At 43.3% G+C, this 279,340-nt stretch overlaps 1 protein-coding gene and 1 long non-coding RNA gene across 2 annotated transcripts; one reads left to right on the forward strand and one right to left on the reverse strand.

The window, feature by feature from the left end:
* Positions 1–34,042: 34,042 nt before the first annotated feature.
* LOC144783900 (extracellular calcium-sensing receptor-like) lies at positions 34,043–208,766 on the reverse strand. The gene is made up of 8 exons (XM_078662641.1): positions 208,628–208,766; positions 207,805–207,887; positions 194,081–194,385; positions 165,561–165,852; positions 81,061–81,897; positions 80,665–80,892; positions 54,010–54,133; positions 34,043–35,471 (listed from the first exon to the last, which is right to left on the reverse strand). Exons 1-8 carry the CDS (start codon positions 208,764–208,766, stop codon positions 34,576–34,578), a joined length of 2,904 nt encoding a protein of 967 aa, XP_078518767.1. The 3' UTR covers positions 34,043–34,575.
* Positions 84,315–108,276, forward strand: LOC144785040 (uncharacterized). The gene is made up of 3 exons (XR_013601743.1): positions 84,315–84,434; positions 107,989–108,060; positions 108,191–108,276. It is a non-coding gene; the product is annotated as an uncharacterized LOC144785040 (long non-coding RNA).
* Positions 208,767–279,340: the final 70,574 nt, after the last annotated feature.

Below are 279,340 nucleotides of genomic sequence, written 5' to 3' on the forward strand. Positions count from 1 at the left end.
GCCTGCAAGATCTACTAAATATGTAATATTGTTCTTTTACAGACTACGAGTCCCTGCGTGCAACAAGAAAGGGAAATACATCGCACTGAGCGAGAGGCCCACTGAGGGCGGGACAATCAATTAATCTTGCAGCACTTAAGGCTTCCCTAATTCATACATAATAACTGATATACTTCCACATACAAAAACATCTAAATGATTAAATAATGTCATCAGTTAGAGTTGTCAAGCACTCACTTTAATATAAAGTTGTTATCAGACACTTATTATATATAGATCCTAAACAGCACATTGTATATTGACATGTTAATAACCATCCTCCTCATGGTTGTCTCTACATTGATAGAAATGACCAATTGGAATACATAAGTAGTTCTCACCTAAGTACTTCTGTCAAGTTCATGCGTCCCCATTCATTTGGTTTCCCAGATGTCATGTAAAAAGCCCTTTGTCACCTTGTTAAGTTAAGATCAGTACAAGCGCTGTGTTCCAGTGTGCATCTCATTTAAGTGTCTGTCCTTATTCATGCTTTTCCCATGATATGGGATACTGAAAAGAATAATAATTACATTCTAAATGACTGCCTCTGTAGCTTAAACTGCCATAGCTTATTTATTTAACTTTATTGTATTGGTTGTATTAAGAAACCCCCCAAGTGGTGTTACCATTCATGTTTTTATTTGTTCATACACATACTTTGAGTTTTCAGTTACTGAAGCAATTTATAAGGATAGTAAATAGGAATCTCTATAGGCGACAACAAGAAGTATGCCATTACAATGAAAGAAGGGGTGCTGTCTGCGACATAGTTGCTATTTTAGTTATATAATTGCACTAGTAACTTCAAAAGCAGCATAAAGCAGTGCATATAACAAATTGAGGCAATCTGCACCCACAGTTTATAGAATTTAACATTAGGGCTTAATCAAATAAGGGTGATAATTATCCCTAAAGGTGATTGCCACATTCACACTTAATGAGATTTATTTGCAGGGTCCACTCTTTTTTTCAGATTCTTTGGAGACCAGAATAGTCACATTAGTTAACAAACACAAAATACTCAAATTCTGTTTCGCTTCTTGCTCTTCAACAGAAGTGCACTACAGGTCTCTGGGCAGAGTTGGACTGATTTGTTACTCAAAGTCATGAGGAGGATGGAAGGATTCAGGGTGGGACTACCTCAACAGCCAGAAGAATGAGGTATTGAGTCTCTCGACTTCAATGGGTAGCCAATATGATGATTACTCCGAGGCCTACTCAGCTCTGTGGGCTGCAGAGAGGTGTGTTGCTTTGAGTAAGGCTGCTGAGTGTGTGTGATGGCTCAAGAGTGAAACTCCTCTTATGTGGTTTTGGTAAGGGGGCTTTTAGCTTGTAACAATGATACATCAATATCATCATCACATGATGCACATGATCGGCTAAATGTTATGATGACAATAGCGAGATTGATCAGCAGCTGCTTGTCTGAGATTGATTGTAAATTGCTCTCACTTCTCAGTTAATCGATCTGCCATGAATGATTGCAACAGCCTATGAACTTGCTCTGCCTCTTAGTCTTGGTAGTTGGTCCTCATGAATCTTAACTTTTGTCTTTCTCCTTGATTCTACAATATCAATTGTTTTACAATCCAAAGGCCTGCATGAAATGTGAAAGCTCCACAACACACCTGCTTACCTTACTGGACAGGTTCAGCCAGGAAAAAGACAGACATTCCTAGAAGAATGCAGATGCACTGACCAATTTCGCAAAATAGTATAATTTTTCTTTTAACAATTAATTGTTAGACATGCGTGGTTTAATTAATTACAGAGGAAGCCAGGTTGCACAAAACTTGGTATGGGTTGTACAGTAGACTTTAGAAGGGACTTTTTGAACCCCTTCCCACTGTGGTACGAGGACCCTAATACCTCTGTGCCCCTGACTCTTTTGATGACGTCTCAATACCCCCATCTCATTGCCCCTCAAATGTTCCCCCCTGGTACCCCATTTTTTGTAGTGCACCAACCCATTTTCAAGCCTTTGAGTGACCACAAACAAACACCCTTATTATTTGCCCTCCATTTGTGTCCTCTTAGTAACCCAGGCACTTCTGTCAATGGTCAGTCTTAAATGGCTGGTTGGATGCATATTACTCAGGTATCCCTGCACTTACCAGCCCCCCTGAGTACACCCAGACTACACTTCTTTTCACTACTCCATAATTTGTATTTTTCAACTTCGATGACAAAACATTTAGATATACAATAACTCTAAAGCTGAAGGGCTGTTAGCAATGGATATAACTGAACTGTGTGATACAAATTTTTCCATTTCCTTCCACGAGATTGATGTTGATGTGCTGTTCATCATTTCCATGATGGATGCTGTTGTCATGTAGTGTTTGTATTTGTCATACCTTTCCCCAAATCCCCTTTTCCATCCATTCATAAAAACAACAAACCCTCTCCCCCAGTCCATGTGATTTATGAAGATGACTTAATTTACATCTCAAATGGATCACACACTTAGTGGGGAGGATGTGGTTAAAGCAACACAAGCTCACTCCAGAATCTTATATTACCCGAGGATTAGCCAACACGAGCCCCACTTACCACCCCTACATAAAAGGGATTTATATATAAAACATCATTCATTAACATCATCATACAAGCACTGCGTTATGTAAATGCTAAATCTTGGCAACCCCTCTCCTGAGTCCACTTCTGACTCAAGGATTTTGTAGCTTTAGTTTTAGTTAAATAGCTCCACATTGCCCAGAAGAAGTTACTATTGATTGTTTTTGTTATAATATTAGGTATTCTTTTCTTTGCTGTGTCATGGTGGTAGTAGTCTGGTCTCATTTTTTGTAAAGACATTATATAAATATATAACCCACTAACTCTGTGTTTATCTTTCAATGTAGGTGCCTGTGAAGGATAATTATTTTGATTAATTTTACAATTGGAGTATTCCTAGGTGGGGGCGGGGCCTCACTTGTGATGCCTTCCCTGTTAGCATACTAGCCTGCTACTATTACCACTACCATTAAGAAGTTACCTTGGGAAACTCTACTGTAAGTTTTGGAAGCTAGAGAGAGGTAGCAGCCATTTCTTCATCTAGTCAGGTAAGAGAACTATGGAGTGAAGTGAACTAGTTTACTCAACAAGTAACTAATCTATTGCCGATTTGACTTTCCTTCCTTGTTTATCTAGGTTGTTGTAGGCAATACATGCAATGGCAGCATACACTACCCCCCTAATGATCAATGATATAGGTATAGAGGGTGGTATGACATGACTATAGCTAACTATAACTAATTGGTCGCCATAGAATTTGATAAGCAAACAGATTAAAAAACAGGCAGCATGAAAATACAGCAGTGCAGAGTAAAAGTGAAACACAAAAATAAAATACCATGAAGTCGATAATTTTCCCTCTACCTGTTTTAACAATAAATAAACACCCTCTCCACCCACAACAGGCTTAAGAAATTACCCCAACCTCAACCAATGTCCAACTCAAAAATGTCCAAAGTCTAAAGAAACTCTCAACTCCCTTACCAATTTCCACCCTTTCCACCCTCAACAAAAGTCCCTCCCACCAAAAGAAAAAAAGAAAAAAGGGCTAGAAGAGGGCATTCTCTATGTGGGTCCAGGGCTCCTCAAGGTTTTTCCTCCATGTCTTCTTGCAGTCTAGGTGGGCTCCTCAAGGTTTCCCTCCATGTCTTCTTGCAGTCTAGGTGCGCCAGATGCTGCAGGACACAGCACTGAAAATGGCAGTCTAAGCAGGAGATGGAGTCAGCAGTGGTGGTTGAACTGGTGGCTGTCAGCTGCTGGGGGCAATGTTGTTGCCCTGAGGCTGTAGGCCCTGGCAGCTGGCTGAAGGAACTAGGGCCTGGGGCAGCGGCAATGGCAGATGGCTCCTCCTCCTCTGAGCTGCTATTTCCAGCAGGAGTAGCTATATCAATAAAGAGAAGAAAAGGAAAAAAGACAAATTGTAAACAATGCTCTGTGCAAACACTTGTTTAAAATTATAGAGGCACAGTAGCAGTACAGTGCTGATTCCCTAGGGACATTGGAATTTGATGTGCATATGAGTCACAGACCATTTTTTACTCACACATGCCTCACATAAAAGCACTGTTTGCCTGAATGGAATTAAGACAGAATAAAAACACACCAGTTTAAAAAACAAATGGTATTAACAAAAAAAAGACTTCCTAGTAAAAAACTAAACAGTCACTCTGTGTATGGAAAACTAAAAATTAATTACCTCTCATTAATGAGTAAGACATTATGCACTATGGAGTGTAAGAATTTCTGTGCTAAATTAATGGAGGCATGCTAGCTAGTGCACCTGGTACTTTTCTACTCTGCAGTATGCAGCTGGGGAAGCTGTAATGGACAATTATCTTTCTTTAATTCCAATGGCCCTGCCCTTCTCCAAATGCTTTTTAATTTTAACCCCTTCCATGCCTCCGTCGGCCAACGGCCGTCACAAGCACTACCTCCGTAGTGCTGCACACGTCCGATGGCCGTCGCGACCCTGGCCACTCAATAAAACGGCCGCACCGTGGCGGTTTTAATGAGACAGTGGGAAAATTATGCACTTCAATACAGGGAAAGGAACGGGATGCATGGATTGTATTTGCAACATTAGCTACAGAGTATACCATCTGCAAAACTCAAAATCAGGCTCTTAGCCCTACTTTACTCCCTGACCTCACCTTCCACCACAACAAATATTTCCAACAAGTACATTCGCTTGGAATTGAGGAAAGGAACCTTAACTTACTCTACTGCTGGGTAAAAAAAGGGATTAGGCCGGGTAGGTAGAGGCTTCTTCTATAGATGGTGGGGTGTCACTGATCAGCATCATGTGCTTGAGATTTAGCTTAACCAAAGAAAAGTCCACCCCTATCGATGTTCATAAGCAAGGAGCAGCTGTCCTAGTTTCCCCTTTAGCATATAGAAAACTACCTCATAGAGTGTGTGATTTATGTTATACTTTTTGAAATATTTTGTTTGTTTTTCTAAAAGGCAGCACAACACTAACAATTGGATAACAAGGATTAGTCGTGCATGAGTGAAAAATATATCACTTTTGTTCCAGAAGTTCGTGATATGTTTTTTCATATAACTTTATTGACACGTTAACAATGTCAGAATGTCCTATCTTTCCAGATCTTACTCAAGAATATACCTATTAGGTATTGCATTTGCACAAAAATATTTCTACTTGACCCTAATATTTATTAAGAAGCCCAATAGGGTATTTTCTAGTAGTGGTACAAGGGATCATTTAGTCTGGTTCTGATGAAAAGCCTTAGGGGATAGGCTTGAAACTTGTAGCCCTGGAGGTACACACCCATCACAGTGTGTTTCTCCCCCTCCCCCCTTTTTAATATTTCCAACTACAGGATTTAATAAGCTTAGGTTTCACATAGCCAGGTATTTTTTAATTCACAAGTTTGACCCTTCTACTCTTGTATCACCTTAGAGCCGACACCTTACAAAGTGCTAACTTGTCTCCATTGTGCGTATCATGCTCCGTCCTGCAGCGGGAAAAACCTGATGATGAAGCATGCCACCAATGGACTTTTTGGTGCGTGAGCGTTATTTTAAGAAAACTTATTGTTTTCCTTAAATACTACCAAGATTACTGGAAGGATAGGTATTTTGATATATGAGTAGACTTTTTTTGGTTATTCATGTAAGATAGGAGGCTGCGTCCAAAGCAAACCTCTTTCTCCCCCATTTTGTTTAATTCATAAGATTTGGCTTAGTCAGTTAGTCACTGTAGCTGACAACTGCTGAAAGGGAGAAATTTGAACAGCCATAAATCCATTATCGAATTCATGAAATATGTAAATCACTTTGCCACAAAAATTTGGCACATGCGAAGAATGGGTTTTTCAATTTTTGTGTTAGGCTGGGACAGAACCTAGGAAAGAATAAAGGAGTGAAGTCCTAGAAGGTGACTTAGTGGGTACTAGGAGGGAAGAGAAACACACCTTGTTTAAGATTTGCAATGCATTGAAAACTTTGTAATCGCTGCATTATGTGAAGCAGATGCATATTGCACAGCCAACACTGTAGTGCCAAATTGAATCATGGGTGGCAAATGCATGGGCAGGTAGGAGATGAATGATGATGGTTGGGAAGATACATATCTGCTTTGCTTAGCAAATACTGTGAGTTAAGAGAGAAGACTGAAAATTAAAATACCCCCCCCCACTTTGTACCAAAGCTTTTATAAAACCAAGCAAGCGAAGTAGGTGAACATGCCCCTCTCCAGACGAGCTCCCTTGTTTCTTTACTCAAGCAATTATTTATTCATCCTTTCATAGTTCTAGTCACCCTTTGATACCCAACATTTAAGCTTTTCATTCACTCATTCAGGCTCAACCCTTTCCAATCATTCCATCCATCCATCCATCCATCTGTCCATCCATCCATCCGTACTATCCTTTCACCCATCCATCCATTTACCCACCTACTCATCCTTTCACTCATTCCCCCTTTCATCCATCCTTTAACCCACCCGAGCATTCTTTCACCCATCCAGCCTTTCAGCCACCCAGGCATCCGTTCACCCATATACCCTTTCATGCATCTTTATCTACCCATGCATCCTATCACTCACCTACACATCCCTCCAGCAATCCACACAACATTTCACTCATATATAATTTCACCCATCCTTTCTTTTCTTCTTCCATCCTTCTTTCCCTTTTCCACCAACACATAGCGTTCATTAGGAGCTTTTATCTGGTGAACTGCAGATAGAAGAGGCCATTGAGAACTCAAACCCTGCTGTAGCTTCTAAAGTGGGGGTTCATAGTGTCCTTGCAGTGAGCATAATAGTAATTATCAATAAGCAAGCAATGCAGCTTACCACTGCCTTTCCCTCCTGCCGTTGGGAATCCCCCTTCAACCGCAGCCATGTCTGCTGAAATGGAACTGCCACTGGTCCCAGCATTGGAGGTCTGTACAGCTAGAAAAATCATTACACATTTTAGATGCCAGGTAAGTCACCCCATGTTTTTTAACACTAAATACAACTGCAATACATCACTAAAGTTCTATCTTCTATCAAAAATATCACTTTCTGGCATTGAATGTGACTGGGACGGATGCATAAGTGAGGAGGCTTGGTTTGTTTTAAAATTGTGGCTTTATTTTTCTTTTAGGTCTACATGAAAACATGTATCTTTGGTTGTGTTCAGTCCTCTAGATTTGATAAAGGGTTGGTAATTTCTCTTTAGTGTTTTCCTTCCTAGGTCATCAGAAGTGGAGGGTCCACAGCAATCTCGTATATGTGGAAAAGGCAGCAGTAAGAACTTCATGCAGGAAATACCCAATGATGGTCCTGTCACCATTCACCTTGAAGCTCAAATTAACTTAAGGAAATGAGTGAAAAAAGATAGCCACGTGAATTAAAGGAAGACTAAAGGGGTTTATTCAAATAAATGAGGAGGAGGTGAATAGATATACTCTCTGTTCTCCTTTCAGTTCTTAAACTGCCCCTTTTCTTTTCCTTAAACATTCTTATGTATACTCTATTTCCTTCAGAGAATTGAAGTTCAGGAACTTAGTGGCACATTAGGATGGCAGGATGACTTTGTCCTCCTGCCATCCTATCGCAAAATGAGACTGCCCATCGTAAGGGTGGGGGTCCTGTGGGGGGGATTGGGATGCGCCCGCCACACAGGCAGCCGCATCCTGCATTCCTGACATTGTGGCGGGTGGTGCACTCAGCACCGCCCGCCACAATGCCAGGAAAGCATGTCGTGCACTTCCATGCACAACATGGAAGGCACCGCGCGGTGCCTGCCATATTGTGCATGGAACTGCAGGAAGGTACCATCGTTACCCCCATGTGCACCCCCTACACCGCAAAGTGCCTGGGGGCCCGCAGCGGGCCCCCACAAGCAATTCCCTCCAGCCTTTGGCATGTTCCCGCCATAATGCTAATATGGACGGCAGTGTCTCCCAGACACGCCACCATGTTAGCAGCTTTTTTTTTCGCCTGGTCGACTCTTCGACCAGGACGGTCTTTCCGTTCGCCGGGCTCCCCCCCCGCCATGGTAATGTGGCGGGGGCCTTTCAGTTTTTTTGCGGGCAGATCGCCACCGCCATACAGGCGGTGGTGATCCGCCAGCAATCATAATGGGCCCCTTAGTGTTTTCACATTTGACCCCAGCAAAATAACCCATAACATTGGTCCATTTTCTTTTACACCCACCCCAATGCCTTGTGGGAGATGAAGCATTAACATACAGGCCTTAGATGCTTTTTCTCATATCACATACCACAATAATAATGAAGATCACCTTCCTTGTAAAATGAAATACTCCTAAGTGCACCCGCTCCCTCCCAAATTCTCCTCCCTCTCAGTGGAATTTCCCAGCGTTTTGGGCTCCCAGGTACTCACACGCCCTGCTGCTACTTTCCAGATGTTCGGCTGCAACACAGCATCCTCCTCTGCCTGTCTACCACTCCTCGGTCCAAGCTTCGTCTTCCTAGGCCCCGAGGGTGCTTCCGATGTTTTCCTTTCTTGCCGCCTGGGTGCTCGGTGTTCTCTGCGCCTCCATAGCATCTTCCAGCGTGTCCTCTGCTTCCTAGGTTCCTCCAATTTCCTTGAACTCTCCGTTCCTCCAAGCAGCCTGTCCTTCCTCTCCATTCACTTCCCTGTTTTCCAGCCCTTTCTTCCAGGATCAATATACGATGTTACAATTCAAAAAATTACAAAGAATGCTTTCACAACGCTGTTTTTACATCATAACTACGATTACATTGCATGATTTTACAACGCATGCCGTTAAAATGCATTTTTAGAAACTACCTTTACAACACATTCTATTACAATGCATACCATTACAAAGCATAATTCTTTTAGGGTAACAGTGGGGTAAGTGTTGGATAGTGTAGGGGTAAAAATTACTATTCATACTCCAGTGAGTGTAACAGTAGGGTAAGTGTTGGATAGTGTAGGGGTAAAAATGACTATTCCCAGTCCAGTGAGTGCAACAGTAGGGTAAGTGTTGGATAGTGTAGGGCTAAAGATTACTGTTCCCATGTACCCCCAAACCCATACCCAAACTAAAACTAAACGAAACCCCCATTACTTACCTTATAATGCATTGTATTGGCAGCAGCCGCGGGCCGTGGAGGGAGTTACGGTGGGGCAGGGAGGCGGGGAGGGGGAGGGGCAGGGTGGAGGGACCTAAACACTGGCATATGGATTATTGCAGGTAAGTACACAATTTAATTATTAAAACAAATTTCGTAGCGCGCACTGCATCGCACAATGCGATGCTGTGCGCGCTACGAATTTCGTTTTATTAATTAGATTGTGTACTTACCTGCAATTATCCATATGCCAGTGTTTAGGTCCCTCCACCCTGCCCCTCCCCCTCCCCGCCTCCCTGCCCCACCGTAATTCCCTCCACGGCCCGCGGCTGCATGTCACTACAAGGCATGCCATTACAATGCATTCCATTACAACGCCTGTCAGTGGCGGTGCGTCCATTAAGGGCGCTGGGGCGTTGCCCCACCAGCCGTCCTTACCGTGCCCTCAGCTCCCTCCCTCGGCTTTTGTGAACTTAAGTAAACTGAACTCTCAGTCAGTTTACTTAAGTTCGGTCGGAGATGCCCTGCCTATGTAGAAGAACTGAAAATGCCTGTCAGTTAGCATGACGTTGGGCCGCCCACCCCCTTCAGATGGGGCGGGCGGCCCGACGTCATGCTAACTGACAGGCATTCACATTGTCAGACATGGGGCACAAGTGCACATGAGTAGGGACGGAGGGCGAATTTTTCTCCGTGCCCACGCATGCGCACTAGTGCCTGCTGTGGCTGGTGCATGTTGAGCAAAGGCTCAAGCCTCCGTCTTCTAATGGGCTGGGCGGGCAGAGAGTAACTGTGCCCTGAAGGCGTCAGGATTGGCTGTGAGGGATCGTCGGTCGGCGGAAGTTCCTGTAGGCGGCTAGGCGCCAACAGCAATGGGACCTGGACCCCAGAGCACAGAGGGCGCGGTCACGGACTGGTAAGTTTTACAACTTAAAATGTTTTATTTGTTAACCCCGGCCCTGCGCGACATGACCCGTTTTGTTTGTAAAGGGAGAAGGCTGCGGCGTGCATTTAAACTGCTCAGGTTATTGTGCGATTTTATAATCTGATAAAAGTAATTGGGTGGCAGTGGGTAGGGGGTGGTGCCTGACTGAGGTGGTCCACGCGGGGCTCCGCCTGATCTTTGAAAAGCAGAGCTTTCTATTTGGATGGCATCCACTACCCCTGGCGAGCCTCTAGCGCTCTAAATCTGGTATTAATTTATCCACATGGGAAGGGAAGGCCTAGTCGGCCTCACTGGAATCACGAACCTGGCACCTATGCACACGTGTCAGCTGCAGACGCAGTAACCTTCCAGCTGTATCATACCTTGGCAGCTGATCTCTCTCGCGTGCAGTCTTCGTGCCCCTACCTGGTGCTCTGGGCAGCCTTTGGTGATTAGGGGAGTCAGTGTGAGCGCGCAGCTGGGCCTGCACCCTGCCAGCTGGCTCTGAAAGGGGGTGTCTGGGTGAAGTGCCAGCCAAAACAGCCCACATGTTAGTCCCTGCTGCTTCCCCAACTACAGGTCAGCAATGTATTTCCCAAATCTGGGGTTTCCGCAGAGAAGTGTAGGTATTTTGTTTCAGAGCATGTGCACACCCCACTAGATAAAAATGTATTAAAGTGCGTTGAGCATTTGAAAGAACCGTGCGGATGCATTATTGGGGGGAGGTTGTTGCCTTACGCCCAGAACTGCCGACTTTGGAGCTGGGGAACCGGGTTCGACCCTCGGCGTCGGCTCAGTTTCCTGTGATTCTGGGCAAATCATCGAATCTCTCCGTGCCTACCAAGAAATGATTGTGTCCTTCTTTAACGTACCTAGTTCTCATGTAAAGCGCTCCAATACCTTCCGGTCGAGTTTGCGCTACATAAATCTACAACAACAAAAATAGATGCTCCAAGGTTTCCTTTTTTATGTGGCAAAGTCTGCACAGGCCGACCCTGGCTAGTGACTTCTATCTTCTATTGGCTTCTTCAATTGGGAGTACCATGAGTCTTGCTAAGGATCTTCTTGAGTACTGTCTTTCCTACGGCTCTATGCAGGTATGGCTGGATGAGAGTTTTCTTGTAGGATTTCGTTTTCAACTTAATGTTACAGTTAGCTTCTATTGTTTTGATGTCTTTCTAGCTGCCCGGGCAACATAGGCTCGTGTAAAGTTTGCATAGAGCATGTTACTAACTTCCGCTCCTCCTCCATGTGGGTTACGTGCAATTTTGACTTTCCATTAGCTGTGAAGGGTGCTCTGTGTCGCGACGCATAGGATTCAGCGCATGTGCGTCAGATGTAAATTGAATGCGCACACTCGAGCCTGCAGCAGTTCATGCTGAGGTGAGTCACAGCCAGGTGCCCCGCGGGTGCCCAAGGCGCTGTAACAAAGCCCGGAACGCAGCACAGAATTACTTCAAAAGTTTAGAATCTGGATTTGTGGCAGGTGAGATGAGGCAGACAAAGGGTACTTTGAATGAAGATTCTGAAAGTGTCAGTTTGTCACACTGAGTACTATTGTGCCTCAAAACAGCTCAGATACGTGAGACACGTCAGTTTAGATGTTATGCCCATTCATTTTTTGGCCCCTCTGCGAAGATTGCCCATAATAACGTCGTTTTGTTGGTAACCTACTGGTAAAAAAAAATAGCCGTATCCCTTTTAATAAAATATAAAATGTTGCCATGACCCCCACGGCACGACCGCGAGTATTGCAAGAGGCTGAGCATTGTGCCTGTGTGAGTCCAGGGTGAGTGATGTCTGTGAGTGCAGGGTGAGCAGTGTGCCTGTGTGAGTGCAGGGTGAGTAATGTGTGTGTGAGTGCAGTGTGCCTGTGTGAGTCCAGGGTGAGTGATGTCTGTGTGAGTGCATGGTGAGCAGTGTGCCTGTGTGAGTCCAGGGTGAGTGATGTCTGTGTGAGTGCAGGTTGAGCAGTGTACCTGTGTGAGTCCAGAGTGAGTGATGTGGATGGGTGAATGCTGGCTTAGTGATGTGTCAGGGAAGGGCGTGTAATGGGTCTATGAGTGCAGGGTGACTGTGCCTATGCGAATGCAGGGAGAGAGATGTATCTGTGCAAGTGCAAAGAGACTTGTCTGGATACTCCCAGAGATGTATTCGCCAAGCCACCTCTTTCTCAAATGTGCTTCAGAATGCACAATTTGCCCACTCTTTTTTCAAAATGTTCTCGTGGGAGAACCCCCCGATCCCCCCAAACCTCCCATAGGTGGTTCGGCCTCGCTTGCTGCACTCGCTCGCCACAGTTCAGTATTTACGCCTCACTACTTTCAAATGTCACCAGCCGCCACTGTCCCAGCCTTCGCCAAGACTCAAGAGAAGTAACCAGAGCCTTGCGTTTTGCCAAACGCGGCTCTGTATGTCCGTTTCCTTGCCCAGGTATGTGCTCAGGCTGAGCTCCTTCGTGGGACTATCATTTTAGGACCCCTATGCCTCTTGTTTCGGCTACTTCTGAGCTCTCGTTCCAGCGGGGACAGCTACTTGGTGGTGAAGCCAATACGGATCATGTCTGAACGGCCTTCTTGCTTAGCCATGCCCCCTGCACTGAATTATTAACATAGACAGTTCCTCCCTTTTTCTCTGCACAAAAGGCACAAAATGCCTCCTTTACTCCTTTACCCACAAGACATAATTTGTAGAGATATATTTCGGTATAGTAAACAGCGCTGGACTGCCAGGGTCACCCAAGGTACCTTAAACATAATGGATCCAGGGAATTCGTATGCAGTGATACAGCCCCTGACAATATCGTTCTATTAGTTTCTAACTCCTTTTTTAGCCACACGGACAACTACAAGATTACAGGGTGAACATGTATATAATCAGAGATAAACCCTATGTTCAATTCATCATGCACAATCTCAGCAGGCGCAGATTGTGGAGAGGGCGACACGCCGTATAGCCTCAAATTTCCTAACCAAAAGTCACAGTCAGGACACATTTGGTGTTATAGAGATACACAATTGAGTTAATGTAGGAGTGGCCAAGCCGCCTCGAGAAGGCCTCAATACTATTTGCACCCCTATTAAAGGACGGCACATGATCGCTCTAGAAAGGTTCTCATTTTAACTTGTTGTCAATCCTAATACCTAAATAAGTGACATACATGTGTTGCTGTTAGGCTGGCCCAGGATTAAAAGGGGTTTGGTCTTAACATTTTTGGTCCCCAACACCATTATATAGTATCTAGACAAGTTCCTTTTTAGGCCCAAGATGCCCATAAAATTGACAAAACAATCAATCAAACATTGTAAACCATTAGCTGTATAAATTATGAGAATACTATCCAATAAAGCTGGGACCAACCTTTTAAAAAAAACCTAAGGACATCCTCACACTGGGCCACCAAAAAATAATCTAACTGAATAATATACAGAATAAAAAGCATAGGTGGTAAAATACTGTCCTGATAAACACCGCTCCCCAGCTGCATTCACCTCTAGGGTCAAATCTTACAGAGGCTTCCAACTCTGCGTGCAAGTGAAACAAAAATTAAATAAGGGCTCCATCCATCCCCATGGCCACAAGCACAGCCCATAATTCCATTCTGTCCACTGAGACGCAGGATATACTGAGGTTCTTTAAAGCAAGAAGTATCGGCTCTTTTTTCACCAGGGTGAACTTAAAGATCAGGAGGTAACGTTTAAGGTTCTGTTCTATCATCCCTCTACCCATCAACTGGATGTTAGTAATAACCTTCCCTTTCTCTGCCCAGTCCATCAAATACTTCAGCAATGCCGTACCTATGATCTTCACTTCGACAACTATTAAAGAAATAAGCTGAAAACAGGCTGGATCTGGTTGTCCCCTCTTTTTTAAAAACTGCACAATTATCGTCTTTTTCCATGAAGCAGGGATATACCCTTGTGAGGCGTTATTGAGATGTTGCATAATTAAGTGGGTCCAAAGATCTATACATGATCTACGGACACCATCAGGAAAAGGGACTTTTTATTAGAAGGAAGGGCTGCTATAGCTTATACAACTTCAGCCACTTAAAATTATAGTTCACTCTATCTAGAAGCTAGAAGGTGCAATGTAATCAGAGCAAGAGGGACTTACCATCAAGTAAATGGATTTAAAATTGGCTACGGAGTCCTGTGCTGGGATCATTGAACTAAGTCTGGTGCTGCTGATTTGTTAAAAGAGGCTGTTTTCCAAATTACAAGAAAGCACAATTGTCTCCAGCCTCACAGGTGAACACTAGCTGCTCCCAAGCCTCTAGCTTTAGAGCTTTCTTTCGACTACTGCAGGACGCCTTGTAACATCTTCTGGACTCCAGTGCAACTCCCTTGTCTCTTGGTTTATGTTGCAAGGTCTTCATCGATTCTTTGTGGGCTAAGGACCAATTTCTGTCAAACCATTAAGGGTCAGTGCTACCAGCCCTATTCTCTGTTCTCATAAGGGCAGTCTACACTTCATTACAATCTTTCCTGTGTAGGGCCGGGAAGGAAAACCACCTTCACTTAGGGCCACATTATCAAGAACGGCGATAACATTATCGCCGCTTTAGCGGCAGGAAACTGCTGCTAAAGGGGCTATGAGGGGCATGATAATATGCTCTTATGAATTCCCATAGAAGCCCAGGTTCTGGTGTGAACCTGGGCTTCTATGAGAATTAACAAGGGCATATTATCAAGCAGGGCCGGCTTTAGCTCTGGTGGCGCCTGGTGCGAGAATCATTTTTGGTGCCCCCACACCCATGACTGCCTCCTCGGATTCTCTCACTACCACCAGGCATATGTGCCTTTCATAAGGTATTGCTAAACACAGCGCCTCCCCATGAGGTCAGCGCCCCCTCCATAGGTCAGCGCCAGTGTGGCCGCACGTGTTGCACTGCCCTAAAGCCGGCCCTGTTATCAAGCCCCTTATCGCACCTTTAGTGGCAGCTTCCTGGAGCTAAAGCGACGATAATGTTACCGCCGTTCTTGATAAAATGGCCCTTAGTCTGCTCCTGTAAAATGGTACAGGGTGAAAGGAAACAGTTACTGAAAATACATTTTAATCAAAGAGGAATTCATCCGTGAAGGCAAGCAGTGCTGGCCTGTTTCAATCCAGAGAACACACAGCTGAACTTTTTTCATTTTTTTTACCTTCATGCTGAAGGTGGAGAAAAGGCCGCTTAGAAGCACAAACCTGAGGCCTGCCATAGCAATCACACGCCATCAAAAGGGAATCACTCCACCTCAAACCCTGAACTTATGTGGATACTACTGGCCGCACTCTCACTTTATTATACATTATATAACCAGGACTAACTGATGGCTTATATCAACCGTGTCCGTGGGTACAGCAAGATTGATTGGGACTACTAATCCAAAAGTTTTAAATTTGCAATGTGTTGTTTTAAACATGTTTTCTTGTATCAATTTTTGTTTAATTTGAAAGAAAAAATGTACCATGTATTAAAAAAAATGTTTTTACTTTACTGCAATGGTTTTAACCAATCAGTTTATGGGCAGATTGCGATGTCAGACCTCAAAAAATGATCACTCATAAATGTGCACAATATCTGCTCCACCACCAGGAGTACCGAAAATTAATAATAATACAGTCTACAGTTCCTAATTTTGGCTATTCCCAATTATGCCAACCCTGTGTGCCATAATCACCTTGTTAAACACTAAACCACTAGAAACACCCAAATGATTCTCCAGCCAATGCACTACTTTATTTTTAATCTTGCAAAATCATTCTACATGACCCATTTTAAGAGGGGGAACATTAACCTGCACACAAACATAAGGAGTTGCCCCAGGGGCCAGCTGTATGATCGTTTTGGATAGAGTAGCATATTATGGGGGCAACATGCTGGGGAGACAATACTGATTGAGAGCAACAATCTTGTGTTAGTTGGCCTGACACAAGAAGGATGTACCAGTCCCGCTCCACTGGTCTGCTCCTGTACATCGGGGGTCGGTGGGGATAGGCAGGTGCAATAGCGCTATGATTGGGAGAAAATTCTAAACCACATGCCACCTTAGAAGATGATAATGGGGAGGGTATAGCATAGCTGGCCCTATCCAAAGAGATGGAACTAAGGGCTGCCAAAGAGTAATGGTTTATGAGAGTTTGAGGCCCAGGCACTAAAGAGATGGGAGCCTGTGAAGAAATAGGATTAGGTTAGAGGCAGCATGCCATAACTTATTTTAGCATCAATCAATTCCCAACATTTTCCTATGTCCGTCAGCCCCCTGCCACCTTTAGGGGTTTGTCTCCCAACATTTTGACTGCATCGCCCAGACTACTATCCAGTTTAACCAGTCTGTCCTCCAGTCTAGTAAGGCAACTAGAAAAACTAGAAAAAGGAGACACAGCATCTGACACATCAGAAATAATTTGGGCAAAGTCTGGATGGGGGCAAAAAAGGCCCTCTGCCCTCACGGAGGCTTTCTGAGGTCCTCTCTTTTTCATATTTTTACCTAAGGATTTAGCCCCTTTAGATTGTGAGGAGGAGGGAAAAGCACCTATCCTTGATTTCACTGATTCTGGAAGCTCAAGAGGTGGAGTATCGGCGGAGGGAGGGTCATGGAATCATGACCCACCAAACGTTGTTACATTTGGTACATGGAGGCACTCATGGCCGGCATGACTCGCAGGTGGAGGGGCGGGGGTCAAGCGGGGAGGCTGTTGGGCAGGGAAGGGTTAATTTGACATTTAAAAAAAAAAACGTACCTTCGGTGGTCTTGTCCCATGTAGCATCGTCCTTGCAGGAAGCAGCCGCAGGCAGCCTCCTTCCCCTCCCCTAAGCCAATCACAATGCTGCAATGGCAATGCTTCTCTGCCCACATGGAGGAGTCACCCCTGCATGGAGGCAGTACCAGGCAAATGTAAAGGCTTGGCAGATGAGAGCTCGTTAGAAGCTTCAGCACATGCACCGTCATCCATGGAGAGAAATGTGGCCAGCTGATCATCAACATGAATTATTTCCTCCAACAGCACCACCACCTCATTGTCAAGGAAATTTAAAATAGTGTTCATCGTTGTGGGTCTTTTATCCACTTTGGAGGTCACTTCCCCTTAATAATATAAGCAAAGTGTACTCAGAGTCAACAAGGATTATGGGGGGAGTGGCCCAGCCTCGACTGGCTCTTGGCTGCGTTTTCGCCCGTGCGCATCCTGCGCTGTGGGAATTCAATGGAGGCTGTAGGCAGGTGCCTCTGTGCACGAAAATGCTGTGGGTGTTCTCCTTCCACAGCAGGTAATTTTGGGGCCTGGTGTCCATGCCCCCTGCCTGCTCCATTTACCTTTCCACCAATATCAGGTGATTTGCATTTGTCAATGGCTATATCAATGTAGATTCTTTGGCAGTAGCCTAGAGTATCTCACAGTGCTATCACTTCATGTAATGCATTCTGTGCCACTCTATTTCTGACCATATTTTAAATGGACAAGGAGACCCAATTTGTAATTGGTCAGGGAGCTTTGGGTAATTGAACTTTTTTCTAAAGACAGTGGTCCCCAGACAAAAAAATTGTTGAAAGACAATACATATAGACGCAATCAGTACTACATTGGAGAAATCTGTCCAACCGGAGAGATATTTAATGTGCAATCAATTCAATATTTACAAAGAGTAAACAAGAAGCAGTTTTAAGTGGGACACATGCCTCTATCCAACTTTAGCAAGAAAGGCATACAACATAAAGTGAAGGCCTCAGGCAAGTGAAAATGTTTCTTTTCTGCACATTTCTCATAGAACAAACATAATATACAGTAGACACCATTACACTAAAATTAGGACATTTTAAACAAGCGTATATGGTGTACAAGGTTTCAAAGGAGTTTTGATCCCTTAAGGAAATACTGGGATCATCTTCAGGACATTTTAATTAGCATGCCTGTTTACATATGACTTAATTGCCTGGCTCAATGGCCAAGCTGCTTTTGGAGGCAAGATAGAAAATGACCTGCGTGGGACCATTTATATAAAGGTCTGGGTGCAGGTACGAGGGATGACGTACCAGAAGGCTGAGACCGGATAGCAGGGTTCCAAGATGACAATAGTTCAAGTTGGAGAAAGCCGCTTGTTCGGATTTGAGTTAAATTCTTGTGCCAGTGTGGTTAGGGAAGATCCAGAATGTATATTTAGCAATATAAACCAAGCCACGGATGCAGTCTCAAGTAGGGTTCCGTAACTATGCGTTTACAGACTTCAGTCTGTCACGACATGAGTGTTGCCGGTCACAGCCGGAATGCGCACAATTAGATTGCTCCAACTTGAACTTGAGTTACCCAGTCTCAGCCTTCCGGTACGTCATCCCTCTTACCTTTTTGCATCATGGTGCTGCCAAAAAAGTGGTGAACACATGACGCAAAATGTTAGTGAATCTGGTCCTTTTTATTTGGCAGCTTATGCAAAATAAACCCCTGTTTTATGCCCCCTAAATTCTCCAGGTAAAGCTCAGGCTCAGAATTAGCTTACCATTTTGTCAAGACAGGAACCTGGGGGACTGTAAGCCAAAAACTACCAGGGTATTGCATGAGGATAGTACGTTCTGCGCCCAAATCAAATTTGTGGAACAGGATTATTTGTTTGTTAGTGAGCCCCCAAAATTCCACACTATCAAAGGACACACACTAAAACACACACTATATATTTTAAAGACTTTATTAAAAATCTAGACCTAAACAACTGCAAATTATATATATACAGATGTAGCAATTAAACCAAACAAAATAGTGGCAATGAAAGCAAAAATAGTAAAAATAACAACAACATTCTAAATCTGTTTCTGCAATTCATTGCACTGGATGATGGAACAAGTCGTTCTAGTCCAACCGCATCCTGCTAGAAACTGGCTGTGCTATTTTAGAAGCAAAAGTGCCAGTCTGAGTTTCTTGAGGTGGCCGCTAACCGATATACCTTAGCTTAACCACAAGCCTGTTGTTCTGTTCTTTGTGAAGGTCTCTGTCTGTCTTGGTGTACCCTGAACTAATATCGATCAGTTGGCTTAGCTTGAGATGTTTGTAGCTTGACTCACATAAACCAATTTCCCAGGACACACAGCTGAAGATTTCCTCTCGTCCAAATATATGTCTGCACTAGGCATAACTGCGTTTCTGATTATTTTCAAAAAGCCACTCCTTGACTTAAATAATGTCAAGTGCAAGAATTGGCATCTTAATTTTGTTGGCCATTCACTAAATGCTGTCATATATTATAAATCATATTAATGCAGATATATGAATAATTGATGCACTATCAAAACTGCATAAAGTAAATATTATATGCAGTAAACCTGCACACAGTAATAAATGCACTGCATATTTATAAAGGAAAAATGTGCAATCCAATATATGTATATATGAAATGCAATGGGGGTGTTACATAAGCAGAAAAGGCAAAGATCACATCAATATACCATTCTTTAGGCTAAATTAAGCAGTACGCTAAATTAAGCAATACACCTATGAATTTTGGAAAGCAAATAAAGTAATTTCTTCATGTGTTATGATTCTTTTCTCCCTTGCCAGGCAAAGTAACTCATCTCAGTCATGTAAGTATAGATATACAAAGTGCTCCAAGTCGACAACCAAGTGCCTTTGTACGATGTGCTCTTTCAACAGAAACCTTGGTGAAAAGTGCATTATCCAAAATAGTACCACCAACAAACCCTCTATATAAGTTTCTGTATTAGCAATCCTTGATGACTTCCACAAAATGGGCACATTGTTGATTGAGATGTCGGTACCAAAACTTCATTCTTGCTTTCGTTTACCTCACTAGCTTCCGTATTCTGTATAGGTATATCAAAGTGAATTTCTGAAATTATGCGGCTTATTTACAAGCCCCTTGCACCAACGTTGCTAAATTTTTCCTATGTTAAAAATTACGCAAAAGTGGCACAAGGGGCTTGTAAATATGCCCATTGGTGTTTTGTTGTGTTGCAATTACCTTACAATTCTTTGCATTTTTTATATAGTCCATTCTGATGGGCAAGGTACCAATTTTGACATCCATTATACATAGACCTTTCTGCACTTCAAGTAGCACACATTTTTATATTGATTTCATCACTGCCCGGTAACTTGTTTATGTAATGGAATGCCAATACTCAATCATATTTATCCATAGAGAATCAGAATTCAGGTGCACCAACAATGCTAACACACTTAAATTGGATAGTACTTCTATTCAATTCAATAGGCTTTATTCGATTTTCACAATGTTAAAAATAATAGAAACAAAATACATCTATACAAATCAGCACCAATAAATAACATCTGAATTAAAAAAGTATTAAATCCATAAAGTGAATCTATCGAATAGTTAACAGTTCATAGTAAATTCCGTGTTTTTAAAACATTTTTAAAAAACATTGTCATAAACATTATGCATGCAGGGTTCCCCAGTTGCTGCAAATTCAGATACGCTGGCCTGCACTGCCGCCATGCACCACCTCTCACGTATTGCTTAATCCATCTACAGCGTTCTTTTTTATATAGTTTAGAGAACATGACCAGATGGAAAGTGGATTGGGATGACATGTTGTCACATGGGCATACGGCCAGAGTTCTATGCCAGTCGTTTTTAGCTGGGAACGTCACTAGACGATGGAATAAATTAAATCTGAATCTGGTCAGAATAAAGCGTTCAAACCCCAAAGTCATGAGATTTAGATAAGGTTGTATTCTATGGGTGTTCAACAGCAATTGATGTTCGGGCACAGTTTTCTTAGTGACCTCCCCTCCAAGTCTTATTATATTGAAGTGCTCCATACATAGATGTTTCGAAACTTTCTTTGGGATTTCCCCTATTAATTTAGGGTTACTGTACCATTCTGGCCTTTGTATATCGTTTAGCACCCTCCTGACATACTCAAGCCATTTAATGTGCTTTACATTATCGAGGGCCATAACATCTCTAATTATTTCCTGGTTTAGACCAAGTTCTTGTGTCGCCCAGACTCTGCGCTACAGCAAAATTCGTTGGATTCTAATCAAGTCAGTTAAATGGTCCATACCTAATTCTGCGTGGCAATTATAAACAGATGTGCCCTTTGGAAGGGCCAACAGATATCTAAAAAAATTGTTTTCAGCAATTTGAAGCGATGTTACATCCTGGTACCCCCAAATCCCTGCACCATAGAGAGCAATGCTTCTGCATTTTGCCACATAAATACTGAGCATAATTCCAGGCTGTTTCTTACCCAATTTACTTGCGAAATTTATAACAGCTGCGATCGATCGCTAAAAAAGCTAGGGTCCTGTTTTTCACTTCCGGGCCCCAAGCACCCGATCTTTCAATTATAACCCCCAAGTATGGAAATGTTTTAGTGTGTTCTACTTGAAGGCCTGCCACTTTGAGTTGTTTACACCTGCCCCCGCCTTTACCACAGCACATCACAAAGGACTTCTTGGCATTAACTCTAAGGCCTCTAACCTCCATGAATTCGACATACTTGGTTAGGGCCTTTTGTGCACCCACCTTAGTCCTGGCCATCAACACTGCGTCATCCGCATACAGGAGGGAAAGTATCTGCCTATTTCCATACCTCGGTGAGTCGATGTTACTGGCCACCAATTCCTTTTCTAGACTGTTCGTATATAATGAGAAAAGTAGTGGGGCCAGCACACAACCCTGTCTCACCCCCTTCTGTATGCGGAAGGACCCCGTGCATTCCCCCCCAATCCGTACCTTACTTTGGCCTTTGCACTTGAGTATAATTGTCTCAGAAAAAGGACTATAGCTGGGTCCATATTCATCTCCTCTAATATTTCCCAAAGTTTTGCGTGTACTACGCAATCAAAGGCAGAGGAGAGGTCAACAAATATTGCATACAAGCAACCATCTTTAGCCCTGGTGTACTTCCCTTGTAGCAATACAAAATTTAGGACCTGCTCAACCGTGCCCATCCCTGACCGGAACCCATATTGTACAGTGGTTAAAATATCGTGTTCCTCGGCCCACGTCTGTATTTTAGTCAGGACCACTCTCCCTGCGATTTTCATTAATGAGTCCAGGAGAGATATGGGTCTATAGTTTGATGGGCTTTCCCTGTCATCCTTTTTGTAGATGGGAATTATCACTGATCCTGCCCATGTTTTAATAAAACCTTTGGCACAACATGCACCCAAGACCCGCGAGCAAAGTGGGGCCCATAGATCAATATTCATCTTGTAAAGATCACTAGGGATCCCATCTGGTCCCAGGGCTTTATTATTCTGAGTTGAGCTTATGGCCATTTGTACCTCTTCAAGGGTAAACTCAAGTTGGATGGGGAGAAAATTACTCACTGTTTGCGAGTCCCCCTGGCTGCTACTATAGACGTTGGAGAAAAATTCTATCCAGGATTTTTCATCAATGGCTATTTCCATCCTAGCCATCACTTTGTTGTTGAGGAAAGGTGCGTTGACTACCTGCCAAAATAATTTTGCGTCTTTACTCTCAGCGGCCTTCAATAAATCCTGCCATGCTTTATCTTTAATTGTTTTCTTACGTTGGCGCCTAGCTAGGTTATATGCCTTCCTATGTGCCCTTATTTCCTCATGATCCCTCGGTTTGTTACTCAATGCTAACTTCAGGGCCGTATGTGCCTTTGTGCATTGAGAATCAAACCAGCCCTTAGTTTTATTGCTTTTTTTGGTACAGGACCTAGTTAGGACACTCTGAATAGAGGTAGTGATATTACTAAATGCCTCCAGTGTTTCCTCATTTGAGGCCTTCTCCTCTAAACATACCAAAATGGGGACCAAGGCAATTTCCTCTATTTTCTTAAAAGTTTTTATTTGGTCTACCGAGCTCCATTTCATAGCGAGGCCATTTTGCCGTTCAACTACTAGGTCTTGCGACCATGCCGGAGTCTCAATAGTGGAGGTACTTTTATTTTCTGGGACACTAACAAACATTTTCAAAGGCAAATGGTCGCTCAGTCCGTACTTGATTTCACAGTTGTGCAGGGGGACCGTACTCTCCCATCCAGAGCAGGCCTTGGTGCAGTCCCTCTGTTGTTACATAGGGTGATGGTGTCACCAAGTGGTGTCCAACAATTACTTTTGGTCAATGGTTGCAGATGGGGCAACAGTATTCATTTTTGCGGATCAGTACTTATTTTCCCTCATCAGAATTCCACACAAAGCAAAGAGAAAAGCACAAAAACGTGAAAGGGGGAACGAAAGAGAAAGAGAATGCCAGATAAAACATTGACAAAGAAAGAAAGCATTAGTGAAAATTAACCCAAAAGAATAAGATAAAGAGGCAGGGAGAGTGTAGTGGATGAAAGAGGAATGGGATGGACTCAAGACTATGCAGCCTTGGTATTCTGCTCCTTGATATTTATATCTCAGGGTAGTGGCTTTGGGTCCTGCACTTTTTGTTTTACAAATTAAGCACCACTGGAAAAAAATTTACAACACAACTCAGAGAATAAAAGTTTCAGCCCACTATTGGCGGAACACTCTCTCAGCCACCCAGATCTTCACTGCCCTGTCTCGCCTCTTCAGCACTCACCCCCCCCACCTACAGCATGAAGAGCATAAGAGTCCCTTTGTTTGAGGCTACACCATAAGTCCACTAGGTGGGCCACACATTGAGGGCCAAGTTGAGGGAATGAGGCACCACTCTTATCCCTGTGATTAAGGTGTAGCAGACCCACTATGCAGCCAACAGGGGTTGTCTCCAGTTGCTTGTCATCTAGGCACATGGATTAGCCTTTGTGAGTTGCAGGCAGGTGTGTTTGTGTGTGGATCACACTAATAGATTATCTGATGAGCTTCTGGAGCCCTTCACCCTAAGTGGGCATTTTGGTAGCTGGTTCTTGGCTCTCCAAAACAATATAGCTTCACTTGACCCTGGAGCAATTATCTTTGCTAGAGACGTCACATATACTAAATGGTATGGCTTTCCAATCCAGTAAGTGGGAAGAGTAAATGTAAGCCCTACGTTTTCCCTACTGTTCCACAGACTGGAGTGGGAATAATACATTTTACCCCTCTGTAAATCCAATGCTATCCCCACTGTTGAACTGCCTGGAGTGGGAATAGTATGTCTATTTTTTACAGACTTTACTATTTGCTCATTTGTTTAATTTGATATTATCTTTTTAGGTATGTGAACATAATTAAAAAAATATTTTGTAATTTTAGTAAATGTCTATTTTTTATGTTTTTTTGTTTTATGTGTGTAAAAAAAAGAAAAATATATATATATACATATACACACACACACACACACACATACATATATATACATATATATATATATATATATATATATATATATATATATATATATATATATATATATATATATATATATATATATATATAAAACATCAAACAAATAAAGTTAAATAACTCAATACTCCCTTAAAAACCTATTGTCCAGATTTAACTTTAGGTTTATATGCAATCAACGAGAGCCCCTCAATCAGGTCACAGGATTTTTGATACCGGTGAAGGGACTATTTGAGAGGACGTAGTTCCTGTACAAATGACCCATTAGCTACTGCACAAACAATTGTTTTGCTTGTCTATGTTCGCGGCATCCTGAGAGCAGTAGAGGACTGTCTCACACTATAGGGCCGATTCTGATCTGGGTCGGAACGGCACCAAACGCGGTCCGGCTGGAAAAAGTTTGAGCCGTACGCGTTTTTTCTGACAGACTCGTACACCTGTACGTGAGAGCAAGTATGATGCGAGTAATGCGAAATTCGTTGACCGAATCGTATCCGGGTCCTACCTGCTCCGTACGACTTGTCCGTAAGCTGACCGTGCCGTGCAATGGAAGCGAATTACGATGAGCCAGTACGATGCACGTGTCAGACAGACGGTGCGAGCCTAAGTTTCCAGCTCGTAAAATGTCCGGAACGTTGCCTTTGGGGGTCCGCGTCGGACCCCCTGTCACCTGTAGCCTTACGACTCAGACACAGGGTGAGACCCAAGGGTCTCCCAAACACAGGCATGTATGATGCGGATGGCACCAACATGTACCCACTGTAGGGGGGGCCCTTGTGCGAGTTGTACCCATTCAGTCAATGGGACCCATGTGCGCGTCGTACGACCGACTCCCATTGACTGAACCAAGTCCCGCAGCATACGGCCGCATCGTAGTTGCTCGGTTGGACCTCAGGACACCGGCTCGGTCAGAAAACAGTCCAGATCCGGCTCGGTCAGAGAGCTTTCCGACCCAGATCAGAATCGACCCCCAAGTTGTTTGCAAATTGGTATAAACCACTTCTTCCTTGGATGAGCAAAGCCCGGTCAGAAGCTGTAGTAGTGTAGAAGGCTCTTGTCTGCTCTTAAAGAAACTGGCTTGCAGAGCTTTTGCACGTCTGGCCCTACCCTTCCATCTCTGGTTGAACCCCCTCACAGGCAGTGTGCCAAAAAATAAACTGGATGTATAGTTTTCTGGGTAGTGGTTCTGAGAGAAACTCCAAAATATGTTTACTGTACTAAGATTTACTATTTTTAACTTTGTATTTATTAAAGAAAATATTTTTGTCTTATTTTTTTCGATATTAGTGTGAAACAATATTTCTGTTGACGTTTTTGTACTTTCCTTTATAACTATAGGGAAATTAGATTGTTGACACAATATTTGCATGTCACAATATTTTTGGAATCGATTATGTACGTAAGATCTGTGCTTCTTTAAAACACTGGAATGAAGCATCTTTTTGTGAGTAAAATTCCTGTTTAAATCTTGAGTCGAAAGTGTTTCAACAAAACCGGGCGATGCTGCTAGAGGCGCCATATTTAGTTGGTAAAGAGAGGTGAAAATCACAATGTCAGAAAGAGAGACTAATCTTCTATATCTGAAGAGTTAATTTCTTATGATGATGAATATATTACTTTTGGTGGTGACTGCAATTTAGTCTTTGATCCCTTTTTAGACAGACATTCTAAGGTAAAAATGTTCCCCTCTAAAATGCACTCACAGTTTACCTCCACTATTTGTCACAAAGCTTTGGTAGACATTTGGAGACTGTGTCACCCTGACCTTTGAGAATATAGTTTTTATTCACCCACCCATCACTCAGAGTCCCATATTGGTTTTTTTTGTCAGTAAACCCCTTGCCCACCATGCCATTCATTCTGAAATTGGTTATATTTTGATCTCAGATCATGCCCCTGTATTGGTAGATATTGACCTCACCCCTTTTTCTCCTCGCCCCGACAGATGGCGCTTTAATAATTCCCTACTTCTTGACGCCATTTATGGTGTGGGATTCCTTCAAAGCTGCTGCTAGGGGTTGTATCAGTTATTTTGTCTCGCAGAGGAAAAAATCCATGGAAGCTAAATACTCTCAATTGCTAGTTAAAATTAAACAATTGGAATATACGTATTATCACTCCAACTCTGAATCCTCTTTGAAAGATCTCATTAATGCTAAGATTCCTTTTAATAAATCATCCACTGATGCTGCCTCTAATTATCTATTGAAAAGCAGTGCTCGTTACTATGGTGGCCAAAATAAAATGGGAAATTGTTAGCTAATTATTTGAAAGCCAGGAAAGAACCTACTAAAATAGACTTTACAAAGCTCTACTGGACTTACTCTTTTTAAGGATAAAGATATTTTAAACAAATTTGTTTCTTTATATAAAACTCTTTATACTTCCGAAACCGTCCCTGTATCATCTGATCTTCTTGCTTATTTTCAATCTCTTCCTGCTCCCTCTTCCACTCACATTGATTTCAGTTCCCTGGAATTTGATATTTCCTTAACAGGCATTTCTCACGCTGTTTCAATTCTGCGTCGAGGGAAAGCCCCCGGCCCTGATAGGTGTACTATTGAATTTTATCACCACTTCGCCTCACTTCTTCTACCATATCTCTTACTTTTATTTCAATCTTTTTTTTAGAAAATGGCTCTTCACATGGTACTTTCCAAGAAGCTTTAATTTGCCTAATTCCTAAAGAAGATAAAGATCCTTTATTATGCAGGAACTACTGACCAATTTTCTGACTATAAAATGTTTGCAAAGATTCTGGCTCTTCGAATGGACCCACTCTTACCTGATCTTATTGGCCAGGAACAATCCGGTTTTGTTAAAGGACGACTTAACTCAGATAATTCACAAGCCTTATTTAACGTCTTAAGTAAAGCTTCTTCTTTAGATTATCCCCTAGCTGCCATTTCTTTAGATGCTGAGAAAGCATTTGATAGAATTAGTTGGGATTTTATGTTTCATGCCTTGAAATGGGCTGGCGTTCCTCTCAAATGTACTACTTTAATATCTCTATTATACTCTTGCTCCCAAGCGTCCATTCTTGTTAACGGTATCACTTCTTTTTCATTACACGGGGGAGTATCGACTGGACAAAATATCGAGTATTTTATATAGAATTGACTGAATATGCTAAAATATAGTGGTGCAGAATATCGCAATTAAGGTAAGAAATATAAATGTTCACAATATTGAAGTTAGTAATATCGACAGTCATAATATAGTTGTTAAAATAACACATTTTTATGGTGTTTTAAGTGTTAGTACATGTGTTAAAAGTATGTAATATTTTTGTAATGTATGCTTGCATGTTTTAAAAGTAATGAATTTCATGGTATTACATTTTTGCGTAATTTAATTTTGTAGCAGGTTGTGGGTTTATAGGGGAATAGGGTGGAACGTAATTTAATTATAGTAAAGTAAATAATATTTTTTATGAATTAATAATAATTTTTCATTTAATTTTGCTTTTTAGTACTGTAGCGGGTTGTGGGTTTATAGGGGAATAGCGTGGGAAGTAATTTAATTGCAATTAAGTAATTTTTTATTTTTATTTTTTGTTATTGATAATTAATGTATTGTTAAATAATTATTAATTGCTCATTAATTTTTATTAATTGGTTGGTAATTTATATTAATTGATTAATTGATCTTCATATTAATTGTATTAATTTATTATTTGGAGCGGGTTGTGGGTTTATAGGGGAATAGAGTGGGCATAATTTAATTGTAATTTATTAATTTTTGAAAATATGTTTGTATTGATAAATAATTTACTGTTACTTAATTATTAATTGGTAATTGTGTTATTACTTTTGAATTTTTGGTATTGAAAATTAATTTGTTGTTAATTAATTATTAATAGGTAATACATTTTTAATAAATAATATATATTGGTATTTTTATTAATTCATTATTAAATATTTTGTGATTGGTAATTCATTTAAAAACATTTTTTTATTGGTATTGATAATTAATTTATTTTTATTTACATATTAAATCATTACTTTCCCTACTGTTGCACTCGCTGGAGTGGGAATAGTAATCTTTACCCCCATGCTATCCAACACTTTCCCTACTGTTGCACTCTCTGGAGTGCGAATAGTCATGTTTACGCCTACGCTATCCAACACTATCCCGACTGTTGCACTGTTGCACTCACTGGAGTGGGAATAGTAATTTTCACCCTCCCGCTATCCAACGCTTTCCCTACTGTTGCACTCACTGGAGTGGGAATAGTAATTTTTACCCCTACGCTATCCAACGCTTTCCCTACTGTTTCACTCACTGGAGTGGGAATAGTAAATGTTACACTCCTGCTATCCTACGCTAAAAATATTGAATATTTTTTAAATATTATTAAGTTTATATATATATGTATTAAAAAATAAAAATGCATGTTTCTTAATTAAATTATTTATTTATTAATTGCAAGGTTATTTAAGTATTTTATTATTATTATTTTTTTTAAAACCTTTATTTGACATTTCGACCAAGTACAAACACGGGCCTATAACCCCTAGGGCCGGCCGCTAAGCAGTTGCAACACAATAAAACAATCAAAACCCAGACTCAGCATCCCGGGGAGCAGATTCGCCACGTCCAATATACGGACTGGTTGTAAATATATCAAGTTGGTAACAGGATAAAAAGGTTCCATTTTATAATATAAGATAGAAGGATCAGGTGCCATACAATATCTCAAGTTGCGAAAAAATGGGGAGGGGGCGAAATAGCATATGTCCACAGTTAAATCATCTTCGTGTAAGTCAGCGGCGTTAAAACATATTATTAATGGTAAGCGAGCGTACAAATACAGTTCACGCCAGCTGAGTGCCCGCCCAGTAGCACTGAAACATCGCGAGAATTGAGGCACATATGAAACAGCAGAGATGGCCATAAAATTGAACCCATTACACTGACCCGGAAAGGAAGAAAAGAAAAGGTCAAAGAAAGATAAGAAGAAAAAAGGCCATAGAAATAAAACGAAAACAAAACACCCATCCCCCAACCCCCCACCCTGCACCCCTGCAGATGACTACGGCCTACCCCCCAGCAGCGTGCCTGTCGCCCAAGAACTGAGACCCGAAAAATAGAAAGACGCAGAGAAAGACAGAAAGAGATTAAACCCCACCCAAAGAGGGGAAAATGGAGGAGGGCTATCTTCTACGTGCTCCCGGTCTCTCTCCCCTGCCCTAACAAAGGGGTCTCCCCGAAACTGTCACATCCAAATAGTCCAAACTGAGAAAACATCCCGGGGGGAACCACCAGCCCTGCCCCGGACTCCGTTAAGCTAATGAAGCAGTCCCGTTACCGATAAGACCACAGTGAACAACCCAAACAACAGTCTCAGCCTTGGCCCCGTCGATCGAATTCGCCGAGTCCCTCAGACGAATAAAGCCCCATCATCAAAATGTCAAAAGATACATAAAAGTGGTCGGAGCATAGTTCAGTAGATGGAAGAAGAAGAGTAGATCCCAAAGTAAGGAGCTGGTACCGACGGTGTCCCTCCCCGTCTCCGAAGCCAGGCCTTATCACATCCGCCATCTTGATATACCGACTGGGGAGGGAGTTCGACACAATCCAAAACAGTGCACAGTACCAATTAAAAGGTTCCAGGATAGGGACAGCAGTTGGATGTTCCGACAGCTGCAAAACCGGGGATTCCAAAAAAGTAGTTAAGTCACCGATCACAGCCCATTCAAGGAGATCCACTTCTGTAGGGGCAGGCACAGCTTCCAGCACTGGGTCTAATTGCGCCACTGGGGCGTCGATCAAGAGGCAAGCTGGCTGCCGAGTCTCGGGCATCGAGACAGGATCCGGTCTCAGTCCTTTAAGTCCATCTGCCGCCGACAACAGGCCGCAGGTCTGAGCTGCCACAGTCGCCTGAAGTGCCTTTAGGGCCGCCAGCACCTCCCGCAATGACGGGCCCCTTTGGGCCTGCTCCGCCTGGTTCCACATTTCCTCAGGCATAATGGTCCCCACGGAGAGGCGCCTTCTCCGGGGTGAGATCAGCAGGAGCAGGACTGTGCGGTGAGGGACCAACCGTCAGTATACATTAGTACGCGACGAGACTCCAACCCAGGTGCGCCGGCGATGCAAGTGCCGGGCCTCCTGGTCAGGGACCCCGCGACACCGCACCGTGCGTCACTCGTCGCCTCACCTCCAACACAACACCAGGCTGCAGATGATAGCAAAGCAATCCAAAAATTTCCGAAAGGTCCAGAGACCGGACCCTGCCGCCCTCAACAGTCCGCTGTTGTTCAACTCAGACCCGGCTAAGCCAGCACTCGAGACCCAGGCTTGCAGACTGGGTTAGGCCACAAATCGGTCCACGACGTTACTCAGCTCCACAATGTCAGAAAAACCCCGGGACCACACCATCGGAGTGCGGATTAGTTCACACACACAGATCCGGGGCAGGAAATCAGGATAAGTGACAGGATCTTGGAGCGCAAGATGGAGGTCAGCGGAGCCGGGAGACTATGCGGCCATCTTGCTTGCTGTTGTAGCTCCTCCTATTTAAGTATTTTTAAGTACGTTTTACTTAATCATATTTATTATTTCATTAATTTTACATTATGATATTTAAAAAATTCGATATTTTTACCAACTATATTATTTACAACAATATTTTGGATTCAATATTTTTGTATTTACCTGTTTGTAAATAGGAAGGCGATATTCTGGCATTCTATATTTTTTCCTCAATATTTTGGCAGGTCGATATTTTGCTCCTTGATATTCTGTCAGTGATCCCTTTAACACGTTTCCTCCTTTTCTGAAATTTCTGGGTATCATCTTAATGCTGATAAGTGTGAAATTCTACCTTTAAACGCTCTATATCAAAAACACATTTCTGCCCATTCTGGTTTCTCTTGGCAACCTCTCAAGATTAAATACTTGGGCATATGGTTCGCTCCTTTATTATCTGATTTTTTCTAATTGAACTTTGACTATCAAAAAACTGACTGATTCAGTTACACACTAGCATCCCCTTTTTCTCTCTTTTTCTCTCTTGGTGGGGTCATCTAAACTCAATCAAGATGATGCTCTCACCTCTTATCTTCTTCTTCTTATCTTCTTTACTATCTCTATGATTCCCATTCATACTCCTGAGTATTACTTCAAAGGGATTGATTCTATCCTCCTTAAATTCTTATGGAAACGTAAATGCTCTTGTATAGCCCTTTCCTCTTTAACCTCTAGGCTGCGGGCGGAATTCAGCTGGCACGCTGAGAATTTGTAAATCCCTTTATTCATGACGAGCTGGGCTCGTCATGAGCGTGCGAGGAGGCTACCTCATGACGAGCCCAGCTCGTCATGAGCGTCGAAGGGGTTAAAACACGATAAAACTCATGGGGTCTTCGCTTTCCTGACTTCATTGTGCTTTTTCTCTAAAACAAGCTGCTCGTTGGATGTCTCATGATCTTCCTCTTTTTCCTTCTCTTTGGTTACAAATAGGGAGTGCTTTTCTTGCTCCTTTTAATTTTTGGAAGGTTTTGACTTTCACTTCTAATATGGCTTCTCTCCGTTCTCCCATTATTTCTCACTCTCGTAAACTTTTTCTCCCTGTACTATCCTCCTCCTATCCTTTTATTACCCCCATTCATCAGCAATCTATTTGGTATAACAAATCTCTTCAGATTCATAATCGTTCCATATATTGGAAATCATTGCATTCTTGTGGTTTGAGTTGGATCTCCCAGCTCGTGTCAGATAATCAACCTCTTACCTTTTCTGCTCTCCAATTCCAATTCTCTCTACCTTCCTCTTCTCACTCTTAATATAATCTCCTTCTTCCTTCCCTTCCCTAGTTCAATACCTCCATTCCTTACCTCCTACTAATGATTTCCCTATTTTGTATAAAAATGTATCCTTTATATTAGATGCTTCCCCTACGGCCTCTATTTCGTATAAATCTTTCGAACTTTCCACGGATAGATCCAAGACCAAGGTTGAATTGCCATTGGAAAAGTATTTTTCACAAGTTTGGTCAATTCCTCTCTGGGACAAATTATGGTCAAAGATTCATAAAACCTCTTCTTTATTTATCATCGGACATTGTTTTCCCCAATGTATTTATCAACTTTTTTACCAAACATTTCCTCTATATGTCGGTCCTGCCCCTGCCCTACTGCTGACCTAAAACACATGTTGTTTGAATGTCCTCCAATTTCTCAATTTTGGAAACTTGTTCAGAAAAATTTCAATGTTCACATTCCCTTTTCCTCCACTCACATCTTCCTAGGTACTCTCTCCCCCCTTTGGCCTCAAACTTCATTACGTTTTAAACTTCTAGATTTACTGTTAGCCATTGCATATAAATTTGGGTCCAATTCCGATCCGTCCAAATCGTACCCGGAGCCCACTCCGTACGAATCGTACTAGTCCGTACAAATCGCGTAGTACGATTCATACGGACAGTTTCCGTCCGAATCGTCGTGACCCATACGAATTGCACCGGAGATTCCGTACGACTCGGACCCTCACAGTGGACGTTACGATTTGTACACATGCTGTACAACCCGACTAGTACGATCCGGACTGTGGAATGGAGACACGAATCGTACGGTACACGTCAGGTAAGTGCGATTCGTTCGGAGGGTCACACATTTACATACACACCATACGGTGCTTACACCCCATGATCGCAGGGGTACAGTGCTTACCCCTGCGATCATGGAGTGTACGCACCGTACCCCATGATCGCAGGGTGTACGCACCGTACACCCTGCGATCATGGGGTACGCACCGTACACCCTGCGATCATAGGGTACGGTGCGTACACCCCATGATCGCAGGGGTACGCACTTTACCCCTGCGATCATGAGTTGTACGCACCGTACCCGGGGAGGTCCGTTCCGTATCTGTTTCGTGGCGTACTCTGCTTTTCCGGACGTTTTCAGCTCCCGTAGGAAAAGAGTCGTACGGAGGGTCGACGGGAGGAATCGTACTTGCTGGGTCGGGAAAACCTGCGTTCGAACCGTACGAACGTCGCTTGCTGCATGTTCCGGTGGCGATTCGTACGGGAATTCGAGTCGTACGGTTCCTGATACGATTCGTACGGGGAGCTGCATTGGGTGAAAATCTTACTACGTCGTACGTACGGGGACGTTGCAGGGTACGATTCGTACGGGAAAAAGACTCCGTACGGCTATTCGGAGTGCTTTTTCCCAAATCGGATTCAGCCCCTTAATCACTTCTAATTGGAAACAAGCAGACAAAGAGACCTTTTGCTCTTGGTGGAATACAGTATGTTTCCATCATCGCCTGGATACTAATTATATATCTCCTATTTCCCTGGTAATCAAACGCGACCTTTTATGGCTTCCTTTGACAACCTATTTATCCCTAACTCAATCTTTGAATGTTGTTTCTAACAATGGATCAGATGACGTGCGAAAGCCACCTTAGTTTCTCCCCTTGCCTTCTATTTTTTATTTTAAAGGTTTATTGCCATTTGTTATTGATCCTCTTGTTATTCTGTTTTCCCATTTCCTCACTGTTATGCTTACAATGTTATTTCTTCTTATACAAGTTGCTGTTATCTCCATGTGCTTTTACTAATTATCATATATTGTTCCCCTATCCTTCCTTCCTCTCTCTTTCCTAGGATGCATTTTTTGGTTACTCTCCAGTGTAATATGAATGCAATGTTTCATTATATTTTTTATCTTTTATCCTTCCTGGCGTAAGATTTATGTCATTTTATCATATTGTTGTTTCTTCTTTTCCTGAGAGACTGATACTAATTTCTGTCAGAACTCAAGAAACAGATTGAGAAAGAGACGAAGAGGGGAACTAGTGTTCAGAGCTCTTACCCTCACTGGACTGCGACAAGGAGATACAAGAGATGCTACTACTTTCAAGTCAAGATTAATCACCTGTGCCAAACTACCAGACAAAACTGTTAGACATGCTCGATACAGTGTGCTATACAGAGTATGTCATTTTACTCACTAAGCAGTATGTAGTTTTTGTAGTGTAGTTTGAAAACGTACTGCACGTTTAATTAAAGAAACTAGGCTGACATTTGCTGTAAATGTTTGCAAATTGGATTGTCATATGTTCCAATGGTGACAACCCTTTGGACCTGATGTACAAAGCGGTTAAATGATTGCAAAGGTCAAATTTGAGCCTTTGCCTCTCTAAAATGTTTTTTTTAAATGTACATAAAACCCAAATTGCCAATAGGTAACATGCTACCGAATCGCAATTTGAGTTTTACAATAAATACATAATTTGTATTTGGAAGGGGAGTGTAAAGGGCATTCCCTCCAGATACTGATTCTATAGCTAATGTATTAATGTTTGTGCCCTAAATTCTTTGTATTCTTCTCTGGTTTTAAAAAGACAATGTAAATCTTTGGAGCAAAAATGCAGTATAGAACACCAGCACCAGAGGACAAGATGGCAAAAATCTCAGTTGCTACTAGGTATTTTCCTTTCGTGCTCAGATACGCTGGGATAAAAGAGAGCCAGACACTGACAAACACCAACATGCTGAAGGTGATGAACTTGGCTTCATTGAAGGTATCAGGCAAATTCCGGGCTAAAAAAGCAATCCCAAAACTCACACATGCCAAAAATCCCATAAAGGCCAACATGCAGTAGAACATTTGTATTGAACCCTCGTTGCATTCAGCTTCAATCTTCCAACTGTTAAAACTGTTGTTAAGTTCTGGGAAAGAAGGCCATGTCCACTGCCAGATAACACCAAGGCTCAGCTCTATGAAGGTGGCAGTTAGTACAATAGATAAAGAAGTCCTGGTGCCAATCCATCTCCTCAAGTTGCTATTGGGCTTGGTGGCCCTAAAGGCAATGACCACTGTGACTGTTTTAGCCATCACACAGGAAACAGCAGTTGAGAAGGATATACCAAAGATCACCTGACGAACCATGCAGGTCACTCTGCTGGGCAGACCGATGAAAATCAAGGAACAAAGGAAGCACAGCATGAGGGACACAAGGAGAATATAGCTGAGATTAAGGTTGTTGGCCCGCACAACGGCGGTGTGCTGATATTTTATGAATATACACAGGATAACAGTAGCATTGAGGAAGAGAAAGACTGAGATAATAGCCAAGATTAACCCCAGCGGCTCCTTGTATGACAAAAAGTCAATCTTCTTCCGAATGCATCTGTCTTTTTCATTGCTTGACCAGTGGTCATCTGGGCAGTTCATACATTCCAAGGAATCTGAGAATAAAAGCAGATGGATTCTTTTAAAAACAACTCTGTGATATGTTAGATTTCACTATTGAACAAATACAGACATTTATCCATGACGTTTTACTGTAATGACATTTAGAAGGACTAGTTGTAGGTGTAATAAAATGTTACAGATTTAGGAAATAATCCCAGTTATCATTATTCCAGGGTGGAAGTAACCCTGTGTATCTGGTATTTTTGCATAAACTAAATGTTGTGCACACCATAATTAAGTGCAACAGAGACTTACTCCAAAAGTTATGGTATTGAATGCTCAATGAGGGGGAACATCCTTTACAACGCAACTTTTACAACGCACTACCATTACGACGCAACTTTTACAACACATGTCATTACAACGCATTGCGCTGGGGGGCGCTCTAGGATAGGGAATAGATTTAATTTACTATCCAACACCTTCCCTACTATCCACGGGGACTGGAGTTGGAATAGTAAATTAAACTATTCACTATCCAGCACCCCTTAGCGCTACGCGTTGTAACAGCATGCATTGTAAAAACTGCGATGTAAAGGTAGGCGTTGTAAAAGTATGCGTTGTAACGTCATACATCCCTCAATGAGGGATTACAATTACTTATATGAATATCAGTAAAATATAGTCAATTGAGGCATTCCCTTTGAATAAGGTACTTTGCTATTTCAATTATTATTATGTTGCTGATTTGCAGGGTTAGGTAAATTTACCTCACTAAGTAGATGAACTGGACCCTGCTACCGATAAGATTAAACTTACCTTATACAATCAACTTAACATGCAGTATATTGCTGTAATGTATTAGTGCATGTGGTTCATGCCCAGATATTAATCATTAGCAGTTTTTTCAGTAGAGTGGGAGAATTATCCTGTGTACATTTGGGAATTAATCAAACCTATTGATAAGCACCAGTAACACATCATGCCAAGTCAATGGAAATCCAATGTTAATTTCTGACAATAACAGACAGGTAAAGTACAATGGCGAAGCAAGGCTGAAAGGCACTGCTAGCTCATAACTTGAGATAAATTTGCCCCTCACACACAGCTTGATCGCAGGAGAACAGTTGGACTTCCTTGTGGCCCAGGGAGAGGATCAAGAATCCTTATTAGCCATGCAGCACATATAATGCCCTTGTTTCCAAAGGTACTCCCGAGGTAGGGATGAGCAGCAGGCCTGTGGGAATCAAACTTACTAGAGGCAAGGACCTACAGCACATCCAGTAAATTTTCAAACAAGGCACTAACCATGTCCACAGGGCCCGGAGAATCCCTGAGATTCCCCAATCACTGCAATTCCCGAGTGAGAGAGAGGGTGGATCCTTAGCATTCTGCATGCATGTTTTCCTCAAGTTCCATGTCATCATCATAATGGTAGAGCAGTTACCAAGATAATGTCTGTCGATGGCTGCCGTAATGTTGAACATTGTTAGATTGAGTGGGGCAGGGACAGGGTGGCAGAGCGTACACCTAGATCTAAATTAGGTTTTACACACAATTGGCATCCTCAGTCAAATTGAGTGCTTTATTTACATTGCCACAAACTCAGCCAATGAACATTGCCATTAGAACAGCCAAAGTGTTTGTTTTCCTTGCATCTTACATTCCCATTAAAGATAGCAGAAATGTTCCTATTTATTAATTAATTGTAAACTTTTGTATGACTCTGAAATTCCACCCTGCAGTCACTTTAGTATGGTAGCTGCACAAGAGAATCATAGGACTTTGCTCAGGGGAAGTTACATTATAGCCACGGGAGCAAGAGTTACTGGGCCCAATGTGATGGTTGAAGCAATTCACTTCGATGCCCCAGGGTCTACTATGGGTTCTGATAAACTGGGCCAAGTACCTCTGAAGCACCTGACTCTCAGTGGTAGCACAGGCCAAGCAGTACAAGGCTCCTTAGTGAGGGAGACTGGTTTAAGGTGAGCACAGACTCACATCTCAAAATACGCAAATAAGCAAGACATGATTGCCCAATTGAACACACAGTACAATAGAAAACACTTCACCGAATATACAAAGCCATCTCAAGGCACGTCTGCTAATGTTACCCGAGGCAACTCCTGTCCTAATTTCCCATCTATGGATACATTGCTACTGAGTTCAAGACTTAGAAGTTCAATGAGGGCTTTTAGAAAAAGTTCATGTGTCCCCACCCATGCATGTGTCAGTCAGGACAATTTCCCCCAGAGCCCAATGGCCCAGTATTTTATCCACACACACTTGGATGTCAGGTCGGAGTCCATGGATGTGTGTTCCAGGCCTGACAATGAGCATAGTTGGCTGTGTGGCAGATGTCTACGGCTCCCTTCTGATTTGATGGTAACACTTCTTCATCTGGGTTTTGGTGGCCCAGGATGCTTGTTTCAGGTACAGGTAAGACCTGGCTTGGCAGTTCCCATGAGGCACAGGGTCAAGACTGATTTGCATATAGCTGGGTCTGAACTGGGGTGGTAAAGTGAGCTAAAGAACGATGATGGATTCAACCCAGATCTGTGACTGGGGGTGAGTGTCTGAAAAGTTTCCGAGCTCCATCCATCATCTCCTTGTGTTTGATGGGTTTTGGTGGCTCCAAGACTGATGTAGGAGAAAATAGGGACCAACTCCGGAAGCCACAACCTGCTGATAATTACAACTGCATGCTGTCCTAGGGAGATGGTCCCGTTCCTGGACTCTGGCCCCCTTCTGACTTGCAGAGGGTCTTGATAGCACTCACAGAATGACGGTGCTTAGTCTTCTCTTGGACCCCTCCAGACATATGGGATCAGCAGAATCAATGAGAAATCAGCCATCTTTGGGTCCCAGCTCTACCAGGGGCAAAACCCCTTTCTTAATGGTAGCACAGCCCTGGAGCGGTGACCATTCCTCTTAGCAACTGTCCCCTCCCGATTATCCAATCGCTATAGCGGTCTTGTCCTCTCCATGGACCCCACTTGACATCCTATTCACACAGGCAGGCACCCTGATCAGCAGGCTGTTATTGATGGACCAGATTATCCTACTCTACTCCCGGTATCTTCTTCATAGGGCGCTCACTTGACCTTGCTCCCTAAAGGCAATCTTTTTTTCCAAATAGGACCCATTGGTCATGAACCAGGCAGAAATGGTGCCGCAGACAAATGGTCTTGATTCTCTTGGGTGATGTCCCCTCACCCAGCCACGGAGACAATCAGACACTTAATTCCAAGTCCTCGTCACAACAAGGAGAGCTCCTGCGGAGCTTCTCCCCACTGATGTACAGCTTCAGTTTGACAATTTGGGAGTATCAAGCTCCACTTTTCATAATCCATTTTCGCACACACATGATTGAACATCTCTCTTTTTGAAGTTCATGTTTTGGGGGTTAGCCACTGTGAAGTGCCCACTCCTTTGTTGTACTGTTCCTCCATGGAGTAGTCTATCACATCAATCTTGATAGCCCCTAACGCAGGTCACAGGACTGAGTAGCAGCTCCTACCTGGATGTCAGCCTCAGCGATATGCTCATCAAAAGGCTTACAAATGGCCCCAGCCTCCTTTCAGGATCAAAGAGCCGAGACACTAAGGCTTGCATCGAACAGCCTGGCTCTTCCTTCATCCAATGTGTACCCCACCAAGCTCCCAGGAATGCAACAATATACAGATATGTCCAGGAGGAATCTATATCTCTCCTTAATAATCCATCAAGCACAGGCCCTCCCAAAATCAAATCCAATGTCTTTCATGTGTTGTGTCCATTGCAAGCACAGACACCACTGTGCACACAAATACACATGTGCATATCCTTTAATGTACTGCACCCTCATATGGGCAGCTATGCTTACCAGCATGCCTACGCAACATTGTGCATCATGTCCTACATGTGGTACCGGCTCACAGGCCCACATAGAGCCCCACATGTACATGTGTGATGTTTCCTGATGCACTGTACCTCCTCAGAGGCACATATATGCCCCAATGCACAAAAGCAGCCACACCAGCTATCTTTTGATGCACTACACCTTCTCGCAAGCACATATGTACCACAGCAAGCTTACAAAATTATGTGTGCTATCTTCTGATGCACTGTATCTTCTCACAGGCATGCATGTATCCCGGGGGGCATATGTAACCATTTGCAGTATTTTCTGAGGCATTGTACCTTCCCACAGTCACACATAAATCTCAGCTGTGCGCACTAGCCAATACATGCCAAGTGTGAATTAAGCACACAACTGAGGCATTTATCAGAGTGGGCCAGGTGGTGCCATTTCAGTGACCCAAGTAAAAAGATCTTTTCACTCTACTGATCACTAAAAACTAAAACCGAGCTATATTGACCACCATTGGAGTGCAGCTATTGGAGCATCCCTCCCAGTGTAAGCAGGCAGAAGTCCATGAGAGAGGCCTAGGTCATAGCCCACATACATGATCCATGTTTGCTTTTGACAAAATATTGTGATCAATGATCCAGATGTCACAGCAGCTGGGGCACCCGTGGCAGTGGTAAACATCTATCAACATACGAGGGACTGTTTCATACCAAAAAGCCTGAACAAATCCCTTTTCAAGATATATCTGCAAGCCAGTTGCTTGGCTCATCCTTAAGATCATTTTGAGTCCATGTAATCCCTCAGACTGGCCTCAGACTGGCCTTTGTAAGCTTGTCGTTGAAATTCAAGGAGTTCCATCCTGGATAAAGTGAGGTCACCTGAATGCCTGATTTTGCACTCTCTGCAATCTGTTGAACTTGTTTGGTATACCATTGTAGGTGATCTATTAGAAATAAAAGTGTATCATACCAGCTCTCTGATTAGCTTCTGTGTGTTGTGGCTTTGAAAGAGCAAAGGACGCAATATAGAAGATAAAACTGAGAGCGGGCTCTCTTTGCTTGCATGCATCATGAGATTTCTGATGTATTCTTAGTTTTTGAATATGGTTGTGTTTAACCCAGACAAGCAGACAATTGTAGTAGGAAGGATTTGGGAACAGTATTGATTTATATTCTACTAGCAGCCCGTCCCGACGTTGTCCGGGAGCAATCAGGCCTTTGGGCCCCCGCAAGCCCCGACGTTGTCTCAGGCTTCAGGGCCCCCGCCCGCCCCGACGTTGTCCGTGGGTCCCCCGTGGGTACGCGGAAATCACCAACGTTGTGATCTCCCAGGCCCACTATCCAGTGGTGAGCTTCTCTCGCGGCCGGACACGCCGCTCAAAATGTCAATCACACCAAGGTTGCCCCAAATGAGAGAAGCCAGCCGGCAGTACGATAATCTATTTATTTGGCATGAGCTTGCAAACAGACGAAGTGGCACAGGTTTGATCACGCACCTTTTGTTTCGAAGATTTCCGCGTACCAGGGGCAGTATCAATGGCATTGGCTACAAAGCAGGACGGACACATTGGCGCATGATTTGGATTCTACCCACTGTGGGATTTAGACTATTTAAACAGATGGGCTCACTGGAGGTTTTATCAATCACGCACTACGAGATCCAGGAGGCCTGGCGGGCCACTCCCACTTACAAACAAAAGGTGCGTGATCAAATCCATCTGTTTTCAGCAAGCTACCACAGAGGAAGGGGATTCCATTCCCCGAAAGGCGTCTGGTCACAGCTTTGCAAATCAAGACTGAAATCGAACCTGTGCCACTTTGTCTGTTTGCAAGCTCATGCCAAATAAATAGATTATCGTACTGCCGGCTGGCTTCTCTCATTTGGGGCAACCTTTGAGTGATTGACATATATATGTAATATATATATAATATATATATATATATGTATGACTACTCGGCACACGGGCAGTCTTTAAAAGCGTGCTAGTGAGCAGAGCACGCCACAATCCATTTACCTGTGAACAAGGCTGCTGAGACGGCTGAAACGCGTCAGGAAGAACTTAAAGGATTGCTCAGCCACAGTGTTGTACGAAGATTAAAACCTCTGCTTACCTGAAAGTCCAGTGTGCAGTGCCTTTCTTTTTTGAAACGAAGAGGAGATAATGTTTGCTGTTTAAAAGGGGTGTTCCGCTACCCTGCACTGCCTGCCCTGTTGGAGAGAGGCTCCTTAGCGGGAAACTTGTTGATGATTTTCAGACCGAGTGTCTAACAAGGAGCCCGCCGCCTGCTTGATGCTTTAGAATACGGGTATGAAGATTTCAGCCTTTTTAAATAAGCGACAGCATGGCAGGGGAGTGAAAGGTGTACATCTTTCACTTAGGACTGGAAGGTGCACGAAGGTTTCTTTTAAAACTTGAAGGTGTGGCTTGGACACTAACATTTGAAAATATGCACTGCAAAACCATGCCCAGGTTTCCTCATGTGCGATGTCCCTGAATTGAACTTATAAGGTGGATAACGAATTGCACTTACGAGGAATGGGGATTGAAAGGTGGTGCAATGCATTTTGGGGATTGTTGTATTCCAGGACTACTCGGCACACGGGCAGTCTTTAAAAGCGTGCTAGTGAGCAGAGCACGCCACAATCCATTTACCTGTGAACAAGGCTGCTGAGACGGCTGAAACGCGTCAGGAAGAACTTAAAGGATTGCTCAGCCACAGTGTTGTACGAAGATTAAAACCTCTGCTTACCTGAAAGTCCAGTGTGCAGTGCCTTTCTTTTTTGAAACGAAGAGGAGATAATGTTTGCTGTTTAAAAGGGGTGTTCCGCTACCCTGCACTGCCTGCCCTGTTGGAGAGAGGCTCCTTAGCGGGAAACTTGTTGAGGATTTTCAGACCGAGTGTCTAACAAGGAGCCCGCCGCCTGCTTGATGCTTTAGAATACGGGTATGAAGATTTCAGCCTTTTTAAATAAGCGACAGCATGGCAGGGGAGTGAAAGGTGTACATCTTTCACTTAGGACTGGAAGGTGCACGAAGGTTTCTTTTAAAACTTGAAGGTGTGGCTTGGACACTAACATTTGAAAATATGCACTGCAAAACCATGCCCAGGTTTCCTCATGTGCGATGTCCCTGAATTGAACTTATAAGGTGGATAACGAATTGCACTTACGAGGAATGGGGATTGAAAGGTGGTGCAATGCATTTTGGGGATTGTTGTATTCCAGGACTACTCGGCACACGGGCAGTCTTTAAAAGCGTGCTAGTGAGCAGAGCACGCCACAATCCATTTACCTGTGAACAAGGCTGCTGAGACGGCTGAAACGCGTCAGGAAGAACTTAAAGGATTGCTCAGCCACAGTGTTGTACGAAGATTAAAACCTCTGCTTACCTGAAAGTCCAGTGTGCAGTGCCTTTCTTTTTTGAAACGAAGAGGAGATAATGTTTGCTGTTTAAAAGGGGTGTTCCGCTACCCTGCACTGCCTGCCCTGTTGGAGAGAGGCTCCTTAGCGGGAAACTTGTTGATGATTTTCAGACCGAGTGTCTAACAAGGAGCCCGCCGCCTGCTTGATGCTTTAGAATACGGGTATGAAGATTTCAGCCTTTTTAAATAAGCGACAGCATGGCAGGGGAGTGAAAGGTGTACATCTTTCACTTAGGACTGGAAGGTGCACAAAGGTTTCTTTTAAAACTTGAAGGTGTGGCTTGGACACTAACATTTGAAAATATGCACTGCAAAACCATGCCCAGGTTTCCTCATGTGCGATGTCCCTGAATTGAACTTATAAGGTGGATAACGAATTGCACTTACGAGGAATGGGGATTGAAAGGTGGTGCAATGCATTTTGGGGATTGTTGTATTCCAGGACTACTCGGCACACGGGCAGTCTTTAAAAGCGTGCTAGTGAGCAGAGCACGCCACAATCCATTTACCTGTGAACAAGGCTGCTGAGACGGCTGAAACGCGTCAGGAAGAACTTAAAGGATTGCTCAGCCACAGTGTTGTACGAAGATTAAAACCTCTGCTTACCTGAAAGTCCAGTGTGCAGTGCCTTTCTTTTTTGAAACGAAGAGGAGATAATGTTTGCTGTTTAAAAGGGGTGTTCCGCTACCCTGCACTGCCTGCCCTGTTGGAGAGAGGCTCCTTAGCGGGAAACTTGTTGATGATTTTCAGACCGAGTGTCTAACAAGGAGCCCGCCGCCTGCTTGATGCTTTAGAATACGGGTATGAAGATTTCAGCCTTTTTAAATAAGCGACAGCATGGCAGGGGAGTGAAAGGTGTACATCTTTCACTTAGGACTGGAAGGTGCACGAAGGTTTCTTTTAAAACTTGAAGGTGTGGCTTGGACACTAACATTTGAAAATATGCACTGCAAAACCATGCCCAGGTTTCCTCATGTGCGATGTCCCTGAATTGAACTTATAAGGTGGATAACGAATTGCACTTACGAGGAATGGGGATTGAAAGGTGGTGCAATGCATTTTGGGGATTGTTGTATTCCAGGACTACTCGGCACACGGGCAGTCTTTAAAAGCGTGCTAGTGAGCAGAGCACGCCACAATCCATTTACCTGTGAACAAGGCTGCTGAGACGGCTGAAACGCGTCAGGAAGAACTTAAAGGATTGCTCAGCCACAGTGTTGTACGAAGATTAAAACCTCTGCTTACCTGAAAGTCCAGTGTGCAGTGCCTTTCTTTTTTGAAACGAAGAGGAGATAATGTTTGCTGTTTAAAAGGGGTGTTCCGCTACCCTGCACTGCCTGCCCTGTTGGAGAGAGGCTCCTTAGCGGGAAACTTGTTGATGATTTTCAGACCGAGTGTCTAACAAGGAGCCCGCCGCCTGCTTGATGCTTTAGAATACGGGTATGAAGATTTCAGCCTTTTTAAATAAGCGACAGCATGGCAGGGGAGTGAAAGGTGTACATCTTTCACTTAGGACTGGAAGGTGCACGAAGGTTTCTTTTAAAACTTGAAGGTGTGGCTTGGACACTAACATTTGAAAATATGCACTGCAAAACCATGCCCAGGTTTCCTCATGTGCGATGTCCCTGAATTGAACTTATAAGGTGGATAACGAATTGCACTTACGAGGAATGGGGATTGAAAGGTGGTGCAATGCATTTTGGGGATTGTTGTATTCCAGGACTACTCGGCACACGGGCAGTCTTTAAAAGCGTGCTAGTGAGCAGAGCACGCCACAATCCATTTACCTGTGAACAAGGCTGCTGAGACGGCTGAAACGCGTCAGGAAGAACTTAAAGGATTGCTCAGCCACAGTGTTGTACGAAGATTAAAACCTCTGCTTACCTGAAAGTCCAGTGTGCAGTGCCTTTCTTTTTTGAAACGAAGAGGAGATAATGTTTGCTGTTTAAAAGGGGTGTTCCGCTACCCTGCACTGCCTGCCCTGTTGGAGAGAGGCTCCTTAGCGGGAAACTTGTTGATGATTTTCAGACCGAGTGTCTAACAAGGAGCCCGCCGCCTGCTTGATGCTTTAGAATACGGGTATGAAGATTTCAGCCTTTTTAAATAAGCGACAGCATGGCAGGGGAGTGAAAGGTGTACATCTTTCACTTAGGACTGGAAGGTGCACGAAGGTTTCTTTTAAAACTTGAAGGTGTGGCTTGGACACTAACATTTGAAAATATGCACTGCAAAACCATGCCCAGGTTTCCTCATGTGCGATGTCCCTGAATTGAACTTATAAGGTGGATAACGAATTGCACTTACGAGGAATGGGGATTGAAAGGTGGTGCAATGCATTTTGGGGATTGTTGTATTCCAGGACTACTCGGCACACGGGCAGTCTTTAAAAGCGTGCTAGTGAGCAGAGCACGCCACAATCCATTTACCTGTGAACAAGGCTGCTGAGACGGCTGAAACGCGTCAGGAAGAACTTAAAGGATTGCTCAGCCACAGTGTTGTACGAAGATTAAAACCTCTGCTTACCTGAAAGTCCAGTGTGCAGTGCCTTTCTTTTTTGAAACGAAGAGGAGATAATGTTTGCTGTTTAAAAGGGGTGTTCCGCTACCCTGCACTGCCTGCCCTGTTGGAGAGAGGCTCCTTAGCGGGAAACTTGTTGATGATTTTCAGACCGAGTGTCTAACAAGGAGCCCGCCGCCTGCTTGATGCTTTAGAATACGGGTATGAAGATTTCAGCCTTTTTAAATAAGCGACAGCATGGCAGGGGAGTGAAAGGTGTACATCTTTCACTTAGGACTGGAAGGTGCACGAAGGTTTCTTTTAAAACTTGAAGGTGTGGCTTGGACACTAACATTTGAAAATATGCACTGCAAAACCATGCCCAGGTTTCCTCATGTGCGATGTCCCTGAATTGAACTTATAAGGTGGATAACGAATTGCACTTACGAGGAATGGGGATTGAAAGGTGGTGCAATGCATTTTGGGGATTGTTGTATTCCAGGACTACTCGGCACACGGGCAGTCTTTAAAAGCGTGCTAGTGAGCAGAGCACGCCACAATCCATTTACCTGTGAACAAGGCTGCTGAGACGGCTGAAACGCGTCAGGAAGAACTTAAAGGATTGCTCAGCCACAGTGTTGTACGAAGATTAAAACCTCTGCTTACCTGAAAGTCCAGTGTGCAGTGCCTTTCTTTTTTGAAACGAAGAGGAGATAATGTTTGCTGTTTAAAAGGGGTGTTCCGCTACCCTGCACTGCCTGCCCTGTTGGAGAGAGGCTCCTTAGCGGGAAACTTGTTGATGATTTTCAGACCGAGTGTCTAACAAGGAGCCCGCCGCCTGCTTGATGCTTTAGAATACGGGTATGAAGATTTCAGCCTTTTTAAATAAGCGACAGCATGGCAGGGGAGTGAAAGGTGTACATCTTTCACTTAGGACTGGAAGGTGCACGAAGGTTTCTTTTAAAACTTGAAGGTGTGGCTTGGACACTAACATTTGAAAATATGCACTGCAAAACCATGCCCAGGTTTCCTCATGTGCGATGTCCCTGAATTGAACTTATAAGGTGGATAACGAATTGCACTTACGAGGAATGGGGATTGAAAGGTGGTGCAATGCATTTTGGGGATTGTTGTATTCCAGGACTACTCGGCACACGGGCAGTCTTTAAAAGCGTGCTAGTGAGCAGAGCACGCCACAATCCATTTACCTGTGAACAAGGCTGCTGAGACGGCTGAAACGCGTCAGGAAGAACTTAAAGGATTGCTCAGCCACAGTGTTGTACGAAGATTAAAACCTCTGCTTACCTGAAAGTCCAGTGTGCAGTGCCTTTCTTTTTTGAAACGAAGAGGAGATAATGTTTGCTGTTTAAAAGGGGTGTTCCGCTACCCTGCACTGCCTGCCCTGTTGGAGAGAGGCTCCTTAGCGGGAAACTTGTTGATGATTTTCAGACCGAGTGTCTAACAAGGAGCCCGCCGCCTGCTTGATGCTTTAGAATACGGGTATGAAGATTTCAGCCTTTTTAAATAAGCGACAGCATGGCAGGGGAGTGAAAGGTGTACATCTTTCACTTAGGACTGGAAGGTGCACGAAGGTTTCTTTTAAAACTTGAAGGTGTGGCTTGGACACTAACATTTGAAAATATGCACTGCAAAACCATGCCCAGGTTTCCTCATGTGCGATGTCCCTGAATTGAACTTATAAGGTGGATAACGAATTGCACTTACGAGGAATGGGGATTGAAAGGTGGTGCAATGCATTTTGGGGATTGTTGTATTCCAGGACTACTCGGCACACAGGCAGTCTTTAAAAGCGTGCTAGTGAGCAGAGCACGCCACAATCCATTTACCTGTGAACAAGGCTGCTGAGACGGCTGAAACGCGTCAGGAAGAACTTAAAGGATTGCTCAGCCACAGTGTTGTACGAAGATTAAAACCTCTGCTTACCTGAAAGTCCAGTGTGCAGTGCCTTTCTTTTTTGAAACGAAGAGGAGATAATGTTTGCTATATATATATATATATATATATATATATATATATATATATATATATATATATATATATATATATGTAGATATATATATATATAAACAGGAAGCCCCAAATTAAAGCAAAGCCACACGAAGTTCAGATCAGCACGTTTATTTGCATCCATTTCACTGCTCGCTCCTTGACAGCTTTCAGAGCAATCTTTGAAAATGTAAAGCCTGACGCGTTTCAGGAAATAATCCTTTCTTCAGAGGCATTGTTCACGAAGGGCTGGAAGAGCAGTTTTTAGTCGCGTCTACTCATATAATCACTGGCACCTGCCACAGTGGGCGTGGCTAAATCGCAAAGCCTTCTGTGCCTTGTAGTACGCTGACCCTTTTCCCACAGTGGGGCCACTCAACAGTCCTTGCAATTTGAACCAAGTATTCACCAAGTGGAGTAAAGTAAAGCGCTGTAAGCCCTCAGATTGCACTTTGCAGCAGTGAATTCGTGCTCAAGGCAGCACCACCTGCATTGGAGCTGCTCTTGTCTTCGTTCCGTCTTTGCAAGCCCCTTCTCAGAGCCTGCACGAACCTTTTGTAAGGTGGGCCTCGCTTCGCGACCGGGCAAACAGCCGATATCCATAAAGTCTAAACAGGAAGCCCCAAATTAAAGCAAAGCCACACGAAGTTCAGATCAGCACGTTTATTTGCATCCATTTCACTTCTCGCTCCTTGACAGCTTTCAGAGCAATCTTTGAACATGTACAGCCTGACGCGTTTCAGGAAATAATCCTTTCTTCAGAGGCATTGTTCACGAAGGGCTGGAAGAGCAGTTTTTGGCCGCGTCTGCTCATATATTCACTGGCACCTGCCACAGTGGGCGTGGCTAAATCGCAAAGCCTTCTGTGTCTTGTAGTACGCTGGCCCTCTTCCCACAGTGGGGCCACTCAACAGTCCTTGCAATTTGAACCAAGTATTCACCAAGTGGAGTAAAGTAAAGTGCTGTAAGCCCTCAGATTGCGCTTTGCAGCAGTGAATTTGTGCTCAAGGCAGCACCACCTGCATTGGAGCTGCTCTTGTCTTCGTTCCGTCTTTGCAAGCCCCTTCTCAGAGCCTGCACGAACCCTTCGTAAGGTGGGCCTCGCTTCCCGACTGGGCAAACAGCCGATATCCATATAGTCTAAACAGGAAGCCCCAAATTAAAGCAAAGCCACACGAAGTTCAGATCAGCACGTTTATTTGCATCCATTTCACTGCTCGCTCCTTGACAGCTTTCAGAGCAATCTGCGGCCGGCGCTACTTCCAAGGGACTACTTTTTTTTAAATCGTAAATATTTTAAAGAACGTATATTTTATTTTTTTATATAGCCTATGTCCATCTGCAGACCCTGACAATTACAACGATGTATCGGGTGTTTGGATTAGTGCTGTGGTTCCTGAGTTTACCCGCCTCAAAGGTTCAAAGTTCTCTCTTTATAATAGTAGTATAGATGATTTAGGCATGTTGATGTTGTCACTTTGCTCTTGGCATTGGAAGCATGTCAAGGTGGAATGGCAGGGGCAGGGAGGAGTCCTGTTGTACCTTACAACTGGAAAATACTAGAGACATAACCCATTCCTCAGGTTTTATGAAGTCAAGAATGAATCGGTCCATTTTTAGATTGTATCGCCTACTCCTTCCTGCGCCTTTTGCGTTTTGAAAAACATAAAGTGCTCTAAGTTTGTTTAAGTCACTCAGACATCAAGGAGTGTGAAGTGGCTTGCTTGCAGTCAGCCATTTGGTATGACATTCTGCTCTGAAGTGCGTCAGAGTTGTTTCAATTCTATAACTCATTCTGTAACCCAGCTTTTGGTCTTGGAGTACGTGATTGTTTTCCAAATGCCCTTCCAATTGGAGATCTCTCCATAATATTACTCGGGATTGGTAAAAAGTCAGTGTGGGAATGTGGATAAATATTAGGGGTAGGTATGCGCCTACCATTAGCAATAAGGCCACCAGCGCAATATACTGTCCAGACAAGCTCTTAATACACTAGCCCTTAGTTTAACCCTTGGTAGCACGCTGCGAGCAGGCAGGCTTAACTCAGGAGACCGGTATGTAAAGCATTAAAAAACACTAATACAATAAATATGTAAAACACTGCACCCAATGACAATCCACATTAATTTATAAAAGTAGAAAATATTTTTACCTTTAAGATGACACCAAAATGACAACAATCCAATATAGAGAACCAGAGATGCACATTTGTAATGATTACCCACTTTCTAGTGCTCAAAAACAGATAGTGCCAACTTGACCAGCACAAAGCCAAAGTTTGAGGCTAACTGCGATTGAGCCCTGGTCAGGTACACTAAGCAGGAGGCCCCGGTCAAAGTTTTACTTTCGGACTTAGAAACGTTTCTGGAGGATTTTCTCTCGATGCAGGCTGTGACATCATCGGGTTGCTTCTTTGCAAGACCCGGTTCAAATCCTGGAAGCCTGGAGCTCCGGAGCTTTCAGTGGGATGAACCTGAAATTCTGACCTGGTCGCTGTTGGAGTTAGACCTTGACTCTTAATATCATGCCGGTCAACGTGTGGAGCTTTTTCCAAAAGTTGCACTAAACTTCTGAAACATCTTCCTGAAGCTCCTCTTGAGTGGTTTAAAGTGTCTTAAACACAAATCCAAGGGACTAGAAGCTCTGAGATGGTCCTTGGAAGTTTGGAACTATAATTTCCACAATCCACCTGGCAAATCCTTAAAAGTCTACTGAACGCACTCTAGGCTGGGGACTTCTTGTGGGAAATGTGCAGGGAAGCTTTGTTAACCTGTTGCATTCAGGAAGTCCAGTCGTTAATCCTTTTAGAAGCAATTACTCAGGGCTGTAGTTCCAAGTGTGCAACAGGAGCAGTCTTTCAGAATGCAATTCCGATCGCAACCCTTTGGGAATGCAAACCAGAGTTCCAGCAGGGCAGTCCTTAATCTTGTAATTTCAGGCAGCAAAACGGAATTGCTATGCAGCTCTCGCATATTTATTCAATGATCTCAGGAGACAATCAGGTGGCACCCCTGTCGAATGAGGTGCATGTTGCCTCCCAAAAGCATAACAGCATCCTACAAAGTGTGGCACAGTCTTGCCCCACAAAGCAGTGCACTTTAAAATTCAAGATGGAGAATTCCTCTCTAGGAGAGTAAGACCTGGCTAAACCAACCTATTGGTGTGGCTAATTTCTATTTCCACTCCCCCCCCCAGACCTTCTGTAAATTCAAGTCCTGGACCTGCCATCTGTCCGGGGCTGCAGGAAGTAGGGGTAGACCTGGCTAGAATTCTTTACTGTCCTGCTCTCTCTGAAGCCCAGTTTAATTTACCCAGCCACTTTTCTGAGTTGTGTTCTTGCAGTTGAAGAGCTCCCCCCATCAGAAAACATCTACTCTATGCAGGCCACTTTTCATGTTATCAAAGAAGCTTGGCTAATTCTGCTAAGGCTGACCAATTCGAAGGGGCTGCTATAAGACTGGATTTTAGCTCACAGAAACGAAAGATCTGTAACTTATTGTCCGTATTAGTCATTATTCATTCAACAGTAGCAAGTTGTCATTTATCATTATCAATCTTGTAAGCCTTTGATTGAAATTATTGCCCCCTCCTAGCAATATTTATACTTAAATAAAATATTCCAATGTTAGCCTATGGAGCCAAAGGGCATATTAACAACAGAGTGGAGAAGGGTGGTGTTAAGCAAACATTGCAAACGCCACGCTTCTCCATTCTGAAAACGCCGGGATGTGCCTTATTCACAAGAATGCAATGCACGCCTGTGTTTCCCCTAGTGCTGTTCAGCTGCCTAGCACCAATGCAGGCACCCTTGCCCCAAAGTGCAAGTGTGTCTGCATTGGAGGAAATGATTGTTAATGTGCAGGAAGATCTCCCTCCCTGCACATAAACAATAATTCCTGGGGTTTCGAAACTTCTATTCTTGCTGCTAAATGCACACATAGGAATTGTTTTTATTGTTTAAGTGCAGAAAGGAACACCTTCCTGCATATAAACAATCAATGGCAATTTGATGTTTCTATGTGTGCTGTGCAAGGCAGCACACAAGGAAACAGCAAAAACGAGGCAAAATAAAGCTTTTCTCCTTGTTTCGCGTGATTAAGATCAGGTTTTCCTGGTCTTAATTTTGGCACTGCCTCCTATTTACGCTGCTCTTGTAAATAGGGGGCAGTGTCAAAATCAATGGGTGTCACGGTGGAACACCCACCGCAACATCCATTGCCCTGCCCTTTCACGCTAAATACAGCCTGAAAGGCTGCCTTATATACAAGTCAGCGTTACGCCACGTTAAGTTACTTAAGTCTACCTTGTAAATAAGGGGAAGCCCCTCTCACCAACACCACGTCACTAAAAGTGACTTTGTGGTGGCGATAGGGGCTTTCAAATATGCCTCTAGTATCTAAAGTGGGGAAAAACACAATTGGCTGCTTTACCACACCAGGGACTATAAAACATCTTAAAAAATGTCCCTGCTTATAGTTACCTAGCACCCCCACTCCTGAGGCACCTAGGAGAGACCTTAGGGGTGACATATTTAAAAATAAAGAAGATTACCACTTTCGAAGTACCTTTAATTCCAAAGTCGAATTTGCATGTAACATACATTTAAAGACAGTCTGAAAAGTAGGGCTGCCTTTAAAAATGTCAGCAAGCAACACAGCAGTGCACACTCCAGTGAAGGAAATCTACTGAGCCTCTAAACCACTATGCCCTATTATATAATAGGGACCTATAGGTAGTTTACTTCCCCCTTGACTTTTTGTATACTAGGGACTTATAGGGTCTCACATTGGCAATATATACTAGACTATTAGTTTCTTCAAAAGTGGTACAATGGTTGCTTGATTTAGTAGATGTTGACCAATACCATTTGAGATGGATTCTCTGATTAGGTCTGTGATGTCAGGAAAGCCTCAGTTAGTAGATTATATGACTCATTTTGATTTGTGGACATTTAAACAACACTAATACACTCTTGATGCTAGTTTTTGCCCCCCTAGGGTGATTGCTGATTTTTTTTAAGGGGGAGCCCCCATGACTTTGATTTCATATTTCAGGATGAAGCCATTGCCACTGGCCAATATCTACACAAAATCATGCCTCTTATTCCAGACCATCTACCTCTTTGGCCCAGATTTCCAAGAAACACAATGTAGCAGCAATGGTCGGGAGAAGAAGACTGCCATATCTACAGAGATATGGTTCTCTCCTCCACTCTAGCGCTGGTCTCAGCTGCCATGCGCCAGGCACACACCTTGGCACCATAGTGCTAGGATGCGGGTCTGAGTTTACAATATGTTTTGCACTGAAAGGTTACCCTTCCAGTACAAAATACTATACTTAGACGCATTTTTACTTTTCCTACTTGCATGTGTGCAGACCCCCCCCCCCCCGTGATTACTGATTTTTTTTTACAGGGGGGAGCTCCCAAGACTCTACTCTAGTCCCCATCCTGCCCAGAGGTAATTTGACAACTCCAATTACAGCACTGTTTAGTTAAGTGATGCAATCAGGGGATGTAGCTTGGTCAAAAGGATTGGGGGTGGTGTGAACTTCATATTTCCCAACAATCACGCTGGTTAGAATACATTAAATGAGAAGCAGGGCAGCAGAAGATTGTGACAGGTATTTTTTGCCACTCCACTACACTGTATGCCACGCTAGTCTTCACTAACATTTAGCTATGCTGAACAGCAGCCAAACTACTGCACAACATGGCTAAAAGACATTGGCAAAGCCACTAGTTCTCACATAGCAGAGAGAATTGGCTTCGCCAATGCTTGTTCTCCACTTGGAATGATGTGAGTTAAGAATGGCAAGAACGTGGTAGGAATGGTAAACGTGTAAAGTTGAGGAACAGAAGTCTTTGCATAGTCTGAAATATTTTAAGTCCAGGAACTCCTTTTTTAGGAAGTTGATCACAGTTTCTCCTGCAGAATAGAACATTCTGGGATCTCTGTTTTTTTTTGTTAGTAGTGCTGTAGTTAAATAATGTGCTGGACGATTTGTGATATTGCCATACAAAATTGTATTTATCGTTGCTCTTCCACCTATGTATGAACTTTCTCTACATGATGCGCCATTTTTTTCACATGTATGGCATTATCTGAGTGCGTGTTCGTCTGTTACCAATATACTTTTTGTAGGTCCTTTTTGTCATTCCGTTTTTTTTTCCAGTCTACCAGAAAGGTTTAAAGGGATAGCATGGTAAGCATTCATTATTATCAAGTTGTATCATTCACAGTTTCTTGACCCGATGATGTTTTATATGTACATTTGGTTCTCCCAACGACCCGTGACCCACTGACTTTCTTCACAAGGTCTTTGACAGTAAACCCGTTTATCAATAACATTCTCAATACCTCACGATCAACGGCTGGCATCCCCTCAGATTAGAATGTGGCAGTGGTGAAACCCCTCCAAAAAAATCTCTTGCATATCATGACACACTGTCTAATCTTCACCCCATCTCACTGCTTCTAGTTCTTGGCTTTTCCTGGCCCAGAGGTACTCTTTTACTCCCTTATCTAGTCAACCTCACTTTCTCTCTTTCTCTTTCCCTTTCATCTGGGTTATCCTTATCAGATTTAAAACTCCAGTGTCAGGATGCTTCATTGTGAGTGACAGCATGCTTCATAAGTGTATAATTCATTATTTTTTATCTATCCCATACAGGGGCCTTCATATTATTCTCTTTGTTTTATTTGCTGAATAGAAATTGTTTAAAATACATCCCTTTTTTCAATTTAAAATAGGCATCTGCCCAGCTATAATTAACTGACATTGCAAGACATAGTTGTTTTCAACTGAACCTACCTGTTTGGTTGGCAATGCTGCCATCAGGGCAGAGCAAACAGGTGAAACAGCACTTGGGGCGTCCTGTGATGGTGGATTTCCTGTAACCTGTAGAACAACTTTCACTGCAGACTGAGAGAGGTACCTAGGACAATGACACATGTTAAAGCATTATAAAATCACTGGAATTACCATGTCTTTCTTGGCCTTGAAATCAATTGGTCGAAATTGAAACAAACTAGAGTCCATTAAACCAGCAAATCATTTGGTTGCAGAAATCCATAGACCATTGAATATTTTAGTGATTTCCATTTGAATCACTGAGAGAGAACTGAACTGGGGCAGTGATTAAGTGATTCCAAAGCAGTTTGCTCGAAATTTCATCCTTATCCAAGACGTTGTAGCTCAGGGGGATAGACAAGTCTCAGAGGGGAGGATATGTGTATCATATTTTAACATAGTACCCTCAGGGGTTGTATTTTAAGGAGGTATTCCCAGTAGATCTCTGTAAGGAAATGCCCATTTTTGCATAATCATCCCCAAAATTAGGGACTAATGCTTGTGTTTTTTCCTGAGAGTGCATTGAGGCCTGCTAACCAGACCTCAGTGCCAGTGTTCTTACCCATTACAAAATGTATATTGAATTGTCTACCACCAGTTGGCAGTAGCTGACTTACTTATAAATCCATAGTGTACGGTACTAAGTGTATCCAAGGTATGTAAGTTAGAATGTCCACCTAGAGCTGCAGCACTGATTGTGCCACCCTGCACGCAACAATATGCGAATGGCTCCCAGCCTGCCATCACAGCCTGGAACAGTAGTTTTGCAACTGCTTGTTCAACTTTGCCATTTAAGCCAATGACAAAGCCCCTACTTCCTGTAACCATATATAGACGTCTCCCCAAAGCAAGGCCTCTTGAGCCCTAAGGCAGGGAGCTGTGTAATATTAAGTGGGACGTCTTTAGTAGATACTTCCAAATTATAGTTTTTACTGTGGAAAGGTTAGTAACCCCATTGGCTAATACAGAGTTACAGGCTCACATCTCAGTCAAACGTAATGTCAAATGTAAGTATAAGCAATATTTAGAAAGTTGCCACTCTGTTATCCAGGTAATCCTGTGGCCTGTTGCATTTCCTGGCCACCAGACAGCCTTCTACCATCCTGGGGAGTATTGTGCATGACTTCCAGGCCTAGAAACAATAGAGGCTTGTTACCTCCCCCATGCAGGAAGCCCAAAGGCGAGCTTTATTGGGAAAGCTGCCCTTGGTGACAAAATGGTGATCATACCCATTTCAACAAGCTTTATTCGAATTGAATGAACAAATTCATAAAAGCCTACAGGATAAAATCATATTAAAAAACAAACAGCGATTATATTCATAACGTGGTCACTATTTGTACTATACAAGTGAAACATTTCAAGCTAAAATTTGATAAGAATTCATTTTTTAAAAAGGTTTGTGAATCTTTCTAGACAAACATTTAGACATTCCAAGGATATTCAAGTTAAATAGTCTTTCTAAACCTCAGAATTGCTCTCAGGAGGGAAGTTACCGTACTAATGGTGTACTCATCGCCTAAAGTTCTTAACTTATTATAAGCCTCTCTGGATGATCTTAAGCCCCATTAAACAAAAAGGGGTTTCAACAATTTCCTCCTTGGATGAGTATAAAAGGAGCAAAAGAGGATACAATGAATGTTCGATTGAGTAGACACATCATTGCAAGGACAAATTCTTTTTTTCCCTCGACCAGTCATTGCACTGCGGTAAGGTTACAAGCCTGTAGAACGTTTCCAGCCGGAACAGAGTGAGAAGCATACGATGATAAAAAGGTTGCTCTAGCAAAAGATACCGCTGGATGCCCTGATGTAATGTTACCATGTCGTGATTCATGACAGTTTTCTTTGCCCTTTGTTCCTTCCATCTTTTGGATTCAAGATATTCTCGGAGGGATTTTTTTTTTAGAGCAGATCTTGACAATGACTCCATGGTGTCTGGGTTGGTAAAATATTCCGGGTGCCCAATTTCACGAAGGAAATTTTTAATATAGGTAAGACATTTAATGTTATTGACTCCATCTGGTGCCAGGCAGTCCTCTATTATGTCTCTGTTAAGAGTCGTGGAAGGATTAGTCCAGACATTGTGCCAGAGTAAAACCGGGGCAGATTTTATAATGTCCATAACGTGTTGTAGGGCCACTTCAGCGTGCAACACATAGGTTGATGTACTCTTTGGGGCGGCCAGTAGGTATCGCAGAAACCGATTCTCAATGCGTTGGATAGAGTCTGCTGACTCAGAACCCCAGATGCCTGCCCCATAGGTTGCGGTGGAGACACACTTAGCCTTGACTATTTGTAGCAACTCCCTGACTGGCCTGCTCTTTAACTTTTTGGCAAAATTTAGAAGTGCGCCTGTTGCTCTAGTAAGTGCTAAAGCCCTAGCGATTACCGCAGGCTTCCATGAGCCCTTTCTTTCAAAATGTACCCCCAAGTAGCAAAAAATGTCCGCGAGCTCCACCCGCCTGTCGTCCAATGTAATCGAACATGGTGCTCTGCGTTTGTTTGGCCCACATGACATGGTAAACGTCTTAGAAACGTTTACGCATAAACCCCTTGATTTCATAAAGTGTGAGAATTTTTGCACTGCTTTTTGGAGGCCCACCCTTGTCTGCGAGAGAATAGCCGCATCATCGGCATAAAGGAGTATGGGGATAGGATTCCCTTTTACTGTGGGGTAATCGTGGTATTGATTAGTAAGGGAAGATCCCTCGTTGTTTATATATAAGTTAAAAAGCAGTGTTGCAAGTATGCACCCCTGTCTTACTCTTCTATGAATGCGGAAGAAGTCTGAACATTCCCCCATTCTACTGTGTCTTACACGAGCACCTGCCCCTTTATACAGTTCTCTAATAAAGGTGAGTATGCGATGATCCAGGCCGATGTCCCTTAAGGTTTGCCACAATATGTCATGATCTACACAATCGAATGCAGAACTGAGGTCTACAAATGTTATGTACAAATTTTTTTTTTTTTTAATGGATATATTTAGATGTTATTAGGGATAGGTTTAGGCCCTGCTCAACTGTCCCTCTTCCTCTCCTAAACCCATATTGTAGATTAGATAATATCTGTTTTTCATCCAACCAGTCTTGGATTCGAGCAAGAATGATCCTGCCCGCTATCTTCATGAGGCCATCGAGGAGGGATATTGGGCGATAGCAAACAGGATCATTCCTGTCCCCCTTTTTGTAAATCGGGACCACCAGTGCCTCTGACCAAGTGGAAATGAAGCCGATTTTATTTGAAGAGTTCAGGACTCTAGTAAGAATTGGCGCCCAGAGGTCCGGTAGGTTTTTGAAAACATCAATGGGAACACAGTCAGGACCTGGGGCCTTGGCTGCTGGACTTTCTGCTAGAGCCTTATACACTTCTTCCAACTGAAACTGTATATCCAGTGGGAAGGAAGTGCATGAGTCCTCATTGATAGATGTTACAGAGGAAGATCCTTCTAAGGGGACTCCCATTCCTGTGATGAGATGGCATTATCTATCCTGGGGCCCTGGCAGTCTTGAAAAAAAGGGGCGTTTACCGCCTTCCAGAAAGCAGTATTATCCTTTAGCTCAGAGGCTGAGAGGAGAGCTGACCACGCTTGCAGTTTTAAATCTTTCTTCCTGGCTGTTAATGCAATGCGATATGTACGCCTTGCCATTTGTACGTTTAATCTGGATTGTGGTGAGGAGTGCAGGGCTGATTTGAGTGCCGCAAGTGCCCTGGTGCAATTCGCATCAAATCAACCAGGGGAGGCCTTAGCTGTATTGCGTGGGGTTCTAACCAGGAGCTGTTTTATGGAGGAGCAACTTTTAATAAAGGATCCAAGAATAAGATGGGGATCCTCTTCAGATGTCAAACAGATGTTAATTTCCTCTTGGGTATTAGTAACCAGATTTTTTAGGAAGTTCGCCGGTGTGACCTTCTCCCATTAAATACAAAACCCGTTATTTTGGGAGAGAATGGGATTCAGGTCATATTTAGGGAGGTGTTTTTGACCAAACTTAAGGTTAAGAATTACAGAAATGGGGAAATGGTCATTCAAACCAGTGAGGACGGTCTCCCATTTAGTCACCAGCGAGGGGAAACCAGTTGCCAAACCATTTTGTCCATGGGTGTGACCACGCGCCTAACATCCAATGAAGGGTTCAGACATCTTGAACATGAGCAGAATAGTGCACTCTGCCAGATAGTGCACTCTATCACACATAGCTGCAAATTGTCATTAGGGTAGGAGGGATCCTGGTAGCACATTGCCTAGTGACTGCATCATCCTCCAGGGCCCTTTAGGGGCATACACGTGGCACCCATGGCTCCCTGAACCTCAGATAACAAATAGAGGGGAGAGAGGACTGAAGAAGAATTGCTTTGCTGACCTATGGACCGGACATGAGAGGCTGCGCCAACCTCTGGAATGCACATGCTGCTCCTATGGCTAGCAAAGAGAGTACTGTGGTGCCTGGCTCAAGGAAAAGTTGCGCCTTAGTCCCCAATTGCAAGGGCCAATAGGCTGAGCCTCTGTTCCAGCACCAGAGCTACAAAAGCAGAAGTGGCCCATCCTGGCCAGTCAATAACCACTTGCAATCAATTGACACTGACAGCTGACGTGCAGCCAAGAAGGCCTCTACTCTGGACTCATAGGTTGCACCTGTGTCTGTGGACTTGGGAGAGTTGTAAGAGTGTGATTTGGTTGCCAAAGACAGATATAAGCCCTCACCAAAGGCTATCACTGGACCCGCTGTGACCAGATATCGGTGGCCTAGCCGATGTTGGCTCTCAACTAGCTCGATGGGGATTTCAAGGGATTCTGACCCCTGTAGCCAAAGTCACCCCACCTTATCTGTGGACAGAGGAAATAACTGCAGGGAGGCCCCCATCGACTGCACAGCACATAGAGTATCTTTCTAGATCCTCAGGATTCTGCATACCCAGCAGTAGGACCACTCAATTGAAGTCTATGGCGGTCTTGATGTAAACTTTAGAACTGGACTTGTGACTGATTTGGCGACCAGGTAACTGTCCATATACTCATTATTGGCCCACCCTGTCAGAATTGGTCACGCAGTCCAGTCAGGTGTAGCCAAACACAAATCTTTCAAACTTTTCAAAAGTTCCCAAACTTTACTGTTACTAATGCCTGTTAGACTTTACTTAAAAATCTATGCCTCCGGACCCCTCCAGTGGATTTTACTCATCTTGGTGTTTAAAAAGTCAAAACAATAGAATCTATTTTTATAAATTGGTTTTAGTGCTTCTAAATGTTTTACCCGGGCTTGTTTGTTTAAGCCTTTCTGCTGCTGCTCAAAGCCACTGCTACTCAGGGTTGAGCTAGAGGTTGTACAAACGAGCCTGGCTGGATCCAATATGGTTTCATGAGTGTATTTAAATCAAAAAAAGGAGAGATAACCTGCACACCTATTTTTCAAGGCTATTCTTTATGTCCATTTAAAAATATCTTTATTTGAAAGTACTAATTTCAAACAACTGGTGCAACCCTGGAGATCCCTGACTAGCCCCTGTCAGGTAAGTATATTAATCAAAATTCAAACAGAATCTGTTTAAGTACCAAGGTGCACTGTTCATGAGCCCTGTAAGGTGCTGCAATAAGTTAATTCAAATGATATCTTTCAACCTAGTCATACCACAATTTAAATGCATATGCCTAGATGCTCCATTGGAGCGATTGCTGCGCGATATAAATACAATTTTACATTACATTACATATGACAACGTGATCCATAAATGTCATCATTTATGTTGCCATCAAAACGTCAATCACAGAAAATGGTCAATCAAAAAATGGTCAATCACAAACCAAACTTTCATCTAATATATACAGTTTAAAGATTTTCAAATACAAAGAAGTGCATAACAAGATCGACAATCTCTTGTGCTTTTTATGCTCTTGCGCATGTTCTTGCTCTTATGTTAGAAAACTTTATTGAAAAACTGTATATATTAGATGAAAGTTTGGTTTGTGATTGACCATTTTTTTGATTGACCATTTTCTGTGATTGACGTTTTGATGGCAACATAAATGATGGAAATTTATGGATCACGTTGTCATATGCATTTAAATTGTGGTATGACTAGGTTGAAAGATATCATTTGAATTAACTTATTGCAGCACCTTATAGGGCTCATGAACAGTGCACCTTGGTACTTAAACAGATTCTGTTTGAATTTTGATTCATGAGTGTATTACAAGGTACGATCACAAAACAACGAAAAAAAACTCAACTGTCATAAATTAATTAGATCAGATCCTAAAAATGCCCTGTCAGATAACTCTACACTACTAGTGTAAAGCCTACTAATATACCTAAGCATGCTACAGATTACAAAGTTCTCTTTGCTATGGATTGTGATGTCAATATCAATGTATATGTTATGCTGTCACTGAGTCTGCAGTCAGAAATCAATGTCTCAGCATGTTCCTTCAGCAACCGGCCTACATGTGTCATTTCCTCCCATGCTCTAAAATCATTGATACCTTCATCATCAATGATTTCCAAGGGAGAGGGAATAGGCACTCCAGCGTGGCTGACATGTTGCTGCTTTGGACCACTGTGTGTAAGGAAGTCAAATGCAACAATTTCTGCTTTCTTCACTCAGATCTATACAAGGCAGGATGGTCTTGTGCCTGTATCACTAGACGCACCTCTTCAGCTTTCAGAGAGTGAAAAATTCCAGTTTTCTTTGCTTTTTATTGTAACTTGTGCCAAAATGTAAATCTGCATAACATCTGGTGATGAAGCACACATTTGTTAGTATTACTATTCAAACAGATAGGTAGCTTTATTGGCCTCAAACTTTCACATCTATACTGTAAGAAATAAGTGTGCTCATGTCAGCATACAATAAAGCCTGGAGCATGTATAAGATGTAGGTATTATTAGGAAAGCCCTGCCACAGATAACAAGTCATTCCTCCTTCTGGCAGTGCCTGAGACATAATGTTTTATTTATTTCACTTCTAAAGTGCACTATCACCTCAGAGAGGCATCCTGGCGCGTATTGAAAAATGAGGGGGGCAGCTGAAACAAGCTAGGGATTTGGGAAAAGTCAAGTTTTCAAGTGCCTTCTAAATGCGAGAAGGCCAGAGACCTGCCTGAGTTCGATGGGAAGAGAGTTCAAGAGTTTCCAGAGAATGACATTGCAATGAAGTTGGCCTCGTCCCCAGTGCTCTGTCTCCAACAGGTTGATACCTAGTGCCAGCTTGTGTGAACTGTCCACCGCATCTGAAGACCACAGACAGAGCCTCTGTGAACATTCAATAGAAGAAATTAGGACAAATAGCACAGGTACTCACCTGGAGGCTAACTGCCTCGTCAGTATCTGCAAAATGGCAACATAGATAAGTTCACTAAAGCAGCTAATGGTCTGTTGCAACATTATGTTGCTCTATAGAAAGGTGTAACTAATGCATTTGAGACAAATGTATGTATTTGGGATTTGTAAAGCATGCAGCTACTTGAAGAGTGTCCCAGCACGAGCCTGGAGGAAGGAAAGGCAAGAGGGAACAACTAGATGAAGAGAAAGGTCTTGAGACTTTCCCTACAAAGCTTGGAATTCTAAATGCTGTGGAGATCCGGAGGGAGAAGGTTCCAGGACGAAGCTGCCCTGAAAGCAAGAGAGCTCCCTCCCATAGTCGGACATAGTTGAGAAGTTGCGAAGCAGAGCGCAGCTGCCTGGTAGGAATGTAGAACCTGAATCTCCTTATCAGGTAAGCAAGGCTGTGTCCTTAGTGAGCTGAATGTGCCAGGGCCAGGGATTTGAACTTAACCCTCTTCAGCATAGGCAGCCAGTGCAGATCACGCAAGTGTTGTCTCACGCTGCCCTTTATGGGGATATTAAGAAGAGTTCTGGCCGCGGCATTCTGAACGGCCTGCAGCTTGTTCCGATGGTAGCTGGACAAACTTACATAAAAGGCATTGGCATAATCAAGGCGCGAGTATACCAGCATACGGGTAACAGTTTCCCTATCTGACCTGGGGAGAAAAGGGAGACATTTCTTTAATGATTTCAAAGTGCCACAGCATTGACCAGTTAACTTCTGAGTAAAGAAGTTCAACTTCTCACCAAACTAGAATCCCAAATTTTTCGTGGGATGGCCTTCAGTGGTTGGCAAAGGCGAATCGCGTGGCCAGAATGATTTCCGAACCTGAGGAGGCAAATTCCCGAAAAGAAGGATCTCAGTTTTTTCCTCATTGTATTTCAAGCAGACAGCCATTTAAAGACCGCTAAAAGATAAGATTTTGCTAGGGAGGCGGCATGGTCATTTTTCTTCCATGTGAAGAGGAGCTGGTTATCATCAGAATAAGCAGTGACCTTGGCATCAAGCTCCTCAGCCAACTGTATAAGGAGAGTGACATAGATGTTAAAGAGAAGAGGGCTCAAAGTAGACCCCTGTGGCACTCCCGTGGTCACAGTCCGGGGAGAGGAAGAAACAGGGGGGATCCAAACTTGTTATGTTCAGCCCTCAAGAAAGGATTTCAGCTATCTCCAAGCACACCTTGAAACTCCAATTTCTAGGAGACGGTCTAGGAGCAGCGTGTGTGGCACAGTTTCGAACACCACTGATAGGACTAACAAAATCAGGGTTGGCGACCACCTGAGTCCAAAGTTTCCCGGATGGATTCAGTAACTTTTACCAGAGCCATCTTAGTGCTTTAAGTGGCTCTAAATCCAGATTGTGCCGGGTGAAGCCGGCCATGCCGTTCAACATACCCTGACAGTTGCCTGGCTGTTAACCAGTTTTTCACATACTTTTGCCACGGCAGGAAGGAGGGAGATAGGGTGGAGGGGATGGAGGGGTCAAGAGTGGGTTTTTTCCAGCAATGGGACAATTTTGGCCTGTTTCCACGTAGCAGGCACCGTAGCTGTGGTAAGAGAGAGATTGATCGGCTGATTGAATACTGGATTGATCGTCTCTGCGGCCAAAGACAGCAGTCTAGCCGGACAGGGGTCTGCTGGTGAGCCAGATTTAAGGGAAGTGAGGACCGCCAGGGAGTCTGGCTGAGCAATGGCTGCAAAGGCGACCGAAGTGGATGGTGAAGCCAGAGACAGCCCATTAGGGGACAAGTTCACAGCTGAGGTCCTATTGCCAACATCGAAATTACCTTGGAAAACACAGATATTGTCAATGAAAAATATAGAGAGTTCTTTGCACCAGGCAGACGAGGTGGAATGAGTAATAGCCTCTGCTCTGGGAAGAGAGGAAAGTTTGAATGATGTTAAAGATTCCTTTAGCATTGTTCCTGGAAAGGGCAATGCGCTCTGCACAGTGAAGGCTTTTAGCTTGAGTGATCAATGCATAATAGACATTTTGAGCCTTTGTAAGGGCCGTCTTAGCAATCGGACAGTACTCCTGTCTCCACTACCGTTCAAGTTTTTTACACAATTGTTTCTGGGTGTTAACAGTGGGTGAGAAGCAATGTTTAGAAGGGGATTCCCTGGTGTGCCTACGACAGGTATTGTGGGACAATTTCTCTACCTCCTGGGAGATCCAGTTGGTAAAACTGTCAAGGGTTACATTCATATCATTGGAGACAGCCTAGCATGACTCAGCTACAGGAAGACTGAAAGCTGAAAGTTCAATTTTTCCAGGGGTTTTCTCTTGATGCCTCCAACAGGAAGGATCAGATGTGTATTTACTGTGGGTTTGCCATGAAAAATAGATCAAAAAGGGATCAGACCAAAGCACAGGAAGAGCATCCTTAACTGAGATAGGGAAGTTAGAACACATAGGACCAAGAAGGTGACGGCCCTGATGGGTGTGAGAGCTAACCCATTGTTGGAGTTGGGCAAGACTCAACGAGTCATGAAATTATTGGGTGGCACCTGCTGCTCCACAATCAAAATGGATGTCAAAATCCCAGAGGAGTATAAAATGAGAAAAGTGTAGAGCTCATGGGATAATAATAATAATTATTATTATTAATTTTTGTAAAGCACATAGCTTCCCGAAGGCATCCCATCGCTAGCGACTAGACAGAAGTTGAGGCAAGGTTTATGCAACTGTTTGTTGGAATAGCCAGGTCTTGAGAAGTTTCCGGAAGGGAAAATGATGGGATTCAGCCCGAACAAAAATGGGCCTTGTGTTCCAGAGTCTGGCTACATTGTAGGGGAATGATCTGCCTCCGCTTCTTGTCCTTTTTAGGTTTTGCCTTAGCGATGCGTACGAAGTACGCATGCGCTAGCAAAACCTCTTGATTTCTATCTGGGGTGATGACCCGCCTCTGCCTATCATTGGCTAGCTCCATAAATGGAGGCTAGCCATTGGGAGGCAGAGGCTGTCAATCGCGTTTTCTCTCGAAAACGCGATTCGGGGGCGTTTCTGGTGCTTTTTTTAAGCCCCGCCCCTTTGTCCCGGGCCGCGCTGCGATTGGCTGCCGGCCCGGGACACCCCCGTGACGTCATTCCAGGGCCGCGCTGTGATTGGCTGCCGGCCGGGACACCCCCGTGACGTCAGCCAATCACAGCGCGGCCCGGGACCTGACTTGTTATTTTTTTCCGACAATGGAAAAACCTATCGTTCTTTGGGCGTGTTTGTTCTCCTTCTCCCCGGCTCGCTGTTTCGGCGGACTGCAGGGCAGCGGAGCTTGTGTGTGACCGTCCTCGGGTAGAAAGGCGGGAGGAGCTGGTTAGCAAAGCCCGCTGTAATTACTTCATAAGGCACTTGCATACCGAGACTCCGGCCCGGGACCTGACTTTTTTTTTTTTTTTTTGCGACAATGGAAAAACCTATCGTTCTTTGGGCGTGTTTGTTTTCCTTCTCCCCGGCTTGCTGTTTCGGCAGCCTGCAGGGCAGCGGAGCTTGTGTGTGACCGTCCTCGGGTAGAAAGGCGGGAGGAGCTGGTTAGCAAAGCCCGCTGTAATTACTTCATAAGGCACTTGCATACCGAGACTCGCCGCAGGGGCAGCAAAGCGCTGCACAAAACCCGAAGATGGCAAAACCGTTCATTTGTAACTCGAGTTTGGGTGATAGTTACACTTGCTGTTTCCAGCGCTTAGAAATGGCAGGAGGGAGATGAACTGCTGAATAAAAACAAATGGAATTTCCTGCAGCCTTTCATTGGTGCCCAGCATACGAAGCGTGCTGTCGCGTGATGAGTTCCTAGAAGCCGTGTAATTTGTTTACATGGTGCGAGCAGGGATACGCAGGCCTACTCTCTTAGGAGCTGTAAGGAAATAGGTTTCCGTGTATAAGTCCGTACCCATCTGCATTTGTAAAAAGGCATCGGCTAAATAAAGTCCGAAAATGCTCCGTCAGGCCTACTTTTCCTAGTTTTATTTTATTATCTGATGAAGGAAAGGCGCATCTAGAGTGAACATCGTAATTTAGCAGGCTGGCCTGGCGGACCTCTTAGGCACCAAGTTAGTGTGTGAAATAGCTCTTATTGTTTGCTTTTGAAGCCGTCTTGAAGGACCTGCTGGTCACATGCAAAACAAATGGCCCTTTGTAGCTTGGTTTAATACGGATACTGCTTTCTTCTATGTTTATTAAGTGGGGTGTAACCTGCTCATTCAGTTTAGTAACATGGCTCGAGGATCACGTGGTACTGCCACGTGCTCTATTTATGTGGTAATTTTCTGTGCACCAATTCGGCCAGGCTCTACCTTACAAAATGTGTAGCAGGAAAGCGTAGTATTACCACAAAATTTGTAATTGCAGTTAAGATGCAAACTGCATGAAATGGGAACAAAATTGACTAATGGCTGCAAATACAGTAAACCCCAAAAGCATGGTCTGATTTCATATGGTTGTAACACATTAAAGGCACATTTCTTGATGTGGGTCGAAGCCAGATAGAAAAGCACATACAATACACAGTGGCAAAAGTTTAAAAATGCATATAGATTGTATTAAAAAAAAGATATATTATATGCTTAATACCCCTTTTTTGCGTGTGGAAAGGTGGGTTGTGCTATCATTAGCTCGGTTTGACACATGGTTACTACTGAAAAATTGTACATTAATCTTTCACACCAGTTTGAGGACCGAATGGAACATCAACAGCTGGCTAATCCGTCCTCGTGTGGAGCCATTATTCGACTTTAAAGGCACCCTGGTAGCAATTCCTGCTCTACTAGCCCTGCTGTAGTTTTCACTTATTTGCCTTTTTGTCACTGATTACAACAACGTGTGGCTGGATTCATTAGACAAACCATGTTTCTGTAGTTTCCCAGTTTAGAAGAATATTATATGAGCTATTTCTTTATCCAGTGTTATTTTTGGTAGGCCGCCTTACTAATATGGGAATGGCGGTCTTTAAGTTGCACTTACTTATGGTTTTGCGAATATTTAAATATACTCGCACGATTCATGGTTGACAGAGTATTGTTAGGAATGGGGGTGTTAATGAATACTTTATCCACTATTTGACGGACCACTTCAGGGGGCAGTGTTCTGTTAGCTAAGCAGGAGGGTGGTAGGTCCCAGAGACAAGATCTTCTGGTACTGAGCGTTTCATAGATAGGTAAGGTATCATTTCCGGTTGGCGGTGGTGGTATATGACTTTTTGATGCTCTGGAGTCTATCCGGAGTGGTTGCTGGTACCACCAACTTTGAGTTATTGAGTAGTTGTGAAGTCTGTGGTTAACTTTGGTATCTTGGACAAAAACTACAATATCTTTGGTAGGCAATTCCTCGACTTCTGGGCGTTCACATTTTATACGTGGTGCAGTGCAGCATGCATCTGTGAAAGACTGCCACAGGTATACGTTTCCTTCTTATAGATGCTCATTTATCTTTGTTTCGTGTGCATAGGTAACCTTCTCCCAGAGGCATAAGTGGACACATGTCACTGTCTCCTCTGTGAGTGCTGGCACTCTCTGACCTGTGTGTGCACACGTCATTGTCTCACAGATCCCCACGTGTCTGCATGCAGCCTCCCTTCACCTATGTCTACTGAACGGGCACGTGCATATATGTGCAGGCCGCCTCTCCTTTATGTGTACTGTTCTCTGCCAGCTATATACATGCCGATTCATCAACATATTCTTTACATCTGTGTGTACCTGCATCTCCTGTGCGCATGGAAATGCCTCGTATTTCTTCTTTCACCACCCGTGCTACCAGATCACACGCCACTGGCTCCTAAATATTTACACGTCAGAGTCTAGTGTCTTTGCATAAGAGTAGGGCACAGTCTCTTTGCATGTACCTGTCAGCCACACTGCTGTATCCGTGCTGGTCACCTGATCCTACATGTGTACATGCCACTGTCACGAATGTGCATATGTCAGTATGTCCTATTTTATTGCTGCGCTCCCCACGTGCACAACTATACCTGCCCCCCCAACCGTGAATGTGTCACCACAACACCTATAAGTTGCCATGTTACCGGTTTTTAAACGTGTGCATGGCAGTCAACAAAGCCTACTGTCGCCTTTTATGATGAGGCATAGAGTTGTTGTTTTTGTGAACGTTTGTTTCCAAACTTGCAATATGGCCGGTAGAGGTAAGCAAGCATGCACACAATTAGGAATGTTTTTTAGGTTTTGCCTGGCGTTCTGTGGGTGTGTGTGTGTGTGTGTGGCATTTGCGAGAGATTAAGCTATTGACATTGTAAATGACAATGCCATTTATTTATCTGTTTTCAAAACCAACAAATAAATAAAAATGTTGTCATTTACAATGCCAATAGCTCTAACTTTTGCAAAGGCGAAACCGTTGCATTGTAAATGCTTGTTATTTTTGGAGTAACTACCAAATGAAGATTGGTAGAGCAGAGGCATTTTCTATGGGGGTAAGGGGTAATAGGAGGTCCATTGATAGCAGGGCTGCTACCCCAGTAGGTCCTGCGGGCTATGCACAGAGCCTTAACTTTGACTCTGTCAGAGACAGGTAGCCAGTATAACGCTGTCAAGGCCGGTTTGGCTGATTTGTTTTTAGGTACCCCCAGCAGTAATCTGGCCGCACAGTTCTGTGCAACTTGGAGTTTCCTCAGCATTGCAGCGGGGGCTCCAAGGTATAAAGAGTTTCCATAGTCCAAGCGTGATAAGACTAGGACCTGTATTAGGATCCTCCTGGCACTCATTGGAAGAAAGGGGAGGATGTTGCACAGTAGTCTAATAGCGCTGAAACATGCTCCTGCTAATTTTACTGCTTGGTAATCAGATTTAGGAGAACTGTCCACCCAATGCCCAGACTTTTTATCTTGGTTTTTGGGAAGGGGATAGGTCCCAAGCAAACTAGGCCGGACCTGTTTGAGGTCCAGGCGGGAGGTGTTACCCAGAAGCATTAGCTCTGTCTTTCCCCCGTTCAACTTAAGGCAGGAGTGTTCCATCCACAAAGCCATTTCTTCCATGCAGGTCTCCAAGTTGGAAGGGTGGTTGCATGGGCCATTGAGGGAGATTACCAACTGGGTGTCATCTGCATAGGTGACAATTTCTATCCCGTAAGGCAAGATGATATCAGCCAGTGGCTGCATATACACATTAAATATTGTGGGACTCAGGGAGGATCCCTGGGGGACTCCGCAGCTGATTGCCAGAACTTTAGATGTTGATTCCCCTGAAAAGACCCGAAAGGTCCTGTTCTCTAGGTAGGATTGGATCCATTTCAGTGCCTCACCTGAGACACCTCTCATCCTGAGTATCTCCACTAGGATATTAAAGTTCACGGTGTTGAAAGCTGAACTCAAATCTAGGAGAATAAAGGCCACTTCTCCCCCTTGATCGAAGATCAGTTTAGATTCCTCCACAAGGGCAAGCAGGGCAGTTTCCATGCCATGTAGAGGCCAGAAGGATGTTTGTGTGGGATATAAGAGGCTGTTTGTTTCCGAAAATTCTGAGATAGTTAAATTAACATGCTTCTCTATGGCCTTGATGGTCACTTTAAGCAGGGATATTGGGCGACAGTTACCCAAATCATCCGGGTCCAGATTGGGTTTCTTTAATAGAGCCTTCTCCATGGCATGCTTCCAAGGTGCCGGGGCTGAGCCAATAGCCATAGATTGGTTCCTTATTTCAAGTATGTGGGGAAGTATCACTTTTCCTGCTTTGCAGAGTACATGGGGTAGTGCTGGATCGAAGGGGGAGCCGGATTTTATTTGGAGGAAAATGTTTGAAAGCCTGGCTAGAGTGAGTGGGGGAAATACATTGAGCACATGGTCTGGGCTAGGCAAGAGCATGTCCCTTAGAAGGATGTCACTAGGGCGTGGTGGTCTAGAAAAGACTGAGTAGATATTTTAACATTTTTCTAGAAAGAAATACGCTAGTTCATCACTTCGCTCAGAAGAGAACACAGAATAGGTTTCTAATCTTGGGAATTCTAAAAGGTCTTTTGCGATGCAGAAGATCTCTCTGGGGGAGTTGGCTGCTAAATTGATCCATTCTTCATAGGACGCTGCCTGGCCGATTTTTATTTCGCTTTGATAGCGTTTTATGGCTTCTCTATATTTCTCTTGCTAGTGACGTAATAGTCTTTTCTCCTCTTTCTCTCCAATCTTTTAAAGTCCTGTTTATATGTGAGAAGTTTGGAGGAATACACGGGTGAAAGTTTCTCTCTCACTTTATTGCAGGATTTAATTGGGGGATCATATCTAGAAATGTCTTAATCCAGGTGGAAAAATGATCTGTGTCTACTGTGAGGTCGGGGTTGAGTTCCAGCTCTAGACTTTCTAGGGCTGTGGTCTAAGCTTCTCCTGCTAATTTGGCCCAGGGTCTGACCCTCTTGGTGGTGCATCTAATATTTGGAGGTGGGGTGGGGAGTTAACATAAATGGGAATCAGGAAGTGGTCGGTCCAAGGCATAGGGATGGGGCCACCGACCAATAGTTCAGCATTATTGGTGAAAACTGGGTCCAGCGTGTGGCCCAGTTTATGGGTGGGGCATGAGACTTTTTGCAGAAGTTGGACTGCTAATAGGTCCTTAGTCAGTTCTGTTGTGTCAACCATGTCAGTTATCAAATTGGAGGTTGAAATCCCCCTAAAAACTTAATATTTGGGGTGGTGCCAACAAGTGAGGCTGCTACCTCCGGTAGGGTTTGGAGGAATAGCCCACGTCCACCCGGAGGGCGGTAAATGAGCACTCCGGGAAAGGATTGTACTGCGGATAGTGTGATAGTAAAGAAGAGACTTTCACAATCCGGGACAATGTTGGCTTTTTGACAACCTTTTCCCGTATCGACACTATTTGGTCGGATTTGGGATAGGATGATCAATTATTCCCATATGACGTTAACTCCACCACATGGGTGGTCTGATGGGAATTTTTTAGCCTTTTTTGTGACCCATAGTTTTCAGTTTTGACAGCCCTGTGTCTCATGCGCTCACCATCAGTGCCTCACGGTCACTAATGCAGTTGCACATCATGTGTAGACCTTGCCTGCTCTTTTGTGTGTTTTCTATCTAGGTATAGGGGAGCGAGCAGGAAGGTCAGTAAATATTTCCCCCCGACCCTCCACACACCTGTTTTGTTTAAGTATTTAGTGCAGCTTCTTAGCTGCGGGTCGTTTTGATTAGGGTGCTAACCTTGTTTGCACCTCATAGCTCACCCAACTTATGTGTGTGTGTTGTCTCTTTGTGCACCCTCACTGACACCCTCAGATATTAACCCTTACTTCCATTTAGGGTCGCTATAGGGTTTGATTACTCTGTCATTACACACTGACCCATGATGATATGTGTGCCCTTGAATTGATTTCAAAGTACAGGTTCCCCCTAGACACCGTTCTTTTTCCCTCCGTATACTCAGCGAGCCAAGGACCACTCTATAGGTATGTCCCATCGTATTTATTACGCTTGGAGACTCTTGCTGATTAAACTCCTGACCTGGGACAGCCTGTCCCCAAATTAGAAACTTTTGACCTGGGCTAGCTGGTTCCCAATTTAAAACAAATATCACACACTATGGTGGTTATGGTGCAAACCCCTTTCTTTGGCTCCATAATCAATTATGGACACACATCACACAAGCGCTGTTTTTGGACACTCGCCGATCTGGTGTTTATAAAAACTTGTCTCCTGTGGGGTTATGGATACATGATCCCCTGAGCACAATGAATCTTCATTATTAAGATATTCGTTCTTTAAAGATCTAATCGGTGATTTTCACTTCCGATGTTTGGCCAGTCCGAGGGTCAGCGCATGCGCTCAGGAGCAATGGTTCCCTGTCTTCACGCATGCGCGAGGAAGTAGCGACTTCCGCAACGCCATTTACCATGATTACATGCAATCCTGACTCCACGACTAACGTATCACCCCATCAACGATGATTTAAAAGCAGGAAGGGTGTGAGCACTTTCACCTCCACTTCCGCTCGCGTTTGCAGCGAGAGCACCAACGGACAGGTGAGTCACAGTGTGCTCGCTTTGAGGTTAGTGAGGTACTATTCCTCGGTGTACTAGTCAGTTCAGCAGGACCCGGCAGGGGCCCTACTTTCTGATCTTTGTTAGGGCCAGGGTACCCCCGGTTTACTAGTCACTTCAGGTTGACCTAACATGGCCCCTACTTATACATCTTTGGCAGGGCCTCGGTACCCTGCCTTTTGATATGTGGAGAGAGTTTTTTAAGCCCTCTAATAGGGGTGGCCCAGGTAGCCACTTAGGGACATTGCCCCCTTTAAAATAACCTCCCTCTCTCATACAGCAAAGCTAGAGTCCCCAATAGGTCGTGACATTCCATGATATACAATACTTTGTATATAGGTTTAAGGTATACATTACTTTTGAAAGGAGTTTCCTTGAGATACACATAGATACCAGTTTACTGGTTGTTGTTAAAGGATCGCAGGATGTGCGTTTTCTTTTTACCCATATGGATCTTTGTGGTGTTCAGTGTTGGGTGTGACATTTTGTGTACTATCACACGTTAGTTGGGTTACATGTATAGAACCATTGGGTAGGACATCGTAACGTTGTGTGCTTACTGTGTCTTTTATTTCTATACTTCAGAGCGGGGCCTCATACTCCCGAGCGGTTGCCGGGTGAGGTGAGGTCGTCACCCACACAAAGCTGGGTGAGTATCACTGAGAGGAAATGCCTCTGAGTGATTTAAGCTAATATGCTTGTTAGATTGCAGAATATAAATTATTCCTGCACGTGTGTCTGCATGGTCTCTGCGTGTGTACGATGTGTGAGCTTGTGGGCTTTGGTGTTGTCTGACATACTATCTTGTGTGTTCTTTTCTTCTCTTGACAGGAAAAAGACACTTCTCTTTCCCTCCAGTGGACATTCAAGTATACTAGTTCCTGGTATATATGTAATTGTGTATCAGTACATTTATATTATTTTTCACTTATACACATCACATGTAGTTGCAGTAGCTATTGTTCTGTCAAAGGTCCTGAAGAAAGCTGAGCTAATTGCTCTCACAGCTGAAACATGTCGACCACACTGCACAGCGCCTTTGAGTAGTCTTACTACTCGGCGTGTTTTTAATCATTGACACTTGGCCCTTCATTGTAATGTTCTTCGGTGACCTGGTAGTCAATTTTATTGTAAACAATTTCTTTTTGAGCACTGCACTTTGTCTATTCATAACATTTCATGGTGTCACAATAGGACTATTTTTTGACAACCTTTTCCCGTATCGACACTATTTGGTCGGATTTGGGATAGGATGATCAATTATTCCCATATGACGTTAACTCCACCACATGGGTGGTCTGATGGGAATTTTTTTGCCTTTTTTGTGACCCATAGTTTTCAGTTTTGACAGCCCTGTGTCTCATGCGCTCACCATCAGTGCCTCACGGTCACTAATGCAGTTGCACATCATGTGTAGACCTTGCCTGCTCTTTTGTGTGTTTTCTATCTAGGTATAGGGGAGCGAGCAGGAAGGTCAGTAAATATTTCCCCCCGACCCTCCACACACCTGTTTTGTTTAAGTATTTAGTGCAGCTTCTTAGCTGCGGGTCGTTTTGATTAGGGTGCTAACCTTGTTTGCACCTCATAGCTCACCCAACTTATGTGTGGGTGTTGTCTCTTTGTGCACCCTCACTGACACCCTCAGATATTAACCCTTACTTCCATTTAGGGTCGCTATAGGGTTTGATTACTCTGTCATTACACACTGACCCATGATGATATGTGTGCCCTTGAATTGATTTCAAAGTACAGGTTCCCCCTAGACACCGTTCTTTTTCCCTCCGTATACTCAGCGAGCCAAGGACCACTCTATAGGTATGTCCCATCGTATTTATTACGCTTGGAGACTCTTGCTGATTAAACTCCTGACCTGGGACAGCCTGTCCCCAAATTAGAAACTTTTGACCTGGGCTAGCTGGTTCCCAATTTAAAACAAATATCACACACTATGGTGGTTATGGTGCAAACCCCTTTCTTTGGCTCCATAATCAATTATGGACACACATCACACAAGTGCTGTTTTTGGACACTCACCGATCTGGTGTTTATAAAAACTTGTCTCCTGTGGGGTTATGGATACATGATCCCCTGAGCACAATGAATCTTCATTATTAAGATATTCGTTCTTTAAAGATCTAATCGGTGATTTTCACTTCCGATGTTTGGCCAGTCCGAGGGTCAGCGCATGCGCTCAGGAGCAATGGTTCCCTGTCTTCACGCATGCGCGAGGAAGTAGCGACTTCCGCAACGCCATTTACCATGATTACATGCAATCCTGACTCCACGACTAACGTATCACCCCATCAACGATGATTTAAAAGCAGGAAGGGTGTGAGCACTTTCACCTCCACTTCCGCTCGCGTTTGCAGCGAGAGCACCGACGGACAGGTGAGTCACAGTGTGCTCGCTTTGAGGTTAGTGAGGTACTATTCCTCGGTGTACTAGTCAGTTCAGCGGGACCCGGCAGGGGCCCTACTTTCTGATCTTTGTTAGGGCCAGGGTACCCCCGGTTTACTAGTCACTTCAGGTTGACCTAACATGGCCCCTACTTATACATCTTTGGCAGGGCCTCGGTACCCTGCCTTTTGATATGTGGAGAGAGTTTTTTAAGCCCTCTAATAGGGGTGGCCCAGGTAGCCACTTAGGGACATTGCCCCCTTTAAAATAACCTCCCTCTCTCATACAGCAACGCTAGAGTCCCCAATAGGTCGTGACATTCCATGATATACAATACTTTGTATATAGGTTTAAGGTATACATTACTTTTGAAAGGAGTTTCCTTGAGATACACATAGATACCAGTTTACTGGTTGTTGTTAAAGGATCGCAGGATGTGCGTTTTCTTTTTACCCATATGGATCTTTGTGGTGTTCAGTGTTGGGTGTGACATTTTGTGTACTATCACACGTTAGTTGGGTTACATGTATAGAACCATTGGGTAGGACATCGTAAAGTTGTGTGCTTACTGTGTCTTTTATTTCTATACTTCAGAGCGGGGCCTCATACTCCCAAGCGGTTGCCGGGTGAGGTGAGGTCGTCACCCACACAAAGCTGGGTGAGTATCACTGAGAGGAAATGCCTCTGAGTGATTTAAGCTAATATGCTTGTTAGATTGCAGAATATAAATTATTCCTGCACGTGTGTCTGCATGGTCTCTGCGTGTGTACGATGTGTGAGCTTGTGGGCTTTGGTGTTGTCTGACATACTATCTTGTGTGTTCTTTTCTTCTCTTGACAGGAAAAAGACACTTCTCTTTCCCTCCAGTGGACATTCAAGTATACTAGTTCCTGGTATATATGTAATTGTGTATCAGTACATTTATATTATTTTTCACTTATACACATCACATGTAGTTGCAGTAGCTATTGTTCTGTCAAAGGTCCTGAAGAAAGCTGAGCTAATTGCTCTCACAGCTGAAACATGTCGACCACACTGCACAGCGCCTTTGAGTAGTCTTACTACTCGGCGTGTTTTTAATCATTGACACTTGGCCCTTCATTGTAATGTTCTTCGGTGACCTGGTAGTCAATTTTATTGTAAACAATTTCTTTTTGAGCACTGCACTTTGTCTATTCATAACATTTCATGGTGTCACAATAGGACTATTTTTTGACAACCTTTTCCCGTATCGACACTATTTGGTCGGATTTGGGATAGGATGATCAATTATTCCCATATGACGTTAACTCCACCACAGGGGTGGTCTGATGGGAATTTTTTTGCCTTTTTTGTGACCCATAGTTTTCAGTTTTGACAGCCCTGTGTCTCATGCGCTCACCATCAGTGCCTCACGGTCACTAATGCAGTTGCACATCATGTGTAGACCTTGCCTGCTCTTTTGTGTGTTTTCTATCTAGGTATAGGGGAGCGAGCAGGAAGGTCAGTAAATATTTCCCCCCGACCCTCCACACACCTGTTTTGTTTAAGTTCCACCTGACATTTAAAACAATTTTTATATATTATTGCCAAGCCTCCCCCTTTCTTTCCCTCCCGGTCTTTCAGTTGGAGGTTGTAGTCTGCCGGGTGAGTCTGCACCAAATCTGTCTCAAACTCCTTATGAAGCCAAGTTTCCGTAAAAAACAGTATATCTGGGGTTTCATCTTAAAGGAGTGAGTTCAGCTCAATGGAGGGTTAAGGTGTGGACCGACAGTATAAAAGGAACATTTTATAGTGTTGGGGTGTTTGGTCTCTGGGGTGCTCTGTATACAAGGGTGAAGCCTAAAGGTGCAGTTAGGGCATTGAGGCACCTCGCTGAGGGGAGCCATAGAGTGGCAACATGTGCTGTGACAGGGGTTCCTCAGTTTGAGTAATAGACAGCTAGATTAAGTCAATTTACCTCAGAGTTACCTGGCAGGGTTTCTGGCCCCTGGTCCGATCGGGCGGGGTTGGGTGCAGACAGGCTTGCCTTAGGAGTGCCTTTGGCACGCCAGTGGCGCGTCCGCGCTGACATGCGGCAGATGTGTCATCCAGCGTTTTAAGACATGAGCCTGCTGGACTGGGGGTCTGTAAACCAGGATACCTCCTAGCGAGAAATGAGGGGAGATGGTAACACAAAAATCCAGAGCTTCACCCTCCAAAATCTCCACAAAGTTGCCTCACTGGAAATTCCACTTTTCTTTAAACACAACTGCCACTCCTCCTCCTCTTCCAGATTTACGGTCTGCTCGCGAGATTTCATATCCCCTGGGGTAGCCAATAACTGAGCATGCATTAATCACAGCCGCTCTAATAGTGTGCACCTTCTGACTGTTACAAGGACACAAACTGGGTAATAGACCCTGTGGTTAGGTGAAATTTACAGTGGTTACAGTGGTTGCAGCTGGAGGTAGGGTTATCTAGAACCCCCAATCTTAACTTATCGTTACATGTCTGAGGGCAGAGCGAGAGCAACTCTTCCCAGCTATAAGGCCAATGAGTAGGCTTACTGTGGGGGTTTACCCGGACAGCATGGCTGCCGCTGGCCGGCGCTGGCCGCTTCCAAGATGCTGATGAGCGCAGATGGGCTTGCCTTAGGCACGCCTTCTTATGTGTCCTTCCTTTCGGAAGACTAGAGCTCGCACTAACAAAATGGCGTCTCTGGTCATCTCGAGCCGGAAGAGGCAGAGTGGGCAAACAAATTCAAATTAAAACACTGTTTGTTCCTTTTTTTTATTATTAACTCAATTGGACTACAGATACTTCTTGAAAATAACTACAGGGAGGGGAGATGTTTGAGAAGTAGGTTATTTTCCGTTTGCATTACTTTTTCAAATTGTTTCAGTTGACAGACTGTGTAAAAGCTGTCAGTTTTTCTTCTAACCAATGGCCTCTGTATCATGTTCTAATCATCCAAATGAATTTTGGGCCCTGACATGGAATGTGAATAGCTTCAACAATGAGGTCAAAAGGGGAGCAGTAAAGATTTGTGAAAGTGTTATCCCAGTAAGATACTAAAAGTAACTATCCTCATGTCCACAAATTAAAAGCTTTTTTAGATCGGTGTAGGGAATGTCCAGAGACTTTACATAGGGCTTTAAAGGAGTAGTCACATTGGCATGTATGGATGCATGTAGTATATCTGTAGTGCAACCCTAGCCAAACAGGCAGTGCAGTACAATATATTATGCAGTAATTTTACTACTTACCTTTCTTCTCATTCCTCTGGTTCTTCCCATTCGCATCCTATTCCTATCTTCCCAGCTAAAGAGATGTACTTTGGTGTTTTATGTATTGCTGACCGGCTCACTTGAGGGACACAGTTGAATATTTCTTGTCTTTATCTTCAATGCACACTCTAGGTATGCATGTTGAATTTGAATAGTGCAAACTTAGCCAAAAGGCTAAGCAGCACTGTATCTTATGCAGTAATTTTACTTCATAAGTTCTTCCCATTCACATCTTCCCAGTTAAAGACAGATACTTTGGAGTATTATGTAAAGGTGACAAGTTAATTTAATGAAAATGAGTTGCGCGGTCCTCAACAAGAGAGGGGCGCCCCCCACTCACACTCAAATATGACGTGTAATCAAGTCAACGAATGTTCAACAAACGATTATTCAAATCACCTTGGGTAAGAAGCTTGATATTATTATTATTACTCCTTGTCAATACACAGCTTTACTAGAATGATCCACTGAATATCATGATTTAGGAAAGAGATGTGATGTGCTAATGGCCATGATATTGCAGAATTTTCACCACTAACCATTTTTTCAAGTAAGCACTGTGCATTTTAATCGTTCGCTACTCATAATCATTAGCAATAAGACATTTTCACTAAGCACGTTTTTACATGTTCTTCACTTAGGTCGGTTCATGAGAACTATTTGTTTTTTAGAAAAAAAACCACGCTATATACAATTTGGGTAAGCGCATATTCACCGACATGACGTTCAAACATTTAACATCGGCCTCTCAGTATTAATTTTTACCACAGTCTTTTATGAGAACCGGACACATGACTCTAACAACTGGTAAAGTCACCACGACACTGGGAGCATGTTTTGTAGATTTCAGGTCTCATTTGTTCGCCTTAATAATGAATACTCACTGGGATGATATTGGTTCATTGAAAAAGTTTGTTTTGAAATTGGTGCTCAGAATTTCCATTTCCTTTCATTGGTTTTTACCGCTTCTCACTGGGGTAACCTTTTTCTTAAAAAGCATGACATCACTATGCAACAACTGCATATTAACCCTAGTTAATGAATTGATTTAGGGTCATGTGTGGCGATTGACTTAGTGTTTCATTTAAAAATTACAGATATTATTCCCCTGACGAAGGGCTACGGCTCGCAATGCATTGGGTAACCAGGCGCACAGAAATATTGTGTTGAAATTTAATTTTCTTATAATGAAGATGAAATGATTTTAAGGTAATTAGGCCATCAAAAAGTTTCAGACTAATCTCAATGAAAAAAAGAATAATACATTTGATTTGAAAAACCGCTTTTTTGAACATTCGTTGACTTGATTACACGTCATATTCGACTGCGAGTGGGGGACGCTCCTCTTTTGTTGAGGACCGCGCAACTCATTGTAGATAATCATTCCTTTCACTCAGAAGGATTAACCCACCAGCACCACCCACTTTTTCACCTAGATTACTTGGATTACACTGGAGTGCGTCAGACTATAAAACCACACTGCTTCAAGTTAATTTAATGAACACTTTTGGATATTTTGTAGTCTTTATGCTCCAAGCACACTCAAGGAGAGCACCCTAGGAGTCTCCACAGAACTACTGTTGAAAACCTGGAATTGAATTTCTACCTTTTTGGGCAACTTGAATGGGGTTATGGGAAAATTGGTGGGGCAGGCATCTAGGTTGAAGAAAAAACACCTTTATATTTTGTTAATCATCAATCCTTCTGTTGCCTAAATATTTTTCTTCCAGCCATTAATGTCTCTAGACTAGCAGGAGCGTGTATCCTTCAACAGGGCTTTTCACCAACAAAGTTGTAGCTGTACCATCCAAAAGGAGACCCACACATTATCTACTCCCTAAATACCTGGTGGTTATTTGAAGACAACATCTTGGCATGCCTGATCAAGGAAGGCAATTTTTATTTTCAGTATAATTTTGACTTGGTCTCATTGGCATCCACCATATGTGATAGCTTCAGGACCATCTTTTGAGAAAAGAACACGATGCACCCCTGTGGTAATGTGAAGGACCTATAACTCAGGGTCACAACTACAATAAAAACGATTCCCAAGCTAGAACAAACCATTGTTGCTAGAGGAATGCCAAACTACTCAATGTATTTGAATCAACTTAATCTTAAGAATGAGAAAAAACTGGAATGCAAAACAGACAGGAGAGCTTTGCAGCGGTGCATGTATGTATATGGACATAAAATAAACAAACGCTTAAATGGCCTATCTAATTTTGAGGCAGTCTCCAAAATCAATGCACAAATATATGATTTGGTGGGATGAAGGTTAGTGATAGGTGCCTTTGCAGACTGTTAAAAAGAGATCTCCAATGCAGGCTCCTATGGGGTAGACAAAAATGATAACCCTCCACTCCAGGACCTTTCCATTCCGACCCTCCCAAAATTAGATGTGTAGGAACTTGACCTGCCTTTGACACCAGAGGAGATAATGGAAACCATAAGTGAAATGGCAGTTAGATAAAATCCTTATCTTTCCTCTTGAACTCTTTAAGAAATTTGCCTTCCTTCTCTGTATGGAGGAGTCTGTTTACAGAGATAATGGTTGTCTAGAAAACACAGCTGGAAACGGAGACTGTCATGGAACCATTTTCAAGATGTTAGACCTTAATAGGTTACAAAAACATATGTAGTTGTAAAAGCTTTGACTACGATGGTTGAACCTGAGAGATGTATGTAAATGTATATTCAGATCTTCACCAGGCGTAATGCAATAAATACTATCTGCTTTCTTTTTCTTAGTGACAAAAATCAAGAAAAATTAAACTGATTTCTTTTAAAAAAAAGAACTGTGAATACATTTTATGAACTTGCTAGAGCTTTGGATGGTGTGTTCGGAGAAGTTGTGTGTCCAGAAAGAAATTAGATTAGTCAGAATTTAAATTTCATGTGAAAGCAAAATAGATTAACAGATTCCTCCAATTGACTTTACCCAATAGTTGTTGTCTGTAAACAGAAAGACAAGTTTAGTAGACACATTGATATCAGTAGTGAGAAGTAACCTATCTTGCAAAAGGACACCATCTTCTGAGAAGTCACTGCATTTAAGTATGTTTGTTATGAAAACTTTAAAGTGAGTTTGCAGCATCCAAGCATTCTAGGATGACATCCTGGTGTATGGTGTCAATCATTTGGGAGACTGACAAGATACTGGATGCCTTATTGGGTGTGCTGGAGACAAGAGGATGTAGAATAAGGAAAGCTAAGTAAATTTTTAGTAAGTTTGAGATTGAACATTCTGAGTATTTCTTATACGGGGATGGTATCAGATCAGAATATGTAGAGTTAATTAGAATTTAATTAGAATATGGCACATGCAGAACACCAGCAAAAGACACCTAATGAGTGTACATAGACATGCATATATACTAAGACAAGAGCTTGTATTAATCAGCTTAGTGATACTCCATACAAAAGTCCGCTTTAGTACTGTGTATAAAAGGACCTTGTTATGCAATACACAACATCCTAAACAACAAATGAAAAAGTTCACTGACACATGTCAACATTTTGAATAAACTTAGCAATTTTATCAAGAAAAATATTATATTCTTTAACTTAATATTTAAAAAAATCCTGTTGCTACCTTTCAAGGTAAGTGTTCTATGGCTAACACATTCTTACTGTACAGTGAGGATATCAAAAATGTATCTCACCTGAGTGTGTTTTCCACCCCATAAGATGGCGCTCTTGTTAATGACTAACTTTAAACCTTGAGGAGCTTGGCCATTGTAGGTCCCCACTTTCACAAAACTGCTGCTGTCACTGGATGTCATGTGCCAATATAACACATCATATAATGGTGGGGTGTCACCATTTGAATCAAAAAGAATCTCACTGCCAGCAGAGATCTTCATGTGAACATTCTTCACATAGTGCAACATCTGTAAACAAAATATAAAAATAATATGGATAAAGAATAATTTTGAAAGAATCTGACTTGATCAACATTGAGCCTTTCGGAACATGATTGATGCATAGAAATGATTCAGAATGATACTCCAGTTTTACGATTAGAACTAGAGACAGTGTCAATACATGGGTGCATTCACCTGCCATGGTTGAAAATCTTTAGGATCTGCACATGACCTGTTGGTGAAGGGACCGTCCTGTGGTTTACAATGGAGCAGATTATGCAGTGCTTGGGCCAAGGCATAGGTGGCTTTATATGCATTGTAGGGAAATAAGAAATAATTCACCTCAAACACAGAAGTATCGAGAAGTTGCAGTTTTTCTCTCCCAGTGCATAACCCTTTCAGATAAGTCATGTTCCCAAAATTTGGTTCTATAAAATTTTCTGGCCATTTGCAACTAAAGACCTGCTCCCAGAATGACTTTAGGAATATATCCTCAGAATCCACCCATGGATTAATGCTGTAGAGGAACTCTTTAAACCCAGGTATTTCTCCTCTCTCCAGTGTCAGTGCCAGTGTGCCGTTCAATATTTGCCACAGTCCAGTCTGGGAAAACACTGGTGAGGGGATCCAGCTTGTCACTCCAATCCATATTTTCGGAGCAATCCTTTGACGAGATATTTCATTCAGAAAAGGGGTCATATGCACTGCAAATGCATAACAGACAATCACTTTGGCAGTGGAAGATTGTATAATGTCAATGACACGAGCTAGGGCAGCCCTGCTGGCTTGTGTGGGGAGAGTCTCAAAGATTTCAATACAGATCCCATTCCTTACTGCTTCTTCCTTAAGCATCTGGCTTCCTTGCAGACCAAAGTCATTGTTGGAGGCAAGAATTCCAATCCATGCCCAGCGAAAGTGAAGAAGTATCTGAAGAATAGCTTCTACCTGAAAAGAGGTACCAGCCACCGTCCTAAGAAAGGATGGGAACTGGTCTTTGTCACTCAGGATGGGGAGCCCTGCACCGTAGCTAATCTGTTGAGAAGAGAACACATTTACAGTGGTAATTACCGAGACTTGAGTCTTGATTGCTGACTACAGATATGGAATCAACATTTTTGCTTTCGGAAATATACCTAATCTGCATGGTTATTTACCAGTAGTGGCTAGTAACATTTCAAAGAGCTGTGGCAGACATTGCTGTCTCAAACCGTACCTAGCAATCAACCAACAAGTTGAAGCCTGAATACCGTGAAGAGACCTTCAGGATTTCACACTCCTTGATGACAACCGATAAAATTCCTAAAGATGAGGCATTTATTGTTTGACTGAAAAGAGCACAGATTCAAGGAAAAGGCCTATCTTCCCTTCTAAAGATTTGTGGGGGTCCACATCCTAATACTTTATAAAAATTTTGGACAAATGTGCATTATACAATACAGTATCTAAATGAAAATGTCTGCCATACAATTACAGATAATTTGGAAACAGCTTTCATCAATTATTCTACTATTCCAGGATGTAACAATTCTGACTCTCATCAGAGTATAGTCCTTTGAAAGCAAAGCTATACTGAGGTTAATCCAGTGCTACAGCTTGAGACAGTTGATCACATAGCCATGCTAGAGAAATGACATAGGTTTAGAAAGCAGAAATATCCCAAGGTTTACACTGATCTCACAAACTCAGGTCTCAGACAGCAGAAGGTAATACACAGATATAAAAAAGCTTTTAAAGCCTCACGAGTCACCATATCAGCAAAGGAAATGGTATACCAGCATTAAGTGTCCTTTACTCAACAAAAACTCTCACTGAATTAAAATCTTTAATTGTTCAGGAAATTATCCGAATTGTGTCACCAAATATCAGCTTCTCATTTGTATGTAGTCAATGAATTTTGTTCAATAACAGCAGCATGTCTGTTCTGAGCAAAATTTTAGTTATGCTGGTGTAATTTTTGTAATTTCACATAACTAAACTCATGCGTAGTTACTGGAATTGCACCACGTTGCATAATGAGAGTCCCATTTGGGGAGAAATTTAATGCGAAATATAGGGAAACAAGTCAGCAGAAACAGAAGGTGTATCTTCTCGGTGCGAGCCGCAGTTCCTTTAACACAGGTGGTCAATAAACATTACATATTGTGTTTTACTTTTTTCTGCTGCCTTAAAAAATATGTTGCTGGGGTAATTACATACTTTCTTGGTCTATTCATGGTTGGGTAATGTTTTAATTGTTTTAATTAATTTAATTTTCTTTCTTGACGTTGCTGATGTACTGATGGTGGATTTGGGTTAAGGGCAACCCCATGTATGGGCCCATCACGGGTATATCTGCTTATCACTTTACCTGCAATGCTGAAATACTTGGAAGGTACTGCCGGCATAATAGGGCATGTGGTTTTTGTTTTCTATGCCTCCTTCTTTGCTGAACAAGAGGCAGTGGTCATTTAATGGAAGGAGTGAGAGAGAGGGAGAGAAAGAGTGTGTGTGTGTGTATGTGTGTGGTGTTCTATGCCTCCTTCTTCAGTGGGCATGAGGTAGAAAACTAACTACTTACATATTGTGCAACCTGTGTATGTTTCATTCCATTTATTACACTTTTAAAAGGCATTTTCTAGGAACATTGATAGAAGAGGCCCATGCCATTGTTGTTCATTATTTCCTTTCTTCATGATATATTTATTTGTGACTAGGACAGCTTGTAGTACAGTGTTATTGTCTTTAATTGATGGATTACATTTTCTGCCTCTCGCCCCCCTATTGTATTTATTATGTTTTTCCCTGCCCTTCCACCTGCAATGAGTCCTGTAAGGACAACAGCATTTACTTTAATATTTTCTTTTCTTTTTACCTGGTCTCCCACCATACCGTACCCATGGGCCCTGGGGGGACACTAGCAAATATTGGAACAATTTTGTGGATTTTGCCTGAATCCCCTGCCTTCCATAAAGCCCACATGGCCTGGTGGGGCACTAGCAATATTTAATATAATTGTTTTTTGATTTTCGCCTGCTCGCTTACCTGTCCGAGTCCCTATGGACCCTGGAGGGTACCAGCAACAATATTATTCATTTATTTGAATTTTGCCTAATCCCTCCTTACCTGGCTACCCTAGAGTTCTGATGGGCCCTTGAGGAACACCGGCAATTATTAAATTAGTTTATTTGATATTTGCCTGCCTCTCTTTGGGGTCCGGCCAGCAACTATTTGATGAATTTATTCCCTGAAGGGGTATTAGCAATTACTGTACATATGCATTTGCTTTCTACATTCCCCATCAATGAGGTCCCCATTGGCCCTGGAGGGGCATACATTTACTTTTTTCTATGTAATGTGGAGCAAAAAATAATTGCTTCTGCATGGGTACACTATTGTTAAAGATTCATGATGACTTGGTTACCTTGGCTATATTTCACATAATACTCTGACTTCCTGTTTCCTTTTTATTAGGTCTGAGCAGTGAACTCCGCTCCGTTCGCGGAGTTTGCGGAGTTCTCCATACTACGCGGAGCATGCATGGTTGTGAAGATTTTTAATTCATCGTGCTCGCCAACATCAAGTTACCAAGTGTAAGTGCCCTCTTGCACTTTGTTTGGAGCTGTTCTTGATAATTTACAGTGCTGTACAAACACCCGGTGCTGAAAATCATTGCAAATGGCATGACCAATTGTACCCCGCCGCCTGCAGAATTCTGCGTAGCTCGGCTGAGTATTATGGTCACTCCACAAACTCCACCCAGGGCAAATTTTAATTTCTTACAGGTTCACAACTGTCACCTCACACCCAATACCAGAATTGAGAGAAGTCTGAGATGTAGCTGACAGTGATACCAGAGTCCTAAGCTAAATACTTGTGCTAAGTGCTAACCCACAAAAGAAGACAGGCCCAAATAACAACATTCCTGTCAAGGAAGTGGCCACTCAGGAGAAGAAAAAGAAGTGTGTTGCCTCAACTGGCATCAAATCCTCCTCATTTTCAATAAATGCAACATACCTGCTGCACCCCCCTCTGGGCAAAAAGAGACTGAGTAAAGAATCCCCCTGTATTAAGGGTGCCATCACCAAAACCTAAGCCCATTTCTCTTAGTGCTGCAGTGAGTGCAGTGATTGAGAGTACCAGTAGCCAACTGAATATTCACAGGAAAATCAACAACAGGAACCACAGCCTGCAACTCAGGATCTTCCAAAGGTAGGAGAAGAGCAGGTAGTTGGGTTTGATGCTGAGGAAGATGTTGTTGTGACTGGTCTTCCACTAGATGCATCAGCTTCATTATCTTCATCAAAGCAAAGCAAAATAACTCCTTATCTTCTCTACGCCTTGCTTTTGATGCCTTTTATATGGATTGGACTCCAACTGAGACCTGCCATGAGAGATGAGGGAAAATAAAGGTTCCCAAAAGGCTTATAAGTGATGAAGGTGATGAAGAATAAGTCATAGTTAATATAGAGAGTAGCACAGAGGAGTTAGAGAATACCTCTATTTAATGTACTCTTAGTCCAACACTGTCTGCTTCCATCTTTTCAAGGCTCTAAACACCTAGAGCAATCACCACCCTTGCCTCAGTCACAGCTCACCTTAGAGAAAGGCCTTCACTACTGCCTAGCTCAGCTCAACAGGTTTTATAGGGTTTGGAATCATAAGAAATCTCTCCTCCACAGTTCCTGACTTCTTTACGCTAACACAAAACGAGGAGCATATCACAGAAAGCTCAATATGCAAACAGTTTATTGTGGTCATTAAATAATCCGTTATTTATTTATCTCCACATAATTATCTTGTATAAATATAGAACATTAGAATACTAAAACTATTGTAAAACAGTGTCCCATAAAATAATTTGTTATGAGATATAAACAAAATGCAAAATGTACCAAAGAACAAATATTTCCAAATCTTACATTATTCAACATCCACATACATCCAATTTGTTAATATATCAACAATTGTTAGGAGGCTTTCTCCAAAGTGAGAAAAGTCTGACTGAATTGGAGGACTATATTTTGCAATAGCAATTACATATCTAGAAAGCTGTCAACTGTTCGACCACTCACAGTCAGGTTTTCAGGCAGGACATAGCATCGAAACAACTCTTGTAGAGGTAGTAGACAACATAAGACTTTCTATAGATGAAGTATAGGTTTCAATGCTGGTCTTATAAGATTTATCGGCTGCCTTTGACACCATCTCTCACACAATTCTAACACAAAGGTTAGAAGAGATAGGGGTCAGAGTGAAAGCCCTTAATTGGCTGAGGTATTACTTGAAGGGAAGGACAAGCTTTGTACAACTATAATGTTATGTATCTCGCAGCATAGTTGTTGACAAAGTAGTCCACAAGGGTCTGCCTTCAGCCCTATGCTATTTATCATTTAAGTTGCTCCGCTGGCAAAGGTAATCAGATCACATGAGATCGCTGTAATCTTGTAAACAGATGAAACTCAGTTGGTAATAACCATGGGACCCAATCCAAATGACACCAAAATTTGATTAAAAAACTGTGTGAATCACATAACCAGGATGCAGCCAAATTGCCTTCAACTTAATGCAAGCAAGACTGGGGTTATAATATTTAGGAAAGCACAGGAATTCTGGTCAGATGACTGGTGGCGGGTGAGTCTTGGCCCACTCCCCTCCCTAAAAACAACAGTACAGAATCTAGCCATGATAATCGATAACAAACTGTCTATGAAGGACCAGGTAAATCATATTCTGTGTACCTGGTACGACATCATGCATAGTCTACTAAAAGTCATCCAATGGATTCCATTGGAGCCCAGGAAATCCCTGGTACAGGGACTGATAATCAGTCATCTCGATTATGAAAACGCCTTAATGGCATCCATAAACGAGGAACTGTAAACCTGGCTCCAGGTGTTGCAAAACACTGCAGCATGACTGGGACTACATCTTCCACCTCGATCTCCATCTTGCCCATCTTAAAAATTATACACTGGTTACCAGTAAAGAAATAAACACGTTTCAAACTTATTTGTCTTACACAAAAAGCTCTACATGGAAACAGTTAGTGCTAGAACTGTCAGAAATGGTGGCCAATCTTTTTCCTACTTAGCCCATTAACTGTGGACCCAGTCCCAACACACCTCAAAGCCATTCTGGACCACAGATTATTCAAAAAAGGGCTAAAATCCTGGATGTTCTGATCACCTCTTACTCCGTTGTTAGTATCTTCTAACAATTTCATTATAGCGTCATGAGACCCTAACCCGGTGAGATGTCTGAGCTCAATAAAAGGCAATAATAATATATCAACATTTCCTATTGAGAATACAGTGGATAATGCTTCTCTCTGTGTTATAACTCAATATTTCAAACATGCTGGAGAAAGAGATTTTTTTCTTTTTATGAAAAGAGCAGGCAATTTAAAAGTAGATGTGTTGTGGTAAGCCAGCTTGACAATATGATGACGGGTACAACAGGGCTCTCTAAAAATTTTTTAGCATGCAATCATGTGGGCAGAGCACCTCAAAAACACAGCTGCTGGTAAACAGAGAGAAGAAGAGGTTAAGCTCAGCTAAGTAGGTGTTGGTGGTGAGGCAGAAGAGGTCAACATCAAGCAATGACCATGCATCTTGTGGTACATAAATGATGATCCGTAGTCCAGGTGTAGTAGTAGATCTCTCTTTATTAGCAGGTAGATAGGTGGCAAGTTAGAAGGTAAGAAGATACAAAGGAGAAGCCCCACCAGGAGCGAGCTACCAGCTCCTCAGCCGCAGATGACCAACTGACAATCTCACCACAGTAAGGCACTCAAACATTCCATGATGTCACAGGACATTCTGATGAAGTGGTAGAGAGGGAAAATATATAGAAATCATTTACCACACATCTTTTGCACATAGTGTGCAATCATTCCCTGCCGAAAACTCAGAATGGCGCAAGGGAAAGTGTGATATTGTCACCACAAAATGCCCGAGCAGCCTATCTGTTCCCTGTAGCCCGCAACTACCAGAGACATCACAAGAAGACTGTTACAACAACCAGCTAGCAAGGCTATGTTCACCAAGAAGTGAACGTCCTACTGAATGTATAAGAAAGTCCTTGTTACAACAGGAAACTGGCAAAAAGGTTAGTGCTTAACCTCTTCTGTAGAAGAGGTGTTCTTCGAATTAGTGGAGACCCTGTGCACAAAATGGAAATTTCCAAGCTGAACCCGTTTTTCCTCTATTGCTGTGCCAGCACTTCACCATCAAGTGCTGCAATTGGTTGGTGAAGATCTTAAGGAGACGGCTTTTCAGTCCATCCACCTCATGACGGACTTATGGCCATGTTGTCATGCAAGAGATTGCATGTGCATCACGGCACACTGGATCTTTTTCGAGGGAGTGAAACAATGCTAACTGCTGGCATCACCACTTATGATGCTTTTCTGGGCATTTTGTGGCATGCAACAATTGTGATGTTCACCATGGTGAACTTTCATAAAGCTACCAGTCCGTGATTGACTTTAAAACAAGTGTACGAATGGCTTCAACTGAGAGGTGTCAGCATTGTATTTGTTGCCACTGACAATGGCAGTAATAGCGTCAAAGGCATGGAGGATACTACAGAGTCCTTTATTTTGCACATTGCATAAACCTAATTGTGCAGTATTTCCTTAGTATGTTGCTGATGTGGTCAGCAACACACTGGTCACCTGCCAAAGAATTTGCACTCATTTTAGTCATTTTTTCAAAGACCGGAAAGAATTAAAAATCATTCATAGGTGACTGACATACTATCATTGCATATAACATCGAAACACAAAAATATCAGAGAATGAACATCAATAACATAATATAGACTTCCCATACATAACTAATAAAACCACAAACATTGAGAACACAAATACCGTTGTTAAAAATATTAATTTTTACTCATATCAAAAACACAACTATCGTAAACAAAAAAATCCTCACCTTTAACTAAACATGTAATCTTGCAAAAACATTGATTCACATGGTATTGACTCCAATAATATCAGAAAACTAAATAAATTATCATTAATAAATATTTGAAAAATCACTTTTTACGTAAAACAATTGTTTGAAATTAATTTAAATAATTTTATACATATGTTTAAAAAAAATATGAAAATATAAAACTATTTACTATTCACCCAAATAAATTATATAACTAAAATCATAACAATATAACGCCCAAAACCATTTGCATTCACACCAAAAATATGTACAAAACCATAAATATGAAAAAAAAATATATATATATGCTGACTTGGATTTGTATGATTGAATAAATAACATCTTGCCTGGAAAAAGAGGTTTGTTTCTCCTTCTTCGCCGCCGAGGCTCTGGTGGAAGTGGTCGGAGTGTTTGTTCGATATATATATATATATATTTTTTTTTTTTAAACAATGTGCCAGAGCTACGAGAGGTCAGACTACAGCCTTCTGCCATCTGGGTTCACAATGCAGACTGCTTTTCTGCTCCAATTTATTTTTCATTGCCAACGCGTTTCAAGGTCAAAGCCTCTTCTTGACCTTGAAACACGTTGGCAATGAAAAATTAATTGGAACAGAAAAGCAGTCTGCATTGTGAAGCCAGATGGCAGAAGGCTGTAGTGTGACCTCTCGTAGCTCTGGCACATTGTTTAAATATATATATATATATATATATTCACTGAAAAAACCATAGGTTATAGACCATATATAGTTAGGAATTAGCATTTACAAAACCTTGAAAATTCACTGAAAAAACCATAGGTTATAGACCATATATAGTTAGGAATTAGCATTTAAAAAACCTTATTTTACTCACACAAAACCATTGAAATTCCATATATAGTTAGTTGCACTAACTATATATCGCGCACCCGCAATCCACTGCTGATCATGTCACATATTACATCATTCATGACATGGTCAGTGACATCACTGATGACATCACTGATGACATCTCAAATGACATCACTGATGAGATCACTGATGACATCATCCAGTGACTGTGTGTTTCTGTAAAGTTTAAATATGTTTTACATATTGAAGAATGAGTAGATGTATAAGTGTCTGGACGAAGGATTTAGTAGGTGCATGACTGAATGTATGAGTGAGTGATTAAATGTGTCTCACTGAGTGCATGGGTTAGTGACTAAACTGTCTTAATTTGTGCATCATTATGTCTGTTGTTCTGTAAACTGCTGCATGTGTTGATCAGTAGCTATATGATTAACTATATGGGTTATTGATTGATTGTCCAAGTATTTGTATGGGAGACTGAGTGTGTGTGTGGCTGGCTGGGAGGTGTGTGACTCTGTGCAGATCAATGTGTACTTGTATCAATGATTGTATAAGAAAGTAAGTATGTGTTAGTATATGTTTGAAAATGTAAGGTGCTCTATGTTTAACTGTATAGACAAGAACATGGAAGTGTGATTGATTCTTTACAGGACTGACTAGGTGTGTGAGTAACTCCATGGATGAGTGGCAGAGTGTGAGTGTCTGTATAGGTGTATGAGTGCATATGATAGTGTTGTAAAGATGAGTGATTGTATGTATGAATGATTGTATGGGTGAATGAGTGAATGTGTGTGTAGACGTAGGAATCAGTGAGTACGTATGTAGTAACTAGTATTGGTTTGTCAATGGTTTCAAAAATTATACTCTGTATTTAACACTGGGTGAAACAGAGGTTATATTAAAATGTGAGGAGATGCATTGTATTGTCACATGAATGATATCATCAGTGATGTGGTCATTGATGTCAAATGAGATGTCATCAGTGATCTCATCAGTGATGTCATTTGAGATGTCATCAGTGATGTCATCAGTGATGTCACTGACCATGTCATGAATGATGTAATATGTGACATGATCAGCAGTGGATTGCGGGTGCGCGATATATAGTTAGTGCAACTAACTATATATGGAATTTCAATGGTTTTGTGTGAGTAAAATAAGGTTTTTTAAATGCTAATTCCTAACTATATATGGTCTATAACCTATGGTTTTTTCAGTGAATTTTCAAGGTTTTGTAAATGCTAATTCCTAACTATATATGGTCTATAACCTATAGTTTTTTCAGTGAATTTCAATGGTTTTTTAATAGCAAATATCATAAGCTGTCGAATGTCAAGTACGTGGTAAGTGAAAACATTTTCGTGTTTATGCACACTGATCTGCTTTGAATGGTGCCCCCCCCCCCTCATTTCTATTAGGAGTACTCTCTCTTTGCAGATAGTGAAAGGTAGTTAACGCAGGCCTTTGCCCCCGTTGTAATCCGTCGTGCCTGCTTCTCTCTCCATTTGATTGATTGTTATCCAAGTATTTACTGTTTTAGAATTAGTTCTCTTTGGTTCATTCTCTATTTACAAACAAACACAGAGTCGCAATACTCTGTTTAGTCTTTGCAGATAACGAAAAATCGTGTAAAAAAAAAGAAAAGGAATCGAGCAAAATCAGTAGGCCACTAATGGGATCTCTTTTTGACCTCGCTAAAATAGAAACATTAGGAACAACCCCTCATGACAAATACAAAACTAGTGAGATGAACTGAACTCCACACAATGATGGCTGCAAAACAGCTCGGCTCCGCCACCCACCCCTCCCAAAATAACGATAAAGAGCGGCTGCCATGATTGGTTGCGGAATGGCCACAACGGAGCTACGAAATGGTGGTGCTCTCATACTAACCCCAGCTTCAGTCTGAAACATCCAGAAACACTGTAGACTACCAATTCGATCAGTTCCGGTAGCGCCCCAATGTAACCCGGTAGAGAAGAACTAGCCCTCCCCTCTTTGACTGATGGTTCTTGTTGCCTGTCCCTTCTGTTGTCATTTAACAGAACTATTTAGCCTGCTGAAAGGGGTTGTGTTTCGACCGCTGGTTGGTGGAGACATTTTGACTATATTCTGGACCTGCGTTGTCGCGTAATGCGTCATATGACGCGCCGCGTTAGCGCATCCGGAAGTCATCCGGGGCGCGCAGCGCGTAACGTAAGCATAACAAGTCATGTGACTTGTTAATAAAACTTTTCATTGGTTCATTTTACTTTTCTTATTCTAATGATGAAAGCCTTGGTCATATCACCTAAAAATTACGCTTTTAATTACTTCCGAACATTATTTTTTCTTAAATATATGTTATAATGTTCCAGGCTAATGTACTTTCCCGGAAATTTTACAACTGTCCTGCAAGTAAAATATATTCTTTTTTCGAGAAAAAGAGCGTTTCTTCGTCCCATGACGGAGCCGTTGAGCAAAAGAGGGTCGACCTGCTGTCTTAGTCGCCGATACGCCTGAATATGAGATTCTTATCGATCACTTTATGTTGCAGGAATAGAAAACACAACAGCCCTTGACCATTTATCTTTACTGCGTTCCTTCGTATTATACCTTTTACCCTTCATGTAATTGGTCTGCTTTATTTCACTTGCCTTTTAATGATTCTAAAACAGTGACTATTATTAAAAACTTTACCAATGTATATACTACTACCATGTTTTCTTTTAAAAACCTTTATTGTGAAAATTTCATTATACAAATACGAGCCTATAACCACGTGGGCCTGCCACGGAGCACACTGTAATCGTATATGATGAATAGACATTTACACTGTAGAGGAACGTAACGGGCGGGCCATTAGGTTGCAAGAACTAAGGTGTCTAACAGTTACGGAATCGGTGGACGTACATTTTATAATTAAAATACGACAGGGCCAGTTACAATAAAATTATCTAGATATACATTTGCGGGCAAGTACCATGGGTGACGTTAATTCGAATTTTCAACAGTACAGTAATCAATAACACATCAGAACTTAATATCAATAGGGATGTCGAAATAGTCAATCAATTCTCGTCCCCGCCCGCCATGTGCTTCAAAACTGCATACGTATCTCGTGATTTCAAGGTTCTGCAACCAGTACACAACAAGGAGTTACGAGTCCCATTTATTCCGGCGCCATTTTGGGCGAGGACGGGCAGGTCCAGGATATAGTCAAAATGTCTCTACCAACCATCGACTATGATGATGTTCATATGCTGTATTTATTAGAGTAACACTCATCTGCCCACATGAAATTAATTTACCACAATCTAAACATGTCATTTTAATCTTTCCAAAGTTCTTCTAAATATTTGGGACCGTTTCCCTTGCCTCTGAAGCTCTCAGTGCCACTTCTTTGATGAATGTACTAGCAGGTCAGGGGTTCTCCTCCAAATCTCTCTTTTATGCAGCACTATAATTAATTGGTGCCACCTCTCCATATGACGATGCATGGTATAGTTACCACAACTATATTTTTTTTCGGTTCCTCTGGAGAGTTCATCGTGGCAGATGAAGCGTGTAACGTACCGGGCATTTACCTTTTTTTGCATGTACAGGAAAGGAAAAAAAATCGAGCGTCCGAGTTCTAAGGTGTCCCAGGGCCATTTTAGTGGACCAGGCCCAAATCCAAAGAACAGGCCGCCATTTTGAGAGTCCTCTTGCAGCCGCCTGTCGCTGTAGCATCAAGAGCAGCCGAAACTCAGCTGAATGGCAACTGAAACGGTAAATGGGCGCCCCACTACATTTCAGCATTGTAGGATGACCACACCAGTACAGCAACTTGCTAGACATCACCTCGGTGCCATCCGGATCTCGGCGCCCCACTGCAGATGAAGTGCCTCTCAACTATGAAACCACCACGGTGACATCCGGATCTTGGCGCGTTGTGCTGCCTTCGGCCTATTCGCACATCGGTCCGCTACTGACGCCATCTCACAGGCTAATGGGGTGACCCACGCCGAGTTTCAGCATTGTAGGATGACCACACCAACTTGCTAGACATCACCTCGGTGCCATCCGAATCTTGGCATCTCAACGCCTAGTGGTATCTTCCATACAGAAAATATTGTTACGCTGCCTTTGGCCCCATTCGCACATCAGTCCGCAACTTAGACATCACCTCGGTGCCATCCGGATCTTGGCATCTCAGCGCCTTGTGGTGTCAGTCAGAAAATATTGTCCGCTACTGACACCATCTCACAGGCCAATAGGGCGCCCCACGCCGACTTTTACCATTGTACGATGGCCACACCAGTGGCACAACTTGCTAGACATCACCTCGGTGCCATCCGAATCTTGCCATCTCAACGCCTAGTGGTATCTTCCATACAGAAAATCTTGTTACGCTACCTTTGGCCCCATTCGCACATCGGTCCGCAACTTAGACATCACCTCGGTGCCATCCGGATCTTGGCATCTCAGCGCCTTGTGGTGTATTCTCTTCAGAAAATATTGTTGAGCTGCCTTTGGCCCCATTTGCACATCGGTCCGCAACTTACACATCACCTCGGTGCCATCCGGATCTTGGCATCTCAGCGCCTTGTGGTGTCTTCTACTCCGAAAATATAGTAGAAAATATTGTTGCGCTGCCTTTGGCCCCATTCACACATCAGTCCGCTACTGACACCATCTCACAGGCCAACAGGGCGCCCCACGCCGACTTTTACCATTGTACGATGGCCACACCAGTGCCACAACTTGCTAGACACCACCTCGGTGCCATCCGGATCTTGGCATCTCAGCGCCTTGTGGTGTCTTCAAATCAGAAAATATTGTTGCGCTGCCTTTGGCCCCATTCGCACATCGGTCCGCTACTGACGCCATCTCACAGGCCAACGGGGCGCCCCACGCCGACTTTCAACATTGTAGGATGGCCACAGAAGTGCGACAACTTACTAGACACCACCTCGGTGCCATCCGGATCTTGGCGCGTTGTGCTGCCTTCGGCCTATTCGCACATCGGTCCGCTACTGACGCAAACTCACAGGCCAACGGGGCGCCCCACGCCGACTTTCAGCATTGTAGGATGGCCACACCAGTGCTGCAACTTGCTGGACACCACCTCGGTGCCATCCGGATCTTGGCGCGTTGTGTTGCCTTCGGCCTATTCGCACATCGGTCCGCTACTGACGCCGCCTCACGTGCCAACGTATTTTCTCCGCATTTTACACCCTATGCCGCATAACAGGTCATGTGACTTGTTTATAAAACTTTTCATTGGGTCATTTTACTTTTGGTTTCCTAATGATGGAAGGCTTGATCATGTGACCTAAAAACAACACTTTTCATTGGATGAAAACTTTTTTTTTTCCCCAAACGATGAAAGCCCCACCTTGTTTCTGGATGTTTCAGACTGAAGCTGGCGTCAGCATGAAAGCACCACCATCTCGTAGCTCAGTCGTGGTCATTCCGCGAGCAATCATGGCAGCCGCTCCCCACCAGAAGCCTGCAGGAGTCGGAGCCCCCAAAACTTTTGATGAATTCTCAAGGCGGAGGGGACGCTTTCGAGAATGGGGTCCAAGACCTAGCAGACAAGCGTCCGATTTCCAAGGTGTCCCAGGGCCATTTCAGTTGACCAGGCCCAAAAAGGAAACAGCCTGCCGCCATTTTGAGAGTCCTGTGACAGCCGCCTATCGCTGCACCGCAAGAGTGGGCGCAACTCAGCTGAATTGCGGCTTTTGACAGTGGACCAAAAACGGACGGAATGGCAACTGAAACGGTAAAGGGGCGCCCCACTACAACAGATGACACTCCACCTGGAGAGGCCCGTTCACGCCGCCTCCCCCGGGGCGCCCCACGCCGTTATTCGGAGCAGCATTGTAGGATACCAAAACCAGTGCGGCAACTTACTGGACATCACCTTGGTGCCATCGTTCTGCTGCCTTGGAACTATTCGCGCAACAGTTTGCTACTGATGACCCACCCCCCGCGACGCCCCATGCCGTTATTTGCTGGGTGGCAACTTACTAGACATCACTTTCGTGTCATCTAGATTTCAGCGCGTTCTGCTGCCTTGGAACTATTCGCACAACAGTTTGCTACTGATGCCCCACCCCCCGCGACGCCCCACGACCGCTACTTCGTTGTTTTTCCCTAAAAATGTTTATATGTTATTACTATTTTTGTTTTCTTGTATATATTTATAAATTATTAAAGTTTTATAATCTTACTACTTTGTCGGAGTGCTATATATTTTTAATGTGACACATAATTGTAAAAACTTTGATGTACAAAGAGTCATCCCTGGAATCTTCCGCTTCAGGCTCGGTCCCCTCCCCAATCACAATACAGGATGGTTTTCAGATAATAGCAACGCTTCTGCTGTGACGGATCTCATCGAGTGTGGGCCTTGATCTACTATAACTCCTTTGAAGAGGGGTGATTCTTTACAGCTGTGGCCATAAACTACATCTGCAGGGCTAGCTGATACCCTAGGACCAGCCTGGACAATCGGACACAGAGGAAAAGGAGTGTCAGAGGGTGCGGTAGTGAATAGGGCGAAAGGGAGGTGTCGGGCGGGCACAGGGTGTGATTCTCAGGGAAGAGCAGCGCAGATGGGGGAGGTTTATTACCCATGCATAAGACAGAGAGCGGGGGTCACCACTGCCTGGGGGAGATGCTTGCGAGGGTGGGGAGCCATGCTAAGGATCGACAGCGTGCACAGAGTGGGTCTGGTCAAGGCATCTAAAATGGCTGCCGTGCACGACAAAAGTGTGGCATTTGAAAAAAGACAAGATGGCGCAGACAATGTTTTTCAACACTTCCTGATTTCCTTTGAATCGAACGTTAACAGACGTTGGGGCATATTACCAAAGTTAAGCGATATTTATCCCTAACGATGCTTAGCAACGATTTTTTTACCGTCAGAAATTATCGCAGATAAACCTTGCTATTATCAAGGTTTATCGGAAATACGATAAAAAACGACCGCAATGCATTAATATCGCTGAAAACTCAGCGATATTCATGCATTACCGAGCTAATGCTCTTAGCCATGTTATCCACCTCCCATTGGATAACATGGCTAAGAACTGCTCAGGGCAGGTGGTAGCTTTTGGAGATATTCGCGCTTATCTCGAATATTTCCAAAAGTTGATAATAGGAGATAGCGATGTTAGCGACTGTTTCCAGTCGCTAACATCTTGGCATGCCCACTTTGCATGTCATTAGTGATAAATATCACTCACATGCAAAGTGGGGCCCAAGATGGTCGCTATCTTCTACTAGCCGTCGCTAACTGGTGTTAGCAACAGCTAGGTAATACACATATAATTTTATCTCCGCGAAGCGGAGCGCTGTTACAGATATATATCTTGTTTCTGAACGTTAATTTCTCAAAATGCACTGAAGCACATATATTGAGACCTAGCAAAGGCACATCGGGCTACCAGTCCCTACAATTTTGCCAAGTTTCGTGCAAATCCATTCAGCTGTTCGATCCTACCGAGAGACAAGATGGCGGCCGGTACGGACTGTTTGGAATGTTTACAGACACCGGAGAGCCAATCAGCTTCGCTTCGCAAAGCTCCGTAACGCGAAAAGTACGCGAAGCGGTGCGCTGTTACAGATATATACCTTTTTTTGAACGTTAATTTCTCAAAATCCACTGGAGCACATATATTGAGATCTAGCAAAGGCACATCGGGCTACCAGTCCCTACAATTTTGCCAAGTTTCGTGCAAATCCATTCAGCTGTTCGATTATTATTATTTTTATTTTTTTTTGCCCCGCGGGCCCTTTTAAAACCTCCACATCAAACCTAGGGGGTGAGCGACAATGTACTATGCCCCCTTATGGTCATTTGCCCCTTCGCTTTGGCCTCCTCTTGTCTCTCGATCCTACCGAGAGACAAGATGGCGGCCGCTACGGACTGTTTGGAATGTTGACAGACGCCGGAGAAACCAATCAGCTTCGCTTCACAAAGCTCCGTTGCGCGAAAAGTACGCGTAGCGGAGCGCTGCCCAGTCCGCTGTTACAGATATATATCTTTTTTTGAACATTAATTTCTCAAAATCCACTGAAGCACATATATTGAGACCTACAAAAGGCACATCGGGCTACCAGTCCCTACAATTTTGCCAAGTTTCGTGCAAATCCATTCAGCCGTTCGGGCTAAAAGTGAGGCCAACCGCCCTATGGAAATTAACATGGGAAAAACGCGTTTTGGGACCCCCTTTTTTCTCGGCCCCCCCTTGACGAACCCCCCCAAAATTTTCAGGGGCTGCTCAGAAACAAAATGTGCCATGTTCCTGAAAATTTCAGCCAATTCCGTCCACAAACGCCAAAGTTATTAGACATAGAATTTTCAAAAAACCCATAGAGAAAAAATCCTAACTATATATACCTACTGGCGACCGCCAGTAGGTAATATATATATATATATATATAAAAATAAATATATATATTACACGGAGGAAGCATTAAATCAACTATCAAATCCGGAGTATTATGAACAACTAATGAAGAACCCAACAGATCAACTAAAGAGAGAGTTAGATCAAAAACTATTGACATGGGAAAACAGTAACCTAATCGATTATGAAGAAAGAAAATACCTAACAGTTGACTTTCCACGGATGGCAACCATGTACTTTCTGCCTAAAGTCCACAAAAACCCCACGAAACCACCAGGGAGACCGATTGTGTCTGCAAATGGTTCATTGATGGAACCAATGGGGAATTTTGTTGATTTCTTTTTAAGACCTTATGTGGAAAACTTAAAATCTTACCTGAAAGACACGACAGACTTCTTGTGTACCATATCTGAGTTGGTTTGGCAGGATAATTATTGGCTAATATCCATGGATGTTATCGGATTATATACAAATATTGACAATAACTTAGGATTGATGGCTTGCAAATATTTTCTGGAAAAACGAAACATACATTATAAGGAACATAACGACATGTTGTATGAAATGATCAAATTATTACTCTCAAACAACATCTTCTTCTTTGGAGAACAACTCTATCGTCAGCGAAATGGCGCGGCAATGGGTTTCTCATTCAGCCCAAGCTATGCCTGCATAGCAATGGGTTGGTGGGAGGAGGAGATAGCCTGGAACCAGCAAAATGTGAAACACACCCAACACATCGTACAATGGAAGAGATTTATTGACGATCTGTTTATAGTGTGGGGGGGAAGTGAGAGTGAATTTGAAGAATACTTTGAGCTTCTGAACAACAGTACAAGAGGTTTAAAATTCACCTACACAAAAAGCAGGCAATCGATATCCTTCCTGGACACAGAAGTATATATCCAAAATAACAAACTAGAGACTACCTTACACAGGAAGAAAACAGCCACAAACTCAACATTGGAAGCTACCAGCTTCCATCAGCCTGCTTTAATATCAAGCATACCATATGGTGAATTCCTCCGTGTGAAACGCATCTGTAGCGAAAAAACAGAATGGGAGAAGCACAGTGCAATTACAATGGAGAGATTCCGGAAGAGGAAATATGGAAAGAATCTGACAAAAAAATGTTGGGAAAGAGCTAACGAGAAACCAAGAACAGAATGTTTGAAACCACAAATCAAAGCAAAAGAAACAGAAGAACCCATAAGACTGATACTGGATTATAGCAAAGAAGCAAAAGAAGTTGTCCAGATTCTCAGAAAAAACTGGAAATTGTTGAAATTAGATCCAACAATTGGTCAGAAAATGGGAGACCACCCAGTGGTTACATACCGCAGAACAAAAAATCTGAAGGACCAACTGATCCATAGTCACTTCATGAAACCGGAAAAAACAATTTGGCTCAAAACTGTTGGATTCAACAAGTGCTATAACTGCAAAGTTTGTGAGATAGCAAAACCAACGAAACAAATTGAGATGACTAATGGAAAAATTTGGATAATCAAAGAACTAATTACTTGTAAAACCCAGTATACAGTCTACCTAATTGAATGTCCGTGTAAGCTGCGCTATATAGGAAGCACAATTTGTGAGCTAAAGAAGCGCATCTTGGAACATACTAGGGCCACAACCAACAAGGACAGAGGCAATGCTGTGGCCAAACACATGGAGACAAATCACAATGGCAATTGGCGACTTCTAAAATTTCTGGGATTGGAAACATTGGCCCCAACGGAAAGGGGTGGACAACGAGAAAAATTGCTACGCCAAAAAGAATCACGCCACATCTTGAACTTTCGAACGATGACCCCGTATGGTCTGAACCAGTCCGAAGAACTTTATGTACATATTTAATAATAATGAAAGCCTCCTTTGACATGCTCCATAATGGATTTTTCCCCTCCTTGTAACCACGGCATAACATACATGTAAACCGAATTCTGGGCCAAATCCTTAATGTACCGAATTTTGTGTTACTATCCAAAACTCTCACATATATCAGCCCACTCGAGGGCCTCAAACAGGTCAAATGTATTTAGACCAAAAAAAATAAGTGATTGTTTGAATACCATGAAAAATTATATGTTGAAATAATTTTTTAATACAAAGTACTGGAGACACTAACCATCTTTCCAATTGCAAGGCATAATTAACCACATGTGAGTCTTAAAGATATTACATAACTAAGTCAGCCCACCAGAGGGCCTTTAGAAGTTTTTGAAAAATTGTTTCTAATTTCAATTGCCTTAAATTATAATTAAGTTTTTCCGGTACATGAGAAATTCTTTTGGTAAATGTCATAAAATCAATGTTTTAAAATTGTCAACCAATAGTGAAAAAAGTGATGCACAATTTGTTCTTTTGTGAAAATAACACGAAACAACTTTTGCTAATGTAAATACTACAAGTCCCAGAAGGCCATAGTGTGAAAGAAAACCTAAGGCTGGAATCATGTGACCGATGGTAGGAGGGTCTCCCATTTTAAATTGTTCTCAGCAAACAGTGTTTGTAACAACCGTGATCAAGTGAGTAGGGAGCTCACGAAACGCGTTGGTTTTACGCTGTGAAATATGCTGTATTGATTTAAGCAATAAATCTATCAGTTTCTTTAAAAAACTTGGACTGGAGTTGCGGCTTCTTTTGGCTGGAGCGCGGGAGGCCCTGGGCTCAAGCAGAGATTTATATATATATATATATATATATATATATATATATATATATATATATATATATATACATATACATATTTATTTTCCAAACTATCAAGTCAAGTTAAGAAAAGTCAAGTATATCTTCATTCATTACATTTCTGCAGCATACAAGCAAGAAAATCACAATGCAAACAAGGGGAGCCGCCTAATCCGTCAGGACGTACCTTGCTGTCCCTGCATTGGAGAGCTATTAATCTGCACTTTGGGGGATATTCGCGCTGGAAGCAGAGCGCAGCGCCATTCATGGTTGTCAGTCCCCCTCGCCGCCGCTCATTGAGATCGAGTGGCCACCGATTGGGGGGACTACAACCCCCACAATCCCTGCGCTGCCCCGCCCACCAACCAGCACTTCCATGCCCGGAGGCACAAAACACAGCTGCTCCCTCGGTGGAGCGGGAGCCGCCTAATCCGTCAGGACGTACCTTGCTGTCCCTGCCATTGGAGAGCTATTTATCTGCACTTTGGGGGATATTCGCGCTGGAAGCAGAGCACAGCGCCATTCACGGTTGTCAGTCCCCCTCGTCGCCGCTCATTGAGATCGAGTGGCCGCCGAGAGGGGGGACTACAACCCCCACAATCCCTGCGCTGCCCCGCCCACCAACCAGCACTTCCGTGCCCGGAGGCACAAAACACAGCTGCTCCCTCCGCGTCGCGGGACACGCGCGGGCGGCACCGGGCGAAGCCCGGGCAAAGGGCGGGCCGTCTGTGCCCTCAGGGACTGCAGGAGGCTGGGCTGGGCCTGCCTTCTTTCATTCTAGACCTGGATCATCCTGAACTTGAATCAGTAAGCCCCATTCTCTTCACCTTAACCCCATTTTTGACTCTATGGACAGCCAATGCTAAATGACTATATTTTCATTCTGACATTTACGTAGCAGACTAGAGCGGCTTTCTTGTAATTCCTAGTAAAACCTGGTTATAGTATGTCTACGTGTGCACCAAAAGACAAATCCTCTACACTAGGGGGCCCGATCAGAGGACCCCTAGATAAATATTTTACAAGGGCAACTATAGAGTTAGACCGAGAAATCGCGCTAGCTGAGCGACGCGCCGAGCGCCGGCTATCAGTCGAACTCTTAAAACATAAACCCTCATCCCTGGTTCAAATACACTCAGCTATTGCACCACAAAACAATAACCTATCAGAAAATACGGACTTGAAGCTCTGCAGTATGGAGAGCATTCCTCTAATTCTGCAAGATAGGTCCCTTACATCATCAACCAATAATATAATCAACGATTCCAACATAAATGATTCATCCTCTCTATCTAACTCATTAATAGAGTTGGATGCAGCCTTAGAGTCAAATATGATTGTTCCATCTCCTCTATCTAACTTATTAGTAGATCTGGAAGTAGCATCAGGGACAAATATAATCGTTTCACCTCTCCTATCTATTTCACTAGTAGATTTGGAAGTAGTCCCAGAGACGCTTTCTCCGAAAGTAGTTAGTGTTCAAAAAGATAATAAACATAGTAAAAGATATCAAGGAGCCCAACGACCACCTCCTAAAAAAAAGAAGGAAGAAGGGCGGGGACAGAAAAGGGGGTAAATGTTTAAAAACACCTTTACCATCAGCAGACTTATCGAGGGAGGTACCAATAGATCCATTGAGAGATGTACCATTAGGCCCCATACTAGGCCTACTCTCCGAAGGTATGTCCTTAAAAGGGCTAATGGAGGCTATGGAATCCCTCTTAAAATGTCTTCTGCTACCGCTTACAGAGAGAGTCAAAAGGCTGGGTGATCAAATTAACAGTTTATTAGAAGTTACCACCTCCAATGAAGAGGTCCCTAAACAAATTAACTCCCAGGTCACCCACCCGTTAACTAAATGTCCAGCACAGAGAACAACCAGGCCCCAAGCGGACAACTCTACACCCAAATCAGTGACTGTCCAGACCGCTCCTCCTACCTCGGAGCTGTCACAACATCAACATAGAGAGAAATTGAAAATAGGCTCCTCGAAATTCCCCACTCCTAAAACTATAGCTCCAACTAAGGCACCCAAAAGGCATACGGCACAATCTAATAGCAGAAATTATGTGGACCTACCCCCTGAAGCATCAAACTACGTCATAATTCTGACCGGAGTTCCAGTTGTGGCAGAAGGAAGTATAGAAACCTACACTAGCCTTAAAAACAAAGCCATTTATTGGTTATGTAATAACAAACCTCTGCCACCACACTTAAATGGAGATATAGTGTCTGTTAGACGATGTAATTGGGTGGATCCCCGACCAAAAGATATCGAAGGGGACATTGTGATAATTAATTTTAGAGATCATAGAGTTGTAACGCATATTAGTGATTGGTTCCCAGGGAGAGATGAGGGTATTGTTTCATCTCGCAATCTGAGCTATTTCTATCCTAAAGCTCTGATGACCCCTCTAAATTTTCCATCAACCCTGAATAGATTCAATCCTCTCCAATTCCCCTTTCGCAATTTTCAACTCACAGCGCCAAGATATGGAGCCAACAATGTCCCACCTTTTTTCCCACCCCAACGTCCCAATAGGCCCTTTCGCCCTTCGGCTAATGCACACCATCACACAAATCCAAATGGGCATTGGAATATTCCATTATATAATCCATTTGATCCACTCTCTGGCTTAGATGATAATGAATGACTGGCGTTACCTGATTCCCAACTAGGATGTACCCATGTTCAACCGATTAATCGTAAAATAATCAATGAAGCTACCACTGTTACATCCTCCCCAATTACTAGCGCATTTGAGCCCCCACAAGTAACATCTGGGAAAAATTGTTTACCACAACCAGATTTGCGTTCTAGTTTAGGGGCATCTCTCGTGCTCTTGAAGTCTGCTAACAGTGAAGAAAAAGGGGCCGTTTCCATGAAACCTGTACAAATATCGGAATCTTTACCCCCTTAGTTCTTAATTGGAACGTGGCAGGCCTGGCAATTAAAACTGGTTTCCAACCATGGTTGAAATTAGTGAATAATTACACCATCCTTTGTTTCCAGGAAACATGGGCATTAAATCCTGTCCATCTTCTTGGGTTTCAGACCTTCCATTCACCAGCTTTAACAAGACCCCAGGGGAGAAATAGGGGCGGTTTATGTGTGTATGTTAGTATCTCCAGTGGACTCACTGTGTTGAAACACATTCCCTCTGAATTCTATCAGATTGTTATGATCAGATGGGGTATCTCTGTCAATTTGATTTTAATACATTTTTATAATAATGTGCCCTTAGAAAACCTATCTCGCATCATAGATGAATTGAGCCACACGATTATCACTCTAAAAGAATCTGAAGGTGGGGAGTGTGTCCTTGTTTGGTTGGGTGATTTCAATTGTAATATCTGCCAGCACGGCCCGAAGGGACTTTGCGGCCTCGGGTCCCTGTTGGATGATACTCCGAATCATTTCACCCATTCTAAAACGGGGGATATTTTAAATAATTTTCTTTTTTATTTTAACTTGCCATATATTAATGACTTATGCTCACCACCCCTACCTTTTCAGCCAACGTTTCATGGGAGGGGCTGTAATACTGTGATAGATTTAACTCTCTTCGCCAAAACACATGCCCATTTACTGTCATCATGGAAAACCTTAGATGATATTAATGGCGACCACTATGCAATCTCATTTACTATAAACAAGCCCCTACATAAGCAGGCACTTAGGGATATCTGTCCCATCTATCAACAACCTATTTCCCTTGGGTGCACCAATGGTTACACCCTTAAATGGGATAAGGTTAATCCTGCTGGGCTTCTTGATAAATTATTGATGTCAAGAAAGGAAGAGATTGACATATGCTTATCTCTTTTGGAAGATCCCTTGAAAATCTTGGATTCGTTTTCAAGGATTCAAGCATCCTTAAAGCATCTACTCTGCCGTCAGTTCAGGTCAGGCCCTAACAAACCTAAAGGGTGGTTTGATAAGAACTGTACATCTGCATTGAAAATCTCTAAAAAAGGTCTTACACGCCATACCTAGATCCCCATGTGAGGTCCGAAAGGCTAGACATCTATATCGCTGTGCAATTAAGAATAGGGAGAAAACCCTGAAGCATGAGGCCTGGCAAGCATTTATATCCGCCTCAGAAAACAGAGACTCAACTGCCTTTTGGAAGGCTGTAAATGCTTCCTCTGCCCGGAATAAAAATTCTGAGCCGATAGATATAGCTATAAATGGGGATACTTGGGTGGCTCACTTCCAAAATCTGTATGACAACCCACTACCCATTGAATTAACTTCCCGGGCTCTTCGCGCGTCTCGCGATAATAGTAGATCTTGCATGGGAACCCTCCCCTTGGATATTGTTTTTACATGTTAGGAGGTCACTTTGGCTATAAGGGACAGTCCATCAGGCAAGGCACCGGGCCCGGATGCGATACCTATTTATGTTTTTAAAGCTGAAATCGATCTCTGGGCCCCATTATTTACCATTGTGATGAATTGTGCCAACACTCATGGACTTATCGCAACGTGGTCAGAGGCGATAGTTGTCCCCATATTTAAAAAGGGGGACAGGCATGATCCATCTTGCTACCGCCCGATTTCCCTTCTTGATGCCTTAATGAAGGTAGCCGGCCGCATAATTTTCAAGCGTGTCCAACAATGGACTGAGGAGGGTAATATTTTATCTATCCTCCAGTATGGCTTTCGCCCTGGTATGGGAACGGTTGAGCAGAGTCTAAATTTTTACTTTTTAATTTCTAAGTATACCCAAGCCAAGAAAGGGAACCTTTTATTACTTTTATTGATTTGAGTTCAGCCTTCGATTGTGTTGACCATAATCAGCTATGGTCCACACTTGAGGACCTGGGCATGGAACTTTCAATGGTTAACTTTATTAAAGAATTATACAGAGATGCTGGGGCGAGGGTGCGCTTTGGACAACGAGTGGAGTGCTCGTCAAGATTTTCCATCAAGAGGGGGTGAGACAGGGGTGCATTTTAGCACCCCTAATCTTCTCCCTCTATATTAATTCTATTGGTGACCACCTTAAGGGTTTTCAGTATGACTACCCATCAGTCTGGGGCAACCCCGTCCCCATCCTCTTGTATGCAGACGACGCCGCCATCATGTCGCAAACCAGGTTGGGCTTACAGAGGGCTGTCTCAAAGTTTACACTTTTTATGAGGGAAAAGGGACTAAAGGTGAACATATCAAAAACTTTTTCCATGTCCTGTGGCCGTGGAACAAAGAAAGCATCTTGTCCCATTTTCATCGAGGGTAGAAGGTTAGAGACAACAGACCAATTCCCCTATCTTGGGATATCGTTTGACAGGAAGTGCTCCTGGCATACAGCAATTCAGGCTAGAAAATTAGCATTCTCAAGGGCCATTGGAGCTTTGCAGAACTTTGCGTCCAAAATTGGGGGTAGAACCGTCAAGGAGTTGATTTTAATATATAAAGCTAAATGTGTATCCACGGCCACTTATGGCTCTGGCATCTGGGGGATTGATACCTCAACCTCTATTCAGCAATCTGAAAATTGCTTTCTTAGATACCTTCTGGGGGTTCCTAAATCCTCAGCTAGCTATCCTATACACATAGAATTGGGTCTCCCCTATATCTCCGATATTATAAAGACCGAGCCTATCCTGCTGTAGCATAAGCTGTGGGTTACTCCCGAGACAGCCTTTAATCGCAGTATAATTTCAGACTGCCTAAACCTTGATGGTATAAGGCAAATTAAATGGCTGTCTTATGTGGAAACAATGTTGACCAAGATTGGTCATCCCAAGTTTTTTAAGAACCCATCCACCATGGAAAGAATGCCTAGGAAAGCCCTGCGAAAAGTGGCAATGGACCATTTAGCGAATAAAAGATGGTCTATAGAAAAACTCAAACAATCTGTTTTGGCTTATCAGCAAATCACCTCCGAACCGGGACACCAACTGTACCTTGCAAGTGACCTTAATTGTTACATCAGAATGCTCCTCTCAAGGTTTAGACTGGGATCTTTTTATTGTTTAATTACTTTCCCAGCCTGTAATGACTGGTCGAGAGATTTACCGCCCTGTCCCTGTGATGATCTCACCCCCCAAACTAATATGCATAGTATTTTATTCTGTAAATTTTATGAGGTTCCAAGAAAGATCCTACTTAAACCAATTTTTAAGGAATGGCGCCTCCGGTCTTGTAGAAATGCTTTTCTTAGACTGCAACGACTAGAAAATATGGAAGTGGTCGGCACCCTAGCAACATTTTTGAAACTCTTGGTAAAGTTTAGGAATTCGATGTAACATACGATATATATTCATGTATCTTGGAACATTTTAACTTTTTAGATTTTAATGTATATGTTTCCTTTTGGCTTGTTACCCTATTGCTATTCTTTGTTTTTAATGCACTTGGCACTTTGAGATTATACCTCTGTTTTTGAAATATATGGTGTACTCGTGATGGTAACGCAACTGGCACTTTGTGATATATATTTGTTTTTAACAATGCTGCTTTTATGATATTTGAATATCGAAATAAAGCTTTTTTGAATTTGAATTTGAATTCAATGCAAACAAGCACAAAAATAATCACTCCAAGCTAATATTCTTGCACAACTGTACAAGAATTAATTCATAAACAATACATTATTAATTACTCATTTTTTTAGTTTACCTGTTTGCCATATACATGTGGCCACAGAGCAGCATATAAAAGGACTACGTAGCTGTTGAACAAAAACAACACAACATGACTAAATGTAAAGTTTTTAAATAATGTCATTAAAAACTTTCTTCTAGGGATCTGATAAAAAGAGCAAAAAAACATGCTATGCATGGTTAAATGAACAGCCTTGCTGTCACATGGGAAAGGGCTCAAATCCTTTAAAGTGCAACTATTAGGTGGAAATACCACCAAGCGTGGTAATACATTAAAACAAAATCTGGTATTATTAATATTCATATCTATCAAACTGTATATCATACATTATAAAAAAAACTAAAGCAGAGTTTATCTTAGAAGGATATCACTGTGAAACAAATTCAAACTAAAACTAAAGCTATACCATCCAATACAATCAAAGTATAAACAGGTTTAACCAATAAAATCATACAAACAATGAAATCAGCAGTACAAAGAGCTAAATGCTTCAGAAATGTCAAATGCTGCAAGACGAGAAACCTCTGTTTGATTCTCTGACCAGAAATGTTTACATCTGAACAACTACCTTACCAAGTAAGTTACATTTATTTTTACAATACAACGTACATGTTAATAACCTATACATTGTAAATATGCAAATAATTAATAAAACACTCTTCAACTTATATCTCTTTACATAGGTTTCCTAAATGAAAAGCGATAACCTCCTAGAAAAAATTAGCTATCAGAGACCAGCAAAAAGAATTAACAAAGTAAGTATAAATAAATAATAAAAACTATAAATGTACCTAAATAGTGAGTAAAAACTAACTTAATGACCTCAATCTCTACAAACTACCAACAAATTGAGAGTGAAAATGAAACTTTATTGTCATCCAACAGAAATGAAAGGCCCTGCTCCACACTAGAACCCCACCCCCAATGGAAAAGCTAAAAAACAGTGTGAAACATCTACACAGAACATACATGTAAGTATACAAAATAGAAATAATTTAATAATTTTGCGTGTAAATAGCAAATGTGCCAAATATTATTCTATGCATGCTATGTGAGGGCAACTACAAAGTATTATGTTGTAATTCATGTAAGAGAGCACAATCACCCTTCAAATATGACAGCAATAAAATTAAGGGAGGTATTCCATGATATAAGAGAGGCAAGCACTAGGTCCTGGGAACCCACAACCAAAGTTCTTAAAGATATACTGCCTAAAATCCCCAAACACATCACAGGCAAACTACCACCTTTACCCACTTTAAAATGTTTAATTGCATGAACTAAACAAGCCACCAATTATACTCCTGCTGCTCTAGAAGGTACATAGACATGGAAATACCTTAACATTTAACAATGACACATTGGACCTGAAGGTGGTGAGGTGTCGGGCAGCGGCCAGGGCGGCTGACTCTGGAGCACAGGGCTCAAGGTTCGATCCCTGGTGTCGGCAGCAGCTCAGGTCTGAGCTGTGTGACTCTAGGCAAAATCTCACTTAATCTCCTTGGCGGCCCCCAGTGCCTTGAGACCCTTATAGGTGAATAGTTTGTGCTTTACAAATACATAATTTATTTATTTATTTAGATCTTGCTACAAGTAACAACCTGGTTTCTACTGGCATTGTTGTAAACAGCTATCCCTAAAAATTACTTTCAGTTTGATAATTCTTTTTATTACCAAGTCAAGGTTGTTGCCATGGGCTCTCGCTTCGCCCGTGATCTATAGAGTTTGTTCATGGTCCAGTATGAACTTTTGTGAATGATAATCCTTTACTGAACGGAGTTTTGAAGTGGTATATAGATGACGTCTTTTGGTCTGGAGGGGCCCACTAGATGAGTTGAACCTTTTTTACACGTTGCTCAACACCCGGTCCAGGGACATTCCGTTTACAATGGAAACATTTTAAAATTGATATCCCTTTTCAGGTTCTGAGCAAGACAAGATTTTTGTGTCATTATATAGGAATCTGACCAAGAGAATCACCTTACTACACTACACAAACAGTCATCCAAGAAACTTAAAAGACAACTTACCATTTGGGCAATTTTTACAGATTACCAGAAATTGCACTAGAAGGATTCATTATTTCAGCGAGACATATAAGCTCATAAATAGACAGATGGAAAGGGGCTATCCAAGATGACTTGTACGACAAGCCAGAAAACGAGCTTGGTACAACCATCGGAAAGATCTTTTAGAACCCCGGCACAGAAGCAATGCCTTAGACAGAATTGTCTGTGTGATGACATTTTGTCCAGCAAGTAACGAGATCAAAACGTTTGTTAAAAAACATTGGGGTCTTCGTGATGAACACCTGACGCAAAAGGAAACCCCTTTATTGTCCTTCAAACGGGGGACTCTAAAAGACACTCTTGTTAAAGCGGCTCTTCCCCAACCACCAAAGACCAATCTCAATAGACTTTGTAGTCAGTCATTACAAATGCAGCCAATGTTTGCTGTGCAAATTCAGTTTGAATCCCTGTTATTGCTCTTATTTGAATATGAATATTGTGCTCACAGTTTTCAGTAACTGTAACACCCAGGATGTGATTTATGCTATCGAATGTCCTTTGGACCTTCTCTATAAATGAGAAACTACACAGAAAGTGAAATGTAGAATTGTACAACACAGGAGCAGAGTAAAATGTTGCACAACAGAAGCACCATGGGTGGATCAGCAATACAAACACAGTGGTGATGATTTAAAGTGGCAAGTTATTGAACATGTCACAGCAGGACCCAGAGGAGGAAACAAAGTGGGCATTCTTTCCAAGAGAGAACTGTTCTGGATGGATAAATGTGGAAAAAGTCCCTAAGGGCCTAAACACCATTGAGGACTGGAGACAGGTGTCCTTTCTGTGAAGCATTTTAGTGTATATTGACCGTCCTGTAACAGACAAATGTTAATTGCAATTCTGTATGCATATCAAAGGATACATTTCTGTTGAAAATTATATTTGGATTATAAAATATTTTAAACAACTGTATGATCACACCCTTCTGTATCCTGATAACCTGCATCTTGTATGTTGAATAATGTTTTGCAGTTCTATTCCCCCCACCTCTTGTTATGAAGGGCAAGTCTTGAGAGATGGGAGGAGTTTTACCATGCTATTTGTTCCATGGTAGTCATCACTGAGGAATATGTAATAAACGTTTTACAAATGTTCCTCACTATTAAAATAAATCACCTCCTTTTTCATAATAAAATAATTCATCTCCCACTCTAGCGTTCAGCTTGTTTTCATAGGACACCTTCACTCTGTCCATGAATCTTTGCATTGAGACAGATGCAGCTTTTTTCGAGGTTTCAATGTGCACGCTGCGACAGGCATATCTATTTAGGAAAGCGCACTGGCATTCTGGAATGCAAGCTGGGCTGGTGCTGCTCAAGCAAACAAGTAAGAGGGGCCTATTTATGAGCCCCTTGCGGCACTTTTGCGCCGCCATTGCGTCACTTTTCGTGACGCAGCGGCGGCATAAGCAATGTGACATGTTGCAGCTTATTTACAAAGTGATGCATCTTGGCAGATGCGTCACTTTGTAAAGCCCTGCGCCACTTGATACCTGCATCAGGAATAATGTATGCACAGTGGGCGTTCTGACGCATGAAAGCCTTGCTGAAGTGGTGCAGTGAAGTCTATCAGATTTCACTGCGCCACTTCTAGGATGCCACTGCTTCAAATCCTTACGCCTGCCTTTTGTCAGGCGTAAGGGTGACACAGTGCTATTATCATAGCCCTCCCCTGCATTGCTGGAGTTGCGTCCTGCTTCCAACAGAACTCCAGCAATGAATCAGTTTCGTACCGACGGATACATCAGTAATACCAACGTATATCTGTAACTCCTTGCGACATGAAGTGCCGTACTGTAAATACAGCACATCCATGGATGTCGCAAGGAGGGCACACTGAAAAGTGTCGCATTACTGCTTAGTCACAACGATACGACACTTCTCATAAATAAGGCACAGGGGGCATATTAGCAAGGGCGTGCGATAAATATCGCAAATCGTGCTTAGCGCATAATTTTATATCGCTGTCTATCGATGGATCTTATCGCGGAGATAGCGCGGTATTAACAACGTTTTTCTCCAATGCGATAAAATATCCAGCGATAGCTGCGAAATCCACCAAAAACACAAGTAAAACAGCAACAAAACTTTTATCGCTAACCTAAACCTTGCTAATAGGCAGGGAAGGATTCAGCCTTAGAATCCACTTCCCATTGAGAATAATGGCTAAGTCAGGATTTTAGCAGATGTAAAAATTCCTGAGATAACCCCGGTTAGCGCAACTTTTTACATCGCTAACCGGGCCGGGGCCACATTGCTAATAGGCGCTGGTCTATCAGCTGCTGTTTCCATGGGCTTTTCGTGAGTAACGCCTACTTTGCATGTCATTAGCGATAAATATCGCTGACATGCAAAGCGGCCCCCAAAACGGTTGCTTTCGCTGAAAGCTGCGCTAAAAATATCGCCGCTTCAGTGGCAAAAAGTGCCGCTATAGCGGCGATTTTGCCCTTGCTAATATGCCCCAGAGTTTTTTGGGTGGTCTTGACCCTCTGCCAGACACTTGAGCTAAAAACTTTGTTTTGCACAAAAATAACAGATGTACCATTAGTTGTCTTTTTAGGCTCTATAAAGTTATTTTGCACTAACCTGCCTTGTTACAACTTTGGCTCTGTTACAATATGGGAGTTTCAATCTGATGGACGCTCTGCTATAATATGGGGGTTCTAACCCTATTCAAAAAGTGATTGTATACGTGACACTAGACCTTGTAGAAATTGTGTGATTTCAGCAGTTATAGCTGTGTGTGTAATCTACCCCCAGATTCATCAAAGTCCCGTTTTGCGAGTCCTTATTAGCGATCTTTAAGGAATCGCTATTAAAGACTCGTAAAACGGGATGCATGTAGAAATCGCAATATTTTTTGCGATTTCTACTGCTTCCTTATTTGCGATTCTGTAATTGCTAATCGCAAATAAGGAATGGCTTTCCCATTCATTCCTATGGGCCTAAAGGCCCATAGGAATGAATGGGAGTCATTCCTTATTTGCGATTAGCAATTAGTGAATCACAAATAAGGAAGCGATGTCAAGGATGCCAGGGTGTCCAAAGGACACCCTGTAGCACCCCAGAAATGGTAAGGAACACTGGTGTTGCGCACACACATGTCCAAAGGACATGTGTGTGTGTAACATACAACTTAGAAAAATGCACTGAAGTGCATTTTTCTAAGTTTTCGCTATTTACCACGTAGTTAGACTTAGCGGTAAATAGCAGCCCCAAATAGCGAATTCGCAATTTAAAAATGGTTCATGAATTGCATTTAAGGAATCTCAAATTGAGATTCCTTAAATGCAATTATTCGCAATTTAGCGATTTCTAAAATTGCGATTTTTGCATTTGGGATGATGAATCCCAAATTCAAAAATAGCGCTCCCAAAGGGCCGGATTCTCAGAATCTGGTCCTTTGCGAGCCGATTTCGGCTTGATGAATCTGGCTGTAAGTCTAACCAGACACATACCATTTTAAACCAGAATAGGTAATACCTATGTTTTTCATTACAGTGTTATTAATATCCATCTTGAAGTTATTTCACCTACCTGATTTTGGATTTCCATTTGTTAGTGTTATCTCCTGTCATAATTTTTGGTATGTAACATAACCATACAATCTATTTCATCTATTTAATCTGATTACAAAACATTGAAAGACACAAGCTGTCTGTTTATAGGTGCTTCCTATACAATTTATGTCGAATTAACAACATATGGGGACTGTATATTTAAAAAGAATTGAAGGTGTATATCGTATGACGAGTATTGACTTCTAACACTCTGTTATCCATAACAGCTACATGAATATATTTTTGTACATAACACATAGGCACTTTTTTCATAATATATCACTTTCACTGCACTGTCATTGTTTAGGAGCACCATATCTCTTTCAAGAAATAAGTAATACATTATAATTGCTAAGAATTGGTGTATATATTCATGACTGAGGATATATGGAGATAATGTACTAAATGCAAAATTGTAAACCTACTCTTGTGAGATGCTTTTTCTATCTCTGTTCTAACTCTATCGCAGTGGAAGTCAAGTACTACTATTCCCCCGTAGGAACCACCTTTTACATAACTACTGATTTAGATTTTGGCGGATGGGTTACTCTGTCAGAACAGTGATGAATATCCCATCCACCAAAATATAAATCCCATAGGTTATAATGGGATTTATATTTCGGTAGATGAGATATCCATCATCGTTGTGACGGAGTACCCCACCCGCCAAGATCTAAATCAGACCCATAATGATAACCTAGACAATAAGAAGCGAATCCTAATATTCTCAACAACAGATAACTTACTAAAACTAAGCCAATGTCAAACTTGCATGATGGATAGGTACCATTTACTCAGATAAACACCGACGTGGTGAAAATCAAAATCAAAATATCCCTTTTTATATATGCCATACTACCAAGTAAACAAACCAGCACCTACTGCTTACTACAACCTATCAAACTACAATAAAATAAAACCAATTTTATTACTACTACCCCCAGCAAGCCATGACTGCAGAAGATGTGTTGCTGTGTGTAAGTTTATATTCATATGTGTTGTATACTTATCAAATTTCGATCCAGAAGAGGTCCCTTTTCTTTTGGACAAAACTTGTTGGCTGAAATTTTGCAGTTTATCTAAGAAGCATCAATAAATGAAGATTACTTTAGATCCATGCAACTTTTCATGGCGAATTGGTAATCTTTCAAACTTTCAAACAACTCTAAATACCCATCACAGTAAGCTACTGGATAAACATGAAAGTCAAGATGTAGAAGTGTCCAGTGTAACAGGCCCTGCTCCTCATATGCTGTTGTGGGGATTCTGCACATGTACAGAACTATGCGCACGAAAACAGGACCTTGGGTGTAGGGGCTAAGCCTTCCTACCGCCTCAGTACCCAAAATCCCGGGACTGACTAGCTATAGTGTCTCAATCATTCTCCTACATAATCACAAAGCTACAAATAATTAGACAACTTAGAACACAACACTCCCGACTCTCTCAGGAATCACGGTAGCAAGACGTACCCTTTCAGTCACTCACTCGTACTTGTGCACAATAAGATTAAATAGAGTCGCTGTTATAGTTCAAAATATTTATTTTAACTATAGTGCCCTATGATGCAGTATACAAGCCACTACCAGCACCAGAATGGATAAACCTAAAATAGTTAGCATTGCAACAAGTCCATAGACTATGAAAGGGGACATCATCTTATACATACAGTGGATAACGGACTATAAGGCCTAACCACCCTCCCATTGGCAAGAAGAAGATTTATAATATAAAGGAACATCTCTGGGCTTTGTCAGCAGACCCCATACCTTAGTGCCTACATTATAGTTTTACATCATAGGAACTGCATAGCTCTTCTCCCTATAAAGGTCCCTCTCAAAATGTGTGTTAAACCAACATGCAACCCCATAATATCAAAGCACAAGTTTCCTGCAGCTACAGCAGAGTAGCATGTTCTGTCTAAGTGCTAGGGACTGACCAGAACAGAATAACAAGGGGCATTGTTTATCGACCTTGTACTCCATGTTGAGACTAAACTTCAGGAACAGGCAGAGAACACAGATAGCAGACAGTTCTTATGTGAAAGGCACAAACAGAGTTGTGCATATTAAAGTCATGTAGTAACGTGCGCAAAAGCAGCAGCATGGCTGCAGAGCTCATGCTAACTTAGCAATGTCGACAATGACCCCCACTGCCATACTACACTGCCATTGCACTGAGAACTGGAACAGACATGCGTAAACCTATGACAAACTGTACAAGTAAAACATATTGTGAAATACCATAAGAAATGTGTAATAGAAAATCAGTAGACATAACACGCATGGACAGGAATGTAGCTGTAACAGAGAGCAAAATAATTGACATCTGCTACTTTTTTGTAACATTAAGGTGACCAAGGATATGGTCTTCAGCCCTCGGTAATGACCCCAACTGAATATCCCCACAGTTTGGTGTGAGAGCTTGTCTTTCTTATACCATATTAAGAAGCAGGCCGGCAACTGTTTTGGCCTCCTTAAAACTCTGAAGTTTTTCCCTCTTCTACCCCAGGCAGCGAGGGAAACGGTGACCTGCGCACTCATTTGCTCCCAGTTGGACTATGCTGATGCACTTTACATAGGCATCCCGGGCTACCTACTGAAAAGGCTTCAGGTTGTCCAAAACGCGGCAGCCAGACTACTTCTGGGTATTTCTACCAGGAGCAGTGTGTGACATCACCTACATTCACTGCATTGGCTTCCAGTTGCGGAACGGGTTAAGTACAAATCCTTGGTTGTGGCTCACAGAGCGCTGCATGAGCTTGGACCACTATATCTACAAAAAAGTTTTCTTTTTATGTTCCATCTAGACATCTGCACTCCACGTCCCTCGATTCAAATACAAGAGGCTTGGTGGTAATTCATTGACAAGGAAGGCGGCTGCTGCCTGGAATGCCCTACCCATTGCCCTATGTATTATTCAGGACCAGGTTGATATTTAAGAAACATTTGAAAACACATTTATTTGTTTAAACAGACACCTTTCCCCTTTTGTTGGTATCGCGCCGGGACACTCGTGAGTATCCGGGTGCATTATAAATTAAAGTAACATAACATAACACTGAGCCGAAGTGATATTACAACCAGGCACTGGTCAAGACCCAAAACATTTTAAAAAGAACCTTTGGTGTGCTGAAGTCCCGGTTCAGATGCCTTGACATGTCAGGGGGGAGATTGCTATACTCGCCCCCTATGTTCTGCAAGATCATCGTAGTATGTGCCATCCTCCACAACATCTGTGTATTGACAAATGTCCGGTGGGACGTGGACCATGATGAGCAGGACTCAGAGTAGGAGGATGATGAGGAGGAGAATGGAGGAGAGATCCAACACATAGTGGCTGTAGTCGGTGACACAAACACATTGTGCAATTTATTGTTTGCTCAAAATACATCTAATTAGATGTACAGATTGTCAGAACATAAGATAACGGTACAGCATGGAAATAAATGTTTGGTTCCCTTTATTGTGTTGGCTTAGAAGTATGCCTCCAAATGTAATAATCATGTCCTAAGGCTTGTTGAGCAACATAGGACTATGCCTCTCATCTATCAATTCAATTCCACAAATACAGAAATGCAATCTGAAGCAGTGCTCTGCATTAAAGGGACAGGCCAGACATCCCACAATTCCAATGTCAAATAGATCATTACTTACCCTTTGCACTTGAGCACTGCAGAGCTGCACAGCTAGCAGTCTTACTGTGCTGTGCCACTGCCAGGTTTACAACAGATGACACTCAGTGAAGTAAGGAACACCACCTACCATACTTGAGAAAAAGCTCACATCGTAATGTGCATTACCAATGTGCTAGCATGCAGAATTACTGCTTTTTGCTGGAACTAATGTTGTTGCAAATACTATCATAGATAATGAGTGAGAGTAGTCATTGACAAAGGCCTAGTGTCATGAGAACATGTAAAAGCTGTCACTTGTAAACAACGCATACATGCAAGTGTGGCTTTCCACCAAACATATCCCATGTGATCAATGTCCAGGCTACATTGTCAGTAGGGGTGGGCTGAAAACTCCGCCCTACTGACTGAGTTTGCAGAGTTTCTGGCACTCTGCACTCTGCTTGGAGTGTGGAGTTCATCAGAAAACTCCACCACAACTCTGGGTTACAGAGTTTACCACCCACTGAGTTCCCGAACGTGGAGTTTATCTTCTGTCTTGAAAGAGGTCTGCAAAATTCGATTACCTCTGCCTTGCCTTTGACTCTAAAATGAATTCAAAAGCTGAAGGCACACCGATACGATGGGAAAGCTACTAGTTTGCACAAACTGACAGTATATTAGGTGGTACTTGGAGAAGCTCTAGGTTGTAAGGAGTATTCAACTGTAAAGTGACGTACCAGTCAGAAAAGAAAACATGCTCCACAGGCACCACAGAAGTGTCAATCCAAGCAACCCTGAAAGAACTGAATCAACCGTTGCTGCAGTTACAAACTTCAGATAGTACCATAGATTTCCACTATAGCACTAAATGCCTTTGTTGAATAATGTGCCATCTCCCTGCGTGTTACCTTAGTTTTGTTTCCTGCACCAGGGCTGTTTCACAAAGTGAAGCCCTAGTTGAAGGAGGCTTTTCCCTACAAGGACATACACTAAAAACCCCTCCCAACCTCAGGATTTCTGCCAAGGCTTCTATCTTGGTATGGATAGTGCAGAGGAGTAGCAGCGCCAGAGCTGCCTGTGGAGGAATAACCTGCTGCCTGTTTTGCTGTGGAGGGAGGGGGACATGCCGCGGGCTCACACTGTGCAGCTGAAAGCCACTGAGGCATGCAACCCGCTCCAAGTGACTGGCAGTATCTTATAAAGATATATGTGTGATATATGTCCTTTAATCCGAAAGAATGGGTCTACACTGACCATACATTGCTTGAGGAGTTGTCCGCTTAGTGTACACCTGCCTTGAGACCTTCCAGGCTGAGGACAACTCGAGATTGATGAAACTAAGGTATGTTTAATGATGCTGTCATTATTGAATTTCCACGCGCCCTCCCACAGTGTATGGATATCTAACATCAATGTGCAATAGATGCTCTATATCATGCACTTTACTTATGGTATTTCAAGGACATGATGTCTGCTATATTTATTGACAGGTCTGTCTTTGTACCTTTAGGACCGTGAGATATCGATCTGGGGTGAGATCCAAATAGGGAATCTAAGAAAACGCAGTCTATAAAATACAGAAATAGATACATACATAGTGTTACAGGTATGATGAGAGTCAAATATAACTTTTGAAAATTTGGGGACAATGATATTTGTGGAGTTGGACATATGGTGATAGAGTTTTATTATTTTTTAGAAGAAGGAATTGATTTTAACTGTTGTCGTAAAGAAGAAAAAACACTCAGTGGAACAGATACATGGAGTGAGGAGGTAATTAATTCATTTTTTTCCCTCTGCATTTGTCCTAATATTGAAAAAGATAACGTAACATTGGATGATGCAATAGTGCCATCATAGAGGCTGGTTCTACAAAAGTGTTTTTTTGAGTTATCCATCTATTTTGTTTGCTTCCCATGAGGAGGCTAAGTGTATCAATGAATATGTACTGACCACTTTATGCTCAACGAAAAGTATATGAAATGATGAGAAAACTTTGTGATGATGGAATAACATGTACAAAAATTGTTGAGAACTCTCTTTTTCTTGAAAATAAATCATGATGAAGCAATGCACACGATGTGGTGATCAGTAAAAGACGGTACGTTTATTATAGAGTGTCCCATACTGTCTAGCTTAAGATAAATAGCTTTTCTAAAGGTCTAAATAACGTTATCCCACAATGGATATGTAAATGTTTTGTTGTATTTACTTTAAGATCATGGTCTCGCTTTTGATGAATTGATTTTGTGTTGCGGTAATGTAAATATGTAAATATGAGAATGTATTTTTAGAACTATGTGGCTTTAAAAGAATATTTTGTATATTATTTGTTTTTGTAGCCCTGAAGAAGTCCTTCAAAAGGACGAAACGCGTTGGCTATTACGAAGTATAATAAGAAAATAAAGATTGAAGGAATATCAGTGTGAATCATCATTGAATGAACTGACTGTCTTTCTTTGTGTGTGCGGACCACATATATCTTTATAATCGTCTGTTGTGGAAGGTTCTTTCACTACAAAGAGAATCAAAAGGGTCTGGTTCCCTGTTGGTCAACGCACCAAATGTAAATATATTTCCCAGCAGCTAGATAAGTGCGGTACTATATCCTAGATCCTTTTGTGTAAATCATTGACTGGCAGAATCTGTCTGCCTCTCTCCTCTCCTGTCTCTAGAGCCCCCTTCAGTGCAAGGAGACTCAGAGACCCCTGCTACTGCTGCCCCCCCTACAGTAGCAAGGGTGGGGCAGCCAAAGACCAAGTGGGGACAGAGAGTGAGCTGGCATGGTCTGGAGACTGACAGGTCACTCCGTGCAATACGAGACTTACGTGCATTTAGTTGCGCATGCTGAAATGAAAACGCATGTATTGTTTTCTCTTTTACTTGGATTGCCACCAGTACCTCTTGTTTCATTTGAAACGGAAACGCCAAATCACAGCAATTTGTATTAGTTTGCAGCATTCGTGGTCAGAGAGGAAGGGTATCAGGGCTGGGGTGCTTTGTGAATATTGTATATGCCAGTGTTGAGCAATACAAATACTCCGCCTGCTCAAGGTACTCAGTGGAATTCAGTGGTGTTTTTTGGTAACCTGGTGAAATTCCACGGAGTGAAACTTTGCGAGCTGAGCTTAGGCCTAATTGTCACATACACCACATCATGCTACAGTGCATATAGGACTCATATCCCATGCATTGCACAGCAATGCAGTGAGGAACAAAGGTGTGTAAAAATGCAATATGAGCAGATGACCTTGTACAGTGAAATATGTGTGCATAATAACACCATGTGCAGGGTATGTGTCACTTGGCAAGACATACACAACATATAGTTTGTAATGTGTAACAGTGTGCACATGCTGAGATTGTGTGTGCTCCTACAGTGTATTCAGCTACAGACTTACTCAGCCACATTCAAAAGTAAGTGTGTGTCCTGCACTTCATGATGTGTTTTACTGTCTTACATATGTGGATCACAGCATACTCTACCTATTCTGCTGTGAGTTCAAACAGAAAAATGCAGATAATGAGCATGGGTTCATAGAGTAGCACAGATAGTCTCCCTACGCTTGTTGCAAGCACATTGGAAAAAATGCACTGTATCTAAAAAAACACTTAACATTGTTGCCTCTTGTCCTATGCTGGTCCTCTATTGGCTACTTAGGACCAACGCAGTCACGCTTCCATCATGAGGCAAGGATGCACCTGCTACATGCAGCATTTTATGTGATTTTGATGGTGTGTCTTACTGATAACCAATATTTGCTGTGAGCAGATCACCACAAAGCAACAAGCATTTCCAGCGCCTTGAGATCCTTACCGGTGATGTGCCACGCTTTATAAATCCTTGATTGATTCATTGAGCCATAGTGCACCATCAATGTGTGCTGCTGTACACAAAACACAAAGAAAAATCAAGCAATGATAGGATGTTAAGCTCTAATTCCATGTATTGTCACTCCTGTGAAAGTACTATTTAATTACACATTGATACGTTTGCCTGGTGCCTGGTGTCAGGTGTCATCTGTTTGTAAATACAAATATTACCCACATGCAAAGGTCAAGGAGTATAGCAATACAGTGAATATATAGTGCCTCTTGTGATTAATGACACTTTTCTGGGCTACTCGAGCCGTTTCTGCAATGCTCTAGCTTTAGGCAAACAGATGTGCTAAACACTTTTACCAAGGTGCATTGTGCATGCATCACGCATATTGTTTCACACATAAAGCCCAGACTGCAGATATGTCTGTACCACAACATCACATGGTTGACGTTGCCTAGTTTAGTGTGCAAATTAATGTCTGGTGGACAGTCACAGGTGATATATAGGGCTTATTCCATACCTATCATATCTATCCAGTTAATCCGTAAGCTAGATGCGACATACACCGTATGAACCAGCCATTTTTTCTGCTGCCCTGAGTGTGTATTGCATTCATAACATGTCTTACGTCAGGAATCCAGACAGATGGTCAGAATGTAGATATTGTGTATAACAGGGAACGCAATGGCGTTGCTCGTAGGCATTGTATGGGTCAATCATGTCACCCATGTTTCATGGAACACTGGAGTCTGCCATTTTGCTGGCCAGCATTAATCAATCCATCACATCATTGATGCATTTTTCAGGCAAGTCATGGTGTGTACATCTAAAGTTCAGCATCCAGCCAGATGAGGCCTGCAAGCAGACTAGATGTGTGAAATTAGCTGGGCATATTGCCATATGTCAGTTTTAGCTGTTGTGTACTTCTGATATACTGGACTCTTGGTATTTTAAAAATGTACACATGTGTGAAAGCAATAACCAAACATATATTTCCACATTCATAGGTGGATATCTTCCATTCACAAGGGGAGAGGTGGAATTCTTTCAGGACCCCAATGTTACCAGGAACTGTTACAAGTACATATGTGTACAATTTAGATGTATGTGTGTGATCTATATGGAAATGTTCAATTGTGATGTGTGGGAGAAGGTAACATTCAGCTACCATCAATAAGTTGACAGTCTGTGAATCAGAACAGAACCTGCACACAGATTATTTAGGACTGATCACGGATTAAAATCTTTGAGACTGTAGGGTGCATGTAATCATGGCCATGAGTAGTAGGTATCTTTAAATATGTTCTCATATTGGCACAGCTGTATTTATGTTGCTTTGGGCACAGTGCAGTGGCATAGCTAGACATTTTGCTGTCTGTGGTTGCCCTATGCAAGAACGGGGGATGGGTTTGGGTGCCGATGATTACTGCCGCAGCCGGACCGTGAAGGCCACAGGTAAGGGTAGGGTGTGGCCACAGCTCCAAAAACCCATGCTGCTCGTGGGTGAACCACCCCCCCCCCCGCCCCCCTTGCTGCGGCCCTGATACAGTGGTCAATATCTGGCACACACTCTGCATGTGTGCCACAAAAACACATTATCTCGTACATTAAATGGCACAAACAACAAAGTTTGGAGTCAACATATGTGGTAGCATAGTAAGTTCTGTGTTGCTAAGTAAGAGTGGTCAGGGTTCAGTTGTAAATAGACAAATGTGTGCATGACGCAGAGCTAGATGATGGACAATGTTCATGCACAGTTACTGTTATCAAGCATGGACAGGATAGGTATCATAGAATCAGATTCACACACTGTGTGATTATACAACATGTTTCCCAACACAATGCAGCATAATGGGTTCAGACATGCTGCATGCCTGAGCGCTGTCCAGATAAGAAATATGAGCTTCTCTAACCATAAGGGTGGCCAAACATACCTGCTGTGTTACATATGTTAATTTGTAGAAAAAAGAACTTTCCCTGTAGCAACAATACAGAGTTTGAATATGTTTTTTTGTGATGGACCTACATCTTCATAAGTAATGTAGTAGGACCATGACAGACAACAAATGACATGCCTACATGTGTGTCTGTTCATGTGTTAGTTCATTACTGGATGGACATATAGATCTTTGCATGTTCGCCTACCACAAGGTATGTCTGTTGTAATTCTGTCTCAGTGGTCCTTGAACCTCCCTCAGAGTTATGGTGCAAGGGTCCATGTATCAGAATAAATATATTTTAGGGCCAAATGAGTAGGCCAACAGGCACACACACACTACTGCGATGCTATGTTCGATTTTTGATGCATGGCTTTAGAAGCAGACTTGGAATGATGGGTGTTCATAAGCTTATTTAAGTATGAGTCATCATGATTTTGTATACAAGTCTGAAGCAAGAGATCATCCTTAAATTTCCGTTCAATTGCCTGAGGGTAAGTGTTATTTTGGTTCCCCAATCATAGTCTACAAGAGGTACATTACAACACCCATCTCTTTATTGACTAATGAAGGCAACAAATAGTGCAGCCTGGCCACAATGCATGTCCTCTATCACCTTTTCCATTTTCACTTATTTTGATGATCAATGATCAGCACATTTGCATGACACAACTGTAAATTCCAAATTAGGGTAAGCAGGCCCATGTGTCCAAAATTGGATCAGGACATCTTCATGAGTGTGAACTTTTGTCCTGTATGATTGGTATCCATCACATTGTGACTGCTGTTTCATTTTGTGCACCCACACAGATGGCACCTGACGCAGTTTTCCTAGTTAAAGTAGGGGATGTCTATGTAGCGACAACATATTGTTCATATCTCCATCTCTAATGCTGGTATTGGTATGGTCATGGACATATGATTGAGTTACAATGTCAGACTATTTATCACAGCCATGTACATATACTGCATGTGCTAAATATTTATTCCATTATCTCCCTAGAGAAAATCACAGCTGATGAGACACATACTTTTGAAATGCACTGTGATCATTACCACCATGTGAAGAAAATCTCCAAGGCATGCAGAAAGATGCATAAGCTGTATGAGCGTCCAACAGCAGTGGGGTCCTGAAACGCCCCTAGACCAACCACACCTGCAATGGCAGCATTTGCCACTAGCTAGGACATTGCAGGCACAAGCCAGCTACAGCCACCCCAAAAACCAATCACACTAGTTCCATGGCATATTCGCTCAAGGCCCTGGAATCCCTGTGGAAGGTAATCTGTGCTCCACCACACCATCATTAAGGACCTCAGGAAGGTCAACCAGAAAGTTGAGGCTATTTGTGGGAAGCAGGCAAGCTAACTTGTCGAGATGACAAACATGGAGAAGGCCATGGAGCATCTTTAACAACTTGTTCAGACTTTTTTACTTAGAGTTTATTATTATTATTTTTAGATTCCAGTAGCTCAATAGTTAAGGTCACAGTTAGTTAGTGAATAGGTTAGGTTTAGATTAGTAAGGTTTTAGAATTGTACAGTCTTTTGTAAGTACATGTATTCCTATCTTTTCTTATATCTCTAAGGTTTTAGTGGGTGGGGATGAATTTTTAGGCCTGAAAAAACACAGGTTCCAGGAATGATATAGTTAGTAAGACATTTCACTCGTACAAAACCAGAGAAATTCATCCGTTATAGTTAGTTGAGCTAACTATAACTCGCTTCCCCACAATGCACTGCTGATGACATCACATATTACATCACCCATGACATGGTCAGTGAGATCACTGATGACATCTCAAATGACATTCTAGCTCAACTAACTATAACCGCTGAATTTCTCTGGTTTTGTACAAGTGAAATGTCCAACTAACTATAACATCCGTGAAACCTGTGTTTTTTCAGTGAATTTGTTAGATTTTTAAATGCTAATTTCTAACTATAACGTACATGAAACCGTACGTTTTTTCAGTGAATTTCAAAGGGTTTTAAATAAAAATTTCTAACTGTAACGTCCTTGAAACTTATGTTTTTTTTCAGTGAATGTCAAAGGATTTTTAAATGCTAATTTCTAACTATTCCTACAGAGGTAGGACATGTGCAGAAAGAGGAAGAAACACACCGAAAGAAGCAAATGAAAAGCAGAAAGACGCAACAGAAGTCAAGAAAGACGAAGAAAGGTGCAAAAAGAAGCAAGAGATATGCACAAAGAACCAACAGAGCTGCAGAAAGAGGCCTTGTTGCAAAGTCATCCTGTGCCCACAACATTTTGCTGTCTGATACTGGTGGTAACTGACTCTGACTAACCAGTCCCGGAGCCAGTGGTATCCTGAAAGACACTTAGAATACAGTGAAAACGACTACATACACTAGGGTAAACTATGGGTTAGGGTGCCACTGCGATTGGCATGACCTCCCCTATAAGGCCCTAGTACATAATAGGGTAAACAAGGAAGGCTTGGGTCATGTACTCCCCAGACTGGACCAGCCAAATATTGAAATCACAGAAAGGTTTTAAGGGAGGTTTATTTTAAATATTCGCGATACACCTGAGACCACTAATTCTGAGGTTTTTGAGCATTTATTCTGCTTAGTTTTGATAATTCAAAAAGGCATTCATAAATCAATTGGACATGTCTTTTAAAAGGAAACACCACATTAGTAAATCACACAATTGCAACACATTTGTATGCGTGATTTAGAACCATTTCTTTTGTGAGACATATTACCAAACGGTATTTGTGATAAAAAAATATACAACAAACCAATGATCACAAGACAAACATCGATAAAATATGTGTGCCAGCCGGAATTAAACCAGCACTGTATTTGCACTGAAAACACAAGGCGGACACTTGCTCATTCAAACACACATGTCTACTGTCCTGCCTGTGGGCTGATGGGGATGTATATCCTACTTAAGGGTGTTGTCAACCTAGAACAAGGGGGAAATAATTTCTATTTAGTCCCCTCGTGGCCCACCCTGTTCTACCGTCCCCCACACTCAACAGCCAACGCGTTTTGAATCCCCAACAATTCTGGGATTCTCTTCAGGACTCGGACTTGGTTTGGGCTAAAATAAATAAATAAAAAATAATATGTTGCTATAAATCTGATGACCCCTTGTATAACCAGAACTTAATGGCCAGCACATGTATGATAGGTACCTCAATTGTGCTGCAGACAGATGTCCATTCTCTGTTCTTCAATTCATAGTATTAATCGAGGCTACAAAAAGATAGACATCAGGGCATTAAATGTACAATGTACTACATGAGAAACACATCGTATTTCAAAGGATCATGGAATGGAGTTCCTACCTTAAGTTTTATGGGCGTGTGGAAGCTCTTGATAATGATTTTAAAACGGTCCAGGCTCTAGGGATGGTAAGTGAAATCATTATCAGTACTGACTCTGCCTGCATTCTGTGTGCGCATTAGAGTTCGGCAGTGAAAAGCTGTCTCGTGCTACCATGATACCTTGAGACTCGTGAAATGTAGTTAGAGCTTGTGGGCGCATCGCCGTGAATTTCTTCTGCAATAATCCTGACTGTTTTCTGTGTGAATCGAAAATTACATGAAAAGAGGCTCCTGGATTTTGTGAAACCCCAACTATCCCAGCAGCAGATTCTGACTTGCCTTTCATTTCAGCCATGCGCTTAGAGACCCCTGGGTTATAGTGCGCTATATAAGTCACAATAAATAAATAAATACATTTTGAAAATCATCTCGCTCCTCTCATTCAAACTGCCAGCTCTTGGTAACTACCACTAATGCTTCCTTAAACAACCTGGAAGCAGAAGTGTGAAGTCGAAGGCCCCGGGGATTGTGGGCCATGTAGTCGATGTTCAAAACGGGTGACATTTCAGAGTTTAGTAATTTCAGATAACTCATTCAGGCCGTGCAAGACCGTGTTAAATTTCATTATGAGAAATGCCTCTCTTTGTGCCAATACTGTCTCGGGGTCACCACCTCTCAGGTTGTTCTTTGTTATCAGAGACAATAGAGTCCATGTGAAGTCATCAAATCTGTCGTTCAAAGTTGTAAAATGTTTGACCATGGGGGCAGTAAAAATGTTATTCTTCAACTGTGAGCTGTGTTACACAATACGATTACATACTTCTTGCAAAGTTTTTCCAATATAAATCTTCTTGCACAGGCATGTAAGATTTAAAATTCGTAAATTCATTGTAATGCCAGTGTCTCTGGCCGTCAGTGAAAGTGCAGCCCTCAGTGGTTGAATTGAATACAGAACATGTTCCACATTGGTGATGCCCTTGACAGGTGAAGATTTAGCATGGTCCAAAGTGTAGATGTTTTTTTACTTTGGCCTGCTGTGTTGGCAATTTGGTGCCCAATACATCTGTTTCTTTTCAGAGTGAAGGGGGGTGGTCCGATGTTAGGAATTGTACCTTCAATCAAGTGCCAGTTGTTGTGTATGATTTTCGTCACTTGTTTGTAGGGCCTGAACATGGAAAAACCCACAATGCGATCAGTAGGTGACTTGGTTTTTTGGGTTAGCAAATGTTCCCTAGGTATGAACCATGCCTTTTTGACAGAATGTTTTAACAATTTCTTAGGATACCCCTTTCCCGAAGTTTGATAACAAGTGCTTTTGCATGGAACTCGCAGTCTTCACTTCTTGAGAAATTGTGCCTTATGCGCAAAAATTGGCCAAACGGAAAATTGTCTTTGAGGTTTCTGGGATGGTAACTTCTGTAGTGGAGGGCATTATTTTTATCTGTGAGTTTTGTGTGTAGTGTGGTAATTAACCCACTGGGTGACGTTTTCACACTCACGTCCAGGAATGCTAAACTCTGATTGTTGTATTCAAGGCTAAATTTGATGTCTGGGCGGTGATCATTCAACCATGTGTGGAATTCTTATAGGATGTTGGTGGGCCCCTACCACAGGCACCAAACGTCATCGATATATCTGTACCACTGTTTCAAGTGTGGACTGTATGGATTGTTCTGATACAGGAATAGCTCCTCATACTTAGCCATGTATAGGACTGCATCTCAGGCGCAAATAGACAGCAAAGAGAAGTGTAGAAAGAGGCAAGTGAGGTGCAGAAAGAATCAAGAGCAGTGCAGAAAGAACCAGCAGAGGTGCTGAAACAGGCAACAGTGGTTCAGAAGGAGGCCCAAGGGGGCAGAAAGAAGGAAGAAGACTGCAGAAAGACGCAACAGAGGTACTGATAGCTGCACAAGGGGTGCAGAAAAACAGAAGAGAAGTGCAGAAAGAAGCAACAGAGATGCTGAAAGAGGCACAATGGGTGAAGAACGAGGCAAGAGAAGTGCAGAAAAAAGCAACAGAGGTACAGATAGAGGCAATAGTGATGCTGAAAGAGGGAAGAGAGGTGTAGAAAGAGGCAAGAGAGTTGCACAAAGAAGGAAGAGGGGTGTAGAAAGAGGTAGGAGTGGTGCAGAAAGAACCAACTGAGGTGCAAAAAGACACAAGAGGAGTGCAGCAATAGGTAGGACAGGTGCAGAAAGAGGCAAGAGAGGTACAAAAAGAGGCAGGAAGGTTGAAGAAAGAAGGAAGAGAAGTGCAGAAAGAGTCAAAAGAATTGCTGAATGAAATAACTGAGGTTTAGAAAGATGCAAGAGAAGAGCAGAAAGAGGCAAGTGAGATGCTGAAAGAAGCAAGAGCAGTGCAGAAAGAACCAACAGAGGTGCCAAAAGAGGCAAGTGGAGTGCAGCAAGAGGTAGAAGAGGTGCACAAAGAGGCAAGAGAGGTACAGAAAGAGGCAGGAAGTTTGCAAAAAGAAGGAAGAGAAGTGTGGAAAGTGGCAAGAGAATTGCTGAAAGAAGCAGCAGAGGTATAGAAAGAAGCAACAGAAGTGTAGAAAGAGGCAAGTGAGGTGAAGGAAGAAGCAAGAGCAGTGCATAAAGAACCGACAGAGGTGCAAAAAGCGGCTAGAGGTGTGCATGAAGAGCCAGGGCGGGTCCAGAAAGAAGAAAGAGAAGTGCATAAGGATGTAACAGAGGTGCTGAAAGTGGCATGAAAGGTGCAGTAAGAGGCAAGAGAGTTGCACGAAGAGGGAAGGGTGTGCAGAAAGAGGCAACAGGGATGCAGAAAGAAGCAAGTGAGGTGCAGAAAGAGGCAAGAGAAGTGCAGAAACAGGCAAGAGAAGTGCACAAAGAGTCGAGAGAATAGCTGAGAGAAGCAACAGAGGTGTAGAAAGAAGCAAGAGAAGTGCAGAAAGAGGCAAGTGAGATGCAGAAACAGGCAAGAAAGGTACTGAAAGAGGGAAGAAGAATGTAGAAGGAGGCAACAGGAGGGCAGAACAAAGCAAGACAGGTTTGGAAAGAAGCATGCGAAGTGCAGAATGAAGCAACAGGGATGCAGAAAGAGGCAAGTGAAGTGCAGAAAGAAGCAACAGAACTGCAGAAAGAGGCAAGAGAGTTGCGGAAACAGTCATAAGAGGTACAAAAAGATGGAACAGAGGTGCAGACAGCATCAAGAGAGGTGCAAAACAGGTAAAAGGGGTGCAGAAATTTGCAAGAGGGGTGCAGAAATTTGTAGGAGAAGGCCAGAAAGAAGCAAGTACAATGCAAAAGAACCAACAGAGAAGCAAAAAGAGGCACTATACCACTCTTGTTCCCCTTTGTTTTTTTTAATAAGTTAGATAGAACTGTATCCAGGTTCTTATGGGGGTTCTGGAGAGCTAGAAGATCTCTAAGATGGTGTGTAATGCCCAAAGAAAGAGGAGGGCTAGGGCTTCCAAATTTTCGCCTATACAATTGGGCAATTTTTCTAAAACCTATGGGTATCTTAATTTTTCCGGATTTTAAGCTGGATGAAGCTACGGCACCCTCAATTTACGAAATGCTACTTGGAGCTGAAGCTCGACTATGACTGCTTAGGTTTATAGAACCGAGTTACTATAAAAAAAACGAAGTTTAAAGTCTTGATTACGGCGTGGGAAATCTGGAATTATTATACGCCTTTTTTGGGGAACCCTCAGCTTCCTTAAATCTTCAGGGATTCTGTTATGCAGAGGTGGCACAATCTTAAAATCTGTTCATTCGGTGACTTATATCAGAATGGGCAATTGGTATCATTCTCTTATTTACAAGAAAGATATAGTCTTACAAGAGGGGATTTTTTCAAATATCTCCAAATCCGTAGCTTTCTAGAGCCCAAAAATTAGCAAAATGTCAGCTTTATGAGTAAAATGGAGGTACTGGGATAGCTGTAGGAGGAAAAGTAGAATTGGCACGATTTATCAACTGATGCTTAATAGAACCAAGGATGATCTAGAGGTCTATACTGCTAAATGGCGTAGATATTTTGGAATAGAGCAAGTGGACATACCTAGATCTCTAAAAATGGCTAGTATTGTTTTGTTCAATGGGTCATTTAAAAGCCAGCACTTTATGTCTGTTTTTGATTTGTATTGCACACCATCTAAGCTGGCGAAATGGCAAGCATCAAAAGGTACTAACTGTAGTCGCTGTGGACACCTGGCTGCCGATTTAGCTCACATGTTATTTCAATGCCTGAAATTAGCTGAGTTTATATCAGAAGTGCAAGGTTTTTTAAACAATATAATGGAGTCATCACCAATACTATCATCAGAATTAGTGATATTAGGAGTTCAAGCTGAACAAACGGGTATTATAACGATGGAAGAAGAAGGCTTTTTATTTATAGCTATGTCCGTTTATAGATATTGCATAACATCCCGATGGTTAGAAGCTGATCCTCCAGTTTTCTTGCACTGGCAGTCTAAACTACTAAATATTTACCAGCTTGAAATCGCGGTATACAGACTTTAGGGTCGGAAAAAGAAGATGTTTGGACAAAAATTATGGGCACCTATTAGTAACTGGATATAACTACTTAGCCTAGATTCAATTTTATTTTAAAATATTGTACATCTTTATTCTTTCTGCTGTATTATTTCGTGTATATTCTTATTGTGATAATGCTGATTATGTTCTCTGTGATGAATTAATCAATGGTGATATAATTGTGATTCTTTTTGTCTTTTGCTTTTCTATGTATCAAATAATCATCCACTGCCATAAAACTTAATACAAATATTTAATTTAAAAAAAAAGAGAAGCAAAAAGAGGCAAGCGTGGTGCAGAAGGAGGAAAGAGAATTGCATAAAGATGCAAAAGAGTTGCAGTAACTGGCAAAAGGGGTGCAGAAAGAGGAAACAGGTGGGCAGACTGAGGAAAGAGAGGTGTAGAAAGAGGTAAGTGAGGTGCAGAAAGAAGCAAGATAAGTGCAGAAAGAAGTAACAGAAGTTCAGAAAGAGGAAAGAGGGGTGGAGACAGAGGCAAGAGGGGGCTACAGAAAGACACAAGTCAGGTGCAGAAAGAAACAAAAGAAGTGGAGAAAGAAGGAACAGAGGTGCAGAAAGAAGAAAAAAGGTGCAGCAAGGCATAAGAGGGATACAGAAAAAGGCAGGAGAGATGCAGAAAGAGAGAACAAGGGTGCAGAAAGAGGCAAGTAGGTACAGAAAGAAGCAAATGGTATGCAGAAAGAGGCAACAGATATGCAGAACGAGGAATGAGAGATGCAGAACATAGAAGAGATTTGCAGAAACAGGCAAGGGAAGTGCAGAAAAAGAAAGAAATGTGCAGAAAGAAGCAACAGAAATGCAGAAAGAGGCAAGAGAGGCGCAGAAGGAAGCAAGAGTGGCTTGCACACCATTAGTACCAATTTAACAACCACATTTAGTAACAAGTAACAGGTGACCATTCTAGGTTTGCAAAGGGCCTTCCAACACGTTGTAACACTTGTCACTGCATTTTTGGTAACGTTGGAGCTGTTTGAGCTAGAAACAAGGCTTTTTTTATACAAATCTACATATTATTGAGCAGATGAAGAATTATGTGGCTAATGCGGAAAATGTATATTTGTGGGAAAGTTGGTGTAGCCAAACAGTCGCATAGTTCCAGTGGCCCTGCTAATATCTCTGACTAGGTCCAGAAGTGCTCCTCAGTGATTCCTTCTTTTTTCTGTCTCATTGAGTTCATAGTTGAGCTTCTATGGAAACAAGGAAGACTAAACCTGACATTACCACTCCACAACACAGACTACCATACCACATAATTACTCTAAATAACACATAATCACACTCTACATAATTCCTATAAAATAAATACCACATACTTTCCAATCACATAATTTCACTGCACAATTTACCACATAATTCCACTAAACAAAACATACATCCACTCCACTCCGAAAAACATAAATAAACGTTCACATTTACAGTGCAAACACTTCTTTAACTAGTAGTCATGTTTGCAGAGTGGTGGAGAAAGGGTGCTGAGCCTCTGACCAGCGCTCAGTAATTCTGCTGCGTAGGACTTAAAGCAGGTACCAGGATAGCTTCTTGGCCCCCAAAGTCCCTCAGGAGTAAATTGGACTTCTTCCCCCATCCCATAGTCTGCCAGGAGGTGCATTTGCAGAGTGGGGGAGAAAGGAGGCCATGGCCTCAGAAGATGACTTTGCAATCCCATTGTGTGGGACTTACTGGAGGTAACAAGAGGGACAGTTGACCCCACTGACATCCTTGACTCATCCTTATACCTCCAGTAAGTCCCACACAGCAAGATTGCTAAATTGTCATAGCAGGCCATGCCCCATTTCCCCACCACTCTGCAAACGCACTTACTGGTACGCACTTGGATGGGGAGTGAAGTTCCCCCCACTGCTGGGGGTCTTTTAGGGGCCAACTAGCCTACCTCTTACCTCCAGTAATCCCCACACAGTGGGATTGCTGAGAAGTGTTCCTTAACAACAAAAGAGTAACTATTGGTGCAAATAAACACAAAATGTGGAACAAAATCAAGGCCTGGGTGTGATGGGGGAAAAACCTCTGTTTTTTAAAAGAACCCTCACTCACCAACCTAGTTGGTGACATGCTTCATCATCGGGATCCCACCAGGGAAACCAAATGTCTCCCTGGTGTCCTGCGACGCCTGAATTATAGCGGAGCGGGTTTTTTTTTTTACTGTATAATAGTGCAAAAAAGGAAAGTGAGTGATGTGGGGCATTAAAAGTTGGCGAGCTGCACCCTGTACCAATTTTAATAGAAGGGCAGCCAGCACTCATTAAAATCAGTGGTGCGGACATGTGCTGACCTGTAAGTGAGTCAGCTGTATCCTAATGTTACTGTGCAAAAGTGGTCAATATGTTTCTGCTTATATCTGCTAATTTAGCAAAGTTTTCATCAGGACCAAAAAATAATCCCAGGCGGTATTCTCACGCTAAGGCGTACCCTAACCTGGGGAGTATGTATGTATGGTAAAACTCCTGGTTTTACCCAGTGGGCTCTTTTGGCAATTCCAAAGGCTCTAATCTGAAAGAAAAAACACAAGGGAAAACACGTAAAGGCATCCGCAGTTGCAAACATTTACATCCTTTTAGATTTCAATGAGGTGTTCAACCATCTGAGACCCCTAACAATTGGATCACATAGTGCCCCATCAGTGCTCACGTTTACTGTAACACTTGTGTAAAGACCTCCGTTGTCTGTTCATGACAGAGGTCAAGTTTTGCAGTGCTTCACTGTTTATCAGTTGATTTCGTTTTAGCAGATTATGCTTATGAGCGTACTCAGGAAACTAGGTGGGAGCAGTCACGCGAAGTGCCACCCAAAGAGTTTCCACTCATATCGTGTTAGCCCCCAACAGTTAAAAAGGAGAGGTTCATTTTTACGAAACACACTTCACAGGCAAGTGTGTTTCATCGCATGGAAGAAACTCGGTTTGCTTAAAAAGGCTTACGTGAAGAAAGGAATGGCTTCACGTCATGGGGTCCGAGGCGGAGGTGTATTCGCTATGTAACATATTAAAGTGAACAGAAGAAAGACTTCGTAAGCTTCGTGAAATGGCCGTGCCGCCATCTGTTAGTATACCGCTACAGCCAAACACGCACTCTCACACGCATTATCTTATTTGTTTGTATGGAGGATCCCTCACGCAACCTGTTTTGCAAACGTCCGCGGCCCGAATGTTTTCGCTTGGGCGTTGCTAAATGGAAGAAGTAGGATTCACTAATCACGTGGGAGTCACGCTTGCAGGTGAGCGGCGTGATGTCTTGGGAAAAGTGTTAAAGGGCCAACGCTCTCGATCAAAAACGTTAATGCGATCCTGAAGAACAAAGTCTATTGTCAGGGTGCAAGAAAAGTCGCAAAAATAATAAAATGGTATGTCTCCGCATATTCTTGTTTTCATTAAGTATGGGTGAATTTTGCTGATCTGTGGTCAGCGAATTCGCGTGAAATCGCAAAAAAGTCAGCGAATTTTCCAGCAAAATCGCGATTTTTTTTGCGATTTCCATCTACTCAACGGGAGTACTTTCTACTGGGTTATCAGTAAGTGCTACCTCATTGGGTAAATGTATAGTGCTTTTCCTACACTGCAGCTGCGTAAAGGGCCAGAAGATTTGTCTCCACTGACCATGTGTGCCTGTAACTTTGCCACCACGCCAAAAGGCGCCGAGGTCCCTTGAGTGAGCTGTCCATCATAGTTGGGAAAAGGCGGGAAGACGTTTGATACCGCTAGTGTGTGGTGCGGGGCTTCTATGCGTGTCAACATGCCTCTTGTGTATTAAGGGTCAGAGTGCGAGCAGGGCAGCAGGTGAGGAGAAAGCAGCCTCCTGGCCACAAGAACGGGGATTGCGCTCGATAAACTCAGGGATGCAAAGACCCCGGGCTTCTATGCGTGTTCACATGCCTGTTGTGTAAAGGGTCAGAGAGTGAGCAGGGCAGCAGGTGAGGAGAAAGCAGCCTCCTGTTCACAGGAACTACACGGGGGTTGCGCTCGAGAAACTCATGGATGCAAAGACCTCCCTCGGGTATTACAGCTAATTTTCGACGGCAGATATGGGGTTAAAGCACACTTGCCCAGCCTCGACCGTGCTCACTAATGTTTTGGGCAGATTAAAACATTACTGAATTTGAGCTTCAACTCGGGCACCTGCTTTATTTATATCTGTAAGTGCTTCCTGTTGAATATACATTTTTGTGACAGGAGCCTAGTGCCAGAATGAATCCTGCCCTGCATAGTTATCCACGAAGATGCCACCGATTTGTGCAATACCTGTACTCAACTGGAGTACTTTCTACTGGCTAATCAGTAAGTGCTACCTCGTTGGGTAAATTATAGTGCTTTTCCTACACTGCAGCTGCGTAAAGGGCCAGAAGATTTGTCTCCACTGACCATGTGTGCCTGTAACTTGCCACCGCGCCAAAATGCGCTGAGGTCCCTTGAGTGAGCTGTCCATCATAGTTGGGATTGGGAAAGGGCGGGAAGACGTTTGATACCGCTAATGTGTGTTGCGGGGCTTCTATGCGTGTTCACATGCCTCTTGTGTATAAAGGGTCAGAGAGCGAGCAGGGCAGCAGGTGAGAAGAAAGCAGCCTCCTGGTCACAGGAAGTACACGGGGATTGCGCTCGAGAAACTCAGGGATGCAAAGACCTCCCTTGGGTATTACAGATAATTTCTGCCTGCAGATATGGGGTTAAAGCACACTTGCCCAGCCTCGACCGTGCTCACTAATGTTTTGGGCTGAATAAAATGTTACTGAATTTGATCTTCAACTCTGGCACCTGCTTTATTTTATCTGTAAGTGCTTCCTGTTGAGGTTTAATTTTTGGGCCACAGGAAGCACTTACAGAGTTAAGGCAGCTGCCCGAGTTGAAGCTAACTTTGTAACCATTTTAGAATGGCACCAGCAAGCACTCTGGCAGCTTGCCGGCGCCATTCTAAAATGGCTACAAAGTTAGCTAGAACTCAAGCACCTGCCTTAACAGTGCTCCCTGTGGGACAAAACAAAAAATCCGCCTGCTCGCGTATTCACAAATTTTTTGGCAATTTCGCGAGATTTGCGGATCGCGAAATTGCCGAAAATTCCCAAATTTCGTGAGCGGAGCGGATTTTGCGCCCGGAGAAAGTGTATCTTATAAAGCTCATAATCCAGTGTTATGGGATGCATTATGAGAAACCATTTTCCAGGTCGCGAAACTTAACACTGGGGCGAGTGGGTGTTAAATAGCTCTGCCAGCACAATAAAGCATTGCAAAAAAGGTCATATTTATGTGTTTGCTGCGACCTTTATAGTTGTTAGGGTCAGATTAATTTTTCACCATCATGGTTGAAGAAAAACAAAGGTTTGGGCTATTGTTTGACATCGGCTGATTATTTCTCATCAATATACTTATATCCTAATGTTACCACAGAACCCAGGGACTCTAAAAAGGTGATTTTCCTTCGAATGGTGTGCCCATTAATCCCTGGTTGTTGGAATATGGTGTATGTAATAAATGGACCCACGGTGTATAACCATAATACTAGACTTGTATTACTAACAGGTTGTCAATTCTTCTAGCGTCACATCACTGAACCCCAAGGTACATTATCGTTTAACCCTGACAGGTGTGTGGATAAACAATAAATCCACCTTTGTTCCTTCTCAAAAAGTACATTTTGTGACCCTGTGTTCATCTGAAGTTGTTCAACTATTGTCCACCTTATATCGTTGGGAGTGTGATTCAATTGCAGGAAATGCTCAGTCATTTTTGTAGTGTTCTTGCGAAGGTGGATTTATCGTTTATCCACACACCTTTCAGGGTTAAATGATAATATACCTTGGGGTTCAGTGATGCGACGCTAGTATTTTTAATTATGGCCCGAGGACCCCATTCCCCAGGGCCGGCCTTTCCTTTTTTTTAATTATTGGGGAGGGGGCTGTGTGGGTCCCCTCCCAGACCACTTCTGACCCCAGGGACCCCATCCCCCGGGGCCTGGCCTCTCCGTTGGAGAGCATGGGGGAGCCCCAATGCCGCTTCAGTCCCAGCAGCTCCCCGCCTTCTGCGGGAGCTGGCATTGCTTTTGCACAGGGGAGCTGCTGACATGCAGCTCCCCTTGTAAAAAAGCAATCCTGCTTTGCTTCATTGAAGTGAGGGCAGGATTTCCTGCTCTCACTTCAATGAAGCAAAGCAAGTTTGCTATGGCAGGGCGGGAGCTGGGCTTCTGCCCTGCCTTAACAAACAGCAATGTCCAGGGGTGGGCAGCCCGGGGCGTTGCAAGAGCCGGCCTGGGGGGTGGTGGTCCCCAGGGACATCAAGAGCTCCAGGAGGCCCCCTTCCCAGCATTTTCAAAGCCCCCGGGGAGGTGTTGGTCCCTGGGGCCCAGGGGTCTGCTACAGACCCCCGCAATTTTAATAAGTATGTGCCCCGGGGATGTGGTGGTCCCCAGGGCGTGTGGGGGGCTCTTGCCCACCCACACATCTTCTTTATTTTAAAACAGAGCCCTGGGGAGGTGGCGGTCCCCGTGGCTGAAGGGGGCCACGCGCCCCCTGTGTTTTCATTATCAAAGCCCTAGGGAGGTGGGGGTCCCCAGGGCAGCGTGGGGGGATTGGGACCCCCCAAGCATTTATTATTAAAGCCCCGGGAAGTGGTAGTCCACGGGGCTTCGGGGCCGCAGCCCCTCCTGCAAACAATTAAAGACATTTAATTGTATTTTATTTTATTGTATATATATCTATACAGTAGGTAGTTATAGTTAGGACCTAGTTTCCATCAGAAATTAATTTTTTGATGTGCCTTTAACTTTGGGGTCTTTTGACAAATCTGCATGAAATTTTCTAAATACAGTGTCAAGGTAGGTTTTGTGTGACTTGGGAAGTTTGGGGCTGTTCAGTGCAGTGGGGACTTAGGAATAGGGGCACGAAAAAGGGTGCAATTGTAATGTAATTTCCATAGGAAAGCATTGTCGAATCTGCAGCCTGAACCGCTGGACGGAATAACACCAAACTTTTCAGAAAGGTAGATGTTGTTATGCAGATTGTGATATTTGTTATTCGGTGCAAATCCTTTCAGTACTTTTTGCAAAATGTAAGATGAAAATGATAGTGATATATCTGGCCCTGGATGTTTTGTGACAGTTTCGCGATTAATCACTAATACGCCCGCCAACGGGAATGCTCTGACTGACTGGACGCAACTTGAACAGAAAGTTACGCCCTCCAATTTATTGATCGGGAACAGTTCCTGGGGCTGAAAAGTTCTGTGAAAGTTAACATAAGTGGTCAGGGTGGAAGTACTCTAACCCCATGTTTGAGTATTAGTGAAACAAATTATGTGCCCATACTTGATTTTATTAATGAAGAGCAATATTAGTGAGGATGAAGCAATTGTCAGCATGTCCCCCCTATGTACATCAAAGGGACATTGTGAATATTGCAATGTCATCACAAATGTTGGTGAAAATATACAAAATATATATATATTTGTACACACTCGCCAGTAACTGTTACACACTCATGTATGCACTCACAAATTCACTCAGACACTTCTACACCCATTCACATACCCACTCACACAATTATACATTCAGTCACATTCCATACTCATGAACCCACTCACATATTTATTCGTAAGTACCGACGACAACGCGGTCTACGGAGTCATCAGAAATATAAAATGCCCATTGAAGAGGTTTTTTAACAAAACCATCACACAAACTCAAATATAAACTCTGCATTACCAAAAAACTAGTGTCTTCCCTTAACTAAAATCTGTCTATATATATTTTTAAGACTTCATATTATAGAGCCATTTTAGATAGAAAATAAAATTTAAAAACCTTAAAAATGCAATAAGAAAATCATAGGTTGCATGGGCGTTATAGTTGGGAAATAGAATTTGAAAAACCTTAGAAATGCACAGAAAAATTTAAAAGTTAGAGGGAGGTTATAGTTAGGAAATAGAATTTAAAGAACCATAGAAATTTAGTGAAAAATACCAAAGGTTACAGGGACATTAACCTCTTAGGTGCGTTGTACGGCCCCTGGCCATCTGACGTCACGGAAGATGGCTGGGGGCCTTCCGTTTTTCTCACATTCGGAATACTCCCGTAGAGCGGGACAATTTGCGCCGCATCAAAGAAGGTATAGTTAAGAAAGGAATTTTAAAAAAACCTTAGAAATTTACTGTAAACACCAAACGTCACAGAGATATTACAGTAAGTCATGAGTGATGTATTATGTGAGGTCACAAGAAGTGCATTTTGGGGGTGCGAGTTATAGTTAGCTCAGCTAACAGCAACTGCTAGATTTTACTGGTTTTGTATTAGTGAAACCTGAGCCTAACTATAACGTCTCTGTAACCTTTGTTTTTTTCAGTGAATATATATACATATATAGAGAAACTGGCCAGGAGTTGTAGACAAATGTTACCGGGCACTTTTCCACCAACAATTCATGAAGTCCACATCTTCCTCCTCTAATGTGTGTTGTATCTCCCCTTTCACTGGTGATGTTTGTGTGGGAGGCATCTAAGGCACACACACATTAGTGGCAGAAGATGTGGTTCCCCTGTCCCGGTTGCATTTGTCTGTACCAGCAAGAAAGGCAGCACCGCTCTGACAATGGCCTGATGACTTGTCAACAAAGCAACACCTCCACTGTAGAAGGCACCCATTGTTGCAATACGGGAGTCCTGCTATCACTCCATAGATTGAAGGATGACACAGATGGCCGCCATCTGCATGGCTATCTCACTGGTATCACATTGGCAGAGCTGGTGTTCTTGTCTTTGCCTCATGGCCAGAAATGTCAGCCAGGGACTATTCCATTCTATGGAGCAAAGGATGGGTGCCATTGATTGCCTCAGAGGTGTCCTTACTGGGACTGAGTCACCTACATACTCCCTCTAGGGTACCTGTGATGTTCTCCATCCCCGCCCACACCTCATCTACCATCTGCTTCGGGACACCTTCAGCTCACCATTGAATGTCAATTTGGGGATACTCGAAGTCCAGAGCTAGGCTTGGGCAGGCAGAAGGGTCATTTCCTGTGGTAGGCAGTTCCTCTGGAGACCACTGTTGCGTTCTTCCCTTTCAGTGACTGGAGAAGATGTTCCAATGGAGTCCAGGAGTTGCTGGAAGGTGTCATCATCAATGGGGGGCAGGATTTCATCCACAAGCAGGTTGAAGTGATTGTTCATCTATGACAAAGGAACAATTTTCTCCAAGCTTTCAACCCTCATGTCAATCATTAATACATATTAAAGGTATTTTCAGCCATACCTGCATCAGTTCTCATAAATGATTTACACTAACATGTGATTCTAAAGTGTTACTCCAGCACTCATTTTTTTGCTTGTAGAATCTGTCTCATGTTGCTTCGCTGTCCCCCTGCTTGATCAGATCTGTCTAAAACTATATTCACTGACTTATCACTGTATCAATAAGGTACAGCCTCGTATCTATGCTATCTGTATATGTGCTTAGAGCTATTTTCAACTGTCATTCTTAGTTAAGCGTATAACTTTACAGTAAGGGTGGGCGGAGACCATAAGAAAGGCACATGTGCGTGCGTACGCGCATACGCAGTTTTATTATCAATATTTTTAATGCCAAAGAAGACGAGAAGGGCAGCCCGGGGATGCTGTGGTTTAAATGTAAGTGTTTTTAATATAATCTTTAGTTATATTAATAATAGGGGGGTGGATGCGGGAGGCAGGCCATCTCTGCTCCTCTGTGGACCTACTCAGTTTTGCCTACTCCGTGTTCTCTGCAGAACGCGGAATAGGCAAACTCTGCACACTCCGCGGGCGGATCAGAGTTCTTTGCCCACGGTTACTTTAAGGGTCATATTGTTTGTATCATTTAAAGAACACCTTCCTTTTGGAACTGTTGGATGCCCTCTAGAGATTCCCCTGGAAGTAAATACAAACAAAGAGACAATTGATTGGTTTGGCTCCTGTGAGCAATCTACAATACTTTGCAAAGACAAGGAGCTCAATTCTATCATTCATATGATATGCAGAGCTCAATATTGAGATTTCTCTGTCATTTTTAACTTTTCATAATTTTTCTCTTCTTTTCTTTCGTGCACACTTTTGAATGTGATATTCAGCTTCACGATTGGTGTTATAGGCACATTAAATACTGAATGTACCTTTAATTTTCAGGCATTTATCCTCAATGTGGTTTTCCTGATGAAGGCACCATGTTCGCTGAAACGTGCGTGATATTTTGAAGAACCAACTTTGTATGATTTTATCAACTCTCCCTTTTTCTTTGTCCCCCATACTTTTATTGCCACTTTTTATGGTTTGCTATGTGCATTTTTGTGATTATTTAGTCTTTATTGTGTGAAATGATATCTGAGTACTTATAGTTGTACCGATTTCATAGTGACATAGCTTTTTTTAATTTTTGCCTGTAATTGTTCATATTGTTTCGTCACTTGATGTATGTCTTCTGCCTATCGATTCATGAATTTTGAGCCATTTTATAATAACAGTTTGTACTAATAAAATTGAGTTTTTTATAATTAATAACTGTACATTGAGTCTAGTGCTATCATTGTTAATTTATGGTCTGGTAATTTTTATGACCTACTAGTTGCCTAGGGATTTCTCACATTAACGATCTCCATCAGGTTGGTCATCTAGGACAGGCTAGTTGTCGGGAGGTGTTGTTTCTCCCTCTCTGAAGAAATTGGAATATGTTATTGGTGATCTGACATGAGTAAATTTGGCAGACATACAGACTCTATTATCCTTCACTTTCTTTTAAACATTGTTGTGTATGACATATGTTACTTGTAGGAATTGAGGCCAAGATGCACTGTAGTTGCCTTTCAAATGGTGATATCAAATGGTCTTAAGGCCAGTGTGTGACGAGGGTGAGCTTTTGTTTCATACCACACATTTTAACAACATTATACAGATTGCTGGTCTGTCCAGCCTGAGAGAGAAAGTTGAGGAATGGTCCACCTCTGTCTTTGTGATTGGCCTTCTTTTTAATGATGGCTAAACCAAATGAAGTGTCACTTATTGACACCACTATTCTACACATTGCATCAAGTCACCAGGTTGGCTGCATTCCATCTGACCACTACTCACCAGACAACCCATGGGAATGTGATGTGGGTGTGGTCATGTTTCTGATGTGATTCTGCAGTCTGCCTATCACACAGTATACCACACCATTCAGACTTTCTATGCTGTTTTACATGGACGTTGTTTATTCATGTGGGCAAGGGCTCTTATTTCACATGCATCCACACAACTCTACACAGCTAGCAACCTTGCTATTCTACAGGAATGTGTAAGGGCATGTACTTACAATGATTTTACTATTTGTGTATACTCATTTAATTTCATTACACGCGCAGTTGCCTCCATAGTTCACTGCAGTAGGCACTGTGTACCAACTCACGGATAGGCCCAGTCAAACTAGGAATATTTCTCCCACTGATGCTCACCCCATTTTGTCATTACCAGAGTTGGTTATCTGCAGAGTATCACACATCACTTAACTCATCCCGCTCACTTGTAACTGTATATGACTCCTCTATCAATCATCATTTGACCCAGGAACTCAGCTTCTGTCACACACTGATAGCACAAAGATCAAACATTGACTGTCATGCGATATCAACCCCCCCATTGTAAGTCACTATATGCAATAGACCAACATGGCTGCTTGTATTTGAGGGCTATGTTTCAAGCGGTGGCCCACATGCTAGTAGTCATGATATTCTGTGATATGTACTGAACCAGGTTGGCCACACAACTAGGTCCACAGATCTCTCGCTCCCGCCATCCCTAAAACCTGAACATCATTGTGGAAACCTAGCTCATCTTGTCACTTCACTATTGCCTGTTTGGCATCTTCCTGCTTTGACATGTGTGGCATAGACAGACATTTGTTTTTAGGACTCCCGTCCTCATACCTACTACATCTTCACCCTGATCTACATTGCATGTATGATTTGACCACCAATGCCATCTTCTATGAAATCCCTTCATAGCTGAGGGACAAGTGGGACACTATCAGACACAGCAACTGAGTGACTAACACTAAGGCTACCGTGCAGTACACACGTCACAACTTACCTCTTTGCTATGCAATGGCTCCCCATTCAGACACAGTGTGAGTTCAATGTGCCCAGTCATATCTACACAGCACTACACTACAAGGGGCCCACCAGGCACACACACCATTCAGTCTGCCAATAACAATCATTGTCCTCTGCTGTGCATCCTTTGCATTCACCCCCACCCCCAGTATACATTTCTACATGACAGGAGGTAGACTGATTTTTGACATGGCATCCCACATCTGTGCACTCTCACCACACATGAGGACAGCCGTGTGCAAAGTAGTTTCATACTAGTGACTATACAAGATTCTACTGGTGATACCTTCCATACTCCAAACCTGAACCCTCTCTCAGATAAGGAGTTGATCCTCTGGCAACCCTATTCCATTCCATTGGTTTAAAGTCCATATTCGCCTGCATGGGCCCGATTTGGACACACTAGCCTCGTGGTGCAAGAGGGCCTGCATTGTACCAGTCAGGTTGGACATGGTTCAAGTTTCCACGCATAATGTGCTGCTCCAGGCAGTTTTTTTGCTTTGTATTGTGTGACTTTTATTCCATGTCACTCATGCGCATATTTCTGAGAGCCATGTGTAAAGTTTACACCATGCAAAATGGTACATAAGTGACTCAAGGCTATAACTCTGATTTATGAAGTGAAGCAAGACCACCTTGCCTGACTTTGAGTGGGCTCATAAATCTTGAGTAAGGCAATACATCACAAATTTCTACATTGCCTCACTCTGCACCAGTAAGGCATTCAATGGGCTTTGCGCTAGGTATTCCCAAACAACTGCTATGGTTTTATAAGGATTCCCAGAATTGCAAGATCTTGCAAACCTGGGAATGTGTAAAAATTTTACAGCTGCTAAGGTGAGGTATAATGAGAAGAAAGATCTCTCTTTCTCCTAATTTGTTCTTCTCTCTATCTGTGTTGCATTTTGCAGCACACATAGAAAGAGGGCAATGCTTCTCAGGATCGTTTTTTTGTGGGAAGGTGGCTCTTCCTGCACAAAAACCAACCTGCCAACAACACATACACTTTTGCACGATGGGGCAAGGGTGCCTGTGCTAACCCTAGTCTGCCAAAATAGTGCTAGGACAGGGAGAAGGAAAGAAATGCACGGAATTGAATAAATGTGTAACTGCAATAAATGATAGATGGGAATGCTGAATGATTCAGACATTCTACCCTAGTCAAGAGAATTAGGTTAAATCCATTGTTCTTTTGCCCACTATACCACCCCAGTTTGGACCCAGCCATTTCAAATCAGTCTTGACCCTATGCCTCATGGGAACAGTCCAGACTGAACTGCCTAGCCAGGTCCTCCCTGGTCCAGAAAAAAGCATCCTGGGACCGGTTTCAGGGTATGTCACCCTTCATCAGCCAGGCTAGCTTGAATCCAGTGGCATAGTGAGCAAGGGACCCATGTCTGGGCCTACTCCTCCCACTTAGGGTGAAAAATGTAACTACAACAAATGATGGACGGAATGCTGAATGATTCAGACATTCTCCCCCAGTCAAGATATCTGGGTTAAATCCATCGTTCTTTTGCCCACTCCGCCACCCCAGTTTGGACCCAGCCATATGCAAATCAGTCTCATGGGAACAGTAAAGATCGATCTGCCAAGCCAGGTCCTTCCTAGATCGGAAACAAGCATCCAGGGACAGGTTTCAGGGTATGTCACCCTTCATCAGCCAGGCGAGCTTGAATCCAGTGGCACAGTGAGCAAGGGAACCACGTCTGGGCATACCCATCCCACTTAGGGCAAAAAGTGTAACTGCAACAAATGATGAACAAAATGCTGAATGGTTCAGACATTCTCCCCCAGTCAAGAGATCCGGGTTAAATCCATCATTCTTTGGTCCACTATAACACCCCAGTTTGGACCCAGTCATATACAAATCAGTCTTGACCCTGTGCCTCATGGGAACAGTCCAGACCGGACTGCCAAGCCAGGTCCTCCCTGGATTGGAAACAAGCATCTTGGGACCAGTTTCAGGTTATGGCACCCTTTATCAGCCAGGCTACCTTGAATCCAGTGGCACAGTGAGAAAGGCACCCACATCTGGGCATACCCATCCCAATTAGGACAAAAAGTGTAACTGCAGGAAATGATGGACAGAATGCTGAATGATCCCTACATTCTCCCCAATGTCAAAAGATTTGGGTTAAATCCATCGTTCTTTTACACACTACGCCACCCCAGTTTGGACCCAGCCATATGCAAATCAGTCTTCATGGGAACAGTTCAGACCAAACTGCCAAGCCAGGTCCTCCCTGGACCAGAAACAAGCATCCAGGGACCGGTTTCAGGGTATGTCACCCTTTATCAGCCTGGCTTGCTTGAATCCAGTGACACAGTGAGCAAGGCACCCACGTCTGGGCATACCCATTCCACTTAGGGTGAAACGTGTAACTGCAACAAATAATGGACGGAATGCTGAATGATTCAGACATTTGCCCCCAGTCAAGATATCTTGGTTAAATCCATTGTTCGTTAGCCCACTACGCCACCCCAGTTTGGACCCAGCAATATGCAAATCAGTCTTGACCTTGTGCCTCATGGGGACAGTCCAGACCGAACTCCCAAGCCAAGTCCTCCCTGGACTGGAAACAAGCATCCTGGGACCAGTTTCAGTGTATGTCACCCTTCATCAGCCAGGCTAGCTTGAATCCATTGGCACATTGAGCAAGGGACCCACGTCTGGGCATACCAATCCCACTTAGGGCGAAAAGTGTAACTGCAACAAATGATGGACGGAATGCTGAATGACTCAGACATTCTTCCCCACTCAAGAGATCTGGGTTAAATCCATCATTCTTTTGCCCACTACGCCACCCCAGTTTGGACCCAGCCATATACAAATCATTCTTGACCCTGTGATTCATGCGAATAGTCCAGAGTGAACTGCCAAGCCAGATACCCCCGGCCCATAAACAAGCATTCTGGGACCGGTTTCAGGTTAAGACACCCTTCATCAGCCAGGCTAGCTTGAATCCATTGGCACAGTGAGTAAGGGACCCACGTCTGGGCATACTAATCCCACTTAGGGCGAAAAGTGTAACTGCAACAAATGATGGATGGAATGCTGAATGATTCAGACATTCTCCCCCACTCAAGAGATCTAGGTTAAATCCATCATTCTTTTGCACACTACGCCACCCCAGTTTGGACACAGCCATATGCAAATCAGTTTTGACCCTGTGCCTCATGGGAACAGTCCAGACCAAACTTCCAAACCAGGTCCTGGGAAAGAAGTGTCCTGGGACCTGTTTCAGGGTTGTTTTGCATTCGGTCCATCAATTGTTCTTTTTGCATTTATCACCCCGAGTGGGTCCTGTGCCCTCCATGCCTCTGGAGTCACTGGAATCAAGCTATCCTGGCTGAAGGGGGGTGAAACCCCAAGACTGGTCTGAGGATGCTTGTCTCCAGTCCAGGGAGAAGCTGGCCTGGCAGTTCGGGCTGGACTTTTCCCATTGGGCACAGGGTCAAGACTGATTTGCATATGGCTGTGGCAAAACTGGAATGGCATGGTGAGCAAACAAATTATGGATTTAGGCCCGGAATTCTGTACTGGGGTGAATGTATGACATTGTTCTGCATTCTGTCCATCAATTGTTCTTTTTGCATTTGTCACCTTGAGTGGGACGGGTATGCCCAGATGTGGATCCTGTGCTCTCCATGCCACTGGAGTCAAGCTATCCTGGCTGAAGAGGGGTGAACCCCCAAAACCTGTCCTAGGATGCTTGTTTCCAGTCCAAGGAGGACTTGGCCTGGCAAGTCGGGCTGGAGTGTTCACATTGGGCACAGGCTCAAGACTGATTTGCATATGGCTTTGTCCGAACTGGAATGGCATGGTGACCAAAAAAATGATGGATTTAGGCCCAGATCTCTGTACTGGGGTGAATGTATGACATTGTTCTGCAGTCTGTCCATCAATTGTTCTTTTTACATTTTTCATCCCGAGTGGGACAGGTATGCACAGATGTGTAGCCGATGCTCTGCATGCCACTGGAGTCAAGCTATCCTGCATGAAGAGGGGTGAAACCCCAAAACTGGTCCTAGGAAGCTTGATTCCAGTCCAGGAAGGACTTGGCCTGGCAGTTAGGGGTGAACTGTTCCCCCTGGACGCAGGGTCAAGACTGATTTGCATATGGCTGGGTCCAAACTGGAATAGCATGGTGAGCAATACAATAATGAATTTAGGCCCAGATCTCTGTACTGGGGTGAATGTATGACAGTGTTCTGCATTCTGTCCATCAATTGTTCTTTTTGCATTTGTCACCCCGAGTGGGACGGGTATGCCCAGACGTGGGTGCCGTGCTCTCCATGCCACTGGAGTCAAGCTATCTTGCCTGAAGAGGGGTGAAACCTTGAAACCAGTCCTAGGATGCTTGTTTCCAGTCCACGGAGGACATGGCCTGACAATTCTGGCTGGACTGTTTCCATTTGTTGCAGGGTCAAGAATGATTTGCATATGTCTGGGGCCAAACTGGAATGGTATGATGAGCAAAAATATGATGGATTTAGGCCCATATCTCTGTACTCGGGTGAATGTACGACATTGTTCTGCATTCTGTCCATCAATTGTTCTTTTTGAATTTGTCCCCCCGAGTGGGACGGGTATGGCCAGACGTGGGTACTGTGCTCTCCATGCCACTGGAGTCCAGCTATCCTGGTTGAAGAGAGGCGAAACCCCAAAAACGGTCTTGGATGCTTGTTTCAGTCCAGGGAGGACCTTGCCGGGCAGTTAGGGCTGGACTGTTCCCATTGGGTACAGGGTGAAGATTGATTTGCATATGGCTGGGTCCAAACTGGAATGGCATGGTGGGAAAAAATGATGGATCTAGGCCCAGATCTCTCTACTGGGGTGAATGTATGACATTGTTCTGCATTCTGTCCATCAATTGTTCTTTTTGCATTTGTCACGCCGAGTGGGACTGGTATGCATAGACGTGGGTCCCGTGCTCTCCATGCCACTGGAGTAAAGCTATCATGGCTGATGAGGGCTGAAAGCCCGAAACCGGTCCTAGGATGCTTGTTTCCAGTTTAGGGAGGACCTGGCCTGGCAGTTCGGGCTGGACTGCTCCCATTGGGTGCAGGGTCAAGACTGATTTGCATATGGCTGGGAACAAACTGCAATGGCATGGTGAGCAAAAAAATGACGGATTTAGGCCCGGATCTCTGTACTGGGGTGAATGTATGACATTGTTCTACATTCTGTGCATCAATTGTTCTTTTTGCATAGCTGGTTTGTGGCATGCAAGTGTTGCTTTACGACCCACAAAGCAGCCTAGCATCACTTTGGCTGCACATGCATCAGCTTTCTCCATGGCATCCATCTCACGGATGCATCAATTATTTCGACATACCTATGGGCCTTACGATATGGTGTGCCATACTGTAAATATGTGTACATGCAAAAAATTCATGATTTGCCTATGAAAAAATATTGTTCAACTAGTGACATAAATGAAATATTAAACTAGTGACGAAAGTAAAAAAACGGACCATTATGTTTTATTCACAAAGGTCGACATCAGTATTTAAAAGTGACTTCCAGTACTGGCAGTTGAGTTGTTTAATTGGTATACTGTAAATACAGCACACCCTTGGCATTTAGAAACATCACTCTGAGTGCAACGTTTTCTGCTGCATTGCTGCCTCACTGCAGTGATGTGTCAGTTGTCATAAATGAGGTATTCTACAAATAGTAAATGTGCCTTTGAAATAGAAATAAATTTCAGGACATGCCTATGTCCTTGTTACAGTCAGAGAGGTAGCTAACTACTGCAATTTAATAACAGAAAGCCCTTTCTACCAATAAAATGAAGACACATTAAGCCCCCTAATAGACTATTTCTAAGACACTTGGGTAAGCAGACTGCATCACTCTGGGCACAGACGCCAACCCAAATTCCAAATACCATGGTGAAATATGTATGACAGCACCTTGGCACAGGAAGCCAAAATAAACAACACAGTGGAAGAATGGCACAATGCCTTCCAATCCTGTGTGGCTGTGGGTGCAGTATGTGGGGGTGAGCCTGTCTTGTCCTGAAGTGTCACTTTCCCTTTGAAGATCAATTTTGCTACTCCACCCCATCCATCCTCTGCAGCTTCCAATTCTTCTCCCACAGGAAATCCTTTGTCTCTCTAGCAGGCCACTGAACACCTCGTTAAGACAGTTTGGCTCAGCCTGGCTGGCGAACCAGAACAGGGCAGCTGGAAGGCTGAACTTTGACTTACAGAAAAGAAAGTTATAGACCTTCTTTTATGTAATAGTTCTTATAAATCCAACAGTGGCAAGTTGTTGGATTTATCAAAACTATCATTTGAGGCTTTGAAGGGCATTTCAAGCTCGCCTCTGTCAATATTTATACTTAAATAAAATATTCCCATGTTAGTCTATGGAGCTAGTTTTCTACAATGAGGAAAATTAAATTGACAGTTTTTCTGTCTCCAGGGCTTATCTTTTATAATGTCCCTGCCTATAGTTACATGGCACCCTGCCACTGGACCAACTTGGGGAAACTTTAGGAGTGACATATATGTAAAGATAAGATAGTTTGAGACTTTGGAAGTACCTTTAAATCCAAAGACGAATTGGTATGTACATTTAATGTAGAGACAGCCTGAAAAGCAGTGCTGCCTTTAAAAAGGACAAAGCACACAAGATGATGGACGGAATGTTGCACAATGGCAAAACATTCACCCTCAGTCACAGATCTGGGTTTAATCCATCGTTATTTTGCTCACCAAGCCACCCCAGTTCAGACATGGCCATATGCAAATCAGTCTTGACCCTGTGCCTCATGGGAACAGTCCATCCCAAACTGCCAAGCCATGTCTTCCCTGGACCGGAATCAAGCATCCTAGGACCGGTTTCTGGCTATCAGCCGTCTTCAGCCAGGATAGCTTGACTCCAGTGGCTTAGTGAGCACGGGACCCACGTCTGGGCATACCCTTCTCACATAGGGTGAACAGCAAAACACACAAGATGATGGACGGAATGTTGCACAATCTTGATAGTGATTCCTTACCGATCTCATCATCGTGGGTACTAGTTCTCTTATAAAGGGCTTGTGCTTTGCAACTTTATGGGAAATTCTAGCAGATTTTTGTTTGTTATTGTGCAAATGCTGTGTGCCGACATGCGCCCCAGGGGCTAATTCTCATATTTTCTTTTGACCATTGCTCTGCTTCCGGCCCCGATGGAGGATGACACCCATCTGTCTTGTCGATTGTCCAAATCTTCCTTCATATCTGTTCTCCTCAGACACCGTGTTTCCTGTCGTTGGACCTAGTTTATTTATAAAGTGCATTGCGATTTTGTGACAATTTAACGCAGACTTCTGTTTAGGTAAAAAAATTGAGTCCTTTTCAGGAACCTTATTTTTTTATCTTTTAAAGTAATCTGTAATCAGCTTTTGGACTTTTCGAGGGCAAGGTCTGGGGCCTATACGAGGCTGGAGAGCATCCCAGATGGATTGTACAAGTCTTCCACAGCGGGCCAGAATGTAGTGTTCCCTTTTGTGTGAAACATATTGCCGAGGCCTCAAGTGAGGTGCTTGCTTTTTCACTCAGGTATAGTTTCCTAAGAATAATTCTCCTTTTGTTTGCTAGGGTTGGGCAATAGTACAGAAGGTGTAGCCACATGATTCTCATTCATAGTCACACAGTCGACATGCTCCTTCTGTGTTTTGGTTTGCCCAGGCCCAGCTGAATTCCATTATTGGCAGTGCTAGCAGTTACATGTTCATGATCTCTCTTCTGGTTTTGGGGTTCAATGAGGCGTAGAGGTAAGACTGAGGTTTGGTTACCAAATATGAGGCATTAAGCGGGTGCCAGGGATAAGACTTACTGTTGGGTAGCTGTACATACTGTTTACATAAACAATAAAATATAACTATAAATGTCACTCTAAAGAAAATAAATAAATAAGACTTAGGGCCTGATTACGATGCTGGTCGGACTCTCATCTGACAGGCAGCGTGGCGGAAGCAGGACCGCCTGACTAGGAGTCGGCGGTCTCGCTGCCCGCATTAGAATGCGACTGCCATCATGGTGGCCGCAATGTGTATATTTTGTATTCTTGCATGTGCTGTGGGCTGCAACAAACAAGAAAAACATATTTAAAACATCCCTGCACAATGAGGCAGGCACCATGCGGTTCCTGCCACATGGTGTAGGGGTGTTTTAGGGGGCACCATAGCAAAGGGCCAAGGAGGAAAGGGGGGCCCCAAAAAAAACTTTCTGCCTGCCTTTTCATGGTGTGCTAACCACCATGAAAAGGGTAAGCAGAAAGGGACATCATAATCCCTATGCGGTGCCTGAGCAGCACTACCCCTATTGTAGGGATTACTGTTCCTCTGACGGTTACAATGTGCTCCTTGAGCATGTCGAAAACCGCGGAAGATGGTCCCTCTGTCAGATGCCTCCTCCCACTGCCATCATAATCAGGCCCTTACTGTTGTGTAGCTGTAGATTTTACTCTGTATTCATGAAGCCAGTAAAGCCAGTAAAAATAGTAATCCACCAAAAACATAAAAAATATTATCTAAAAAGTCCAAAACAAAATGCAAAAATAAAACAAATCAAATAAAGGTACCTCAAAGCAATCCGAAATATCATGAAACTACAAAAAAAACGAAAGTGTTTAAAAAAAGAAACACTCCAGGAAACTCGAAAAAAATGAAATCAAAGTAAAAAGCATTGGTTTATCATAAACCAAAATTGATTTCCTTAAACAAAAAGAAAGTCCCAATGCCCATATGACAAGTACAGAGACAAAAAAGAGTAAAGTAAATAGGAACACCAACCTGCCTAACAGCGTACATTTATTTATTTATTTATTGGGACATTTATTGAGCGCTGCGCTTACGCACACCGGCGTGTCCACGCGCTGAGAGTGGGAGTAGACAGATGACAGGGAGCAAAAACATCACGGGCCCTTATTTGCTATAAAGATAGGTTTTTAATTTTGCCCGGAATCTGGCCTCATCTAGTTCCAGACGCAGGTCCGTTGGCAGTTTGTTCCAGTAAGTTGCCGCCAAATATCTGAAAGACCTGCCTCCCATGCGGGCCTTCTTGATTCTTGGGGTCCTCAGTAAGCCACCCCCTGTTGATCTAAGTGCCCGTGTTGGTATGTAGGCTTCGATCAAATTCGTCAGGGGGACGGGTGCCCTGCCATTCAAAATACGGTGACAGGTACATAGGGCTTTATACTCCACTCTTCTCCTTACAGGGAGCCAGTGTAGCTGCTGGAGGGCCGCCTTAGAGTGCGCCCTTTTTGGCAGTCTGAGTATCAGCCGTGCAGCCGCATTCTGCAGCACTTGCAGCCGGGCCATGCTTTTTTCTGGCGCTCCCAGGTACAGCAGGTTCCCATAGTCCGCCCGAGCTGTTACCAGGGCATGAACCAGGGTTTGACGTGCTTCCAGCGGGAGTAAGTCCAGGACCTTTCTCAGCTTCTTCAGAATCCCGAAGCAGACTCCCACCACCCGATTAATCTTGGGGCCAAAGGTGAGCCCTACGTCAAACCACACCCCCAAATTGCGCGCCTCTAGGCACGGGGTAGGGGTGGGGCCAAGGCAGGAGGGCCACCATGCCGGCGACCAGGCAGACTGGGCTCTCCCTACCACCAGCACCTCTGTCTTGCTGCCGTTCAGCTTTAAGCAATTGTTGGCCATCCATTCGGCAAGATCTTTCATACACGAACGGAAGCCATCGGCAGCAAGACAGGGCGCCTGCGACAGGGAGATTACCAGCTGCGTGTCGTCGGCATAAGAGACTAGTTGGAGGCCATGACTCTCCACGATCGATGCAACAGGCGCGACGTACAAATTAAAAAGGGTAGGGCTCAAGGACGAGCCCTGCGGCACGCCTTGGCCCAAAGGCACCCCCCTAGAATAGCAGTCTCCCTGCCTGACTTGAAAATTTCTCTCATTGAGGAAGTCTTGGATCCATCTCAGCGCGGTGCCAGAGATGCCACCTCTGTTCAGACACTGTAGCAAGATGTTGTGTGCTACAGTGTCGAACGCCGCGCTGAGGTCCAACAAGATCAGAGCCATAGTTTGGCCTGCATCCACGGCCTCTCTCAGATGTTCCGTTGCCATGAGGAGGGCGGACTCAGTGGAATGACGTGGCCTGAAACCAAACTGCGTCGCATGGAGCAGTCCCCTTTCCTCTACGTGCTTCATAATTTGGATATTAACCACCTTTTCCGCCACTTTTGACAGAAAAGGCAGGAGGGAGATGGGCCTCAGATTTTCTAATACCTCGAAGCCTAAATGTGGTTTCTTCCTGAGCGGGAGCACCACCGCCTGTTTCCATCCGACCGGCAGCTTCCCTGACCCGAAAGAATACATTTCTATGTATATCACCCTTAGGGGCCGATTACAACGTCAGTGGAAAGCATCCGACCGCTACGATGTTGGCAGCTGGAATGTAAACCGCCGGTCATTCTGATTCGGTTCCGACCGGCTCTGGAGTCTTCCTGCCGGTTGGGACCACACCGCAATTTCCTTTGGATGGCGTCTCCGGGGTCTGGATCACAATGTCGGTTTCCCAGAGCCTTTCGTTCCGGCCTTTCTGACACCAAACTGTTCATTTTGCATTTGACACCGAAAGGCTGTCAGATAGCGTCTTTGACTCCGCAGACTATGGTTGGTGGTCAATACCATGGTGTGCCTGCCACAGGGAGGAGGGCTTTACACACACACCCATTCTCTATGGGAGCCTGTATTACGGGCGGTTTATGGGCGTAACACGGGCGTAACACAAGCTCCCATAGAGAAAAGTGTGCAACCGAACTGTGTTCGGTCGCATCGTAAATAGGCTGTCAGATCTGCTGACCGAAGGTCCGTTGGTCCAGAGACTGAGATGGTGTTGGTCAGAGGCAACTCCAATTGACATCACAATAAGCCCCTTAATCAGCAAAATATAAGTAACATGACAAAATTTAACTAACATAAACATACATACCTAAAACTACAAAAACACTTTAAAAAATCCTGAAAGAAGGACTTACCTGTACAGAAGAAAAGCCCATGTGACCGCAACCTGGTTCCTGGAATATAGACTAAAAATAGCTCAGATTGATTATAAAATAGAAGATTGCTGTAGAAAAAATGGCTGCTAAATGAAATTAAAACAAAAATATATATCTCCCTACAGAAAAGAATAGAAAACAAAGTAAAGTGTTAAAAACATGTTTGAACATTTTTTTAAAAATTATTAAACATGTAAAACACACCAACAAGTGTCGTACAGATTGTTAAAAATTATAAAATATATACAATTAATTATAATACACTTAAAAAACTAATGTAAAAATTGGGTTAAAAATGTGCATTTAAAAACTTTCTGAAATGCTAAAAAGTTATAAACAACGTAAAAAATTGTACAATGCACAACAAACAATAGTATTTAAATATAATTTACATTTTTTATTAATTGATATTGAAATTATTAAAGAATGTTACATTTGTTTGATTATATCAATGTATATTTTCAGTTGAAATATGTTTACATGTAAAAACAAACCTTAAATATTGAAAAGAAACAAAATGAGAAAAATGTGTTATTTGTCTTTATTCTTAAAACAATTGAATTATTGAAATTATTGCTTACAAACATACAATACATTGTTATTATATTTCTAATCACCAACAATACTAAAGAAATAAAACAAGCTATTTCTAGGATTTCAAACTAAAATAATAATTCTAAATAATCATGCTACAAAATAACCATTCTTTAGTAAGTGTTGGACACTACACGGGTGACATTTACTATTCCCACTCCAATATGAACCAATTTGCGGAAAGTGTTGGACTCTATAACGGTGTCATTTGCTATTCCCACTCCAACCTATACCAATTTGAAGAAGGTGTTGCACACTAAAGAGGTTAGAAATACTATTTTCACTTCAATCTAAACAATTTTGGGAAAGTGTTGGACACTAAAAGGGTGTTATTTACTATTCCCACTGCAACCTATTGCAATTTGGAAAAGGTGTTGGAAGCTGAAGGTAACATTCACTATTCCCACTCCAATCTATTCCGATTTGAAGAAGGTGTTTCACACTAAAGGGGTCAAAATGCTATTCACACTCAGATGTAAACCAATTCTGGGACAGTATTGGACATTTACTATTTACGCTTCAATCTAAAACAGTTTGTAAATGTGGTTGAAACTGAAAGGGTAACATTTACTATTCTCACGACAATCTATCCGAATTATGAAGAAAGTTTTGGACACTAAAGGTGTGAAATTTGCTAATCTCTTCCCACTCTAACTTATATCAATTTAGGGAAACTGTTGGAAACTAAATGAGTGCCCATATGTATTTCCATGGCAGTCTAACCATATTGTGGAAAGGTTTGGAACACTAAAAGGGTGAAATTTAGTATTCCCACTCAAATCTAACCATATTGGGGAAAGGAGATGGACACTGAAAGAATCAACCTTTACTATTCCCACTCCAATCTAACCAGATTGAGGGAACGTGTTTGATACTAAAGCGACAACATTTACAATTCCCACTCCAACCTAACAATAATGTTGGACGATGTTGGACACTAAAGTGGTGACATTTACTATTTACATTGCAATCTAAAACATTTTCTAAAAGGTAATACAAAATAGCTATTTTATTTAAACATGTAATCCTCCATACTCACAAACAAATCTTTAGCTGTAAAATAAACAAAAATATAGCCTACAACACACTAAACAAAATTACAAACCTACATGTGAAATATTTCATGTAACATATAAAACATATTTACATTACTTTAAATGATGAAACATTTTTGTAATATTTACTACCATTACTAAACTTTAAAACATAACATATAAAATAAAATAATATTCAATAATAAATAATCATGAAATGCTGAATATAGAAACAATTCTTAAATAAAAAAATACATGTTTATTAGAACAATACATTTTTACAAAAATACATTTTTTCATTTTAAAAATATTTCTGTATTTTTTTAATATTAAAAAATATATTTACATTTATTATGATTAATATATATTTTACTGAACAAGAAATTAATATGTATTCAAAATATCAATGCAACAAAATACATACAAAAATTAAATTGTAAAACATTAAATTGCATATCATTAAAACAAATGTAACATATATTTAAAATGCACAGTTTTAAAAAAATCTTTCCACTTTTATTCCCCAAAAACGTAATATCCTGCTATGACTTTTTTTTATAAAACCAGTATTTGTAAAAATTGAATCAGCTAAAAACCATAAATTTTAACAATTTCATGACTAATAAATGATGTTACTAGAGCATAAAAAATTAATAGGCATATAAATACTCTACAATAAATGACATACTAATTAACACTTACAAACAGTATTACATACAAAGTTTTCTACATCAATATTATTTACATCGATATTAAAAACAATACTTAAAACTATAAATTTATCTTTGATATTACTGTTGTCGATATTTGTGACACCTGATTCTCTTGAATATGTTTGTATCACAATATTTTTGCCAATATTTTGTACAAACACCTCATGCAGAATGCTCGAGCCCCCAACATGTGCAATGTTCTTATAAATGATGCCATTAGATGTCATCAGTGATGTTATCAATGATGTCATTGTGCATGTCACCAGTGATGTAGCATGTGAGGGCATAATCAGTGAATGGCCAGGCCCTGAGTTATAGTTCATTGAATGAATAAGGTTCTTTTTAATACCTAACTATAACTCTCCTTTTAACCTTTGGCATTTTTCTGAGAATTTCCAAAGTTTTTAGTGTAAGTCACTGTCAATATATAACATGCAAGCCTATTGTCTTTGTCAAGGCCTTATTGTAATGTCTTTCAATAAGCATTTAAATAAAGCATTTATACTCAAAACGATTTTAGGCAAGGAGGGTTTCCTCAAACTGCATAATACAGTCATCAGGCCAATCGCAAGAGTTCCTTGCATTCCAAAAGCTCCAGTCTGAGAATACTTCAAAATGATCACCTTTTCCTGTGGTCAGTTATATGGACCCAAGACATAGAGTTATATTTTAACGTAATTCTGGGGCTGCTGTATTCTCTGAAGCCACCAAAAAATGTAAAAAATATTGGTGGTGCCCCTGCCCTCTTTAGGATACCACCACATGAAAATTTATTTGAATTAGCCCACAAAGAGCATTATTGGTAGGCCCGGGCGGCAAATTCCGTTCCGCTCTCGGAGTTTGGGTAATTTCGCGTTCCGCGGAGAATGCAAAATTGCCCAAAATGCTGAGTTACGCGACTTCGCGAAATATTTTGCTTGTTCGCGTTCTCAAAATGCGTGTTTGTGAGATATTTCCCCCGGAGCACGCAAACAGCGATTGCGAACAGGAAAAAAACATCGCGAACAAGCAATTCCGCGTGTTTGTGGAATTTCTGCGTGTTCGCGGAGATTTTTTACCGTTTCACGGAGATTTGCGTAACGCGATTACGCAAATTCTGCCCACCCCTAAATTTGCCCTGGAGGAGGTCATTCCTTCCATCCTGCCCTCATTTGTGCCTTTCATTTTGCATGTTGAGCTCATCTGTCATCCCAAGTGTCACCATAATAGGCGTGCCACATACAAGGAAAGAATTATGTCTTTAGCTATTTAAGAAAACTGAATTTTCTTCGCAAGTTGTTTCAAGTAGTGAGGCAAACTGTTCTACAGTCTAGCTACCATGACTGAGAATGGTGATATGAACATCTTCATACATGATGACCTCGCTTCAGAGCAATTTAGAAATGTATAGCAAAGAAATTGTATATTAGACCTTTTGTGGCTCAGGCAAAGTTTTGTTTTTTTGCATCAGCATAATCTTACATAATTATATGATAATTTGAAGTTGAATTTTATACAATAGCTTCTGGCAACTAATTTGAGCAGAAAATGTCTTGCAAGCTGTGGGTGCTGTGGACATGTGAGGCACACACCTGATGCAAAATACCTGACTTCCTAAAGTGCATGAATAATACTTTGTGTCAGTTTTGTACATGAGGACATAGGTAATGTACAACAGATTTGAAGCAGACAGCCGCCCAAGTGTGTCACATAACACTGTATTTTTTCATGAACAGTAATCCCCTTAAACATGGAAAGATTAAAATGATTTCACCTGTCTCTAGCCTGCTGTACAATACTGTGTTACAAGCCAAGGGACTGATTTTCTAAGCCCTTGTGTTGCACTTGCATCATGCAAAATGGCACAAGAAAATGCAAGGGCTTAAGTAAGGTCTATAGGCCACGCGAACCACCTTGCGTGGCTCTGCGTGGCTTAGTAAATTCCAGAGTAATGCAAGGTAACGTAAATTGATCCATGGGTTCAATTAGTTGATTATGGCAATTTCCGTACATCCGCCCATGGATTTTGACGTAATCCCAGATTAACTAAGAGTAGTACAATTAGGATTGCGTCAAAATGGAATGTCTTCATTTCTCCTCATTATTTCCTCAGTCTATATGTGCTGCATCCTGCAACACAAGAAGAAAGAGGAAAAGCCTCTAAAGATTGTTTTTGTGCTGGAAGGTGTTCCTTCCTATACAAACACATTCCTGCCTGTAAAACAGGCAGCGTGCACTATTGAACAAAGATGGCTGCATTGGTGCTAGTCAGTAGGAATGCATCATATCTTAGTATATAGGCACATTCCTGTTCTCAGCCTGCCATTCAGAACAGCAAGTTATGATAAATCCCAAACTCGAGAGATAAGCAATGGGCTTCCTGGGTCACAAACTAACTTCAAGCAGTAAAAAAGGCATGTAAATGCCTGGAGCAGATATGGAGAAGAGATATGGAGAAGAGAGTCAGTAGAAATATCAGTAGAAACATCTACAAAGAAGAACTCAGAAAATACCATGCTCTAATTAGAATAAAAAGATGTTATTTCTACACAAGCAAAATAGAAACAGCCAACAATTCCTCAAAGGAACTCTACTCCATTCTGAAATCACTATCATCCTTAGATTGCACCAGAGAAACTCCCACTCCTTCTGCAGAGAACTTAGCCTTCTAAAAAAAGCCTTCAAGTGATCCTATGGCTCTTGAAAATTTACGTTTGATCCCATTACTCCCAAAAATTGGCAAAGTAGCTGAGAAATCAACTTACTGACTTTATCATCGCAAATGATCTTTATCGTTCTACCCAATTGGGTTTCAGACCTTCGTAATCAACAGAATCAGCTCTCTTGTTACCCACTGAAACCCTAAGGCAATGCGAAGTCGCAGGTCAGACAGCAGCACTAGTCCTTCTGGACTTAAGTGCCGCCTTTGACACGGTCTTTCATTATCTTCTTGATACCCACACAAACGATTTTCCAGGTTTCCCAAAAACCTTTCCTTTCGGAAAGCATCCCTCTAGCACAAAGCGTGCCTCTCGGCTCTATTTTAATCTCTACATGGGCCCACTGGCAGAGATCGTGGAATGTCACAAGGTGACCATAGTGTCATATGCGGATGACATGCTCTCTCAAGTCTAGGGAGCCATGGTTGCCCGCTTCTCCGCCTGCTTGGAAGAGCTAGAAACATGGATGGCCAAACATTGCCTCAAGCTAAATGGCAAAAAGACCGAGGTACTGGTTGTAGGAAAGGCCCCATCCATATGGTCATCAGCATGGTGGCCCATTGCATTAGGTCAGGTCCCCACGCCCAAAAATACAACAAAAAATCTTGGGATCTGGTTTGATTCAAATCTCTCTTTCGGCCATCAGTTCAGAGTAGTTTTGGGAAAGTGCTTTGCCATTCTTAAAATGCTAAGGAAATTGATTGATCTACCGCTGATACCTGCCAGAAAGACCATTGTTCACACTCTGGTCAAAGCACATTTCTACTACAGTAATATCTAGTATTTAGAACGATGCAGCTCATCTGGTTTTGAGGCTTCCCAAGAGATTGTCTGCCTCTAAAGCTCTGGCCAATTTACATTGACTTCCAGTGGAAAAGAAAGTTATTTTTAAGGCAATATGTTACTGCCACAAAATGTGGTGGAATAAGGGACCCAGATACCTGAGAGCTCTCATTACACCTAACTACTCTTCTCGTCCTCTGCGATCATGTGGAACCCTGCCGGCAAGAGTCCTCAGAGTCTGAAAGGCTAGAATGGGTGCTCGCTCATTCAGCTGCCTAGCTGCAAAATCATGGAATTCTCTTCTGCTCTGTTTAAAGGCTTACTCTACTGAACAAGCCTTCCACAAAGATTTGAAAACATGGCTTTTCAAGTACCTCATTAATTCATCCACTCTTGCCGCCTCCCGTTTGCCTTGTTTCAGCGCGGGGACACACTGGTTGGTGTAACCATATGCTCTACAAATGATGATAATAGTAATATTAATAATAATACATAATAAGAAAACAAGCACCCGTGCACTATTGAACAAGGGTGGCTGTGTTGGTCCTAGGCAGCAGGAATGCATCATATCTTAGTACATAGGCACATTCTTGTTCTCTGTCTGTCATTCAGCGCCGCAAGTTATGATAAATCTGGCCCTAAGTGTCTGCTGAAGATTCTAATAATATTAGTTCTGTTTTACATGTATTCTTCCTAATTGTTTTGGTGGTTGTCTCTTTATCAGTGGTACCTAGGACACTGAGGGGAACATCTTGCACTGGGTTAGCATCTCAAAAGTAATGCTACCCAGCAGAAACTGTATTCTTCCTAATTTAGTTTCTAGCACAAAACTTGTTTTGTATTTGAAAGTATCCTAAAAGTAATGCAAACCAGCATAAAACACTGATTTTCGTTACTTAGGGTCTGATTACAATTGCTGTGGAACCGCCACCGACAGCCCGTCAGTGGCAGTTCCACCACCATTGTAAACATGTTTTCCGGCGACCACATTAGGCTGTTGGGTGGATAGATGGCGGTTGGAGAGACCAACCTTCATGGATCTGATGGGCTCAAGGAACCAGTCGGACTGTTGGAGGTAACTTGAATCCCTACAATGGTGGTGGTGCCTGTCAGCCACCACCATAGGGATTATGATGTCCCTCCCTGCCGGCCGTTTCATGGTGATTTACCCTTCACCCCTGTCCATCAGTTTTGGGTTTTTGGGAGCACCTATGGTGCCCCCCTACGTATCCCTTCACCGTGTGGTAGGCATTGTATAGTGCCTGCCACATCATGCACGGATACGATAAAAGTGTATTTTTTGTACTGCAGTGTGTGCTGTAGCCCACAGCACATGGCACAATACAAAAGATAAACTTTGCAACTGCCTTGAAGGCCGTCGTATTGTGATACCAATGGCGGGACCGCCGATTGAAATTCAGGCGGTTCTTTCTCCGATATGAAGGCGGTTGGACATATTATCACAGTGCCAAGGGGGTGTTACATGGGGTGTTACATGGGTGGTACATGGGCATTCCCATGCAACCACCCAGGCCTTTTGATGCAAAGCACTACCTACAAGCAATTGTAGACAAGGTTTAGCGCCAAAAGTTAACACCACTTCAAAGGATGTGTTAACAGGAGAAATGTTTCTATTTCTCCTTTTTTTGTGCAGCACACTTACAAAGTAAGAAAAGGGTTTAAACTTGTCTAGACATACATTTTTTTCACAGGAAGGGTACTCTTCCTGTACAAAATCTATTAAAGACTCAGGCACGCATCCTAGCGCAATGGAGTTAAGGTGTATGCCTAGTTCACGTCAGCTTAAATCAGCACCGGGCTAGAGAGGAGATAGTCATATTACTATAGATATTGCACTCCCCTGCTCCTTCCCTGTCACGCAAAGCAGTGCATCCTATTTGGGTGCTGTGCTGCATTGCATGTCTTTTTTGAAAATCTAGCCCTCAGTGTATGATTATTTTTTGTATTTTTTGGTTGACTTGAGCGTAGATGTTAGCATGGTGTCATCAATTTAGTTATATATTTTAAAACTGATCATTCTGGTTCGCTTAGTAGGAGGTAGTAAAGCGAGATTACAAAGTATCAGAAGAAGGGAGTAGTTTTAAAAGTGCTTCCTTCTTATGGTTAGATGCATGAGGCAGTTTGGGGTTAATATGAAATTTGCAACATTAGAGGGTTTCCTTATAAAACTTTCTCAACAAAGGAATAACATATGCCAGTTTAAAACACGATGGAAACTTGCTGTGCATATGGGGGCTGGTCATTGAACAGAGGCTACAGACTGTAAGAAAGTGGAGTATTATGTGGTGTGGGGTTTAGTCCTCACCATGTAATACTATCACAATAACCCAAAGATGGTCCTTTAATTCATACTAATAAATCGTTAGTTCAGTCCTGGTTGCTTGGCAAAGAGCATTCAGACTTTAATAGAGGAACATGTGTTAAGCATTTTTGAGTACCAACAAAGAAGATAAGTAATTGACATGAGAGAAATTCAACACCAATTTATAAAAATAAAGTGTATTTTAAGCTTATTTAGGCAGCAAAACTAATGGAACAGCATACATATAATCGGAGGTTTAGATTTTTGAAGCAATAGAAAATAATAATGTGAAAATTTAACATTGAGGTCAATAGGAAAAAGCACTAGTGACTATGGGTCAATAGGCAGGTCGAGTTGCATTGTTCCCTTGCACGATAAAGGTGATACAGGTCCCAGGAACAAGCTATAACAGTCAGTTCAATTTTTACCTGGCCCATGGAGCCCACGTGCAGAGTTGTCCTGTCAGTCCTTGTTACTAAACAGGAGTGATCACACTGGATGGTAGAAGGTCAGAATCGTATCTTGGTGGCAGCCAATGCCAGCTGTCAGCAAGGGCACAAAGAAGCTGGGTCAATCAGGTATGCAAATTCTAAGGTAGTCAGGTGGGTGCATGTCATCTTGCCCTCAACACGAGATTCATGTGAGGGGTGAGAAGGCACCTTGTTTGATACCAAACATGCCATATTTCAGTGGTACCATAATGGAGTTGCCAACCTCGAGAATGCTCGTGTGGCAGCCCATGTTATCCTATGGACCGCTAACACTTATAGTAGTTTTCAATGGGGAACAACAATATGGGGACATATAGGCTTGCACTTATATGTCCACACCTTTAATACACTGCACCCTGCCTCTAGGGCTCAGGAGGACTACCTTAGGTGTTTTGATTGTGCCACACATTGTGAGGGCACAGTCATGTTAGAGCATTTTGCACTGCTCCTGTAGTCTCCAGCAGCAGGCCTGCTGTCAGTAGTTTACTGAGGTTATTCAGGGTGGCACACATATGCGTTGCAGCCCTCAGGACCCCATTATCCCCTATGCCCTGAGTACTCCCAGTACAATATACTAGGGATTTATAAGAGGGCAAAGTCTTTGCCAATTTTGGATTACTCAGTGGAACATAACAGTTTTGGAAGAGAACACAGGTACTGGGGTCTGGGCAGCAGACTCCAGTACACTATCAGAGTCATAACCATCAGCATTTGGAGCAAAAAGTAGGGGGTGATTTGGGGCACTTTCCTCCATAGGTCTTGTTCGAAGGGTTTCACATGATACCATGTTTGTGTAAATTGTTCTGATCTGGGAGTCATTCTGAGTACCTTCTTGGCAATAATAGTTTAAAGGATATGTTGTTTAGATTGCGGTCACTATTTTTCCAGAATAGGTGGAGCTGGGAAGGTAAAAATGATTCCACCTTGGAATGATGTTCACCTTCCCATCAATTTAAACTGCTACTACAGACTTTAATTATGTCACCAGACCAGTATGCTTATATACTCCCCCCAAAACATAATACTGTATCCTGTTTAGAGAATCAACATGTTAAGGGTACTGTAATTGTGGTATCTGGAAGTGTGTGTTTTTAAATGTGTATGTATTGTAAGGAGCAATGGGGTGGATGGAATGATGAAATTAGGTGGGAATGCATCAGAGGGCAAAAGTGGTGCTGGCACTACAGTTTTCAGAGCAGTATTTCACATTGACTTAGTTTGAACATACATGACACTATCTGACTTGCTGGTGCTCCTAGTCCTGCATCTGAATTTGGAGGTTTCAGAATTTCAGTGTCAGCAGATACCACTTTTGTGAGGGAGCCAAGTTAATTCTGTATTATTATCCTTGCAGCCCATTTCCAAGCATCACAAGGGCTCATGCCTGACCCAGCATTAAAGTCCACATTTGTAAAGCGCACAATCACCCGTAAGGGTCTCTAGGCGCTGGGGGCCGTTGGGAAGATTAAGCGAGCTATTGCTCAGAGTCACATGGTGCTGGGCTAACCTGCCGCCGGAGCCGGGGATCGAACCGTGGTCCCCAGATTCCAGCGTCAGTCACCCTGGCCGCGGCGCCACACCTCTCCCCTTCAGCATTGGGTAATCGACCAACCTTTGCACATTTCAGGTCACCTCTGTTGGCCTACCTCTACAGCATTGCACTGCTTGACTATATCTTTCCAAGTTTGCAACTTTATCTTTTCACCCAGTTGCCCCACAGCTCTTCCATCCAGATAAGGAACCCTAAAAATAGTATCCTTATCAATTATTTCCCCTCCTCAAAGATGCCAGTGCTACTCTCCTTCAGCCACATTTTGCATTACATGTACTTACTTGATTCCGAGACTTGCAGTTTCCTCCTAGTATAGCCTATAAATTCCAGGCAGAGTAGGTACCATAATCTCAGAGCAAACTCACAAAGTCTAAAAGAGATCAAACTTTAGTCTTCGTGATATACGTTTATCCCATCCATCACCACTAATAGCAAATGCTCTCAAACAACTGCACACCATCTAACCAAGATTCATATTCTCTTTTGGTCTTTTACACCAAAACTAATAGAAGAACAATACACAGAAATTCATTATGGGTCTGGTTAAAAAATAAAAATAATTGCTGAATTAAGCTGTCAAACTAAATTTCAACTTAACGCTCTGTAATCAGATTCAGATGCACTTTAAGTGCCTACATTGTCTCCCAGGATCAAAATACATGTAATATAACCAGCTAAGCACTATTCTCAAGTAACATAAACTAAGGGCCTGAGCTGAGTTACATTAGTTCGCACCTCTGAAGTTATTACTAGACAAGGAACTTTAGATGGAGGCAGGAAACTGGTGTAAATTATGAACTGCCCCTCAAATTCTAAAAAAAAACGATCACACGTACTGAAAAGCATTGACCATTCCACTGACAGAAAGCAGGCATGGCATTCCATTTTTTTCTTTTTTCAATAATCTTTCTACAACTTATAAAATTGCTTCTATCCTGTATCACTCTCAGATACTTCTCCATGGTTCAGGATCCTGCATTCTGCAGGCCCTGAAGCAATCACTTTGATTATATGTAGAGCATCACACAAAACTAATCAAATATAGGAATTTCGAATATTTTGGATTTACACAGAAGTTAACAGGAGAAAAACCCATGCATACAAGACCCCACAGTTTGGGGCCCATTACGATGTCGGGCGGATTGCCCCCGTCAGGCTGGTGGTAGCCACCGCCAGCCTGGCGGGGGCAATCCGCCCGACATCCTCACCTGAATTCTCCCCCGCCATATTAGGATGGCGGGGGGGACCATGGCAGACGGAAAGACCGTCTGCCGCTTTTCCGCCCCGGTCGCCTTGCGGCCGGGGCGGAAAAGGAATAATATGGTGGCGGTGTCTAATAGACACCGCCAGCCATATTATTATGGGCATTTTGAAATGCCTTTCCGCGGCGGTGATGCCGCCACGGAAAGGCATGCGTTCTTCACTCTGGGGGCAGAGTGAAGGTGCACACAGGAGGGTACCTGTGGTACCCCCCTTCATTTGCACATACATAGCGGCAGGCACCGCGCGGTGCCTGCCGCTTTGTATATGCAAATGCTGAAATGCATTTATAGCATTGTGGCGGGCGGTGCTGGGAGCACGGCCCACCACAATGCTATAAATGCAGGATGTGCCTGCCACTGTGGCAGGACATCCTAATACCAACCACGGGACCCTCGCCCTAATGGCGGGTGGTCCCGATTTCCAGCAGGATGGCGGGCAGACAAAGTCCGCCCGTCATCCTAATGAGCCCCTTTGTGTGTAAATGAGTAATTACTCCTTATGAGAAAGTGGCAGATAAACTGAGTGGAAACTGTACGTCATTCTCAAGGTCACTTAAGCAGTAATACAGAATGTAGACTTCTCACAGAAGTGACATGAATAGCATTTACAGTCACGCTCCTGGTAAAAATATGAATATGTTTTCCTCAATATATTGTTGTAGTAGAGCAGAATACCATCAGGCTACCTCATTATAATGGCAACAGAAAGTGAGTCAAAGTAAGTGTTAGAGTCAGATAGTTAGGGGAATTATGCTTGCTGGGATAAGGGCAATAGTTCTAATAATATGGAATTGTGCAAAGAACTCGGAGAATCAGCATCACTGAAAAAGAAACAACAGGATAGTACAAGATAGGTACATGTCATACCTGTGGGATTCGACTGACTCCTAGTATTCTGGCCATAGGCAGAGCTCCTACTGTCAGGCCATCTCCGAGGAAGCCAGCCAGCTTAGGGCTCAAATGGCAGTCATAGTTGGGGATTGTCTTCTTCCCTCCTGAGAGATGCTGCAAGGTGCCCCCGATAGCACCCAACTCAGAGGAACACGAGTCATAAATCTGAAAACCCAGGGTGGTGTCAGCTAGGAGCTCTGGACTTCTATTAATCTCACTAATGGCAAACACCATGGCGAGGACACATTGGTAGAACTCTGTATAAATACTGGAGATAGAAAACAAAGGTTAATGAAGACAATTATGGAGTCTGTTTTCATGCATTGATTAGAATTCACTATAACCCCTTGAACAGCAAGAAAAAGTAGCATTTTCAAACACCCCAAGCAGTCACAGTTAGCAGTGTAGCAAAGTCATCTTTTTACTTGTATTTACAGTACAAAATGCCCCAAATGCGTGAAGGAGTGCCTCGAAGAAATTAGGAAGCATGCTGAGGTTGCCGGGACAGGAGTCAAAATGTTGACATTGTTCTCAGAAAATGAACTGTCTCTTTTTCAATGATTGGTCTACTCAATTGCGGCTCCTGTGGGTAAGCTTGGTAGAACTGTCCTTTACCACTTAGGTTTCATAACAATATATGTATTTTATATTTAAAACAATGAGAATCTACTCATATCATACATACTGTGGCCTCTTAATTGGAGTGTGTGATATTGTATTGTATTGTATTGTGGTATATTTATATAGCGCAAGCCTGTCACCACCGAGGGCATCCTGGCACTTTGAACCTTGATCCAGCGAATTCAGCAGCTAGCCTGTCCTAGGGAAGAGGTAAGTTTTCAATGCCTTTCTGAAGGCTGAGAGATCTTCGAGACTCCTTAAGGATATTGGCAAGGAGTTCCAGAGTATGGCCGCCGCTACTCTGAACGAACGACCACCCATCCTCACTCTCTGGAACCGCGGGACTACTAGTAGCCTAGATGAAGAGGACCGAAGAGCTCGAGATGGAAGATACCAGGCAAACATTCTTTGCAGAGGGATCGGGCCCAAGCCGTGGATAGCTCTAAACACAATACATGCTGCTTTGTAACGGACACGTAGATGGACCGGAAGCCAATGGAGTACCTGTAACGCGGCCGTAGAGGAACTGTAGTAGGGGCGGGATAAGGCAAGTTTGGCAGCAAGGTTTTGTACCCTTTGGAGCTTGCCCAGAAGTGTTACCGGTGCTTCCAGAAGTAGTGCGTTGCAGTAGTCGAGTCGACTCAAGATGGTGCTCCGCACTACTTCAGGTCTAGCTTGCTCAGGGAGGAGGGGTAAAACCTTGCGCAGCATGCGGATAAGCATCATGCACGTTGACGTAGTCTTGTTTACGTGCAGATCTAACTGCAAGTTGGGCCCAAAAATAACACCCAAATTACACGCCGATGGTGCGGCTGACACTGTATCTGAAAATGACTGGGGCCAGAAGTCGTTTGGGAGATCTCTGGGAACTCGATCGTTAGAGCAGTGCATGACCTCTGTCTTAGTTCCATTGAACTGTAACGAGTTCAAGCGCAGCCATTCCGCTGTAGCCTGCATGCACCGATGGATGATATCAGATTGTACCTCAATTAGAATCCACATGCTATAGTCCACGAAGTGCAATAGCCTGCTAACAATTTTGGGGACGAGTTTCATCCATTATTTCAGGAGTATCTGGGATGTTTAAAAGGTTATAAGCATCATATATAGTTAAAAAGAAATGCAGTCCAGGTGGTGGCTGAGGTACGAGGCATTTCTATTAGTATGCATGCGAACGTGAAAAACTAAATTCAGAAACAAATTATTATGAATGTTATCAAACCTGTGGAGGCAACAGAGTGGTTAGCACTAACCCTGGGCGAAGTACTACGCTACGCTCACATAATTTGCGAAGTTTGCGCTACTTCGCACTATGCAAAGTGCACGTAGCACAGTGCAAACACACGTTTTTGCTTGCTCGTAGTCCTCAACGTCAAGTTGGCGACCGCGAGCGGGCAAAATGACATCCCGGCGAGACTTTTCCCTCATTCGCGATCAGCAACATCAAGTTGCAGATCGCGAGTGTGGAAAATAAACCTCCCGGCGAAATTCTCAACGCGGGGACGTCAGGTTTCTCATTGCGAGTGGTCACGTATGATCGCGATCCGCTCGCGATGAGAAACTACCAGTCCGCATTGGGAAAGCTGCCGCTCGAGTAGAAATCTACTCGAGCGGCAGAAAACGACCGCTTGCACTGTGCAAGATGTGGTTTGCACTGATTGCACGGTGCAGACAAGCATCCGGCACTGTGCAATCAGTGCAAACAGCATTTTGCACAGTGCACAACGGAGTTCGCATACCTAGGCGTAGCTCGCATAGTGCGAATTGCACTTCGCGTAGCTACGCGTAGCGCTACTGCAACAACTACGCCCAGAGTTAGTTAGCACTAGTAGTTATTGTGAAAAAACAGAATGGGGACATTTGACTACATGTTGATTTGAGGGCTCTCAATCACAAGGTAGTGGTGTGGTGGACACATTCCTACTTCCTAATATTGAAGAGTTGGTGACAACCTTAGAAGGGGCAAAAGTGTTTAGCACACTGGATATGACTACTGCATATCACCAACTTGAGTTAGACTTGCCCTTGCAAGATTTGACAGCGCATTACTCCTATTAGGACTTTTACATTTAAGAGACTAACGTTTGGGCTCATATCGGCAACATCGGTTTTTCAGATGGTAATTTCTGAGTTGCTAAAAGGAAGATCTCCCTGGAGCAAATTGTTACCAATATGATTATTGATTTTTGGTAAAGATTAGCAAGAGCATGATGAATGAACATGCTTGGTTCCCACAAGACTAATGATGGCAGGTCTTTCTCTTAAGGAAAATAAGTGTCAATTTTGTTTAGAAGAGGTGAATTATGTAGGTCACCTTATTTCCTCCAAGGGTATTTTGCCGAAACAGGAATTAGTGAACACTATAGTAAAATTGGAAGAGCCCAAAAACAAGGAAGAGTTAATCACTTTTTTAGGAATGACAGCCTTTTCTAACAAATGTGTGCAAGAATATGCAATAAAAATGGTAAATGTAGGATCTCTGTTGAGTACAAAAGTTGAGTTTGTATTTAGTGTAGAATGATAAAAAAATTAAAGAGTTGAAAACTGATCTTAAAGATGTTCCAAGCCTAAAAGCCTTTGTCCAATGAGATAAGATGATAATAGTAACAGATGCTAATTTGAAAGGTTTGGTTCTGATTCAAAAGAGGAAGGGAGTTGAGGTGTTGATGGCATGTGCATCTAGAAACTTGAGACATTTGGAAAACAACTGCTCAGTAATTGAACGAAAAGCTCTAGGAATTTACTTGGATTTAAACAAATTTAGAAAGTTTGTTTAGGGTACCTATTTCTAGGTTAGGCCAGATCACAAATCCTTGAAGGATGTATTCATGAACAAAGGGTTGGATGTAATTTCTGCCAGGATATGGAGATGGGTCTTTTCTCTACAAGATTTCAGCTTTGCTGTTGAATACATGACGCGAGCCATGAATTATTCTGCAGATTGTCTTTTTCAACTTGTTCAAAGTAATGTTAAAGAAGAATATGGTAAAGAGGTAGATGATGGATTGCTGGAAGAGACTATAGGTGTATGTGTGTAAGGTCACTTTGGGTGCCTTTTCAAAAGTAGAATGGGTAACAGAACTGGGAAATGACAGATAATTGTGTGAAGTCTTCAATGCTATAAAGGTGAATAAAAGTACAGGTCTTGCAAAACCATAGTCTTTGGTAAAATATGAATTGGCTGTGGATAGAGGCATTCTTCTTTAAGAGGTGCTAGGCTTATTCCTCTCATAGGATTAAGAAGCAAACTTATTTCATTTGCACACAAAGGTCACTTAGGAATTGTTCAGACCAAGGAGAGATTGTGTGTCAACTTCTGGTGGCCAGGTCTGGATACTGAGGTCAAAAGATTTGTGCGTGATGGCATTGAATGCTGCAATAGCATCAGTGATACGAATCTGTTTACCAAGCACATTTCAATGGTATGCAGGAGGTTGTCAAAACATAGGAGGAGATTGTCATTATTATAGTTGTTCAACTTCGAGGTGTACAGCAAACTCCTCACCTCCTCGGTGTGTGGATCTGAGCTGTGTCCAAGACCTATCATCATGTTGCATGACAAGGTTTTTGAAGGAGATTTTTTAAACATGAAAGCATTTCCAAGTCACTGTTGACTGATAATAGTCCTCAGTTCTGCTCTTATGAGTTTGAAAGTTTCATAAAAGATTATGGCATGGAGCCGAAGAGGGGGTCTATATATATCCTGAAACAAATGGGGCTCTGAAGAGGGTGAACAAAACTTTGAAAGACAGCATGCAGTTGCTAAAGATGAACAGTATGGATTGGAAGAGTGTGTTATATGAGGGAATTATGGCCTATCAAATGTCTCCTCACTCCAAAACTGGAAAGTCTCCTTTCAAATGAATCAAAGGTCAATGTCCTAACACCAAGTTATGTCTAAGATGGATGGATTGGGACTAGGGTGTAAAATTCATTGGTCTAGGAGATTGGTGGGATATGGAGATTGAGTCTCAGTGAAAGAGAAAAGAATACTTTGACAAAAGTAAAAGGGTAAAAGACATAACAATACAAGTGGGTGATATGATGAAAATTAGGGCACCTGTAGGGAGCGCTCGGTGGTCCAAATTTATGCAGAAGAGAAGAGTGATCAAAGTTTTTAATAACGCAATGAAAACAGATGAAAGCAGGGTTTTGAACTTGAATAGGGCTGTGAAAGTGTGTGAAATTCCAGAAAATTCTCTCAAACATGATGTTGTACTGAATTTGAGTCATTCCAGTCACAGTGACAAAAATAGAGTTGACAGAAGAATAAGTAGCAGTGTTATGTTTCATATATGTACCCAAATGTCATACCCTTTCACCTACATCACCTCCCTTACACTACACAGTAACAAGCCTTTTTATGGTTGAAGCTTTATCTAGTTCTAGTCCTGGGCACAGAAGTAGGGTTTCCCTGAACATTGATGTTCTAGGACTCCACCTTAGACTGCACAGTATGAATACATATTCATAAGGGTTCTTGGAAACCAGGCTGGGGCTGCACCACCTTCTTCCCCATATCTACGTACACGGTTCATCCCGTACATCATCCTCATACCCAACAATCTCTAACACAAGAAACAAGGGACAATGGGACCTTAGATACTTTTCTGTATGAATACAGCACCTCTTGCTAGTGATAAAGAGAGGGAACCGAGACTTCCAGGCCGACACACTGACCAGAGACACGGAGGCTCCTGCACGCAGATGCTCCAGCAGACAGTGGTTTGAACATCCCTTGCGGGGTGTCCAACTCGAGACCAAAAAGGGCTTCTACATTCTCACACTTCAGGTAATGGGATTCGACTAAATCCTAGAGGGAGTCTTGGCTTTACACCTACTCACCTGCCAGGTACACATAGGTGCATCTAGATAGGCATTGCAGGAGTACGCGCACTTTTATCATGCATTTTATATTCATGTATTTATTCATGCTTATTGCAATGTGATAGAACTGTACGATCCTTTTATATTCATAATACTGCTAATCATATATCTCTGCTACTATCTATGGTTGTTGCAGCTCATATATTTTACACGAGAATAACAACTGATCAATAAACCCTTATTGAAACGCCCAGACTGTTTATTCTGTGTATCTCTGAGATAAACTAAACTGGTCACGGTAAATGGATGTGCCTTGGATGTCTCCTCCAGAACCTGATCCCAACTTTTTCCAACCTGGGATGTCATAAAGGTGAAGCACGCGCAACTTACTCACAGGAGGGAGAGCTTTCCGCCAGCTGTGATGCGAGGCACAGGGCATCATACTTTGAGACTGGCCACATTTTGCTGCTGATCAGTTGCATTACTGAGAAGTCCTAACATAAAACACATTCATATAAGGATCTGCTCATGTATGAAGGTAAAGATGTTTATCCGATTAATGGGGAGGAAGGATAATGCACGTCCATATTATTACTTTCGTTTGACTACAGTTCAGGTTTCGAGAAAGTCTGGTTCATTTCAAGTCCACAGAGAGTTGGTTATAGCGAGATAACTTCAAGGTATACCACTGTCACTGTGCGACTTAGATGTCAAACATTTTAAGGGGCTCTTATTAACTTTGGCATATCAATTTCAACCTGCAAGCATCGGTGCCCAGCAGAGTGACAAGGCCAAGGAGTGACATTCTGTTTTTCTCTTATCCCATTCCCCACTTCTGCTGTTTGTCTCATATCTCATTCTATGTATAGTCAGAAGGCTGCTGTAAGGGATCTAAGATCACATGGTTAGTACTTTCTGACACTGTTGTAGGAGTGCCACACTATTGTCATACATCCAAAGGGTCACTAACGGGATAGCAGGAAGTTTTACAACACTCTTAAATGTATATATCAAAAGTAATAGGATTGCTAGCACTTAGACTCAAACTGCAGATACTGATGGGCAAAGATTTTTCTGAGCACCTAAGATTCTGCATTGCGCAACAGACAACCAGTAAATTGGCTGAAGTGCAGTTGAACATTAATCTGTGGTTATGTCATACCTGCAATATCTAAGGAGTATCTTGTAAAAACAAGTAGATTGTGCAGTGGGGAAGCTAATCTTATTTAACAACCTTTAGTTGCCAGGGCAAATGGATGTATCTGGGATGCCTACCCAGAACCTGATCTCAACGTTTTCAGCATCTGGTCTGCAGGCATGCAAGAGAAGGAATAGAAAAGGACTACAATATCGCTCTAATGCTGATATGCTATGCTACTATACATTGGTCCTGCTGACACTGATTTATGTAGGCATGTATATAAATATATTTGTATAACTCTCACTTAATAATAATGCAAAAAAGAGCTGTGTAGGGGAGGTAGGTGAAAGGATGAAATAATGGTGAAGAAAATGCTGTTTACCTACAGGAGGTAGTGTTGTGGTTACACTTTCATTAGTTCCTTTATGTATATGAGACTGAGAATATGGAATTAAAATTGTAGCAGTTTGAAACTCTTGTTAGGACTCCATCAATTGAATATGCGCAATGCGGTGGTTGGAAAAGTAAAACAAAATTTAAATTCTGAGATCTGGGAATATCAAATACATAAGAACCTGTTGCACTCTCCAAAAAGTGCTCCAGAGAGCAAAGGCGCTACCACAAGCAAATGCACATATTCCATAAAGACGTGATGGAGGTGAATAGGGAAGATAAAACATATCGAAGAGCTGTAGACTACATAACTGATAGTGATTATGTCGGTGTTAGACCTGGCACCTTTGACGTGGGTCTCCCTTCCATTTTTGCTGTTGCCTCATGCACTTTTGCTGGTGTTAGATGCTTTGGGCAATGTGCCACTGCTGTCCTGTGCCACAGTGCAAGTGCTCCCTGTTGTAAATTGATGTATGGATTAGTGATTCCATGATTGGATGTTTGGCTTACTTTTCAGACCCTAGTACAGTGCACTGAGTGTGCCCAGGGCGTGTAATCCAAATGCTGCTGGATGGCCTGCAGCACTGGTTGTGCCACCCACAGAAGCAGCCTTGTAAAATGTGACTACGGTCTGCCATTGCAGAGCCTGCGTGAAGTCTGGTACTGTCATGCTGACTGGGCAAGTGCACCCACTTGTCAGTCCCTAAACATTCCCTTTTCTTCGAATGAGTCACCCCATTGGTAGGCCCAAGGGCAGGGTGCATTGTAAGTATAAGATAGGACAAGCCCTGATGAGTGTGGCATGTCCTAATAGTGAATTACAGCCATTTTCGTGTTTCACTATTGCAAGGCTACCTGTTCTCCATAGGCCAGAATGGGCTGTTAGATTATTACATGTTTATAATCCTAACAGACTCAGAGAACATGGTAGAAATTCGAGTTTAGGATGCCTGAACACAGAATGATAAAATACATCTTTTAGTGAAGTTGGTTTTAACATTCTGTGTTTGCAAATACCACTTTTAGAAAGTAGGTATTTGCTTGCCTAACCTTTCAAGCCTGCCTCTGCTAGGTTGTGTATTCCTTTGTCTGGTTTTGTGAGTGACAGAGTTGGGGGATTCCAAGAGACAGGATGAGTCAGCCCAGTGGTGAATGGAGAGATCTGCATCTAGATGGGAGGGAGGAGTTGCACCTGAACCTTGAATAGGGCTGTGCCTGCCTTCCACAATGCTGGCTCCACCCCCTGGGGTGCGGCCGATATCTCTGCCCTGCACACTGAAAGAAGAGAAGGATTCCTGTCAACAAAGTGCTCCAGGACTGTACTTGCCTTCCACAATGCTGGCTCCACCTCCTGTAGGGCGTCTGATGTTTCTGCCCTGCACTGTGAAAGGAAAGGAGAAGTCTGGTAAACAGAGTGCTTCAGAACTGGTTTGGACTGGGCAAAGGCCCCTTTCCCCTCAGAGAACAAAGGATTTTGGGGTATAAATATTGGGACCCTGATCCCATGAAATTAGATCACTTTTGGACTACAAGAAAAGACCTTTACTGAGGAGAGGAACCTGAAGAAACTGAGGAGAGACTATTCCCATCTGAAGTGCTGCTTGGGGGATTGGCCTTCAGTGGTTGCCTTACTGCCAAAGGAAGGAGAAATGAACTTTGTGTACTTTGCTTTCAACTTGTGAAGGATCTCCAAGGGCTTGGAAAAGAGCTTGCCTCCTGCTGAAGTCTCAGGGACAACAAGATTCAACCCCCAGCTCCCCAGAGTTCTTGTGCAAGTGCCTGCTGCTGCTTGGGCCTTCTGCGGAACAGCGTGTCACAAGGAGCTGGAAGCGCAACTCAATGAGCAGAAGCGTGTCGCCGTCGCTGGGCCTGCCGTCGCAACTCCGAAGGAGGGTGTCGCCTCTGTAACTGTCGCACAGGTTAGATATGAAGACACTCTACCATTCACATCGAAAGCCAAAATCCCTCTAGGGGAACACCCCTACAGGCAATCCTGTGCTGAAGCAGAACCAAGACAAAAAGTGCACAAACACAGATGAATATGGCTCGCTGTCAAGAGAAACCTATGGAAGCAAGGGTTCAGAAAAGGACCACTTGGGTTGCACCAAAAAAACCCTGTCAGCAAATGCTTATATGAAAACAATAGACCCACATACTTACCCAGAAGCAGAATGCAGCTGTCTGCTGCACCACCTAGATTAGATGAATGTCTTTAAAAGACATGTAGCTTAGAAGGTACTGGGGAAGGGCTACGCAGGGGACGCTGGGAGTATGCATTGTGGCAGTCAGCATGCATGAATGTAATTCAGCACGGTCTTACCTGTGACTCACAGAGTTACAGCATCCGGGGCTGAAAAGGAGTCGAGTGCAGTGAACCAATGGCTTTGGGGAGATGGAAATTGCATAACTACATTCCAGTGCACACATCACGGCAGCCAATCAGAGAGACAGTGGAATAAGGAATAAGACAACAAAACAACATGTGCACAGATCGCGTGCCCATTTTGTTGCTAAATTTAAGGAAGTCGGAACCCAAAAAAATAATGTTATAAATGGCCATTCCATGTCGAACATTCCAGCCCTGAACAGAATTAACTTGTAACATGTAAGTGCGTGTCTCTTTTTTGGCAGTAGAAATAACAGGAAGATGCTATAAGACACCTTCCCCTTATTTGGGACAGAAGGTAAAAAGTCTTTCAAGGTGTCTGGTCAAAGTCCTGTGACAGGCGGTCCTACCTGAGTGAGGGGTGAAAGAGGGCAGAAAGTAAATATTTATTCCCGACTTGACTACCAATCAATCAGTATGTCTCTTAAATGCATGATTCAACCCCAAAATTCCTTCCCCAAACTTGTGGGAATCCTCGCACCCACGTACAACAGAACCCCCCCCAAAAAAGCAATGCGGTACTCAACATGTCGAGTTCCAATGCACTGCAAGCAAACCCTTGCTGAACTATGAACTGCTCACATTATATATGCAAAGAAAAATACAGATTCTTGGATTTAATCGCTTGACTCCAGTGCCTGGACATGGGAAAGGCAACAGTCCAATGGGGTTCCGACAGCTCCCCCTGACCCCACCCCCTGCTCTCGTTTAATCACCAGTTCACCCGGTGCATATTATGACAGTGGAAGTAGAACTGGACTTCCAGATGTGAGGCTTAAAGACATGCAGTTGCTTTCACGGTTATCATTAGAGCAGCCATTGCCAAAATTTTGGAACTTTTTGATAGGCGCCTTGATGCCTTCGGGTTTTAGTTGCGCAATACAAGTTATTTTTCATTCAATCAATGAAACACCACACTTGTGCAAGCCAAACGTGAAAGTCCCACACAACACAGTCCTCATGTTACATCAGTGGTGGATGCGTGTTCCTGATAGGATGACAGGTCACTATTACTGACGGACATGGAAGTTCAGAGTGAGGCAATATCTAGCACGGTGCACCTTGGGCCCACCAACTGAACAACGGATAAAATGGTGACCTGGCTTGGTTTTATTTGCATAAGACCTACATGCTGAGGCATATGCAATGCTGCTTCTGAATAGCAGAAAGAAGCATCACGGTATGTGCTTAGATGCGCAGTTTATTTCCTGTCATCCTAATCTGTTAAATTAAAATGTATAATAGCCCGGCACATCTTGTTAAATAAATATATTGCTGCGCGATAACATGACACGTGCATGCTATGGAATAGAAATAGACCTATATAATGTATAAAAATGAAAAATATTGCCCATGGTTTCATTTTTAAATTTCGCATTGGGCTACGCTTCCTCCCTTGCAACACACAATGTGCAATAATTAACAAAACAGCCTTCAATACTATAACTGGACCAGTAAGTTTTGTATTAACTCAACACCGCAGTGAAGCAGCAGAAGTAAAACGTTATCAGTGTATTTACATAAGCCGCATGACAGATGTGCCAACCGTTATCAACAGAGCATTTCAGTGGGACTCCAGCGGTGCTCTGTAGAAGAGGAACGTTTATTGTTTCTGCCTCTACATGACTGAAGCTGTATCCCACGCTGCACACATTCGTTCCTTCGTGGAATCTTCACCTCCTGCTGCCTCGAGCGAGACTCCCATTACTGGCACCGAAGCAAAAGCTAAATTGCAACTCGTCGCTGGCCTCAAATCACGAAGTGACTCACTACAACTCATTACCTCCTCGTCCTGTCTCCCCGTCCCATTCTTTAACAGTGAGCAGCTAGTCTGCTCTACAGAAACCTATTACCCAGCCGAGCTTTTTGCACTTCCCCAACATGGCGTCACCATAATGTGACAATAAAGGGGGAAGTGCAGTAGAGAAACTTCCTGAGAATACCAAAGGAAAAAACCCAGAACCAAAACAATCACCCCCCAAAAAAATGCAAATACGGGGAGGGAGGGAAAGGCTCAAGAATGGGACGGGGAGACCAGGACTCGGAGTAATGAATATTACCGGTAAGTAACCGGGCAATGCGTCTCGCACGCACAAAAGCACTTTCTCCCACCTTCACACCCCTATTCGGTTCTTATTCAGGCGTGTCCTGACAGTGTCATCTTGACTTTGTCAGCAGTGAACTCGTAAACGAGGCAGCGCCTAATAGCTACTACAGACCGTATCTGGTCAGGGTGTAAATCTCGGATGATGAAACAGTTAACGAGATATGAAACATGCCTCAAGGTGGAAAAAAGTAACATTGCGACTATCAGACGTGTTAGTTGAGTTCTAATAATCTGCACACGGTCAAGTGGAGGTAGCGCTAAAACAGCCAAGAAGGAGCCTTGATTCTTTTATTTTATCGTATTTTTTCATAAAGTATTTTGAATGTCAACCTCATGGTCAACTTTTTATCTGGTGGTGATAGTCACCATTTTAGCGGACGGTTTTTGTGTGGAGGGACTGAGAATGTAATTATGTGACAACAGCATGCTCCCAAGTACACCCCCGAGAATAGGTTAAGAATGGAACAGCCCTTGCCTACAAACCCAGCTATAGACTTTGGCACACCATCATTACAAAATGCAATCTATGCAAAATTACATTAAATAATAGCGGGCCCCTGCTATTATATTTTGGGCAATGCCCACTGGACCTGGCCCACGCGGGGGCCTCATTTAAATGATGTAAACAAAACAATTCCCAACAGGTATTATTGAGAGACAATTTCAAGTGTGCATGCCTAAAGACATTACTGAGAACAGAAACAAGGAGTCAAAAGGGATTTTAAAGAACGGTGGTATTATTCACCAAGGACAAAGGGCATTCAACGTACATTTACAGTTTTCAACAGCACTGTAAAGATTAGATCTTGTGACAACCCAGTGGCACTTAGTGCAAGGTGCTATATACAGTTTAGGTGAAGTGAAAGTGCAAGTGCTTAAGAACAGCTTTTGTGGCGCATAGAGTATAGTATATACATCAATTACAGCTTCAATTATAAAACAAGTTGCAATCACTTGAGAAAAAATTATTTTCTTATAAGAGCTTAAAGTGTCATATGCGTCATTTGATTCAAGCTGTGTGGTCGACGGCGTTTCGATCCCCTTGGGTCGGGATCGTCATCAGGATGGGGTTGTTCTCAATAAATACAGTGAAAGAGCCAAGCAGGGATGCGTGGCTTGCGGCTTTCGGAATGACTACGAGCTGTTCGGCACTGAATTCAGTGCCGAACAGCCACGCCAGATGAGCTCTTGCCCTCTGTGCCCCTCTTCTCCACAGAAGCTGCCCATCTACGTGAGCAGTCCCAGGACAAGTCGCTACCAGCGACCAGCTCGTAGTCATTCCGAAAGCCGCAAGCCACGCATCCCTGCTTGGCTCTTTCACTGTATTTATTGAGAACAACCCCGTCCTGATGACGATCCCGACCCAAGGGGATCGAAACGCCGTCGACCACACAGCTTGAATCAAATGACGCATATGACACTTTAAGCTCTTATAAGAAAATAATTTTTTCTCAAGTGATTGCAACTTGTTTTATAATTGAAGCTGTAATTGATGTATATACTATACTCTATGCGCCACAAAAGCTGTTCTTAAGCACTTGCACTTTCACTTCACCTAAACTGTATATAGCACCTTGCACTAAGTGCCACTGGGTTGTCACAAGATCTAATCTTTACAGTGCTGTTGAAAACTGTAAATGTACGTTGAATGCCCTTTGTCCTTGGTGAATAATACCACCGTTCTTTAAAATCCCTTTTGACTCCTTGTTTCTGTTCTCAGTAATGTCTTTAGGCATGCACAATTGAAATTGTCTCTCAATAATACCTGTTGGGAATTGTTTTGTTTACATAGTATACCCATCCCAACTTGGTTTATGGGTTCCCTCCTGTTTTTCCTATAACTCATTTAAATGAAGCGCGGGAGCCCACGCTTCATTTTTGTTTATAATTTCGGCGGGATTCGTGACCCCAGTGCAAATTCCGCCGAAATTATAAAAAACAAAACGCTTTTCAAAACAAGACGCGTTTCGGCATACGCCTTCCTCTGTGGTACGAGGGCGTGCCGGACACGGCCATTGTTTTATTACGATTACCTCGTGATCACATTTACAAATACTAAACATCAATAAAGGACTAATGCAACAATGTATAAACACGCATAATCTTGAGCGCCATTTTGTAACAGTGCATGATACATATACTGCGCATTGCTATTGAATTCTACTGTTCATATAATCAATAGAACTCATCTTCGCATCTCAATATTATGTAGAAGTTCATTGCTTAATCTCGCCCTGTATGGGCTACCTTCTACTAATTCATAAGGCCCTGTATGGGCTACCTTGTGCATTTGTCCTAACCAAATCATAATTTACAATGTACAAAAACGTGCATTCCTCAAACTATATAAAATATCATTTTTTCATTTTCCCATTACATTTGGATATTTTATCCAACTACTGTTCAATTTACCACACTAGTCATCTCATAATTCTACTCAGCAAATAAAGTGCAATGTTTTTCTTAGACAGCCCTCAAACAATTATACCGTCTTATGTAATGCAGTCTGTATCAGTGAGAATATATACGCCTATAATTACCTGGTGGGTAGCTATTCTATGCAGAATGTATCACTCTAATGGATAAAGAGCCCTTTATCCTAAGTGTACTGTAAGTTCCTCATGACTATTCAAACCTTCCGGTGTCTTGGTGCAAAGATCTATAATGTACCTAGATTCTAGTCTGCGTAGTTTCTTCAATCTATCTCCTCCCCTTACGCTCATGGGAACATGATCTAAAGCAAAGTATGACATTAACTCATTATTGCTTTCGTGATACTTCTGAAAGTGTCTAGCTACTGGATAATTCACATCCCCTTTATTGATGGCGCGTAAATGTTCAAGTATGCACATTTTTGTTTGGTGAATAGTGCTCCCAATATACCTCAATCCGCAAGGGCAGACTAAACAATATACGTTATAGGGTGTTGAACAGGTCAGGAACTTTTTAATTCTTCTCATATTGTCTCCCACCTTATATGTTGTGATCTTCTTACTATTTTTGCAGGCTTTGCACCTCCCACACGGGTAAAAACCCGGCGGGGGGGTCACCAAATGGTTTTGACAATGGTCGTGATAAATGACTCTTCGTCAGTGTGTCCTTCAACGCCCTTGCCCGTCTAAATGCTACCATCGGGCGAGTGGGTAGATCGGTTCCAACCACTGGATCCGTCTTAAGCAGATTCCAATTTTTTCTAAGGATCATACGTAGTCTATCTGCTCCCCTGGAGTAGGTCGTTATCATCCTAAATGTATTAGCATTCACTGACTTTACTGTACCTTTCTCTTTGAGCAACTCCACTCTGGATTTATTCTGTACTTTATCCAAAGCCGCCTTAAGGGCATTGCTTCCATAACCCCTGGCTTCAAATCTGGCTATGCTGTCTTGTGCATTGCTTTTGAAGTCTTCCTCGGTGGTGCAATTTCTTTTAATCCTTAGTAGCTCCCCATAGTGGATAATTTGGATTAACCTGGGGGGATGACTACTTGTTGAATGTAATATTGAGTTCCCGGCCGTGGGTTTCCGGTACAGTCTAGTGTTTAATTTCCCATCTCTCACTATAACTTCCAAGTCCAAAAAATTCACATTGGTACAGCTCACCTCTGCTGTAAACCTCAGATTGTACTCATTTTCATTTAGTTTCTTTACATATTTGGTTGCTGAGTCCACCGATCCCCTCCAAACCAGGAAGAGATCATCAATATACCTATACCAGGCTACGATGTTCTGTGTCCATTCCCCATTGGTATTGGCCCAGGCCACCCGCTCCTCCCACCATCCTACGAAAAGATTCGCAAAACTCGGGGAGTAACATGTGCCCATAGCCACCCCAGTTATTTGCTGGTAATACTGATCCTGGTATAGGAAAATGTTGTTCTCTAGACTAAAAGACAATAACTCTAGAAACATCTTGTTATGCTCAGAGAATTTTGCTGATCTTGTCACCAAGAAACTTTCTATAGCTATCAAACCTTTGCATGGCCTATGTTTGTATATAGACTAGCTATATCCATCACTAGCATGCAATCCCCTTCTCTCCACACCACTTTTTCTATGTGTGCTAAAAAGTCCTTGGTTTCCCTGATGCAGCTGCGTAGAGTTTTAACAAAATCAGTTAAGAAATAGTCAATGTACACAGACAAATGTTCTAATAGACTTCCTTGTGCACTCACGATTGGACGTCCCGGGGGCTTCTCATTGTTCTTATGTACTTTTGGCAAGTGATTCGCGTTTCGGAAATTAATTTTCCTCATCAGGGGCCAGCAGTAAAGTGCACGACAACTACTGCGCGATGGATGAGGACAGGAGTGATGTTTGGGGCTCATGGTAGAGCCTTTGGAACGAGCAGTAATTTGAAAGTGCATCCATCCAGGATCTATAAACTACATCTCCCACAAGCACAATGTGTGTTTTCATATAGGGAGATGGTAGACGTCGTGCACTTTACTGCTGGCCCCTGATGAGGAAAATAAATTTCCGAAACGCGTCGGGCCTATTTCAAACACGCAACTGCCTATACCAACTAACGCTTTGGGGAAGGCGCACGCAGGTTCGGGTGCTACCCGCTACTTGGACAACCCCATGGAGCGTAATACATTAGCAGCGGTCCTGCCGCTGGGTTGCACCACCCCGAAGAAACGGGGGCCACGAGACTCGCTATCTAAGGAGTCTCGTATGTGGAGCTGCGCGATGGATGAGGACAGGAGTGATGTTTGGTGCTCATGGTAGAGCCTTTGGAATGAGCAGTAATTTGAAAGTGCATCCATCCAGGATATATGGACTACATCTCCCACGAGCACAATGTGTGTTTTCATATAGGGAGATGGTAGAGGTCGTGCACTTTACTGCTGTCCCCTGATGAGGAAAATACATTTCCGAAACACGTCGGGCCTATTTCAAACACGCAACTGCCCATACCAACTAACGCTTTGGGGAAGGCGCACGCAGGCTCGGGTGCCACCCACTACTTGGACAACCCCATGGAGCGTAATATATATATATATATATATATATATGTGTGTGTGTGTGTGTTTGTGTGCATATATAAATACTTATATACATGTGTATATATATGTGTGTGTGTGTATATATATATACATATGCGTGTGTATATATATATAAATATATGTGTGTGTGTATATATATATATACACACACATACATATATGTGAGAAAGTGTGTGTGTGTATATACATATATACATGTATATAAATAGCTATGTATGCACAGAAACATACATATATGTGTATACACACACACATATATATATATATATATATATATATATATATATATATATATATATATATATATATATATATATATATATATATATATATGTGTGTATATATTACCTACTGGCGGTCGCCAGTAGGTATATATAGTTAGGATTTTTTCTCTATGGGATTTTTGAAAATTCTATGTCTAATAACTTTGGCGTTTGTGGACGGAATTGGCTGAAATTTTCAGGAAAATGGAACATTTTGTTTCTGAGCAGCCCCTGAAAATTTGGGGGGGTTTCGTCAAGGGGGGGCCGAGAAAAAAGGGGGGTCCCAAAACGTGTTTTTAACATTGAGTTTCCCATAGGGCGGTTGGCCTCACTTTTAGCCCGAACGGCTGAATGGATTTGCACGAAACTTGGCAAAATTGTAGGGACTGGTAGCCCGATGTGCCTTTTGTAGGTCTCAACATATGTGCTACAGTGGATTTTGAGAAATTAACGTTTAAAAAAAGATATATATCTGTAACAGCGGACCGGGCAGCGCTCCAGTACGCGTACTTTTCGCGCAACTGAGCTTTGTGAAGCGAAGCTGATTGGTTCTCCGGCGTCTGCAAACATTCCAAACAGTCCATAGCGGCCGCCATCTTGTCTCTCGGTAGGATCGAGAGACAAGAGGAGGCCAAAGCGAAGGGGCAAATGACCATAAGGGGGCATAGTAGATCCTCGCTGACCCCCTAGGTTTGATGTGGAGGTTTTAAAAGGGCCCCGCGGGGCAAAAAAAAAAAATAATAATAATAATCGAACGGCTGAATGGATTTGCACGAAACTTGGTAAAATATTAGGGACTGGTAGCCCGATGTGCCTTTGCCAGGTCTCAATATATGTGCTCCAGTGGATTTTGAGAAATTAACGTTCAAAAAAAGATATATATCTGTAACAGCGCTCCGCTTCGCGTAACGGAAGTTTGCGAAGCTGATTGGTCATTCTGTCACTGGGCTATAGTTGGGCTACATCTGGCTGATATTTGGGCTACATTTGTTTTTTTTGTCTCTGGCGGCCATCTTTGGGCTACATTGGGCTACATTGGGCTTCATTGGGCTTCATTGGGCTACATTGGGCTACATTTGGGCTCCAACATATATATAGGCCAATGTAGCCCAATATATATTTTTCAAAGTTAATTTTCGTAAAAACCACTGGAGCATATATCTTGAGACATAGCAAAGGCACATCGGGCTACCAGTCCCTACAATTTTGCCAAGTTTCGTGGAAATCCATTCAGCCGTTCGAGCTAAAAGTGAGTCCAACCGCCCTATGGAAATGAAGGAAATGAATGGGTAATTTGTAATTAGCAAATAGCTCATCGCAAACTAGGAATGGTAAAGAATCGCTATTTATTCCTTAAAGTTCGCTATTTAGGAAATGCAAAAAACTTTGATGATACATATGGCGGTTCATCTCTAACAAGATAAGAAGCATAGGGATAGATTTATGATGACTGGCGCATCACCAGGGATGTGTTAGTCATTCTGTGCCGCTGTTCCGTCACCTATGGTGTGCTGCATTTACAATGCGGCGCATCATGGGGCAAAAACAGCACAGATGCGTGATGTATCTGTGCCGTAAAGGTGGCGCATTGCTGGAGTTGTATCGCAAGTGTGATGAAGCTCCAGCAAGGGTCGGGGGTGCCCCTGTCGCAGGGTTTCTGTTCTCACACAGAACTGTGGACAGAGGATTGGAACCTCGGCGAATTAGGGTGCCCCAAAACTCACCTTAGTAATCAAAAACCCCTTAGCAAGCTAGGTACAGTGTCACATTGGATATAACAAACTCTTAATGTTTAGACAATCCAGAATATGAACTTATAGTACCTCAGGATACGTGGAACTCATGAACAGTCGGTCGTTATATATTTCTTAGAAACCAGAACATGGAGTTAAGAAGAACACATGTGTATTTGAAATGTTTATTTACTAATGCCGTCTTCTCAGGCGTAGTATCTTAGATAATACAAGTACACATATTATCAGTAGCAAAATTACCAGCATAGTTACTAGTACATAAAAAGCGAATGGTGACAGTATGTTAACATGCTGTAAATGAATAAGAGTTAGCAACACTTATAAGCAGCCACGGGCCGTGGAGGGAGTTACGGTGGGGCAGGGACGCGGGGAGGGGGAGGGGCAGGGTGGAGAGGGCTCCACCCTGCCCCTCCCCCTCCCCGCCTCCCTGCCCCACCGTAACTCCCTCCACGGCCCGCGGCTGCTTATATCTCACCCTCCCTAATACACATATTATATTATTTGCTAAGAAGGTCTGTTTGTGTTGGTTTAGGGCGTGCCCATACTTTAGTGTCTTAGATTTGAAGGAATCACATCAGCATACACCAGCTCTCTCTTCATGTGAACCGCATCAACTGTTGTGTATGTGTGTTCGGCAAAGCAATATAAAACCCGCCTCATGCCCAGAATTGGCAGAAGCTGCACTTATGTTATGAGTATGAAGTCGTGGAGATCAGACCTCATAACAATTCTGTATCGTGTTGTTCTTGAAACTTCAGCACTCGCTGTACAGATATAGTTTAACAAGCAAAGCAGATAGTAGAGCAATAACATATTATTCTTATGTAAACCACGATGAACTACTAGGTTGAAAGCTAAAGCAACAACTAAGTGTCGTGTGCAGAAGTTGCAAAAAAGGAAAAATGGCGTTTAAACCGGTAATGAGCCCATGCTAACTTAACACGGTGTAAAGATATCCAGGACCTAGATGACACCTCCCCATGATCCGGAAACGAACTGAATAAGATAATAGAAGTGCCATCTCATGAGAGCAGATTGCAACTTTATATGTGGACGGTCCGCAAGGTAAAACATTAAAAACTAGGAAAATTTAATGCTAAAGAAAAATAAAACAGCCAAGTACTTTATCGAGTCTTAAGCCAATAGGCAAGCTAAATAATAAAAACTTGAGAAATAACTCAATGAATTGTCAATGAAATGCTAGTACTCAGCATATCAAACATGAAAAAGGTCTATGACATAACTGTGTATGCAAAATAAGCTGCAACAGCCTCCAATAGGAAGTCACCGTCTTCATCCGAAAAGAGTTCAGCCATCCAATTTAAAAGCGGAAAAGAACATACGTGCTCTCCCAGCACCGGATCCTCTATCACCATCAGAGGACAGCTCGGTGGGTTTTCAAGAAAGCTCTGTTCCAAGAAAGACTGTGTTGCCGCCAGTAAATTCCAGGGACCAATTAGTCCATGCATCAATGCCACAGCCATAATCCTTTCGCCAGGACAAACCAACTCGTGAGTAATGATAGGAGTCATCAGCTGATTAAAGTCGACGTCAGGAGAAACCGGTCCGCAGAGACACAAATCAATGGCCCAATCGAAATCACAGGTCAGGCAGTGAAATACAGGCTGGACACAGGTGAAGTAGGAGAATCGAAAAGATAAGCCATATGCCGTGCTTAATATCGCCAACGGCATTGTGCCATAATATTCTAGCATGCGATTGCGGAACAGTGTCAGCAGCTGCAGGGCGGGAGCTTGCACAGGAGGGACATCCATATTTAAAAATGTAAAAAAGCACAAGAGCGTCCGCTGGTAATGCAAGTAAAAATGGGAATCCACGAAGCACAGTGGAGAAAATAGAATGAAAGAAAGCAGGGATGACTCCAAAGATTTTCTCAAATGAAGTCACGAGACCACTGGTAACAACTTTAAAAAAGTGCGCCAGGGCCTTTGTGGAGGACGCGTTAAAGATAGTCCGAACCATCTTGCTGAAATGTAAAGGCGAAAGTTTCACGGGCCGAACTCAAGGCCACCTCTCTCTGAGACAAAAGAGCTCTTATTCTTGCCATGCCGTTGAAATCTGCTCCCAAGGTTGGTATTTGTGGCCAGATTGAAAACTCCCTATGTTCATGTGTGGGAGGAAATAGAACATTTCTGCAGCAAATAACCCGTTCACTTACTGTTACGATAAAAGGAATACTTTTAATTAACCCAGAACAATCTTCATTATTGAGCATCAAATAACTACCATTTTCCAACAACTTGAACGTGGGGATGATAGCAGGAACTGGTGTGCCTTGCAACACGCAAGCCATATTTGGTCAGTGTTTGTTGCATGAACCGTGTAACTGTATGTGCCTACACATTAGTGAATGATCTGGCGTCTCAGTGCATTCCTCTCCATTCAGATAAACTTCTTGATCATCTTTGAAACATCTGTATGTGTATGGAAGCGACCAGACCTCATGAAGAAAAGCACTACCTAAAGGTTCATAACGACCTATTGGTATATATTTCATACAATTTGAAAACTTATATAAAGCAAAAGGCAGCGTTATTAAACCGTGGATAAGGCACGTTGCCAAAAAACCCGCAATCCTCTGCTGATGATGTCACTGAGCATGTCATGAATGATGTAATATGTGACATCATCAGCAGTGGATTACGGGTAATAGTATCTCTAGTTTACTCCCCTATAGCTGTCTTTCTTTTAACATAAGTGTCTGTTTCCTTCCCTTATACTTACTGTTCTTTTTTAAAAAAAAAAATGTTGGTTCACTTCCGGTTCGCGTACCGGCGAGCGAACTGGGAAGCGAACTACGAGAAATAGAGGTTGGCACAGTTCCAAATATTGTACCAATTTTTTAATAACGGGGAGGTTTGTTTTTGTTGTTTTATATTTTTTTTATTATTTTTCTGAACATTTTTTTACTTTTTTGGGTTATTCTTGGAGGGGCAATGAAAACGATTCATTGTAAAGGGCTCAACAGGAGCAACAAAACAAAAAAAAAGTATTTATTATTTGGGGCGTTTCGTACAAACTTGCATATGATAGTCAATAGCTCTGTTGATCAGAGTGATGCTTCTTTCTCCATAGCAAATGAATCCACTGCAATGTACGCAGACTTGTTTTACTTCATGAAATCTCGTTTGTATATTTGGCACCATCTCCCTGCCCTCTGGTCCCGTTACTTCCGGTACAACAGATCTTCTGGCCATAATAGGGAGATTATCTAGGTCGTTACGAAACTGTGCAGCACTGTAGTTGTTAGGATGCCACCTAGTCATATGGCGATGCATTGTGTAGTTTCCGAAACTGTATTTTTTGTCGGTCCCTCTGGACAGTCTATCTTGACATATAAGGCAAGTTACGTATCTTGCATTTACTTTTTTCTGACCTTTGGGAATTTTAAAAAATTGCCAAATGAAGTTTTCTTTCCGGTGAGACGTCCTGGGCTCCTCAGGCAAAAAGTGCCTCTCTTCATGCTCGTCGTCCTGTTCTTCTTCTTCCTCTTCTTGCTGAATTATAACTTGAGCAGGTGGTCCACTCTTCCATAATGAGTGACTGTATGTATGAGTGATTGTATGGGTGAATGAGTGAATGTGTGTGTAGACGTAGGAATCAGTGAGTGCGTATGTAGTAACTGGTATTGGTGTGTCATGATGTCATCAGTGATGTCATTTGAGATGTCATCAGTGATGTCACCAGTGATGTCATTTGAGATGTCATCAGTGATGTCATCAGTGATGTCACTGACCATGTCATGAATGATGTAATATGTGACATCATCAGCAGTGGATTGCGGGTGCGCGATATATAGTTAGTGCAACTAACTATATATGGAATTTCAATGGTTTTGTGTGAGTAAAATAAGGTTTTCTAAATGCTAATTCCTAACTATATTTGGTCTATAACCTATGTTTTTTTCAGTGAATTTTCAAGGTTTTGTAAATGCTAATTCCTAACTATATATGGTCTATAGCCTATTGTTTTTTCAGTGAATTTCATTGGTTTTTTAACAGCTAATATCTGTAGCTGTAAAATGTATTCTTCTTTAAATCCAAAAATATATTTTATATGTTTATGAATAATTTTTTTTTTAAATATTTTTTTTTCTTCGTTCCCGCTTCGCGAATCGGGAAGCTTCCCGTTAGCTGACCTTGATGCCGCGAAATAGACCGCGAGCCGGTAAACGTTTCTTTACCGCAAGTGCCGCGTTAGAAAACAACATCGTGACGCCTCCCGTCCGCATGACGTTCCACGTTGTCGCTTGATACGTCATATGACGTGCTACGTTAGCGAACTGGTACGCGAAGCGAGTGCCAAAGCGCAGGTTTCTGGAAGCAAACCGGGAGGCCCTGCAAAGCGCTTAACGTAAACACAGCAAGTCATGTGACTTGGTAATAACACTTTTCATTGGTTCATTTCACTTTTGGTTTCCTAATGATGTAAGACTAGGTCATATAATCTAAAATGAACACTTTTGATTGGTTGAGAACTCTTGTTTTTCCCAAATGATGAAAATCCCTCCTTCTTTCCTCACTCTGACTTTCATCTTTGTGAGAGAAAGACCCTTTGTTACCAGTGAGCAATGGCTTCTTTAGTAGCTTCAGCTGGTGCTTCCCCACCACCTCCACCACATCCAAGGAAGAGTGGACCACCTGCTCAAGTTGTAATTCAACAAGAAGAAGAAGAAGAGGAACAGGAGGACGAGCACGAAGAGAGGCAGTTTTTGCCTGAGCAGCCCAAGACGTCTCACCGGAAAGAAAACTTCATTTGGCAATTTTTTAAAATTCCCAAAGGTCAGAAAAAAGTAAATGCAAGATACGTAACTTGCCTTATATGTCAAGATAGACTGTCCAGAGGGACCGACAAAAAATACAGTTTCGGAAACTACACAATGCATCGCCATATGACTAGGTGGCATCCTAACAACTACAGTGCTGCACAGTTTCGGAACGACCTAGATAATCTCCCTATTATGGCCAGAAGATCTGTTGTACCGGAAGTAACGGGACCAGAGGGCAGGGAGATGGTGCCAAATATACAAATGAGATTTGGTGAAGTAAAACACACCTGCGTATTTTGCGATGGATTCATTTCCTACGGAGAAAGAAGCATCACTCTGATCAACAGAGCTATTGACTATCATATGCAAGTTTGTCCGAAACGCCCAAAATAATAAATACTTCTTTTTTTTGTTTTGTTGCTCCTGTTGAGCCCTTTACAATGAATCGTTTTCATTGCCCCCTCCAAGAAAAACCCCAAAAAATATAAAACTGTTCCGAAAAATTCAAAAACAGTAAAAAAATGTTCAGAAAAATAAAAAAAAAAGTTCTTTTCAGAACTACCTCCCCGTTATTAAAAAATTGGTACAATATTTGGAACTGTGCCAACCTCTATTTCTCTTAGTTCACTTCCTAGTTCGCTCGCTGGTACGCGAACTGGAAGCGAACCAAAAACAGTAAGTATAAGGGAAGGAAACACACACTTATGTTAAAAGAAAGACAGCTATAGGGGAGTAAACTAGAGATACTATTACCCATAATCCACTACTGATGATGTCACATATTACATCATTCATGACATGCTCAGTGACATCATCAGCAGAGGATTGCGGGTTTTTTGGCAACATGCCTTATCCACGGTTTAATAACGCTGCCTTTTGCTTTATATAAGTTTTCAAATTGTATGAAATATATACCAATAGGTCTTTATGAACCTTTAGGTAGTGCTTTTGTTCATGAGGTCTGGTCGCTTCCATACACATACAGATGTTTCAAAGATGATCAAGAAGTTTATCTGAATGGAGAGGAATGCACTGAGACGCCAGATCATTCACTAATGTGTAGGCACATACAGTTACACGATTCATGCAACAAACACCGACCAAATATGGCTTGCGTGTTGCAAGGCACGCCAGTTCCTGCTATCATCCCCACGTTCAAGTTGTTGGAAAATGGTAGTTATTTGATGCTCAATAATGAAGATTGTTCTGAGTTAATTAAAAGTATTCCTTTTATCGTAACAGTAAGTGAACGGGTTATTTGCTGCAGAAATGTTCTATTTCCTCCCACACATGAACATAGGGAGTTTTCAATCTGGCCACAAATACCAACCTTGGGACACGTTTCAACGGCATGACAAGAATAAGAGCTCTTTTGTCTCAGAGAGAGGTGGCCTTGAGTTCGGCCCGTGAAACTTTCGTACTTCACATAGCGAACACCCGTACACAGGTTTGCCTTTCAATTTCAGCAACATGTTTCCGACTATCTTTAACGCATCCTCCACAAAATCCCTGGCACACTTTTTTAAAGTTGTTACCAGTGGTCTCGTGACTTCATTTGAGAAAATCTTTGGAGTCATCCCTGCTCCCTTTCATTCCATTTTCTCCACTCTGGTTCGTGGATTGCATTTTTACTTGCATTACCAGCGGACGCTCTTGTGCTTTTTTACATTTTTAAATATGGATGTCCCTCCTATGCAACCTCCGACCCTGCAGCTGCTGACACTGTTCCGCAATCGCATGCTAGAATATTATGGCACAATGCCGTTGGCGATATTAAGCACGGCATATGGATTATCTTTTCGGTTCTCCTACTTCACCTGTGTCCAGCCTGTATTTCACTGCCTGACCTGTGATTTCGATTGGGCCATTGATTTGTGTCTCTGCGGACCGGTTTCTCCTGACGTCGACTTTAATCAGCTGATGACTCCTATCATTACTCACGAGTTGATTTGTCCTGGCGAAAGGATTATGGCTGTGGCATTGATGCATGGACTACTTGGTCCCTGGAATTTACTGGCGGCAGCACAGTCTTTCTTGGAACACAGCTTTCTTGAAAACCCACCGAGCTGTCCTCTGATGGTGATAGAGGATCCGGTGCTGGGAGAGCACGTATGTTCTTTTCCGCTTTTAAATTGGATGGCTGAACTGTTTTCGGATGAAGACGGTGACTTCCTATTGGAGGCTGTTGCAGCTTATTTTGCATACACAGTTATGTCATAGACCTTTTTCATGTTTGATATGCTGAGTACTAGCATTTCATTGACAATTCATTGACTTATTTGTCAAGTTTTTATTATTTACCTTGCCTATTGGCTTAAGACTCGATAAAGTACTTGGCTGTTTTATTTTTCTTTAGCATTGAATTTTCCTAGTTTTTAATGCTTTACCTTGCGGACCGTCCACATATAAACTTGCAATCTGCTCTCATGAGATGGCACTTCTATTATCTTATTCAGTTCGTTTCCGGATCATGAGGAGGTGTCATCTAGGTCCTGGATATCTTTACACCGTGTTAAGTTAGCATGGGCTCATTACCGGTTTAAACGCCATTTTTCCTTTTTTGCAACTTCTGCACACGACACTTAGTTGTTGCTTTAGCTTTCCACCTAGTAGTTCATCGTGGTTTACATGAGAATAATATGTTATTGGTCTACTATCTGCTTTACTTGTTAAACTATATCTGTACAGCGAGTGCTAAAGTTTCAAGAACAACACGATACAGAATTGTTATGAGGTCTGATCTCCACGACTTCATACTCATAACATAAGTGCAACTTCTGCCAATTCTGGGCATGAGGCGGGTTTTATATTGCTTTGCCGAACACACATACACAACAGTTGATGCGGTTCACATGAAGAGAGAGCTGGTGTATGCTGATGTGATTCCTTCAAATCTAAGACACTAAAGTATGGACACGCCCTAAACCAACACAAAGAGACCTTCTTAGCAAATAATATAATATGTGTATTAGGGAGGGTGAGATATAAGCAGCCGCGGGCCGTGGAGGGAGTTACGATGGGGCAGGGAGGCGGGGAGGGGGAGAAGCAGGGTGGAGCCCTCTCTACCTTGCCCCTCCCCCTCCCCGCCTCCCTGCCCCACCGTAACTCCCTCCACGGCCCGCGGCTGCTTATAAGTGTTGCTAACTCTTATTCATTTACAGCATGTTAACATACTGTCACCATTCGCTTTTTATGTACTAGTAACTATGCTGGTAATTTTGCTACTGATAATATGTGTACTTGTATTCTCCACCCTGCTTCTCCCCCTCCCCGCCTCCCTGCCTCACCGTAACTCCCTCCACGGCCCGCGGCTGCTTATAAGTGTTGCTAACTCTTATTCATTTACAGCATGTTAACATACTATCACCATTCACTTTTTATGTACTAGTAACTATGCTGGTAATTTTGCTACTGATAATATGTGTACTTTTATTATCTAAGGTACTACGCCTGAGAAGACGGCATTAGTAAATAAACATTTCAAATACACATGTGTTCTTCTTAACTCCATGTTCTGGTTTCTAAGAAATATATAACGACCGACTGTTCATGAGTTCCACGTATCCTGAGGTACTATAAGTTCATATTCTGGATTGTCTAAACATTGAGAGTTTGTTATATCCAATGTGACACTGTACCTAGCTTGCTAAATAGTTTTTGATTACTAACGTGAGTTTTGGGACACCCTAATTCGCCGAGGTTCCAATCCTCTGTCCACAGTTCTGTGTGAGAACAGAAACCCTGCGACAGGGGCACCCCCGACCCTTGCTGGAGCTTCATCACACTTGCGATACAACTCCAGCAATGCGCCACCTTTACGGCACAGATACATCACGCATCTGTGCTGTTTTTGCCCCATGATGCGCCGCATTGTAAATGCAGCACACCATAGGTGACGGAACAGCGGCACAGAATGACTAACACATCCCTGGTGATGCGCCAGTCATCATAAATCTATCCCTATGCTTCTTATCTTGTTAGAGATGAACCGCCATATGTATCATCAAAGTTATTTGCATTTCCTAAATAGCGAACTTTAAGGAATAAATAGCGATTCTTTACCATTCCTAGTTTGCGATGAGCTATTTGCTAATTAGCCGAATGTAGCCCAATGAAGCCCAATGTAGCCCAATGTAGCCCAAAGATGGCCGCCAGACACACAAAAAAACAAATGTAGCCCAAATATCAGCCAGATGTAGCCCAACTATAGCCCAGTGACAGAATGACCAATCAGCTTCGCAAACCTCCGTTACGCGAAGCGGAGCGCTGTTACAGATATATATCTTTTTTTGAACGTTAATTTCTCAAAATCCACTGGAGCACATATATTGAGACCTAGCAAAGGCACATCGGGCTACCAGTCCCTAATATTTTGCCAAGTTTCGTGCAAATCCATTCAGCCGTTCAATTATTATTTTTATTATTTTTTTTTGCCCCGCGGGGCCCTTTTAAAACCTCCACATCAAACCTAGGGGGTCAGCGAGGATCTACTATGCCCCCTTATAGTTATTTCCCCCTTTGTTTTGACCTCCTCTTGTCTCTCGATCCTACCGAGAGACAAGATGGCGGCCGCTACGGACTGTTTGGAATGTTGACAGACGCCGGAGAACCAATCAGCTTCGCTTCACAAAGCTCCGTTGCGCGAAAAGTCCGCGTACCAGAGCGCTAACCGGTCCGCTGTTACAGATATATATCTTTTTTTAAACGTTAATTTCTCAAAATCCACTGGAGCACATATATTGAGACCTACAAAAGGCACATCGGGCTACCAGTCCCTACAATTTTGCCAAGTTTCGTGCAAATCCATTCAGCCGTTCGGGCTAAAAGTGAGGCCAACCGCCCTATGGAAAACTCAATGTTAAAAACACGTTTTGGGACCCCCCTTTTTTCTCGGCCCCCACTGGACGAACCCCCCCCAAATTTTCAAGGGCTGCTCAGAAACAAAATGTGCCATTTTCCTGAAAATTTCAGCCGATTCCGTCCACAAACGCCAAAGTTATTAGACATAGAATTTTCAAAAAACCCATAGAGAAAAAATCCTAACTATATATACCTACTGGCGACCGCCAGTAGGTAATATATATATATATATATATAGCGAGAGAGAGAGAGAGAGAGTTAGTTTCCACTTATCTCTTTGACAAATAACCTCCTTGTTTCAATCAGCAGTTTGTTCAGGAGACACCAGTTACAAAGAATGCATAATTACTTTTGGCAACGTCTGGATGCAGGAGGTTCTGTTAATAATAAGTTAGTTGAAGGGATAATGGTCTCCAAGTGAACAGCAGCCAGAATACCAATGGTCACATTCCCGTCCTTGTAATAGCTTTGCATGGTTGGTGTGGAGAGCCCACATTGAGTTGCTGGATCTTTGGCTGTAGCAGCGGATGCCATTTCCCACAGACATAGTAGCATAATCACATGTGTCAGGAAGATTTTATTGGATGAACCATGATTGTATCTATGCGTTTTCATAGTCTGTAGCTTTAGCACAGTCACTAGATGACACGTGCCCTAAAACACGTACCAACAGTGAATAATTGAGAGTGAAGCATCATTTTAAATGTAACCACATGTTCTTCCATATCATTATCATTTGTCTTCTTTCCACACTCTTGATTCCATGGGTATTGTAGGGTCATAGTTTAAATAGTAATTGTGAGAAAATGGAAATGTTATTAAATTGATGGAAAGAAGCTGAGGTTGTGAGGTTTGTGAGGATCTTTCACAATTATAAGCTTACACTAGCTGAGGATCAATCCGTCCATTTAAATTGATGTTGTGTTTTCTGTACCATATGAAGCTGGGTCATTGATAGCTATGTCGTTGGCATCTATGAATCACTTCTGGCATTGATGGATGGATATGAGGCACACAATTCCAATGCAAACTCAATCCTTGCAACTTGACATAGAGTACGCTGAGAAGAAAATAAAAAAGAGCAGGCATGACAGGTAAAGTAGACTAAATATAACTCAACATTAAAATCCATCTACATAACAACATCATCTTAGGTAAATGAGGTTCCAGTATTTATAAATGCTGAGATCTGACCACATTATAAAGGTCAGAGACACAGATCAAAACACTCAATTAAGCCACTGTCCAAGCAATACAATCTACCACTCTCAGAGCAAACATGGAAGCTTATCTTCTAGCCGGTTATAAGCTGTATCATGTTGGAATAGATAAAGGCCTTTTATCCAAAACACCTATTTAGGTCTGACAATGGATGTAGAAAAATTTGAAGATATCAGTGACAAGAAAGAACCCTGTGGCATACCACATCAAATGGCTGACTTATGTGTTCTGAAGAGGGGGAGCAACAGAGTCTGAAAAGGGTGGACCTGGAGAGATCAAACCATTCCTGATATCAATAATTTTTAGACGTTTGATCAGCACCCCATGGTCAATGGTATAACATGTTGTTCTCACTTGAACAGGATGTACTTTTATATTTATTAAAAGTATCTAAACCTCTTCCAATCATACAGTCATGTATCTAAAAGTTCTACTGTGTTCCTACAGCTGTAATTATTTTTTAAATGCTGCGAATGATAGTTAAGTAGTCGGATCATTGAAAGTGGTGATTAATATTGGTGTAGGAAAAATGTAGCCTCTGTCCTGTTATATTAACCTTGACAATAAGTACGTAATGTTATTTTATTTGCATAAAAACTGTCTTCCCTATATACAATTCCAGGGAGAACGTCAAGTTGTACTGCACTTGTAAGTTAGATGGGACATATTTAGATCATATGTAGTGTTTCCACACTTACTTTCTCAGGCTCATTTCTCCCAAAGAAGAAATCCACCTGGATCCAATGAATGGATAGTCTATTTCCATGTAATAATTTGGTTACCTATCTTGAGCATGCAAATGTGGTTGCCAAAATGTAACACACTTCACTAAATGAAGACTGGCTAAAATCTTTTCTAGTGGTAGAAAACTATTTTATGGCTCAACATAAATTACACAGCTCTGTTCTTGCAGATGCATGCATGTTGCTGGAAAACATTAGCAGTAAGATATTTTGAGACAAATAAAAATCACTTACTCAGTTACCATTGGAGGATAGAGGCATTGTGTTCTGTAAAGGGTACCATGTTTGTATGCAGTGAAATGATGATTAACCCTGTGTCATTCTGTATGATGAACACTTTTATATGATTTTATCTCTGAAGGTTGGTCTACAGCAAATGACACAGTTTCTGAATAATCACCTGTGCTGGTCCCTTGATGGTTCACCCTCCATTCCATGGACATCCTCCAGGGAATAGTATCAGGTTAATAGCAGGAGCAAAGTATAACTTTGTAATGAATAGCAATTAATGCCTGTGTGCCAATTAGATTAATGCAGTCCTCAAAAGATAAGCATATCTTTCTGAGCATGATATTGCCTCCCACATAATCACTCCAGGAGTTCTTGGCAAAGTGATGAGGCCATTCCAAAATTTGAAGAAGGGTAACCCAAGTTTATCTCTCAAACAGTATAACATGGCTCTTACTCTTTAAACTGTCATACTCATGATGAAGATTCCTGTTCATCAAAATAAAAAAATAAAAGGCCCAAATAATTACTTTCAGGAACCTTCAAAATATATACATTAAAGAAATGATGCTCACCGGGCCTGTATTAAACACAATGCTGACTTTTCAGAAGTAACTTGTGCCCATTGGACCCTTCTGTATTACAGCAGGGTGCAAATACATGTGTGGTTCACCCTCTAATGTGGCTGATGTTTGTGCACACACTGCACCAGTGCAAACCCAAGTGGTGTTTCCTCATTTGCATTAGGGTGTAGCTCATTTCAAATGAGGGTTCCCTTTTCAGTTTTACTGTGCTGTAGCCATTGACATTGTTCTGCATTCTGTCCATCACCTGTTGTTTTTGCTTTTGCACCCCGAGTGGGACGGGTGTGCTCAGACGTGAGTCCCGTGCTCTCAATGCCACTGGAATCAAGCTATCCAGGCTGATGAGGGCTGGAAGCCCAAAACCGGTCCTTGGATGCTTGTTTCCAGTCCAGGGAGGACCTGGCTTGGCAGTTCGGGCTGGACTGTTCCCATGGGGCACAGGGTCAAGGCTGATTTGCATATAGCTGGGTTCAAACTGGAAAGGCATGGTGAGCAAAAAAAACGATGGATTTAGGCCCAGATCTTTGTACTGGGGTGAATGTATGACATTGTTCTGCATTCTGTCCATCACCTGTTGTTTTTGCTTTTGTCACCCCGAGTGGGACGGGTATGCTCAGGCGTGAGTCCCGTGCTCTCCATGCCACTGGAATCAAGCTATCCAGGCTGATGAGGGCTGAAAGCCCGAAACCGGTCCTTGGATGCTTGTTTCCAGTCCAGGGAGGACCTGGCTTGGCAGTTCGGGTTGGACTGTTCCCATGGGGCACAGGGTCAAGGCTGATTTAAATATAGCTGGGTTCAAACTGGAAAGGCATGGTGAGCAAAAAGACCATGGATTTAGGCCCAGATCTCTGTACTGGGGTGAATGTATGACATTGTTCTGCATTCTGTCCATCACCTGTTGTTTTTGGTAATGCTAACTTCGGCACAATGCCAAATTAGCCCTTTGGGTTTCATTTATTAGATGATGTACAATCAGTTTGTCACTTGGGAGCACACCTTGAGTGAAGAGCATGGGAGTTCCATTGATCCCCTGGCATCTCCTCATAGGCAAGTCCAGTCACTCACTGCACCTGTCTCTGAGTGGATCACTTCCCCCATTTGAAGGTGAAGCATGTTCTTCACCTCAATGAAAAGCAAACTGGGGGCTTCAAAAAGCCATCCTGCCTTACACTAATGGGCAGCTGATACTACAGGTGCAAGTTATCGCCTGCACAATGAACAGAGCATTGATTGTAATAGAGTGCATAGTACTAGTCTGGGCCTGCCATACAGAATTAAGAATATACTATGGTAGGTAGAGCTGATTAAGATAGCAGCCTCCTAATGGAGCTTAAAGATGGCTGGGATCAGTGCTTGAAATGGAAAAATAGAAGTGCAGGTACTCTGTATCAGAATAGATGCTTGTTTCTGAGGAGTGCCGGCACTCTCCAATGAAAAGTATTACATTTCTCTTGAGAAGTGCTGGTACACTCCATCACAAAATAAAAAGTTCCAGTACTTAGTACCGGACAGTACCGACCCATTTAAAGCACTAGCTGGGATCCTTCTACCAAATTAGAGGCAGAAAATTGAGTCAATTATTTTCCAAACATGCAGCATATTTTGATTTATTCAAACAGTCTTCATTAGCTACATTTGTCTATCAAGCACTACTAATGTTGGAAACATCAATATTACTATACTTTAAACACAGACTTATGTTGACTCTTTCTGTATGAAATTGTCCTTTTGCATGGTCACCCCTCCCCCCCACTTGTAGCTAGATTTTTTGAGCTTGTGTATGGACTCTGAACACTAGAGCGCTGCCTCACAGCACCCAATATATTTGCTCTGACCCCTAAAAATATGACTATAATCAGCCAATCCCTTATTGATATGTTTAGCTTACCTGTATGCCCCTAGTATATGGTACTCTGTGACAGAGCCTTTATGTTAAATGTCACTAGTGGACTGGAGCACTTATCGTACTATCACAAAAGTGACAAGTAAAAACATGACTCTAGACCTGTTACAGCAGCCTGGATGGGCACTTTTAAACTGCCATTTTGACCTGCTAAAATCACCCTTTTATCAAACCCAAACCTTCCCTTTAAATAGTAGTAAGTCACCTCTAAATTAGGCCTTACCAGCCCCTAGGCAGAGTGTAAGGTGCTTAAACATAAGACATATGTATCTACAGTTTTTACATTGCCTTACAGTGAAAATGGTTCCAAACCTATGTTCCCTGTGTCGTGGATAACACTGGGGTACTCTATTACACTTAATAAAGCTGACCGCTGATTGGCACAGGCTTGAAATATACTCGAAACACTCACTTTTATAGCTAAACAAAATCCAACTTAATGCCATGTTAAATTTTGTCTATTTGAAAATAGTGACATTAGAAAGTCAATGTTTTCCTGCCTAAAGCCTCTAGTAGTCTTGTCAGAGTAAATCCCCAGCTGGCAGTCTGCTTGCCCCTGCAAGGATACTTTACAAGAACAAGGGAACCCAATTTGGGGTAAGGGACTTTGGTTGCAGAGTATTTTACAGGAACAGTGGTCCCTAAAAAGGAAACTATTAGTAGAAAATAATTTTTATAAAGAAATACAATGATGCCTATATTAAGCTGTCCAACTGGACATGATCTTTAAATGTAAAGAACTAAAAGAGCGGTGCACAGTCTAAATATCGAGTTTTTTATTTCGACCTACAGTAATATCGAGTTGTAAATATCGTAGGGACAGAAAATCGAAATCAAGAATATGGACGACCAGAATATCGACCTGAAGGTAAGAAATATCGTTTTTGTTAATATCAAAGTTAGTAATATCGATAGCAAAAATCTCGAAGTTACTAATATCGATATTTATGTTAGTGTTATGTATTTTATTATGTATTTTATATGTTTGTGTTTATATTTGTTGTTAATTATAGTACTAGTTTTACAATATTTGTATTAAATATTTAGAAGTTAGTCATTTTTTTAGAGTAAATTATGCGTTTTAGTACCATAGCAGGTTGTGGGTTTGTAGGGGAATAGGGTGGGCAGTAATTTAATTATAGTAAATGAATTAAAACATTTTTAGGAATTAGTAATTATTTTTAAGTACAAGTTGCGTTTTAGTTCTGTAGCGGGTTGTGGGTTTAGAAGGGAATAGGGTGGGAAGTAATTTAATTGTAATTAAGTAATTCATTATTTTTATTTATTGGTATTGATAATTAATTTAGTGTTAAATAATTATACATTGGTAATTAATTTTTATTAATTGGTAAAAAAAATTATTGATGAATTGGCAATTATATTAAGTATATTAATTTATTATGGAAGTGTGTTGTGAGTTTATAGGGGAAGAGGGTGGAAAGTAATTTAATTATAATTAAGTAATTATTTATTTTATTGTTGGATATTGAAAATTAATTTATTGTTAATTAATTTTTTTAAAGTAATACATTTCCAATAATTATTTTTTTTTTGTGTTGGAAATTAAATCATTGTTCATTAATTAGTAATTGGTAATTAGTTGTTAATCATTACTATTTATTGGTCTTTATCAATAATTAATAATTAATTAATTATTAAGTGATAAATACTTTTAAATAATTATTGTTTGTGGTATTGAACATTAATTAATTGTTAATTAATTATTATTTATTATTTGGTAATTAATGTTTAATAATGATTATTTATTGGTATTCATCATTAATTTGTTAATTAATTATTAATCGGCAATGATGTTTAATTAATTATTTATTGGTATTGTTAATTAATTAATTGTAATTTAATAATTACATCATTATTTTTTTTTAAACGTATTTTAATTTGTAAGTTATTTTTACCCCTACACTATCCAACACTTTCCCTACTGTTGCACTCTGTGGAGAGGGAATAGTAATTTTTACCCCTACGCTATCCAACACTTTCCCTACTGTTGCACTCTCTGGAGTTGGAATAGTAATGTTTTACCCCTACGCTATTTAACACTTTCCCTACTGTTGCACTCTCTGGAGTGGGAATAGTAATTGTTACCCCTATGCTATCGAACACTTTCTCTACTTTTGCACTCTCTGGAATGGGAATAGTAATTCTTACCCCTACGCTATCCAATATTTACTGTTTTACTTAATGTGATGTATAATTTATTAAAACATTTTTTTTTAATTTGTTATATATATTTTTTATATTTTTATTTATATTATTGTTGTATGTGTATGTATTTATAATTTATAAAATGTTTTTTTAACAATTTATAAGTTATTACAATATTTATTTGTAAATATTATTAAGTAAGTGTATACATTATATATATATATATATTTTTTTTTTGCAGAGTTTTATATAGCGTGAACTAGACCCAAATCGGGTATCAGATTGCTTTACATAGCACCAGTTACGTTACATGAGGACAGACATTCATTTTTTTTAGGCATGGGGAGATTAAGGCGCCTATTAGGATGATGGGCGGACTTTGTCCACCCGTCATCCTACCGGGGTTTGGGACCGCCCGCCATAAGGGCGGGGGTCCCGTGGGGGGTATTAGAATGTGCCCGCCACAGTGGCGGGCACATCCTGCATTTTTAGCATTCTGGCGGGCGGTGCTCTCAAGTAACAAGCAATCACAGATCTTCTTCTTTCTAATAATATATTCCCACGCTACACACTCCTCCCATCCCTCCCCCTTCTTTCCACTTATTTTCTTTCAGACTTTAACAGGTATCTGTCGCAGGCACTAATTGTCTTTTCCTGAAGATGATCCAAGTACTGTGCTAAAGGGATCGAAATGTCGTCGACTTCTCGCACTCTGAAACACCCTTATGCACCTCCTTATTGTGTGCCAGGGTGCTAAAATGTATTTTCTGTTGGCCTAACTGATGTATTCTTTTTTGGGCCACGCTTCTTCTAATGCCTGAGTTCTTCCCTCTTTAATGATGTACATGTTCCCACTTGTATGATGCTCTTTTGAATCACTGACAGAATATCAAAGTCAAAAATAACGACGTCAAAAATATTGGTGGCGTATTATCGATGTCAAGAATATCGAAGTCCTATCTACATTATGGTAAGTAAAAAAATATCGAAAAAAAATATTGTCAAAAATAGCTTTGTTAAAAATATAGTTTTTTTAAAATGTTTAAAAATAATGTAAAATAAAGTAAATAATACATATATTTAAAATAAACATAGTTAAAAATATGTTTAAATGTATAAGTAATACATATAATGTAAAAAAAATTAAACATATACATATTTGGGGAGAGGAGTTGGCCTAACGGCTAGGGCGCTCGACCTCGGACCTGGGGATCTGGGTTCGAGCCCCAGTAACGACGCTAAACAAACATCCTGTTATTCTGGGCAAATCACTTAGGGGCCCATTAGGATGGCGGGCGGATTGCCCACGCCAGGCTGGCGGTAGCCACCGCCAGCCTGGCAGGGGCAATCCGCCCGCCATCCACACCTGAATTCCCCCCGCCATATTAGGATGGCGGGGGGACCGCGGTGGACGGAAAGACAGGTGAGACGATAGGGCCATATCAGAATGGAGTTTAGCAATATGAGCTATGTGCAATTTGCAATGATTAAATGAGCCAACTGTTGCAAGAAAGCCTAGGCTTATATCACATTCATGATTCCTGTGTGAGGGTACATATTATAAAGGCATAGTGTGCAGAAATTGTCTTTACATATATGACTGAGAGTGGTCTAATTCCCCATCCAGTTTAGATCTGTGTATAGGCTCTTGGTGCGAAGAATTCATTACGTTTCTCCTTATTACGGATTTGCTTGATGTCTGCACCTCTAGGTGGTGGTTTAACCACACTGATGATAATCCAGCAGATGTCACACTCTGTGTGTCCCTTTAGAGAGAAGTGATCCACGAGTGGGGCATTTGGCACCTTGCAATGGGGACGGCTTAGATGCAAATCTTTACTTTTTGAGTATTTGGCCAAAGTAAATCTTGTTACAGGGGCACAAAATGGCATACATCACATTGTAAGTGTTACAGTTAGAAAACTGATGGGGTCAAACACAAACTCCTTGCTTTGAATAGTAAACTGGCATCAAACACAATTGTCACATGTAGAATGGCCAGTTAGAGGGGGAAGGACCAAGAGATCTTTGAGTGTCTGTATTGTTTATTTTGGTGGGAGACTAGCCCTGACCATATGGTCTTTAATGTTCCAGTTTTTGCGAAATGAGGTGAGAAAGTTGTTTTGCAAACTAAGGGGCCCATTAGGACATCGGGCGGATTGCCCCCGCCAGGCTGGCGGAAGCCATTGCCGGCCTGGCGGGTCAATCCGCCCGACATCCTCTCCTGAATGCCCCCTGTCATATTATTATGGCGGGGGGGACCGCGGCCGACGTAAAGACCGTCCGGCGCTTTAACGCCCCGGTCGCCTTGCGGCCGGGGCGGAAAAGGTTTAATATGGTGGCAGTGTCTATTAGACACCGCCAGCCATATTAAGATGGGCCAGGACAGATGCCTTTCCGTGGTGGTGATGCCACCACGGAAAGGCATGCGGTCTTCACTTTGGGGGCCCTCTGCGGGCCCCCAAAGTGAAGAAGGGGTGGGGGGTGCACACGGGGGGTACCTGTGTGCCTGCCGCTTTTTTTATGTAAATGCGTCACAAGCATGTTTAGCATTGTGGCGGGCAGGGCTGAGTGCACCACCCACCATAATGCTAAACATGCAAGATGCACCCGCCAAAGTGGCGGGTGCCTCCTAATGCCCCCCACGGGACCCCCGCCCTTATGGCGGGCGGTCCCATTCACCGATGGGATGGCGGGCGGACTAAGTCCGCCCGCCATCCTAATGACCCCCTTAGCAATTATGAGTGTCCTTTTTTGTGACACGTGTACGGAGGATATCTCGTGGGCAGTGCCAGGCTCTCTTGATTTATCTGTGAACTAGTTTGCGGGAGTATCTGATGGACAGTAATTTGTCAGCCAAAATGTTGGCTTTACGAAAATAGTCCTCTTTAAATAAACAGTTTCTCCTAATGTGGAGAAACTGTGAGAATGGAAGTAAATCCTGTAAGGTGTGTGGATGTTGGCTACCATAGAGTAACAAAGAACAAAGTGTTTCTCTCTGTGGGTTCCTGTAGAGCGAAGTAAATAGTTTTACCTTTATGTGCGTTAGCATTAGATCTAGAAAAGCAATCTCCATCCTACAGTGTGTTATTGTGAATCTTAGCCCAATGCTGTTAGTATTTAACCATTCTAGGAAGGTCATCAGTGACCACTGGTTGCCATGCCAAATTAGAAAAATATAATATGTATATCCTTTTCAGGTGGATATGTTGTCTAGGTGCGGGTTAATGGGGTCAGTATTTTTGTGATCTCAAGATCATCCATGTAGAGTATCACATCATTTTGGGCAAAAAGAGCTCCCATTTATGTGCTTTTGACCTGCTGGTAGAATTGGTCATTGAAGGAGAAGAAATTACGAGTCAGGCATAGGGTTAGTTACTGGAGAATAAAGGAAGTAGGGACAGCGTGTTGTCGTGTTCTGCAGTTAAGTATACTCTCGATAACTGCCAAATCTTCCATTTGGGGAATTTTTGTGTAAAGTGATTCTACATCCAAGGTAAAGAGAATGTCTGTTTCTGGGTCACACTGGTGATGTTCAACTTGGTTTATAGGATCCTTGCTGTCCATGACATAACAGCGAGTTTTCGGAACAAAGTCTTTTTTTATAAAGAAGTCAACCTACTGTCCAAGGGGTTCCAAAATGGAACCACATCCGGTCATTGCGGGGGAGTCTTAGTGTTCTTATGCAGTTTTGGAAGGGTGTAATTGACTGGTGTTCTGCGTTAAGGAACAAAAATTAATTTTGGGTTAGGTAGCCTGCAGTTTTGCCTTCCTCTATGTTTAGGATAATGTTTTGAAATCCGATGTGACCTCTTCCTGACAGACCCTGACAGACCCTGACAGACCCTCCAACTGTACGGACCTCAAAGGGGAATCCCATTTCACAGGCTGATGTAACTCATACCCAGGCCTGCCTTTCCATTGTTTACATAGTCAGGATGTCACTGATACCAGTGGAGGAAAACCCACCTTTGAAATGGTTTGCTGTGGAGTATCTCTTTTTCCCATGGGTGTGCCTAAAGCTCTGCCAAGTGGAAGAAAGTTGTTGCCATACTGGAGTTTGGCAGAGCAGTGCAGTGTGGGATTGTTTAGGACCAAACCCCCATGGAGTGATACCCATAAGGTAGTGCCAGACATAAGTGTGACACTCCTGTTTATATGTTCTCAGGTCACATCTGGATTTGTGGAAGATAGAAGAAGGACTGCACCTGTTTTTGAACCTGTTGAGAAAAACCCCAAGGGCTAGACCTGATCCCACTTATACCCAGGGCAGGGTACTCCAAGGATCAGTTGACTGACCTCCAGTTAAGCTGCAGTGACCAAAAAGCTGCAAGATGCCCACCTTCCTGAACAGCCCAGCTGACCAGTTAGAACTAAATCTTCAGACCTCTTTATACAATGTGAACAACTTTACCGCAACATGTCAAGGATGGAGAAACTTCAATCTCAAAAAGAAGACTTGTCTTTTTCAGTAATTTCCAAATCAATAGTATTAGACCTATCAGCCTGAGGATGGTCTTTCCCCAAGATTTTTGCCTTTACACTCATTTTCGTCAGAATTCATTTTTGCTAGCATTAGGACTATGTGCCTTTTACTACAGCTGATCAGTGCAAAAGTGATTGTGTTCACTCCCTAAAATTTGGTAAACTCACGTACACATGATTGCCATATTTGATTTTCTTTTGAATCCTTAGTAAAGTAGTAAACCATATTCCAAGGGCCTGTAAATTAAATGCTACTGGTGGGCCTGATGCACTTATTCTGCCACCAACTTAAGTAGCACCTAAAAAAATGTCTCCCAATATGGCTGCATTTAGTTTTCAACTGCCAATTTGACTTGCAAAATAAACCCCTTGCAAAGCTTAAGTGGTAACTACCATTCTGTTGCGTAGATGGCATTGTTAAAGTAGGCCCTATGTAGCCCATAGTGTAGCATGCAGTGTAATTAAAAGGCTGAACAAAGCAAACACAAGGAGGTGATGTACGGAGCGCTGAAACGTTTCAGACACTCACCCCCAGTCACAGATCTGGGTTGAATCCATCATCGTTCTTTAACTCACTTTGCCACCCCAGTTCAGACACAGCCATATGCAAATCAGTCTTGACCCTGTGCCTCATGGGAAAAGTCCAGCCTGAACTGCCAAGCCATGTCTTCACTGGAACGGAAATAAGCATCCTGGGACCGGTTTCTGGCTAACAGCCGTCATCGGCCAGGCTAGCTTGAATCCAGTGGCAAAGTGAGCAAGGGACCCACGTCTGGGCATACCCTGCCAACTTAGGGCGAACAAAGCAAACACAACGAGATGATGGACGGAGAACTGAAAACTTTCAGCCACTCACCCCCAGTCACAGATCTGGGTTGAACCCATTATCGTTCTTTAGCTCACTTTGCTACTTCAGTTCAGACCCAGCCATGCCACTGGATTCAAGCTATCCTGGCTGATGAGGGCTGAAAGCCTGAAACTGGTCTTAGGAGGCTTGTTTCCAGTCCAGGGAGGTCCTGGCCTGGCAGTTCCGGCTGGACTGTTCCCATTGGGCACAGGGTCAAGACTGATTTGCATATTTTATATTTATGTTTATTTAAAAAGTTTTATATAGTCCTGGCTAGACCCGTAGGTATCAGAGTGCTTTACATAAGGTCAACAATGATAACAATTTCACATTACATCAAATATATGTGACACATTAAAGGGAGAGAAGAAGAGACAAGTAGAGAGGAGAGGGGGAGTGACAAGGGAGAGGACGAACGAAGGGGAAGACGGAATGAGAGACAAAGGGAAAGTCAGCCTAAAGACCGAATGGGTAGGTGACGGCCGAGGAGGTAATCCACAGCAGTCTCCCCTATAGCTCTCAAGGTAGCTCTAATGGGCATCGGTCAGAAAGATAAATAGACAGGAGACAAGCAAAAAGCAGAATTGCAGAAATACGATGAGGGGGATAGGCGAGACAGGGATACGGGGAGAAACTGTGCCCAAGGTCCCGCTGGGTAGGTGACGGTGAGGGGATGAACCAAGGCCGCTCTCCTCATTAGCTGAACAGAGCAGCTCCACCGGGCGTCGGATATAATGCTCGGACTCCGCTGTCAGGATAGAGCCCATGTGTACTCAGGGCTTGTCAGATTAGTGCGGGGGGAAGCCATGGTCCGAAAGAATTCCAGACGGAATATGGCGGGCATATTGGCTGGGTCCAAACTGGAATGGCATGGTGAGCAAAATAATTATGGATTTAGACCCTTATCTCTGTACTGGGTGAATGTATGACATTGTTCTGCATTCTGTCCATCAATTGTTCTTTTGCATTTGTCACCCTGAGTGGGCTGGGTATGCCCAGATATGGGTCCTGTGCTCTCCATGCCACTGGATTCAAGCTTTCCTGGCTGATGAGGGCTGACAGCCCAAAACCGGCCTTAGGATGCTTGTTTCCAATCCAGGGAGGACCTGGCCTGGCAGTTCGGGCTGGACTGTTCCCCGCAGGGTTAAGACTGATTTGCATATGGCTGGGTCCAAACTGGAATGGCATGGTGAGCAAACAAATTATGGATTTAGGCACAGATCTCTGTACTGGGGTGAATGTATTTATTTATTTTTTATTTTTATTTTTTTATTTATAAAGTTTTATATAGCGCAAACTTGATCCCGAAGTATATCACAGCGCTTTACAATTTGAGGCAAAGGTAACAAACCAGATTATTAGTCTAACATGGGGAATCTAATGGGAATTCAATCAACTAGTACAAACATAACAGTTTAATATAACCTGAGTGCACGTTTAGGAATGGGCTATGCGATGGAGCATAGAGAGATAAGGGGAGTACATACAATAATCATATACAGGAATAATAACCAGTACCCAAAACAATAATCGAAACAAGAGCCAAATGGGGAGTCTAAAAGGCATTGAATCAAATATTGAACATCTAACAGATCATTTATACACCTGGGTGAACGAAGAATGTGCTAGACGATGGAGCATAATGACTTAAGGGGAGCAAAATTCAACAATCATGTACAGGAATAATAACCAAACCAAAAATAATGATCATATACAAGAATAATAACCAATACTATAGTATGTCCGAGGTGCTTAGAACTAAATTTTGGACGCTCAAAATTCATGCCCTTTATCTCTCAGCACTCCCAACTTACGGTTTGTTTCCTTCTATCTTTTCTTTATATGTGTAGCTTTCAGGTTCATCTTTATTTGGGTTTCTTGCCTTCTCTTTCATACCCTTTCTAGTTCGATCCTCCGATGTTGCTTCTGTTCATTTGTTCTTGCTCCCAAACTATGCCACAAGATTCTATTCACATTAACTATCGAAATTCAAGACATAAAAAGCACAACATGCTCCTAAGGTGACACTCCTTTCTGCCTGCAGGTTGGAGCCAGGGCAGGGGAAGTACTTCAAAGGAAACCCTTCAGAACATTTTCTTACTTCAAAGAAGGCATCAGGTATAAAAATAGCACCCTTGGACTTACTCTTCAATTCAGTTTCTGGACAGGCAGAAGGTCTCTCGGAGAACTACCTGCTGCTATGACCGCCTGTGTACTTCAGAAGATTGATTTGCTGCCCCTAGAAGAACTGCTTTACTACCTGAAACCTGACTTGAATTTTCAGAGGCTTGTACTGCTTTTTGAGCCCTGTTCCACTTCTCGAACCAAGGACTACCAGAGTCACTCCAAAGACTAGTTGGCTGGCCTCCTGATCAGAGCCTCATGGACAGAAAAGGCTCCAACCATCTTGAACCTCCACCTGTACCCAGCCTCAGTGAGCCCTAACCACCCACGTGGTGTCCATCCAGCCCTGGTCGCTTGATGGTGGTGTTAAAGGTGGCAGATAGTCAAAATCCAAAATGTGGATACAATTGCTCTCAGAACCGAGAGGAGACCGGACCAACCTTCTTTTCCATCCATCCAAGGTGCATTGGCTGTCAGGCTGACTTTGTGGCAGCTCTCGCTGCATTCTTCTCCGCAGCAGCAAATCCTGTTCAGCACTCCCTCGCAAAAGGGGTATCTGTATTCACGGATCCCTGATCGGCTACAGCCAACCAACCGTATCCCACTGGTGATTTTTGACTTCCAAAGAAGAGGCTTAGTCCAAATGTGGAATTCTTTGCCACAACTTCACTTCTTGTGTCAGACTCAAACTTCATTATGTTGCCTATATTTGCCACTTTGACGTGATCTCGCATGGCTAGTAGCTTTACCTTAAACTTAAAAAAGTCCTTACTTCATTTCTACTGAATGCATTTTTGTCGTTTTGGAGTTAAAAAATTATTAAAATATACTCTATTTTTCTCAATTGGTGTGGGATGTTTTTTTTGTTGTGTTTTTAAATTATTACTGTTTGTATGCTGCATAAATACTTTACATATTGCCTCTAAGTTAAGCCCGACTGCTTGTGTGCCAAGCTACGAACCAATAGCATAATTTCTCACAAATGTCATCCCCCAAAATGCTATCAGGGTCTCTTACCAAAAACACAGAACAAAAATGATCTTGTTTCTCAGTGAAATCTCTTTCTTCAGTATATATCAAGATGGTCCCACAGGAAATTGAAGCATTATGGCCTTTCATGGAGGAAACTGCTAAAACTTTACAAACCCTAGATGATAAATGGTCTTTTATGGACAAATGAGACACAGGAGACAAACAAAAAGTTAGTGATTTGCAAGATGCTTTTGCTAAAATAGATCATCTTCAACCTGAAGACCTGAAGTGTCTACTTTATAAGGTCATGCTGAAGACTTAGAAAATATAAATGTGAGAAACAATCTTTATGGTCTTCAGGAGAGTTATGAGGGTAGTAATCCAATTTTGTTTCTACAATCAATCATCCATAAACTTTTAAATGTACCAAATGCTATTAATGAAAAAAATTATAAAGCTCAAAATTTGCATCCGAAAACCTCTGCAAAGCCAAGGGGTAGGATAAGACTAGTTTTTTGTTAAAAGTATTAAATGAAAAAAGACTAAAAATCAATTGACGTGATCTTTTCAAAGCATTCTGTGTGCTAGAAATGCCTAAAGAGATTGTTGTCTGAAGAAAATAATTTTTAGACATGAGATCAACCTTTTGCTCATTAAATTTGTCTTAATACATCCATATTGCTGCAAAGTAATTTTTAAGAATCAATCAGTTACGTTTATGTAGTCAAATTGAAAAAAGTCAACGGATTTTAAAGGAGAACAAATGAAAATGTATAGAGATTAATGTTCGATATTTTTCTTACTTTTCAACAACTATGATTATTCCATTTTGAAGCTATATTTTCAGCATATGGTTCTAGTACTGATTATAATAGTTTAACCTTTGTTTTTCTTTTATACAGGTTTCTATGTCTTGATTTGCCTTGCCTTTTTATAACATGTTCTTCTTTTTTACTTCTATCTCATTATCTTCTTTAAATATTTTCTTCCTCTGAATTGTCATTTCTTCATTCATATGTACTAGCTTTCTCTCTCTTAGTTCAGTCCATGTGAAGGCTTGTCTCCACTTTCATTTAATTCCAGGTTAACAGTATATAGTTATTTCATGCAATGTTCATGAGTTAAGAATCCCCATTTAAAGACAGATACTTCATGCTCATTTATTCAGTTTAACAGCTGATATTGCACTGTTACAAACAATTCATATTTCTGATGAATATGTTGCTGGACCCCTGGGTGGAGAGCTCCCCGCTCTCCTGGGCCTGCAGCAATGCACATCCTGGGCGAGGTGCTATGTCTCCTTCCCCGGGATGGGCAGGGGGAAGCTTCGAAGGCATGCCACCTCTGTAAGCTTCTCCAGACCATTTGCTATACTCAGCAACTGGCCCCTACCAGTTCTAAGCCCAACTCTGGCGGGAAACCCTACGTCAGGAAGGGGGGTGCCAGCCTGTGCCAACCCCACCCCTCAGGTGGGAGAGGCAAGGTGAAGCACGACACGGGCTCCGGCCATCTTTAGTATTTAGGGGCACCCTGAACCTTTCTTCCTCAGATCCCGATAAGAAAAGAAGAAAGAAATAAGATCAAGAAGAAGAAGACCCACCGTGCAGCTGCTACCACCAGGACGACACCAACTGACTTGGCCCCAGCCCTACCGGCCTGTCGACCCTGGAACGTGCTCCTGCTTAATCCCTGCGACTCCTGTGGACAGCAACCTTGGGAAATCCGGAGGACCTGCCTGCCTTGACCCTCTTAAAGACTGGGACTCCCATAAGCAGAGGCTCTGCTTCAACACCCAACATCCTGGTGCCAGCCAGGAAGCTCCAGACCAACCCACTCTGCACCCGCTGAGCCCGGCCCGTGTCCGAGTGATCCAAGACCATGAGGACGTCCCCCCGACAACTGGGACCCGAAGTCCAGTGTCCAAAGATCCTCCTCGACGAACCAGACGACGCCTGCAGCCTCAGAACCAGGGACCCCCCCAACCGCGACCAGCCGAAGGTAAGATTTCCCGACGCCCAAAGATACCCCTGCACCCGGCACCCTACGACTCCCTGTGCCTTCCTTTGGGGTACCTACCTCTGCTCCAAGATCCCAACTTACCTCTCGAAGTGGTGGTCGTAACTGAAGAATCACCGTCCCCGAGCCTGCAGCCTTTGTTCCCTTTTTACCTTTTCCATTGGATAACATTGAGCGCCCGACGGCTCAAAAGCATCCTGCACCCAGCCGCCCGAGTGCCTCTGGCCGTGCACCCTGTGTCCTAACCTACTTCCTCACTTGCCCTGAGCAAGTGACCAGGAGCCCAGCTCCCACAGCCGCATGGCCTGCTAGCCAGCAGCCACCAACCGAAGGCCCCCTGTCTCTCATTGGATAACATTAGGCCTAACTAACTCTGCACCCGGCTGCCCCTGAACCGCTGAGGGTGTACCAGCTGTATCTACCTGACCCTGGGGGACCCCTGAGTCTATGCCCCCCAGAACCTTAACTTCACCAGTCAAGTACTCACCTGGAAACCGATAACTCACTTTTCTGCCATAGGAAAACATTGACTGGTTTGACTCAAAAAATCTTGTGTGTGAAGTTTTGAAACTCAGAAATATTCCTATAAAATCACCCGAGTAACGAATTGTGAAATACTCACCTGGAATCAGAGCGGAGCCAGTACTGTGCCTTTCAGCCCAGTTCTGACCTTCAAAAGTAATTTTAACCGTACCTACCCATCCCTGAATTTTCTCCCATAGGAAACCATTGACTGCTTTTCTCTGAAAATTCTTCTGTCTACTTTTGAAAATTACAAATATTCCTTAAAAATTATACCAACTACTGAAACGTGATTGCTTACCTGTCTTAGGTAGAGTACCCAGTGCTGGACCTAGGAGCCCAGTACTGGATTACAAAAGTAACGAGAACCTACTTTACCTGTGTCTTGCATTTCATGCCATAGGATAACATTGCCAGTTTTTCATAGAAAAGTTTTAAAGTATCAACTTTTAAAATACCTTTTTATTCCTTAAAAATCATTGCAATAACCAAAACGTTTTTACTAAACTGTTTTCAGATTAGACCCCAAGACTGAATCTAGGATCCAGTCCTGGGATTGCAAAAGTAATTTATAAAGTAATCAACTGCATTTATGTAGAAAAACCCATTGAGCTCAATGTTAAATTGTGTTTAGAATTGTGTTGCCTACTGCAACCCCTATACCTATTGTGTTTACAAAGTTTATTGCTGCAAAGTATTCATCTGAGATCACTCATATTGAGTAAAGTATATTTTGATACCTGTTGGTTCTAAAAATAAAACAACTATATATTTTGATACAAAAACAATGGGCCTGGAGTTCAGTCCTTCAGTGTATGAAACCTTTTGCTGACTGAGTGGGTACAGTAAATGCTTTACACTGTCCTCTGGTACTGCCTTACTGCTCGACCAAGCCAAGCTACCTATTAAGTGAGTAAGGTCACACCTGGCTTTAACCTCTGTTATATCTCTGGGGATTGTGGACTCTATACACACTGTACCTTCCTTTGGTCCAGTATATATAGAGCCACTTTCTCACACACTTCTCTTCAGTAAAATCATGAATGGCATGGGCACATATCTGGTGGTTGATTAATCCTGAAAGAGTACATATTCTGTTCACCTGTTCACCATTCACATACGCAACAATGCTCACATTGGTACCATTATTATTCCTGATCATGCTTCAGTAAACATCATTATTGATTTACAGACACATCCAAAATACCCTGTTAGATGGAGATTTGATGGTTCACAATTGAGAGAAAGTTTTTTCATTTCTGCTTTCCAAGATTTTGTTAATGAGTTTATTTCCAAATGAATACCTGCATCATTAGTTTGAGGTGTATGGGATGCTTTTAAGTCAACAACAAGAGCATTTGTTTTAAAGAATTGCAGATAAGGAAAAGGAAAGTGAGATGATCTAAATATATTTTTACAACTTGAACAATTCTTTTACACATCAACTAGGAAATACAAATTACAAGTATGAATTAAAGCACAAATACCTGATCAACAGATTTCAACTGACAATGCAAGCTTCTTTCTTCTAAAGAGTGTTTGTAGATACTACACAGGTCAAAATAAGTCTTGTAAAATATTAGAAAAATTATTTGAAAAAACTGAAAAGAAAGAGGCAAGAATATTCCAAAGATCAATTTATTTCAGATATTATTCATTTACGACTGATATTCAATGATAACGAACTCTATTACCAATTTTTCAACTTTGACATAGATTTCTCCCCATTGGAAAGTGATATTTCTGTGGAGGAAATGATCAAAGCTGTATCTTTATTATAAAGAGGAAAGTCTCCTGGCCCAGATTTCTTTTTTTGGTGTTTTATTCTCAACTCTTTAATATTTTATTGATCAAATTGCTTGAATTAGTTTTATTTTTCCACTCTTCCAAATTCACTGGCGACTCCTTTCACGAAGCACTGATGTTAGATTTGAAATGTTATTTCAATAATGCACAAAATTGAAATACTCCCTTTGCTATGCTCAAACTCTATTCCGTATTAAGGAGCCGATTATGATTGCGGTGAATCCGCATCCTCCGGGCCAGCCGAAGCCACCGCCGGCCCGGAGGATGCAGATTCACCACTGCGGTGTTAGTAAAGACCCCCCGCCAGATTATGATGGCTGGGGGTCATCGGCGGATGGGGAGACCGTCCACCGCTTTTCCGCTGCGGTCGCCTTCAGAAAAGCACTAATATGATTGCGGAGTCTATCAGACACCGCCAGCCATATTAGGATTTGCCTTGGGACAACCCTTTCCGCGGCGGCAACGCCGCCACGAAAATGAATACAGTCTTTTCTTTGGGGGCCCGTTGCGGGCCCCCAGGGTAAAGGGAGGGATGGGGGTGCACATGGGGGGTACGCCTGCATTCGCTTGCCGCTTTGTGCATGCAAATTCACTGCATGCAGTTTTAACATTGCGGCGGGTGCTGCTTCAAGCAGCGCCCGCCGCAATGGTAAAAATACAGGATGTGACCGCCAGGGTGGCGGTCACATCCTAATTCGCACGGAGGGACCGCCCCTGCGGACGGTCCCTCCACCTCTGGGGTGGCAGACGGACGCAGGTCCGTCCGCCATCCTAATAGGCCCCTAAGTTAGCATCCATGGCGCCATCTTTATTGGCGCCATCTTGTTCGATAACTAAGATGAAGCTTTTGTCTCATGTTGCTTGCCTCAGCAGAAAGCTTCTGGGATGCATTTGCATCTCCAAAGTTAGGCCTCACTGAAGCATGAGAAACTTGCTTGTTAATGCATACCTTTCCCTGAGATAGAGGATGCTCTCATTATTCCTTACCGAAACCAGTAGGTACTGAACGAATCTGACTTAATAAAGAGGAGACTATTCTCTGATAATTCTCGGATTTTTTTATTGTCCTTAGCAAGGTTTCCAAATTCCCATACATACTAGCAGCTGATATGTTAGATGCTGAAAAATATTTCATAGAACGAGATGGGATTTTTGTTTTGAATCACTAACATGGTTCAGATTTCATACAAGGTTGATCAAACGTATTTCTTTGAACAGTAATTCACCAAAAACAGATATTTTCATGAAAATAAGGCATTTGTCAACGATGCCCCTTGTCACATTTTTTTATATCAGCCTTCTTCAAAAAGTAAGATGAAATAAGGAAGTATCTGGTTGTAAATATTTAGGCAATCAACGTAAGATGTTAGTTTATGCTGGTGATATTGTTTTATATAACTTTAACCCTAAAATCTTTATTCTGACTTATTGAAAGAACTTGATATATTTTCTAAACGATAAACAACCCTGACCACAAAACCGCCACCCCGCATGTTGTTACAGCGTGGTCGTTACAACGACCACGCTGTAACAAAGCATACCATCAACCCGCAAGTTGTAACAACGACTTGCGAAGGGGGGGAGAAGGTGTTGAATTTAAAATCCAACCACTTTCCTACTGTCCGCACAGACTGGAGTTGGAATAGTAAATTATACTATTCCAAAATCCAGGGCCCCCCTCCGCAAGTCATTGTTACGACTTGCGGGATAATGGTATGCGTTGTTACGACCGCGCTGCAACATCATGCGGGGTGACGGGAAGTGGAAAACAGAGGCATATTCTTTATAAACTAGCTGGGAATAATTTGAATATTGATCAGATGAGTATCTTACCATTAAATACATTTTGTTTCAAACAATCTTTATGTATCTCAGGGTTTTCATGGTATTCCACTAAAATCCTTGTTTTGGGAACATGTTTTCCTCACACTATTATAGAGACAATAAAAATAAATCTACAATTAATATTTCAGAAATTTCAAACCTCTCTTTTGAAATGGATTACCTTATTTTTGTCATGCTGTGGACATTTGGATTCCATTTTATGTCAGTTGTTATATGTTCTTTCCATCCCAATCCAGTAAAATAAAAAATAAGTTGATTATATTCTTATCCTTGCTATAGCTATTTCCATATTAAAAATACCAAACAAGAAGATAGTGTGAACTTTACAACATTTCAATTATATAATAGAGGTTTTGTTTCTTAAACACTTATCATACTGGATGAAACAATTGCTTCTTTTTCCTTTTTCATTTAAGGAATTTCTCTCATTTACTATACAGTCATAATATTTATTATTACCATTGTATATCTATTATTGTATGATCCTTGAACCTTATATTAATCATAATAAAATGAATACAAATACTTTATTTGCCTCTTCTATATGGAATAATTGTAATTTTGCAATCAGAAATCAAATATTTTTTTTAAATGATGGAGCCATGAGAGTATAAAATGAATGCATCAAAAAAGATTATCTGAAAAGGTGGAGGCAGTAGGTGAATGGAATAATTTGAAAAATGGAGTCAAATTACGAGTTGTAAATATTAATTTTAAATCATCATATCCTCTAATCATATGAGCAATAGAGCTTAAAGGACTGGTGCTACTTTAGCTTTAAAGAAAGACTTTTTATGGTCTCCAATCCCTATGTACCTCAATAACGTCTGTTAGATGACTAAACATGTATATGATTCCTCTATTGAAGTCACAAACTGCCCTGAATCTGTATTTAACTTTCCGCTTTATCTTTTATTTATATTACAATTCTTAACATAACATATTTTCTGTTATAGTTGCCTGCACTGTTATGTTTAAGGGGGTCTGCTTTTGCAACTTGCAATACTTGTTTTAAATGCCTTTCAAGTGCATTTCATATTTTACTTTACGTTCTCCCTCTTTCTAATTTCCCTATATTATTCCAATCAATGAGACTTATACACATTTTCTTCTTGTAGTACAAATTCACAAATAACATCTCTAGAAACTGGTATATGCAATGTGACTATAATATATTCAGCAGATTATTACAATAACTTGATGCAAACTGTAAGCCTTTCAGAACATAATATGTATCTTATGCACTCTTTGTTTAATAAAGTTTCATAAACCTGCAAATGGAGCGCCTTGGCACAATTAGGGCCAGTGAGCCATATTTGCAATACATCTCCTTGTCTCCTTTAAAAATGTGAGGTCCTGGAGACACAGCCTGGGGGAAACGTATACAACTAAAGGAATTTTATCCCTAAACAAGTGTAGACAGTTAATGTGCACAGACAGTGAAGAAGGGACTCAAGACCTGGTTCTTTGAATAACTGCAGCAGGATCCCAGCACCTGGATACCCTCATGGAGGATTAGCTGTGCTTCACAAATCCCGACTTATTGATAAGATGACACAGGAGTTGGTTGGCAACTTGTGATTGGCACCCAATTCAGTGTCTTGGCAACCAGTGACTGGGTCCTAATTCAGTGTCATGCACAAAACAGGATTTCATCTAAGAAAAAAATGTGCTTTTAAAACCAAATAGAAAAATAAAAACAATTTAATAAGAATGGCTCTCTTGAATTGAAGAAAATGGAGTATAAGGGATCAAATGGTATTGCAACATCAAAACTATCCCATAAAAAACACTAGAAACAGAAAATCCCATGTTAGCATTTGGGAAGGAGCAGACATACAGGTAGGAGCACTTTGCATCTGGATCAAAATGGCCTCTAGCTGAGGATATAATGATGATTTCTAACTGCCATAGGTTTGACCTTTAGATTTAAATCCCACTGAAAGAAACTATTGCCCTAAGTGTCAGTAAAGAGGTGTGATTATTGTCACAATCTGTAGATACTTATCTATTTGTATTAGTCAATTAATTGTAATCATTGTGGCCAGCAGTAGGCAGTTACAGTTGGGAACTTTTTCCATAGGAAAACCAATTTTTGTTTTCCTAATAAATTTGGTGATGTTTGACCAAACTTCACAAAATTATCAAAACGAGTTTCCTACTCACTTCAGCTGCTGTCTGGTACATTTCGGGGTGATTCATCAAGTGAGGGTCGAGAAAAACGGGACAGGGCAAAACAAGCTTTTCCAAAGCAATTTCCCATACGGATTTTGAACAGAAATGCAGCCCAAACTGCTGAACAAAATTACACCGAATTTTGCAGAAAGCTATATCTTGGTCCAGAAAGATCTCTTTTTGTAAATTGTTGTAAATTTGTACAGTAGTTTTTGAAATATTAAAGAAAAAAGATTTAAGTATATCTAGAGTTGTGCATCCTCACACCACCTGTGCTGTGATTGGCTGACCGCAACCTGGGAGGAAGGTTGCAGTCTTCATTTTGTGATTCAGGACACGGTTCCTGAAGAACCCCTTATGGGCAAAAAATGGGCTAAAATGTTTTGTTTACATGGACGAGGATCTGTGGATCCACTGCCATGCTCAGCATGGCCCCTCATGTGAATCCGCCTAGGATCCATGGATCTGGCGGATAATCAAACAATTACACAGATCCACTCATATACTCTCTTATACTCCCACACAACCACTCACATACCTACTCATACATACATACACCTACTCACACAACCACTCACAAACCCTCTCACATACCCATACAGTCACTCACATATCCACTCACAGACCTATACAGACAGCCACATACCCACCCATCTAGCCAATCGCACACCCACTCACAGACACTCACTCGTCCACTCAAACATCCATACACATGGATGTACACAGTCACACAGCCACTCAAAATATATGTGTTACATACATTATTACTTTTTAGTAGTACCCAAACTATGCTTATTTAAACATTGTAGTATCTTAGTTTATATCTTGAGCACTCAGAAACCTTTAGAACACACTCACACTCACTAAATTATGTCATCAGTGATGTCATTTCAGATGCCATCAGTGATCTCATCAGTGATGTCACTGACTATGTCATGAGCAATGTAATATGTGAGGTCTTAAGCAGTGCATTGTGGGGGTGTACGTTATATAGTTAGCTCAGGTAACTATAACTGCTGAATTTCACTGTCAACGTGAAGCGTGAGCCTAAATATAATGTCCTTTGGGTTTTTTTCAGTAAATTTCTAAAAAAAAAAAAATTCTATTTATTTAGTATAATGTCCCTGGAACCTTTGTTTTTTTCAGGAAATTTCTATGGTTTTTTAAATTTTATTTCTTGCTATAGCGTCCCAGTAAACTTTGTTTTTTTCTGTGAATTTCAAGGTTTTTCAAATTCTAAATTTTACCTATAACTTGTAACCTTTAACCTTTGAAAATGAGTATGGGAGGGAGTGCAATAGTGCCTCAGAGGATGTATGACTGAGTGTGTGATTGTCTCAATGGGTGGGCAACTGGGTGTGTTTATGTGTGTCTGTCTGAGTGGGTCTGGGACTACCTGCGTAATTGTCTCACAGGGTGGGTGAGTGGGTGCATCACTGTCTGAGTGAGTCTCTGACTGTTTGAGTAGATGTCTAAGTGTGTGCATAAAGGTCTGAGTGGGCCAGGAACTGGATACATGAGTATTTGAGTGGATTTGACACCTGAGAAAGATCTATAACATGCCGAATGAAGCTTGCAGTGAGAGAGCACAGACAGGGTCTGCGCTAATAGTCATCACCCATGTTTGAATTAATATTTTTGTACTTGGTTGGGAAGGCTGTGTTAGTATTTGCCTAAATATATCAGAGAGTGTAGAAATACACCTTTATCAGTGCCAAGAGATGTTTAAGTAAATGTACAGGTATGCAACTGCCTGGTAGAGTACCTATAGGACTGCCTAAATGTGTATGTAAGTGGCTGCACAAATACTTCAGTGCCTGTGTTAAGCAATAGAGAGCTATGTATGTGTCACTGCAAGCAACTACCTTTGAGTCTGCTACATGCATAAATATTTTCTGGAGAGTGACTGAATGTATAAGTGTTTCTGTAGCTGCCTATGTAACTGAAAGAGAGTCTCTATACTTTTGTGAAAATGTATGTAAATTGTTTTAGGAATGGCAGTTTCTATGTAGTACTTGGCATAGAGGCCTGCAAGTGCACAAGTAACTTACTCAACCTTTAAGCACAAAACATCATCATTATTGCATACCTAAAGCATATCTTAGAAGTGCATTATGTGCACTAAAATGTGGGTTTGATACTTGAGAAAGACCTGTAAGATGTCAAGTGAAGCTTGAAGTAAGACTACACGGACAGGGTCTGCACTAGTAGTCATCACCCATGATTTACAAACGATTTCTCAGCATGGTTCAGAAGGGTGTGTGAATACTTTCCTTCATATGTAAGTGAGTTTAGCAGTACACCTGTAGGAGTCCCAGAAGATGATTAAGTAAAGGTGTAGGTATGTGACTGTGTGTTTTAGTAGCTCTATGGTTGTCGAAATATATATGTAAGTGGTTGCACAAGTACTTCAGTGCCTCTGTAAGGGAATAGAGAGCTTGGTACGTGTGTCTGCAACTTTGAGTTTGCTGCAGGCATACGTAGTTTCCAGTAGGTAACTGAATGTGTATGCGCATCTGTAGCTGTATGATTAGGTTTCAGAGATGGTCTATGCCTTTTTTATGTAGATCAGTTGCTTTAGGGGTGCATACTCTATGTGGTACTTCGCATGGGGGCCTACAAGTGCTCAAGTACCTTATTCAACTCAAAAGGACATCTGTCTATCTTTTAAGAACAAAACAACATCCTTCATGGCATGCATACAGCAAATCTTAGAAGTGTGTTATGTGCGCTAAAACGTGGGGTTGACACTTCAGAAACACCAATACGATGCCAAGTGAAGCTTGCAATGACAGTGCACAGACAGGGTCTGCACTACAAGCCATCCCGCATTTTGAAGTACTATTTATCTGCATGGTTCAGAAGATTGTGTCAGTACTTGCCTACATATCTCAGAGAGAGAGTATAGAAGTGCACCTCTATCAGTGCCATGAGATGTTTCAGAAAATGTGTGGTATGTAACTGCCTGCTATAATACCTCTGTGTCTTTGTAAATGAGTATGTAAATGGCTGCAGAAATACTTCAGGGCCTGTGTTGGGCAATACAGGGATACGCAGTTGTGACTTCAACCACCTTTGAGTCTGCTGCATGTATTTTTAGTTTCTGGTGAATGACTGGATCTATACAAGCTTCTTTAGTTGTCTCAATAGCTGAAATAGAGGCTTTATGTTTTTCTGAAGATGTATGGCAGTTGCTTTAGGGATGGCATACTCTATGAGGTACTAAGTAGCTTAGAGAACTGGAAAGAACATCTCTCATCTTACTGCACAAATCAGCATGCCTTATAGCACACCTACAGAATCTCTCACATTATGCATACTGAAACTTGGATGTAAGACTTGACAAACAGCTTTTACATGGCAAATCAAGCTACAAAAGAAAGTACACACACCAGGCTTGTAGTACCAAGTATCCATGTTTGAAATAGTATTTCTCTACATTATTGAGAATGTTGTGTCTGTCTTTGCCACCATATCTGAGAAATTGTAGGAGTACACCTGTAAAAATGCCATGAGATGTTGAAGTACCTTAAATGTGCCGGTATGTGACTGTCTATTTTACTTTCTCTATGACTCTCTAAATATCTATGTTGGTAACTATAAACAAACACCTCGGTGCCTGTGTTATGTAAAAGACAGTAATATGGATGTGACCACAACTATGTTTGAATCTGCTGCATGCTTAAGTAGTTTCTGGGTAAGTGACTGAATGTATATGTGCTTCTATAGCTGTCTGACAGAGCACTATAACAGAAGTACAATGCTCACAATTAAAAGAAAAGCACTCTGAACAGCACAACATATATACACGTAAATATTTCCACATCTTCGAAAGCCATGCTAGCTAAAAGTTTAAGTCTAAATCTACAGTTTGTTTTACTACCAATTACACCATGTAGTAAGCAGCCAATGTACAACATAGTCATTCAAAACAACAGATTGTGAACCAACTTTTTACACACCTAGGAGCCGATTATGATCGCGGTTAATCCACATCCTTCGGGCCGGCGGAAGCCACCGCCAGCCCGGAGGATGCGGATTAACCGCTGCGGAGGCTCCAAAGACCCACCGCCAGATTAGGATGGCTGGTGGGTCAGGAAAACCGTCCGCCGCTTTTCCGCCGCGGTCGCATTCCGACCGCGGCGGAAAAGCTCTGATATGGTGGCGGTGTCTATCAGACACCGCCAGCCATATTTGGATGGGGCAGAAGACATGCATTTCCGCGGCACCTTTTCCGCCGTGGAAAGGCATGTGGTCTTTCGTTTTTGGGGGCTCGTTGCGAGCCCCCAGGGTGTTGGGGGGTGGGGGGTGCACATGGGGGGTACCTATGGTACCCCCCTGCATATGCATGCACAAAGCGGCAGGCATCGCACGGTGCCTGCCGCTTTGTGCATGCATATGCAAAGCATGCACTTTTAACCTTGCGGTGGGCGCTGCTTCAAGCAGCACCCGCCGCAATGTAAAACATAGGGTATGTGACCGCCAGGGTGGCGGTCACATCCTAATCTGCATGGAGGGAACGCCGCAGCCCCTGCAGACCTTCCCTCCACCTCTGGGGTGGCGGACGGATGCAGGTCCTTCTGCCATCCTAATAGGGCCCCTAGTCTGTAAATCAGAAAAACTATCACCTTCTCATATATAAAGCGTTTTGCTCACCTGTTATAACACATTCAAAGCCACTCACAAAACCTCTCATACATTCATTCTGGCATAAACATATTACCTCTGTGTTTCTTCTACCAATAAACCCCTAAACCTGGGTGGGGTTATACTGGAAGAAACACCAATGAAAGACCCAATTATATGTATAATCTTGCGGTGGGAAAATCATTTTGAACTCCTTCCTTCTTTGGACTAAATAGATTGACTGAATCAAACCGTTCTAATTGATTCAGAAAGATTACCAGAACATATAATAACAGTTCCGGATACAATTGGCCTTAGTCCTAAGGAGGATCCCCTAGGAGCTAGGAGTATGGGCAAGGAATGTAGCGATATTCTTGTAAGAAACCCTCATAATGGCTCCAACATTCTCACCTGTAGGAGGGACATAGGTCCTGCCTTAGCTAAGGACCAGAGCTATGAGGCATCCTTGCCTTTCACTATAGCACAAGTCAGGGCAAATATTTGCACCGATAATGGTAATAGTGTCTCTGTTCTATTTTGGAATATCGCTGGATTAAGATCTAAATTGACAAATCACCTATGCAATGAATTTGTGGGGAAATTTAACATACTTTGCCTCCAAGAAACATAGTCTGTGGATGCAATACACATTAACGGCTTTAAGACTTTTCACACGTCAGCAATCCTGTGTAGTCATGGAAGGCCCAGGGGGCCTTACCATATATGTCTAAAATATGGTGAATATACATAAAATATCTCTTACAAAATCAGAAACTTATTATCAGATTGTGATTTTATACACAAACAATCAGTACTGTATTGTGTTGATTATTTGTATAATAATGCCCGAAGGAACATGTGGTGGTTATTTTAAAACAACTCCGTGGTATACCACTGACCTCCGACTCCTCCGTAAAAACTGTAAAAGAGCCGAACGGCTTTGGAGGAAAGACTGGCAGCACTCCAGCAAGGAAGCATACCACAATACAGTCAGACTCTACAAAGATGCCATCAGGCACGCCAAAGCCTCCCACTATGACACGCGAATTACAGAATCCTCTAATTCAGCCAGGGAATCCTTCATAATCGTAAAGGAGCTGCTCAAAGTTCCCCATTCCCCGCCCTCCAGTGTCCCATCGGTGGACCGAAGTAATGACCTAGCCACGTACTTCAACGATAAAATCGCCCGTATACTAGTTTCCCTCCCCCCTCCCGGGCCCACCAGCCACCTGGACAATCCGACACCCCCCAGTCAAACCGAAAGTCATCCTCGTCCTCAACTTGAGACATTCAGGCCTGTAACATGTCTGGAAGTCGAGCGAACCATGACCAAAATGAGAAGTGGTTCACCACTTGATGCGGCTCCCATCAGATTCCTCAAAACCGTGGCCCCTGTCATCGTTCCCACGGTCACGGAGCTCATTAATAGCTCACTTACCCAGGGATCTGTCCCTGCCAGCTGGAAGAGCGCGGTGGTAAAAGCACTCCTTAAAAAAACACAGCTCGATCCAGGAGACATGGGAAACTATCGTCCAATCTCTCTCCTACCGGCAATCAGCAAGCTAGCTGAGAAACTGGTCAACAGACAATTGTCCCAGTTCTTTGAAACAAACAACATCTTACGGGAATCCCAAACTGGTTACCGCCCGGGCCATGGCACAGATACTGCCCTCCTCGCCGTCATCGAGGAGGCAAGGCGCATACTGGATTCAGGAGGGTCAGTGGCAGTGATCCTCCTGGATCTCAGCGCAGCCTTCGACACAGTCAACCACCGTGTCCTCCTCCATCGGCTCGCGGCAGCAGGGATCACCGGGACGGCACTTAGTTGGACAGAATCCTTCCTCACCGGACGCACGTTCCAGGTATGGGACGGCATCTACCACTCAGCCACCCTCCCCCTCACAAGCGGGGTCCCTCAGGGATCTTCCCTGAGCCCGACGCTTTTTAACGCATATATGGCTCCCCTGGAAGACGTGGTGACACCATTTAACATAAAAATGGTAAGCTACGCTGATGACACTCAACTGGTCGTCTCTCTATCCCAACTAGTCGACCACCCGGAGAAACTGGCGAACTGCCTTACCCAAATACACAGCTGGATGAGTGATTCATCACTAAAATTAAATGGGTCTAAGACCGAAGTGATGCTCCTGGGAAAACAATGGGCAACCATCCCCCCAACAGTCTGGCCCGACGTATTCGGAGAAATCCCCTCCCCGAAGCGTGAAATCAAAACCCTTGGAGTATGGCTCGAACCGGAGCTCACCATGAAGACGCAAGCGGCCAAAACTGCTGGCACCTGTTTTGGGCTCATGCGCACCACCCGTAAGATCCTGCCATTACTACCACCTGCCTCTAGGAAACTTCTTATCCAGGGGCTAGTATTGTCCCGTCTTGACTACAGCAATATGGTATACCTGGGCGCTCCAGAGGCCACCCTGACTAGACTACAGCGGACACAGAACGCTGCGGCCCGTCTGCTCACGAACCTTCCTTCGAGAGTGTCAGCAAAACCAGCCCTCAAGGCCTTGCACTGGCTCCCTGTTCGCCAAAGGGTGGAATTCAAAGCCATGTGTACAACACACAAACTTATCAACGGATCTGGCCCTACTATCCTCAGCAGCCTGGTCACCCCCTACAAAGCATCCATATCCCTCCGTTCAGACAGTGAGCACCTGGCCAACGTCCCCAAATTCAAAAGGACCCGCACCGGAGGCCGACGATTCTCGGTGAAAGCGGCCGTGAGATGGAATTCCCTCCCACGCACCCTCAGACTGGAAGCCAGCTACCTGACCTTTCGCAAAAAACTGAAAACGCACCTATTCCCGAAATAACTGTTCCTCCTCCCTCCCTCTCCTTTCAGGATAAACATTCTCCTTACAGCGCGGGGATGCCCTTGGGTCACCAGGCGCTATACAAATCGCTAAAATAAATAAAATAAATAAATTTACACAAGATATATAACAATAATGCAGAGGATGTTTTCATTGTTTGGGGAGGGGATTTTAACACTGCCTTCTGCTCATTAAACAAAGATGTAACCTGACTACTGTACCCTACCCCATTTTCCTCACTCATCATATGGGGATGTTATTTGCCTTTGATTTGGACTTTGCGAACCTATTATGTTCTCCACCAATCCCTTTTACTCAGACTTTTAATGGGAGAGGTTTGAGCACTATTATAGACTTTATAATCACCCCCAATAGATACTCAACAAAACTCCTAGACTACAAAACGCATAACAATGCCAGGAGCGACCATTTTTCCCATGAGTGTGATTATATCTACACCTACTAAGGTGGGAAATCCCCAGAGAAAATTGGTACACGCGGCTCAGGATATTGTTTTTGCCCCCATTTTTTGTTCTCAAAGATTGCGTCCACACTCTGTCCCTTGATCACACAACTCTTTAATAAATCACTAAGAACTGCCATTTTCCCTGATGCCTGGAAGCATGCTTCGGTGATCCCCCTCTTGAAGAAAGCTAGATATGATATTCTCAACCCAGAGAACTATAGACCCATCTCCCAGCTTCCCTATCTCTCCAAAGTTTTGGATTGGAGAAACTGGTCAATGTACAACTGACAAGGTACCTGGAAACAAACCTCCTCCTGGATCCCTCCCAGACGGGCTTCAGAGCTAACAACAGCACCGAGGCAACGTTGCTGGCAGTGTCGGACAGTATCAGATCCTCCACCGATCAAGGTGGGGCAGTGGCACTGATACTGCTTGACCTGTCAGCGGCGTTTGACACGGTATCCCGCAATTGCCTGTTGAACATACTTCGGAGAAAAGGAGTTCAATCTACTGCATTGAGCTGGCTGCACTCTTTTTTGAGCAACCGCACTCAGGCAGTACATATGGGTCAGTTCCATTCCAGGCCCAATTCCATCGGCTGCGGGGTCCCCCAGGGTGCTTCGCTGAGCCCCACCCTTTTCAATGTCTATATGTCATCTCTCGCCGACATTGTAAGGAAGTGGGGCATTGGCATCTGCTCTTATGCGGATGACACGCAGCTGATGGTGGCCTTGGATGAGAAGCCTGATATCACTAAAACCAAATTACACGACTGCCTCTCAGAAATGGCCCAGTGGATGTATTCACACTGCCTAAAGTTGAATGCAGGAAAATCTGAGATTCTTCTGTTTGGTGGTGCCAAACGTGTGTGGGATGCCTCGTGGTGGCCACCCTCATTGGGTTTGGCCCCCACTCCAAAACAACATTTCAGGAACCTGGGGATCATCATGGATGACGCCTTGTCCATGAAGGATCATGTGCGATCCCTCTGTGGCAAGGGTTTCGCCATCCTAAAACTTCTCGCTAGGTTATTTCCCTGGATACCTCTGGACTGCAGACGTTCGGTCACACAGGCCCTATTGGTTAGTCGTTTAGACTATGGCAATGCGCTGTTTGTAGGGATGAATGAACATCTGTTCTCTCGCCTACAGGTACTGTTGAATTCGGCGGCCAAACCTATTTGCAGCAAAGGCAAGCTAGACTCGGCATCGGAATGTTTGAAGAAACTTCATTGGCTTCCGATGCGCCAGAGGGCTGCCTTTAAATTGCTCAGCCATGCCCATAGGGCTCTGCATAAGACTGGTCCCACTATTCTTCAAGGGAAGATCGAATTTTATGTCCCCACTAGGAACCTACGATCACTTCAATCGGCATTGGTTGGGACTAAACGCATTTATAAAGTTAGAACAGGTGGCCATTCCTTTTCTTACTTGGCAGCAAAGAGGTGGAATGAGCTTCCAGTCGACTTAAGACATACCACAAATTATCTCCTGTTCCGAAAAAAGCTGAAAACCCACCTCTTCCCCAATTTCTAAACTTCCTTCAGTATCAGTCATCAGTAGTTTCTGCTTGGTATAAGCGCCGTGATATCCCCTGGGATGAGTGTTGCGCTCTACAAAAACCGCAAATAAATAAATAAATAAACCTAATAGATACTCCCTGAGATGGGATAAGGTAGAGCCTATTGAGTTTACGAAGAAAGTTGTTGAGAATAGCTACAAATCTTTTGAAAATTGCCTGGATGAGTCCATGACACACAAGGGTATCTTGGTGTCCTATGCACAGATTACGGAGGTAATTAGAAACACACTAAAGGTTGAATCCAAAGCACATGGGAAGAATCAGGGGTGGTTTGACCATAAATGTACGAAAGCTAATCCGAATCTAAAACACTCCATACACAAAACTAAAAGGGATAGAACTGAAATCAGGGAGTGCAGGAAGGCATATAATCATGCTCTGAAATTACATAAAATAGAACTAAAACATAAATCATGGGTCGAATTACATGAGGCTAGTAAGAATAAAAACAGCATAGCCTTCTGGCGTGTAGTGAAAGCCCCCTTTTTAACAGTTAATGATATCCCAACAATAGAGATCACCATAAAGGAAGGACAATGGTTGGAGTACTTTTCAAGTATATATAGACAGGTAGTGGTGGAGGATGTCATGGAAGTTAGTTCTGCTCCACATGTGTCAATGCCATCAGCAAACTACCCTATAGCTTTAACCTTCACCCTGCAGGAGGTACTAAGAGCAATAAACGCCAGTAAGGGAGGTAAGGCTCCTGGTCCAGACGGGGTACCCATTGATATTTTTAAATTTAATACCGATCTATGGGGCCCACTTCTGATGCAAATGCTAGAAGCTTGATGTGCAACTGGATTCATAAAAACCTGGTCAGAATCGATTGTGGTACCTATATTAAAAAAAAAGGCGATAGAACGTATCCAGCTTGCTACCTTCCCTTATCGCTGCTTGCTTCCTTGGTTAAGGTGGCAGGGCGTATAGTGCTTAATCGGCTTCAAGAATAGGTGGAGGACAATAATGTTTTATCAGTTCTTCAGGTTGGATTTCGGGAGGGATTGGACACATTAGAACAAGGTCTCAACCTCAGTATTCTAATAGGAAATTATACGAGGTCAAGGAGGGGAAGACTGTACTTGGCTTTCGTAGACCTCACTGTCGCCTTTGATTGTGTTATCCATGAGAAATTATGGAATAGTCTAGCTAGTATGGGGGTGGAGGTATCACTAATTCACTTTCAAAGGCAACTGTATAGCAACACGACAGCCCGGGTCCGGTTTGGGTCAAAAGGAGAGTGTACAGCGTCCTTCAATGTGGAGAAAGGGGTTACGCAGGGCTACATCCTGGCACCTTTTCTATTCACTCTATACACGAATGGTCTGGAGCAATCAATGGTTAAGAAGTGCTGCGACTTACCACAGATATTTAGCCGCCCCTACCCGCCCTTCTGTACGCGGACGACGCTGTAATTATGGCCCTACACCACTGGGACTACAACGGGCATTCGATAATTATAACGAATACATAAAAAACTTAGGCCTGAAAGTGAACACCACCAAAACCTTCATAATGAGATGTGGGAAAGGCAGAGATATCTACATCGATAGTAAAAAGGTAGAAATCACCACTACATACCCCTATCTATGAATTCTATTTGATTATAAGAGATCTTGGAGCCAGACTGTCAAGGCTAGAAAACTACATTTTATGCGAGTAACAACAGCCTTGGTAACTTTTCAAGGAAATTAGGAAAAAGACCCCATGTCGAGTTGCTCCATATTTATTGTGCAAAATGCATCAGTACGGCTACATATGGCTGGTATAAGGGGCTACTATAATGTAAATATTATCCAGAAGGTTGAGAACGCTTTTTTAAGATTTTTGTTGCCGGTTCCATGTAGCACTTCAACCTATATCTGCCATGCAGAAATAGGCGTACTATATATATCAGAAATAATAAAAGCAGAACTGGTCCTTCTTTGGCACTGGATTTGGACCACAGCTAATACAGCATTTTATTGTGAAGTCATAAGAGACAGCCTTAAATTACAATACGCACTATATATTTGCTGGCTAAAATATATAAAAGATTTCATGAATGATATGGTACAACTGGATTACTACAATGACCCCCCTTTCTATGGGCTCCATCTCCAGAAAGGCTTTTAAAAAATGCTGTATGGTGCATCTGGAGGCAATTAGATTTGCCGGGGAGGCATCGCAACCGACGGTGTAATCATATCAAATGCTTTTAAGTACCTTCGGGATTCAGCCATATTTAATTATTACACCTAGACTGAGCACTTTCGAACGTTTGGTAAGTTTTCCAACTTTAAATGAGTGGTCTAAAACTTTAAGTAAATGTCTGTGTGATGAGGTGCTTCAGCAATCTACAATGCATGTAGTACTACTTTGTAAGTTCTGTATCTCACTAAGAAGGAGGTGGATTAAGCCTATTTTAAAATTGTGGGGTCTGACGCAATGTTGTCCAGCTTTCTTTGCACTAAAGATTTTAGAAAATGAATGTTCCTCAAGAGATATTGCTATATTTTTAAAAAGTACAATTAGGTTTAGGAAAACTATCCAAACTTTTAATGATACACTGTAAAATGTCATGACTCAGTGAGAACTGATTTTTCGCTTTTTCTTAAATGCGGTTGTCCAATGAACTAATTTTAATACTGTGTTGCAATGTGTCATTTGTTTTTATAAAATATGTATGCTTTTATGGATCTAAAAATCGAATAAAGCTTGATTTGATTTGATTTGACTGCAGCCTTTGTGAATAAATATGTAAAATTACCTACCTGTTGAGACTCTCGCATTGGGGGCAACCTTTGTGATGTGGATTTGAGCGGCTGGCCCAGCCGCGGAATAAGCCCTGCCTCTAGTGCAGAGTTCCCTTGGAAACACCACCCGGTGCTACCAGTGTAACGGGAGGTAGTCCTGTCGTGGAGGCAGAAGAGTGCAGCCTGTTTGAAGCGAGACTGTACATCCCCCCACTGTGGTTTTATTTGAACTCTGATTACCGTATCTTGAAGAAGGAATCACTGCAGTATTTCAAGTGTGCAACTACATACACCACAAGGCCATGCAATAGACCATGCCCACTGGGGCAGTATATAAACCAAGTTGCACATTTTTGTCTCTTGTTACGGGAGAAAGCCAATGATTAAGAGTGAAGACAACTCGAAACGCGTCTGACAGTAGACATGACTGATGTCTGTCTCCCCCATACTTGACTGCAGCCTTGTGAATACATTTGGAAAATTACCTACCTGTTGAGGCTCTTCCATTGGGGACAACCTTTGTGATGTGGATTTTAGCGGCTAGGCCAGCCGCTGAATGAGCCCGCCGCTAGTGCATCGTTCCTGTGGAGACACCACCCGGTGTACCCAGTGTAACAGGAGGTAGTCCTGTCGTGGAGGCAGAAGAGTGCAGCATGTTTGAAGCAAGACTGTACATCATCCCACTGTGGTTTTATTTGAACTCTGATTACCGTATCTTGAAGACGGACTCACTGGAGTATCACAAGTGTGCAACTACAAACACCACAAGTCCATGCAAGTGACCAAGCCCACTGGGGTGGTATATAAACCACGTTGCACATTTCTGCCTCTTGTTACAAATGAATGCCAATGATTAAGATTGAAGACAACTCGAAACGCCTCTGGCAGTAGGGATGACTGATGCCTGTCTCCGCCATACTTGACTGCAGCCTTAGTGAATAAATATGGAAAATTACCTACCCGTTGAGGCTCTTCCATTGGGGGCAACCTTTGGCTGGCCCAGCTGCGGAATTAGCCCCGCCGCTAGTGTAGCGTTCCTGTGGAGGCACCACCCGGGGTCACCAGTGTAACAGGAGGTAGTCCAGTCGTGGAGGCAGAAGGATGCAGTCTGTTTGAAGTGAGACTTCACATCACCCCACTGTGGTTTGATGTGAACTCTGATTACCGTATCTTGAAGACGGACTCACTGGAGTATTGCAAGTGTGCAACTACAAACACCACAAGGCCATGCGAGTGACCACACTCACTGAGGCGGTATATAAACCAAGCTGCACATTCCTGTCTCTTGTTATGAATGAATGCCAATGACTCAGAGTGAAGACAACTCGAAGTGCATCTGGCAGTAGAGTTGACTGATGCCTGTGTCCGCCATTCTTGACTGCAGCCTTCGTGAATAAATATTGAAAATTACCTACCCGTTGAGGCTCTTCCATTGGGGTTAACCTTTGTGATGTGGAGATATATATATATATATATATATATATATATATATATATATATATATATGCGCAATATTATTAGATGATTACAATCATCTTTTTAGTTTGTCTAATGGTGTGGACAAACTAGAGGATGGTTACTGTTTTACGAGGACAACAGTGACATCCCATCAATACTTTCTCTCCCTCTTCTGCTCCAACTGTCTCCAGGCTCTGTCTGTTCAGATTATGCATGGTTGCACTGCAGTCTTCCAGAGCAGGTCCAAAAAATTTGTACCTGGCAATTGGGACTTAAGCCCCAACTACCATAGTGAATTCTAAAAAGGATGGTAAGAGATGCCCTATCCATTGCCTTCTATGAGAAGTGAAATTCGGCTATAACCTGGTTGATTGGAATATGGGTTAGTGAGGTCCACTGGTTCTGACTGACAGTTGACTGTTACTTTTCTCTGGACACATAAGGTGGAGCTTCATTTTAGCTTCAGAAAGGATACCAATATTAGTACAGACTTGCTGGATACTCCAGTGGTCGTTTCAGAATACAGATCTCGGTGCTGGCCATTTCCTTGTGAGGGCTCCTATTGAAGTCTGCTGGACTGCATTTCTACTGATCTTGCCTGCATGGAGGGACTCAGCCAGCCAATGGTATACAAAGACATTGACAAAGTGCCTACATGCTCTAGCTATACTTTATCAGAAACCAGAGAGCTCCACCAAGAATGAACATTTGTAAATACAGATAACCTGAACTCTTGCAGGGATTCTGCCCAGGAACAGAACTATGCTTGAGACCCTAGAACCATGGCATATAGGGACTGATTTACCATACCACTGCAGTATCTATGAGACCAAGTCCGACTAGTTATAATGCCTCACTTGCACTCCTACCTTACCAGAGAGACAAGTGAATATGTACCCCAGAACATAACACTATCTACCCTCTCAGGGATCGTAGTTACAGGACACGCCATTTTGCTCTCTCACACATACTTGTCCACAATAAGATAACCAAGAGATACAAAGGAAGTTTAGAATATTTATTTAAACTATTGTGCTCTAAAATGCAGTATTTGTGCCACACTTACTAAAATTACTGTCAGCATGGTCAATAAACCATATACAATGAAAAGCCCTGTCAAGTGATAAGACAGGGTTATCTAAACCCCCTCCCCTTCTACTGAAGCTAAATGATGACATATCAAAGATATCTGGGATCAGTGGTGGACCCTGTACCTTAGCATACACAGATGGATTCTCTCCCTCTCAATTGACCCTGTGCTCTTGTCTATGAATTGTCGCTCCATGTGTCCTTTTGGAATTCGCTGCTCATCTATATCAGAAGACATGTGTGCTCATAAACAACAGTGATGTGCTTTCTAAACCCCAGGAAAAGAAAGAACACGAAAACATATGCAAGTTCTGTGTGAAAATACAATCTGTCACAAAGGCAAGCATGTTTATATATTAATGAGTGCAGAGGAAAATGTGACCTACAGCATGCACAATTAGGCCAACCTAGGGAAACCTACATGCAGAACATTGCCATGCTCACTACCATCATAAACTACATTTAGGGTCTAATTACAACTTTGGAGGTCCTGGAGCCGGGCACCATGCCATTGCCCCACTCTAGGACCGCCAAAGTTGTCCTACACCACTCGCGGATTACGAGTTAAAATCCGGCAGGTGGATCTGTGGCAGCTAGCCCACGGTGCTGCCTTTAAAAAGCTCATAGGAGAGCCTTAGAAAGGCAGTGCCAAGGACCAGTCACCACATATTCCAGTATGGCATGACTGTAAATCTCATTATGCCCTGGAACTGGGGTTGCAGAAAGACAGGGGGACATCACGTGCACCCCCTGCTCCTCCCTGTGACACACCCTTATTTTCCGCACCACCAGCAATAAAATAAACCTCCATGGTAGTGAGGAAGGTCGTACCATTCTTGGCTGTCTTATGGAGGTCCTATTACCTCAGTTGTTTGACCGCCAGGGTAACTTAGGGCCTATTTACTCAGCCCACCAGACCTGCGGGACGGTGGTGGATCAGCCACTGCTGCACGAGTCGTCTGGCCGCCCAATTACAACTTTGACTGTTGAACCACCATTGCACCTCCTCAACTTCCAGGGATCTTTGCGGTGGAGTGGTAGTGGCGTGGTGGTCAGGGGCTCAGCAATATGCTGGTGGTGCCACTGTAGCACCATCATGCATATTATGAGTTTCAGAACCGCCAGCGGTTTCATGGAGGGCTTTACTCCATGAAAAGGCTGATGGTCCTGAAACAAAGGGGGCCCTACAGGGCCCCAATTGCCCATGCACATGAGGATGAATGCAGGAGGGCACAACATGTGCCCCTCCGTGGACATGTACCCAAGTTCCTGACCGTAAAGTCCATGCCATGCAGGAACTGTTTTTGTCATTCTTATTGAGGCACCAATTTTCAGAGACACTGCTGTGGGGCTGCCAAAAAATGCCTGCCAGACAAAAAGAAACTCAGAATCTGATGGGCGGGAGCGGGTCGCCGGATTGGCGGTCTACTACCACATCACAAAACTCATAATCAGGCCCTTAGTGTTTTTGAACCTCAATCGTAATATTTTGACAAATTCTAGTACCACATTTGTTTTAATGAGCAGAGAGCTGTCTGCCCCTTTTCATCAATGAGTCTGGTCTAATTTGAGAGTGAATGTGGTAATGCAGAGTTGCCTATCCTCCTGATTGGTTGGATATCCACATTGTAAGTGACAAAATAATGGTAAACTCTAAAATGGGATTGTGTGCCTGTATTTTCTGATGCAAACACTGCAATTTTAGACAAGTAGGGCCATATGTGCAAAACAGTTTTTGAGGTTGCAAACGGCCTGATTCAATACCATTTCCTACAAGCAAGCAGGTTTTTTAAATGTGCAAAGGCCAAATTGCAATTCGGTAATCTGTTGGTGGTGCAACAGTGATGGAAACCAGCTTGTAAATAGGCCCCTAAGCATAGTAAACAGCCTTGAGTTGTTAGACAAAATTGTCTTGACATGACAATTTCCACATAAGAAAAAAGGCTTTTTGCACCAGTTATTAACCTAGGTACATGTGCTTCTTTTGCTTCAGGAGATGGGTTATTTGTAAAGTTTTCACCACAATATGAAGGGTGCTGGTAGAATGATCTTTTGCACCTTGAAACTGCAGTTATTTTAAGTGAACAGTCTCTTGGACAAGTTTGCATTGAGTGTACACTATTCTTCGTGGGCACCTTTTTAATACTCTGACTGTGGTATATTTCTCATGAGAGTTTCACTGTATGCAAACTGTGTGGTACATAGTAAACTCTTTCCATGGAATAAACACTGTTTACTGTACCCCCTTCTCTACTCAACTTCATTTGGCAATGTAGGTCAAGAGACTGTGAGGGGTTTGATACAGAAAAAAGATGTTTGTAGTAGGCCATACATTTTGGAACAGATGAGTATCTTGATGAACTTGGCTTTCTCTGAACAGTTGTATACATATTGAACACCGCATGCAATGAGGGTTTCCCACATATCTGTTTTTGTTTGTTAATGTGAACTAGGCTACCTGTGAAGTGTATGGTATTGGGTCAATGCTGCATATAAGACATGCTTGCTATACCTAATGGGAGTTGTAGCTGTAATGGCATTATTGATGCTTCATGTTATTCTGAGCAATTTTTTTTACCAACTTTCAGGCCTCTGCAGTTTATAGAATAATGTGTGCAAAAGATGCTTGGGTGGGGTCATCAGTGATGGCATCAGTAATATGATCAATGATATTATTTGAGATTTTATCAGTTATGCCATGAATGTCATAGAGCATATCCATGAGTGATGTAACGTGTGAGGTTGTAAGCAGTGCATGGCGGGGAGGGGACATTATAGTTAACTCTGCTAAGCATAACTGGTGAATTTTCATTTTGTTTTGAGTTCAAACATTTATGTTTTCACTGACATTCTCCTAGCTATAACGTTACTTTAACTTTGTTTTTACAGTGAATATATATATATATATATATATATATATATATATATATATGTATATATATTCACTGAAAAAACCATAGGTTATAGACCATATATAGTTAGGAATTAGCATTTACAAAACCTTGAAAATTCACTGAAAAAACGATAGGTTATAGACCATATATAGTTAGGAATTAGCATTTACAAAACCTTATTTTACTCACACAAAACCATTGAAATTCGCATATATAGTTAGTTGCACTAACTATATATCGCGCACCCGCAATCCACTGCTGATCATGTCACATATTACATCATTCATGACATGGTCAGTGACATCACTGATGACATCTCAAATGACATCACTGATGACATCACTGATGACATCTCAAATGACATCACTGATGACATCTCAAATGACATCACTGATGACATCACTGATGACATCACTGATGACATCACTGATGACATCTCTGATGACATCTCTGATGACATCACTGATGAAATCTCATTTGACATTACTGATCACATCACTGATGACATCATTCATGTGATAATACGATGAACCTCTTCAGACTCTAATATAACCTTAGATACACTCAGTGTAAACAGACACTCACAGACTGTCACTCATCCATGGAGTTACTCACACACCTAGTCAGTCATGCAAAGAATCAATCACACCTCCATTTCCTCAACTATACAGTTATACACACCTTACTTATTCAAACATATACTAACACATATTTACTCTCTTATACAATCCCTGATACAAGTTCACAATGATCCATACAGCCACTCACACATTCACTGGCTCTTATGCACAGTTATTTATATATGTCAACTCTCACATGTACTGTGTTTTACATATGTACTTACTTTGACATGTAGCACTGAGATATCCATTCACTCACCAATACACTCATGCACACAGTCAATCGCCCATACAGCTGTTTCCACATGCACTTTTGAACCCATACATCTAGTGAATCAACTGCTCACACATCTATGCACAGAGTCACACACCTCCCAGCCAGCCACACACACACTCAGTCTCCCATACAAATACTTGGGCAACCAATAAATAACCCATATACTTACTCATATAGCTACTGATCAACACATGCAGCAGTTTACAGAACAACAGACATAATGATGCACAAATTAAGACAGTTTAGTCACTAACCCATGCACTCAGTGAGACACATTTAATCACTCACTCATACAGTCAGTCATGCACCTACTAAATCCTTCATCCAGACACTTATACATCCACTCATTCTTCAATATGTAAGACATATTTTAACTTTACAGAAACATACAGTCACTGGATGTTGTCATCAGTGATGTCATCAGTGATGTCATTTGAGATGTCATCAGTGATGTCATCAGTGATGTCACTGACCTATGTCATGAATGATGTAATATGTGACATGATCAGCAGTGGATTGCGGGTACGCGATATATAGTTAGTGCAACTAACTATATATGCGAATTTCAATGGTTTTGTGTGAGTAAAATAAGGTTTTGTAAATGCTAATTCCTAACTATATATGGTCTATAACCTATCGTTTTTTCAGTGAATTTTCAAGGTTTTGTAAATGCTAATTCCTAACTATATATGGTCTATAACCTATGGTTTTTTCAGTGAATTTCAATGGTTTTTTAATAGCAACTATCAAAAGCTGTAAAATGTATTCTTCTTTTAAAGGAAAAATATATTTTATATTTATTTAATATAATTTTTTTATGTATATAAATTTTTTGAGGGAACGAATTTATCAACTATCATGCTGAAGAAGAGTGTGGGGAAAAAAAAACAAAGAGGAGGACTAAGAGGAAAGAACAATCAGTTCAAAAATACAATTGCTTTAAAGCATGAAGTGCTTTTCCACACATTTACATTTAAATACCCATATTAGAACATACAAAATATCTACAGAGGAGACGGTGTACATTGAATTTTAGACTCTTCATTGGTACCTACATGTTGGTACTTACATCACCCACACAACACAACAGCTCTATTCAGAGCTACCCTACCTCAAAGCACTCTAAAATATTATTTTAATATTGCCCTTGGTTTTCCCCTTGTTACGCTTTCCGGAACGCTACCCGGTGCGCGGACCGGGCGCTAACCGCTTTTTTTTTTTACATATATGGGCCTCCTCAGCCACCCTCAGAAAACCTAGGGGGTCAGGATATGTCTCCCGTGCCCCCTTATACCCATTCCCAACATTGTTTATCCTCCATCTTGTGACTAAATTCGTCCGAAACACAAGATGGCGGACTCCCATTACGCTACCGGTGAGCTACCCATTTCGCGTACCGGGTAGCGCTTCCACCGCGAAAAATCGAAAAAAAAATATTTTCTTTTTTGCCCCGCGGGGCCCTTTAATAGCCCCCACATCAATCCTAGGGGGTCAGGAGGTGTCTACCTTGCCCCCTTTCATTCATTTCCCCCTTCGTTTATTTCCACCTCTTGTCTCTCGATCCTACCGAGAGACAAGATGGCGGCCGCTCCGGACTGTTTAGAATGTTGACAGTCACCGGAGAGCCAATCCGCTTCTCCTCGCGAAGTTCCGTTACGCGTCTGGTACGCGAACCGGGGCGCTAACCGGGACGCTGTCTCAGATATATATTTTTTTGGAACGTTAATTTCTCAAAATCCACTGGAGCACATATCTTGAGACCTAGCAAAGGCACATCAGGCAAACAGTCTCTACAATTTTGCCAAGTTTCATAGAAATCCATTCAGCCGTTCGAGCTAAAAGTGAGTCCAACCGCCCTATGGAAAACTCAATGTTAAAAACACGTTTTGGGACCCCGCTTTTTTCTCGGCCCCCACTTGACGAAACCCCCCCAAACTTTCAGGGGACGCTAAGAAACAAAATGTGCCATTTTCCTGAAAATTTCAGCCAATTCCGTATATCAACGCCAAAGTTATTCAACATAGAATTTTCAGAAATCCCTATTCAAAAAAATCCTAACTATATATACCTACTGGCGGTCGCCAGTAGGTAATATATATATATATATATATATATATATATATATATATATATATATATATATATATATATAACATTTCTATGGCAAAATGAAACCCCTTATTTTGTTCCTTTTCAAATTAAATGTATTAAGTGTTACCACTTTATTCCAATCAAGATGACTTCAGGTGTGCCATACTTTTGTCATAAGTAGGACTGTTAGCGTTCTAGTTGTTCTCTAAAACACTCTGGGACATTCTGTCACTGGGCTATAGTTGGGCTACATCTGGCTGATATTTGGGCTACATTTGTTTTTTTTGTCTCTGGCGGCCATCTTTGGGCTACATTGGGCTTCATTGGGCTTCATTGGGCTACATTGGGCTACATTTGGGCTCCAACATATATATAGCCCAATGTAGCCCAATATATATTTTTCAAAGTTAATTTTCGTAAAAACCACTGGAGCATATATCTTGAGACATAGCAAAGGCACATCGGGCTACCAGTCCCTACAATTTTGCCAAGTTTCGTGGAAATCTATTCAGCCGTTCGAGCTAAAAGTGAGTCCAACCGCCCTATGGAAAACTCAATGTTAAAAACACGTTTTGGGACCCCCCTTTTTTCTCGGCCCCCGCTTGACGAAACCCCCCCAAATTTTCAGGGGCTGCTCAGAAATAAAATGTTCCATTTTCCAGAAACTTTCAGCCAATTCCGTCCTCAAACGCCAAAGTTATTCAACAAGGAATTTTCAAAAATCCCATAGGAAAAAAATCCTAACTATATATACCTACTGGCGACCGCCAGTAGGTACTATATATATATATATATATATATATAACATTTCTATGGCAAAATGAAACCCCTTATTTTGTTCCTTTTCAAATTAAATGTATTAAGTGTTACCACTTTATTCCAATCAAGATGACTTCAGGTGTGCCATACTTTTGTCATAAGTAAGACTGTTAGCGTTCTAGTTGTTCTGTAAAACACTCTGGGACATTCTGTCACTGGGCTATAGTTGGGCTACATCTGGCTGATATTTGGGCTACATTTGTTTTTTTTTGTCTCTGGCGGCCATCTTTGGGCTACATTGGGCTTCATTGGGCTTCATTGGGCTACATTGGGCTACATTTGGGCTCCAACATATATATAGCCCAATGTAGCCCAATATATATTTTTCAAAGTTAATTTTCGTAAAAACCACTGGAGCATATATCTTGAGACATAGCAAAGGCACATCGGGCTACCAGTCCCTGCAATTTTGCCAAGTTTCGTGGAAATCCATTCAGCCGTTCGAGCTAAAAGTGAGTCCAACCGCCCTATGGAAAACTCAATGTTAAAAACACGTTTTGGGACCCCCCTTTTTTCTCGGCCCCCGCTTGACGAAACCCCGCCAAATTTTCAGGGGCTGCTCAGAAACAAAATGTTCCATTTTCCAGAAAATTTCAGCCAATTCCGTCCTCAAACGCCAAAGTTATTCAACATAGAATTTTCAAAAATCCCATAGGAAAAAAATCCTAACTATATATACCTACTGGCGACCGCCAGTAGGTAATATATATATATATATATATATATATATATATATATATATATATATATATATATATATATATAAATGTGTGTGTGTGTGTGTGTGTGTGTTTGTGTTTGTTTCTTTTCTAAAACGGTTTACCAACCTTTCCAATTTGATAATTTGATGCCAGAATACACCGAGTTCTTTGGAACGGGCATGCCTGAATCATTTCTACCTGCACACCTCTACCCACTAGGCCAATGCCATCTCTGCAGCCAGCAAACTCCACAGATGGCACATCAGCTGCACAAATACACTCGCCCCCCCTCCAAAACTCCGACAGACAACGCTCCTCATAAGCCACCTGGTGCACCAATGATCCCGGAGAATCCAAGTGCACGTGCTGACGACTAAAGAAAGCATGGAGGAGCAGCAAAACCTAGGAAGCACGCACCACCTACAAGAGTGCCATGACAGAACACCACCACTCATCAGGTCCACGAAGAGGAACTTTATCCGGGAAAGAGCCCTCTTCAAATCCCACAACTCTAAGGAACTCTTCAGCATCATTCACGAATTCATCAAACCCCTCAGCAAAACCTAGGATGTCCCTCCCTCCCAGGATCTCTGCAACAAACTTGGCTCCTTCTTCCATCACAAGATCAGGACTCTCAGATAGTCTGCATTGGGGGCACATTTGGTGTCCCTGTGCATAGTCCAGCTCAAACCAGTACTGGGAGCCATTGGTTCCTACTCTGGCGTGAAACTGGACAAAGGACATGGGTGTAGCCGCCCCTCTGTCCTGCCCCTCCCCTTGGAGGGTCCACAGAATCTTTCCAACCCCTTCCCATGGGTATAAAGTGGGTTACCTGACTACAGGACTTTAGATTTTACCTGGACAAGATTCTGCTAAGAAGAAACCAAGTAATTCGACTGCCTGCACAATGCTGGACGACTGAATATTCTCCCCTGGAGTAAAGGAGTTACTCCCCTGCCAAAGCAGGCATATAAACGCATCTGACCGGTTTGCTTCTCCCAAGCTCCTGAGGACTCTGAAGATTTCAGCAACACAGGAGGTGGGTTCCTGAAAGTCCCCGAGGTTGATCTGCCCTCTCAGCAATTCTGAGACTAGTATCCTTCGTGGGGACCATGCAACCCGAACCCCTGAGCACCGCATACTTTTGCAGTTGCGTATGCATAGTGATGGTTCCCAAGCTTGTGCACTGGACTCCCTGTAGTCCTGCCCCGAGCAGTATTTGCACCAAAGGTTCCCGGCCTTCACTCCTCGAGTGTCCTCTGGGCTGGTACTTTGCAAACTTGCTTGAGGTCTCCTTGCCATCCCTGGTGTGTTGGTTTGTGGGTCTCGGCAAGGGTCACCTTGTTTATCTTGGACTTACCTGGTTGCTCCAGATGTGCCCTGACTCTCCAGTGCTAGGAAAGTCCCTTGGATCTTGCTGGTCCATGCAGTAAACTATTTCCCCTGACTGCGTGGGTTTCATTTGCCAAGGCTTGTTGGTACTCCAGCTGGACATCGACCCCTCAGCTCTCGACATCCTTCATAGGACAGCTCCCCTACGGACTTAGGTCATCCATGACGGCTCCTGGTCCCCGTAGCTGCAGAGTAAAGTAACCCTTCTTCATTCCTCAAGCACTCGTAATCAGTGGGCATTCAACTACTGAGCCCCTGGTCACCTAAAGTGACTCTAACTATGTCTCCTGTGCTTTCAGGTTCTTCTCTCCTCGATTCGAGGCTTGGATTCCACCGGACACTCTTCGCCCTCCTGGCAGCAGTACTTCTTTGCAACTCTCCATTGAAAACAACAAAGGTTTCTGACACCACTTGACCCCTATACACCCGGCTCCTTTGGGATAGGTAACACGGGTACTTCAGTACTACCTGGTGGTTTGGCCTTAGAACCTCCTAAGTTCCAAAGGGTTTGCTCGAAGTCCTCTTATAAGTGTCATTACCTTGTAATTTTACAACAGTAACTTTCCCATAGAGTTGTGCGGAGCATGCGTTCGTGTTTGCACACTGCACCCTTCCTCAGTGGGCTCCCTGTGCCACTCCTCTGGGTGGTTCCAGCGATTCTAGGTGCTCTAGGCACTGTGTCTAGTCAAGTCATTGTTGTTATACCATTTTTTTAGTATATGGTTCGGTCTCCTCCTGGAGCCCACTGTGTATTGTGCTATTTACGAATGTCCTATTGATTTAGTATTGTGTACTTTGTGCCCTAGTCCCGTATAGAGACTAGTAGAGAGTGTTATATTAATAAATACATATTTTTATATCAACACTGTGTGGTTCTCCTTTCATTTAGTAATTTAGGAGGTGATATTCTGGTAAAACAAGCTGCTTTACATTCCTTCAGGATTAAGCCTGAATGCTGCTCTCCACAGCTACCACTAGGATAGCTTTCTAAACTTTATCTTTGACCTCATACATCATAAGGGTCGTATGGAATGGTACAGGGTGCCCACTTTAATTAGTGGCCAGCATATACCAGGCCACCGTCTCACAATAGTTACTTCAGGGCACAAGTTATAGCTACTGCAGATAGCTATAACTGATCAATTTTATAGGTTTTGTTAAATAGTTAAAAATTATATGTTTTAACTGACATTTTGAAGAGCCCTATCTCATCACCGTATATTCCAGGTCCATCAAAATTGTCCTCTCGTAAGTGAAGTTAATAAAAGCATTGGCTGCCAGTGTCATTCATATCTTGAACAATTATAACATACCTTCAGTCAGTTTCTATAAATCATTTTTCTTGCGCTATTGAACTCAGTTGTTTGTTCAGTTGCTCTAAATTATTAAGGATAATACAGTTAGGACATATATCAGCAAAGTCAAGTGGTCTTCCTTTAGTGTGCTAACACATGCAAAAAAGTCACAAGTAAATGTTCACCAACAATATGTGTTGTATCTCTGTGGAACCTGCCTTTCTCTGCCCCCTATTTTCAATTGCCTAAGTGTGTCTTGCTGCGTGACACCACATGCACAGGTCTATGGACTAGAATACAGCTCTGCAAAGTTATTGCTAGGATTGTTTTGGCAAAGGTACATTTTGAAGCCACCTTTTATTATTTAAGGGTACCTGTAAACTTAGCAAATAAGGCTTCAGCTTCTTCTTTGGGACCAGTGCACCACGTGGTACCATAATCGCTGGATTATCTGTATCCTTTGCACAATCCTAAATCATTTGTTGGTGAAAAGCTCTAGAAAGAGTTGAGACATTAGGCCCATGTGAATTATGCAGACCCACCAACATGTTGACCTGTGGGATAATTTTGCCCCCATGAAGTGTCTTGATCTCATGTCAATCCTTACAGATAGAATGGCTTGTGTTCTTAAAATCCAGAAACATTTATCTATCAGACCCCCTGAATTGAAGCTTTCGCCTCCTCCTAGCCAATCTTAGTGACATATCTTCAAGCCTGTTTGGTTACAGCTTCTATTATGAATCCAGGTACCTTTGCCCACATAGATCTAGGAACAGGGGAATGAATGAAGGGTTCTCTCAAATATGGTTTGGAGATAAAATGTATATATATTATACATCTCAATGAGCTCCTTGTTGCCAAATTCTTCCATAGTATTGCTTCTGCTGCACACTAGGATGCACAAAATGTAAATATTATTCCACATTTTTACCTTTGACTGTATTTTACTACTGAACAGTCCCCTGCTGAGACATAAACTGCTTATTAATGTCCCTACAAGAAAACGTATCCAATAGGTGGAGGAAGAGATGCCCCAGAGAGGTGATGATGAAGACCTGTCACTAACCTTGACATTTAAAAACATAGCAGAACAATTACATTTATACTGTGAAATATCCCAGATGATAACCTTTGTGCTTCAAAGGTAATCTCTTCACCTACAGGTCAAGTTATCTGGATGGAATTTACATAGCCACTACTGATCATTTTCTTGTTGAAGTCCACACTGATATTTTCATAAAGAAATCCTGTACTTTCCATTTATCACATTTTGTTGGCGTAAGTGCTACATGCAGTAGGCCGTCATTCACTTCAACGTTCCATATGTTTATGAGAGTATCCATAAATTTCCTATTTTCATACACTCTATAGTAGTCAACTTGTATATACTTGAAACTAAAGCTCCTTTTTAGGTAATCAATCCATTTGAGTTTCTATGGAGTTGACTTTTGCTATATTGTTGCTTAGAATTACTTTTACACATCATAGAATCCTTATTCCACCTCCCCTAAACCAAGCTTATCTTCAAAACAGAGAAGTTCAATGTGGTATTGTCAGGAAATTCCTCCCCCCCTGATGCCCGCTACCCACAACGCGAGCTATCGCGGGAACGGTGAAATCGGCAGGCGGACGAATTACAGGTACCAGCATGCCTAGCGCAGGCCAAAGCGCAGGCTGAAAACGCCCATAAAAGACATACGCAGTAGAGGAAAGGCGTCGGATATTGAGATCCGTGCCGGCCTTACTTGGAGCTGGAGACCGCAGACCCGTGTATTCCTAGAAGCTGCCGCGGACCTGATTGGAGCTTCTTTGGCAAGTCCTAAGGTAAGATTGAGCGGCTGCTTTCTTACACCCCCGCTAGTTCGGCTCCTCGCGGTCCAGTGTCTGGCTAGGCATTCCCGTGAGAGGAGCGGGCAGACACGCACACCACGGAGGTGTTTGCCGCGTCCTCTGTTTTGGATCTTTGAAACTTGTGGGTGTGCTGCGAAGAACAGATACGCACACCACGGAGGTGATTACAGGCGTTCTGTTTACTTGGAGTTACGCGTTGTAGGTCGAGCGGCTGCTCCCTTAGACACCATCCGGTGCCCTCGGTTGAGTGCCAGACCAGGCATTTCCGAGTATGTTGCCTTAACGCTAGGAGCTCCTTGGACCTTACCAGGCGCTGCATATCGGCCACACCGACAAGTCATCCTAGTAACGATTCGAACGAAATTTTCGGCCGTTACTGAGCACAGTGCCCTCTGTTGGGGAATACCAGGACCGGTATTCATGCAGAGGACGGTTCGATTAGTAGCCATACGAATGGACCAGGGCTGGCACGGGTATCATTGCATTACGCTTTATAGTTTCTTGTTCCATTGACATTATCTCCGGTCGTGGTTACACCGCGTTTCAGCGGGACTACATTGTTCATAATATTGCTTTTGCTTTGTTCGAAACAACCAATAAATACCCTATTGGATGTAAGAAGTGGTGAACTGTGTTATTGTCTTACAGTCTAGGCTCTCCCCCCGACCCTGAGACCATCAGGCAGATCACACAATATCCGACCTACAACATTATATCTTTCTCCTGGTTGGGTGGAAAGCGCTATGGCCACCTTGGATGATGTACTGACAGCCTTGGCAGCTGTACAAATCGAACTCGCAGCCTCTAGACAGGAGACGGCGGATTTAAGAACCAGACTCGACACCATGCAAAGGAACCCCTTTGTTGCAGGAACACCAACAGTAACCCCTTCTCCTGTGGTGGTGGTGGAGATGCCTGTCTCCATTCCCTTGGCCACACCCAAGAGGTACAGCGGAGACCCCAACACAGAGCAGGTCTTTCTAACTCAAGTGGCCTTACACCTGTCGTGCAAACCCAAGGCGTTCCCCACCAGCCAGGCAAGGGTGGCTTTTCTCATTTCGTACCTGGCAGGGAATGCAGCACAATGGGCTGTTCCTTTGGTAAGCTGTGACGACCCGCTCCTATGCGATTGGGGAGCCTTCCGTGAAGAGTTCCTGAAGGTGTTCGATAGACGGGCTGAATCCTATACCGCAGACAGGGAAATGCTGAAACTCTATCAGGGTAGCAACGATCTCTTACAGTATCTGAACGCTTTCAGACGTCTTGTGGCCGAAACCAAATGGCCAGCCTCATAGCAAACGGCGCTCTTCCATCAAGGGTTGAGCGACGAACTCAAGGACATCATAGCTCAGATCGACCCACAGCCCAAGACTTGCGAGGGACTCATCAACTTGGTTCTGCACCTCGATCACCGATTGAGCGAACGCAAAGGAGACCAAAAATTAAAAGGAAGGCCTCTGCCTTCTTATGTTTCACAGGGAACCCCCGAGACCAATACCACAGCCAAAGCAGAACCAATGGATATCGGAGCCATCAGAGCCAGCCTAACCGCAACAGAGAAAGAATCACGCCGCAAACAAGGCCTCTGTTTGTATTGCGGAAAGAAGGGGCATTATGTACGTGAATGCCCGGCCAAGCCAAAGAACAGTCGATTTCGGACCAACCGGACTGCGATGGCAGCAGTGGACGTTCAGGCGGAAAACTTATAGACTCCAAGAACAACGAAGGGGCCTCTTGGAGTCACACATGCATCCCTTCCTTGTCACGCCTGGATCAGGTGCGACAACAGCATCTGTTCATTACCATACACGTGGGGGTTGAGACACAATGGATTCCTGTGGTGGCAATGGTCGATTCAGGGGCCACAGGCCTCTTCATGGACCAGAAAGAGGCGCAACGACTAGGCATTACCCTGATACCCAAGGATTTCCCGGAGGACGTGTATGCTGTGGATGGAAGAAAACTGGTTACGGGCCCTGTCGGGCACCACACACGGGGTGTTCCAGTACGTTATGGGGAACAACACATGGAGGTGATCGATTTCAGCAGAATACGAGCACCACAGTACGGAATCAATTTGGGTCTGCCATGGCTACAAAAACACAATCCCTCAATCGATTGGATGACTCACAGACTACACATGACGTCCCTGTACTGCCTCCAGAATTGTAGTGTGAAACTGGCTTCCAGTGTCGGCGACCAGGGTGTACCTCACGTGGTAGCCACGGCGGCGGAGAAAGCGGTTACTCTTCCCGGGGTGTATCAAAGCTACACGGATGTCTTCGACGAGTTTTCGAGCAGAGGTGCTCCCTCCGCATGGGGTCTATGACTGCCAAATCGACCTGGTTCCGGGAGCTTGTGTGCCAAGTGGCAGACTCTACGCCTTAACAGAACCCGTGAATCTCCATTTGCGCTCCTACCTCAACAAGCTCCTTGGACTTGGGTTTATCAGACCATCCAAATCACCGGCGGCTTCGCCCCTATTCTTCATCCCTAAGGCCAATGGAGAATTGAGGGCTTGTGTGGACTCAGGGCTCTGAAGGCAATCACCGTCAAAAAACGGTACCCCTTACCGCTCATTAGTGTCCTGCTGGAACAGTTGAAGAAGGCCCGGATCTACACGAAACTTGATCTCAAGGGGGCATACCCCCTCGTGCGCATGCGGAGTGGCGACGAGTGGAAAACAGCCTTCAAGACCAGATTCGGTCTCTTCGAATACCTTGTTATGCCGAGGGGCTCTGCAATGCCACTGCGGCCTTCCAGTTCTTCCTGAATGAGGTGTTTCGTGACTTATTAGATGTATACGTAGTAGTATACATAGATGATATCCTCATCTATTCCGACACGGAGGAGGAACATGTCCAGCACGTCGCAACGGTACTACGGAAGCTCAGAGAGAACATGCTGTTCTGTAAACTCAGCAAGTGTGACTTCCATGTCACGTCCTTGGAGTTCCTCGGGGTGATGCTTAGCCCGAACGGACAAGAGATGGCAGAGCGCAAGATGAAGGCCGTTGAGGCGTGGCCGACTCCGCAAGGAGTAAAGGATGTACAGTGTTTCATCGGGTTCACCAATTTTTATTGGGGGTTTATCGACGGATTCTCCGGACTTGTGGCCCCAATAACCCAACTATTGCAGAAGTCGCAGGCATTTGTGTGGAGTCTGGAAGCGCAAGATGCGTTTGTGGCCCTGAAGAGGGCGTTCATTACGGCTCCTATACTAGCTCACCCCAATCCGGAACAACCATACGTGGTGGAGGCGGATGCTTCCGAAGTAGCTCTGGGGGCCATCCTGTCGCAGCGACATCAACACCCCCTTTTGTACCGCTTTTGGCCACCATAAGTGTGGCAGGGTATGCTCAGACGTGAGTCCCTTGCTCACTTTGCCACTGGATTCAAGCAAGCCGGGCTGAAGACGGCTGGAATGTCAGAAACCGGTCCTCGGAAGCTTGTTTCCGGTCCAGGGAAGGCATGGCTTGGCAGTTCGGGCTGGACTGTTCCCATGAGGCACAGGGTCAGACTGATTTGCATATAGCCATGTCTGAACTGGGGTGGCAGAGTGGGCTAAAGAACGGTGATGGATCAAACCCAGATCTTTTGACTGGGTGTGAGTGTTTGATTGGTTCAGATGCTCTGTCCATCACCACCCCCTTTTGTGCTGCATCCGGTGGCCTTCATGTCCATAAAACTAAACAACACGGAAAGGAATTACCATATAGCGCAGAAGGAGCTGTTGGCGTTTAAGGACGAATTCACGGAGTGGAGGCATCTGCTTATGGGAGCCATACATGTGGTTACTATGTTCACGGACCACCGGAACCTGCAAATCATGACGGCGGCTAAAGACCTCTCTCCTCGGCAGCTGCGGTGGATGCTCTTCTTCTCCGGTTTTCATTTCCACATCACCTACAGGCCGGGCACTGAAAACAGGAAAGCAGACACCCTTTCCCGTCAGACATCTGTTTCGGCGCAGGTACCTGGGCCGGTACACTCCATCATCCGTTCGAAGGCAGTAGTAGGGGTAATACAGCCGGATGCCTTCCTCAGGGGTGTCCAGAGTGGGATACGCTCCTTTTCCTGGAAAAGCTGGCTTCAGTGTCACAAGGAATGGCAAGTCAAGGATGGAATACCGGTGAACGGCCACCGTATGGTGCTGCCAACGCCGCGACTACGGAAGCAGGCTTTCAGTTGGTGTCACGTATTGCCTTGTGCAGGGCATCTCGGGGCTGGAAAGACGGTGGCCTGTCTGGGACGGCATTTCTGGTGGCCGTCCATGAGAGCGGATGTCAGGAGATGGGGTGCTGCCTGCACGACCTGTGCCGCCATGAAAACGGACCATAGCCATCCGCAAGGGTTGCTACAGCCCCTTCCTATGCCCTGTCGGCCGTGGGAGAACATATCCTTGGATTTTGTGGAGGGGCTGCCTGTGGACCAAGGATGTACGGTGATCCTGGTGGTAGTCGATTACCTCACAAAAATGGGACACTTTATAGCATGTAAACAAGTGCCCTCCGCTGGTAAACTAGCGCTACTGTTACTGAAAAGCGTGGTGAGCTTGAATGGATTGCCCGGCATTATCGTGTCCGAGACAGGGGGTCCCAGTTCACGGCCCAGTTCTGGAGGACCTAGTGTTCTGCGCTGCACGTCACGTCGGCCATGTTGACGAGCTACCACCCTCAGATGGACGGTCAGACGGAACGCTTGAATCAGTCTCTCAAGCAGTATCTGCGTTGTTTTGTAGACCAGGGAAACGAGGAATAGGTGGATCTCCTGTGGCTAGCGGAAGTAGCCTACAACAACGCCACACATAGCTCCACCAAGTCGTCCCCTTTCTACTGAAATTATGGACACCACCCCAGGTTTCTCCCGTTGTTGCATCCCATCCTGGACCGTAGAATGCCTGAAACCTCCAGGAGGGTTGCTCACATCAAGGAAACACTTCTGCTCTCTCGGAAGTGCTTGGAGGCTGCCAAAGGAACGTACAAAGCCTCGGCTGACAAGAAAAGGAGACCAGGACCATTGTATGGGGTGGGCGATCACGTTTGGGTGTCAACAAGCAACCTACGGTTTGGCAAGCACAGTGTGTTTCATCTGAAATACATAGGCCCTTATCGCATCACCAAGTGTGTCAGCCCTGTGAACATGAGGCTGTGTTTGCCCAAACACATGCGAATCCATCCTGTTTTCCACGTTTCGCTGCTTAAACCCTCAACAGCACGGAAACGTATGCCGCCCTTGCCGGTGTCGGTGGATGCCGATGTGGAGTACGAGGTGACCGGCATAAGGGATTCGAAGTGGAGAGGGGGCAGGTTGTGGTACCTTGTGGCTTGGAAGGGGTATGACCCGGAGGAACAGTCGTGGGAACATGCGTCTGTTGTACATGCGCCCCGGCTGGTTTCATCCTTCCACAAGAGGCATCCTGCCTGTGCAGGCCTGTGACAAATTGGGTTGTTGGGAGGCGGATGTACTGCCAGGAAATTCCTCCTACCCTGATGCCCGCTACCCACAACGCGAGCTATCGCGGGAACAGTGAAATCGGCAGGCGGACGAACTACAGGTACCAGCATGCCTAGCGCGGGCCAAAGCGCAGGCTGAAAAATGCCCATAAAAGACGTACGCAGTAGAGGAAAGGCGTCGGAAATTGAGATCCGTGCCGGCCTTACTTGGAGCTGGAGACCGCGGACCCGTGTATTCCTAGAAGCTGCCGCGGAGCTTCTGTGGCAAGTCCTGAGGTAAGATTGAGCGGCTGCTCTCTTACACCCCGCTAGTTCGGCTCCTCGCGGTGGAGTGTCTGGCTAGGCATTCCCGTGAGAGGAGCGGGCAGAGATGCAAACCACGGAGGTGTTTGCCGCGTCCTCTGTTTTGGATCTTTGAACATTGTGGGTGTGCTGCGAAGAACAGATACGCACACCACGGAGGTGATTGCAGGCGTTCTGTTTACTTGGATTTACGCGTTGTAGGTCGAGCGGCTGCTCCCTTAGACACCATCCGGTAATCTCGGTTGAGTGCCAGACGCGGCATTTCCGAGTACGTTGCCTTAACGCTAGGAGCTCCTTGGACCTTACCAGGCGCTGCATATCGGCCACACCGACAAGTCATCCTAGCAACGATTCGGACGGCATTTTCGGCCGTTACTGAGCACAGTGCCCTCCGTTGGGGAATACCAGGACCGGTATTCATGCGGAGGATGGTTGGATTAGTAGCCATACGAATGGACCAGGGCTGGCACGGGTATCGTTGCATTACGCTTTATTGTTTCTTGTTCCATTGACATTATCTCTGGTTGTGGTTACACCGCGTTTCAGCGGGACTACATTGTTCATAATATTGCTTTTGCTTTGTTCGAAACAACCAATAAATACCCTATTGGATGTAAGAAGTGGTGAACTGTGTTATTGTCTTACAGTCTAGGCTCTCCCCCGACCCTGAGACCATCAGGCAGATCACAGGTATCCTCATCATTATTTTTATCAAAAATATTTTCTTCTCAAACCATCTTTATAAATAATGAGGAGCACCAAAAAGCACAAACCATCAATAAGGGATATTTGTTTGTGCCGCACTGGAACAAAGTCACAAGTTCAGCTTGACCACGATAGAGAGCGGACTGGTTAGGGAGACCCATTTAGGCCCGTTGAACAAAGTAACATAAATTCTGATTACGGAGCGCTGCATGGATCCACGTCGATGCATCACGCAGCAGAAGTAGAATCAATGTGTTAGTTCTGAGTTTTGATGAGACTTTGGTGCGAGATTCCATTGTGGCGTCGTCAAGGAGCCTGTTGACTGGGCTTATAATGTGAAGTTGTGTGTCGAGGATGCGATGCGTAGCAGTGGTGAGAAGTCGATTCTGATAAGCGTGGAAGCTATGATGCAGAGTTTTGACATAAATGGCAAAGCTGCCATCGATGAGGGATGAGAGGAGCTTCCACCGGAAAAGCATCACATGGCGGCGGTCCTGAAGGCACTGCATTGGTCCTTAAATGCGCAAGGCAGCGACAATGCAAATCTTTTGCGATGGGTCCCATCCATGCAGCAGAGGCAATGCATCAGTTCTGCTCTGAGATGTGCTACTCAGCCAAGAAAATGCATTGGTTCTACTCAGGGATGCGTAGCTCAGCAGAGAAGATGCAACCGTTCCACTGGCAAGCATCGTAAGACCATTTCCAAGGGTCCTAGACCGTGGTGGCACCATTTCCCAGAGTAGACTCCAAGATGGCAGAGTCAGGGTGCAGGGATTGGAAGCCTGTTATGTCCCTGAGGCTTCAGATCAGGAGGCTAGCCAACTATCCCTTGGCGTTACTCTTGCTTTTGGGGTCAAGTGATGCAGGTCCAGGCTTTCTCACCCAGGCAGGAGGGCAGTCGGCCAGTATATCAGAATAGCACAGCAGGAGTCCATCAAAACAGCAGTCCAGCAGAGTGGCAATCATTCAGCAGCACAGTAGTCCTTCTTCCTAACAGCGTATCTACAGGACTAGAAGTTTACTGTCTTGGTTGTGGATAAGGTTGAGAACTTATACTCATTTGTGCCTTTGAAGTGGGGGATACTTCAAAAGACATGTATTTGAAGTGCAAAGAGGTCCTCCCTTCCTGCCTTGGCTCCAGAGCCACTACAAGGATGTATTCAGCCCTTTGTGTGTGGACAGGACCTTACCTATTCAGGTGTAAGACAGCCTCTGCCCAGCTTCCTCACATCCTGCCAGAGATGACCCATTGAGACACACCTAAGCTCCCATTAGGTGTGGCTGTTGAGGAGGAATACACAAATTCCAAAAACAAACTACACCCAGTCATGTAGCTACAGGCACCCAACAGCCAAAGGAAAAAAAATGCCACGTTTCTAAAAATTTCATTTTCAGATTTGCAATTTAAAATCAACCAACAGCGTCTCAATATATTTTTCCTTAACCTATGGAATGATTGGAATATCAGTAGATCAACACAGCTTTGCTGAGACAACATCAGACTTTCTCAGTAGTGTGATTATTCACTATTTCCTGAAACATGTGTAACATGGATAGGAAATGCAGCATATCTCCAGTGATGTATATGTCACCTTGTTAGTTTAATTTAGCTGACGGCCGAAAGTCCCTTTCTTCATTACATGGTCCAGCTGCCTAAAGGATGTACACTCAATGTAAGCTTTGGGTTCGCCTACTCAGAACCAATTTGAGAATCTATCAGTAATGTACCTGCCTGTTTTCAGGTAGAGGTTACCAAAAGAGTTTATAAGATAAAAGACAGATTGCAAGAACCATAGTGTTAGGAAAACTAATGTGTACTATAGATACCATTAGATTGTGGTGGATGGAAGGCGCTATGAGATCTCTATATGTCTCTTCACACATGTAAGTGGATGTACAATACAAACAACAGTGATTGCCAAACTATATTTAATTTACATTTTTAATTTTGTCATCAAATCCTCTTTATTTTAACATTCTGCCATAAATGACAAGTAAAGAAATAGCTAAAACATACTGTAGTACAAAATGTAGCTTTGTCACAGGCAAATAGGCAAAATAGAACGGTCTATTTACCACACAAACACTAAAACAATCAAAATTGTAAATATTAAGAATAATAAAATTAATTCCTCTGCTGGTGTATCATTTTATACCATAAAAAGAGTATCATGTCGTTAGGCAATGATGATTCAATATTCAATAAGACATTGTTACATAATCAATCATTGTGTACTAAAATTATACATTGTATAAAAAGCAATTCACAACCCCTCCCCAATCATACTCTAAGAAAGATACGTCATATCCTTGTGTATTATTTACTATTTTGCCCATTAGAGTAAACAATCCTCTTTTATTAAACATATTGGGTTCGACTAAGTATAGCCTGAGTAATGAACACAAAAACTAAAATATTAGTTTGTATATTATCTTTTGATGATGCAAATTTACTTTTAATGCACCATATATCAAACAAATATTTTGATACTGCAAATGTTATAGCTTGTCTAGTGTCAGTTTTTTACATTCTAATTGCCTCATTATGCTGAAAGGTCCCAAAGTTCCTGCACATGGGAACTATCCATTTTCTTCTAGCCTTGCTATAAACAGGACAGAAGAAAAGAACATGGACTTCTGTTTCACTAATTGCACCACATGATGGGCAGTTCTGCTTTTCCATAGTTCCAGGGTTGCCCATTTGTAGGTATATGAGCCCAGAGGAAGAGTACCAAGTCTAAATTGAACATACAGATTTCTGGTCAAGTTGGGTTAAATTTCATCCATGAATCCTTCAAATTTGTAGGAATCCTTATACATTAAAAAGCTGTCAATTAACCCAATGTGAAGCTGGCTAAAAGCATGTTTAATTTAAGGATTTTGTAACACTTTTTTTAATTCAGCTTTGGAAGTGTGAAAACAGGCCCTGTTGGTATTGTCCAAACCATCTCTCCCCATGTTTTTCAGAGTATCTCTGACAAAACTAACCCAAGGTAATTCCCAAGCATCAGGTATCTCTTACAGGCCTTATCTGGATGAAATCAGTTCAGGGGTAACCCTAACTCTCCTCCAATAGAGGAATGGTCTGTGGACAATCCCCTATAAAATTGATTGAACCCCCAGATCAAGACTAAGTGGAACAAGTGGTGAACTAACTTGGAGTTCAACAATTGCCACAAAAAGAGATTCTCAGACAGAACAAGGTTTTTTTCCTGGCGTATGACTCAAGAGCGCCAACCCATACAATACAGCCCCCAGCACGTAATGTAGATAGATCTTAATGGCTGGGTAGATGGGCTTAAAAAAAGGCCCCTGGTGCACCTTTAGGAGCACACCAGTATGATACTCTAATCTGAGTCTCTGCTTGGAGATGTGTGTTGTCCAATCCATCTGCTCACAAAGGGTAATACCAAGAAAGGTGTTTACTTGCTGTAATGGAGTCCCATTTAAAGTGAGGTTTCACCGTGCTGATCTGCAGGGATTTAAACCATGAATTACATTTTGCTCAAATTCATTTAAAGTCCCCTTAGTGAACAGAAATTACTTCATTTGTTGAGAACTTTCAGTATACCCATGGGTTATTTGAAAGGAGGAGGGTATAAGAGCTGGTACTTTCATAGAGATTAAACTAGGGGCATCATTGAACAGGGAGAAGAGTGCGGTCACCTCCCCAAGCCTACTACATTGCACCTATGGAAAATTCTGTTTGTGAAGATTTTCTATAATGGAAAGAAGGGAAGGTGTGACCGCCGTGTCAGACAAAACACCTACCACAAAATTCTCCTGGGGACCAGGTCAAAAGCTGACTGTAAGTCTTCAAAAAACATTTGGAGGCTACCCTTCCAATACTATAGTTTTTTAGTAGAGAAGCTGCAGCCTAAACACCTTAATCATTAAGGTATTTTGGCAGAAGCCTGCTTGCAAGTTCCTACGAATCAATTCTTGCAGTCTTTCTAAAATGCCTCTAGAAAATATTTTTTGAATAGTATCTATTAAAATTATAGGTCGATAGTTTGTGGGGAGTAGAGGTGAGCCTTTTTTCAAAATAGGGGTGATTTTTCCCCCGTCCCGGAATGTGGTATGAGCATGCCTGTCCATCAACTGTTGTTTTGCATTTGTCACCCCGAGTGGGATGGGTATGCTCAGACGTGAGTCCCATGCTCTCCACACCACTGGAGTCAAGCTATCCTGGCTGAAGACGGCTAATAGCCAGAAACCGGTCCTAGGATGCTTGATTCCGGTCCAGGAAAGACATGGCTTGGCAGTTCGGGCTGGACTGTTCCCATGGGGCACACGGTCAAGGCTGATTTGCATATGGCCATGTCTGAACTGGGGTGGTGTGATGTGCAAAAAAAAATGGATTTAGGCCCAGATCTCTGTACTGGGGTGAATGTAGGACATTGTTCTGCATTCTGTCCATCAACTGTTGTTTTGCATTTGTCAACCTGAGTGGAATGGTATGCTCAGACTTGAGTCCCATGCTCTCCACACCACTGGAGTCAAGCTATCCTGGCTGAAGACGGATGATAGCCAGAAACTGGTCCTAGGATGCTGGATTCTGGTCCAGGATAGACATGGCTTGGCAGTTTGGGCTGGACTGTTCCCATGAGGCACACGGTCAAGGCTGATTTGCATATGGCCATGTCTGAACTGGGGTGGTGTGGAGTGCAAAGAAACGATGGATTTAGGCCCAGATCTCTGTACTGGGGTGAATATATGACATTGTTCTGCATTCTGTCCATCAGCTGTTGTTTTGCACATGCCTTCCATAATGGCATTAAATGACAGTGTATGGTAGGGGTCCCATACCTAAGGCTCTGACAAGAATAAATCACCAGGGGCCAGATGTAGGTAATTCCGATTTACCAACTCTTAAATACCGACTCATACCGAATCGGTATTTAAGAGTCGGTAAATTGGAAGGAGGCAGATGTAGGTAAAATATTACCGATTCTGTAAGAGTCGGTATTTACCGATTCTGTAAATACCGAATCTGTATTTCCCATTGATTCCTATGGCCTTGAAGCCCATAGGAATCAATGGGAAATACAGATTCGGTATTTACAGAATCGGTAAATACCGAATCCTGGCAGGGGGAACGGGGTGTCACTTTGACACCCTGTAGCACCCCAAATGCAGGTTTGTGTGCCATGTGGCACACATACATGCCCTAAGGGAATGTCTGTGTGTCACATGGCATAGGTGTACATGCACAGATGTGCATGTACACTGGAAATCGGTATTTTACCACCCAATAGGATTGGGTGGTAAAATAAGAAATCCTAAGGGCCTGTGGCACTGCAAACTGTGAAAAACCAAAGGAAAGGATGGACGGAGCGTTGATAATACAAGCACTCACCCCCAGTCAACTGATCTGGGTTTAATCCATCACCGTTCTTTTGCCCACTCTGCCACCCCAGTTCAGACATTGCCATATGCAAATCAGTCTGACCCTGTGCCTCATGGGAACAGTCCAGCCCAAACTGCCAAGCCATGCCTTCCCTGGACCGGAAACAAGCTACCGAGGACCGGTTTCTGGCATTTCAGCCGTCTTCAGCCCGGCTTGCTTGAATCCAGTGGCAAAGTGAGCAAGGGACTCGCGTCTGAGCATACCCTGCCAACTTATGGCGAACAAAGAAAAACCAAAGGAAATGATGGACGGAGCGTTGACAATACAAGCACTCACCCCCAGTCAACTGATCTGGGTTTAATCCATCACCGTTCTTTAGCCCACTCTGCCACCCCAGTTCAGACATGGCCATATGCAAATCAGTCTGACCCTGTGCCTCATGGGAACAGTGCAGCCCGAACTGCCAAGCCATGCCTTCCCTGGACCGGAAACAAGCTACCGAGGACCGGTTTCTGGCATTTCAGCCGTCTTCAGCCCGGCTTGCTTGAATCCATTGGCAAAGTGAGCAAGGGACTCACGTCTGAGCATACCCTGCCAACTTATGGCGAACAAAGAAAAACCAAAGGAAATGATGGACGGAGCATTGACAATACAAGCACTCACCCCCAGTCAACTGATCTGGGTTTAATCCATCACTGTTCTTTAGCCCACTCTGCCACCCCAGTTCAGACATGGACATATGCAAATCAGTCTGACCCTGTGCCTCATCGGAACAGTCCAGCCCGAACTGCCAATCCATGCCTTCCCTGGACCGGAAACAAGCTACCGAGGACCGGTTTCTGGCATTTCAGCCGTCTTCAGCCCGGCTTGCTTGAATTCAGTGGCAAAGTGAGCAAGGGACTCACGTCTGAGCATACCCTGCCAACTTATGTCGAACAAAGAAAAAACGAAGGAAATGATGGACGGAGCTTTGACAATACAAGCACTCACCCCAAGTCAACTGATCTGGGTTTAATCCATCACCGTTCTTTAGCCCACTCTGCCACCCCAGTTCAGACATGGCCATATGCAAATCAGTCTGACCCTGTGCCTCATGGGAACAGTGCAGCCCGAACTGCCAAGCCATGCCTTCCCTGGACCGGAAACAAGCTACCGAGGACCGGTTTCTGGCATTTCAGCCGTCTTCAGCCCGGCTTGCTTGAATCCAGTGGCAAAGTGAGCAAGGGACTCACGTCTGAGCATACCCTGCCAACTTAAGCCGAACAAAGAAAAACCAAAGGAAATGATGGACGGAGCGTTGACAATACAAGCACTCACCCCCAGTCAACTGATCTGGGTTTAATCCATCACCGTTCTTTAGCCCACTCTGCCACCCCAGTTCAGACATGGCCATATGCAAATCAGTCTGACCCTGTGCCTCATGGAAACAGTCCAGCCCGAACTGCCAAGCCATGCCTTCCCTGGACCGGAAACAAGCTACCGAGGACCGGTTTCTGGCATTTCAGCTGTCTTCAGCCCGGCTTGCTTGAATCCAGTGGCAAAGTGAGCAAGGGACTCACATCTGAGCATACCCTGCCAATTTATGGCGAACAAAGAAAAACCAAAGGAAATGATGGACGGAGCGTTGACAATACAAGCACTCACCCCCAGTCAACTGATCTGGGTTTAATCCATCACCGTTCTTTAGCCCACTCTGCCACCCCAGTTCAGACATGACCATATGCAAATCAGTCTGACCCTGTGCCTCATGGGAACAGTCCAGCCCGAATTGCCAAGACATGCCTTCCCTGGACCGGAAACAAGCTACCGAGGACCGGTTTCTGGCATTTCAGCCCACTTCAGCCCGGCTTGCTTGAATCCAGTGGCAAAGTGAGCAAGGGACTCACGTCTGAGCATACCCTGCCAACTTATGGCGAACAAAGAAAAACCAAAGGAAATGATGGACGGAGCGTTGAAAATACAAGCACTCACCCCCAGTCAACTGATGTGGGTTTAATCCATCACCGTTCTTTAGCCCACTCTGCCACCCCAGTTCAGACATGGCCATATGCAAATCAGTCTGACCCTGTGCCTCATGGGAACAGTCCAGGCCGAACTGACAAGCCATGCCTTCCCTGGACCGGAAACAAGCTACCGAGGACCGGTTTCTGGCATTTCAGCCGTTTTCAGCCCGGCTTGCTTGAATCCAGTGGCAAAGTGAGCAAGGGACTCACGTCTGAGCATACCCTGCCAACTTAAGGCGAACAAAAAAAAACCAAAGGAAATGATGGACGGAGCGTTGACAATACAAGCACTCACCCCCAGTCAACTGATCTGGGTTTAATCCATCACCGTTCTTTAGCCCACTCTGCCACCCCAGTTCAGACATGGCCATATGCAAATCAGTCTGACCCTGTGCTTCATGGGAACAGTCCAGCCCGAACTGCCAAGCCATGCCTTCCCTGGACCGGAAACAAGCTACCGAGGACCGGTTTCTGGCATTTCAGCCGTCTTCAGCCAGGCTTGCTTGAATCCAGTGGCAAAGTGAGCAAGGGACTCACGTCTGAGCATACCCTGCCAACTTATGGCGAACAAAGAAAAACCAAAGGAAATGATGGACGGAGCGTTGACAATACAAGCACTCACCCCCAGTCAACTGATCTGGGTTTAGTCTATCACCGTTCTTTAGCCCACTCTGCCACCCCAGTTCAGACATGGCCATATGCAAATCAGTCTGACCCTGTGCCTCATGGGAACAGTCCAGCCCGAACTGCCAAGCCATACCTTCCCTGGACCGGAAACATGCTACCGAGGACCGGTTTCTGGCATTTCAGCCGTCTTCAGCCCGGCTTGCTTGAATCCAGTGGCAAAGTGAGCAAGGGTCTCACGTCTGAGCATACCCTGCCAATTTATGGCAAACAAAGAAAAAACGAAGGAAATGATGGACGAAGCGTTGACAATACAAGCACTCACCCCCAGTCAACTGATCTGGGTTTAATCCATCACCGTTCTTTAGCCCACTCTGCCAACCCAGTCCAGACATGGCCATATGCAAATCAGTCTGACCCTGTGCCTCATGGGAACAGTCCAGCCCAGTTGACTGGGGGTGAGTGTTTGTATTGTCAACGCTCCGTCCATCACCACCTTTGGTTTTCTTTGTTCGCCCTAAGTTGGCAGGGTATGCTCAGACGTGAGTCCCTTGCTCACTTTGCCACTTGAGTCAAGCAAGCCCGGCTGAAGACGGCTGTAATGCCAGAAACCGGTCCTGGGAAGCTTGATTCCGGTCCAGGGAAGACATGGCTTGGCAGTTCGGGCTGGAATGTTCCCATGAGGCACAGGGTCAGACTGATTTTCATATGGCCATGTCTGAACTGGGGTGGCGGATTGAGCTAAAGAACGGTGATGGATTAAACCCAGATCAGTTGACTTGGGGTGAGTGTTTGTATTGTCAACGCTCTGTCCATCACCACCTTTGGTTTTTCTCCGTTTTTTTTTTTTTTTTGTTGCACTGCAAACTGTGCCACCTACATATGGATTTACAGAATCGGTAATACCGAAGTGGTAAATTTACCGAATCGGTAAATATACAGGTTCTGTCAATTCCGACCCACCTACATCTCAAAAGCCAAATACCCGTCGGTAACCGTTACCTACCGGTATTTGGCTACCTACATCTGGCCCCAGGTATTTTATCAATGTCTGGTGCTTGGTTGGGGCAGTCTTTTTCAAGCTCATAATTACCTTGTCGATAATAACTGTTGGATACCCACTTATAGCGCATACCACCTTTGGACTATTCTTGTCATTACCGTTGTGCGTGCCCAAAAGAACAGGATCACCACATAAACTTGAAAAATACTGGTTCCAGTTGCAGTGTGGTCGTTACGCCTTGTCGGGCTAAGTAGGTCTTTCCATCTACCTTGGTCCCTTTCCTTCTTGGCATTGTTGACTGACTTTTTATAAGCCATTCGCACAGCTTGGGTTAGACTTTTATACTATTCATGTATTGCATTAATCAGTGGCAATTTAGCTTGTCTACACTGTATTTAAACCAAGAGGTAGCGATCTTTTTAACTCCCAAATTTTTAGCCTCATAGAAGATATCCTTTAGTTCACTGTAAAGATGAGTATGGACCTCACCAATCCTCTGTAGAGTGCCTGCATTGCCTTTCAGAGTTACTAGATTATTCACAACTCTGAGTCTTCTCTCAACTACCTGATAGATCAGCCTTAGTTATTCTTGTGTGCGGTCTATCACACTCCATTTGATTCTATGCTTATTGGTTGACAAATAATGTCTTCAATAACAAGCATCATGCCAGGTAGCCATTTCACTGCCAACTGTGAGGGTTAAATCAAGTGCTAGGGCATTATGGTTACCATCATGCCTTAAAGCAATGGATATATCAGCAATATAGGACCAAAGTCTGACATCAACTAAAATGTAATCTCTATCAATCTGGAACTCCTGGTTCAATTGAAGGTGTGCATACCATTCCTGTCTGATGGTGTTCTCCCATTACAGGCTCACACAGATTGATTAAGCTTAAATGTGTAAATTTGTAGGGCCAATGGGGACAATGTTTTAATAGGGGGTATGGACAAATCTTAAACGAACCAAGAGTTATTCTCTATGAATATGGTGTCCTCAAAATTTACGTCAAGGGGTTTAAATTGGCAATTAAAATCACCACCCCCTTATATTCTGCCCCAGTAGAGAGGCCATGTGTGTTTCAAGAATCTCCACTAGTGGAGATTCCTGCCCAAAGCCCACAGATCATGAATAAATATTTTACACAAAAAAAGTTAACTGGGATGGAAATAAGAGATGTGTTCAAAGAATATCGTTAGATGTTAACTCGACTGGCATTACTGGGCAACCAAGATGTGCTCCAGTCTGTGTAATCAAGCCCCCCGGTGGTCAATCAATCAATCAATCAGAGTATTTATAAAGCTCACTATATACCCGTGAGGGTCTCAAGGCGCTGGAGGGGGGATGCTGCTACTGTTCAAAGAGCCAGGTCTTGAGCAGTCTCTTGAAGGTTAGGAGGTCTTTGGTCTGCGGCAGGTGGATGGAGAGAGTGTTCCATGTCTTGGCGGCGAGGTGGGAGAATGATCTGCCGCCGGCGGTCACTCTTCGGATACAGGGGACGGTGGCGAGGCCGCGGTCTGCGGAATGGAGCTGGCGGATGGGGCTGTAGAGCCTGAGTCGGTTGTTGAGGTACGCTGGTCTGGTGTTGTGGAGTGCCTTGTGTGCGTGTGTGAGGATTTTGAAGGTTATCCTCTCGGTGATGGGGAGCCAGTGCAGGTTTCTCAAGTGGGGTGTGATTTGGCTGTGGCAAGGGATGTTGAGGATCAAACATGGGGAGGAGTTCTGGATGCGTTGGAGACGTTTCTGGAGTTTGGTCAGGGCTCCTGCGTAGAGTGCGTTTCCGTAGTCCAGTCTACTGCCGACGAGGGTCTGAGTGACCGTCCTTCTAGTTTTGGTGGGGATCCACTTGAAGATCCTGTGAAGCATGCGGAGGGTGTTGAAGCAGGTGGAGGAGACGGCGGTGACCTGCTTCGTCATGGACAGGGTGGAGTCGAGGCTGACCCCTAGGTTGCGTGTGTGGTCGGTGGGTGTAGGGGGTGCTCCGAGTGCAGTCGGCCACCAGGAGTCACCCCAGGCGAAGGGGTGGATCCGAGGATGAGGACCTCCGTCTTGTCCGAGTTCAGCTTCAGTTGGCTGTTTCTCATCCAGTCTGCGACGGCCTTCATCGTCGTGGGAGCGGGGGTTCCCACGGTTGCTGGGGTGGTGACGGCGTCGAAGCTGTTGTGGATGTCTGCGATCTTGCAATGGAAGAAGGTGGCCAGCAAGTCGCACAGGTCTTGTGACGGTGGGATGTCGTTGGTGTTGGAGCTGGGGTTGGAGAGCTCCTTTACAATGTTGAAGAGCTCTTTGCTGTTGTGTGTGTTGTTGTCTAGGCGGTCTTTGAAGGAGGTCCTTTTGGTGGATCTGATGAGGTGGCATTCTTGTGGGCTGTGTAGCTTTCTGGTGTTCACGGCTCCAGTTTTTTCGAGTTTTCGGCAGGTTCGCTTGGAGGCCTGGAGGTCTTCGATGAACCAGCTGACTCTCTTGCTGGTGTGGGTGTTGGAGGGCTTCTTGAGCGGGGAGAGGGTGTTGGCACAGTCGTCGATCCACTGTCTGAGGCTACGGGGCGCGGCGTCGGGGTCGGTCACGTCTGCGGTTGGGTTCTGGGAAAATGCGGTGGTTAGCTGGTCCTCGGTGACTTTGCTCCAGCGGCGATGAGGCATCTGCTGGGTTGCGGTGGTGAGTGGTGGGTTTCTGGAAGGTGAAGTGGATGCAGCGATGGTCAGACCAGTGGAGTTCGGTGGTGTGGTTGAAGAAGACGTGGGAGCTTGCTGAGAAGATGTGTCAAGCGTGTGGCCAGCGGAGTGGGTGGGTGTTGTGACGAGTTGTCTGAGTCCAAGGTTGGCGAGGTTGTCAGTCAGGGTGAAAGAGTTGGAGTCGTTGTTGTTCTTGAAGTGGAAGTTCACGTCCCAGAGGAGGATGTAATCCGTAGAGGTGAGGGCGTGTGTGCTGATGAAGTCAGTGATGGTCTGCCCCTACCCCCAAAATTGCTTTTTTACTAAAGGAGGCAAACCCAACTCACTGTGCCTACTTTGTCTGTCAATTTTCCTGAAATAGACAAACGTCAAACAGGTCAATAAAAGCTCCCCAGTCCGAACAATCAAGTTTAGTGCCTAGACCAGTGACATTCCAAGGCAACAATCTTACCACTATGTTAGCCTACTCAACATTTCAGGTCATCTTTATTCCAGCTTGCCCTTCTTGGCTGGGAGCACTGGCAATACTCTCCCCACCACAACTATCAGGACTCACTCTTCAATTTTTTACTATTTCTACTCAGTGAGTTTGGTCCACAAAATGACCCATCCCACATGAGGCATCTGCTGGCATGCAGGAATAACAGTGGATTCAGCTCAATCTATCATAGGCAACTCAATGGATTCTCAACTGACTCAGTATACTTGGCCTTTGGGGCCTTGTCTTTAGCTTGTTCATGTTTCATAGGTGTCTATTCCCACTACCCATACAATAGGATAAATCGCCTTGTGGGCCCTACTTTTCCCTCCCTCAAGACATAGTGTTGTGAAATCCCTCTTTGTTGATGAGTCAGTCGACACCCTCAAGTACATCAAATCTATTTACAACAGGGATGTTATCATTTCAATTTTTATCATCAAAGTGCATAGTTAATTAAAATCATTACACCGGCAAAAATATATAAAAGAGAAGTAAAATGTTGTTTTCATGAAAGAGTTAATGAAAAGTGCAATCTTGACGTTGAATGTAGATAAAAATACAAAGTGACTTTTGTAACTGTACGTTCAAAGGGATATATTAAAAATAATTCTTAGACGTAGTTATCCAGAGGACTTTAAAGTGTCAGAGCATGTTTCAGGTGTATTTTCTTTGCAGTGCATGTTTCAAGGATATTTCTTGTGGGTCCTGTTATTGATACTTGCTGGGATGATCTACAGTGTCATTGGTGGTTACTTTTATTTACAACCTCTGGCCCAGGTCTGTCAGACTGCATGGTTTACCCCTATTTGTAACAGTTTTAATATGCAGCAAAGGATCTGTGCTCCTTGCCGGTACTGCATGTGACCTGTATTTCATCCATGTGGGTGTTTTGTTCTAGCTTCGAACATTCCTAGCAATTTTAACATCCTGGTGCTAAGAAGTGTGTTTACTGGGTTGAGTGATGCAATGATGGCTTGCCTGCAAGAGCTGACTGCCTCCTGATTGAAGCTGCCCATAACATCCTTCTGCGCTCTGGTAGCATTTCCGGGCAAAAGCAAAGGCATTAATGCTTTGCCAGGTATGGGTAAACTTTGCCAGCTTCTCTTTATCATCTTGCCTGGAGAAAAGTATGGCAGACCTCTTGAGACTCCTTTTAAATTGGGAAAATGATGGGCTTACTTGCCACAGTTCAAAAGCCTACAGCGGAGGGGACTAGGGGGCGCGCCTGCAAGATGGCCGCACAAGAGTGAGGCTCCGGCAGCCCGATGCCTTTAACTTAGCATTTATCCTGCTTAATGGCTTTATAGACACTTGCAACGCTGTCCACTGGAAGAGCTATACTACCTGCTGACTCGCTGTAAAAATCAGGGGAATTGGGCTGAGCCTGCTAAGGCTCTGGCCTTGCGAAGATTTGGCCGGAGGAGTGCACGGTACTGTGTGGTGGTGCGGAGAGGCCGCGGGGACTACGTGAGCCCGCTGCTGAGCTCGTGGCATCCAGGCCGTGTGACGCGGCGCGAGCGGCAGAACCGGAGTGGTCACCCCGAAACCCTGCACGGAGGCCGGGACTGTGCACATAGCTATGTTCGAGGAAACGCATTTTGCTCCTCAGAAACCAAACAACCTTGCAAGTAAATGGGCGGAGCATAGAATTTTTTCCTCTTATTTCTCGTATGCAAGGGGAACAGCGATCCTTCTAAAAAAACTGGTGCAATTTTACCTGGCGGGAGCCACATGGGACTCGCAGGGTTGCTACTGCTTAGCATGGGTGCTGCTGGGGTCTGTTTCCGTCACTCTAGCCTGTTGTTATGGGCCAAATGTAGATGACCCAGACTTTTATACTTCCCTATGGGCCAAGATATTTGATGTAGGCTCCAATCATGTTATCTGGGGAGGTGATTTTAATGTTATGCATAACCCTAGACTGGATAGGTCACACCCTGCCCCTCATCACTATACCAAGGCGCGCACAATTATACAAGACACTATAAACACCGATCACCTGATCGCTCCTTGGAGACATGCCCACCCACATGCACAGGAGGGTACGAACTTCACGGCGCAGGCAGCATCAAGGGAGAGACTAGACTATTGGTTTTTGTCCCGAGGGTTGGCCCCTGCAATATCCCGACTGCGGCACCTGGCCCGAACATACTTGAATCATGCCCCGGTATTACTTACGCTCTCCTCCTCTGACTTTGGCACACCGCGCAGCAGCTGGCGGCTATATGCCCCTATTGCTAGACGCCGTATTTCAGGAAGAACTGCGGGAAGAAGTACAGGATTATTTTGTGCGCAATTAAGGATCGGTGGACAGTATAGAAACCATTTGGGAGGCATTGAAAGTCACGCTCCGCGGGTTCTGCATATCAAAGGGGTCCAGGGTACTTAAAGATATAACTAACTCATTACGAAAATTGGAGGTAGAGCTTAAATCACTGGAAGTGGAATTGGCCAAGGGCCTGAGTAGATCTGCCCAAATTAAGTTTAGAGAGACACTCACGGAGTACATGGACACAGTACAGAGGGAAACCTGGTTTCGGGGTAAATTCTGGGTGGCCAGATGTTACGGAGAGGGGGAGAGGGGGAGAGGGCAGGTAGGGCTTTAGCGCACATGGTCAGAAAACCTCGCTATTCTAATTATGTATTGGAGATTGAAGATCTAGACAGGATGGTTTATTAGGACACAGCCAACATCCTTAGTGCCTTTACAAGCCATTACAACCACCTATACACTACAAATAGGAAGGATGATTTGGATCTAGAGAGCTATTTGGGAGATGTGGCATTGGGCTGGTTGAGCAATGTGCAACAAACTTTCTTATGTGCCCCCTTTGAACTGGACGCGGTCAGAGAGGCCATTATGAGTATGCAATCAGGGAAAGCCGCGGGAACAGACAGAATTCCTATAGAATTTTATAAAACGTATATAGATCTAATGGCTCCCATTATTCGTGAGGTGTATGAGGAATCTCTGGAGGTTGGGTGCCTCCCTGCAACTATGAGGGAGGCCCTAATAATTTCACTATTGAAGCCAGGAAAAACGCTCCGGCAATGCGACTCCTATAGGCCGCTCTCCCTTCTTAACTGTGATGCCAAAATATTGGCTAGTTGCTTCTCGATTGAGACTGTTGATTGAAAATGTGATCCTCCCTGATCAGTCTGGCTTTGTACCCGGGAAGGCCACATCCCATAATTTGAGAACACACTTTTTGCTATTGTAAATAATGTCTCACCTGACCTGCCCCTGGCTGCGGTATTTTTAGACGCCACCAAGGCTTTTCATTCCCCTGAGTGGGACTACATCTTTGAGGTGATGCTGCAAATGGGGTTCCCACCCCTCTTCCTCTCATGGATTAGGCTATTATACCAACTGCCGGTTGGTAAGGTGCTCATTAATGGACGCACATCCCAGACATTTCAAATTACCAGGGGTACTCGGCAGGGGTGCCCGCTTTCCCCATTGCTCTTTGTTATTGCAATGGAGCCACAAGCGGGGAAACTACATCAACACCATCATGATAAGGCTCTACGTTGCAATATGCAGCAAATACTCATATCCCTATACGCCGATGATATCACCCTATACATCCGGGACCCGCAGCAAAATTTAAATCCGATCCTCAGGGAATTTATAGTTTTTGGAAAACTGTCATGGATCCAAATTAACTGGGGGAAGTCTAGTATTTTCCCTTTGATGACTGCAACAGTTCGCTTTCCGCCGGATTATCCCTTAGAGTGGTGTGATGAGGAATTGCGATATTTGGGTATACGTGTGACTAGGGACAGAGAGGAGCTTATGCAGCTAAATTATGGTACTGCAATGACCCGCATAGCGGAATGTGTTACTCGCTGAATTGCTCTTATTTACTTATTTATTTATGCAATTTTATATAGCGCGGACTTTACCCGAAGGTGTCAGAGCGCTTCACAATAGGAACAGTAATGATACATGAGGAGAAAGTTACAAGTGAACAAATTACAAAGGCAAACGTTAAGTTACATGAGACAAAAGTGACAATAGTGAGCAACCAAAATACAAGAGGTAGCAATCGGTACATTACAGGAGGAAAAAGTGATATGTGTGAAGGTTACGAAAGCATACAAAGTAGAAGTAGAGGTATAATACTGCAAAAATGGCAGACACTTCAGCACAAGAACAAACGTTACGTAGGAAATGGTGGCACTTTTGCAAGTATCTAAAGCAAACAAAATGTGAGAGGTAGCAAACAGTGTGTTACAAGAGAAAAGTGACGTGTGCAAGTTACAAAAGGGTACCAAACACAGGGACAAGGATAATACTGCAATAAATGGTAAATACTCCAACCACAAGAACACACTGGGAAGGCACTTCAATAGTCATGGAGAATAGAATTTTCAATAATAGGAGGTCTTCCTTCAGATAATAGAGAGGGCGTGAATTAAATTTGAAGGTGTCTTTGGAGGAGGAGAACTTTGAGGTCCGTTTTGAAGGCCTGGGAGGAGCTGGTGGTCCGGAGCTGAGGCGGAAGTGAGTTCCAGATTCTCACTGCGTTGCCTGAAAAGGATTGGGCCATAGATGTTTCCTTCTTGAAAGTGGGGGGTTCAAGCAGTACATTTTCCGCATTATGAGATGGTCTAGAGCCTCCAGAGAGTTTCAGCTTATTCTCCAGGTAGCGTGGAGAGGAGGAGTGCAAGGCTTTGTGGGTGATAGAGGCAGTCTTGTAGATAGCTTCAGCCTCGATGGGAAGCCAGCGAAGGGTGGATAACAACGGTGTGATGTGGTCGCTTCTTTTGGCCCCACAAATGAAACGGGCTGCTGAGTGGAGGACAAATTTAAGGGGGGACAGGTGGGATTTGGGGAGGCCAGTAAGAAGAGAATTGCAGTAGTCCAGTCTGGAGGGGACCAGCGATGGCACCAGGGTTTTACGGTCTTGCTCCGGGAAAAAACGCTGGATTCTCCAAAGAAGGAGCAGTTGGTATCGAGCAGACTTTGCAATGGAATTGATGTGGGGGATTAGATTGAGTTTTTTGTCGAGGATGACACCAAGGGATTTTGCGCTGTCGACAAGATGGGTTTATTGTTAAGTAGATTCATCTGATCCATCCATGATTGAACCGGGGGAGGAGAAAGTGAGGAGGAATTCAGTTTTGGAGGGAGTCAGAATCAGTTGATGAGTTAACATCCAGTTTTGAATGGAGTTGAGAGTCGAGCTTAGGATGGAGAGATCGTGAGTGGAGGCAACCTTGAGGTAGATTTGAGTGTCATCTGCGTAGAGATGATAGTGGATCCCGGATTTACTTAGGAGATTTCCCAGTGGTTCTAGGTAGAGATTGAACAATTTGGGTGCAAGTATAGAGCCTTGAGGAACACCTTGACCTACCGCCAAAGGAGATGAAAGACTGTTCGCTATTTTTATCATTTGGGATCTATCAGAGAGGAAGGAAGCAAACCATTTAAGCACAGTGCCCTCCATGCCCATTCTCTGTTGCAGAGTGTTGAGGAGAGTGTCGTGATTGACAGTGTCAAAGGCTGCAGAAAGGTCAAGGAGAATTAGAAGACAGGACCCCCCCGAGTCGAGTATCCTCAGTTCGTCATCAACCACTTGCAATAGGGCTGTTTCAGTGCTGCAGTTTTGGATGAAGCCGGACTGACAATTGTCAAAAAGATCATTGTCCTTGATATGACGAGAGAGTTGTTTCGCTACACATCTTTCTGTGATCTTCGCAAGAAAGGGTAGGTTAGTGATGGGGCGGAAGTTGTTGAGATCATTCGCATCAGCAGTGGGTTATTTAAGAGGAGGGGTGACCTGCCCAGTTTTGATGGAGACTGGGAGGGAGCCTTGACAGAGGGAGAGGTTGACCAGAGTGATCCAATAGGAAAGAGAATGAGAATAGAAGTCAGTGGCAATGGTACTGGGGATGGAGTCAAGAGAATGGTTGGAGGACTTTGTTTCGAGGATGCAATTGAGGAAGACATCTTCAGAGATGGGTTCAAAGTTCTGCCAAATGGCTAAGGATTTGCGGTCCTCTGGAGAGGTAGGATGAGCGACCTGAGCCACAAGGGATTTCCCTTTTTCGTCACAGAATATAGCAAAATCCGCTGCTTTCTTTGTAGAATCCTCCAGCTTGGATGTTGGGGGAGAGCAGTTAGGAATCTTGATGAGATCGGATAGTTTTTTGGGTCTATTTTTTGCTGAGTCAAGGAGGGTTCTGAAGTGCGACGCTTTCCCAAGGAAGATGTTCTTGTGGTACTTGAATCTTGCTGAACGAAGCGTGGCCAAATTATCGGTGGAGGGTTCTTGCCTCAGTTGTTTCTTCAGGAATCTTAGCTGCTTCCTTTCTTCATAGAGGGATTTGTTGAACCAGGGTGCTAAGGGAGTGGGCCTTATCTTTTTGCTTTGGAGAGGAGCGACATTATTGATTTTGACTGCAAGGACTGTGAGGCATTGGGAGGTGAGTTCGTCAACATCTAGGTTCGGGTCTAGCCTTGGAAGTGATAGCAAAGCTGATTCACAGAGGGAACCAATGTCAATATTTTTAGCATCACGGAACCAGGAGGTAGCCCCCTTAGGTTGGCCAAGAGTTATAGAGTGTGATAGGTGAAGAGAGAATGGGATGAGGAGGTGGTCAGACCAGTCTACATGAATAGGGGTAACAATAGAAAGCATGCCTGCTTTAGAAATAACAAGGTCCAGGATTGAGCCCTTAGAGCATGTTGACTCTGTGCAGTGTTGGATAAGATCGTTTGCAGAGAGGAAGGTGGCCAGCGAGTTCACAGAAGAGTCTTGCGGTAAGCCCCAGTGGAGATTGAAGTCACCCACGAAGGTCTGATTGTCACTTTGCGAGTATTGGTCGCTGATGAAGTCAGTGAGTTCCTCCATAAACGAAGGGCCGCTACAAGGCGGGCGGTAAATGACATGGAATCTGAGGGGTAAGCGGTGGTGCAATTGAAGCTCAAGAGAAAGGCATTCAAAAGTGTGGGAGGAGCTGATAGGAAAAGCCTTCAGTTGAAGGGAGTTTCTAAAGATGACTGCAACACCTCCCCAAACGCTGTCAGTTCTCTCATTCCTAAGTATAGAATAGCCTGTGGGTAAGAGGAGATCAAAGATAGAGTGAGAGGTATTGTTGAACCAGGTCTCTGTGAGGAAGAGCATGTCTATATTGTGAAAGGTGATGGTATCGGAGATTTCAAGTTTGTGTTTTACTGCAGATCTGCAGTGTGTAGCAGACAGCGTAGCTCTGTCAAGACAGTTTTGGTGACGGGGGCACTTGGGCTCTGAAGGGTGATCCTGATATTGTATTTATATGGGGGTTTAGGTGGATGCTTGGTTCTGACAGAGGAGATGGTCTGTATAGAGTAGATAGTAGGGTTACTGGGAGATGCAGGTTGAAGAAGGGTGGCATTCAAAGGCTTGTGTGAGTTAAAGAAATGTGCAGACGACAAGTTGAGCTTGGCTATAGTGGGGTGAGGGGGCGAGGTGCATCTCGTGGGATGGTGAGGGTTTTCCAAAGGAGTAGAGGTGTATGGAAAGGTGGAAATCTTGGAGCTTAACAGTGAAATGGCAGCTACAAGCTGTGAGATGGAGGTGATCAGAGAGTCTAGCTTATTTTCCAGAGAGAGTAAGGCAGAGCACGGAAGGTCAGGTGGCTCGAAGGAAACAGGAGGGGGTGGAATTGGTGATGGAAGGCAGGGAGAGGTGGGGATACAGGAGGGGAGTTGGGGTATACGGTTCAAAAGTGGGAAAAGGTGGAGGTTGAGAGCGGGAGTTGGTGAATCAGAGGCAAAGGGAGAGTTGTCTTTGTTGGAGTTGCAAGAGGGAAAGGAATTAAGGACAAATTTAGGGGGAGATGGGTGCGGATCATGGCGGTATGGTAGAAGGAGAGGGGAGGACTGTGTGGAGTCATGGGAATGTACGAGGTTTGGGAGGAAAAGAGGGGAGGTGGTTGAGAAGGTCCTGTCATCTAGAAGAGGTGGCTGTGAGGAAACCGGCATCTGGCAGAGTGAGGGGGGTTGGGAGAAAGGGAAGTTGAAGAAAGGAAGTGGTTCTGCTGTGCCCGATGGAGGGAAATGGAAATGGTTACCAAGGGGGGAAAAGGGCTAGCACAGCATAGCTGGAGGAGTGGGGGGAAGGAGAGAGATGCAATGGGTTTGAGGAAAAATCGGGGTGAATAACGAGGGGAGGAGGGGGTAGAGGAGGGGGGGGGTAGAGGAGAGGGGGGGAGGGAGGAATAAGAGGAGCGTAGGGAAAGTTAACCGGGGGAGAGGGTTGGAGGAGAGGTGGACTCAAATGGGGGGTGGCAGGTAGGAATATGGGTGAGGAGAAGAGATTGGAGTACCGGGATGGTGCAGATTGAACGAGGAGCGTATTAGTTAGAGGTAAGGCTGAAGTGATGAATGGGGGGCATACTGTGAGGAGGGATGAATAGGGGAGGAGGGCACAGTGGAGGGGGAGGGAAGAGGGCCTACCTGTGCTTCTCGAGGGTGCACCCTAATGGTGTGTGGAGGGGTCAGGGGAGGAGAAAGGCAGTAATGGGTGAAGCTAGATGAAGAGTCAGGGGATAACCCAGTAGCAGAGGAGGGGAGTAGGGAGGGGAAGAGGTGGTCAAAGAGCAAGAGACAGGTGTCTTTTCCTTGGATTATGACAGTACGGTTGTTATAGAGTGAGATAGTGAGGTAGTCATTGAAACACGCAGAGGGGGAAATATTTTGTTGTTTGCCATGAGGGATAGAGGAGGAGGAGGTGACGTTAAGGGAATTATATAAGCTGGTGGACCAAGAGGGGGTGTCTTGAGTGAAGAAGATGAAATCATTTTTGAGCCTTCCAAAACGACCATTGTAAAATTGATCAACAAAAAGGGAATCAGGGGTGGGAGGAGCCAAGATGGCGTCCGGAGCAGACCTGTAGGCTCCCGGCTCCTTCAGCCTGTTACCGCCGCTCCGTGATCCTGGCATATATCCTGATGCATTTCACTACCGGATGGAGGGCGGCGCGGCGCTGATTCCAGAGGTGTGATCCTGGTCTCTCGTCCTGCCCGGCGGCCGGAGATAGCCGCGGTGATGCCCGCAGCCCGGGAGCCCGTCTGCACAGGGGCTCTTTGCCGTTCCCCGGAGACCTGATGGCGGCCAGGATACCTTATCGGCACTGAAGACCTGGGCTCTGGTGGGGACCTCACGGAGCACTGTCTGTGCTGCGACGCGTGCGGCGATTGCAGAAGGAGGCCAGGAACGAGCGCTCATGGAGCTGAGGCACCCTATCGCAGCACATCCTTTGTTTGGGGCAGGTACGGACGGAGAGTGTTGCACGGCCATGTTTGATAGCCTGTGCTTGCCAGGCCCCGCGCCTCGCTACCCCCTATGATACGGGGCGCCTCTCCGCGCTGTGTGCCTTACTGGTGCTGTACTTTATAAATGCTTTAGCCCCGCAATGACGCTCGCCTGGGCCACGACTATCCTGTGATTTCCCCGGACTTTCGCCGTGATGGCTTTGTTGGAGGCACCGAGGTGTGGGGGAGAGCGCCCGTCCCTGTCACTGGCCTGTGTTACCCCGCCTGCGATGGGGTCAGATTCCCAAATACCCTCCTTGGGAAGTGAGAGCCCGGGGCTTCAGCCTGTAATTTCTCTCAAAACCCTCCTGACTGCCCTGCATGTCCTCCGCGCTGATATGCGCCAAGGCTGCCAAGTGCTGTGGAAGAAGCTGGACGACATAGCGTCGTCGCTGCGATGGGACTGCAATATACTGACCCCGCCACGTCTACCCTCGTCTCCGCTTGCGCTTCATTGCGATACAGTGCTTCCTTTAGCCTACGGGACAGAGGTGCTCGCTCCCGAATTGACCGGTGCCCGAGATTGTCTGCCTGCTGCCTTTACCAGAGATACTTTGTTTCTCCTTTCACCGGAGAGTGTAACATTGTTGGACTCCTCGTCGCGAGTGCCTTGGGGCATTTCTACACCGTTGTCGACCTCATCACGAGCCCCTGGATTGTGCCCACCGACTTTGCATTCAAAGAACTCGTATGCTCTGCAGGTTCCTAGGGAACTCACTACTACAGCTGATGGAGTTACTGTTGGATCTCGACGGCCATTTTGTGTTCCTGCGACACTCACACTCTCTCTGTTGCCATATTGTTTCTCTGCTTCGCTGTGGCTCTGCCTGGTGGGATTCCGACGCTCGGGACAGGGTTGATGACTTTTTCCCTATTGACACTGACTGTCCACTTGGTTGTGACCCCGGACTGATACATTGTAGATGTGTTGATTATGCATTCTGTGAGACTTCTACCTATTCCGTACTGTCTCTCCTGTTCTGTGCGCTGGCCTCTCCCTTCATTTCAAGTCGCAAGTATTGTGTTCTATCATTTTTGGTTCCTCTCTGTGGGGCGACTGTTGTTTTGCGGGCGGGTTGCTCGGGGACGGAAGATGCGGTTGATGGCTGTTGAGCCTATATTTGTTTCAATCTTATTCCTATGTTGTGGAGGGGATCGACACTTATGGAGGGTTATGTACTGTCTAATGGGACGGGGGTTTGCCTGTAAAGGGTGGCGTCCTTTTTATTTCTCTTTGTCTCTGCACTGCCTGGGGCGGCCATCTTAGTCTTTGCTCTGGTTGGGGCGGGTTTCGGGCAGGTACCATGATGTAGTGATCGTTTGCAACTTATATGACACTAGGGGGTCCCGGGTTTTCACTTGCATTGGCCTATTTTCTGTGATTTATACCTATGGCGCCTTTTTGGCGCGTATCAACGCTTCAGTTCTTCACATCTGTTTTCCTTCTTGTTTCTCCTGACACCTTCGATTATGATTTGGGACTGCTCATATCCGGTTGTCTACTCTACACATGGGGGGGTGTTTTATGGGTCCGGTTCGCGCTCTTGTGTACCGCATTTGTAACCCCCTTGTTTTTCGGCCTGTGTCCTTCTAGACTCTAATGACGTCTGTATCCTTTTTGGCTGGATGTCCGGGAGATCTGTTATTTTATTGGCTCCTCCCCACCTTCTTCTTTAATGGGGATCCGGGAATGTCTTTCCTTGCTCCCTTTATCACTTGTGAAAGTTTTTTCTTTACCTTTTCTCCTCTTCATGAGTGAGAATCGTATTTCTTTTCTTTTCTTTTCTTCTCTACTCTATATTTCGGGTTCTTTAAAGGGCGACAGGCACTTTACCGGGGGGGGGTAGGCCGTAGCCTCCGGATTGTTGTAGGGTGGGGGGGTGGATTTAGTTTTTCTTTTTGGTTTCTATGGGCCTTGTTTTTTCTATCGTTTCTGCGCTTTCTTGTTCCTTTTTCTGCTCTGGGTCTGACAAGGGATTAGTGGGGAGTGGGTGGCACTGTAGGTGATGCGTAAATGTGTACTGATACTCCTGCTGTTCTGCATTATATTGCAATACCGTGGAATGTTTATCTCTACTGTTGATCTTCATTATGCTACCTACCCAGGTTGTGAAGTTATTGTATGGACTCAGCTCTTCTTGCATCTATTCTTCATTGATTTTCTTTAGATTAAATTTAAAACTTAAACCTCATTGCTCCTACCCTTGGCGACGTGTTCTTGTGTATTGTGACTGCTACTGATTGATGCTATATTGTTTGATGCCGCTGAGGAATTGCATTGCTTACATTTTGTGCCTACAGTATCGTGGCCGGCCTGCTGGTTGTAGGCCCGTATTTGTTCTCCTTTTAAATGCACAATAAAGGTTTTTAAAAAAAAAAAAAAAAAAAAAAAAAAAAAAAGGGAATCAGGGAAACGTTCAATAGTGTTATGCTTCAATCGTTTTACTGAAGCTTTTGTCTGATTGGGAGGATACATGATTTTGTAGCAATTAATTCCAGCCTTAACTCGAGTGGTGGCCATGTTGGAAAAATGAGACGGAGGAGGGTGGGGGGGATATGAGAAGGGTGTTACTAGGAAAGCGGTGGTGATGAGAAGTAAAAGGACAAGAAGGGGGCACATATTCCAGCCGTTGGGTGAAGAAATCAGAACTAATGTGCCGTCCGGGAAGTGAGGTGGATATTTGTTGGGCCCTTCATCTAGGTATGCATGATGTCACCTGGCACTAGATAAACAAAGGAATTGTTTACATATGATAGGACCAACTGGACCACTTCAGACCCATCACAAAGTAAATTTGGTCAAAGTAGAACAGATTATAAATGATCACCCGGTGACCACTGGTGATCACTGTACTTAGCATCAGCCTGTAACAGAAGCACATTCGCCACCAACCGTGTTGTATGCCCATAATCTTAACAGACTACTATTGGACCCTAATCTCCTGAGAATCACTAACATTAGGGGCAAAGAGCATGGGGTGGAACAAAATCTGACTAACAAGGTCTAAATATGCACGACAACCTCGTCATCATAAGACCACCTTTAGAGGTACTCAGAACAGGGTGCGTAACTCATACTACATGAAAAACATTTCCTAGCACCACATATCCGTATAAGGGCCTGGCGCCCTACAAACCTCCCAGTCTCCCAGGCCAACTGGCCATCTCGGAGGGGGGCACAAATGCCCTGAATCCATAATGTCAAGGCTTCTGCCAAGGCAGCGGGAGTCCTAACTCAATCAGAACTGGCCCCACTGATAAAGTGGCCTAAACGATGCAGCTGGCACTACTTGCTACACAGCTGTTAAAGGCCTAAACGCTGCAGCTGGCACTACTTGATGTGCAGCTGTAGAAGGCCTAAATGGTGCAGCTGGCACTACTTGCTGCGCAGCTGTAAAAGGCTTAATCAATGCAGCTGGCACTACTTGCTGCACAGCTGTAAAAGGCCTAAACGGTGCAACTGGCACTACTAGCTGCGCAGCTGTAAAAGGGTTAAATGGTGCAGCTTGCACTACTTGCTGCACAGCTGTAGATGAGGCAACGGCCGCCAGGGCACTCAATGTGCCCTTTAAATAGATCAGTAGAAACGTTGCAGCTGCCCATGCTGTTGCTGCACTTGATCTATTGTCTGATGGTAATGTTTTGTCAGTGGCACAAGGATGATGTTAAGAGGAGAATTCCTGAACCAGATATGTGGGATACTGACAGTTTGTCCATTCCCAGATGGCCCCCAAATGCAGAGGGAGGATCCAGGACATTTCATACTCTATGCACAGGCGAGCATAGAGACCAGGGAGGTAGGGGCACCCCTCTTCAGTTTCTTTGCCCAAAGGACAAGATGGATGCCCATAAGCAAAGAATAAAGATTAACAAAATGGGCGTTGTCCCTCAATGTATACACCACAGCTTGGCTCCGAGCCCCGCACCCACGTCTGGACGCCCACCAGTTCACACGCCCTTCAGCTCTTGACAAGATGTTTACACTCAGGGATAAATTTCTGACCTCTTCGTTGTTAATTTAAACCCCTCACTCATAACGCGGCTGCTGCTTCAACCTTCACCCGCGAACACGGCTGTGCTGGCAACATGTCTCGAACAATTATTATAGCTTCATCTAGCAATATTCCAGTGAGACTAACACATACAGGTAGCTCCCTCCATCACAATATGCGCTGGATATATACAGTCACAACTAACATCTGAAACACAGCGCGGTATCCAGAACACTTTGTAGCACAATACTTCACACTCGTGAATAGAACCGGCTGTACTCACGATGCAGGATCCGGGGTGTAGAAATCCACGGCGAACCCAAAGTAACTGCCCTGGTTCCCTGAGTACACGGTGGGCCGGTCTGTGGCCAGATTGAAGGAGACGCAGGGCCCGAGCAGGGGCAGGAGGAAGGCGAGTCCAGCCCAGGAGAGAACAGGAGGATCGGCCCGTCCGGCCCGAGCGCAGAGCCTCCCAGGCATCCGGGCTTGAACGCCACCGAGACCCCCGGTCCGCACTAAGACCTTCTTGGGGGCTGTCAACACTGCTGCAAAATAATGACAGTGACAAATCACTACCGAAAAAGAGGACCCTACATTTGTGACACCTCTTGGGAATCTAGTGTGAAGTTTCGGAAACCCTGGTACACCGGACTGCATGAAACATGACACTTTATTCAGTATTTTGCTGTATAAACCAACAGCACTCATTTTCCAGGTTGTGATCATCCAGTTCACTTCTGGATGTCTAGATCTTAAGCTACTGAGTTTGGAGAAAACCACTCAACCACTCGAGCAATGGAATAAATCCATCTTTCTTGACCTCTGACCTGCAGGAACATTAGGACAAAAGGCAGACATTTCACTGAAAGCTTAGATTCACCTTTCAGTGAAAGGTGGGCTCTGCCCCTCTCCATGGCGGGCCGGGCATCCTTAATTAAAATGGTGGCACTTCCCCAGTTACTCTACCTCTTTTTAATTATTCCGTGTTTCCCATGGACTTTCTTTTTTAAGACATTCAAGTCGGAACTGACATGACTTGTATGGGGGGGTAAGCAACCGAGATTGCAATGAAATATCCTTATTAGACCGTACTCACAGGGAGGGTTTGGAATACCAAATTTCGAACTATACTACATTAGCGCACAAGCCCATTATGCATGGTTTTGGGTGGAACAGCCACAGTATATGGCGCAAATTGCGGCGGAACACTGATTCGCGCATGCCATCCCTATAGACGGAGCAATATACGAGCCGATTAGCTCTAGAGACAAGATGCCGACAACCCTTACATGTACAATTGCAGCATAGCAACGCATAGGACGCATGTTGAATACCCCTATGCTATATTCTACATTATTACCCCTCACTTATCACCCGAGCATGCCCCTTCTCCAAGAAGCAATTGCGACTGCAGCGAACCCCACTTGAAGTTTTTCTGTAAATCCGACTCAGAAAGGGGATCCGGTCTCTCACCCCGGATTTCCCAGCTGAACCACAAGCACTAACACCATTACAGCTGATACTAAAGAGTGCCACGGCTAAGCGCCGAGGGGCATATTAGCAAGAACCTCGTAAAAACCATCGCTGTTTTAGCGGCATGAAACTGCAGCTAAAATAGCGATTATGGGCTTGCTAATAAGAGTTATAGAATTCCAATAGAAGCCCAGGTTAGATGTGCAGGACATCTAACCTGGGCTTCTACTGAAATTCCATAACGCAGATTAGCAAGCCCATTATCGCCGTTTTAGCGGCAGTTTCCTGCCGCTAAAACGGTGATCATTTGAACGAGGTTCTTGCTAATATGCCCCCTCGTCTCCCTGATATATCGGGCTGTGCACACGCAGAGGGAGTTTCCGGCTACGATATCCCGCATGCGATGGGGTGAGGAGCTGGGTTTCGCCCTAACAGATGACCATTCGGAGTACTGTTGCCTGCAAACTGAACGGGTCTCGGCCAGCTGCAGACTTCGCATAATACACTATAAGTTCCTGCATAGAGTCTATTACACTCCAGCCAGGATGCACAGATACCATTTAAGGGATTTGGACAGGTGTGACAGGTGTCGTGCTCCTTGAGCGGATTTTCTACATCTGGCGTGGGACTGCCCGGGGTTGAAAGAATTTTGGGGGCAAGTCTTTGACGCTTTGACACTAATGATAAATACACGCATGGAGCCCACCCCATTGATGGCCCTGCTTGGCTATGTTAAACCACTACAGGCGGTACATCACAAGTATGTTGCCCTTGCGCTGCTCTGGGCTAAGAGGCGGGTGGTCTGCCGCTGGGTCAGGGGACGGGCACCCACATTTAAGAGCTGAATTGTTGACTTGGTGGTTTGCCAAGAACGACTCACCGCATACGCTGAATTAATGCCTAGCGCCTCCAGACCCAGGGATATATGGGCCCCCTTGACATGTTACCTGATAGCACACGCAGGTGAGTCTTCACAGCCCAATACAGAAACACCTACGCACTAGCAAGCCCAGATGATATGTACACAGAGGGTGGGTCTTGCATTGGGCACAATGGGGATGACAACTGTGACTACCATAATTTACATCTTAGTGTGGACCGCTTCGCCATATATGCCAGTAGGGGCTCGAAAATAATGTAATGTGCATGTAAACTGGTTATTAGAATGGTGTATAGTATGCTGCGGCACGCCCAATTGCCTCATATTGCCCTGCTGATGCAATGATATACATTGATTGGTTATGTGCGGAACTCTCATGCTATGTGTACCATGGATGTAAACCAACTGATATTGTACTATTCACTGTCCGTAATGCTGCTACTGATGTTCTTTGTATGATTGAAAACCAATAAAAAGAAGTTTAAAAAAAACAAAGGCCTGCAGTAACTGCAGGGCATCCCTGAGACTAAGATAACACATTGATTCTAATTTTGGCTGATTCATTTCAAGCCGGACAAAGACAGGTAATGTATTGTATTCCACCATTTTAAATCTGTGGCACATTTTTAGGAAGCAGCACTTTGTGGCAATCGATTGTTTTGTCAGGCCTATCCCTAAAGTGTAGTTGAGCCTGAGATGTATAATTTAGGGAGCCTGTGTACTGATAGATAGGATCTAGCAATTAGCAGGTCCGGCAGCCTTGCCACCTTTGTTCCTATTATTATTTCACACCCATATGACATAGATGGAAGGCCAGAATAGGACCTTGAAGAGATTTCGACAGGGTGTTGAAACTGAATGTTAGGGAGGCAGCTTTGGATTTCATTAAATCTATTTGAGCAGTAAAGGTGCCTCTTCTGTCAAAAAGTATTCCAGGGTATAAGATTTTCTAAAACAGAACGTCAGGGAGGCAATGTTTGACGTGGTTCCCTGGC

Source organism: Lissotriton helveticus, chromosome 10 (assembly GCF_964261635.1).
Source record: "Lissotriton helveticus chromosome 10, aLisHel1.1, whole genome shotgun sequence".
Taxonomy (NCBI): domain Eukaryota; kingdom Metazoa; phylum Chordata; class Amphibia; order Caudata; family Salamandridae; genus Lissotriton; species Lissotriton helveticus.

Bases quoted from the DNA above. Each gene is read 5' to 3' on its own strand.
- LOC144783900 (XM_078662641.1), bottom strand. From the start codon at position 208,766: ATGCGAGATCACGTCAAAGTGGCAAATATAGGCAACATAATGAAGTTT. The intron at 165,853-194,080 runs GTAATTATGCAT...TTCTATCTCCAG, and splicing joins GCATCCAGACGTTGCCAAAA to TATTTATACAGAGTTCTACC. The intron at 80,893-81,060 runs GTGAATGCACCC...TTTTGTTTACAG, and splicing joins AAGATTTTCAACCATGGCAG to ATGTTGCACTATGTGAAGAA.